General features: G+C 54.6%; 13 protein-coding genes and 2 long non-coding RNA genes across 33 annotated transcripts in view; 8 read left to right on the top strand and 7 right to left on the bottom strand.

Annotated features, from left to right (window-relative positions):
• LOC119848415 overlaps positions 1-752 on the top strand; it is a 1,333-nt gene extending 581 nt beyond the window's left edge. Inside the window, exons 3-4 of the long non-coding RNA XR_006276998.1 lie at positions 1-105; positions 505-752. The exon at positions 1-105 is cut by the window's left edge and continues 65 nt beyond it. This is a non-coding gene — a long non-coding RNA (uncharacterized LOC119848415). The remainder of the gene's footprint in view (positions 106-504) is intronic.
• Positions 753-6,448: 5,696 nt separating this feature from the next.
• Positions 6,449-11,689, top strand: LOC119848326. 6 transcript variants are annotated; one of them, XM_038384008.2, is made up of 5 exons: positions 6,449-6,923; positions 9,262-9,346; positions 10,434-10,482; positions 10,579-10,741; positions 11,424-11,689. In XM_038384008.2, the coding sequence occupies exons 1-4, from the start codon at positions 6,609-6,611 to the stop codon at positions 10,730-10,732; spliced, it is 603 nt and encodes a 200-aa protein (XP_038239936.1). In that variant the 5' UTR covers positions 6,449-6,608; the 3' UTR covers positions 10,733-10,741; positions 11,424-11,689. The 6 variants fall into 6 exon arrangements, with proteins under 6 accessions (XP_038239936.1, XP_038239934.1, XP_043358576.1 ...); XM_038384006.2 differs by having other exon boundaries at positions 11,280-11,689; XM_043502641.1 differs by having other exon boundaries at positions 11,200-11,689.
• Positions 11,690-18,829: 7,140 nt separating this feature from the next.
• Positions 18,830-27,840, top strand: LOC119848442. Of its 3 annotated transcripts, none has more exons than XM_038384276.2 (5): positions 18,830-21,353; positions 23,583-23,679; positions 24,346-24,478; positions 25,179-25,244; positions 26,254-27,840. In XM_038384276.2, exons 1-5 carry the CDS (start codon positions 21,024-21,026, stop codon positions 26,261-26,263), a joined length of 636 nt encoding a protein of 211 aa, XP_038240204.1. In that variant the 5' UTR covers positions 18,830-21,023; the 3' UTR covers positions 26,264-27,840. The 3 variants fall into 3 exon arrangements, with proteins under 3 accessions (XP_038240204.1, XP_038240203.1, XP_038240202.1); XM_038384275.2 differs by having other exon boundaries at positions 25,179-25,259; XM_038384274.2 differs by having other exon boundaries at positions 25,179-25,308; positions 26,254-27,837.
• A 9,197-nt stretch (positions 27,841-37,037) lies between these two features.
• On the top strand, positions 37,038-49,115 carry LOC119848441 (plasmalemma vesicle associated protein). The gene is made up of 6 exons (XM_038384272.2): positions 37,038-37,534; positions 40,525-40,621; positions 44,213-44,859; positions 46,350-46,524; positions 47,090-47,180; positions 48,182-49,115. The coding sequence occupies exons 1-6, from the start codon at positions 37,154-37,156 to the stop codon at positions 48,186-48,188; spliced, it is 1,398 nt and encodes a 465-aa protein (XP_038240200.1). The 5' UTR covers positions 37,038-37,153; the 3' UTR covers positions 48,189-49,115.
• A 5,390-nt stretch (positions 49,116-54,505) lies between these two features.
• Positions 54,506-66,677, bottom strand: GTPBP3 (GTP binding protein 3, mitochondrial). Its single transcript, XM_038383963.2, has 9 exons — positions 66,404-66,677; positions 65,279-65,517; positions 62,550-62,636; positions 61,950-62,152; positions 61,013-61,085; positions 59,794-59,937; positions 58,017-58,182; positions 56,290-56,580; positions 54,506-55,102 (listed from the first exon to the last, which is right to left on the bottom strand). The coding sequence occupies exons 1-9, from the start codon at positions 66,466-66,468 to the stop codon at positions 54,871-54,873; spliced, it is 1,500 nt and encodes a 499-aa protein (XP_038239891.2). The 5' UTR covers positions 66,469-66,677; the 3' UTR covers positions 54,506-54,870.
• Positions 66,678-74,154: 7,477 nt separating this feature from the next.
• ANO8 (anoctamin 8) lies at positions 74,155-106,372 on the top strand. 2 transcript variants are annotated; one of them, XM_038384507.2, is made up of 18 exons: positions 74,155-74,343; positions 87,995-88,105; positions 89,040-89,172; positions 89,334-89,472; positions 89,817-89,913; positions 90,584-90,700; positions 91,130-91,257; positions 91,585-91,746; positions 93,541-93,693; positions 94,358-94,484; positions 95,032-95,087; positions 95,649-95,723; positions 97,072-97,788; positions 98,246-98,437; positions 100,216-100,347; positions 100,852-100,962; positions 101,388-105,566; positions 105,708-106,372. In XM_038384507.2, the coding sequence occupies exons 1-17, from the start codon at positions 74,262-74,264 to the stop codon at positions 102,066-102,068; spliced, it is 3,213 nt and encodes a 1,070-aa protein (XP_038240435.1). In that variant the 5' UTR covers positions 74,155-74,261; the 3' UTR covers positions 102,069-105,566; positions 105,708-106,372. The 2 variants fall into 2 exon arrangements, with proteins under 2 accessions (XP_038240435.1, XP_038240436.1); XM_038384508.2 differs by lacking the exon at positions 74,155-74,343 and adding an exon at positions 85,368-85,490.
• A 4,926-nt stretch (positions 106,373-111,298) lies between these two features.
• DDA1 (DET1 and DDB1 associated 1) lies at positions 111,299-124,858 on the bottom strand. Of its 2 annotated transcripts, none has more exons than XM_038383759.2 (5): positions 124,517-124,858; positions 121,046-121,126; positions 120,479-120,530; positions 120,054-120,115; positions 111,299-118,760 (listed from the first exon to the last, which is right to left on the bottom strand). In XM_038383759.2, exons 1-5 carry the CDS (start codon positions 124,517-124,519, stop codon positions 118,650-118,652), a joined length of 309 nt encoding a protein of 102 aa, XP_038239687.1. In that variant the 5' UTR covers positions 124,520-124,858; the 3' UTR covers positions 111,299-118,649. The 2 variants fall into 2 exon arrangements, with proteins under 2 accessions (XP_038239687.1, XP_043358360.1); XM_043502425.1 differs by lacking the exon at positions 124,517-124,858 and adding an exon at positions 123,854-124,165.
• A 4,264-nt stretch (positions 124,859-129,122) lies between these two features.
• Positions 129,123-131,723, bottom strand: MRPL34 (mitochondrial ribosomal protein L34). The gene is made up of 2 exons (XM_043502426.1): positions 131,434-131,723; positions 129,123-129,782 (listed from the first exon to the last, which is right to left on the bottom strand). Exons 1-2 carry the CDS (start codon positions 131,487-131,489, stop codon positions 129,470-129,472), a joined length of 369 nt encoding a protein of 122 aa, XP_043358361.1. The 5' UTR covers positions 131,490-131,723; the 3' UTR covers positions 129,123-129,469.
• A 3,303-nt stretch (positions 131,724-135,026) lies between these two features.
• On the top strand, positions 135,027-161,651 carry ABHD8 (abhydrolase domain containing 8). 3 transcript variants are annotated; one of them, XM_038383853.2, is made up of 5 exons: positions 135,027-135,348; positions 152,278-153,019; positions 155,016-155,186; positions 155,740-155,956; positions 157,028-161,651. In XM_038383853.2, the coding sequence occupies exons 2-5, from the start codon at positions 152,286-152,288 to the stop codon at positions 157,178-157,180; spliced, it is 1,275 nt and encodes a 424-aa protein (XP_038239781.1). In that variant the 5' UTR covers positions 135,027-135,348; positions 152,278-152,285; the 3' UTR covers positions 157,181-161,651. The 3 variants fall into 3 exon arrangements, with proteins under 3 accessions (XP_038239781.1, XP_043358393.1, XP_043358394.1); XM_043502458.1 differs by lacking the exon at positions 135,027-135,348 and adding an exon at positions 142,438-144,713; XM_043502459.1 differs by lacking the exon at positions 135,027-135,348 and adding an exon at positions 144,368-144,713 and having other exon boundaries at positions 155,740-156,000; positions 157,028-157,168.
• A 478-nt stretch (positions 161,652-162,129) lies between these two features.
• ANKLE1 (ankyrin repeat and LEM domain containing 1) lies at positions 162,130-178,342 on the bottom strand. 3 transcript variants are annotated; one of them, XM_038383847.2, is made up of 9 exons: positions 178,029-178,342; positions 174,503-174,655; positions 172,774-172,879; positions 171,616-171,736; positions 167,250-170,522; positions 165,502-165,664; positions 164,832-164,991; positions 163,964-164,093; positions 162,130-162,989 (listed from the first exon to the last, which is right to left on the bottom strand). In XM_038383847.2, the coding sequence occupies exons 1-9, from the start codon at positions 178,325-178,327 to the stop codon at positions 162,817-162,819; spliced, it is 4,578 nt and encodes a 1,525-aa protein (XP_038239775.2). In that variant the 5' UTR covers positions 178,328-178,342; the 3' UTR covers positions 162,130-162,816. The 3 variants fall into 3 exon arrangements, with proteins under 3 accessions (XP_038239775.2, XP_043358391.1, XP_043358392.1); XM_043502456.1 differs by lacking the exons at positions 162,130-162,989; positions 163,964-164,093 and having other exon boundaries at positions 164,849-165,220; XM_043502457.1 differs by lacking the exons at positions 162,130-162,989; positions 163,964-164,093 and having other exon boundaries at positions 164,849-165,217.
• Positions 178,343-178,509: 167 nt separating this feature from the next.
• On the bottom strand, positions 178,510-187,550 carry BABAM1 (BRISC and BRCA1 A complex member 1). 2 transcript variants are annotated; one of them, XM_038384414.2, is made up of 9 exons: positions 187,396-187,550; positions 186,378-186,705; positions 186,045-186,103; positions 185,422-185,542; positions 184,672-184,750; positions 183,234-183,258; positions 181,526-181,655; positions 180,739-180,825; positions 178,510-179,349 (listed from the first exon to the last, which is right to left on the bottom strand). In XM_038384414.2, the coding sequence occupies exons 2-9, from the start codon at positions 186,651-186,653 to the stop codon at positions 179,149-179,151; spliced, it is 978 nt and encodes a 325-aa protein (XP_038240342.1). In that variant the 5' UTR covers positions 186,654-186,705; positions 187,396-187,550; the 3' UTR covers positions 178,510-179,148. The 2 variants fall into 2 exon arrangements, with proteins under 2 accessions (XP_038240342.1, XP_038240343.1); XM_038384415.2 differs by having other exon boundaries at positions 187,402-187,519.
• A 1,271-nt stretch (positions 187,551-188,821) lies between these two features.
• LOC122457451 lies at positions 188,822-214,491 on the bottom strand. Its single transcript, XR_006276974.1, has 3 exons — positions 214,480-214,491; positions 196,222-196,231; positions 188,822-188,967 (listed from the first exon to the last, which is right to left on the bottom strand). It is a non-coding gene; the product is annotated as an uncharacterized LOC122457451 (long non-coding RNA).
• USHBP1 (USH1 protein network component harmonin binding protein 1) lies at positions 189,727-203,687 on the top strand. The gene is made up of 14 exons (XM_038384492.2): positions 189,727-191,140; positions 193,589-193,704; positions 194,522-194,685; positions 195,392-195,676; positions 196,545-196,682; positions 197,549-197,697; positions 198,409-198,549; positions 199,067-199,167; positions 199,397-199,544; positions 200,003-200,288; positions 200,934-201,146; positions 201,665-201,756; positions 202,130-202,252; positions 203,050-203,687. Exons 1-14 carry the CDS (start codon positions 190,887-190,889, stop codon positions 203,228-203,230), a joined length of 2,391 nt encoding a protein of 796 aa, XP_038240420.2. The 5' UTR covers positions 189,727-190,886; the 3' UTR covers positions 203,231-203,687.
• Positions 214,492-226,131: 11,640 nt separating the features above from the next.
• On the top strand, positions 226,132-247,571 carry NR2F6 (nuclear receptor subfamily 2 group F member 6). Of its 3 annotated transcripts, XM_043502876.1 has the most exons (6): positions 226,132-226,771; positions 226,833-227,138; positions 233,403-233,497; positions 235,180-235,218; positions 240,220-240,744; positions 244,295-247,571. In XM_043502876.1, exons 2-6 carry the CDS (start codon positions 226,867-226,869, stop codon positions 244,567-244,569), a joined length of 1,206 nt encoding a protein of 401 aa, XP_043358811.1. In that variant the 5' UTR covers positions 226,132-226,771; positions 226,833-226,866; the 3' UTR covers positions 244,570-247,571. The 3 variants fall into 3 exon arrangements, with proteins under 3 accessions (XP_043358811.1, XP_043358812.1, XP_038240077.1); XM_043502877.1 differs by lacking the exon at positions 235,180-235,218 and having other exon boundaries at positions 226,137-226,771; XM_038384149.2 differs by lacking the exon at positions 235,180-235,218 and having other exon boundaries at positions 226,138-227,138.
• A 2,740-nt stretch (positions 247,572-250,311) lies between these two features.
• LOC119848460 (occludin) lies at positions 250,312-274,532 on the bottom strand. Of its 3 annotated transcripts, none has more exons than XM_043502874.1 (8): positions 273,765-274,532; positions 267,834-268,645; positions 264,016-264,174; positions 257,587-257,744; positions 256,760-256,978; positions 255,045-255,216; positions 254,267-254,308; positions 250,312-251,994 (listed from the first exon to the last, which is right to left on the bottom strand). In XM_043502874.1, exons 2-8 carry the CDS (start codon positions 268,533-268,535, stop codon positions 251,893-251,895), a joined length of 1,554 nt encoding a protein of 517 aa, XP_043358809.1. In that variant the 5' UTR covers positions 268,536-268,645; positions 273,765-274,532; the 3' UTR covers positions 250,312-251,892. The 3 variants fall into 3 exon arrangements, with proteins under 3 accessions (XP_043358809.1, XP_038240269.1, XP_043358810.1); XM_038384341.2 differs by having other exon boundaries at positions 256,760-256,969; positions 273,765-274,531; XM_043502875.1 differs by lacking the exon at positions 273,765-274,532 and adding an exon at positions 272,719-273,688.
• Positions 274,533-275,441: the final 909 nt, after the last annotated feature.

The following is a 275,441-nucleotide window of genomic DNA, read 5'->3' as shown; positions in this document are numbered from 1 at the left end:
CCAGCGGGGACAGCCTCAGGGGTCACAGTGTGTCTCTCTACACGGCTCCGCTGGTTCTGTCCCTCATTGGGACCCTTCTCCTTTAAGAGGAGCAGCTTTGTACAGGTATCAAGGAGCCTGGATACAGGCTTGTCCAGAGACCCTTCCTGCTGTCTGACCGCCAGGTTCTTGGGCAGAGGGGTCTCGTCCTGTCACCTCCACCAAAGACAGCTCCAGCCTTCAACCAGCCACCGCTCTCTGTGCCTGCTCATCTCTGACCACTCCACATGCTCTCCCACTGCAGGCGAGAGAGTCTTCTCCGGTGCAGGTCCTGCTGCCTAGCATAGCTTCACTGAATCTTCCATCTCATTCCAAGTCTTCTCCCAGAGCCTGGCAGCACTACCAGGTCCCAGCTGAAGTCAGGGCCCCCCCGTGCCAGGCCAGAGACACAGCCCTGCCCTAAACAGCTCGCAGGCCAAATAGCAGCACAGGGGAAAAAGAAAGATCATTATCTCCTTTTTATAGATGGGAAACTGAAGCACAAGGCCATTCGTGAGTCTCCCCAGGAGCACATGGTAGAGTCAAGACTTGAACTCAGCTCTCCTGAGCACCAGCACATAACTCTAAGGCCTTGCTTCCTCTCCAGTCATCTCTTGCTTACATCTCTCCTTTCTTTCTCCCTCTGCTGTTCTTTAGCTCAGCGCAGGGGGTCAGGGGATGGGGATACAGGACTGTCTCTCTCGCTCTCTTTATTTCCATCATCCATCCCCAATGCCCTTTCGATTCCTTGGGATTTGTGTTTCAGGGCTGACCAGGCAGTGGAAGAGTGGAGAATCCCTACGGGAACGCGGTGCACTGCATAGCGCAGCCAGCTCGCTCCCCTCCAAGACACCCTCAGGAGAACTGGTCTAAGCCACTAGCTTGCTACGACCTCGGCCCTACCCCAGGTCGTGCAGGGAGACGGGCCCCTGCCCAGCCGGTCCCTGGCAGAAGGATCTTGTTGGCTCCTGCCCAGCACTGGAGGACGATGGGGAAACAGTGAAGAAGATGAAGGACGCAGGGAGGATGGAGCCACTTCACCCAAAGCCAGAGCCCCTGGGATTTCTTGGACTCACATTATCCCAGACGACAATTGCCCTGAGCGGGGTCAAGCCCCAGCTGGGCTATTTGCTGCTCCCTTAGGGTTTCTGTTTTTCTAATACAATTTTGCTAACCCCAAAGGTTTGTGGTGTCATTTGTCCTCCCACGTCCTGCCCGATCAGAGACACGGGGCTCAGAGTGAGCAGCCCCGGGGCCGTGTTTGTGGCCATTGCACGCCTGACCTGCCTTCAGAGATTAGGGAAGGGGCAGCTTGTCACTTTGATGCTAGTTTGGAGCACGGGGAAAACCCCTCTCCAGGGCTGGGATGATGGGTTCTGCACAGGTTGCTCTTAGGAGAAAGCGCTGTGGGCCCATGCCTAGAGCCCCACTCTGGGAGCCAGGTGATGGCATCAGACCCAGGACTTTCATATATATGTCAGTTTCTAATCCTCAAGGATGCCAAGAACAGCTCACATGGTGACCCGAGGGTAACCAATGCAGGGACACTGCCTGAGTCTGCAGAGAACCTGAGTCGATTGGTCTGAATAGGCAGGAGCTAACGAGACAGTGACCAATGCAGCGACCCCGACCTGCATTTACTGAGAGCCTGAGGTAATTACTTTGAGGGCGTGAGCTGCCCCTGCAACTGGGGGATCAGCAGAACACTTATTGCCCTTCTCCAGCACCTTCCACTGGTGATCTCAAAGCACCTGTCCAACATGGGTGAACTGAACCTCGCAGCACACCCTGGGTAATCAGAACCATTACCCCATTCTACAGGTGGGCAAACCACAGCAGACAGAGGGAAAGGGACATGCCCCAGGGCACGCAGTGTCAAAGTGTATAGAGTGGAAATCTGTCAAAATCCTTTTCTTTTTGTGAATACAGACTAACATGGCTGCTACTCTGAAACCTGTCATTATGCAAGGCACTGAATTTAGCCGTATAGAGTGGAAATCTGTCAATAAATTTGTTAGTCTCTAACGTGCCACAAGTACTTCTTTTCTTTTAATATCAAAGCTGGCAATGGAACCCAAGAGTCCTGGCTCCCAGGTCCTGGTGCTTTAATGCACAGACCACAGTTTCATAGAGTTTCAGGCCAGAAGGAACCATTAGGTCATGTACTCTGATCCCTTGCATAGCCCCGACATTAAATGTCACCCTCTTCCCCTATATGGAGCCCAATAACGTGTTTGACTAACACAGCTTCCCAGAAGGCAGCTGGTCTGGACTGGACGACATCCAGAGATGGAAAACCCACCGCTGCCCCTGGTACCGTCTGGTCTTCTTAACAACCACACCCCAGCTATCTTTAATTTTTTTCAGAAGGGGAAGAGATGGGAGGGAGGCGGGAGGGGTAAGCGGGGCTGTAGGAGGAAGAGGAAGAGAACTGCACCCAAATTATTCCCAGAGAAGATCTTTTAGAAAATCAGCCAATCTTTATTTAAAAATGGCCAGTGATAGAGAATCCACCCCAAACCCTGATAAATGGTTCCAATGGTTAATTATTAATTATCCTCACTGTTAAAAATGTACAGGTTATTCTAGCTAATAGACTTCTAGGTAGAAGAGCGTCTCACTGGCTACCATTGCAGGAACAGCCTTCGAGGGCCATTCAAGCCCTGTGGTCTGGTTCTTCTAGTGACTCAGCTCCTGGCTACATCCTGGCCACAGTCTCCTCCTTTTGGGTACCAGAGATCCGGCATCAGGGTTTGAACACAAAACATACCACAGCTGGGTCTTCTGCTCCTATTTTGCAGGGCTGGGAAACCCCCCAGTGCCTTCCCCAGCACTCCCTCAAAACATAACTAAAGGAAAGACACCGAGGGGAGGGGATCCGCTAGTGCAGTTATATTCGGCCCTCAGGGCTTCAGGAACCAGTGTTATGCTTATAAGAAGCACACGGAATCTTTGTAAATGGGATAAGGCAATATGCCACGTTTACTGAGAGCACAACTTAAGCATTAAAATCAGCATATCCATTCATTCACACACACACACAGCCCCCCAAAAGATTCTGCAGCCAGATCTTATAGTTACCAGTCCTTAGTGTTGCTCGGTCAGTTCCAGTGGCCAGCTGAAACTGCACACAAGGGAGGAGGAGCTGGGCTCTGTCAAATGCATTCAAAGCTCTGAGGTTGATGCAGAGTGAACCCGAAGTCCCATGGCAATACACCCTTCTTTTATAGTGATAAGTTCCCGTACAAGTCTATGGACCTTGCTGTGTCACAGTGGAGCTGTCAATCACGAGCTATTCAAGGTTGCCCTGTTTAGCATTATTTTGAGTTTTCACTGGGAGGATCTGCAGCTGTTTCTTATCTGTCCCTCTGGCTCAACTCCTTAGTTCGTCCTTGGGGTGTAGGCCTTTGCCTGAGGTCGTCAATCCGGGTGATTGATAATAAAGTTGGCGCCTCTCAACTCCTCCACTCCCTTCTTAACCATCCGGCTCAGTTGTCCTGGCTCAGTTCATTACCAGACATCCTTCACTCACACCAAACAGTAAAATAAGGCAATTACAGCCCGAAAACGGCTATCCTTCTAAGAGCAAATGTTAACACAATCAGCAAAGAATAAACTCAAAACGATTTCTATTTACTAATTCATATCTAGCAAAATGGAGTATAAGGCAAAATAAACAAAATGGAGAACAATTTTACTTGAGACAATTTCTTCCCATTAGGCTGTTGGCCTACACCAGGGCTGGCCAACCTGCAGCTCCGGACCCACATGCGGCTCTTCAGAAGTTAATATGCAGCTCCTTGTCTAGGCACCGACTCCGGGGCTGGAGCTACAGGCGCCAAATTTCCATTGTGCCGGGGGAGGGGGTGCTCACTGCTCAACCCCTGGCTCTGTCCCAACCGCTGCCCCCACTTCACCCCTTCCTGCCCCCTCCCCTGGGCCTGCCATGCCCTCGCTCCTCCTCCCCCCGCCCTGAATCTCCTGCACGCCACGAAACAGCTGATTGGGAAGTGCAGGAGGGAGGCGCTGATCAGCGGGGCTACCAGTGGGCAGGAGGCGCTGGGGGTGGGGAGCTGATGGGGGGCTGCTGATGTATTCCTGGGGCTCTTTGGCAATGCACATTGGTAAATTCTGGCTCCTTCCCAGGCTCAGGTTGTCCACCTCTGGCCTACACCATTACCCTAAAGAGCCACCATGGTGGGAATTCATTGTTTCATTTATTATAGCGCTCACTATTCATATTTAAACAGTGCGACAGGGGAAATATTTCATGTATATGATTTTCCCACAGCAAAATGACTGACCAGCAATTATTATTTTATCAACGACAATCAGCCACGCTTATTCCGACTTATGTGTTATCCAGACTTCAGATGATGAGCCTTACCTTCGAAGGCTCTCTTTCCTGAGCTGGAGACTGGTTAAGAACATGGTAAGACCCGCCTGATTGGTTAATAACATGGAGGGGTTAATCATTAAATCACCCAGTGGTTTCATAGCATGTGCTGCAGAGAGCTGCAGGAGACACATTAAAGAGCCACTGGTGGGTCCCGAGCCTTGGTCTGAGTATCGCTGCCCTAGCATGTTTAAAGACAGAGCCTGTTCCAGCTTGTACTGTCATCCTCTGCTCCTCTCTCAGACCCATGACAGAACCCCTCTCTCGCAGCCAGTGCCAGCCCTCTGTCTCTCCCCAGGGTCTGCTACGGGGACTGTCTCACTTCCCCCAGTCCCCCTAGTGTACTGTCTGCTCCAGCACCCCATAGCTTCCTCCTCTTATCCCCACCCTGCCTGACATCCCCCCTCCCCCAAATGCAGCAGAGTGGGTCTGATAGGGCCCGGATACTCCCATTAACCCCTTCTTAGGTCCAGCTCCCATGCCTGGCCCCCCCCAGGGGAGAGGTGAACGATCAGTCACAGGAGCCTGGATCAGCCCCCTCCCCTTAAAGGGGCAGTCACCCTGTGGCAATACCTATCGAAAGAACCCCAGCAATGGGCCAGGACCCCGCTGTGCTAGGGGCTGTACATAATAATAATCATCAATGCAAGTCCATTATTCACCAAACACCCCCGGCTGCCCCCAGCTTCTGCCAGACCAGCACAGCCAACAGGCGGGTTGGCCTGTGGGGTTCTCTGCCACGTAGCAACCACAGGCCAGGCTGTTCTAGCCGGTCTGGACCCAGCGCTTCTTCCTCACCCGCTCTCCCGAGCTGGAGCCCAGCCCCTGCCTGTGCATCTGAGCAAACCTCCCCCGCACAGGCTGGAGCAGGGGCCTGGTTGGTTTTGGGGGGCCCAAGGAGTGGGCTGGCAGCTGGCTCAGCAGGGGAGGAAGAATGACTTTGAGTTATTTATTGTGTTGAGGAGGAGGGATATAAAAAGACAAAAAGAAAGAAATTTTTCTCTGAACAAAAAAAGAAAAAGCCCCAAAGTTGTGAGCTGCAGGTAAATTAGCCCCTTTCCCAACCCTTCTGCCCTGTCCCCTCTTCACTCCGGCTCCCCCCTTCACCCCCCGCTGCCCTGTGTAGCAGCTTCTTCCAAGAAATGAAACCTAGCAGCCGTGCGTGTATGTGTGCAGGGGATTACACTGGTGAGTGGGTGCTGGTGCTGGTGGAAGGGAAGCAGTGACGTCCCTGCAGCCACTCGGGGGGGGGATTGGGGTGCTTGGGTTAGTGGGGACCACTCCTCTCCCCCAGCTCCACCCCCTGCCCTGCAGAACTCCCCTCTCTGTGCCCCCTGCCCTGCCCCTAACAGTTAAGGAGACCAGAACGGGGCACAGACTGCAGATCCCCTACACAGCCCGGCAAAGCAGTGGCCAGGCCTCCAGCTGAGGGGGATGGAGCCCGGTGCCAAGCACCAAGGCTGTCTGGGCTGCAGGGTTTCCAGCCTCTGCCAACACTGGGCAGGGATCCACCAGGTCTCCTGCAGGGTTAGAGCAGCCCAGGGGGCTTCTACTGCACAGAAGGCACAACCCAGCCTGGAACCAGCACTCCCAAGCTCTGCCAGTGGTGAAGGTCCAGAGATCAGACCTGTGCCCCCTGCGTGGCAGAGCACTACCCAGCAGGACCTCTGGCACGGCAGAGCAGAGCAACGGGAATGGACTTGGAGCCAGGTGTGCCCCCTGGCAGAGTGCTGCTGGCAGTCCAGGGAAGGTGAGGGACAGGGACACAAATCCAGATCTCCTGCATGGTAGCCCAGAGCACCACCAGCCGTGACAGCCCTTTGCAGCGCTCCCAGCCTCTCCCAGCCAGCCCCGTTACATCACAGCTGGGCAGAGCACTGGGTCTACAGCCAAAATCCATCCCAGCCCAGGACTCTCCGACTCCCTCGAACTACGTGATCTCCTGGAAAGGGCCGTTCCTGAGGAAGTCCATCTCCCCCAGAACAGGAACTCGTCCAATATGCTAATGAGGAGCACAACTAGAAACACTAGAGGACAAAAGTAACTCTTCCTTTTTGCAGGGCGAGGCTGCAGGCTGTCAGCTCAGCAAGGTTCACATCGGGTGGCTGCAGCTGCAGAGAAGAAGGAGCCTGATATACTGGGATGAGCACCAGTTGCTGAACCATCCCCCACCCCGTTTTTGGAAAACAAAAGCATGGGGAACAATGGGAAGACATTGTGCTGTATTTTCCTGACAGTTGTCCTCATCTTAGTGTCAATTGGTCTGATTGCCTGTGTGGTCTATATCTCCTTAGCCCCGACCCGGCTGAGACAGTGCCAGGAGCAGCTGAAGAACGACACCTCAGCTCTGATGGAGAAATTTGCCAACCTGGAGGAGGACAAGGGGGCCCTGGAAAAGCAGTGGGACAGGGCGAGGGCAGAGGTCATGTTGCTACGGTCGGAGCTGACTGGCACCAATCAGACCCTCTGGGAGACACGCGGTCGCTGGGACTCCTGCCGGAGCCTGACGGTGGGTGCTTTGGATGTTGTTGCTGTTTAATATTGGTACAAGGTAGTGCCCAGGAGGTCCTGCCCAGGATCAGGGTGGCGCAGTGCTGGGGGCTGTGCAAAGGTACCAGTGCCAGGCCCTGCTCCGGGCAGCTCTCAGCCAGGGGACGGTCCAGGCTGCTCTTCAAAATGCTGCCATGATCTGTCTTGTTGGGGCAGTGTCTGTGCTTGTCAATACCCATCCCCCAGCACAAGCAGCTTTCTCCAGGGTCCCTCCCCACAGCCCCCAGTGCTGTTCCAGCTCTGGGCTCCCCACACCGTCACATGCATCACCCTGTTGGTCCACCCTGGAGCTTCCCTGAGCAAGGGATTTGTCCCGTTGCTCTATGGGGTGGGGTGGGGACAAGTCCCAAGCCGCTCATTTCACTTGCTCCCCGATGCAAGATTTGCAGGGGTGAGAGGCGGCTGCACTAGCCCTGGGTGTCCCCTCGGTCCCTGGTGCCTTTTTGTTACAGATCAAATTAATTTCCTTCTCTGCACATGTCTGCGTAAACATGGTGCAGGGACTCGACCCTGCTGTTTGCAGGCTGGCCTGGGGAATGCACTATCCTGTTCTGTGGAGAGGAGGTGGTCTCTCCCCTCAGAGAGCAGGGAAGTGACAGCTGGAGAGACAGGGGGGTCAGCAGCAGGCAGCGAGGAGCCTGCCAGAGACAGAGAGAAACTGAGTCTGGGACAAAACTGGGAGAAGCAGGAGGAAGGAGGGAAACCAAGAGTAAGTGAAGAGCTGGGATTGAGCAGGACAGACAGACGTGAAGATGATGGCCCCTTTAGTAGTGCAAAGCTGGCTGATCTAGTCAGTCCGTGTTTGATGGCCTGTTCCTGACCCTCTGTTCCTGTTTGTTCCTGAGCATCGGATCCGGTCGTCTCCTATCATTGATCCAGGCTGTCCCAGAGATCTGGAACGGGAGAACTCCAGGTCCTGCAGGTCCAGTGGGTCTGGTCTAACATGCTGTGATGAAGTGGGACTATTCTTAATGTTTCCTCTGAATACTGTTGGGGTGCCTCAGTTTCCCCTATGCATTTCTTAAGTCTCTAGGTGGTGGGATGAGACGGGGGTGTCATTGTTGCAGAGCAAAAGGCCAGGGTACATAAATGGCCGACACTCTGTCTCCTGGTAACAGATGGCCTGGACCCTTCCCCCCTGCAAGGTGAGACCTAAAGGGTTGGAGAACAAAGGAATCCAGTGCCCTCCTGGCCCTGGAAAGGGACAAAGCCCAGAGGAGGAGGGGCTGGAGAGTGAGTCAGTTGGGGCTGGCTAGGGATGAAGAATGAAGTGCAGACAGGGTTGTCTGGCTCACTGCCCCCCAAAATGGACCCGGCTGAGGGGTCCTGTTCTTGTATCTACAAGCTCTAGTTTAGACCATGTTCCTGCCATCTCATAAACCTCTGTTTTACTGGCTGGCTAAGAGTCACGTCTGACTTTCAAAGTTGGGGTGCAGGACCCCCTGGCTTCCACAGGGCCCCGCCTGGGTGGACTTGCTGTGGGAAGCACACAGAGGGGCAGAGGATGCTGAATGCTCCGAGGTCAGACCCAGGAAGGTGGAAGCTGTGTGAGCTTCTTGCATCCGATGAAGTGAGCTGTAGCTCACGAAAGCTTATGCTCTAATAAATTTGTTAGTCTCTAAGGTGCCACAAGTACTCCTTTTCTTTTTGCGAATACAGACTAACACGGCTGCTACTCTGAAACTTGCCCTGGAGACAGGCTGCTCACAGAGAGGAGACTTCCCCAGAGTCCTACCTGGCTTCATAGGGAGCAGCTCCAGAGCCTTGCCCGGGGACTCCGGGACACGTGCACCCCACATGCCAGCACCACTGGAGTCAAGTCCAGTTCTCCACGAGAGGATGAAAGGCTGATTTGGGTGTTAGCCGGGAGAGAGCTGGGGAAAGGGGAACCTTGAACTAGGAAAAAATAAGCACCTATCAGATAAAGGCTGAGAGGCCCGTTCACCTAGGCCTGAAGGCCATGGGGCTGGTGCCACAGTAGGAGGCTCCATTCCCTGTGAATCCATGCAGAGCAGTGCCCCAGCGCCGGGCTATGGTTATTGCTGGAGGTGCCAGCTTTCAGGCTGTTCTAGGGACAGGAATCCATCTCCAGTAACTCCACTCTGTTCCCCCTGGAACAGCAATGAGTAGGTGTCCACAGTCATTAAGCTGCCCTGTGGTGTTTTTCTGAGCTGCTGGACAGCTGCCACCTTCCACCCCAGAGGTGGCTGCAGCCTGCACAGCACAAGTGGGCAAGGGCTTTCCTGTGTGCATCACTGTCAGAGATGCTGATTCTTCTCTTTCGTTTTCTCGCTCAGCATGACCTGCAAAACAACATCACTGCCCTGAAGGATGAAATCACCCAGCTGGGACGCAGAGACGCTGAGCAAGGACGAGAACAAGGTGAGATGACTGCTCTGAGCAGCTCCTGGCTAATGGCCACCAACCCGTTGGGTGGCTTAGGAGAGGTCCTCTCTAAGACAGGGGATGCCTTTCTGGGGTGCACACATGGAGCTTCCAGGGCCACGGTCACGGAAGTGTGAAGCCCTATATGCTGGGCCCAGTCCTCTCAGCCAGATCCAAGTAACATTATAGGAGTAGCAGCATCAGGACAAACCCTTCAGATTCAATACGATGTGGGCCAGCCTGCTCAGAGCCAGGAGACCAGGTCACTCCAAGAGGGGGATTTTCTGCTGCCCTGAGCTGGGACCTACTTCCCCACTTCTTGTGGGGATGGGGGACTGGTTGGCTCATGAGGTTGGTAATCAGCTATGGAGCCTTGCACCCCTAGGTCGCTGGGTGCCCTAGGTGCTGTTTGCTGACTGTTACAATAAGCTCAGCCTGGTTCAAAGGGGGCAAAGGTCTCCAGCCCAAAAACGCCCACCAGAGCCAGCAGCCAGTGGCAGCCCCAGCAGAGAGACCAAGGACTGGGCAGGGCACAGACGCTGAGCTGTTCTTCCTTGTACATTCCAGTGTGTCTATATCCACCTGTTATCTCTCGTCTTCTGCTGAGATTGTTACCTCCATGGGGCAGGGAGCATCTTTTTGTTGTGGGTTTTTACAGCACCTAGCACCGTGGGGCCCTCGCCCATGGCTGGGGGTCCCAGGTTCTGCCACAATCCAATAAATTATCATCATCATCATCAACTGCAGAAGGCTAAAATCTTCTTGGCTGATAAAGGGATGGGGGAGGTGAATAGGCAGGGCCCGATCCTGTGTACATATCAGTGTGGTGATGACCAGCCCCCGCAGCACCCAAAACTTTCCTTTGACCTCAGCCCCATTGACACAGGGGCCTGGCTCATCTGAAATAGAAGCAGGAGGTACAGTGCAGGCAGCTGTCCCCAATGAGGCAGACAGAGGGGTGGGGATGTCGAGGGAACCCTAGGATGTAGGGATGAGCTCGAAGGGGGAGGCACATGCTGGGGGAGAAGCACGCTGCCTTATCTGACTGGCACTGGCCTCTGTGTCCCGTCTCTCGTTTTTCCAGATGAAATAGTCAAGCTCAGACAGCAGCTCCAAGAGGCTCGGCAGCAGAGGTGAGACCAGCCCGTCCCTGCCCCATCGGGCTGCGCTGGGGTGGGGGGCCCAGAGCTCTCTGCTACCATCTTCTTCCCTTTCACTTGTTCTCCCAGAGATAAACTCCAAGCTGACATCCAGCAGCTGGAACAGCAGCAGCGCCATAGCCAGAAGAATCAGAGCTCTGGTGGGAGCAGCCTCCGGATCCCCATCGTGGCTGGCTACCTGAGCCTGCTGGCTCTGTCCCTCACCGGGATCCTGCTCCTGTGAGAGAAGCAGGTTTGTACAGGTACTGAGGAGCTTGGATGTGGACTCGGTTCAATTCCCCGCCCACCTGCTATCTCACCCCCATGCTCTTAGGCTGCAGGGCTCCATTCTGTCCCCTCCACCTGAGACAGCTCCTGCCTTCAGCCACTGCCTCCGCAGCATGAGAGCTTCCTCCTGTCCTGCAGCACGGCCCTGTACCTCTCCGTCCCATTCCAAGCCTCTCCCGGAATGGGACGGAGACACAGCCCTGCCCAGTCCACACTGGGAGTAGCCAAGCCAGGCAAAGGAAGGATCCTTACTCCCCTTTTACAGATGGGGGGGCTGAGGCCCAAGGAGATGAGCGAGTTACCCCAGAAACACAGGGCAGAGCCAGGACTTGACCCTACATCTGCAGAGTACCAGCCCCACGGCATAAACACAAAGCCACCCTCACTCCTCATCTCCCCTTTCTCTCTCCCCTCTGCTATGAGGTAGCTTAGTGCAGTGGTTCAGTGGTGGGGGACACAGGACTCTCTCTCTCTCTCTCTGTCCCTTGGGATTTGTGTTTCAGGGCTGTCCACACAGCGGGACAGTGGAGAATCCCACAGGAACACGGTGCACTGCATAGCGCTGCCAGCTCGTCTCCATTCGCAAAATGCTCACGGGAACTATTCTAAGTCACTAGCTTGCTTGGCATTTCCCCTGGGTCGTGCAGGGAGATGGCTCCTGCCCAGCCCAGCCCTAGCGGAAGGATCTCATTGGCTCCTGCCCAGCACTGGAAGACGATGGGGAAATGGTGAAGAAGATCCAGAGGGTGAAGAGCACAAGGAGGAAGGTGCCAATTCATCCAGAGCCCCTGGGGTTTCTTGGCTGGAGATTGCCCCAGACGACGGTTGCCCTGAGCGGGGTTAAGCCCCAGCTGGGGTATTTGCTGCTCCCTTAGGGTTTCTATTTTTCTAATAAAATGTTGCCAAGCCCAAAGGTTTGTGGTGTCATTTGTCCTCCCACGTCCTGCCCGATCAGAGACACGGGGCTCAGAGTGAGCAGCCCTGGAGCCGTGTTCGTGGCCATCGCACGCCTGACCTGCCTTCAGAGAGCAGGGAAGGGGCAACTCAAACTTTGATGCTAGTTTGGAGCACGGGGCAAACCCTCTCCCTGCTCCTGGGCTGGGGTGATGGGTTCTGCACAGGGCGCTCTTAGAGGAAAGCGCTGTGGGCCCATGCCTAGGGCCCCGCTCCGGGAGCCAGGTGATGGCATCAGACTAGGGGCTTTCATTGAAAACCAATCAGTTTAAAAGGTCAGTTTCTAGCCCACCTGCTTGCCAAGAAAAGCTTAAAAACGTGACCCGAATGTAACCACTAGAGTGCTGCTGCCTGAGCCTGCAGCCAGCCTGAGCCCATCGCTCTGAGAGGGCCCCTTATATCAACGGGGTGCTAACCCCCAGCCCACAGGGGGACCCTGCCAACCCCAGCTCAGCACTGGATTCTGCGCCTAGCCGGAGAAAAGTGCAGTGAACCCCGCCCCCACAGAAGCCCCCAAGGTGAATACTGGGGGGTCCCCCTGCCAGCACTGCAGAGAGGGGACCCCCGCTGCTCCTATGGGGAGGGGGCTATGCTGTTACTCCTGGAGCAGGGAGCCCCATGCCACTGCCCTGCTAGGACGGGGGGGGCCCTTTAACCCCGCTGGGGGACAATGGGGGGGGCAAGCCCGAAGCCAGCTGCCCGGCCCGCTGTCCCCAGAGTTTTCGGGTCCCCCATGAACTCCGCAGCGCCCCCCTCTGGCCCCAGGGACTCGCCGCCGGGCCGGACCAGCCCCACGGCAGCTCCGGCAGAGAAACGAAACCGAAGCCTGGGACGGGCGGAGCCGAAACCCCGGCCCCGCGCTGGCAGCCGGCTGGGCTGCCCGGGGCCGGGACGCTGCGTCCGGCCTCCCTCCGCTCGGCTCGGCTCGGCTCGGCTCGGCAGCGCTGGCTTCGCCCAGAGTCAGAAGGGGCCCCGGCAGCTGGGCTGTTTCCCGTGGGCAGCCTGCGGGCAGGCTCCGATCAGCCGCTTCCTGCCCCCCTGCTCCGGCAGGGGCTGAGTGAGTCTCACACACGCACAAGCCGGCGGGTTAGGCGTGGGGCGCTGGGCTAGCGGCAGCAGCCAGCCCCTGCTCGCCTAGGGTCGCCCCACACCTCTTGGGCTGAAAGCCCCGGCTCGATATCTCCATTTCCCCCCCCTCATCGCACAGCCATGAATGGATTTAGCCTAGGAGGCAGGCTCAGTATCAGCCCCAGCTGGGATCGAGGGCACCCAGAGGTGAAATGACTTTCCCAAGGCTAAGCCGGGAGTCTGTGGCAGAACAGGGAATCAAACCCAGAACACCTGAGCCCGTGGCTGTGCCTTAACCACTAGGCAACCTTCCCACCCAAGGAGGGGGAACCTCCTCTGCCGCTTGGAGTGTGTGGGTGGGAGCAGGCACTAGACAGAGGCACTAGGAGGTGGGGAGCAGAGAGAGATGGGAAAAGGGCCGTAGGTGGGAAGCAAGAAGGGGGAAACATCAGGAAGGGGAGCAAGGATTTAGAGAAGAAACAAGAGAAAGGGGCAGGGAGAGCGAGAGGAGGGGAGAGACTCTCCACTGCTTGTCCCTCCCATCCACCTTCTTCCCACAGCTCCCAAACAGGCCCTCAGCAGGCAGGAAGCCCAGAGCCAATGTAATGTCTTTAAACTGGGGTGTTAGTGAAGACAGCTTGTAGCTGAGTGTAATGAGTTTAATATACTGTAATTCATGATCATGTAACGAGGTATTTCATGACTATTTTAATAATGATTACATTGTTCAGATGCCAATGATAGACACACATTCAATAACAGCATATGAAAGACGTGTATAAATATGCTGAAAATTGCCAGTTTTGGGGAGACTGAGTCCTCTCAAACACCCCTCCTCCCTCACCTTCAAGGCAGGAGGAGGCAGAAAGGAGTGAGCAGTGGGCAGGAGATGCTCTGGGGAGAGGACCTAAAGGGAGGGGGCAGAGCGGGGGCAAGAAGAGGTGGAGTGGGGCAGAGTGGGGGGGAAGGGGGAGGAGCCGGGATGGGGCACCCATTGGCAAAACCAAGAGTCAGCACCTATACCTGCATCTGTACCACCCCGATGAGTCTCCCCACTGAGCCCCAACCACCTACACCTGGATCCCCACACAAATGAACCCCACCTCTCCTGAATTCAGACCCCCACCCACCCACTGAGCTCCAACCACTTTCACTTGGTCGCCCCCCTGCAGACTCCCATTGCCCCTGCACCTGGAACCTCCCTGTGCGTCCAGATCCCTCACTGAGCTGCCTGCACCCAGACTGCCCCCCACAGAACCCTCTTTTTCCCCAGCTGGATCCCTCCACACTAAATTCCTCTGCACTTGGATCCTGCTGCCAGGCTGAGTCTCCCTGCCAACATCTGGTGTGCCTGGCGCAAAAGGGGCAGGGCCCCAGGGTGTTTCTGTGGCAGGCATGGCCCTTGTGCTGTGTCAGGGTCAGGTTCAGCCTCACTGTCAAGTCCCTGTCCCAGGGGGGCAGGGCAGGCTGCAGGGTGATCTCCCACCTCAGTAGCCTGTACACCCCACTGCCATGGTGGAGCTTCCAGATTTATTTACTGTAAAAACAAATTGCAGAATTTTAAAATATTATGCCCAGAATTTGATGCAGAATTCCCTCAGGAATATGGGGCGCTGTACAGCTGTGATGGTGGGACTGTGAAGGGGGTGCTGGACAGTAGGGGATCTGTGAGTGAGGGAGCTGGGCAGGGGGTATGGCGTACAGGGTGCTGTACAGTTGTGGTGGGAGGTCAGCAGGAGGGGTCTCTGGGCAGGGGGTGCTGGGAATAGGGATCTGGGGGGGAGGTCTCTGGGCGAGGGGGAGCAGGGCACTGGGCAGGAGGTCAGTGTGGAAGGGGCACGCTGGCAGTGCAGGGCTGGGTGGGCCACTGTGTGCCTAGCAGTTCTGGGTTTGTAAACAGAGCCCTTGTGCTGGGCAGTGCCCCATTGCCCGCAAATGGCCCCTCGTTCTGCGGACCACCCCCCATCACATGCCCTATTTCCCCAATGGGGGCCCACAAATATGTTTGGGACCGGGCCCACAAAAAGTTAATCCGGCCCTGCTGCTCTGCCTCAATTCGCCCCCAGCCCTGCGCTTCCCAGGGAGGGCTCGTTAATGATGGATATGCTTATGTGTGATATGCTAATGATGAACAAGCAGCGACAAGGATGAATATATTAATGAGAAAAGGAGTACTTGTGGCACCTTAGAGACTAACAAATTTATTTGAGCATAAGCTTTCGTGAGCTACAGCTCACTTCATCCGATGCATCCGATGAAGTGAGCTGTAGCTCATGAAAGCTTATGCTCAAATAAATTTGTTAGTCTCTAAGGTGCCACAAGTCCTCCTTTTCTTTTTGTGAATACAGACTAACACGGCTGCTACTCTGAAACCTATATTAATGAGATGTCTGCTAATCACCATCTTAAATATGTTAATTACTGGTGGTAATGAATTGCATGCACATATGGCCTATGCTAGCAGGTGATAGGCTAATCTGGGCTGTGCTATTAAGGCATATATTAATGAGGGGTATGCTAATAAGGAGGCCGCTAGAAACTCTACAGAGCCAAACTACTCCTTTCCTTTGTAGAGTGTGGCCGCCTGCCCGGCTCCCGCTGGGCCCTCTGATCCCGATGGGTGACCCTGGTGGTCTCGCCTGGGGCGGCAGGACAGTCTGGCTCACCATGGCCATCACGGAACTCACCATCATCTTCATCCTGGTGGCCGGACTGGGCCACTTTGTGGCCAAGGAGCGCTGGCTGCACAGCGAGGAGCTGGCCCTGCGGGAGGAGATGGCCAGTACCAACCAGGCAGCGCAGGAGATGTGGGAGGGCTGGGAGGTGTGCAAGAACCACACGGTACGTGAGGTGGCTCCCTCCAGCTGACGGCATCGTGGCACCTGCTTGCCAACACGCCGCACTCCTGGGAGCTGGATCTGAGCCCCCCACCCCTACCCCTGCTTCCCAGGGGCCCCTTGTACTCACCGCTGGGTACAACACAGCCGGGATTCCCTCCTCTCCTTCCTAACCAGTGCCAGGGGATGCCAGCCCTAGGCAAAGGCCAGGGCCGAGCAGCAGCAGGAGGCAGATGGGATGGGATGTTGCCATGCTGAGGTTAGCACTGCCTCCCCCCTGCACCCCCCCAGCTCTTCTGCTCACAGGAGATGCCAGCCTGAGCAGCACACTGACATGGGGATAAGCCAGGAACAGGGCACCTTGTGGGGGGGGGATCAGCAGGAGAGAGACCAGGCTGGAATCCAGCCAGGACGTGGAGTTGTTTGGCAGTCCCCAGCCATATAGTTCTGCCCACGACGCCCCACCCCAGTGCACAGCCCCCTTTGTGTCCAGCCTGAGGCTCCCTCACGCCCTCAGTCCTGGCCCGCAGCCCCACCTCTGTTTCAGTCCTGGGCATCTAGAGAGCAAAGGCTATTGGCTCCGTGATCCTGATCAACACCTATCCTGGGTGACTGCGTCTGGCCTGTCTGCTGTTCCAGTTGGCTACAGATGTCATGCCCCACCCCAGAGGTGGCTGCAGCTCAGTAAGGGGCTGAGTGACTCCCAGGCAGTTTGGAAAGCGCTTTGAGGACGCAGGGCTCTCTGAAATCTAAGGCGCTTCTTCTTTCTCTCCTCCTCCAGCACGTCCTGCAGAAGAATGTCACCAACCTGACCCAGGAGGTCACCCGGTTAAACAGCGACATTGCCCAGCAGGAGGTGGAAAAAGGCAGGTTACGAGGTGAGACAGCTGCTGTTCTCAGTCCCTCTTCACAGGCAGAGCCTGCTCCGAGTTCTGCAGGTGCCTGGGGGCTCATGGGACGTCCTTCCTGAAGGAGGGGGTGCCTCCTTGGGGGGATAAGGCAGGCAGAGACCTCCCTGCGATGTCGCCCAGTGCCAGCATCTCCAAGGATTCCGCACACTGGTTCTCTTGCCACTGCTGTGTGCCAGTCACGACCCAGACAGGTCTGAGCTCCAGCACCCCCAGGGCCACCCTGTGAAAACAGTCCCCTGGCTGTGTCCCTCACCGCAACCCTCTCCTGCCCAGTGACCTCATGGGAGGACTAATCCAGGGTAAACTGCATGGGCCAGGGGCCTGCTATCGAGACCGGATGGGCTTCACAGGCAGTGGGGGAGCTCCTGGGAACACAGAATGATAAAGGGGTAGTGGGCGGCTGATGGGAAGGGAGAGGAGGCTGCAGTGTGATACAGGCAGCACAGACAGGTCCCTGATGACTGGTGCTGCAGATTCAGCTAAAGGGAAAGCGAGTGGCGGCTAGTCCATCCAACAGAACAAAGTGGGCAGCGGGGGTTCGTCAGCACAGCGCAGGGAATGGCTCAAGGTGCCCATGTGTCCCCAGTGCAGAAGTCTGGCCAATGGACTCGCACAGAGATTGGGCACTGTCTGGTGTTTGCGTTGGCAGGGGTGAGGAGAGGAGAGGGTTAATTCTGGCTGTCAGGATGGGGAGGGGGCAACTAGCATGATGGAGGTTCTGATCCCAGCTTCCCTCCCACTCCTGTTTTCCAGATGAAATTAGCGCCTGGAAAAACACAGTCCAGCATCTCCAGGAGCAAAAGTAAGGCCCACCTGCCCCCTTGAGCGATCCCTGCACTGCAGTTCTCCCCCAGGGGCTCTTCCCCGGGGACCAGGCCTCGGGGTTAAACGCCTGCAGTCCCTGGCTCCCAGAGTTGTGCTCGCCCCATTGCCTTTCTCTGGGCAGCACGTTGTGGAGAGGGAGGGTCTTAAAATGAACAAACAAGCCAATGTTTCCAGGGGGCCAGCATGGAAACATGGTGCAATGGATGCAAAAGGTCGGGGTGAGTCACCCTTCCCTGGGGGCTCCTGGAGTGGATGAGTGATTGTCCCCCATGACCCCAATTCCCAGGGCAGGGGAGATGCACTGGCAGGGTTTGAGAACCACCGAAGGGCTATTTTTCACTCTTCTTTATTCCCCACTCCTCGCAGGGATCAGTACCACAGGGAGGTCACCTGGCTGCAGCAGCAGCTCCAAAGACACCAGGAACTTCGCTCCAGTGTGGGCAGCACCAGGCTCCCCAGCCTCCTGCCTCTGCTGGCAGCCCCCCTCGCTGCGCTGCTCGTCTGAACGGAGCCAGGCAGAGAGCAGTCAGCACCCAGGTATTTAAGGACTGGGTGGGGGCATGATTAGCCAGGGGCTCATTGACAGAGCTACTGGGGCTGGTTCTGGCCTCTCCTCGGGTGGGGGGAACCCAGAGGGCATTGATATCCCGGGCGTCGCTGTATTTACACAGACAGGCCCCAGTTCTCAGCTTAATTGGGGGTTGGGCGAGGCTGATTCCCTCCACTGGAGTCAGTGGGACCAGATCTCCAGCTGATGTAAATGGGCCCAGCTCCATTGCAGCCAGATCCCAGCCAGCACACTCTGGTTTATGCTGGTGCGGTCACACTGCCGTGAAGAGAATTGGGCCATGTGTGAACAAAGGCCCAGAGCCACCCAAGTATTAAGGCACTGAAATCAGTGGGAATCAGGAACCTAAATACTTTTGTAGATCTGAGCCAGCCAGCATAGCCTAGAGCCCCAGGGATTCGTTGGCAACATGATCCCAACCTGACATTTGATTGGTCTGTTTCAGGACTGAGTCCCCCAGCTGGGAGATCAGGAATCTCCCAGGGAATACGCAACACTGGATCCTGTGGCCTGCACACGCTCCTCCTCCATGTGATCTGTACTGGGTGATCAATGGGACTCAAAGCTGACTCTTCCCTGGCATGCATGTGGAGGAAGCCTCGTTTCCTGCCAGAGGACGGTTTACTGAGGGATGGGGGCTGTGACGGATGAAGGGGACGCAGTGATGGGTCCATAGATGGAGATAACCCTGCACTACAGTTTAGACACATCACCCAAAGCCCCAGATGACAGTTGCAGCAAGTTGGGCCTGACACATCCTGCTTGGGTAGGAAACACCCACGGACCGCCGACATTTTTTCAGAGGTGGCCATTGATTTGGGGTGACCGGTTTGGGGGTGACCCTGGCCCCCACGTGAGTCACACCCAGTCTGGGGCCCAGCACCAGGATCACCCACTCTCACACTTAGGAGAAGGGGAGGGAAATTAAAATGACTGTAACAAACCAGCCCTCGGCTGGGAGAACATTTGCAGAATAAATGGGCTTTGCTGTTCACCACCATGCATCCCACTCCCATTCTGCGCAGGGGTCAGTTTTGAAGGGTCTGGATTTGCCATCCTGGGACCTGCTGGGAGCACAGGAAACAGAGTGTCGGAGCTACAGGGTGGTAGGGATGGAAGCTCCTTGTGTGGAACGGGAAATACCAGCCCTCTCCAGCTGCAGCCTCCACCTGAGTCTTGTTCTGCACCCTAGGATGGCCCACAGATCCCTGAGCGACGCTGCTCTCTGCCTGCTGGGCAGGCAGGTGAGACAAACAGTTATCTGCCATGGGCTGCAGCACACCTCACTCTGAAGGGCCGGGAGGGAGGAAAGAAGCACCGCCCCAAGGATCCTTCCCCCTGTCAGCACCAGGCCTGGGCCAGTGCCAGAGGCAGGATACAGGAATGGCTGGACCAGGGCACTGAGCTAGCGTCTGCAGTGGTGAGGATGTTTCACCAACCAGCTGGCCTCCCTCCCACTGTAATTATCTCTTCCTGAGGCACCAGCCGACTTGCACACGGAGGAAAAGCCTCTCTTGATTCTGCCTCCTACCAGGGCAGAGGCCAGCCCTAGGTTTTGTCTGCAACTGAAATCCGTGTTTCCCTTAATCAAGTGGCACTCGTGGACAGGAGGGGTTGGGCCGAGCGGCTGCAATTCATCCCCCCAGCCGCACCTAAACTCTTCCCCCTGCCACGGAACAAAAGCTCCCCCCATGCAGAGCTCTCTGCAGCTGGGGCCAGCAGGAAAGGGACAAGGAAGGCAGCCCGAGGACAGGGGAGGCAGAGTCTGACCCCTTGTTGGTTCCAGTGGGTCTGGCTGTTGAGTGGTCACATGACCCAGGAATTTGGCACTGTGTGGAGTGCCAGGTGGAGACACCAGAGCCTAGTCTCCCTGCACATCCTGCAACATCCAGAAGGGAGGGAACCTTAATGGAGAGGAAGGATTGTCTAGTGGTTAGTGTACAGGCTTGGGAAGCCGCACTCAGGGTTTCTATTCTTGGCTCTAGGAGGGAGCTGTTAGAGCACGGGGACTGGGAAACAGGACTCCTGGGTTCTATTCCCAGCTCTGCCGCTGTGTGACCCTGGGTGAATTACTTCCCTGCTCTGTGCCTCAGTGTCCCCCTCTATTAATACAGCGATGCCTGCCTGCCAGGAGAGCTAGTGCCTCCAGAGGTGGCTGAATTTTGGTCTGGGAAGTGCAGATGCAAAGTCTGAACCCAGGAACCGAGGCTGGCCTCTTTCCCTCCCCTCCCCGTCTCGGGAGCCCACGTGATTGCTGTAGAAACTACTGAATGAAAACAGGTGGTGCTCCACAGACGGGGGCTTTCTCAGCCACAAGCCACCGAACAGGCCAGTCACGCCACAGGAGAACGAGCGTCGCTTCCTGCCCTGCTTAGCCCCACAGATTGACCCGCCTGGGCCACTGGCTCAGCCTAGGGTCTCGGCTTTTAATTCCTCCCAACGGTTGGAGCCAAAGAATCTGACGCTGGCTAGAGGCTGTACATGTGTCTACCAGCCAGGTCTGCAGCTGCCCTTCGATCCTGACCCATGGGCCCCTCTGCTAGCCCAGCCCTGGGTACCCCTTGGCTTTGCTGGTGCCCCCCAATCCCCATTCACAGCCCCCTGCTATTCCAGCCCTGAGCTCCCCCACCTCCCAGCTCTCTGTAAGGGAGGGGCCATGGAGCCTCAGCCCTTGGCTCCCCACAGCCTATGGGCAGCCAGCCCCCTCCCCTTTAGACCCACCCCTGAACAAGCCCCAGTTGAGGGGTTCCCTCCAGGCTTAAGCAGCTGCGGCAGCTTTTCCAGGCTCAAGGGAGGTTTCCCTCCTGCTTAATTCGGGGGATTTTAACCCCTTCCTCTGCAAGACCCCTCCCTCTCTTTGGGGAGCTCAGAACCCCCCAGGGCCCAGTCCAGGGCCCTCTCCAGCATGTGACAGACAATTCTATAATGGTCCCTGGTCCGTGACCTGCGGAAACCAGAGGCAGGAGCTTTTTTGGTTAAGGAAGCCCACACGTAGTAATTAAAGTGACGCAGGCAGTGACCTGGCTGCTGGTTCCCAGCACACGGCGGCAGCAGCTGCAGGCAGCAGGTCACGGCACGGGGACCATGGACCCCGCAGTGGCCAAAGCCACCCTGAAGGTGCTGGGGCTGTGCGTGGTCCTGCTCTTCCTGGTCGCCGCGGTGACGGTCTCCGTGGCAGTGATGATGTGGCACTTGGAGGCAGCACAGAAGCTGCAGGGTTGCCGGGAGTGGGCAGCCAATGAGACCTTGGCCCTGGGGGGCCGCGTGGCCGAGCTGGAGCGGGACGTGGCCGAGCTCACGGGGCGGCTGCAGGAGGACACCCAGAAGGAGAAACAGCTTCAGAGGCAGCTGGGCCAGGCTAAGGATGAGGGCAGGAAACTCAATGCCACCTTGCTGTCCTGCCGGGAGCATGAGGTATGAGCCAGGTTGGCGGCGCGGGGGGGATGGAGTCCAGGGAGCCCAGGATTTAGTGTAATGCTGGGCTCCCTAACTGGCCCCTTAAAGATTCTCCAAGGGGCATCTGACAGGCTGAGTGCCCAGCTGTGGCAGTGAGGCTGTAGGAGATGCCCTGGCCTGGGGGTGGGTCTGGGTATTAGCTCACTTGTAACCAGCCAGCTGGCGCTTCCATGCTAATGGCTTTCTCAGCTGGTGGGTCTCAGGCACTAGCATGCTGCAGCAATGTTCAGCTTGCAAACTGGGCAGAGCCTCAGGCTGAGTGGAGCAGGGTGGTTGGAGGGGTTCGCTGGCATCCTTAGAGGCCCTGGTCTCCCCAGGAGGGATGGCATCCGGCAAGCGAGGAGACCAGAGCTCCTGGTATCTGGTATCTGCAAAAGACCCCGGGGCATTAAAAAGGCCAGCGAAAAGTGTTGGCACTGATGCAGACCCAGCGCCGTCCCCAGGAATCCTGGATCTCACAGCCTGGAATGCATGGGAGCAGGAGGGATATGGGGGTGCTGGGGTACTCCCTCTGTTAGGAGAGGAAGTGGCCCCAAGGGGCCACCAGTGCAGCTGGTGGGTTGGCTCTGGTTGGGGTATGACAGACATTCACGGGGGCAACAGCCACACCACATCGGGGATGAGGGCATCTGTCCCTGTCTGACCCTCCCCTCAAGCGAGGGATTGCCAAGGCTCCTGCCCCAGTCCCAGGGAGCCCCATTGCTGAGATCCCAGTAACCCACATGACTTCCCTCCATCCCTGCTGTGGGATAACTGGGCCCCGGGGCTGCTGAGGGTCTTTCACCCAGCAGAGCTGTTTCCTGAGAGAGCAGGATTGAGGCCTGGGGCGTGACCAGCAGCTGCTCCCGGGGCTCTGCTCAGGACAGGCCCTGCCCTCGGCTGCAGCTGAGAGCCCCTGGGATGGTGCTAGGCAGAGGTTGGAGCAGGAGCCCTGCAGCTATTCCTAGCTGAGACACAGACCAGAGCCATTTGGGACACATATAATTAGGTGTCTCAAGGCAGCAGTGGGGGTTGGATCCTGGTCTCTCACAGCCTGTTCTTTCCCCCATGTTGTTAGCAGCTCCAGCTCCCAGCTGGGAAAGGGCCGGTCCCAAGGGGCAACCAGCCCCACGCCCATCTCCTTGCTCTCAGACTGGACTGGTCCAAAGGGCTGGCTTTGGACGCTTCCTGCTAAACAATGGGCTGCTCTAGGCAATGAAGGGTCTGGAAAAAAATCACTCCTGCTTCCCGTTGTTCTCCCAGCCCCACTTCCTGTCCAGCTGCTGGAGGCGCAGGGGACGCACCCAATGGCTGGCGCATACTTGGAGTGGATTCCATTTCTTCTAACCCCCTGGAAGGGTGAGGCCACCCCCCATGTGCGCTGACAGCACCCTGAATCCCCTTCAGAACTTGTTTGAATGCAGTTGTTCAAACAATAGGTGGGTCCACTGGGGGCACACTGACCCTCCAGGCCCCGCCCCGAGTTCAGTCCCTCTCTCTCCCGGCCCAAAATAACCCAGGCTTTGTAAAAGAAACACAAACTCTCACAGGTTTTACCCCAGCATCAGGAGGGCCCAGCTCTCCCGTTTAAGAGACTCTGTCTGTCTCCCTGTATCTCCCGCCTGGACTTTGTCCTTCTCCATAGGCTTTTTCCAGCCGGGCCTGTGCAGTCCCTCCCCCTGCCTGGAGAGCTTGCTCCCTCCCTGCAATCTCCTGCAACTTCCCTCCTTTACTGCAATTTCCTGCTCTTTTTAGCCTGGGAGCCCCTGATCCAACCCGGGTGGGGCTTATCCTGTTATCAAGGCTGGCGTAGCCCCAGGCTCTCCAGCCCATGGGCAAGCCACCCTGTTACACCCCCTATAAAAAACCCTTCTGCCTTAAATCATCACAGACCAATGGGGCAACCTGCCCTGCCACCGGGGAGCATGGCTCTGCTGACCCCATGGGGTCACACGTCTCCCCTGCACCACAGCGGACCTGGCCCCGAGAACAGCTTGGTTAAAGATTCGCCACCAGATGGGAGCTGGGCCGCGCCACGTTCAGCGCTCATGCTGCCCCCCGAGGGCTGGATTTCCAAGCAGCCTTGAGCTGGGGAACCTGGCGTGGACCCCTTCTTGGGGAGTGCAATGGTCACCCCTCCCTCAGCCCAGACAGCCGTTTCTAAACCCTGTGCCTGCTCTTTTCCCTTCTAACCGTATTGCCCCACAGAGCACGCTCTCCGCCAACGTGACAGCCCTGCGGAACGCGCTTGCGGCCATTCAGCTGGAGGGCACCGAGATGGACACCAGAAACATCGCCTTGCAAGGTGGGGGGAGGCAGGGGCATCCAGCATGAAGGACGTGTGGTAGGGGGCAGGAGAATCCCCCCCACCCGCCACCAGGCTCCACTGCTGAGCAGGGTGAGCGTCTGCCCCATGGCGTCGGGCCCATCCCACTGTGGGATGCTCTTGTGCCATTGCCAGGCAGCGCCCTGCATGGGTCCGACTGCCCTGGGAAATCCTGGCAGGGCCCCACATGGCAGCTCTGTCCCAGCCTCATGGGAACTGACCTCAGTCCACTATCCACCCTATTTGCCCTTCACTGAGCAGCCACAGTTGGGCTGGGCCCTTTCCATACAGCCGAACCCCACCTCCGTTGGAGCATGCCGGGCGAGCACCCGATCCTGCTAGCACTGTTTCCTCTAAACCATGCGCGTGTGCGTGTGCACACAGATCCTAAACCCCGCGCACACAGTGGAAACACCACACACACAAAAATTTGCACAGAAGAAATTTTTTGCGCACACGGCCTGTCAAAAATTAGAGGGAACATTGCCCCTCCCCATCCACCGGGGGGTCCTGCGGCTGTGAGCATGGCCACTCCCGCGCCCAGGGCTTGCAGGTCAGGCTCTGAGGGGAGGAGGCACACAAAGGGGGTGGGTGCCCCCTGCCCTGGGATGGGTGTGAGCCCCGCTCTCTGCCTTCCTCTTGCAGAGCAGCTGACCCAGTGGCAGGGGAAAGCCATGGAGCAGGCGCAGCGGCTGGAGGAGGCCCTGCAGCAGCACCAGGCATCGGTGGCGCGGCAGGGGCAGTGCGAGGCCCAGCAGAGTGAGCTCCAGCGCAGCATGTAAGGAACTGGACAACGGCCTGGCCCCCCACTTCCGGCTCCCAGCCAATCGTATCCTGGGGAGGTATTAGCTCCAAGGCAATCCTATCATCAGGGAGCATTAACATCTGGCTCACAGCCAATCATATCCTGGCCAAGCATTAACCTCTACCTCCTAGCCAATTGTATCATCAGGGAGAATTAACATCTGGCTCACAGCCAATCATACCCTGGGGAGGTATTAGCTCCCAACCAATCGTATCATCAGGGAGCATTAACCACCGGGCTAACAGCCAATCTTATCCTGGCCAAGCATTAACCCCTACATCCTAGCCAATCATATTGTCCCTGTCCATTGACCCTGATTCCATCATAGCCTCCTGGAGCATTATGCCCAGCCCGCCAGCCAATCAAATCCCCAGCCATCATCACCTGACTCCAACCCAGCCCCGTCCCTCTTGCTCCCAGCCCTCCACCGGGGCCATTAACCCCTGGCTCTCAGCCAATCACAGCCTCGGGAATTGTTCCCCATCCACTTCTAGTCAAGTGACCCCTTGGCAATACTGAGGTTCCTCTTGCAGCCTGGCCTCCCCTTTCCTGCTGCACTTGTGGGGGGACGGGGGTGGGACACGCTGGGGCTGCTGGCTCTTTGGGAAGGGGGATGGTATAGCCAGTGGGTTTGGCTGGAACATCCTGACCCACCTGTGCTTTCCCACCGCAGGCGGTACTACAGGGCCAAAATCGACTCCCTCCAGCGGCGGCTGAGCTCCCGAGCCACCAGGCGCAGGTGTCCCCCATTCTGGTATTTTGTGTGGGTGATGGCAAGCGCTTCTTGCTTTATTTTCTCGCTCGTAAGTCCCACGGAAATGACAGACTGAAAAAACAGCATGGGTGTTGGGGGGGGAGGGCTGGGCGGAGGGGGTCAGCAGGGAGGAGTCACCTCCTTGATCACCAGGGGGATTGCTGGCACTCAGCCCCATGCCCAGTTCCACTCTTGTGTCCTGAAAACAGCTTTCCTCGTACAGCTGGGCAGCAGAGCTGGGCTTGGTACACATAGCCTGCACACACCTGCGCACACACACACAAACCCCCATATGCAAACATACTCACACAGGCAAACTCACATGCTCACACATACAGACACAAACACGTGAATGCATGTATACTCATGGACATATACGTGCATATAGGCTCAAACATGGACACACATACATGTGCCTACTCATGTACACATCCATGCCTGCACACACACCCAAACAGGTGTGCGTGCGCACACAAACACACACGGGTTTTGGACACACACAGCTCTAAGGACAGCCTGCCTTTTCACTACTGCCCACACTTTATCCTAATGGCCTTTCCCTTGTGCGCATAAAGCCACTAACTTCTTCCTGCAAATCAAGACCCGTTGCCATGACACCAAGGAGAAATTGGCCCAGTAGCGATGGCTTGAAGGGCAGATGGGGAGGGTGTCAGTGCAGATGAACAGCTAGAGTCATATCTTCAGCTGGCTTCCAATGGCACAGCTCCATTGACCTCGCTACGCCAAAGTACACGAGCCAAGGACATGGGCCTTTATGTGCAGAGACCCTTCGCATGGTGCTTCGACTGTACGAATAGGGACTGCCTTGTGCAATGGGCTTTTGCTGCTGATTTCACTTTGAGTACTTACTGCTGTGTATTACCATTAACCCTCTGTGTGAATGGCAGAAACAGCCTGGAGTGCAGACAGGTATATAGCGTGTGTGGATAGATGTGAATGACTTACGTTTCCATATATGTTTGCTCTTGTGCAGGAAGGCTTGAAATCTTATGTCTGAGGCATCTAGGGGAAGCCAGGCTTAAAGGAGATGAGAGGGCTTGTGAGAGATCATTTACGATCCCCCCCCTTCTACAGAGCGGGACACACTGCAGCTCCACACCAGAGACAGCTGCAATGACCCGAAAACAGCTGCAGCACGGCACGGCTCCATCCCACCCCAGAAGCCAACAGCCTCCTCCTGCAACAGTAACAGCCATAAACAAATTGAAAAGACACTGAGTCCGCTGGGTCCTACTAGGCTGAGGCATCCCAAGGGACGCTGGGAAATCTGTCATTGTACGGTTCAGAGTCTGTGGCGTGGACTTCTCTCTCTGTGTGTGTCCTGGCTCCATTCTGTCTCCCTCTCCCTTCTCCTCCCTTCCCTCCTTCGCGACATGCTTCTGCCTGGGGTCTTCTGAGCTCTGCACAGCATGTCCCCGCGTCTAAACTGCCTGGTGTATAATCTACTCACCGTGAGGAAATCAGACCACCTGGTGCTAATTTCCCCTCTGGGCCTGGACTCACCCATGGGGGAGTCTAACCAGCATTTAACCATCTGTTTGTATGCGGATCTGCTCATTAATATTCAAAAAATAGCTGCCTGACAGGTCTCATTAGTGACACCAGCACCATGCCAAGGACCAGGTATCCCTGCAGGCCCTTTGGCCTCCAAGAACATAAGAATGGCCAGACTGGGTCAGAGCAAAGATCCATCTAGCCCAGTGTCCTGTCTTCCGACAGTGGTCAGTGCCAGGTGCCCCAGAGGGAATGACCAGAACAGGGAATCATCAAGTGACCCATCCCCTGTGGCCCATTCCCAGCTTCTGGCAAACAGGCTAGCATTTCAGAGAAGATGCTAGTTCTGCCCCACACCTCCATGCAATCCTTTGGAAGTCTAGCAGGTTGTACAGGTGTTATCGCGAGTTAAGATTTGGCCCTGTCTCCACAGGGATCTTTCACCCACCACTGAAATCCACCCGCCTTTGGGGAAGCACTTGGCAATTGTTTAACCGCACCCAGCGAGGCAGCATCACTGCAGCAGGATTTGGAACAGGAATAAATTCTCCAGCACAAACTACAGAGAACATTAGGGAAGCTGAATTCGATGCTTCAAGATGGGAACAGGCCAGGATGCCTGGGTGAGGATTAGAAATATTATTCTAGAACTACATCTGCTTTTGAGCTGGGAGGCAGGATCCCCAGCTCCTATGGAAGTTCCCATGCTAGCTATGCTCGAGCAAGCACCCAAAACCAGCAGAGCGTCCGCCGCAGTTTGGGCTAGCCGCTCTGAGTACAAGCCCACCTCAACCCCAGGCATGTACTCGGGCGGTAGTCTGAGCCCCCACCCACATGGGCACCCTGCTAGTTGTAGAGGCTAGCACCTGGGAACCGCTACGCCAGCTGGAATCACACCTCCCCGCTCAAATGTAGACGTACTCTCTGTCTCCTCTGAAAGCTGCTATTTCCTGCTGCTCAATAGGACGTTAGTCCAACCCCGACTTGAGGCATAACCACGGGTAACTAAATTCCGCTCTTTCAATAGTTTATAAGAATCATTTCTATCAATATTAAATACTTCTATTTTCACTGCATGGGCCAGATTTCTCTGCAGGGGCAAGAGTAATGAATAGCCTTTGGGACACTGGTTACTTAGCTAGATCTGTAGAAATGCCATTTAGTAGCTAAAAACCAAGAAGCAAAGAATTGTGCTGTTCTGTCTCGGGTAACTCTGCCCCAGCGCCCCCTGTATCTGCACACATTTTACTCATATAGTTCATATACATGTGCATTTAGTGCACTGGTCTTGGGTGGCAACTAATTTGGGAAGGATGTTGTTTGCCCATAGGAAGGCAGTTTTGTAACAAAGGCAGATTGGTTACCCAGAACGTTGCCATGTGTGAAGCAAATTCCAGCTTTTCCCCCAAGGTCTTTCTCTCCTGTCTGTCTCAGCTCTGAGGCCCAGCTGGCCAGGTGGATGGCTGGATTTTAATGTTTGCTCTCTCAGTGCTAAGGCCACTGTGAATTTTCCTCTGTTAAAGCAAAGGGCTCTTAGAATCAGGAGAGAGACTCTGCACAAATAAAGTCCCAGGGATTCCTGATCCAACCAGCTCAGTTTATGACCTGCAAGGATATTTCTAATGCCATCTGGGTGCTGCTAATCCAACCTCATGTTCCCTGCCTTCCAAGGCACCAGCAGTATTAAAAACTCTGCTATGGGGAGTTCAGCTACCACTTGTGTTAGTGGCACTTGACAGGATAGGCGCCATCTCGCCCACCCGTAGCTGCGTTGGCTCCCAGGGCACTGGCAGGGTGACAATGCAGCAGGACAGGCCGTGGAGAACAGAGATGAGGGATAGGCAGATGTTGTTACAGAGTCATTTATCGGATTCTGCCCACACTTGAAACCAAACACAAAAGGTTTCCAGGAAAAGTCACATTTTTCTGCCACTGCTATAGCAACTTCCTGTGCAGAGGGCAAGTGGTTAGTAATTGCATAAGAGCTTCTGGCCTGCAGCCTGCGAAAACCATCAGAGAACTACGCCAACAGCACTGAATTCTGAGACTCACAAAGCAATGGGCAGGCAGAGTCCAATCCGGGTGAAAGTGTCCCAGCTGGTCCACACACCTATACAATATGGATGCACACATACAAATGTTGTCCCGTGCATGTGCTGAGACCAACCACGCGTGAGCACTAATAACACTTCCATGAACATGCTAAGATGGGGATGCTTGACTCTCATGCTTCAGGCCATCAGCTGATCACAGCAAGTGTCAGGAGGGAATTCTTCTCCTGCGTGTACAGCACTGACTAGACATGCAGAGGGCACTTGCACCTGTTTGTGATGCATCAGACATTAGGCCAAGATGGTAAATCCAGTGTCCTTGCGTGCACATAAACACATGCATAGACACACACATATATGCAGTTATCCATATACACAGCCATGCACCATTATACATACGCACCTCCATATACACATCCATGCACACACATGCATGTACACATACAGTGCACACGCCGTTATGCATGTGCACACACACGCTCCAGGCTGCCCTGCCTTGTCCTACAGAGATTTTTAAAGCTTGCCGATTCTCTCCTCTCAGCATTCACAGTATGTGGGAGCCCTGTTTAGACTTCACAGCCCTGGAGATTCCGCCCAGAGAGGCAAACACACCATGAGATTCACTTTCATGGCTGGGTTTCAACCTGCATTTCCCTGTTTGTAATTGAATCTTCTTTGAAGATTGCCCTTTGCTGGCAGAGTTGCACAGGCGGTGCTGACAAGCTTGTGGAGCAGGTGCTGGGCTGGGGCTTGGGAGATTTGAATTCAGTTCCCAGCTTGGACACAGACTCCTTGGGTAAGTCCCTGCAACTCCAAGTCCCAGCTGCCCCATGGGGATATTGATTCTTCTTTTCTCCCTCCAACCCCCCCGTTTACCTGTTCAGGCTGAGTGGGCAAGGCATCTCTCCCTGTGTCTGTGCAGTGTCAGGCCCGAAGCCCCTGTCCTTATCTGGGGGCTCTAGGTGCTACCCCAATGCAAATAATATCTAAGAAGAAGGTGATTTTCACTGAGTTGTTCATTGCCTGCCACTGTCCATCCCCCTCTACTCCGCTGATGGCTCCCACTTGCATGTGCAAAATCGGGCCCTGCTAAAAAACGTCCTTTGGATGCACAAGCAGAATCCTACCCTCCCCTTGCTGGAGCTGCTCCCCTCCAGGCCTGCAGATGGCCCTGGCTCCCTGGGTTAGGATGGGGAGTCACAGGCCTCACGGTAGGAGGGAAACTGCCCGCTAGCTTCATGGCCCAAGGGTCTGGCAGTGCTCCCGAGAACCCTCTCGCAGGCTGCACAGCTAAACCACGAGGGGGAGCTGCAAGCTCGCAGGCCCGGCGACCCAGAGAGACTTACTGCTCTGAAAGGTTGACCATTTCCAGCAAAAAAGAAAAGGAGGACTTGTGGCACCTTAGAGACTAACAAATTTATTTGAGCATAAGCTTTCGTGAACTACAGCTCACTTCATCGATCCGATGCATCCAATGAAGCGAGCTGTAGCTCACGAAAGCTTATGCTCAAATAAATTTGTTAGTCTCTAAGGTGCCACAAGTCCTCCTTTTCGTTTTGCGGATACAGACAAACACGGCTGCTACTCTGAAATCTGTCATTACTGCTCTGAGTCACCAGTGGGAAGGGAGGGTTTTAGCTCAAGTCCAGGCCACTTCATCCACAGGCTCAGCTCACACCAGCCTCGCTAGATCCCAGGGGGAATCGATCCTGCAAGAACAGGGGAGAGGATGGGATTCACGCTCCACCAGCTTTGCAACCCTTCTCGAAGATATTCCATGAATAATGCACCAACTCCAAGGGGGCGCCCCCTACGGAGCCACCCGCCTCATTCCCTGCAAAGCAGCGCCCCCTTGCACCGCACTGGGGCCAGCACTGACTCCAAGGGGAGCACGCCTCCTGCTAAACCACCTGCCCCATTCCCTGCAAGACAAGACCCGCTTGTGCCACACTAGGTGCCTGGGGTCAGTGCGGATGCAGAAGGGAGGGCACTCACCGCTGAACTGCCATGGGCACTTTCTGCTGCTCCCTTGGCCCCCCATCCCAAGCCTAGCTGGGTCTCACCCCGGGTCGCTGCGAAGAGTGGAGCCCCAGGAGTGATGCTGGGAGTCCGGCTGAGCTGTGTGGAACTACCAGGCAGGCCCCGCTCACAGCCTGGGGCAGAATGACCCAGACAATGGCCAGCGGGGAGCCAGTCTCCTGTCCCAAGGGGGCCTGGGCGGGAGTTAACTCACAGCTGCTATTCCCAGTTCAGGAAGGAAGCAGCAGTAGCCGGCTGACACTGGCCTCAGCAATTACACACACTTAGCAGCCGCCAGCCAGCCCAGCTGCCTCTGGGAAGATGCAGAGAAGGGTAACCAAGATTGCTGCTGTAGGATCAATGCCCGGCACGTCTCTTGCACCACACAGGGAGCCCCCTGTGCACACTGCTACCCCAGGGCCAGTCACCCCAGGCAGACATCTCTCCGCACGCCCCGAGTCGACCCTGGCCCATTCGCTCCAGGTACATGCTGTGCCCCCATGGGCTCTCAAGGGCTGCAGGGGTGTACGTGAGGACCCAATGCAGCCCGCTCCTCCATGGGAGACCTCAGAACGAAGTCCCACTAGCCCATCTTTGTCCACCAAGGCTCCCCCCAGCCGTGGGCGCATGGGCAACCCCAGCTGTGACTCACATCCCACGCTATCGCTAGACAGGGTGAATTGGTGTCAGGACCAGCGCTCTGCCCAGCCCACCAGACCTGAGACTCCCCCTGCCCGGCCCAAGCCCTCGGGAGCAGCTGGGCTGAACAGACAGGGCCTCAGAGGCAGCTCCTATAAGTCTGGTGCGCCCCAGCCCCCACTACAGAGAACCTCACTCCCCTCCCCCCTGCCTCCAGCTGGGGCAGGAATGGGATCGGAATGGTTGCATGGTAATTTGGTAGCACCCTGCTTGTGAACGGCCAGCCCCAGAGACCCAGCTACTCCCCCTCCCCCACAAATGGGTCACCGCGGTCTCGCCACACCACCCAGCCCTGCCCCATAGCGGGCACGCTGCCCTATGCACCTCACACCCCCAACTCTAGCTCCTTTCACTCTATCTTCACCCGCTTCCCAAGGTGCCACCTCCCCAGAACCCCACTGGGAGAAGCAGCCCTGGCCCGAGCCTGGCCTCCCAGGGTGCCCCTGTCTGGGCCATGCAGCGTCACGCGCCCTCGGTCCTCCACGCTCTCCTTGTAGGAACCTGAGACTCCCCCGGAGAAGGGCCCTCTCATCTCCTTCAGCCAGGCTACAGCAGGGATCTTTCCTCCCAGTGTGACTCCAACTCGTGGCCTCCTCGCCGCGGACTCTGGATAAGCCTGGAGACCCAGGGCCCGATGCCTACTGCTGTCCAGAACTTCCACTGGCTTCCTGAGAGCACGCGGTGCAGCCGTACCCCGCCCCGTTCCTTCCCTCCAGCCTCCTCACACTGCGACTGGACGCCGGCATCCCGACCTTCCTGGAACCATGTAGCCCTCCAGTTCCCACTCCTTCGTTCCGTCCACACCTCCCCACTCCCTCCAGCGAGCTTGCAATAGCCTCCCTGTATAACTTCCCCACTGCGGGGTCATAAGCTGCCTCCACTGCATCACCTGCCATGTGGGGCAGCCAGCCTCCCTGAACCTCTCTGCCTCACCCCCGAATGTCCATGTCCCCCCGCAAATCCCAGCTGCAAAGATCCCCTTCCCCCTGGCTTAGGCCTCCCCCGCTCCAATCTGCTCTCTCACTTCACCTTTGGGCACAGCCTGTAGGGGGGATGCTCTGTACAGAACCAAGCCGGGTCCCTGTGTATTTGATGCAAATGGTGCTGCTTTCCTGGCCGGTCACAGGTGCCTCATTGCACATTTCCCTGCACTGAAAAGCCCCTTCCTGCCCCGTCCCCAGCCACTCAGCCCATCCTGCTAACCCCACTCACCTCCCTGCCTCACCCATGTCTCAGCCACAACACCAGGCACCCAGCTCCACTTTCCGTGTCCACAAGGACGCGGGCCATAGAGTCCATCCTGGCAAGGAGGCCTGGGGCGGCTTGCTTGGCTTGGGGCTGTGTCGCCATTTGCAGTGGGCCTGGCTCGAGGGGAATCTACTCCTAGAATGGGAATGGGGGGAAACAGCATAAACCCAGGTCTGTTTTCAGCCACGTCCCAAGACTGTGAAATCTGGCAGGATTCGGCAGCAATGGAATTAGCCCTTGGCCTAAAGAATCCCCAGAGCTCTCCTACGATCTGACAGCTTTTCCCTGGGCCAGGGAGGGAGCGGGCAGGGGGTGTCTGGGAGCTGCTAGACCCTCGTAAAGAGCGAGGATTTTGATGCACCAAGATACAATCCAAGCTATTTCCTCCATTGTCCTGGTGCATCAGTGAGTTACACAAGTGGGGGGTTGGTACCAAATAGCCTCAAAACCCCCCAGGAAAGCTTCTCTCTGACCCAGCACTGGGTCCCCGTGACCCCGGGCCCCAAGGATTAGCCAGAGAACTGTAAATTGGACGATGGCTTGTAATTCTCTTTCCCAGCTCGCTGGTTTTCTCCAATGCATGAGCTCTCTCTTCATTTTCCAAATGGGATGCATGGCACCCCTCCCCCAGAGTGTGGCACATAATCTCCCTGGCCTGTGCGGCTATCGCCTGCTGCAAACATCTGTGTTAGCAAACATCTATGGCATGAGCTGGCAACATCTGTATGAAAGCCTCCCTGCTGGCAACATCAGCACCATGAGAAACATCTGCATTATGTCCTGCCTGTGGGAACAGACCTGTAGTACCTGGTGAGAACATCAGCGGTGTGAGCTCCCTGCTGGAAACCCCTTTTCTACCTGGCTGGAGAGAGCCAAGAGAAGAGGCCGGGCCAGTGCCGCCTGGCTTAGCCAGCAGAGAAACCCTCCCCTTCCCCCCCCCCCCCGGTATCTTTAAAGGCCCAAGTTCCTGGAATCCTGACCTGGCTCTTCGGAGAGCAGATTCTGCCATCTGTCCATGATCGGGTTCTCCTTGTTCCCCTGAATTGCTAGTGGCTCTCCAGACGCGATGGGGGGGTTGGCTCCATGCACCTTCTGTCCAATCCAGGCATCTGGAGTTTGCAAACAGCCCCCATTACATTAACAAGACGCTGGGGCACGGAACTGCAGCTGGAAGCAGGAATAATAGGCTGTTCTCCCCGAACCATCTGCCAGCTGAGAATGGCTAGAGTATAGTAATGCCCCTGCCATACCCCCTCCCACCCCACACGTGTGCTCCTTGCTCTAGGGCAGGGGTGGCAGAGAAGCCAGCTAATGACTCCCCCATGCTGGGAGCCTCTCAGCTTGGCCAGATCCAGAGTAGTGTAAAGGGGCCAGAGCAGGCGACAGAATGGGGCCCTATTATTCTCACAGGCCTGATTTCTTCATGCCCCTGCCCCTTGTTTGGTCATGTACACCAGTGCCCCATTTACGCGTGACTCTGGCGCATGCCCTGTGAGTGAAGTGCCGCCTTCTGATAGCAGGGGTCCTGTGGGACCCTGCCCCAGCCCCAGCCCCAGCCCCAGCCCCAGCCCCAGCCCGGACGTCTACACTGTAGTTTTATAGCCCAGCAGTCTGAGTCCCCGGTCAGCTGACCTGGGCCAGCGACGGGTGTTTAACTGCAGTGTAGACACACGCTCAGCGTCAGCCCCTAGCTCTTCTCCTCAGCCGTTTATCAGTGACATTTCCCAGCAAACCCCTTGAAAAACAAGCCAGTTTCACTTCACACGACTTCGTTTCAGTTTCAACCTGTGTCAGTTTCCTCTTCCTGAGTTCTGGGTTCAAGCAAACGCAGGTTGCACAGCAAGTCAGGTTCAAAGCCAGGCACAGAACCCAGGAGTCCTGAGTCTCACCCCTTGCCGCACAACCAGAATGTAAGTGGGTGAGAAAAGCCAGACCCATTTGCTCCACTGCATCCTGCCCATCGCCCTTGAAGATCCCGGGAGCGTGCTGGCCCAGGGGGCTGAAGGGAGATGAGAAGAGTGGCCCGTGGAGCAAGATGCAACCATGAGATGTCTAGTCCCAGCTCTGATCGGCCCCTGACGCCAGCCTCCAGCACCCACTTGTTACATTTTCTAACAAGCTGCTTCATGATTTCTCCTCTGCTGCCCCATGCCTGGGAAGTCCTCACCATAAACATCTGCAAAGCTCCCTCATTGTCCTCCTAATCCTGTGTTAACACGCCCCTTTGCCAGGAGCGTCTAGTGTACAGCATCTAGTGTGACCGGGTCCTGGTCCCCCCGTTATGTTAATACAGATAATAAATAACAACAACTAGCACCTTTGTTTTGCAGGGAATTCAGGAGATCTGGGGGCAGTAGGGGCGTCAGGGCTGGGCTTTTCCTATCCCACGTCAGGGACTTTGGGGTGACTGTGCCCACCAATCCCTTTAGCAGGTGCATAAGAGAAGATGCCAAAAACAGGGTATTCAGACACATGACCGTGCCAGGGACGGGCTGGCCCAGATCACAGAGAGCCCCTCAACGGGCCCTAGCCACAAGCCAACACGCACAAGCCCAGATCTCTGTGCAGCTGAACCCAACTGGTGTTTTGAGGGCCAGGCAGAGTCACCTAGGGTCTGAATCTCCACCCCGGATCCCACAGCTGCGGGAGCACTAATACCACCAGGCAGGAGCTGGGCCTCTCTAGCGCATCCTCACCCACCCTTATTGCCAGGAACTTCTGCTGCGACCATCCCCTTCTTCAGTTTTGGCTTGTGGCTGCGGAGCCGGGTAGGGAACAGGGAAGTGAGATGCCACCGACCCTTCACCCCTAACCCCCGTGCTGCATTCTCCTGCTTTGCTTGCAAGATTTTGTGCTGAAAGCACAACGGCCACAGACTGGCTCCAGGTGGACGTGAAACGTGAGCCCATTCCCAGTCCGGCTGTGCAGAAATCAGGCCTAGGCTTCTCAGAACGAAACGTCACCTGCTTCCGGGCAGAAATAAACCACTGAGCGAGTGGGGTCAGGAGGGAATTTCCCCCAAGGGCAATTCCATAACTGCCCACTAGGGGCTTTCTTGGCCCTTCCTCTGAAGCAATTGGGAGAGACAGGATATGGGACTAGATGGCTGCCTAGAACAGCCCCCCTGTTGACATTGATCCCAGTCCAGCAAAGCACTTAGGTACATGCGTAATTCATCATGCGAGTAGCCCCAGTGATGCTGAGGGGATGAGTCACGCGCTGGAAGTCACACAACGTCTGTTCTTAGCCCTGCCATGCACCACCAAGGGTCATTGGCTCATGAGATCCATTGTTAGTCTCGTGCAGAGGTGGGCAAACTACAGCCCGTGGGCCACATCCGGGGATGGGAAACAGGGGTGGTTGGATAGGCGTGGGAGTCCCAGGGGGGCCTGTCAGGGGCAGAGGTGTGGATAGGGATCAGGGCAGGCAGGGGACAGGGAGCGGGGGGGGGGGGTTGGATAGGGGGTGGGGTCCCGGGGGGTGGTTAGGGGCGGGATCCCGGGAGGGGGCGGTCAGGGGACAAGGAGCAGGGGGGGTTGGATGGGTTGGGGGTTCTGAAGGGGGCAGTCAGGTAGCGGGAAGTAGGAGGGGGCATATAGGGGGTGGGCTCTTTGGGGAGGCACAGCCTTCCCTACCTGGCCCTCCATTCAGTTTTGCAACCCTGATGTGGCCATTGGGCCAAAAAGTTTGCCCACCCCTGATCTAGTGCAAGTGCCCCCAGTGGAAAAACCCCCTCCAAGCTAATGCAGAAGGAGATCTTTCCTATACCCTGCAGCAGGGGCATAACCCTCTGTTAATTACATTCTACGGGCTGGCTGAAAGCTTCGGTAGAGGGGTCTCGATCTCCAGTAAGTCTGATAGGAAGCAGTGGGATCTGACATTTCCCATAAGGAGTGGAGCTGGCTGGAATCAGAACCAGGCTATTTCCTGTGGAGACCGCAACCTGCTGGGGACGGATTCGGACAGGAGATTTTCCATTGATTTCACAGAGCCTTAGATCAGGCCCCGTGAGCCCATCCCAGGGAGCATCCACCTCGCATACACACATAACCCAGCTCTGAAGTAGCAGCAGGGATGTCAGTTGGAGACGCACAAATAAAGCTGGGGGGGGGGGACAGGGGGAGTTTTGTCCCAATTTTCATCCCTGTCCATTACAGGCTGAGAACAATAGCCCGTGTGGAAACAGCAGCCGTGTTGTGCCAGCACATCCGGAGAGGCAGGAAGGAGCCAGGCAGGAGGAAATATTAAATAGAGCAATATAAACACTCGGCTAGGGGGGATAAGGGGCGGTCGCGCCTCGCCCACCGTCACTGCCTGTGAAAGCGGGGCCAGAGAGCTGCGCGGCGGCAGTGAGCCTGCAGCATGGACAAGAACGCCTATGCCATGGCCAAGTTCGGCCTGGAGTCCAGGGACAACCTGATCCCCAGGCGGGACTGTGGCTTCTACATGAAATACATCTTCCTCTTCACCTCAGTCATCCAGTTCCTTATCATCCTGGGCCTGGTTCTCTTCATGATCTACGGCAACGCCCACGCCGGCACCGACATCCACCTGCGGCACCTGGAGGAGCAGGTCCAGGAGTGCTACAGCAAGAAGATGCTGCTCAACGCCAAGAACAAAAACCTCACCCAGCAACTCAACGCCACCAGCAAGGAGAAACTTGGCTGCTCCCAGCAGATGATGGCAACCCAGAAAGAGCTGGAGAAATGCAACGCCAGCCTGCGGGCCTGCACCGCGTACCAGGTAGGCCTGCCTTGGAGAACCATCACCTGGGGGCATGTGCCCCTGTACTCAAGCTGTCTGTCCTTCCATCCATCCCCCCTAGTGTGTGTCTCTCTCTCACCACTTTAGAACCTAACATGTGTATCTATCAAGCCATCCCTTAGGCTGTCTGTCTATCCCCCCACAAAGAACAGAGAGAGCAAGGATCCCCTTGGTCGCAGCCAAGAAATAACAAATGCAATGCTGATTTCAGAGCCAAATTCACCCTCAGGGTAATTTGGTGGAATCCCACCATGCCCGGCCCATCCGTCCATCTCTCCTTTCTGATCAGGAGCTGACCAGGGCAATAAGATCCACTGAGGCATGGAGGTTCTTTTGCAACCAGGAAAGTGACCAATTCAAATTTCATCTCCAAATATCCTCATCCCCTGACTTGGCCGCTACAAATGTTTGTTTTATTAGCGTGCGGAACCTGGGACCACACTACCGAGAATCCTCTCCATAGGGCTTAACTGTAATTCTCATAGACGTGATACCACTAAGCAGGGGAAATTCGGAATTTAAAGAGATCTCTTCTTGAGGGTGGTGTGCATTGTTAAACATCGGTCACGTTCCACCCCAGAGGTGGCAGCATTTCAATGGTGGTGGGTGAAATTACTCCTCTATCATTTCTCCATTCTTACCATGCTCATTGAAGGAGTTTCTTAACACTTCTCTATTGCTCATTAGCTAGCCAGAGAATTGGAAAATGGAATGATTTTTTAAAAAAATCCAAGGTGCTTTTCATTCTGCAACTTTCCGATAGAAATGCTGATTCAAAAGTTTCCATGAAAATTCTTATATGTTCAGTTTCTTGGTCTTGGGCTTCCCCCCCTGAAAAAGGAGAACTCAACGCCACTAAACCCTATTTCATGGTTGGTTTTTGGGTTTCTGTTGAAAATGTTTGTTTTCTAACAAAGGTTGATTTTGGAGCAAAGAAAAAATAAAAAGGTTTTGTTGGAAAAATCTCAGCTCCTTTGGGGTGCCCACAGGGCTAATCAGCTCCTGCAGCTGTTCTGATGCCCAGAGTGCGACCCATCTTCCTGTGCCCTCAGGGTCTGCCCCATGTTAAGTCCTTAAAGATTCAGTTTTCTCCCCATTGAGTGTCTAACAAAAGCCAGACTGTTTTTCTTTAGCTTCTCATAAAAATCAGCACCAAGATCGGCTCTCCTCACAGACTCAAGCTCTCCTTTCTCTCCATCTTAGGTTCTTATATGACCCTGCCTACCCAAGCGCCTCACCACCCTCTGTAAAAGTGCTTTTGTCCACATTCTATAGGTGGGGAACCTAAGGCACAGAGGCTAAGGGTCTGTCTCTGTTGCAATTAGACAAGGAATCAAGCAGCAAGGCCCTAGCATGGGTTTGCTCTGAACTGGGAAACGGAAAATTCACTTTGCCAGAAATTAGAAGCCGCTAGAAAAATCTCAGGTTCTGGATTGAGGGCAGCGTTCAAGCCATTTGCAAATGCAGGTTCTGTTTGGTGCCAGCCACATGCTGGGTGCTGCAGAACTTTTCATTCTGTTCCCGAGTCGTCTCGGCATGGGGGCGAGAATGCCTTTCCAATTGAGTTTTGATGATCTGATTAGAGCTGGATTCCAGCTCGTTACAAGTGTGTGTGTGGGAAAGGTTCGCTTAAATGGATCGGGGGGCTGCGAGGCACTTGCGAAATTCAATATCATCTTGCAAACCCAAACACGCCTAATGCAAAAGTCTCCCAGGTTTTCCTGGTCCCAGGCCCCCCCAGTGTCTCATTCCATCCCGTGAGCTATTCTGAAGAGGACAAAGAATCCATGCCTCTTTCAGAAGCACAGACGGGGTCACAGCATCCACTGAGCAATTCTACCCTCCCCCTGAAACATACCTAACCCCAGTGAATCCCTGCTTCCCAGAGATGGGGCTGAGCCAGATCTGGATCTACCAAGTTCACTGGGGAGCTTGGATCCAGGATTTTGGCTCAGGTCTTTTTATAAAGACTTCGTATACTAACCATAATGTGTCCTGATTCGCTGAGCACCCCACAGCACCCAGGGATGAGCGAGACCTAGAGCTTAGCACCTCTGAACATCAGAAAGGAGTCAGGGGGATTCTTTAGTTACCGAGCACGGTCTAGTATGTTGCAACATTCCTGTTTCGTCAATGAACATTTCTCTCCGTCCGTCCATCTGTCTCTCCCCGCTCCCTATTGATCAGACAAACAGACTCACCGGGACTCCCTGCAAAGTTCCATTGTGGTTTAGACAGACTCCCAGGGGCAGAATTCAGAGACAGGCCTGGGGCTGGGAGCTTTGCCAGCACCAGCACTTGAGTAAAGCAAATGCACCCAGTGATTCACCCACAGCCTTTGTCCCACTGCAGAACACACAATTCACACCACACTGCCAGGCACATGGGGAGGAAATCGCCAGGGAACTAGCAGGCCAGGGATTACTGGCTCGTCTCTCCTGGTCACTTTGCACTGGATTTTTCTTCCTCTGAGCTAACAACCCTTCGCCTTTCACTGGTTCCTTCCACCTCTCAAATGCTCTGTTCAAATGTGTTCGGGGCAGCAGGAGCAGCTGGTCTGTGCAAAGCCACACTGCCACAGCATGGACAAGTGTCTGCCCTCAAGAATGGAAGCGCAAGGGGGGTGCAAATCAGGACTGAGGGGCACTGGCAGAACTGTGTGTAAGGCGAGCTCAGGGCTGGGATAACAGGCGGGCTGCGAGTCAGGACTGAGGGGCACCAGCAGGGTGGGAACATTCACGAGGAAGCAGCTTCCACGGTGCTTGTCTTGACAATGCCCCCCCGCCCCCCTTGTCTCCAGAAGTGCCCATGTTTCTCACCATTCTGCAAAGGGAGAGCGGCTAATTCCCTCCCTCCATCTTGGCTGCCCTCCCAGGAATTGCCTGGGCAGGGCTCCCCTGGTGCCATGGTGGCCGTGCGTCCCTTGTGAAAGGGAAGCTCTGAAGCTCTCCCCCCCATTCTCTCCCCAGACCCAGTGCCAGCAAATCTGGAACTACGCCGGGTACAGCAAGATGATGGCGGACGAGTGCTACAGGAACATGAACATCCTAAACGTCACCTGCTACGGTGGGTGAGAGTTCCCAGCTCCTCTCCCTCCCCTGCCCAGCTCAGTATCAGTGATCACGTCAGGGCCAGGCGGGGTCCCCACAGGCTCTCCATGGCGTGGATGCAGCCAGCCCCCAACACCCCAGGCAGCGGGGAACTGCCTGACTGCTCACCACACCCGCCTGAGGTCAGAGATTCTGGCCTGTTTCCCCCTGACACCATTGGGGCTGGTCATCACCTAGGCATGCACATCCTCCCCGAGAGAGCGGGGCACCTGGGGCTCCAGGGTGGCCTGTGGTGAGCAGGAAGGTCACATGGCAGCATTGTGCAGCTCACTGTTGCAGAAAGTGGGGTGCAAACCCTACTTTGTCCGGGCTGTGGGAGCAGGGGCCCTCTCAGCCGCAGTTGGAACCCCTGGGACTCCTCCTCTCCAGCCCCCCAGTTTTAGCAGCAGATAGTTTTAGCTTTGTAGGACCTGATCCCAACCTAGGGTTGTCATCTTTCTACTTGCAAAAAACCGAAAACCCTTGCCCCGCCCCTCCTCACTCCATCCCCCTACCCTCTGTCGCTCATTTTCACCAGGCAGGCTCAAGAGGTTGGGGTGTGGGAAGGGGGTGAGTGAGGGCTCCGGCTGGGGGTGCAGGCTCTGGGGATGACGGAGTGTCATCTGGGGTGCAGGAGGGTGCTCCAGGCGCTCTGGGCTGGGCCCAAGGGGTTCAGAGAGCAGGAGGGGGAATCAGGGCTGTGGCAAGGAGTTGGAGTGCGGGGGGGGATGAGGGCTCTGGCTGGGGGTGCAGGCTCTGGGGTGGGGCCAAGGGGTTTTGGGTGCAGGAGGGGGTATGGGGTCTAGGCTGGGGATGTGGGTTCCAGGCTGGGGCCAGAAATGAGGGGTTCAGGGTGCAAGAGGGGGCTCTGGGATAGGGCCAAGGGGATTGGGGTGCAGGAGGTGGATCAGGGCTGTGGCTGGGGGTTGGGGCACAGGAGGGGGTGAGGGATGCAGGCTCCAGGCAGCGCTGACCTCAGGCAGCTCCCCAAAGTACCAGCACGTCCCCTCTCCGGCTGCTACGAGGAAGTGTGGCCAGGTGGCTCTGCGCCCTGCCCCATTCACAGGCACCACCCCGCAGCTCCCATTGCCCATGGTTCCTATGCCTAGGAGCCAGAGGGGAGACATGCCACTGCTTCCTGGAGCCACGCAGAGCCACGGCAGGCTGGGAGCCGGCTTAGCCCCAGTCAGTGGTGCTGACCAGAGCCACCGGGTTCCCTTTTCCACCGGGCGTTCCCGTCGAAAACTGGACACCAGGCCATTCTGCCCCAACCACAGAATTCCAGTGAGGTCACCCCTGCCATGTGGGAGCAGGGTGCTGTATGGCACCCCCACGTGGCCCCCCTGGATTTCTCCCCCACTCAGGACTGCTAACCCCGGGAGTTCAAACATCAGGAGTCAGACCCCAGGAGATCACCAGGGCTGTGGCAGTGCTGAAGCTTCTAGCTACGGCCCACACCCCAGAACCTAATTAATTAATCCTCTTCCCCTCCCCCACATCTGCCCCTTCCCCAGCCCAGCAATTAATTCTGCACACAGACCCCCGCCCCCATCACAGCTGCTCCTTACCCCCAATCTCACGCCAGGGTCCTGTAGCTCCGGGGGGAGGCGGGAGCAGACTGACTCACGGGGGGCGGGGGGGGAGGCAGAGGCACCCTGAGCTGCTGGGCTCTTCCCATCCCGTCCCGTCCCGTCCCGTCCCGTCCAGTCCTGTCCTGTCCCGTGAGAAGGGTGTTGGCTGCTCCTTCCCCCTCCCTCCCCTATCCAAAAACTCCTCCGGGCTTCTGGGAGGGGGTTGCGCAGCCTGCCTCCTGCAGCAGCTGTGATTGGCTGCTCTTCCCCAGGAGTTCCCCCCACCCCCAGTAGGGCTGACTCCAATGGGGGGATTGGGTACAAGGAGGGCAAACCGAGGGGATGGGTACTGTAGGGGGAAAGAGGGTCCAGGGGGATGGGGGTGCTGGGGGTGCTGGGGGAGGAGGGTGCACGGGAAGTGGGTGCTGGGGATGGGGGTGCTGGGGGATGAAGGTCCAGGGGGAGTGGGCGCTGGGGGAGCAGGGTCCAGGGGGATTGGGTGCAGGGGATGGGGATGGGGGTCCAGGGGGAGTGGGTGCAGGGGATGGGGGTGCTGGGGGAGGAGGGTACAGAGGATGGGGGCGCTGGGGGAGGAGGGTCTGGGGGGGATTTGGTGCTAGGGGAGGAGGGCCTGGGGGAGTGGGTGCAGGGGATGGGGGTCCGGGGGAGATTTGGTGCTGGGGGAGGAGGGTCCAGGGGGAGTGAGTGCAGGGGATGGGGGTGCTGGGGGAGGAGGGTACAGAGGATGGGGGTGCTGAGGGAGGAGGGTCTGGGGGGATTTGGTGCTGGGGGAGGAGGGCCCAGGGGGAGTGGGTGCAGGGGATGGGGGTCCAGGGGGAGGAGGGTCTGGGGGAGATTTGGTGCTGGGGGAGGAGGGTCCTGGGGGAGTGGGTGCAGGGGGTGGGAGTGCTGGGGGGGGGGAGGGTGCAGGGGTTGGGGGTGCTGGGGGAGGAGGGTCTGGGGGGGAATTTGGTGCTGGGGGAGGAGGGCCCAGGGGGAGTGGGTGCAGGGGATGGGGGTGCTGGGGGAGGAGGGTACAGAGGATGGGGGTGCTGGGGGAGGAGGGTCTGGGGGGGATTTGGTGCTGGGGGAGGAGGGCCCAGGGGGAGTGGGTGCAGGGGATGGGGGTCCAGCGGGAGGAGGGTCTGGGGGAGATTTGGTGCTGGGGGAGGAGGGTCCAGGGGGAGTGAGTGCAGGGGATGGGGGTGCTGGGGGAGGAGGGTACAGAGGATGGGGGTGCTGAGGGAGGAGGGTCTGGGGGGGATTTGGTGCTGGGGGAGGAGGGCCCAGGGGGAGTGGGTGCAGGGGATGGGGGTCCAGGGGGAGGAGGGTCTGGGGGAGATTTGGTGCTGGGGGAGGAGGGTCCTGGGGGAGTGGGTGCAGGGGGTGGGAGTGCTGGGGGGGGAGGGTACAGAGGATGGGGGTGCTGAGGGAGGAGGGTCTGGGGGGGATTTGGTGCTGGGGGAGGAGGGCCCAGGGGGAGTGGGTGCAGGGGATGGGGGTCCAGGGGGAGGAGGGTCTGGGGGAGATTTGGTGCTGGGGGAGGAGGGTCCTGGGGGAGTGGGTGCAGGGGGTGGGAGTGCTGGGGGGGGGAGGGTGCAGGGGTTGGGGGTGCTGGGGGAGGAGGGTCTGGGGGGGGATTTGGTGCTGGGGGAGGAGGGCCCAGGGGGAGTGGGTGCAGGGGATGGGGGTGCTGGGGGAGGAGGGTACAGAGGATGGGGGTGCTGGGGGAGGAGGGTCTGGGGGGGATTTGGTGCTGGGGGAGGAAGGCCCAGGGGGAGTGGGTGCAGGGGATGGGGGTCCAGCGGGAGGAGGGTCTGGGGGAGATTTGGTGCCAGGGGAGGAGGGTCCAGGGGGAGTGGGTGCAGGGGATGGGAGTGCTGGGGGGGGAGGGTGCAGGGGTTGGGGGTGCTGGGGGAATAGAGGGCAGGCGAGCCGGATCTCAGGGGGAAGTAACCCCGTCGGCCCAACCCCTGCTTTGTCCTCTCCCGGCACAGCCGAGAAGCTGAGCCTGCGGGAGGCCCGGGACCGGCTGTTGCGGGAGGCCCAGCAGCAGCGGGAGAACTGCTCGCAGGTGACGGAGAAGCTGAAGCAGGCGGCCAGCGCGGCCAGCGGGGAGCGGGAGCTCTGCCGGCAGCAGAGCATCGACCTGCGGGCCCAGTGCAGCGGGCAGAGTCAGGGGCACAACCTTTGCTGCCGTCTGCAGGAGAAGATGAGCAGAGAGCTCCAGGCCGCCCGGCAGGACATCCAGGCCAAAGTGGGGGCCACCCAGCCCTACCAGCCCAGCAGCTGCTCCGCTCTGACCCAGGTGGTGACCTCGCAGCTCCAGAGGGTGGGGGACAAGGTGCAGCAGGAGGTGCAGATCGTGGCGCAGGAGAACGGGCGGCTGCACGGCGAGAAGCTGCGCTGCGAGGAGACCCTGCAGGAGTGCGGGCAGCAGCGCGCCGGGGAGAGCCAGCAGCACCAGCACCAGCTGCAGACCCTGCAGGCCGCCTGCGACACCGAGGCCAAGCGGAGCTACCAGGAGAAGCAGATGCTGATGGAGGAGAAGGGGCGCCTGAGCCAGCAGCTGCAGGAGAAGAACAAGCTCCTTGCCCAGGCTGAGGCCACGAAGGCCCAGCTGGAGAGCTGCAGGAAGGGAAAGGTGAGGGGGCCCCATGCTGCCTGCCCGTCTGCGCCCACCTCCGTCCTGACGCGGGGGGCGGGGAGGTGCGCGCCTCCTTGTCGGCACATAGGAACTTGCCCACAAATCCAGCCTGCCATCTGGGCATGTTCGTCCCGCCAGGTGTTTGTCTGTTCATTAGGGCTGCCAGGCGTCTGGTTTCCGACCGGAACGCCCGGTCGAAAAGGGATCCTGGCGGCTCTGGTTGATGCCACCGACCAGGCTGTTAACCGTCCAGTGGGCGGCACAGCGGGGGCCTGGGGCTAAGACAGGCTCCCTGCCTGCCCCGGCTCTGCATGGCTCCCAGGAAGCACCCACCAGGTCCCTGCAGGCCCTAGGCACATGGGCAGTCAGGGAGGCTCCGTGTGCTGCCCTTGCCCCTGGGGGCCAGCTCTGCAGCTCCCATTGGGCAGGAACCACAACCAATGGGAGCTATGGGGGCGACGTCTGTGGGCGCAAGGGCAGCACATGCAGCCTCCCTGGTAGCCCATGCGCCTAGGGGCTGCAGGGACCTAGTGGCTGCTTCCCAGGAGCAATGGTATGCACTGCTCGGACCCCGAACACCTTCCCGCACCCCAACCCTCTGCCCCTGCCTGGAGTCCCCTCCCACCCCCAAATTGCCTTCCAGAGCCTGCACCCTGCACCACCTCCCCACAGCCCCCTACATTCCCTGCCCCAGCCTGGAGACCCCTCCTTCACCCCAAACCCCTCATCCCCAGCCACACCCCAGAGCCCACACCCCCTGCCGGAGCCCACACCCCAAGCCCCTTCCCCAGCCCGGAGTCCCCTCCTGCATCCCAAACCCCTCAACCCCAGACCCACCGCAGAGTCTGCACCCCCAGCCGGATTCCTCAACACCCCCTGCCCCAGCCTGGAGCCCTCTCCCGCTCCCAAACCCCTAATCCCCGGGCCCACCCCAGAGCCCTCACCCCCCTCACATACCCTGCCCCAGCCAGGTGAAAGTGAGGGTGGCAGAGAGGGAGCGAGGGGAGATGCAGGGAGCAGGGGTGGGGCCTCGGGAAGGACCGGGGCAGGGGTGTTCGTTTTTTTGCCATTAGAAAGTTGGCAACCCTACTGGTCATCCATTGATGTCCTTGTAGGTTGTGGCGGGGGCGTAAATAGTGTGTTTATTCTCTTCCGCCCCCAGCCTCCTCCTCCCCACATACACACCCTGGAGCAGATCCCCCAACCCATACGACTCCCCCAAGGCCTCCGTGCTGCCTGCTGGCTCACAGGGCCCCCAGGGCTGGGGAAGCACATAGCAGGGGACAGAGGCCTTCCCCCCAACCTCCTCCAGCCACATCCTTGCCAGGAGTCAGCCAGGGAGGGTCTCCCCAGTTCCCTCCATACACATCACTGTCTGGTGCCAGCTGGGCAGAGTCAAGCGTTCCAGGCTGCCCATGTGCTGGCTCCGTGGCTTGCAGCTGAGCTCCAGGCCCTGCTAGCCAGTGTGACTCTCCTTTCGTTGACAGGGCAGTGCTTTCTCAGGGAACCCAGGCCCGAGAAATCCTGGCAACCCCGGGACCTTCGGCAACCCCGGGACCTTCGGGAACTCCGGGACCTTCGGGAACCCTGGCATGTATGGGAGTCCCAGCACCTTTGGAAACCCAGGGACCCTGGGGAATCCCGGGACTTTCGGGAACACTGGTGAGTGCCCATGCGAGGAAGGGCAAAAGGCAGATGTCCAGATGCTTTCCCAGTCTGCCCTGTAGCTTTGGCAAATGGGCGCCAGCCTCTGGAGCTGGCGTGTGGGCACAACCCTCACCCACTTTCCTGGCCCTGCTCTGAGAAACCCCAGCCCCACCGCCACCCTCGACATCTATCGCTAATGAAACCCTGCAGTGTTGGTGAGGCTGGTGCCACGGAGCAAGAGGCATGGAGGTTTCCACCCACACGGCTCTGCCGCTGCCCACAGCCCCTTGGGCTCCCTAGCACTGTTGTGCATTCATGTCATTCCTGATTGGGACCCGTTATTAGACAAGGCCTGCGTGCAGCTGGGGGACGAGGGGGACTCCTTGCTGGGTCATCGGCATGCCGAGCCAGACCCCCCTTGTGTTCCTGCCACACCAGGAGCCCCATGTCCCAGATTCTTCCAGGAGTGGCGAGGCCAGCCCAGGATTGGGGGCTTGTGAATGGGAGGGAGGCCCCTTCCCCTGCACATATGGGCAGTCAATTCCAGCCAAGAGACCTCTGGTGCTTCTCACCCTGTTAGACCGAGCCAGCCTGGAAGAATTCAGAAAGCGAATCCTGGAGGAAGCCAAGCTGCCCAACCAGTTCCCCCCAAAGCCCGTGCTGCAGCCCAGGTAAGGAGCGAAGGGCAAGGCAGGTTGGGGTGAATCCCCTGCATGAGCACTCTGGGCGGCCTATCATAGCAGCTGTCCCTCTAGCACCTCACCCCACCCCACCCCTCTACCCCGGTATTCCCCACCACCATATTAAAGCAGACCATTGGCCCCTTGCAGCCAGTATCCTGCCTCTAGCACTGGCTGCAGCTTCCCCTTCCCACTAGTGCGCCTGGTTGATTACACAGGACAGTCCGTGTGTGTCTAGAACCCTTCCTGACCCTTCACACCCTGAAGCATGAGAGCTGGGGTCAGGCAGCATCTGGCTTCTCGCTGCTGCTCAGTTAAGAAGCCCCCTGACTAGACATCATCTCAGTGTAAAGCAGCTGGCATGTGGATGAAGCCTGGGATAGAACTAACATCTCTTGCTGGACGTGCTCAAAGAGCATTTCCTGGGGGTCAGGGCGCAGAGCTCCTGTTTCACAGCTATATGCATTTGCCCCCTGGGGACGACGTGGAGGGAGACGTCGTTAGCATTTGCAAAGCTCTTTGAGCTCCACCGAGGCAAGGCACTGCAGGCCAAGGGCAAAGGCGGTATTGCAGGTGCTATTATTGTGCAATAGTGCAGGGAGTTGCAGGGATGCTGTATGGGGGGAGGAGCGTGGGATCAGACCCCCACAGAGCATTTCCTGAGCGGCTTGGGGGTCCTTGTGCACGTTACTAATTATCAGTAGCTGGACAATACTGCATCTGGCTGTGACTCCAGCGGGTGCAGGATCAGGCCCTTTGTTTTCTGGAGACAAGGGCTAGCCTGGGGGCATGAGAATCTGCCGGAGCCCAGCCGCAGCCTGCCCAGGCTCTTTGATGGGGGGAGAGGGCAGGGGCCACGGGAAATCCTGGGGCAGCAGGATACCACAGCAGTCAGCGACTTCCTCGCAGAGCAGGAACCCGGGTGCAGCCACTTGGGCTGCGTGTGAACGGCGTTAGCGCCGACCTTCTCGCTGTTTTCTTTTCCACGCCAGCGGCTAAGCAGAGAGCGAGGGCACGGGGAGCAGAGACCGGGAGCTGAGCTGGAGCAAAGGAGAGGAAACCGCGACTTGATTGGAAAGAAACTTAGGAGACTGAGCTGGTGCACGGCCTGAAATCTCTCTCTCACTCATACAGACAGACAGAGACGTACAGACTGGGCAGAGACGTACAGACAGGTGCCTGCACATACATGTGAATGCCCCCCCCACCCACACAGATGAAATCCATCTTACATGCCCCCCAGCTGAAACCTCTCACACCACCACCCCCAGCTGAAATCTTGCACACACCCCCACCCTAACCCAGCTGAAATCTCGCGCACACAGACACTTGGCCAGACTCTCAGATTGCCCAGCTCCCGCTCACCCCAGATACACATGCTCTCTGGGCCTCCCCTTCCCGCCCCTTATTCCTCGTCCAGTTACCCCTGGTTCACCAGCCCCTGGAAGCTGATCTCGTCCTCTGGCAGCCCTCCCTCCGACTTGTAGCTCTTGGAGGCAGGGGTGTCTGGCCAGACCTGGCAGCGCTGCACAGGCCCAGCCTGGAGGGGGTGGGGGAGGACCGTGGCTCCCTCTGTCTGACCCTGCTACTACCCCTGCTGAGATCCCCTCCATCCTCCCACCCCAGGCCTGACCCCCGCTCCAGCCTCACCCCCTGCCCTCCTCCAGCCACTCACATGTCCCTGCCAAGGCCTTGCTTCCCCCAGGCCTCAAGTCCCTGTTCTGCTCAGGCTCCGCGGCCCCAACACCCCTCCAGTACTCAGCCCGTTCCCGTCCGGGCCCTTGCGGTTCGCCCCATCCCAGGCAGCTGCGGGGGTCAGGTGCAGGGGGCCAGCCGAGTAGGGCGTGCTGTGAATGGGATTAGCTCATGGCGCTTTGCAGCAAATTCTTCCACCCCGCGCGGAATACACGCCTGATGGCAGCCCGGCGGCCTGGGTTTTGCGTGCTTTGTTCTCGCCCGCTGGCAAGCCGGTCACTGGGGGCTGGGCAGGGAGGTGGCAGTGTGACCTGGTGGGTCTGGTTCTGCTCTCGCTGATCCTGGCCCAAATCAGGGGTAATTGCCTTGAGCCACCGGAGTCCCCTGCCCTGAGCCAAGGCTGGGGACTCGGAAGGTCCTGGAAGGCCCCTGTGCAGAGTGGGAGCTGGGCGCTGACGGTCCTGTGGCTGCGTGTGGGGGTGACGTTAGCTAGGGGGCTGGGTTCCCAAAGTGGCTTTTGCCCCAGAGTTCTGACGAGGACAGAAGAATTGAGGGAGGGGACACACGTCCCCATGTGCCTCGTCTCTTCCACCACCCCCCAGCCTGCCCCGTCCACCATGGCCATCAGCTGCTGTCCTGAGCCAACTCCCCCTGCCTTGGGCCCAGCCTCGGCCAGTGTCCCCTCAGCCATTGCACCAGTTCTCATGCTGCCTCCCCCAGGCAAGTGGTGCAGAGGAGTCTGGGTGGCTGCGAGCGGGGCCCAGCTCTCGAGCCCATGGGGAATGTCCTGTTCTGGCTGCCCCGGAGGAAGGGACTGACAGGTGCCGCAGGAAGAGCCAAGCCAAGCTAGGACCCAAACAAAGGAACAATGAAGCACATTCCCAGAACTGCTGGGATCAGGGTCCAAGCCTGGACCAGTGGCCTTCGGCCAGGAATTCTGCACACTTGGCCTCTGGCCTTGTTCCTGCTCATGCACCGCTCCAGCCTCGGCCCGGCTGCCAGCTCCAGCCGCGCCATGGAGGGGCTTGTTCCAGAACCTGGTCTCAGCCCCAGAGGAGTGGGGTGGGGGGGAGAGGTGCACAGCTGCTTACCAGAGAAAAGAAGCCCCAAGCAGGCAGCAGCACACCTGTGCCACCCGCGCCCGCCTTTCCAGCTGCAGGGTGGCAGGAGTGGCAAACAGACAATGCTGGAGCCAGGGATCGTAGTTGGTGGAGCCAAATTATCTGCTCCCAGGCTTGTAGGCCTGTCATAACTGCCCCCCATGCCCCACCCTCCCAGGAAAGGGAATCCCCCCTCCTGCTCCACGGAGCCAGCTCTGGTGGCCCCAGAGAGAGACGAATCCAGGGACGGGTGGATAATCCGTGGGAGTTTTGCTGGGTAAACCAATGACATCTGGCCCCATTTAGGTCAGTTGCTCATTTACAGCAGGCTGCACCCGCCTGGGGTCTCTGCTCCCAGTCCCACGTCAGTCTTCTCCTTGGGGATGTTCCCCTTTCAGTCCCCCAGCCGAGGGGTAGCTCCCCCCCAGAAGCTGACACAAGAGCATCCCCTCCAGGCTGGAAATCTAGCCCCAAAGCCTTGGTTTGTTGGACAAGGAAAGTGGCCTGAATAAATGGCCTCCCAGGACTTCCCCTGAAGGCCCCATTGGCTCTGGCGCCGCCAGAGAGGAAATGTGCCATGGCCACTGAGGCTAGACGCTAGAGGCCCAGGCCCTCAACTCAAAGCCACTTCCCCTCTAGACCTGAGGCCACCCATGCTGAGCTGGGTTTCAGCAGCCCTCCGCTGAGGCTTAGTGCACGCCATGAAAGTTAGTTAAGTCTCGGAGCCGCCCCATAAGGGAGTTATCAGGCCCACTTACAGAGGGGTAAACTGAGGCACAGAGCAGTGAGGTGACAGTAAGTGAGTGGCAGAGCTGGAAGTAGAACCCAGGAGTCCTGACTCGTGTGCCTCTCACTGCTAGGCTGCACTGTCACTCCCAGAGCCAGGAACAGAACCCCGGCGTCCTGGCTCCCAGACACCCCCCATGATTCACTATGTACAAAGAGTGCCGCAGAAGTAGGAAACTGAGCGCCTGACAAAGAGATTCCTGTTAAATACATTAATTGCGCCTTGCGGCTCTGTTCTGGGACAGGCTGCGTTTCCTAAGGATGCCCCTGAGCCTTGGCAGGATGAGAGGGTTAGTTTAGAAACCCACAGGACACGCTAGAGCCAGCGATCAGCCGTGTTGTTGCCATGATATGATTTATGGCTGGACTTTATCTCCCCTTACTAGCGTGTAATCAGTCTCTCCTAACACAGTGTGCTAGATTGTAAACTCCTTTGGGAAGTCCCTGCATCCTCCTGGCTCTCTGCACAGCGCTGAGTGTGTGGTCAGGGTTTTAGATTACATCCTAAAGCCAGTCACAAGCCCTGTTCACAGGAATCAATTACTTTCCCCTGCCACCAAAATGCAGCCACCTCTGGGGGAGAAGGCGGCAGCTTAACAGTGCACAGCAATGCTATGGGAGGACTAAAGGATAATTATGTATCCAGCTGACATTTAGAATTGGGTGGGGAGCAGGATGTAGGAAGGTCAAAGGAACCCCCAGAGCTGACGTTGGGTCAGGACAAGGGAGTTAATGAACAAACAGTTTCATGAGATCTTTCAGGACCTCAGTCTCACACAGTGCCCCTACCTGCAGGGCAGGGCTGAAGGGAGAGCCCCCCCACACACACTTGCACTGTGCGGGGACAGTGGGGCCAGCACTCGCACCCCACCCCACTTCCTGCCTTTTCTCTCCCACACAACTGCGAATTGGCCTGAACCCCAATTAGCAGATAAGGTCACAGCCCAGGGGGAGCAGCGACAGGGAACAGAACAGCCCCCCCCCCCCCCCCTCCAGGAAGGGGTCATTCATCCAAACGTGGATTGCTCTCTGGTTACACAAGGCCACAGGGCAGGCGCTTGCCAGAGTGGTGGACTTGTTCCACGCTGTTGGGACTGAAACAACTTCCCCCCTGGCCTACCGCACGTGGAACCCGGGACCCGCCCCATCCTTCCTCTCCCAGCAGCTGCTGGCCCCACACTCAGGAAGCAGCGCAGCCCAGGGGAGGAGCACCCAAGGGTGACGGCTATCAACAGCTCTGCTGCACCCTGGGAAATGCTGCTGCAGCCACATGCACCAGGGCTGGAAAGGCTCCGCGGGAGGCTCCATTGCCCAGTATTGACCCCACTGCACCCTAAACTTCCTTGCACCCTAAACTCCCCTCCCACCAACTAATTGGCACCCAACAGGCTCAACCCTGGGCCCGACTCACAGCTATACCAAGGCCATGCTAGGCCCCTCTGGCTGCACAAGGGGGCCTTAAAGCAGGTGGAAACAGCCCCCCGCCACTCCCCATGTGCACGGACCTCCCTGGCCCCCGTGGAGCTGGCATAAGGACTCTGCACCCACCCTGTCCCCAGCCCCAGGGGACAGAGCGGGGCCATGGGGGAGACACTGTGCTGCACTCTTCCCTGGAGTTATGGGGAGCAGAGTGTAAGTTGAAGCAGCCCCGAGGCTGCTGTGACTGGCACCAGGCAGGGCCCTGCTCTAGAATAGGGGGTGCACAAAGGTGGCTTAAAGCCAGCCACACACCCCCACACATACACACGCTCCAGGAGGAGGTAACGGAGAATCAGGCCTCTGCAATAGTTTCACCCCGGGACCTGCTGGTGTGCAGGGGGAGCTCACCCTGCTGCTCCCAGGGCACAGGGCAGCAGCCCCAGGGCTGTCGCTCCAGCGCCCATCCCCAGTACTGCCCAGGACGGGCCTGCAGGGGACTTGGCTCCAGGGTTCTGGTCCCCCCACCCCGCTGGAAGAGCAGGGGGAGAGCTTGTTACTTGGAGGAGCATCAGGAAATCCTCTATAAATAACTGTCAAAACAAGGGCTTCCTCAGTAGGAGGCCAGGAACCCCAGCGGTAATGAGCCCCAGGGGGGAGCTTGGGGCCAGCGAGGCAGAGAAGCCAAAGGCCACACACTGGAAACAGAGCCAGGCTGCTAAGGGGGGGCCGGCGCAGGGAGCGGGCTGCAGCAGAGAGTGGGGGGAAGGAGGGCTACCGCAACCAGTGCTCAGCTCTGAACCAGCACCAGGTGGGGTCCAGTGGGTGGGGAGGGGGTCAGGACTCCTGATTTCCATTCCCAGCCTGGCAGTGGAGGGGAGGGGAGTTTAGGGATATGCACCTGGAACAACCTCAGCCACCTGTAACATCCCAGAAATTGGATGTACCTCTGCCCTCTGCTGGCTGGACTCTGAACTGCTCAGCTGTGTGTCATAGGCCCCATACAGCTAACGGGGGTTCTCCCTTAGCTCCAGGGGTCGCCACACAGAGGGCCCAGAGTTCAAGTCTTGCTGCCACCGCCGTGATACCCAACGGTTGCCCAGGCCTGTCCCAAGGCCTCCAGCTGCGACAGTACAGCCGCCCCACATCCTGCGGGCAGGGCTCCCGGTGCCACGGCCCCGTCACCCTGCAGCGCTGCGGGTGCGTTCGCTGAGCCAGAGTTGCAGGCTACAGCTCTCACCTCCTGCCAGGCAGGGCCCCGGCTTTCCCGTCACTGGCTGATGGGAAGGTCAGGCTGGTTTTTCCCTTCCAGCCGCTTGAGGGTCTTGTTTACTCTCCTCCCCTGAAAGCAGAGCCAGCTGGCCCAGGGGACCCCTACTCCAGAGACACCCCCCCCGGAAGAGTGGCAGGGAGGAGGCACCACAGACAGGCTCCCTCACCTCCTTGGCACCCTCCATGTTCAGGAGGAGCCCCCAAATATAATCCCCACAAGGTGAGGGGTGCTGCCCCCCACTCCTGGGCAGGTTAGAGCCTAGGGTTGCTGCTTTTGCCAGCCCTGCCTGTAGAGAAATGGCCTAACCTTGCTCTGCGGCACCCCCAGCTGATTAGTCTAGGAACAGCACTGGCAGGCTCCTCGCTCAGCCTGGGCCATGGGATCAGGGGAGAAACGTATCCATTGTAGGAGCAGAACCTGCCTGGCCCAAGAACCATCTCCTGGCGAAACCGCTGCGCCAGGGCACCCAACGCCCGGCTGCTCCCTAGCTGCTGAGGTTTGCGACCAGAGCAGGCGGCTCGAAGGGCTGGACGCCTGGGTTCCATTCTTGGCTCTGCCCCAACTCATGGACAAGCCCAGGCAGCTCCAGCACCCCAAGGCGCTACCCACCCCTCACTCCATCAGCAGCGCTAGGAGAAAACCCTCCCAGCACATCCTGACGGCTGCATTCCCCTCCCCGCTGCCCTGTACAGCTCCGAGCACACAGCTGGCTCTGAACAGAGAGACTCCCTCCCCCGTGACTCAGTTTCCTGTGAAGTGGGGCTCCCGAGGCTGGGAGGCTGAATTCATTTGTGTGAGCAAAGTGTTCTCAGACACTGCACTGGCAAAGGATCATTAACCCTCCTTGTTAAAGGGAACACCCCCCCCCAACCCCAGCCAGCCTCCCCCCAGCTCATAAGGCTGTACAGGTATATGTATAGTCCCTTCTTCCCCCAGCAGGATGATCTCCCCTTGCCTCCCCAGGACCCGATGGTCACAGCGCAATGGAAGGTTGGGCACCTCCATGGGCCTCATGCTGGCAGGAGGAAAGAACAAATCAGGGCAGGGAAAGGGACCAGGGGGTTTAATAAACACAACAGGGGGGCAAACAGCCCCGAGAGTCGGGTGCAGGTGCAGGAGGGAGCTGTCCTCTGGCTTCCGTGCCCCCAGCACACCCAGCTGTGCCGCTGCCCCTCAGTCCTGACTCGCAGCCCCCTGGGGTCCCCCCCCCCCCGAGACCTCTGCCATTGCCCCTCAGTCCCAAACATCAGCTTCTCCAGCCCCGCGGACAATTGCTGTGGGAGCTAAGCTGAGACTGGCAATCTCATCGTTGCCCAAGCGGATCACAGACCCAGCTCCTCCCGCGCCCGGCATCTCTCGGTTGAAATATCCCCTCGTTCTTCCAATGCTGCCGCGCGGGCGCCCTGATCCCTCACTTCCCAACACAGAAGTCCCTGAAGACGATATCCAGGATCTCCTCAGTGCTGACTCGGCCCGTGATCTTCCCCAGGTGCCTACGGGCCAGCCGCAGCTCCTCGGCTGCCAGCACCAGATCCAGGGACTTGTAGCCGTGGTAGCGGCCCAGTGAGCCAACGCAGCTGGTGAGGTGGAGGCGGTGCCGTGCCTGCGTGAGGCTTGGGGAGCCAGCCAGAGGGTCACCGCACCTGGCAGATGAAAGGAGGGGTCATACCCGTAGCCCAGCTCACTTAGGAGACCAAATAGAAGCTTCGGGCAGGTGGTGGCACTGCTGCTTTCTGCATCATTGTGTGTCATAAACCCTGTACCGCTCACAGCTGATGGTGATTCTCCTCTAGCTCCTAATCCCACTGCCACCAGAGAGGACCCCTAGGGCATCACCAATCTCAGACACTACGTGCACAGGGCCGGTCTTCCTTTGCTGTTGACTGGCAGCAAGGAAACTCCCTGTGGAGGATCTACTCCCATCAACCAAGGTGTTAAGGCACCGTGAATGAGCCAAGGTGCCTTAACAGCTCCATTTCCAACCCTCCCCGAAAGCCACCCCCTCCCACCGAGCTGGGACGAGAGCACAGAGCAAGGCTGAGGTCCAGCTTCTCTGCTGGGAACCGCTGGAAATTGGAGGCCTCTCAAAGCTCTTGCCAGTTCTAGCTATTCAGGGTGTATTCCACACGTCCAACCCGCTAAGCAGATCTGAAGGAGGCTGTGCTGTCTAGTGGACAGAGCACTGGGCTGGGGCTCAGGGAGCTGGGCTCTACTCCCAGTTCTCCCACTGCCTGCTGAGTGACTGCACGTGCGTCTCTTCACTCTGTGCCTCAGTTTCCCCTCCCAGCCTTTATCTATTCAGGCTGGGAGCTCCGTAGGGCAGGGCCTCTCTCTGTGCAGTGCCTGGCACAGCGGGGCCCTGATCTCACCTGTGGCTTCCAGGTGTTACTGGGATACTGATAACAGACAGCCACAGTATGTGTTCGGACCTTGCCCCCCACGGGGACTGAGGCCCCTCTGGGCTGGGAGCTGTGTGGACACAGATGGGATGAAGCTCAGCCGCTGGCTCTGAAAGGCTCCAGTGGTTAGAGCCAAGCCAGCAGCTGAGTTAACACCCCAGAGAGTTTGCAGCATCTTCTCCGAAATTCAACGTCAACAGATCCCCTCAGCCCCCTCCCTGCCCCAGACAGTGCCCCCTGCTGCCAGGGGGCGTCATCGAGTTCTCCCTCACAGCAGTCACCTGGGACAAACCTGAAGCCCAGCCCATGAGACGGCTCCCTACCCCCGCCTCCGAGGCCTGGCCTAGCTTGTCCCACCCACCCCTGCCCCTCACATCACACATGCAACCCCACCCCACCCCACCCCTCAATCCCGACCCCTGGGAACTCACATCTGCTCCAGCTGTGTCCCCAGCAGGCTCAGGAGGGTGTCCACGCCCTCTCCGGTCTTGCAGGAGAGCAGGCAGGCAGGGGGCAGTGCCCCCTCCCCACAGGCTCCCAGCAGGGCCCCCCCACGCCCCTCCTCCAGCAGGTCAGCCTTGTTCAGGACCAGGATGCAGGGTGCCTGCTGGGCTGGTGGTCCGGGTGGCAGGACGGCTCGCAGGGCATCAGCAAAGCACCCGGGTTCCGGAGCAACGTCCACGGCGGCCAGCACGGCCAGCACCACGTCCGCTCGCTGCAGCCTGCGGGGGAGAAGGGCCGTGACACTGGCCACCGAGACACCCCCCCCACCATGCACACCTTGGGAGTGCTGCCCACTGAAAAGGGGGTGCTTGCTCCGAATGGATGGCAAACACGGGGTTAATGGTACCGAGAGGGCACTGAGCAGGACTCCAGCCTGCCCCGTCACTGTGGCCCCCACCACACCCGGAAAGGGACATGACCCTGCCCCCCATCACAGCCCCCGTGAGCACATCTCGGAATCTGCCCCACAGTCAGTGCCCCACCCTGGGAGCCTGAACGGACGGGACAGAGAGAGGCCCAAGCTGCACCCCCTTCGCCAGGGGGCTCTGATGATGTCTCGGGTGGGGCAGGGATGGGCCTGGCTCACGGGAAGGATCCGGCTGTTTGTTTAGCCCCTGCCTGTCACCCCGCAGGCCACGGCCAGAGATGGCCAGCCCCATGCATCCGGCCTCCAGGGACCCGCCGGCCCAGCCCGGGAGAGCCAGCAAGCAGGGGTTTCCCAAGGGGGGGTTGTTTGGCAGGCTGGCTGCCTGGCAGCGGCTGGGAGAGGAGCCTGCATCTGGGCTGTGGGTCACCGAGATGTCAGCTCAGCAGAGCAACAGGGACCTTACAGCTAACAGGAAATCACTGAAGCTCAACCCTGCTGGCACCCCCCTGTTCCGACCTGCAGCCCCCTGCTCTCCCAGCCCTGCCAGCGCCCCTCAATCCCGACCCACGGCCCCCTGCTCTCCCAGCCCCGCCGGCGCCCCTCAATCACGACCCACAGCCCCCTGCTCTCCAGCCCCCTGCTCTCCCAGCCCTGCCGGTGCTCCTCAATCTCGACCCACGGCCCCCTGCTCTCCCGGCCCCCTGCTCCCCCAGCCCTGCCAGCACCCCTCAATCCCGACCCACGGCCCCCTGCTCTCCCAGCCCTGCCGGTGCCCCTCAATCACGACCCACAGCCCCCTGCTCTCCCAGCCCCCTGCTCCCCCAGCCCTGCCAGCACCCCTCAATCCCGACCCACGGCCCCCTGCTCTCCCAGCCCTGCCGGTGCCCCTCAATCACGACCCACAGCCCCCTGCTCTCCCAGCCCCCTGCTCCCCCAGCCCTGCCAGCACCCCTCAATCCCGACCCACAGCCCCCTGCTCTCCCAGCCCTGCCAGCACCGCTCAATCCCGACCCGCAGCCCCCTGCTCTCCCAGCCCCCTGCTCCCCCAGCCCTGCTGGTGCCCCTCAATCACGACCCACAGCCCCCTGCTATCCCAGCCCTGCCAGCACCCCTCAATCCCGACCTGCAGCCCCCTGCTCTCCCAGCCCTGCTGGTGCCCTCAGTCCTGACCCGCAGCCCCCCGCTATTCCTGTTTCTCAGAGCAAAGCCGCTGTGAGGCACATGACAGGGCCACGAGGAAAGGCTTCCGGCTGCCTTTCCACCCCCCCCAGCCAACGCCTGTCTCACCTCTCTCGAGCTCGGCTCACACCCTCCCGCTCAATGACGTCCTGGGTCTCCCGCAGCCCGGCCGTGTCACTCAGCACCACAGGGTAACCTCCAATGTTCAGCGCCGACTCCACCACGTCCCGTGTCGTCCCCGCAACGGGGGACACGATGGCCGCAGGCCTCTGGCCTAGACAGAGAGAGCGAGGGGAGAGCAGGGCAGTTATGGGGGAGTTCAGGGACCACGCTGGGAACAATCGGTAGGGAGGCCTGTTGCTAGGAGTGAGACTGGAAAGAGGAGCCCTCAGCACAGGGGTGCTGCCCCCCCAGACACACCTTCCCTGGCCCAGAGATCCGGCAAGGCCTGGGCCTCCCACCTCTCCCAGGGCCCTCGCCAGGGGCTGCTCTGTGAAGAGTCACCCCAGGAAGCTGAAGGATCCCCACCCTGTACGCCCCGAGCCTGGACCTAGCCTCCCCCTCCCTCAACAGGGCACCCTCTGTAAGGCCACCTCCCCCCATGGAACAGGAGCCAGAGGCATCTTGCGGCCATCGGGGCCCGTAACTGGCGAGGCCGAGGGCCCAAAGGGACAGCTGCAGAGATGTGGGGAGGCCAGACCCAGCAGCTCCCCCCCGCCCCCGAGTCTAACCCATACAGGGGGAGCACCCCCACCCCCCGACACCAGTACGAGGCCGCTAGTCCTTCATGCTGTCGCCGGGGGGAAGGCGGCCGCGTCACCCCCATGCACCTTCTGGGGCGCTGATGCGCTGCCAACGCCAACCCATTCCGTCGGGGCCCCGCAGCCCCTGATTACACAAAGATAATGAGCAAGAGACTCCCTGCCCCATGACAGCACCCGGCCCAGCGGGGACTCGTGCTGCCATCTAGTGGGCACTGGGGAGCTTTCCCGCACGTTTCCTAACCCCGGGGAAATCTAGACGGTTTCTCATTAGCAATAACAAGCGACTCACAAGCCCAAATAAGCAGGTGGAGTCCCCACCCCGGGGGCTCGTGCCCTGATCCAGAGCCTCACCCTGACCCCGTCCCATCGTAGCCACTGATCCAGCCACATGCTACCAGCACAGGCCCCGAGCCTGGGGCACGGGGGGCCCAATTCGAGCAGCGCCGGGCACCCGCAGTGCTGGCTCCAATCAGCAGGAGCTGCAGGGATCAGCACCTCAGAGAATCAGCCCCAGGCGTCTCCAGTTGTGCTGCGCCCTGCCCCCAACAAACCCAAACCCTGGGGCAGCCAAAAATCAGTGGCAGGTTTTGAGGACTTTGGCCCCAGGACCAAATTCTGCAGAGGGGTGGGGGGAGCAGCAGAATCAACCCCCACGGCTTTGGTGTCTGGGGTGCAGCGGAGTACCATTGTAGCTCAGCGGCCAGTGCATGTTTTGTGTCGCACTCTGTACCGGATCCACAGAGCGTGGGAGTCTGTCCCAGCCCCCTGTACAGATCCAGCTGTGGAGCCTGGTGCTGTCGGCTCTGGAAGCCCCAGTTCAATCCCTGGCATCGGCCATGACATTATAATGAAGACCCTGGTGCTGGGGCAACTGGCATCCTTGGCACCAATGCTGGCACAGAGAAGCCAGGACTGAATGGAGAGTGAACTCCCCCCAGCAGCGGGCGGTGGGAAGCTCTCGCAGGGCCTGTACCTGTTGGGTGAATTAAGGGCCCTTGTCCTTGGCTGTCCAGCCAGCACCTAACCCCACACGGGACTGAACCATCCTCTGGGGTGGACAAGGCACCGAGCAACTGGGGACTCTAAGAGCTGTGAATGGAGGTTCGTCTGCCCCGACTCACACAGGAGGTTAAGCAGGCTGCTCTTGCCAGCGTTGGTAGGGCCGGCAATCACCACGTGAACTCCTCCGCGCAGCCGCTCCCCGCGCCGTCCATCCTGCAGGTGTCTGCTCACCTCCTCCTCCAGCGTCTGCACGGCAGCATCCACTGCGACCGGGGCACCGGGTCAGCACCACAAGAGCAGGGAGGAGGGGAAGGAACAAAAAAAGCAAAGTGAAATGAAATGAAAACACAGCACAGATGAAGGGACTCCAGCAACACACTGCGGCCCCAATCCGGCAGTCAGGCCCGCACAGGGGACAGTTGCCTGGGCAGGCTGTTATCATTTCATGCATTACAGTAGCACCTAAAGAAAGACCACGCCCAAGAGTGGGGCCCCATTGAGCCGGGCGAACCTCGCCAGAGAGCGAGGCCTCCTCCTGCAGACACAACCTTTGCCCCATAAAGCACTCAGTCTGGAGGGACAAAGGGAGAACCGTCACCCCCCCCCCCCCATCACAAATGGAAATGGAGACCCAGGGTAGATTAAGTGACTTGCCCCAGGCCACACAGGGAATCTGTGGCAGAGCTAGGACTTGAACCAGACCAGTCCCAGTCCAGTGCCACAACCAGAGCAGCGCTCCAATTGACCACCAGTTTGAGGGCTCAGGATTTAGATTTTGGTATGAAATCAAGGGGAATTCACCAAACTAAACAGGAACCGATGGTATTTTTCAAGAGTTCCAGTTAAAACAGGCTCCCTCTCCAGTATTTAAATTCTTTCCCCTGCTGTCATGGAAACTGGCCACAGCTGCTGTGTGGTGCCCTGTGAAATTGACCAGGGACAGGATGAAACTGACCCCTGGCCAGGCGGCCAGCAGAAGGGTTGGGCTCCTTTAGCCCCAGTCTGCCCTGTGGCACAGCACAGGGCCATGACTGGATCATGGCACAGTCTTTGTCGAACCAACGAATCAGATGGCAGAAGAGGAAATTCAGATTTCCAAGAAGCCTTTGCAATTTAACGCTCCAGGGCGTCACGGACAGAGAGATCTACAGGGTGCTAGAAGTCACAGCCCCAGGTCACTGCTGTCTGGACCCATGTCGTAATTCACACCAGCCCAACCGAGCGGGTAACACTGCCACAGCAGCATTTTGCCCCTGCTTCACCCTGGCGCAAGGGACAGTGCAAGGTGCAAGGCACGGACGGACGCTGACCCTTTAAGGGCAGGCCAGCACCACTCACCTTGAGCCAGCACCCCCTCCTCTAGATTGTCATCTTCGCTGAAGTCGATAAAGGCTTCTACATGGGCCAGAGCCTAAGGAGCGGAAAGGGGGACAGCACGTCGCGAATTACAGCCCCGATCCTGCCATCAGGTCAGACTCCCGCACCCAGGCTGAGCCCCACCTTGCTCCAACGGCAGGATTCAGGGTCTATCTTTGCTCCCCCAGGACCCCTCCATATTCGGCAGCGACCAGCAAACCTGAGCTCAACAGCCAGAGCTCAGGGACCCTTTTCCAGCTCCCGCAGGTGTCTTAACCTCCTGGGGTGCAGGGGTCTCTTACACCAGGCCAGCTACTTCAGTGACCCTGTGAAAGCCACTAATGCCTCACCCTTAGCTAGCGCTTTCCTCCTGGGAGCTCAAAGCAGGGTCAGCGCTAGAGCTAGGGACACGGAGACCCAGAGAGAGGACGCCACTCGCCCAAAGCCACCGATGGAAGCGGGGTCAGAGCGGGGAGCAGAACCCCGATTCCCCAGCCCGCTCCTCAGACACCCCATCGGGAAGCCTTTCACATTACCCCTTGCACTGTGGAGTTCTGTCCTCCCAGAAAATGCCCCGGGCAGGCACAGGGTGGGAACATTCGGATTCTAACCGTGTCTGTGGATGGAGTCAGGTGCTGCCAAACACAGCCCTTGGGAACATGGGTAATACCACTTGGTGCAAGAATATTTAACCCCTCAGTGCCCATGGAGCTCAAAGGAGGGCTGGTACCAGCACCCCCATTACAGATGGGAAACCGAGGCCCGGAGGGATGAAGTGACTCAGCCAGAGTCACACAGAGTCAGGGACAAAGCCAGGAGTCCCCCTTTCCAGCCCATGCCCCTAGCCACACTGCCTCCATTTGCTCCCAACATGGGCATTCAGGCCCCAGTCAGGGCTTGGGGGAGAGAGGGACCTTGCCTTGGTGAGCTCCTCGCTCCAGCGTTGGTACAGCTGCCCCAGCTCCCCCTCCATCTGCCGCAGTGCCTGCCTCCTCTGGGCCTCTGTCTCGGCGTGGATCAGGTCCCCCAGGCCCTCCACCTCGGTCAGGCCTAGCTTGCCATTCTGGAAAGCTCGCTTGGTGAACTCGCCGGGGTCAGCTGGGCGCAGGCCGGGCAGGTGCCCTAGAAAAACCACACGCAGCAAACCTGAACGGAGGCCCCCCGGGGCATCACTCCTCATGCGGCCAGGCAGGGCTGGGCAAGCTGCCCCAGTTCTAGGAGACAAGAGCTCCCCAGCAGGAGAATCAGTGCCCACGGGGGCCATATAGGACCCCTGCCCAGCCCCCACTGTCAGTCACAGGCTCCAGGCTGCTCTACCTTATACTCGGGGTACTGAGATACACAGAACAACTGCAGCATGCTCTGGCCATGCCCCTGATCTGCCCCCAACTCCTGGGTGAGGGCCCCAACGCCAGCTCAACCCAGCCAGGGCTTGCCAGGGGCCATTTCTCCCCCTCCAAGGCCCAGCACGCAATAGGAACAGAGTGACTGAGAATCCAGGACGGAGAGAGACACTTACCCAAGGCCTGAAGCACGCCGCCCACCACTGCCGGCCCGCCGTGGACGTGCAGCTCAGAGCAGTCCTCCCCAGTGAAACTGTGGGGCCCTGCAAAGCACAGAGCCCATCAGAGACTGTGCTCCCCAGGGACAGGGATAGGGCATTAGGAACCACTTTTTCACACGGAGAGTGGTGAAGCCCTGGCATGGGTCCCCTAGGGAGGGGGTGAAATCTCCAGCCTTATCAGTTTTTAAGGCCCGGCTTGACAAAGCCCTGGCTGGAATGGTTTAGCTGGGGTTGGTCCTGCTCTGAGCAGGGGGTTGGACTAGATGACCTCCTGGGGTCTCTTCCAACCCTGATCTTCTCTGATTCTCTAACACGTGGCCCTTGGCCCAAGTGGGGCGGACACGGGATGAAACATTAAAGAAACTTTTTCTGTCTCTGTGCTGGTGCTGTCAGGATGGGACACAGGCCCATCCGTTGGAATGAGGACAACAGGCTCACATGCTGCTGGGAAGGGACAGACAGCTGAGACTAAGGACAGTACAGGAGGAATCAAAAGCTCCCTCTGCAGAAAAGAGCCAGACAATGACTAGGGATGGAGGGGGAGGAGGCCTGTCCTGAACGGTGCCTTCACACGGAGCCTCATCTACAAATCGCTTCCCCCCACCCCTAAAAGGCAGCCACCTCTGGCTGGAGCATGGCAGCTTGCTTGACAGTGCCCAGTGATGGTCTGCAAGAGTTCAGCAGGGAGCAAAGACGACTCCTCTGGCCGGGGGCTCAGAACAGAGTTAACGGCCCTGCTCTTGCAAAACACGCCAGGGGTATCCCAAGTGCTTCGGGTCTGAGCTTGAGGGGCCAGAGAGCCAAGGGCCTCCTAGGGCCGTGCTGGGGCATTGGGGTCTGTACTGGCAAAGGGAAGAGTCACCCAAACTGTTCCCTGGTTCCACCCCTGAGGCAAGCAACCAGCCCAGCCCTGCCTGGCTTCCTAGCGCAGAGATTATCCCAGCCCCCGGAAATCCCGCCATATGTGCCATGCAAGCTCAGTAGCATGGCGCTGTCCCCCTTGGAACAATGGTCTATGGCTGCAGAGGTTGAGCTAAGGCGCCCGAGTTCGTTAGCTCAGACAATAGAGACTGGTGCTTGTTTAGCTCAAGAAGTCCCGGGTTCAGTCCCTGCAGCTGCTGCCCCAGCGAGAGGCGTGCGGCATCACATGGGAGGGCGGCCACTGAAAGGGGACCCATGGCCACCCCACAAAGGGGATCAGCTCGTTGGTAATTATGGTATCAGTGGCAGCCATCCCCAGCCCTCTGATTGCCAAGGAGGTCAAGCCCTGCACGGACTTTCCCCGGACTTAGCCACAGGAAAGAAAGTCTCCCTGCAGCTGGGAATATCTCAACCCTTCAGCGTTTGACAAAGAACCGCTCACGCCTGCTAGGAAACCCTCAGACAACATCCTCTTTGGAATTTTGCCTGGGCGTCATGTGCTTTCTTGGAGGCTCTGCTCTATACCCCCAGAGGCCACCTGCACCATGTGTTTACTCCTCACCGAGCTGCGATACCACAGCTGCTCACTGGCAGCCTCGTGGGACTGGGTGGGGAACAGATGAGGGAGCAAAGATCCTGTTTTCGGACCAAAGTACTCAATAATAGGAAAGTGGGGGGGAGTGGGTACAGCGAATAGGCCGAAGCATGCAATCCTGTTTGTAAATGCCATAAGAAACCCATAACCTCTTTGGAGCATCGTGGAAGCACCAAGAATAGAGCTGGGATCTTCCTGCTCCACAAGCCCTTGAACTAAAGGAAAACTCCCCATTAGCTGTTCTCGGTATAGGGCTTATGATGCACAGAGCTAAGCAGTTCCAATTCCACCGCGTGCACACAGGGCAAGACGCCACCAGAGTTGAGAAAGAGGTTGCAGATTTATCAGAAAAATGGAAAACCCATCTCACCTGCCACATCTCACATGCAACAAAGGGTGCCAGGCTGCAGGGTGAACATACCCTCCCAGGCCTGGCATGGCACTGGTGCAGGACAGGTGGGGTGGGGGGCAATGCTTGCTCTGGTATCTAGTGTCTGCACAATGCCAGACAGAAAGGGAGGTGCTACCCCACTGCCAAGTGCTACCAGCTTCCATTTCGGGCCCAATCCTGGAATCTCTCTGCTTGCAGAACCCCAGACGAGGTCAGTGCAAGATCTGCTGGGAGGGTCAAGCCCAGGATGTCATTTAGCAGGAGCTCACCCTTAGGGGAGAGACCGGGAGAGCGGGGACAGTTCTTTAATGACCAGGAGAACACAATTGGGAATCCACCTGGTAGTGGGGGGTGGGGAGGAGGAGAGATCCATGTGGGAGAGAGGGGCTGTGAATACACAGGTTTGTGCCTACAGAGGGCTGGGCTGGACACCTTGCTGCGGGTTAGCGCTGGGAATTGCAGACAGGAGCGAGCGAGCAATCCGATCTAGAAGGGGCTGCAGGAGCACACGCAGCCTGCGCAGGCAAAGCTGACCAGCGGCAGGGGTCCATTTTGGGGGAGCTCCCACCAATGAGCAGTTTCCATCCAGCTATTGAGGGCAGTAAGAGCCAAAGCAACTGTTATGGTTTGCAGCACAGAATCAATATCCCCCGGCCTCTCACTAACTGCCAGTCACTCCCCATGTGAATCCGAGGTGGGAGCTGCCCAAAAGACCCCCGGGGTGCAAGGGCTGGGCCCCGCGGCCCTACAGAGTCTGCTACAGCCTTCAGCTCTAACCTGGGAACCAGATGACTAGGCCCCTGTCCAGAGTCTCCGCGGAGCTGGGGTCATGGATCCTCCGCAAGGCGACGGCTCTAGGCCGGGGTAGCTCCTGCTGTCGAGTTAGACTCCGCAGGGCTGCCCCGCTGGCAGGACCGCTGGTCCGGACCACAGCCACACCGCATTTCCCATGGCCCGAAGACAAGGCGAAGATGGTGTCTCTCTTCCCCGCAGGGCAGTGGAGCCGCTTGACAGCCCTGAAAGAAAACAGAGACAAAACCCAGAAGTGAGACTGCCCTGAGCGACAGGCACAGGGGCAAGAGAGTCCCAACACCCACATCTGCTCAGTAACCCATGGCTCGATACAGCAGCAAAGAGCCTCTCCTACCCCATGAGCAGCACCATGCCATGGGCCAGGTGCATTGTGGGGTCATCTTAGCACCTTCCGCTGAAGCAACTGGTACCAACAGCTGCCAGCAGACTCAATGCACCACAGCCAGACCCAGCGCCCTCATGCCGACGCTCCCCACCCCTGCCCTGTCATGCAAGAGGCTGGGATCTTTGCTCGGGCCAGTTCCAACCATCCCATCCAATCCCCCTAGGCTGCAGCAAGGGCTCCTGCCAGGCCAGGGGAAACCATCACGGATGCACAAACTGCTCCACCCGGGCAAGCAGATGCCCAGCCACGAGCAAAGGGACTGTTGCTGTTTACTCAGCCAGAGTGAGCTGGGAAATGCCAGGGACTACAGGCAGGCCCGTGTGTGCCAGTGTATCCGAACCCAGCTGCGACGGGATTGCACGCCTCCCCCCCCGCCCGCCCCCGACTCACAGACGGCAGCCACCCGGGGCATCGCAGTTACGGGACGGCCCCGGCCAGGTCAGCAGAGAGCATCCCCCTTAGCCGTTTGCACGGGGCCTCTGACACAGCTGAGCAGTTCAGATCCCATCCTGTGGCTACTGGCGGCCCACGGTCCAGCGCCCCGTGAGCCACAGGCTCCAGACCCCACGGCACGGCAGGGACCCCAGCAATGAGGCAGAGACCACTGGCTCCAGGTCACGCAGCCAGGTGCGCTAGGGGCAAGCCAGGGCAAAGGCAGCCGATGCCACCGGCGGCTGCTGCGCCCCAGGGGCTGACCCCCGCACCTGAGCGCAGCGCCGGACACGGGGTTGAGCGCTGCAAGTAGCTTCCTCCACGTGCCAGGCCACATGGCCCCCCCGGCAGGGCGCAGCCACAGGGGGTGGGAGGTGAGCAAGCCCCCGCCCCCAGCAGCGCCCCCTCCATCCGCCCCGACGCGCGGGGGGCAGCCGGCACCGCGCCCTGGGGCTCCTGCTCCCGGAGCAAGCGCCGGGAAGCTGCAGAGCCCAGCTCGAGCCCCAGCCCCGGGCCGGCCTCTGCCAGCACCTGCCGACGCGTTCTGCGGCCTCCAAGTGTGGGCAAGAGGCCCCGCCTCGGCTGCACACGGATTGGTCAAGAACCAAGAAAGGGGCGGGCTGAGGCTCAGGGCCGCCTCTGGGCTGGGTTTTGGGGGGGCCGGCTGCCCCCGGCCCTTTCCCTGCCCGCTTGCGAGGGCTGGGGCCCAGCCCTGGGATGAAAAGGCCAGAGAGTCAATCCACTTCTTCCCTCTTGCGGTGACAGCACTTCTGGGGCGATGCTAATTTAGCTCCTGCACCCAGGATCTCAGCTCCGCGCCGTCGAGTGGGGACTGGGCCGGGCGTGCACCGGCGTTTGCACCTGCTTGTGCCCTCTGCACGAGCGACTGCGAACTCCCCCGTGCAGAAGGCCAGGAGCCATCTCAGCGGGGAGGTGAAGGCGCAGTGTGGGAGCATTGGGTCTTCCCTGCCCCTAAATGAAAATACTAGTTTCTGGCGTCGTTTTAAAAACAAACAGATCCTCTAACTGGAGAAAGAAAGAGATCTGCTGTTGATCTCATGTGTTTCGCGGTGGTGGGAGTGTTCCCCTGGGAAGAGACCAGAGTGAATTATTTATTGCAGTGAACTGATAGATCCAGGAAGCTCTCTAGATCATCATATAGGGCAAAACAAAATGACCTCATCCACCCCCAGGGCAACCCCACCCTCCTGGATGACTCCCTGTGACTCAGTGGCACTGCCCCAGGATGCAAACACGGCTGCCCCAAAGGGGAAAAGGACACGAGACAGGGCAGGTTGGTGCATGGACTCTGGAGCCAGATCCTGAGGAGGATTTCTCTCCTCTTAAGGCTTTTTCTAGGCTTAAATTAAAAGTCAGACGCTGCTTGGCCCGGAAATCATGTCCCATTGGCTCCCAGGGCCCAGCATCAAGCTGCTCCCTAGCTAGGCTCCCTCCTCACCCCACTAACCATGTCTAATTCCTGCCACCTTCTGCATCCCCCTATTGACCCAGCTGCTCCCCTTTTTCAATCTTTTCTTTCCTTCTTTCTGGGATTAAGGGCAGGAGGTTTATTTAGCACGAGTCACTGGGTGGAGACTAGAGTTTCTCATTCACCCCTTCCCTTCTGGCCTCCTCTACTCCACTATCCCGCCTGCTGCCACGTTGGTTGTTTCCTGTGTGCCATTCAAACCACAGAGGGGTGTAGGTGCCCTACCCACTGCATGGGGCTGGCCAGGTGAGAATGGCTGGGCCGGCCCAGAGCTGGTCAATTGCAAGGTCAAACAGAGAGGGCAACTCACGGCATGTTGTGCTGCACTCGGTACAAGAGACGAGATGCCACCATCCAGCCTCGCAAAAGAGGAAAAGACAGAGAAACACCCCACTGGGGCCCTGACCTGAGCTGCATCCGGCAACTAGAGCCAGATGGTCCAGGCAGCTCTTGACAGAAAAGGAGACTCCAGGGGCATGTTATAGGGGCTCCCAGCCTGGCCACCCTGGATCTCCCAAGTCAAGGGAGGATCCCACTACCAGCCAAGACTGCAAATGCCTCAGGAGCTAGGAATCCAAGCGGATTCTCTCCACCGCTCACATCCCCCAAGAGAATAAAGACAGTGGAGTTGGGAAGAAGCCAGGATCTCCGCTAACACTGGGCAAGGCAGAACAGAGACCTGCAGGACAGGACAGAACCCAGCTCTCTCCCTGCAGGGACAACAGTAGTCAGAGCTTGTGTCTGAGGATCAAGGAAGTAGCTGGGACTCCAAAGGTATCTTGGGTAGGAAGACTGGTCCAATGGGCACTAAACTGGGGCTCAAGAACCCAGATTCCTTTTGGGCAAGTCCCCTAGGGGCTGATGTCAGCGTATGCTACAGCTGCGATGCTGTAACCCTATAGTGTAGACGCAGACTATGTGACAGAAGGGGTTTTTCCATCACTGTAGGAACTCCACCTGCCCAAGCAGCGGTAGCTAGCTGCGATTAGGTCAATGCAGCTACATCTCACTGGCAGAAAACAGCCAGTGCAACCAGTTTAGTTGTTCAGGGTCCCATGCAACTTAGAGAGCCCCAGAAGGCTCCAAGGTTTGTATTATTAAGGCTGCAGATCTGTCTCAGCCCAAAAAAAAGTCAGTTTGCCCGTGACTTTTTTCTGCCTTCGTGACTTGCCCCAGAGCACTGGCTCCGGTGTCCCATCAAGTGGCCTGGCACCCTGCACTAGGCATTGCAACTTAGTGCCTGGGGTCACAGCATGGGTCAGGTTTGGTGCCAAACCTGAGTGGGATGGCAACTCCACACACCAAGCTGCAACTTTCAGAATTAGGGGCCCAGCCCAGCCCTGTGGGGCATAGGAGCCTCTGCTGGGAGCAGTGAGTGCAGGGTTGGCATCCTCTCCAATCCTGTGTCCTGCTCCCCTGGCCTCTCCTCCAAATGGTGACGATTAGAGTTACGGTGCTGCGTGGGGAAGGGTACTGCTGCAGGCAGTGCTGCTGTGGGAGGGGGCCACAATAAAACCTGCACTGGGGCCCATCTATCTGTTTCTCGCCACTGCTCTGGCTCTCAGGGGTGGGACTTGTTAGTACAGATCAGACAGTTATCTCCCCTGCACCTGCATCCCCCAGAGGTATTGTGAGGACAGATCCGTTAGGGATTGTGAAATGCCTAGAGAGGAAGCAGAGGAGAGAGAGAAAGGGCCATTCATAAATTCATAAAGTGTTTTCTGCCTCTCCACAGCCAGGGCTGGGGATGTACATTAGCTGGGATCTTCAGGGATTCCTCGGCTATTGTCCGGAGCAGCCCCCATCAGCCTGGCTTTAAAGTGCTGACTCTTGGCTACCACACAGGCACCGATAAAATGGGGATCCACCAGCCCAGAGCACCCCTCTGTGCTCTCCACTCGCTGCTACACAACGCCCTGGTGCCTGCTGCAGGCTCTGGTGTCGCCTCCCAAAGGCTAGTCGCTCGCCCACTTGGAAAAGGCGGCCTCCCGCAGCGAGCTGCATGTGTGAACCATAGAATTTATCTCTAGGGTGGTGGTGTGTGGCTGGCAGGAGGTGGAGGAGCTGGACCAGCCAGGCTGGGTGCTGCCTGCCCCCCCAGCCCTAGGACACCGGAGCTGCAGGAGCCCCTCGCCCAGCACAGAGAGGGAGCTCGAGGCCGCGCTGTCAAACGAGGGGGTGGATCTAGTGGTTAGAACAGAGGGCTAGGAGCCAGGATGCCTGGGTTCAATTCCTGCCTCTATCTGTACCCGCAGGTGAGACAGTGTCGTGCCTCAGTTTCCCCCTTGATATAAGGTCACCAATGACACTTTCCGACCTCCCAAGGGGTCTGTTCATTTGCCCTTTGTCCAGTCAGTCCCCAGCCAGGGAAGGCCTTGAGAGTGGGTGGCTGGCTCAGATGAGCATTGTAGAGATCAGACCAGGGAAAGGCTGGATAAAGCCATCATGAACTCCAATCCCAGGGAGATTGGACGTCAGGACTTACTAGCGTTATTATAACTGTGTCCTGGCAGTAGGTAGAGGCCTCAACCGAGAGCTCAGGGTCTGTCTGTGCTGGGTGATGCCCAGATACAATAAGAGGCAGTCCCTGCCCCAGAGCCTTCCAGTCTAGATCCTGACTCGTTTAACCAAGTACATGGAGTCCCATCCCCAGGCCAGATCTTTCTGTGCAAAAATGAGGAATTCTTGGCTAGAGGAGTGTTTCCCAAGGGAGACCGTGCAGCCAGCCCCATAAATACACCTCACCCCCCGCCATCCTAAACAGCAAGAGCAGGATCTGGGATTTCCAGCAGAGGAGGGTGATTCAGGTGGCAGAGCTCTGACACAGTTCCCTCTGCAGGCAGGTGTCACACATGTTTAAGATGATACACAACATACATGCACACACACAGAGAGTATGTCTCATGCCCACACACAAACAGACACACCCTAGGTCACATGCACATGGTATATACACACAGACACACATGCAACCATCCCCACATCAAACACACCCAGGATATGTTTCCCACACTCCCTGTGGTGCATGTACATACAGGACAGTCATGACACACAAATACACATTTCCATATACATACACATTCCACATGTACACCCCCCCCATAAAACATCCTATCATCAAAAGAGAAACATCTGCTAATACAGCCATTCTAAATAACTTCAGGTTTCAGAGTAGCAGCCGTGTTAGTCTGTATTCACAAAAAGAAAAGGAGTACTTGTGTCACCTTAGAGACTAGCAAATTTATTCATCGGCTGAAGTGAGCTGTAGCTCACAAAAGCTTATGCTCAAATAAATTTGTTAGTCTCTAAAGTGCCACAAGTACTCCTTTTCTTTTTCTAAATAATTTCACACACTCTCTCACACGAACACATGCACACACACTGCAGTTCCCCAGAAACCTTTTCTGGCACCGATCCCTCCCATAATAGGCCTGAATAATTCAGAAAGTTCTGGGAAAGGTTGCCTCTAGGGATGGGGGAAAAGAAAGCCCAAGTCAAGCTTACAGAGGCATTTGCTGACACCGGGCAGCACCACCCGATGCCCTGCTGGAGTCCTAACTCCCACTCCCTGACCTGAGCAATTAGAGGCAATTCTAACCCCGGGGAGTGGGGGGTGGGGTGGGGTGAATAAGCACACATGGCTTACTGTAAAAGCACAGAAGAACTCATGGGCTGCAGGGGTCAGTTCTGTCACTGTTTGGTTTTTGGCACAATTGTCAATATTTGTTATGGCAGCAGGCTGAGAGATTTTGGTCTTTGATTAATACCTTCTTGATCTGTCTGTCTAACCACGCCTGCCACACTCAGATGCTGCACCCAGAGAGGTCAGGAACTCGGGACTGAGATAGATTAGACAGACTAGACTGAACTGGTGCCCTACAGGGGAAAGACTTTATTCCCTGTCCCTGATCCCCCTGAGTCAGTCAGTCCCCGACCTGGGGTGGGATTAGAACTGGCATGCCCTACTGGTGAAAGACTCCATATCCCATTCCCCTGCACACACTCTTGGGTCAGCCAGGTCCCCTGACCTGGGGCTGTACTCTCTAGAGAGGCGAAGGGCCCCATACCCCATTCCCAATAGCCCATCTTTCAAAGACCCAACCCCACTGAAAAAAAATAAGCGCATAAGGGAAAAAGAATACCCTTTGTGGGGGCGTACATCATCTCGGTCGGATCTGGCGCCAAATATGCTGCACTAGAATAGCTGCCAACGAGCTGCTTAAAGCACTGAGGAAATTGGGCAAGAGTTGCATTTGACACCAGCTGCAACAGCCATATTCTCATGTACTGTGGAGCCTGCAGAACACGAACACCCGGCTGCGTAACTGCATATCAAAACCAACCCCACCTACTCCCTTCCCCCATATCTACCCCTCACGCCTGCTTTGGAAAGCGTGACCATCTAGGCTGGCAAGTACAGTGTGGGGTAATATATACCTATGCCCCAAGGCCCATGCACAGGGGGCTGCATTACAGCAAGAGATGGCAGTAATGGTTTGACAGTCAGGCCTGTAGTGACTGATGGCTTCAAAAAGAGTTACACAGCATGTGTCCCCAGAATCTCCCCAGGGAGCTGCTAGGGGGACAGAGAGGTACTGAGACATGCTACACAGGGGGATCAGAGAAGATTTATAAATGGATCGCTAAAGATTAGCAAGGCATTCTGTAGCCCAGGTCAGGTTACCTGCATGTATTTCTGTGCTAGTCTGGTCTAGAAATAACAGCATGACCTCGAGGGCTGAAAGCAATTCCCCCCTCATGGCAGGAATATGAAGCAGTAAGATTGGGAGGGGGGGAAGGGTAAGAGTGTTGCCTGGTGGCTAGAGCAGGGGGACTGGGATTCGGGGCTTCTGGGTCCTGTCCGCAGCTTTGGAAGGGCAGTAGAGTCCAGGGGCTAGAGAAGGGTAAGGACTCCTGGGTCTTACTCCCTGCTCTGCCCCTGACTTTCTGCCCCTGACAATGGGCAAAAAAGGGGGGCTATTATCTGAGGCTCAGGACTTGAGAACTGGACTCCTGGGTTCAACTTCCATCTCTGCCAATGGTTTTCTGTGTGTGATACTGGGAAAGTCAGTTTCCCCATACCTACCCCTTCATCCATCCCTCCCATACCTACCCCTTCATCCAGCCACCCCCATTCCTATCCCTTCATCCATTCCTCCCATACCTACCCCTTCATCCAGCCACCCCCATACCTACCCCTGCATCCAGCCACCCCCATTCCTACCCCTTCATCCATCCCCCCAATACCTACCCCTTCATCCTGCCATCCCCATACCTACCCCTTCATCTATCCCTCCCATACCTACCCCTTCATCCATCCCTCCCATACCTACCCCTTCATCCAGCCACCCCCATTCCTATCCCTTCATCCATCCCTCCTATACCTACCCCTTCATTCATCCCTCCCATACCTATCCTTCATCCAGCCACCCCAATACCTACCCCTGCATCCAGCCACCCCCATTCCTACCCCTTCATCCATCCCCCCAGTACCTACCCCTTCATCCCGCCATCCCCATACCTACCCCTTCATCCATCCCTCCCATTCCTACCCCTTCATCCAGCCACCCCCATACCTACCCTTCATTCAGCCACCCCCATACCTACCCCTTCATCCAGCCACCCCCATACCTACCCCTTCATCCCGCCATCCCCATATCTCCCCCTTCATCCGTCCCCCCATACCAGCCCCTTCATTCAGCCATCCCCATACCTACCCCTTCATCCATCGCCCCATACCTACCCTTTCATCCAGTCACCCCCATATCTACCCCTCATCCAGCCACCCCGATACCTACCCCTTCATCCATCCCCCCCATACCTACCCCTTCATCCATCCCTCCCATACCTATCCTTCATCCAGCCACCCCCACACCTACCCCTTCATCCATTCCCCCATACCTACCCCTCATCCAGCCACCCCATACCTCCCCCTTCATCCATCCCCCCTATACCTACCCCTTCATCCATCCCCCCATGCCTACCCCTTCATCCTGCCACCCCACATCTCCCCCTTCATCCATCCCCCCCATACCTACCCCTTCATCCATCCCCCCATGCCTACCCCTTCATCCCGCCACCCCACATCTCCCCCTTCATCCATCCCCCCCATACCTCCCCCTTCGTCCATCCCCCATACCTACCCTTTCATCCAGTCACCCCCATATCTACCCCTCATCCAGCCACCCCGATACCTACCCCTTCATCCATCCCCCCATGCCTACCCCTTCATCCCGCCACCCCATATCTCCCCCTTCATCCATCCCCCCCATACCTATCCTTCATCCCGCCCCCCCATACCTACGGCTCTGTTCATCCATTCATCCAGCCCCATACCTACCCTTCCCCCACCTACCCCCATACGCACCCCTTCAAATATTCCCCCCCATCCCTTCCCCTCCCTACCCCCATTCCCCCCCGTCTCCCCAGAGTTCCGGATCGCGCTGGGGCGGCGGAGGCCAACCAGACTATTCAACCCGCCGCCCGCCGCTCGCCTCGCCGCGCCTCCTCTGTCCCCTCCCCCGGCTCGGGGCGCCGCGGCCGGGCGCGCGAGGAGCAGCGGGGAGCCGGAGCGGAGCCCCCATGGCGCGGCCCCCCGCGCACCCCGCGCCGCAGCCCCGCTGAGCCCGCGGCTCGCCAGGATGCCCGAGGCGGGCGCGCAGGAGGGCGAGCGGCAGAGGCGAGCCCCGGCGGACGCGGAGCCGGCACCGGCCGGGGTCCTGGGTAGGCTCGAGCGTGCGGGTCCGGGGGGGGCAACCGCAGCCTCCCTGCAGCGCTGCGGTAAAATCCCGCTGGCCTGGGCTTGGACGGATCCCCCACCCCAGCAAGAGCAGCCCCTGCCGGGGGTCAGGCGGCGTCTCTCCGGGGGGCTGGGGCAGCAGCTCCCCTGCATCGCGGGGGGTCGTGTTTGCTGTAACCCGAAAGCGCCTTTGCAGGTTCCCTGCCCGCAGCCCCGGGGGGAGACAGCCACGGCAAGGGGGGCGGGGGCGGGGTTCGGTCCTGCCTCTGCTTTGGGCCATTCCCCATTGACCGTGTGCAGGATGTGGAGGGGGGGCAGGAGCGCTCCTTGCAGATGCTACCCAGCTGCTGTCAGTGAAGCCAGCAGGACTTTGGGGAGCAGAGTTGGGGGAGAGCTAGGCTGGGGGGGGCAGGAATTCTCCTTCAAGGCAGCAGGATGGGGGGGGTCCTAAAACGCCCTGCACCATGTGGTCTCCCCCTGACTTCCTCAGCGCCTGGGCCCGAGGAGTTGCGGTCAGGGCCCGTTGGGGCATTGTGGTTCCGCTCGGATCCAGAGGGCTCAACGTGCGGCAAATGGGGAGAAGAGGAAAGGGGGCTGGGGGGTGAAGAATCCCCAAAGGCCCAGGCAGCCGCAGGGATCTGTGATACGGGAAAAACCCTGCAACTGAATTTCCCAGACAGATGCGGGCGCATGAAGAATGACCTAATTTATGTCCTCCCAGGAACTGGGCGTCTGTGGCAGCGTAATTGCCGATGAGAACCTAGTAAACAGCAGCGCTGCGGGTCAAAGCACCGCTTTGGGCTTCCCTGGGAGGCCGGGCTGCTGATGTATTGGTACCAAAGCGCTCTGCGGCTTTCGTGACCTTAGTCTGGCGAGCCCAAGGTTAGCTGCAGGCGAGCCCGGCGACGGGGGGTGGTATGAATGGGAACGGGAAATGCAGCTAAACCCAATAACTGGCGTTAAAGCCTCGAGGCAGCCCCCGGCTTGAATGGGAGGTTTCAAGCCCAAAAGGTCCATTGATTCCAAGGGAGTCACGCCAGTGCCGAGTGTGACCTGTTATTTCTAGAAGGCCAGGTTTTGCTCCCATTTACACAAGAGTTAATCTGGAGTCACTTCACTGGCACCAGGGGAGTGACTCCCGAGTTGCGGTGGTGGAATGGACACGAGAATTTGTTCTTGTCTCGTGGGTTCTGCAGGGAGCTGTCAGCGTTGCTGTTGTGTCTGTTCTCACAGGGGGACTGAACCAGGACTCCTGGGTTCTATCCCCTAGCTCAGGGAAGGGAATGTGCTCAAGTGGCTAGAGCAGGGAGCGATGAAAGTTGAGACACCTGGATTCCGTTCTAGTCTCTGAGATGGAGCAGGGTTGGAGCTGGGGGCTGGCAGTCCGGACTCCTGGGTTCTTTTCCTGCCTCAGCCACTCACTTGCACCATGACCTTGGACAAAATCACTTCACTACCTACCGGGGTGGGGGTTGTCAGGTTTGCTACATTCAGGTTCGTAAAGCGCTTTGAGATCCTCGGTGGAGACGCGCCAGAGATGGGCTCTGGATTATTATTACCTGCTCTGTCCCCTGAATCAAGGTTCTCTCCAAGGCCTGGAACAGGAGTGCTGCGAACCTCGCTGGCTGGAACATGATCCTGCCATGGGAGAAACAATGACATTACTCAGAAAGACACGTTATTCATGAGGCTTTTGCGATGGAGCAGTGGGGCTTCCTGGGAGCTAGGAACGGGAGCACAGGGTCCTGCGTAGAGCCAGGGTAGCTGACCCTGATCGCAGAGGGGCCTGAGCTAGGCATGATGCAGCTGCAGACTCAGCACTGAGGGCAGCTGGGCTCTGGCAGGACTTTCCTGCACTAAGTTTCTGTCTCCCGCAGTGGGAGCTGGAAATGAAGAACCTGGGAGGGGGCCGGCTTTGGATGTCCCATTGCACCAGGGAGGGAGCAGGGCCCAGCCCCCAGAAGCAGACATGGTACTGGCATGGGGAGAAATGTGAGGACCTGGGCCCCTCCCCAGCTGGGTGGTTGCAGGGACCCCTACCTTGCAGGGGTGGTGGCGGAGGTTTTGTTCATTCACCGCCGGAGAGTGGAGCTCTGCCCAGCCTGCGCGGCCAAAGCAGAAAGCGCGAATCACAGACAGCAGCAGCGCTAGCCCTGGGGACTCTCGCCTCCCCATCACATACATGCTCCCATTCCACAGGGGTCTGGGAGGCGAGTTCACATCCGGGCATGTATGTTCACATGCACACTTAGCATGTGTATCTGTGTGCACGTGTACTGGCTTACACTAGTGTGTGTGCTGGCAGGTGCAGGGGATCTGAGTGCTGGTGGGTGCCTATCTGTGAACGCGTGTGTGTTAACATGCCAGTACATGTGAGTGTGTATGTCTGTGAGTGGTGTATGCATCTGGATGAGTAGCACACACCCCTGCCTTCCCAGAGCAGTGTCGCCTGCCTGCCCACTTGAAGCCCTTTGTTTCCCAGCCTGTAATCACAACTCTTGGAGCAAGGCTTTAATAATTCATGATCGGCAGGAGGATGAGCTCATCCCGCTGGTGCGAGGAATCTGCTCCTTGGAATCAATTGCAGTTCGGGGTCTGGGGGCTTCACTTCATGGGGTGGACACCCCTGGGCCTGGCTGAGCCACGTCCCAGCTCCTGCAGGGCAGAGATCCTTTGGAACCCGGCACACCCTGGACCCGTGCTGGCCTTTGGCATAAGCAGCGTGTGCTCGTTGCTTGGATCTCTGCACCAATGGGGCTCAGCACAGACTCTGCTACTTGCTCGGTATGCAATTCTGGGGGAGTTCCTGTCCCGCTCCCTGCCTTAGTTTCCCCATCAGTAAAACAGGGATGAGAATCCCCTACCATTCAAAGCCGCTCCCATGGAAGGAGCTATGTACAGTCAAGGCAAAGCATCATCAGACAGAAAATTTGCAGGACCCATATCTAGCAATGCCCTGGTTGGTGGTGTTTGCCTGTGAAGGAAGAGCCCTTGGGCATGACTTTATTCTCTCTCAAGTTTGCCGCGGGCAGGAGTTTATTTCTCCGTTTCCTAGATGTGATGAACAGGAGCTCGTTAACAATAAAGATCTGGAAGAAGCTCAAGAGAACAAATGTACTTGGGATCTGGGCAAAGCTGAGAAATGAGTTTCCTCCCTGCAGAGATGGGAAAGGGCTGCGTTTGGAAGAGAAGCCAAGACACCAGAAATGAGACGGTTAGAAACAGAGAGAACCCGGCTGAGAGTCAAACCAGGGTGGGAACATGGAGTTGTGGGGCTGTTTCTTTAACCATCAGGAATTCTTTCATCGAACCTGCTTTCTCCTCTGGGGCGGCGTGGCTGGGACTTGGCTCTGGACTGGGAAATCAATAAATGGCTGATGTGGAAATGCTGGGAAAGCCCCCTGGGGCTGAAGCCTCTTTGCCAAGCAAATCTCTTCCATGTGGCTGGGAACATGGTGGAGGAGGGTTCCCAGCTGCCGGAGCCACCGCTCCGGGTGTAGCTTATTCGTGAATTCCATCCCGTGTGGTGGGCCGGGGCTGGACTCAGCTCTCTTTAAAGCCGTGCCCATGTGAACACCCCACTAGGCTGGCACTGCATCAGCTGATGTAGCCCTTAGCGGCTCCTTGCTTTGTCAGGGGGAGAGGGAGGCTCTTGGGATGGTCTGCCCTAGGCCAGGGGTTCAGAGCTCCCGCTGGGCTGGGTCAGCACTGGAGTAGGAGACTCCTGGGGCTGCATTGCTGACTCAGCAGGTGTGGCTCTGACACTGAGCCGGTGCTGTAGAGGGCTCCCCCCTCGATGGCAGTAGGAGGGGGCCAATTCCAACGTGGGCTCATTCCATCCTTCCACCCAAATACCCAGGGTGGTGTTGATTGGATGCAGGAGCCTCCTTCACTTCCTGTCCTAAATTCCTGGGTAGTGAGTCTTTATAAGGCTCTGTGGATCTTTCAGGCTAAGTAGGATGAAGAATGTAGTGCAGCAAGTTGAATGGGAAGTGTGTGCACACTGTTGCCTTCTATTGGATGGAGCTAAATTGCTCATCCGTATGTAATAAGCCCTCTACAGCTAACTGCGTGTGGTGAGTTTCCTTTAGCTGAAGGAGTAGGAACTTGGGCTTTCAGAGCACGAAGATCAGAGTTCATGTTCAGTCAGTCAGCAGGGAGCCCCTTGCTTCCGAACACTCCTGGGTGGTTATTCCACAACCTGGACTCTGAGGGCTGCTTGGTTCCTGCTTCTCTTCGGGCATCCGACCCGGTGGTCCCTGAGCTCGCTGTGTCTGCAGCCCAGCGTCACCATCACCACAGGCTGTGATCACTCTGATCCCAGGGGCACGAGCTGCTCCGGAGCTGGGCTGCTGCCAATATAAGCGGCTTTTCTGGTGGTGGGAAAGGAAAGGGTCCTGCTCTCCCAGGCAGGGTGTGCTGCCCCCAGCTTCTCTGGAAGCCCAGCTAGGTCCTCAGCCCCGTGCAGAGGCGTGAATTAGAGAGAGTCAGGCTGGGAGCTGTTTCCCGGGGCTGGGGGCAGTCAGATGCCAGCAATGGGGGCGCGAAGCGGTATGCAAGTCGGGTGCATTAGCAGGAGACCAATGGGAGGCCAGGCCAGGCTCTGCAAGAGCCACATCTGCTGCGGGGAAGAGAAAGCAGAATGGCACTTGTTGGGCAGGGTCCCGGGCAGGGACAGTCGCTCTCTTTATTGCACTTGAGCTTGGCGCCGGCGGATCGGCCCCTTGGAGGTGAGGGGCCTTTGTTCCCGCGTTAGGTGTGGTACAGACAAGCTTTCCATATGACACCCCACCAGTGGGCCCCCAAGGATCCCCCGCAGATTCAGTCACTTTTGCCTGTTCAGTCCCGGCATTGCCAGCACCCCAGCATCTCCCATCAGCAGCGAAGGCAGCTGTCACCAGGACTCCTACAAGGACGAGGACCCAGTGCAGGGCCTCCAGCCCTCGGACCAGCTGTGTCACGAGCAGTACGAGCCTCGGCTGCTAACTCCCGCCTTCAGGGGGCTCCGCGGTCACGTGGCTTCCCCCTCGCACCGGAGAGAGGGTTGTGGTGTCAATGCCAAGAGCGCTGGAGGAAGGGTCAGTGTGCAGGCTGCCAGGTCAGGGAGAGCCGCAGGACCTGCAGCTGCCGCTCCTGGTCAGGGGAGCTGGGGATGGGGCAAGAGAAACCCACAGACACAGGAAAAGTGACGAGCAGCCTCATTACCGCGCTTTGATCAGGTGCCTTAACGAACCAGATGGCGGCAATGATGTGGACAGAGAAACCACCAGACAGGCCGACATGTGAGTCACTGACATACAAGGGAGCCCACAGTTTCATTATAACCCTGCTACCGTGTCTGTGCACCAACAGGGTCCCTGGCAGCTCACCAGGCAGAATTCCAACACCAGGCTCCACGGCCAGCCAACCCTGAGCACTGCTGGATGCAGGATGCTTCCTCGTTTGCTGCTCGGCTGCCACGTCCCACCCCAGAGGTGGCTGCATTTTGGCCCTGCAGGTCACTTTGTCGCATGCAGGATCCCTCAGCACCAAAGACCGAGGATTTTATTTTGCTTAGCGTGGCCATGACTAACCACAGCACAAGGGCTCTCAGCCCTTGCGCTCCAGGACATAAACGGATTGCAGGCTGTGGCCAGGAAGAAATGTCTTCTGCAGTATCAGGCAACTGGGTGCATGGTGGGTACCAGCCAGCATCGACCAGCGTCAGAGCCAGAAAGCTGGGCTTGATGCACCATGTGCTGTTCTGATGTGACAGTTTCTTATGTTCCTCTGCTGGTCCGTAAACAAGCATGAACAAGGCAAGACGGGGAGTGGGGTGCAGCCGTCTACAATCGATGTGCTGGTGCTGCACCCCACTCTCTGCAGTCTCTCCTGGATGTCGGTACCAGAAGAATCCTCTGGGTTGTTTTTTTAATATCACTTGGTTCCTCCAGATATCGCTCACGAGTCAGGTCTGATCAGAGGAGCTGTCAGGCAGAGCCGCTGACACGAGCCCACGTCCCCCGTTCAGATGGCCTCTCAGCTCGAGATCCAAAGACTCCACTTCAAACAATGCTCTTTGTGAAGTTCCCTGTGGGGGGGCCGGATCCTCAGCTGGTGTGAGGTAGCCTGTGGGAGTAACTCCGATGGAGCAGCGTCACTGCGCCCACTGACACCCCAGAGGAACTGGCCTGCAATTTGTTACAACAAGCAAAACTGAGCAAGGAATTAAGAAGAATCCTTGTAATTTTCATCTCAAAGCCCTTTACAAAGGAGTATCATTTATCCCCATTTTGCAGATGGGGAAACTGAGGCACAGGAAGGGGACATGATTTCCCACTGTCACCTATCAATTCCCAGGTCTGCCACTGGCTTGAGCCCATGTCTCCTTAGGCCTGTCCAGTGTTCTGTCCACTAGGCAACACTGTCTCCACTGCCATTCCTGCTCCTGCCCTCTCTAGAGCATCTCTCTGTCCTTTCAAACTACCCTGATTTCTATGACCAGCTCAATGAAGCACTCGGAGTCTGTCATGTGACATGGAATCACAGATGTAACACAGCTGCTGTTTGCATCTTTAGTTTACAAAAGCATACGAACAGGCTTCCACCCAGCTTGAGTTCCGGCTTTGTCTCTCTTGTTTACCAGAGGCCGCACCCTTGTTTGGAACTATGTATTAACATGCAGTATATTACTCAGCTAATCTTACTAATCTACTGTATTGTTTCAGGGTGCAAAAGTTTACAGAAAATCCTGGTGGAGTCTCCTGTCTGTAAAATGCACCCATTTGTCCAGTTATCAAACCTGCTGCAGGCTTTATCTTCATTTGCTGTTCCAAACTCTTAGGTACCATTGCTGTGCAGCTGTTAAAAAGCTGCCATGCGTTCTGCCCCAGAGGTGGCTGCATTTTAGTGACAGCAGGAAACAATCCCTGCCTCTAGTTTGCCAGGCACTGAGAGGGTGAGGGTCAGTTCAAGGTTACACACCACTCCAGTCCCACGTAAACTCTGGGCTTAAATGGGACGTAAGTGGCCCATACACAGACTTTGTCAACTTAATCCAGAGCTTAAGTGGCATCTGGCGCGTGTGCCACCAGCCCCTTCGCATGGGGGTGAATGTCTCCCTTAGGGATGAAATGATCCAGTGGGAAGTCAGATCTTATTCACCATCCAGCTCCAGCGTCTCTAGGAAAAATGAAAAGCAAGATGCTGCTGGTATTGGAGATCCTAGACAGAAACCAAACCACAGGGACAGTGGGCGCGTGGCACTGGCATGCTTCAGGGCTGTTATGGCTGCGTGCCTCATCCTGAGGCCCGTCGCTGATTAAAGGGAGAGCAAAGAGCCAAGATTTTTCATAAACCGCCGCCTTGGGTTTGGGCGGGGTTGATTGGTTTGTTTCACTTCAAAGCTGGAGCTTTAAGGACTTGCAATGAAATGTGGGGTGGGGGGAAAAAGGGTCATTGGAACAGACTCACAGACACCTGCTGCAGAGCCTGAGATTAGCTCCTGGCTTCCTGGACCGGAGGGCGTCCGGCTGGCTCCCTGGGACTCACGGATGCTTGAGGGATTGCCACTGGCATGCGCAGAGTTAAAGCAAGAGCGACTGTGGAGGGATGGGAGAGGTGAAGAAGGGAAGGTGGGTGCAAAGTGGGGTGGCAGGAGCGGGCGATAGGCATGGGGGGAGCCTTGCCCCTTCTGTCTGTGCAGTGCAGGGGGCAGCGCTAAGGGCTGGGGTAATCTACAGCCCTGGGGAACTCCCCAGTTTAAGGAGGCTAGGAGCAGAAAACCTCCCAGCCACCCTCCCCCCCAGCTTCCTACCCCCCCTCCCTGCTGCAGCTGTGCCCAGGAACCCTAGGCATCCACAATGCCGGGCTTGTGCTTTCCGTCCCGGAGCTTGGCGGCAGGCGCTCAGAAAGCCCTGCTTGGTTCCATGCCCACAGTGGGCAGCCAGCAGTGCCTGGCTGGGAGAAGGGCAGTCTCATGGCCAGGGCTGGTGGGGGGCTTTGGGAAGGTGTCTGTGGCCAGGTGCGGGGTCCGGCCTGGAATGCACCCCACGAGCCGGGGAAGCTGTCTCAGGAGCTGGGGCATTGGCCTAAAGTTGGGTTTGCAGTCACAGAGCATGCCAGCCTCCGGCCAGGCTCCCAGTTCCACCGCACCGGCGAAAAGCCCCACATCCAGTCTCCTGCCCCTTAGAGGTCATAGGAACAGGAGCAGCCCAAGAGCATCAAGTCCAGCCCCCTGCGAGGGCAGGGCACAAGCCCACCCCATCCCGGCTCCGGCTCCTGCCAGATCAAGCCATGGTGCTGCCTAGCACCAGGTGTCTGCAGGACGTAGCTCTGGCCCTGTTTGGATTCTGGCCATGCCAGGAGATTGGAGCTAGGGCCCTGCAGATGGGACAAACCTCAGGATTGTTTCCTCCTGTACATGCCCCAGGACCTCGATGCCTCTGGCTCATGTGGGGTCCCCACCCACCCCTCGGGGAGATGACAGCAGAGGCTGATGGGCCGCTCGCTCCTAGGACAGGGTGCCGGATCATCTGCCTCCCTTTCCCTCCACAGCTCCTCTCCCCCAGTGGGGAGTCCCCAGTCCCCAGACACACGCTGGGAGCCCATGGGAACCTCAGTGCCTAGACCCAGGAGTAAAGGGCAGCCAAACTGTTTGTACTGCTGGAGCGGAGGGGGCTGTGCAGAGCACCATGGTGCCCGAGGGGTTAAACGAGGCCTTCGCCCATGCCCAGCCAGAACAGGGTGTACTTTCAGCAGCGCTCACCAGACTGGAGAAGCCTCAGGCCTGTTCTCGCCCCCTCTTGCACCCACACGCGGGGCTGCAGCCCAGGGAACGGGGCAGTGCATGGAGAGCGAGGTGCTCAGCCCCTGAGAGGACAGTGGGAAGCTGTGCCTGGGGAGGAGGGAGGTAAAGGGTTAATGCTCTGGGGGCCCAGCTGAGTGACATGAAGTGAGTTTGGTGGGTCTCAGCCTAGGTGCTAGTGACCATCTTGCACAGAGGTGGAGCATGCTTTGGCACAGTCGGTGCTGTTTGCTCAGGAGGGACCAAGGACTGGAACAGCAGGAGGGCTGTGGGTCATGACTGAGGGGCATTGCAGACCTGGGGATGGGGAGGGGCCGAGGTCTGGGATAGCAGGGGGGCTCTGGGTGAGGATTGAGGGGCATTGGCAGAGCTGGGGGGGGACTCGTCCCCCCATGGTGCCTGCTCTGCTTGGGTCCAGCAGGTTCCTCTAAAACCTTCATTCTCCCAAGGGCAGAGTCTCAGGGAGAGACCCACTCCCAGGCCAGGGGCCTGCTGGATCAGTTCCAGCGAGGGTCCCTGGGGGTGGGGGGCTGGGTCAGCTTGTGGGACATTCAGTGCCTCCCGGGGAAGATCATCCTGGCCACACAGCAACGAGGCAAGTGCCAAGGAATAGTGGAGTTCGTTCTCTGTGGATGGACGGGGAACCGGGGAGGCAGCCGGGGTCTGGATGCCCCTTGCTGCAGGGCAGAGCCCAGGCAGGGCCCAGCCAGCTGCAGGTGGTCACCAGCCAAAGGCAGAAGAGACATGGCCAGGAGCCCCTGGGGTGGGGATCAGTCCATTTGTCTGCTAAGACCCCCACCCTAGATTAGGGGTGTAGCCCATTAGTGGGGTTCAGGCCTCAGCCTAGATGGCCCCAGGCTCCGGGCTCAGGACAGGTTCTGGGAGCTGCCCGGCCCTGCTGCCCCATTAGCATTGGAGGTGGGAAGGGCAGGTGCACGTGGGCCTGAGCCAGCCTCTCCGGCGATGCTCCCCAGCAGGCCCAGCTGGTTCCCAGGGTGGGGCAGGCCCAGGGTCATGCCCCTCTCCCTGCCCAGACAGCACCTGCCTCCCCGGGAGCCCTGCTGCCACCCAGAGCACCCTGGGGTGTGGAGCTGGGTGGGTCTGAGCCCAGATGCCCACCTCATCCCCTGGAACCAGCCAGCCCCTTCCCTTGCAGCCTCAGTGAGAGATGAATGGGCCCCAGCGTCAGGCCTCCCCCGGGGCTGGGCCTCTCTGCTGCCCGGTGCCATGGAGCTGGGAGCATTAGCAGCCGAAGGTACCAGGTGGAGGGGCAGGGCTTGATGTCGTCATTGCAGGGGGAGGGGTCACAGTTATAACCTCCCCTGGATGCCCCAGTGCCGCTCCCCCCCTGCCATCTGTTCTGTGCTCCATGGCTTTAGGGCTGGTGGGGGGATTGACGCATCAGGGGCAGTTTGGGCCACCGGTCCCAGCAAGGGGCAGCTTCCCCTGCCCCAAAGAGCTCCTGGTCCACAGGCCCGATCCTGCAAGGTGCTGGGGGCCCTGGTCTCCCCTTGGCACTGACAGGAGACAAGGGAACTCAGTCTGGTGCAGGATTGGGCCTTGGAGCCTGTCTGTAGTGCCCACCCCGCAGGGGCAGGGGCAGGGGCAGTGAGCTCCCCCAGTGCCCCTCTGGGGATCTCCGCTTTCTGGGGGCTGTTGCTGAGGTTTTGTGGCATTTAATTGCAGCGAGGATGGGTGTGATGGGGATGGAGGGGAGTCATCTGAAGGTGCAAGGGGCATGCAGCATGCCCGAATATGGGGAGGGGGCTTGTGGATGCACAAGTGTACAAGGGCATGCAAGCCAGGGGCACCTTTCAGTGCAGAGAAGCCCAGCACAGGGCTCTGTATGCCAGGATCGCTTCTCCCAGCCAGGCAGGGAGCCAAGGATGTCCCGCCTGCCCAAAGAGGGGGGCCTGGACCCCTACTCCGGAGGGGGCTGGTGGGGCAGAGCTGGGCAGGAGCCAGAGGCCTCGGAAGGCAGCGGGGGAGAATTAGGGGAGGGATTTTCGGCTGGTGCCATCCAGCCATTGTCCCCTTGCCAGGGTGGCATAGAGCGGCACCTGAAGAGCCAGATTGGCCTCGAAGTCGGGGTTTCCTGGCTAAGCAACCGGGGAGACGAACAGGATGAAAAGGAAGCAACCGGCGGGAAGGAAACAGGGACCAGCCCCCTGCTCCCATGGGGGCTGCGGCGTGGGGCCTGCCGCAGGTTTCCATGGAGATGGGTTGCTTTTTATCCTGTCAGTTCCCCTATCTTCCCGAGCAAGCGTTTCCAGGCAGGGGCTGCGGCAGGCCCCCGCTGCGGCTGAGGAGGGGGCGGCTCTGCCGTGGGCCGAGGGAGGGACGTAGGTAAGAAGCTGGTGGGAGAAGTGAGGGGCTGGGGTGGGAGGGGACACAGCTGGGCTGGGGAGGGGGCGGGTGTAGCATGGAGCTGGGCCGCTGGCCGCTGGAGCGAGGGGGCAGTTTGACTGGGGGTGGGGCAGGATTTGGGGTTCAGCCGTGTGCCTGGAGGGTGCACGGCCCCAGGTCCGTTCCATCCTCCCAGGGAGGCCTCTGGGCTGACCCTAGTTCGGTGGCACTCGCCGTCCCTTGATGAACGCGGAGCGTTTGCCAGTCAAGCTCCTCTCTGGGCAGCTGCCAGGGGAGGAACTGAGTCCGAGCAGAGGCGAGCGTAGGACAGACTGGCCAATGGCTCAGAGAGGGGGAAATCGTTTTCTGGCTCTGTGCCACGCTGACTGACCCGGGGTGTCTCCGTCCAGCTGGCACATAGGGGGACAAGTGGAGAGGAGGACACGGACTCACTGCCCTGCATGGTCCCTTCCAGCCACCCCCTGCGCTGGGCCCAGATCCAGAGCCCTTGCAGCTCTCCGGGCAGTCGGGGTCTGCAGGGAGCCCCCTTGCTGCGCTGCGTTGTCGGAGCTTTAGACCCCTGGAGCTGCGGGTTCCAGCCGCACGCATGCTGATCTGGGGAGAGGGTCTGGCCAGTTTGTGCTAGTGCTGGATCACTTGGCCAAGCTGCCAGCCCAGCGACCGGCCTTCTGGGAACGGGGACGTCATGCTGCAGCCTGCGCCAGCCCCTTTTCACAAAGCAGGGTCCCAGCCGCCACCTGCCACCTCCGTCAGGAACCGCTGGGGAAGCCTGGCAGAGTCTGGCCCGAGTTGCCTGCAGGCCAGCGACTGCACAGACAGATGGGAAGGGAAGAACATGCCTTCCTGGGAGAGACCCCCATAGCCCGCTGCAAAGGGCCGACTTAGTGGGGAGCAGAGATGGGATTTCAGCAGGGACCTTCGGGGGGTGCTAGCTCAGTGGAAGGGGAATAGGTGGGAGCTGCCCCCTCCAGGGCTGGCTTTGATCCCCAGATAATCACCTCCACCGAGCGCCAGCAGCTCTGGCTCATCTGTTCTGATGGAAGCGCCCCCAGCACAAGGCTTTGAAGAGACAGAACAGGTGGCTGTGAACAGGGAAAAACGCAATAGGAGACCCCTGGAGCCTGCTGACTCAGCCGTCTGGTGACGTTCTAGACAAAGGGCCATGTGTCCCTCTTAGCCACGTCTGGAGGAGACTGAGGAACCCGGCTGAGCCAGGGGAACGGGCAGCCCATTGACGGCAGAGGAGTCTGGCCCTGGCAAGCACAGGGCATTGCCCATTGGCAGGAATCCTCTGAGCCACGCTGACGCCTCGTTGGGTCCTGCACTGACTGCAGTTACTCGGCAAAGGGACCTGGGTGTCACTGGAGACGGCTCAGTGGAGACCCCAGCTCAGTGCACAAGGAATGGGAGAGAGGAGAATGTGATCATACCATTATACAACCTTCCCACCCCATCACTGGGGTTTCCTGACCCGGACTGCTGGTCCCACCATCTCTGAAAGGGCAGAACGGAAGTGTGTGTATGTGTGTGTGTGTCGGGGGGAGGGTCAGAGACAGGAGATGAGAACGGTTATTTGTTATTTGTATTATTATTTGTATTATTTGTTATTTATATTAGTTATTTGTATTGTGGTAGGGCCTAGGAACCCCAGTCATGGAGCAGGCGCTAGGCGCTGTACAACCCAGAACCAAGAGACAGCCCTGCCCCTGCAGGTTCAGCTGCCTGGAGAGACTCATACAATGGCACTGTTTAGAGAGGAGGTGGCTACACAGAGACAGGATGAAGGCAAACCACAGGCATCTGGCTTACCTCTCCGTATCAGGGCACAGCCATGCCTCAGTTTCCCATCTCTGGCCTCCAGTTGCCCTCTGAAGACAGTCCCACTCTTGGGCCCAGACTGATCCGGAGCTGGTGATCCGTGTGCGAGAGTCCCCATATGTCTTTGTGTGCGGACGGCTCTGGTTGGGTTTGGGGTGACCTGGTGCACACGTGTGGGGGGAGTGTATCTTGGGCACATGTTGTGTAAGGTGTCGAGGGGGTAAGTGTGCGGTTTGTGTGTATCATGCATGTCATGCCTGCGTCATGATTTGTGTGCATGTTGTGTTGTATCTTGGGGTGTTGTGCTGTGGATTATGTGCTAGCCCTCAGCCCTGGCCAGCTGCTGGCAGCTCGTACCCATCCCTCCTGTGGCCCCCATCCAGCCAAGACTCCATGGCTCAGTCTAAGCGATGCCCTAAGGGTGAGGCCCAGTGTAGAGCCGGCCAGCCCCCTCTTTGCTCTGACAAGCCAGGGCTCCCAGCCTCTGGCCTCCCAGCCACAGCTCAGCCTGCCCCCACCCTGTCGCCCCCTCCTCCTGGGGCCGCCCCTTCCTTCCCCCATCCCCTGGAGAGTCAGAACTCCAGGATCAATGTCCCCTGCATCTATTTCCAGCCCAGCTCCTTCCGTGCAACGCCCTGACCCCCTTGTTCTGGCTCCCTTGGCAGACAAGCTTTTTGGGAAGCGGCTGCTCCAGGCTGGGCGCTACATCATGTCCCACAAATCCTGGATGAAGACGGTGCCCACTGAGAACTGCGACGTGCTGATGACCTTTGCCGGTAAGGGGCCGCTCAGCCACACGTGCCGGGAGCACTCTGCCTGCCGCTGGAAGGCAGCCACCTCTGGGGTGGGACATGGCAGCTGTTCGGCACAGCGCAACAGCGTCAGGACAGGAAGAGGCACCGACGGTTGCATCCAGTGGACGCTGCGCGAGGGAGGCAGCATGGGATGATCTCCTCTGGGATAGGGCAGGATGCCCAGGCTAACACCCTAGCACTTGTGAAGAACACCTGGGGGGTTAGGGATCCCAAATGCTCAGGCTTTCAGCTCATCCGACAGAGATTGCTCCCTGCCGTACAGCACCTCCTCCTGCCGTGCTGAGGCATCGGGGTCAGCACTGACTCCTACTATGCCCCTCACTCCGTTCCCTGCGTCGCAGCGCCCCCTAGTGAGGGCATTGGGCTCACACTGACTGTAAAGGGGGAGCACCCCTCCTGCTCCCTGCAGCACTGGGGTCTAGCAGAGGGGTGCCACCTCGCTTCCTGCAGCAGCCAGAGATTTTGCTGGTAGCCGACCCTGCCAAGTATTGGCCCATAATAGCCTTTTTGCCCAAGTCCTGGTGTCCAGAAGTGGAATAGCCTGCGGAGATGGGGCGGGGGAGGGCTGCAGGTCAGGACGGAGGGGAGTCAGCAGAGCTGGGTCAAGGGCAGGGCTGGAACAGCAGAGTTGGGGGTCAGGACTAAGGGGTGTCGGCAGAGCTGGGGCAGGGGCAGGGCTGGAACAGCAGAGTTGGGGTCAGCAGAGCTGGGCCAGGGAAGACAGCAGGCCCCTACTTGCTCCCCACCAGGCTCTCACTGGGAATCAGCGTCTGCATTGTCACGAGCCTGGCATGAAATCCCCAGAGCCAGCAAAGCAGGACGTGGCGGATGGGGGGTTGCCCGCTACCTGCCTGAGCTGCTGCCCACCTGCGTCTCCCCACACCTCTTCCCTCAGACACGACGGACGACCACACGCTGCTCTGGCTCCTGAACCACATCCGGCTGGGCATCCCCGAGCTCATCATCCAGATCCGGCACCACCGGCACACCAAGGTGTACGCCTTCTTCGTCACCGCCACCTATGAGAGGTAGGTCATGCCCCCCCATCCATGCTGGGGTCGCTCTTTGGCTCGCTCCCACCCTGTTGTCTTTGGGGAGGGCTGGAGGAGGGGAGGCATGCGGGTTCGTCCCGCACCCTGCTCTGCAGTCACCCAACCTTCATGGCTCCCCCCATCTCTTTCCGGGGCAGCTTGCTGCGCGGGGCGGACGAGATTGGGCTGCGGAAGCCAGTGAAGGCCGAGTTCGGGGGGGGCACACGCAGCTTCTCCTGCGAGGAGGATTATATCTACGAGAACATCGAGAACGAGCTCTTCTTCTTTAGCTCCCAGGTGGGCACTGCTGGGCCAGCCCCTGGTCTCTGGGATTCGGGGGGGGACCTTGGCACTGCAGTGGGGTCAGGCCTCCCCCCCTGGCAGTTCTTCACGCCTGCAGGGCCAGCATGGGCGCCGTGGGGTAAGAGCAGGATTGGTAATCCATGGGGGAGGGTGACTTTGGAGCTAATGTCCTGGGCCTCTGGCAGGAGTTCTGGTTCCCCTTACACAGCCTCCCCTGTGTGCATCGGGCGATGCTGTTGGAAGAGATGGGGGGGGGTCCCTTTGTGCTGGGCAGCATCCCTGGGGCTCACCCCGGCTGGCACCACCGCTCACTCCCGCCTCTCCTTGTCCGGCCGCAGGAACGGCAGAACATCATCAGGTACTGGCTGGAGAACCTGCGAGCCAAGCACGGGGAATCGCTGCACAACATCCAGTTCCTGGAGGGGCAGCCTGTCAGTGAGTGCAGCGCCTGGCCCGCAGGACCCCACTGCCCCCTCGTGGCCCTGCCCGTCTCCATCGCCAGCCGGGCTTCAAATGGACTGGAACAGAGAGATGAATAGCCAGCTGCAAATAACTGGCTCGTCTCGTCTGACCCATTTCCAAACAGGCTGGGATGGTGGGGTGTGTGCGTGTATATGAACATGAGTGTGTGCGTGTTTGTGTACATGCATGTGTGTGTGTCATATAGGCCACGGGGCCATGGCCTGACCACTTTTGGCTGGGCCAAACCTGAGTGGTGCTGTGGCCCCGGGTGCCAGGTCACGATGCCACTCACTCAGATTTTGAGGGTAGGGGCTCATGTGCCAGCGGGGTCAGGCTGCTGGGAGGGGAGGGGGAGTGCGCCTGAGAGAGTCAGAGGAGGTTCAGACGGGGGGAATCTGTGCCCCCCCTTTAAATGATGCTTGGCAGCCCCGTGCATGGGTGTATGCATGTGCGCATGCATGTGCGTGTGGCAGCAGGAGGCTCAGAGCCGTGGGCAGGCGGGAACTGCTTATCCTGCGAGGACTGTCCGTGACTTTTGCAAGCCCTAAATCATCCCCCAGCACCTGTCCCCAGCAGCGTGGATAGGGTAGGGGCAGGGGCAGGCCGAGCGCTTGGCCCCTCACTGCTCTCCCTCCTCACGCAGTCCCCGAGCTGGTGGCCCGCGGCGTCATCCAGCAGGTGTTCCCCGTCCACGAGCAGAGAATCCTCAACCGGCTCATGAAGTTCTGGGTGCAGGCAATCTGCGAGGCCCAGCCCTTGGGTACGTACTCGCTGCCCACTGGGGAGTTGGGTTCCACCCCCTGCGGGAGGGACTGGTGCTGCAGCATAGCCATGAGCTGGGCCACTGCCAGGACCCTCGGGGGTCCTGATTTCCGGGGTCAGGGGAGGGTCTGAAAAGGGGGATTTCCCCCCGGAGTTGCTAATAGCCAGTCCATACATGTGTCCCTCGCCAGACGTGCCCCATCCATGCGCACGTGCCCCATCCACACACATGTACCCAGACAGACGGGAGCACCCAAAAACCCAGACAGACACTAAATGCAGCCAGGAAGGTCGGTGCCCACTTTCCAGTGTCTGGCTTCAGAACTGGGCTCAAGGCACTGGAGCTTCTCCTGCCCCCTCTCTGTCTGCCCCCACGTCCGTCCATGGGCCCCGACCTGGCTGCTGACTCCTGCTCTCCCCTTGGCAGACGAGATCTGTGATTACTTCGGGGTGAAGATCGCCATGTACTTTGCCTGGCTCGGCTTCTACACCTCGGCCATGGTGTACCCCGCCGTCTTCGGCTCCATCCTCTACACCTTCACCGAGAACGACCAGGTGAGGGTGCTGCGCCCGGGGAAGGGCTGGGGGAGCCCTGGGAGATGGGGGCGGGGGTCAGACAGTCAGGCTAGGAGCACTACAGTGAGGCAGGGAACTGCAGTACTCGCTAGTGCCCCCTTGGGCTGATGCTCAGTGCTGCGTCAGGACTCCTGGTGTCTATTCTCAGCACTGGGATTCGGGAGGGCAGTGGAGTCGAGCAGTTAGAGCAGTGGGGACCAGGTGTCAGGACTCCTGGGTTCGATTCCTGGCTCTGCTGCTCATTGCTTGTTATTTGTAACCTGTCCCCCCGTCCCTTGCCCCCATGTCTGTCCCTCCCCCTCCCAGACCAGCCGTGATATCTGCTGTGTAGTCTTTGCCATCTTCAACGTCATCTGGGCCACGCTCTTCCTGGAGGAGTGGAAGCAGCGGGGGTCCGAGTTCGCCTACAAGTGGGGGACCCTGGACACGCCTGCCGAGTCAATTGAGGAGCCCCGCCCACAGTTCAGGGTGAGTGACGGGGGTGGGCAGCCCAGGGGGGCCTGAGGTCAGGGTGAGCTGAAAGCCCTTTTGCCTGAAATGAAGTCATTCCTGATTGGCATCAGGCTATTCCAAGAGTGGGGCAGCCGTCCGTAGAGCTGAGCTCAGGCCCTCTGCACCCACAGGGATCCCAGGCTCTGGCGGTGAAGGCTTCCCCATCAGCCAGCGCCCCAGAGCTGCGGCCATGTCCTCAGCTGGTGTGAACTGGTGCAGTTCCCCGGAAGCCCCCCCTGAGCAGGATCACTTAGATCATAGAATATCCGGGTTGGAAGGGACCTCAGGAGGTATCTAGTCCAACCCCCTGCTCAAAGCAGGACCGATCCCCAACTAAATCATCCCAGCCATGGCTTTGTCAAGCCTGACCTTAAAAACTTCAAAGGAAGGAGATTCCATCACCTCCCTAGGTAACCCATTCCAGTGCTTCACCACCCTCCTAGTGAAATAGTGTTTCCTAATATCCAACCTAGACCTCCCCACTGCAACTTGAGACCATGGCTCCTTGTTCTGTCATCTGCCACCACTGAGAACAGCCTAGATCTCTCCTCTTTGGAACCCCCTTTCAGGTAGTTGAAAGCAGCTATCAAATCCCCCCTCACACTTCTCTTCTGCAGACTAAACAATCCCAGTTCCCTCAGCCTCTCCTCATAAGTCGTGCTCCAGCCCCCTAATAATTTTTGTTGCTCTCCACTTGACGTTTTCCAATTTTTCCACATCCTTCTTGTAGTGTGGGGCCCCAAACTGGACACAGTACTCCAGATGAGGCCTCACCAATGTCGAATAGAGGGGAATGATCACGTCCCTCGATCTGCTGGCAATGCTTATTACAGCCCAAAATGCTGTTAGCCTTCTTGGCAACAAGGGCACACTGTTGACTCATATCCAGCTTCTCGTCCACTGTAACCCCTAGGTCCTTTTCTGCAGAACTGCTGCCGAGCCACTGTGTCCCTAGTCTGTAGCGGTGCATGGGATTCTTCCATCCTAAGTAAAAAGAAAAGGAGTACTTGTGGCACCTTAGAGACTAACAAATTTATTTGAGCATAAGCTTTCGTGAGCTACAGCTCACTTCATCGGATGCATTTGGTGGAAAATACAGAGGGGAGATTGATATACACACACAGAGAACATGAAACAATGGGTTTTATCATACACACTGTAAGGAGAGTGTGTTTCCACCAAATACATCCGATGAAGTGAGCTGTAGCTCACGAAAGCTTATGCTCAAATAAATTTGTTAGTCTCTAAGGTGCCACAAGTCCTCCTTTTCTTTTTGCGAATACAGACTAACACGGCTGCTACTCTGAAATCCATCCTAAGTGCGGACTCTGCACTTGTCTTTGTTTGATTTCTTTTGGCCCAATCCTCTAATTTGTCTAGGGCCCTCTGTATCCTATCCCTACCCTCCAGCGTATCTACCTCTCCTCCCAGTTTAGTGTCATCTGCAAACTTGCTGAGGGTGCAGGTCCACGCCATCCTCCAGATCATTCATGAAGATATTGAACAAAACCGGCCCCAGGACTGACCTTCACACCAGCTGAGGATCTGAGAGCTGTGCTCTGATACCGACGGGAGCCAGCGAGGGGCAGTGCCCCCATCCAGCTGTGCGGGAGAGCTCCAGCACTGACGGCCTCAGCAGGCACAGGGGTCTCCCGGGAACTGTAGGGCAGATCCCTGCCTCGGTTGCTCCAAAATCATGGAGGGATCTCCCCAGACTGGGGAGAGGTGTCTGGCCCATGGAGGGTCACAGGCTGCCATCTCCCCCACCAGGGCATCAAGAGGATCAGCCCGGTGACCAACGTGGAGGAGTTCTACTACCCGCCGTGGAAACGGCTGCTCTTCCAGTGCCTCGTCAGCCTGCCCGTCTGCCTCATCTGTCTGTCCTTCGTCTTCCTCGTCATGCTGGGGTGCTTTGAGCTGCAGGTGGGTGACGCTTCCCCCGGCCCAGCCCCGCTGGCCGCTGCCACATGCCTCTTCTCCCGCCAGGAGCCGGCGCTAAGTCCTCCACATTCCTGGGAGCAGTGCAGGGGCATCATGAACCCCTGGCTCCGTCACGATTCGGCCCAGCCTGAGGGCTGGCGCAGGCGCATGTTGGGTCTGGTCACCGCAGGGAAGTGAGGGCTTGAGCCCCTGGAACAGGAAGCTGATGTTTGCTGAATGGGGCAGGGCGTGGTGAGAGGAGATAGGAAGCTGTTTGCACGCCGGCATGTGTGTGCACACGCGCGTGTGTGTGGCTGGGAGAGCTTTCCTGGGCACGTGAGCGTGTCCGTGGATGCGCATGGTGTGTGTACGCAGGAAGGTTTGTGCACGTGCATGTGTAAGTTAAATCCCACCTTGCCTGGGAGGGAGACTCTGGGGTGCTCTGTGGCTGAGCTTCCCCTTCCTCCCCAGCCGGCCGGCGTCACGCCAGCCCCACGCCATGCTGGCTCCATGTCCCTTTCTAGAGCACGGGTTGGGCAGAGCCAGGTGCAGGTGCCATCCCAGCAGGCTACTTACCACCCACCCTGGGGCTCCATCGGTATCTCTGCGCCATTTAGACTCCCCTGCCCCAGGGCTGACGGGGTCCCTGCCCCTTGTGTCCCCGCAGGAGTTTGTGCTAAGCATCAAGGAGCTGCCCCGGCTCATCCGCTTCCTGCCCAAGATCACCTTGGCCCTCATCGTCACAGCCTGTGACGACATCTACAGGAAGATCGCGTACTGGCTGAATGACATGGGTGCGTCATCGGGCGCAGGGGGGGCCTGCAGTTGTCACGGCAACAGGGTCGGATGTGAGCACACTCCCAGCCCACTCTGTCCCCCATGATCCGGCCGACCTCAGCCGAGCCGGGGCAGGCCAGCCAGCAGCCCCCAGGAAGGCTGTGGCCACCTCCAAGCTCCGCTGACGCAAGTTTGGGAGAAGCACTGGGGTTCTGGGGACTTCTCCAAACCCGCGTCCTTTGGTATCAAAACCCCGGGCCCAACGGCTCTTAGCAGGAGGTCCTGTCCCGCTGCAGGAGCCGGGAGTCTGGCTGGGGCCACGCTGGTCATTTGCCATTGTAACACGTCCACACTCGCAATCCGCTGCATGTCCATGGCTTGGAGATGCTCCAGCTCGTCCCAGGGGCTAATCCAGACTCGGGGATCCCAGTTCTCACCGGGGTCAGTGCTTGGGCCCAATGGAGCGCGGCTGGAGCCAGGCACTGAGGGTGCTGGTTACTCCTCCTTGGGGCCCTGACTCACCCTCCCGATCCCCGGGCCTGAGTCTCTCTGTCCTCATTCCAGAAAACTACCGGCTGCAGAGCGCCTACGAGAAACACCTCATCATTAAAATGGTTCTGGTGAGCTAGGGTGGGGTTGCTGTGGAGAAGGGGAGGGAATGGACCCTGCTGCCCCCCACCCCCGGTGCCCTCGCTGGGGGCAGCCGCAGGGGTGCAGGGTGGCTACCGCAAGGAGTCCGCGGGAGAATCCTTCCACCCAGGTGACCCCAGCTCCATGCAGCGGCCACGTCGCCCCCCCTGCTGCTGGGCAGCAGTGACCCTACCAGCCTGTGGCTTCCTGACAGCCAGGGGAGCCGCCCTTTAGCTCAGACTGCACAGACCCAGTCTGTCATGGGGAAGGGCCCCGGCTCAACCCTGGCTGCTGACCGCTGTCCCCCAGGACCCCCCAACGCCAGAATCCCAGCCTGCGGGGGAGACCCCTGCTGGTCACGGCCACCCCGGAGGGTTAAGAACAAGTGAGGCTCTTAGGGCCTGCTTGGGACCTCAAGCTGCCCCCAGGCCCGATGGGCATGAGTCAGCCGGGGGTGTGGGCTGGAGGCCCCAGATCCTGATCCTGAGGGGGCGGGGGGGGGGAGGTTCACTCGCTGTTTCACCCTGACCCTCCCTCTTTCTCCCTGGCAGTTTCAGTTTGTAAATTCATACCTAAGTCTTTTCTACATTGGTTTCTACCTCAAAGACATGGAGCGGCTGAAGGAGGTAAGTGGCGTTTCCGCCCCGGGAGCCCGTGCTGGGCCCGGTGTGCGAGCCGGGGAGGGGACGGCGGGGTCCGTGTGGAGGTAAATCCAGCTGGACTCACAGCTTGGTCCCAGGTACCCAGCACCACGAGGGACCATTGCAGTTCTGTGGCCCCCTCTGCTGGCACCCACAGCCCCCTGTCGCCTTCAGATGGAGCTGTAGATGCTGCTCAGACCCACGGGCTTCTCAAGTCGGGCCCCCCCGAATCAGGAAGAGAGGTCCAACCTTTCCATTGGCTCCCGCTCCCATCCGCATGCTGGGCTGCCCTAAGCCCTGCCTTGATTTGGAGTCTCAGTTGATTTCTCCTTTTCGTTCTCTCTCTCTCTCTCTCTTTGTTCGTCTGTCCCTTTCACAGCTCCTGCTCATCTTCTCTCTCTCCCAAAGCCTCGTGCGTCAGCTCAGGGACGCTCTCCTTCCCTTCATCACCCTTCAGCTCCACCTCTTTCTCATCTCCTTTAAGGGCCTCCTGCGTTTTGGCTGGAGCCTGGCAGTATCTAAAGTAGGAGGGGTGGTGGGCGGGGGCAGGCCGTGCATGCCACCCACTGGCAGATTCATCCTGCACCAGGGACCATTTGGCCGCGTGGGTCAGCCCGGCTGGCTCGACAGTCTGGCGCTCTGCAGGGAGCAGCTGCGGGACAGTTCTGGTCTCCCGGGGCGCAGGGGAGCCTTTGAAAGCAAAGGAGAAATAACACAGGGCGGGGGGTGGTGGTGAGATCCTGGCCTTTCCCCTCTAGGGGGCACCAGCTCTGGTCTGGCCCCAGGGTGGAGGGACTGGCTGGCTCAAGGGGGCAGAAAATGGGACATGGGGCCTTTCACTCTTAGGGCAATTGGTTGCAGGTGACAGGGAAGGAGGCTCCGTGCCTTTTGCCTCAAGGGTCCCAGTTCTAATTACACTCAGCGGCAGCAGACTGAAATTTGCCGTCCTGTGCCGGCTTGTTGTGGGCTCATGTGTGGTGAGTTTGGCGTGTCTCAGCCAGGCTGTCAGAGGCCAGCTGGAAATTAACCACTCCCCATCCCAACAGCCTCAGCGGGGAGGCTGAGTAACACCGTATGATCAACTGCCACCCTGAGGGCCCCTTTCACTCCAATTATGGTGGGGTCCACTCGGACACTTTTGGGGGGTAGCAGAGCCTTGTGTACACCCCCTGCTTGCTCCCCCACTCCCTCCCTTGCCCCCGGGGCGGGGTAAGCCTCCGTAAAATAGCAGCTTGAGCCCAGCTTTGGGGCAGTGCCGGTGGTATGGAGACAGGCAGGGGAGCAGGTTCCCCAGATGTGACCCACCTCCCTGGTGCGTCTGTCCCTTCCCCAGATGCTGGCCACGCTGCTCATCACCCGCCAGTTCCTGCAGAACATCAAGGAGGTCTCCCAGCCCCACCTCTACCGCAAGATCCAGCGGGGTGACCTGAGCCTGCAGAACATCCGCGACGTCTCCCACACCATCTTCCGCCTGCTTGCCCAGAGATACACGGCGCCCAGGCTGGGCCCGGAGCCCCGGTCTGCAGAGCAGGCAGCCAGGCCGGGCCCCGAGCCCGAGGGGGCAGGCGAGGGGCCACAGGGGGAGAAGTGCCTCAACGGGGGCTGCGGCGTCCCCGAGGAGGAGGAGAAGCGGGAGTCAGACTCGGAGGACGAGAGCGTCCTGGACTGCGGGCTCAAGCTGAAGAAGGTGAGCTTCATCGAGCGGGCCGAGCGCCGGGGCCGGGAGCTGGGTGCCATGGAGGACACTAGTTTCCTGGAGGAGGGCAGCCCCACCATGGTGGAGAAGGGCATGGACCCCGCTTCCATCTTCGAGCTGGCTGAGGATGAGGAGGAGACCGAGGGGCCCTCTGGCAGCCCCCTCCCAGAAGCCAAGGAGCTGGCGGTGACTCTGCGGGCTCGGCGGGGCCGGGTGGCCGAGAGTCAGGAGGAAGAGGAGGAGGAAGAGAAGGGCAGAAAGCGGAACCGGGCCTCCTGGATTGACCCACCGGAGGAGAACTACTCCTCCCATCTCACCCAGGCCGAGGTGGAGAGCTGCATGAAGAAGTACGAGGTGAGGGGCTGCCGGGAGGGGGGAGCCCCATGCGCTGGCCTCTCGCCCTGAGGGGCTCCGTTCGAATCCTGCCTCAAGCAACAGGCGAGAGGAGTCTCAGTAATTGCCTGTAGTCCTCACATCACAAAGCCCCCCTGGAACTACCCTGCTTGGTGCTCTCGGAGCCGGGGCTGGGATAGAGGGGGGTCAGGGCAGGATTGAGGGGAGCTGTGGGGGCAGGGAGCCCAGGGCTGGGATAGAGGGGGTCAGGGTGGGATTGAGGGGCACCGGTGGAGCTTGGGGTTGGGAGGGAGCCCCGGGCTGGCATAGAGGAGGGCGGGACAGGATTGAGGGACACCGGCGGAGCTCGGGGTTGGAGGGAGCAGCCCAGGGCTGGGATTGCAGCGGGGACTGTGGGTCAGGATCCTGGGGCATCAGGGACTCGCACCAGCGTGACTGGTCTTCCCCCTCCCCCCAGGACACGTTCCAGGATTACCAGGAGATGTTCATCCAGTTCGGCTACGTGGTTCTCTTCTCCTCCGCCTTCCCCCTGGCTGCCCTGTGCGCCCTCATCAACAACATCATCGAGATCCGCAGCGATGCCTTCAAGCTGTGCACCGGCCTGCAGCGCCCCTTCGGCCAGAGGGTGGAGAGCATCGGGCAATGGCAGGTAGGGAATGGTTGGGCTAGCGGCCGGGCCCCCATCCCCACAGGGCAGCAAGAGCCACCGGGAGGGTGGGCACTCGTGTGAGAGTAGGGTGACCAGATAACAAATGTGAAAAATCGGGACACGGGGTGGGGGGTAATAGGTATCTATATAAGAAAAAATTCAAAAAAATCGGGATTGTTCCTATAAAATCGGGACATCTGGTCACCCTATGTGAGAGCCACGCATGGTGCTTTCAGTCCCAGGAGAGGCTGTAGAGGGGTGGGATCGTGGCCTGCTTTGTGCTGCCAGGGGACTAGCCTGGCACAGGGGATCCCTGCAGGGCACAGAGCTGGCACGGCCAGGCACCCAGTCCTGAGGATCTGTGACCCTTGGAAAGCAGAAGAGGAGCCAGGGTCTATTTGATGCCGCAGGAGCCAGGAGGCTCACCCCAGTGTCCTAGGCAGCCTCCGCGTTCACCTCCCTAGTCCCCCTGGCTCTTTCAAATGGATACAGGACTGCGCTTTCCTCAGCGCCGTGCCGTGCTCCACCCCAGAGGTGGCTGCATGTCTCCGGCGGGAGAAACGACCATGTATTCTCTGTCAAGAGCTGTATGGCGGGAAACATGAGTTACCGTTTGTTAAGGACTCGGCACAGGCCTTGCCGTCCCGGAGCATCCCTTGGAGAAAATCCTGGCCTTGCAGCCTGTCCGCTTCACTCTCTTCCTCAGGCTCCCAGTGTCTGGGGTGGTGTCTTGACTCTGTAGCTGGGTCGCTCTATGCTCTCGCCCCAAACCAGGACCAAAAGACTCTTCAGTCCTGCTGGGCTCAGCCGTCAGCTCCGTTCTTCGCCAGCAGGCCCCAGCAGCAACGGCCTGTCCTACTGTCCACCTGCTGGCTCCTGGGCTCCAATCATCCCCACCATCCAGGCCAGGTCTGCCCTCCTAGCCAGGGCCTCTGGCAGACGGGAACAGTCAGACAGTGCGCAGCCCAAGTCAGGCTCTCAGCCCCCACCTCACCCCATAGGAGTGGCCTGGCCACTTTCCTCCCTGGCCAAATGGTGGGCTGTCTTCGTCTTAAAGCCAACACCCCCATACAGGTGTAGTGGGGTGAGGCTTGTCGACCAGAGTTGGCTGGCCCCAGCCTGCTGGCCCTTAAGGGGGCAGGCTGCCCTGTTACGTCTGATTCTATCCAATGACAGGCAGATAGGAGGACGGCTCAGCCTATCCCATAGGGCTAGAGCCTGAGTGGAATCAAAAACGCCCCAATTTGATGATGACTAAAAATGAGGAAGCACTTGTTCAACCTGTGGAACTCACTGCCACAGGATGTTGCTGGGGCAAATACCTCAACAGGAGGAGAGAGTGCTGATTAAGGATTTCATTGGCAATGGCATGAGCTGCGAGCCCCCTGCTCCACGGGACAAGCTGGGGAGCTCTCTATTGCCACATTCGATGCAGCTCAGGGATCTCACGCCTTCCCCTTCAGCATCTGTAGGGACCTCTCAAGTCAATCTGCCACCCTCGGCAAAGGTTCAGTGTGTCTCCCGCGTTGTCCTAGACCTAGGGTTGCAGATTTGGCTCGGCCATTCCGCCATCATGACAGAGGGGCAGCCAGGCCAAATCTGAGTCAGTGGCGTTGTGACCTGGTACACAGGTTCCCATGGCCACTCAAATTTGACCCAGATGCCCCTCCATGAGGGTGGCTTGGCGAGATGGGCTGGGTTCCCAGCTCAGCGCACGAGCCGGCCCGCAGGTGGCGGGCGTGAGTGACACATCTCATCCCATGGTGTTTGTCTTGCAGAAAGTGATGGAGGCCATGGGCGTCCTGGCCATCGTGGTGAACTGCTACCTGATCGGTCAGTGCGGCCAGCTGCAGCGGCTCTTCCCATGGCTCAGCCCGGAGGGAGCCATCATCTCCGTGGTGGTGCTGGAGGTACGGAAGTGCTAGCAGGGCTGAGGGTTGTTATTGTAGGGTCTTCTGAGAGTCCTGGGGCTGTGCATGTGGTTTGTTATTGCATGGTCTCTGGTTAGAGCTGGAGCAGTGCATACTGCTTTGTTATTGTAGGGTCTGTTGTTGGAGCTGGAGCTGGAGCGGTGTATTTGCTTTGTTGTTGTAGGGTCTCTCGTTGGAGCTGGGGCTGTGTACGCTGCTTTGTTATTGTAGGGTCTTTCACTGGAGCCGGAGCGGTGTATTTGCTTTGTTGTTGTAGGGTGTCTCGTTGGAGCAGGGCTGCTGCTGTTTGCTTAGCACAGACCAGCACAGCGTTTGCTTTGGGGCGGGGCAGCTCAGTAGAACTGCTCTGGATGGGAATCAGCGGTCGAGGAGCCCAGGGGGCCGGTCAGATGCCCCGTGCCATTTCTAAAGCAGCCATGCAGTGCCCTCTGTTGGCACAGCCAAGACCCTCCCCACAGCTCTGTGCCTGTCTCCTCCCCACAGCACTTTGCCCTGCTCCTGAAGTACCTCATCCAGGTGGCCATCCCTGACATCCCGGCCTGGGTGGCGGAGGAGATGGCGAAGCTGGAGTATCAGCGCAGGGAGGCCTTCAAGGTGAGTTCAGCGCCCAGGGGTCGAGCGACCGCAGCTCACACACCCCAGCTGGGCGTGCGGAGCGTGTAAGGGGGTGCCTCAGCCTAGAGGTCATGTCCCAAACCCCTCCCCCGTCCCATCGCTGGTTGTCTCAGCAGAGTGGCCAGGGGTTGGGGGGCTCATGCGCAGTCGCTGGCCTGCCCTCTGGGTGCTGGCCCGGGGTGATGCACGTCAAGGAGCAGCCTGGGGGTTGCTCTCCCTGCCCCGGCCCCTCTTCTGCAGAGTCACCCCGCCGCGGTTGCTTCTGCGCGCCCGGGGCTGGAGGCACCGAAAGCCCAGGGGAGAGGCACCCGGAGCTGCGCCGTGACGAGCAGGAGGCTCCCCGAGCCTCCCGCCGTCCCAGGCCCCGGGTGCTAACCAGCTGCTGCCCCCTCCCCTCCCCTCAGAAACACGAGCGGCAGGCGCAGAGCCACTACCAGCAACAGCAGCGGCGCCAGCGGGAGGAGGAGGAGCGCCAGCGGCAAGCCGAGTACCACGCCCGCAAGGAGCGCGAGAGCAGCCGGGACGAGGGGAAGCCCGAGGCTGCCGGGCAGGACCCCGGCCGCGAGAAGAGCCAGGCCAAAACCAAAGGGGCCGGCGGCTCGTCCCATGGCTCCGAGAAGCCCAAGAGGCCCAGCTCCCTGCTGGCCACCAACAATGTCATGAAACTGAAGCAGATCATCCCGCTGCAGAGCAAGTTCCTGTCGGGGGGCGGCGCCGGGGCAGCCGGCACCGCCACGGCCCAGTCCCCGACGGGCAGCGAAAACAAGCTGCCTGGCTTCCTGAGCTTCAAGTTCCTGAAGTCGCCGGAGACTAAGAGGGACGGGGGCACCGAGAAGGTCCAGTCACCCACCAGACCGTTCAACCCGGGCAAACTGTTCAACTTCGGCAAGTCCGAGGGGGCCGGGGGAGGCGGGGCCAGTGGCAACGGCGCCGCCGCCCCCCTGCCGCAGCGGCCCGGCCCGTCCTCGGAGGGTGGCGAGAAGCAGCTGCCCAGCAAAGCCCACCTCAACGGGCTGGTGGACGAGGGTGGCGTGGAGGAGGGTGAGCTCAGAGCCGAGGAGGAGAGCACAGGTCATAAACTCTAACTGGGGGGATGGGGGGACAGCGGGCAGGGAGTTACGGATCCCGGGTCTGTCCTTCAAGCAGAATTAGGACGTGCCCAGCCTGGCGTGGGGCTCTTAGGACACCTGCACCCCCCCTCCCCGCGCCATCAGGAGAGTGGAGGTGGGTGCGTAACGTGAGCGGTGGCCGTCCCATCCCCCGCGGCATGGGAAAGCAGAGTTTGGTGGCAGGGGCGCCTTGGGCCTTGAGACAGGCAGCTTCTGCTCCCAGCTTTGGTGACGAGATCGGTGGCCTCAACTCAGTGCCAAGAGGCAGTTCAGCGTCCTCAGGAGAGGGGCAGGAGTGGAATCGGGGAGTGAAGGTGGGGGCAGCAAGACAGGGTTGAGGGGCGCCTGCAGAGCCCAGGACCAGAAGACTGAGGGCGGGGAGGGGCCTGCACATCGGGGGGTGGCACAGCGTTGCAGATGGGGCCCATGACACAAAAGTGCGAGTGACTTGACAGAGCAGTGCCCGTTGAATATTGAGGGGCATTGGTGGAGCTGGGGGTTTGGGGCTGGACTACCAGGGGGCTGTGGATTGGGAGTGAGGGGCATTGGTAGAGCTCCGTGTGTGCAGGGGGAGGTCAGGGCTAGAATAGCTGCGGGGCTGGGGGTCGTGCCTGAGGGGCAGCAGCAGGACCACCGGTGGATTTCCCCCTTGAGCACGGGTGGGTTTTCTCCCTGTCTCCTAGCTGAGCCAGGACCCACTGGGGCCCTGTGCTCTGGGCACGAAGGGCTTGTGGGGGCAGGGGAGTATATGGGTGCTGTACGGGCAGGTTCCCCAAGCGCTCCCCATGGTAAATCTACCCTAATGCAGCACCCAGAGCCAGGCACAGGAGCTGGCTGTGCAGCCAGGGGCAGCCTGAGCTTAAAGCCGGAGGGGTGGGTCAGGCAGATGGGGCTGGGGAAGCAGGGGCAGCAGCAGCCCACAGTGGCCTTGCGCTCAGGAGCTCAGCTGGGGTGTGCTCAGAACTCCGTTCCCCTGCGTCCCAGAGTGAGTCAAAGCCCCCTGGGGCCCTGCAGGCTCCCAGCAAAGACTCTCCAAAGCTCCCTTGGCTCCTGCTGAGCCCCTGGCATCTGCTGCAGGGAAGCTGTGCCCCTGTGCGGGGAGAAGGTTATCCCCTTTCCTGCCAGCTCTGTCTCCCTGACTGCAAGCGTTCGGCCTGGTGTTGCTCCTGCAAACACACACCAGAAGGGGGGGCTCCCTGCCTGCATCCTCACAGGGCTCAGCGTTGGCTGCCACAGCTGTCCCAGCCCCTGAATCTGGCCCCCTGGGCTCAGGTCCTCCTCAACCCCTGCTATCCTGGCGCTAATGTCGCCATGACGGCCTGCTTGTGCGAAGGGTGGGCAAAGTGCTCAGTGCCCCAGGCAACAGCTGGCGATGGGCTGGATGAGCTAATGGGTCTTTCGTGCTCCTAAAGTCCAGGGTGGCATGAACGGGGTTGGCACCACACCCGCCGGACTCGAGTGGCAGCCATCCATCAGCCGGGGGATGGGGAATTTAGCTCATGGGCCACCCTTGTCAAAGTCTCTAGTTCCTTTGGCCCAGCTGGGGATGGACAGCAAGGGAGCTCAGTGCTGCAAGATCAGGCCGGAGCCACCAATCCCCCTGGGGCTGGCAAGGTGTCACGAGCATCCCAGCTGGGGGAGCACGGTGGGAGGAACGGAGTGGGCGAGCCCAGGTACGGCTGGAATGAGGGGGCTGGGGGCACAGGCCCACGGTGGCGATGTGGAGGCAGAGATCAGGAGGAAGGAGAGGTGGGTCACCACTGAATCATTCACCCCTGCCTTCTCACCAGGTAAAATCCCATATGCACTGGATGCAGAGGGGAAACTCGCTGCTATTCCATCTCACCGCTTCCAGAGCTCTCCTCCCAACTCTCCAGCCTCGAAATGATTTGATTTTTCCAGTGCAGGGACATCTTTCTGCTTGAAGAACAGACCGAGGGGCGGGGCAGCGAATTTGAGCCACATAATTTCCATGCATGGTTGACATTTCTTGCACTAAAAAACGCCCCCAACCTAACAGACTCTATTCCGTTCTTCTTTAGACAGCTTAAAAGGCGGAGGCAGAATCTGGGAGCTGCTGCCTCCCCAGCATATGCAAAATGTTGAGCTTTACGGTTTCCAGAACAAAGAGCACCCTGTAGTTATTTCTTCAGATTTCCATTGGCAGGGAAGAAGGGTATCCAGCCCTCAGTAACTTTGGAAGAACTGGGACGTTCCCTCCCCCGCAATAAGGAGCTTGCACATAAATGTCATGTCAGACTGGGAAAAGAATCCACTCAAGGTGGAGGGGCTCATTGGGGTGGGGAAGGATAAATAACCAATGATCTTAGCAACCAAATAATTGCAGGGTCTGTGGAATTCGGGGTGGGCGGGAGGGATTGTCTTCACTTCAGCAGCAGGGAGGTTTTTGCGTAGCTAGTTTATAGTTTATCTAGTGCTTTCATGACTGAAATCTCAGAGAGTGGCTGAGAGCTCTGCAGGTCACCCAGTGTTTCAGCCACACTAGGATTAGCAATCAAGCTTTCGGTCTGCCAGGGCTCGTTACTTACGTTGCCAGGTCAATGGCTGATACACTTCTCTGCTTGTGGCTGACTTAGCTTTGGATTTAGCTTAGATTTAGTTTTGGACAGGGACGGAGGAATCTTTGACTATTTACCAGAGGAATACTGTATGAGGAGAAAGGAGCTGGGGACTCGGCAGGGCAGGAAAGGAACTGCCAAGGAGGCAAAGTTTCTAGAGGACCATTATGCCGGGTGGTGGCAAAGGACAGCATCCACCAGACTGAGTCTGGGGACTGATATGTGCGTTTACTATCGGATGTTTTGGTTTAACTCTTTTTAAAGACGTCAGTGGTCCCTTGGCTGCTTTATCATAGGAAGGAGACAAGTCCAGAACCTGTAGAAGTGCTGCCCCTGCCCCATGTGTGCCCCACAGCAAGCTGTGTACTCTGATGCACACTGACAAGTGAATCACTAGATGTGCAGAGCATTTAGAACTAACATATCTGGAAGGGGACATACCCACAGCATCTCGAGCAGAGAGATGGGGGCTTGGCTGGCCCCATCTCTGACATCCAATCTTTAGGGGGTTTGAAAGCAGCCAGTCTCCCCAAGTAGAAGGGACCTGGAGTTCTCAAAGTGGGTCCTCCAATGGCTTGTTTGCAGCTCCATCTTCTGCGACTGGCCCAGTACTGTGGCATTCCAGGCTTGGGGATACCCGGAGATATCTCCCAGGCCCGGAGTCTTAGGAAACAACACTATTTTTTATTTTATTTTTATTCTTCCTCCACAAAAATGGTGTTTTTGTCTTCTAACCAAGCCATTCTGTAGCAGCAATAAAATAGGCCCAGGTGCGTTGAGGATCTAACCAGAGCCAGAGAGGTGTAACACAGGCTAGGGGTGGTGAAAATTTCCAGCCCTCTGTCACCTTCCACTGTCTAATGGACAGTATTGACCAGACACCAAGAAGGGAGATGTTTCAGAGTAGCAGCCGTGTTAGTCTGTATTTGCAAAAAGAAAAGGAGTACTTGTGGCACCTTAGAGACTAACAAATTTATTAGAGCATAAGCTTTCGTGAGCTACAGCTCACTTCATCGGATGCATGAAGAAGGGAGAGAATCTGTGTAGAAAATACCTCTGTGCTATCAGCCATGAAGGATAGGCAGGCTGTTGAGGCAACAGCTGGTGAAACTGCTATGATTACGTGCCGTTACTCAGTTTGGTTGCATGGTGAATGGATGTTTAATGCAGCCGCATGGGGGCCTAGTGTTTCCTTAAATGCGGGTAAGCCTGGTATCTCCTCTTTGCAAGATCAGACAAGGCTGGGTCATGCTGCTCTGAGCCACAAAAAGCCTTATGGACATAAAGTCTGGGGCAGAGTTATCTGAAGAGCATGGAGGGGAAACCCCTCCAGTTACGTGCCTGGATTTCCCTTCCTCGGAGATCTGCCAAGAACCTTCTGATCTCTCCCCTGCCCTCTTTGCAGCCTTGATCATGGCTGTTTGCTTCTCGCTGAGATGGACTAGAAGGGGCCTCTCTCCTGCGGGGAGGGTATTATTGAGCAACTTAGCATCTCTCTCACTGCCCCCAGCCGTTGAGTGTGCTGATTTGTAGCATGTCAGCCCAGGGACCCAGCCCTGGCATCGTGTCAGCAGATGCATCCTGGGTCCCATGATAGATGGCAGGAGCCGTGACTGTCTCACACCGTGATGCTTTGGGGTGGGGGTAGACACAGGGTCACCCGAAGAAAAATTGGGACAAACCCAGAAAGGGCAGGAAAGATGGGAACTTGGGATTCCAGGGGGCCAAGAGGCCATGGTGACTGGGGATCAGAAATCCAGCAGGCGCTGGGAACAGCTGCTGTAGCAACTCCTCCTGGCTGCCAGAGGCGAGGGTGGTACCTGCGCTGCAGATAGCAAGTTGGCCTCTCTACCTCCTCCCTTTCAGCTGCCATGAAGCAGCAGCTAGAGAGTAGAGTGATGGCAGCTGTGGGATGAAAGGTGGGGAGAGAGCACCCCCCAACCTCACATTACCCCAAAGAACCTCCCAGGCACCCCAACTCCATCCCAAGGCCAAGGGTGGGATGAAGGAGGTAACCTAAGAGGCCTTTTCCATCTGCCTCTGCTACATTCCTAGGAAATGCTTGTCACTAGCTTATTTCTGGGCTGTCAGCAGTGCTGATCCCATGCCAGCAGCTGGGCTTTGTGGCCCTACAGAAAACCTGAGCCCAAATCTTGCCCTGCCTTCCAACCTCTTTGACCCCACCAGGGCAGACTTTGGCCCTAGCTCTACTAAATTAAGGTCTGGATGGCACTAGAGGTGGTGAGGTTCCTCCCAACACTGTTTCTCTGATGACCATTGTACACACCCAGCATTATCACCTTTCCAGAGGGAGATCATCTCCCCTCTGGGAGTCCCAAGCATTCTCCACCCCTCCAATTATTTCCCACCACTCATCCCAGGAGCTTAGAGCTAAGCAGGAACCCTTCCACAGCTGGAGGAGCTGCTCTGCGATAGCACAAAGTCATTCCTCAACTTCTTGGTGCCATAGGCAATCCGAGGAGGAAACCCCAAAGTGGCTTTGTGTTCAAACACTATTTTAATTTGTTTTTATAATTGATTCACCTTCAGTTTATTGAAGCCAACTCTTGTGTTTGTCATTGTTTAAATCACGCTGGTCTTAAAAAGAGCGAGCTCTTATTTATTATGTTCACATGAGAGTAACGCTCCTGAAACTATATCCTACAAGCGCCACTTACCAGGCCCCCAGCAGTCCAGGGAATTTTTAAAACATGTTTATCTATAAACATATTTATATGAGCATCTGGCTGGCTGGCGTCTTTCTTTTCCTGGGCAATTACTGTACAAAGAATAAAAAGATTTTTTTCCCTGTTTTATTTCTTTCAACTGAAATTTTAAAAAATAAAGGGATTATTTATTTCTTTTTAATTTGTCATATTTTTGTAAAACCTGCAGAAATGCAATAAAAATATATTTCAACAAACATGGATATTGCCATCTGCTGAATCAACTAGACCGTTTGCAGGCTGCGTCGGCTCCGGGGAATCACTTCTCCTGGTTTCTGTTCCTATGCACTGTTTAGTAGATGTCTCCAGTGTCCCATTGGCTGTCACCAATAGCTTCCACCATGTGAGGATAATAAACACAGGATTAGCAGATGTAAGGGCAGAAGGGACCCTGGCGATCATCTCACCTGACCTGTATAATGCAGGCCATAGTTTTCTGGGTACGGGCATGTACGTGACATGGGGAAAGGTGCAAGTACCATAGGGAGGGGGCATCCATGTCTGAGAGGTCACTCAGTCTGCCCCAAGGGTTTTCCTCGAGGAAGCCCCACGAGTTTGCTTTCGTTTTGAGGGCAACTGGATTAAATGCAGGAGTGGGAGCCAGGACTTGTGGGGTCAGTCCCAGCACTGGGGCAGGCAGCCCAGTGTAGGGCTTGAACAGAGAACTGGGAGTCAGGATTCCTGGGTTCTAGTCCCAGCTCTGCCAGAGATTCATAATGGCCTAGAGTAAGTCACTTCCTCTTGGCCGGTCTCAGTTTCCCCAGCTGTAAAACCAGGGTTAATAAGGAAACTTAGAAAGCTCAGGGCCCGATTTTCCCCACAGGAAGAGGCAAGATGTGGGACATGCTGTTCTGTGCTCCCCCCTTCTCTACTGATGTCAAACACAGCAGGAACAAAGGGGAATAGGTGCCAGGGCAGCCATGGGTCTTGTTCCTATCCTGCCCCAAGCAGTGAGAACACACAAAGCCAAAAGCCAGGACTGCCAACCCCAGTGATTCAAAAATCGTGAGTCTAGCCCCCACAAAACCACAAGATTGCCTTAAAAACCAGGAGATTTTAATGTCACACACATTGGGTTCTGGTTATTTGTCTCCTGGTGACCAAGCCCTTTTTTGGAGGGGGGGGACAGTCTCCCCAGCCAGGAGCTGGAAGCTTTTTTGGCATATATGAAATCTGAGATCCTTCCCCCCACAAACCCCGACTCCAGGAGCTGGGACTTAAAGGGAAACACCAAATCACTCAGGAGTTGGCAACACTGACCTCTTTCCCCCAACCCCATTCTCTCATACACTCCCTATTTGGGCCAGGGAAGGGGCTACCCCCACCCTGGACTGGAGGACACCCCCTGGGGGGGGTGGGGGACTGACCAGGCCCAGCCAGCTCCAGCTTGAAGGCTGCCAGCCCCTCAGCAGCACGTCACCAGCAGCCTCTGGCCAGGCCCTCATCATGGCACAGAAAACACACAGCTCCCACCAACATAGCACTGGAGGCCAGTGAGCAGCCAGCGGCTCCAAGCACCACCTCCTGGCTCCCCAAACAGATGCACTCGTATGGCATTCCCTCACCCACAGGGCATAGCGCAAAGGCCTCTGGGACCCACAGCTGGCTAAGGTTAGCACAAAAGACCGAGGGGCAGGCAAAGCTGATACTTCATGACCTGCAGCAGGTGGCCCAGTGATCCTGGGGGCAAATGTATCCCTTCACTTTTGCAGCCTTTGGCTGCACTTCCCAGTCTTTCCTCCCCTGAAGCTAAAGCCACATTGACTCTGATGGTGTTGCAGAAGTTACAGGCTTGTGCACGGAAATGTGCCCTACGGATGAGGTTGCCTCCACCTATATCAAAAAACAGTTAAATCCACAATAGGCCCTGGACCAGTGCTACATAGCAGCCCTGTCAATAAGCCTATGTAAGAGCTTTCTGCATCCTCCCTAAGACTAGGAGGAGTCACCACAGCCCCAAGGAATAAGGGACGATATCGACCTTGGAAATGTAAGTTTCTGTTCTACAGCCCACCAGCACTGCTCCAGCAGGCCACTAGCACCACCAGAGAGTGGGGCAAACTGGAGTGAGTAACCATTGAGAAAGGCATAAAGTTATCCTAGTGACTATTCTATGCCTTACAAATAAATGAGTAAAAACAGTACTTCCTGTCCCTTCCATCTGAGAAGCAGGTTATAACACCGCTATAAATATGCTTGGAGCAGAGGAGAAGAGAAGGCAGGAGGACCTCATTTACTCAACAGACAAAAGGGGTAGGAGGAAGTTACAAGATATACTCAGTGCATGACTTGTACCTGTGAGATAAAGGGGTTAGCACACTGGTGCTCTAGCTTCAATTCCTAGATTGTCACTAATGGAAAATAAAGTACAAGCGGCCACCTTCTACAGCTAACAAGGAAAAACATATCTGGGATGAAGGGCAGTTTCTGCCCTGCTCCAAGTGCCATTTCTAACTCTGAAGCAGGACACTTGGAGCAGGGCAGAATAGAGAAGCTATAGCGCGACATTTCTACGGGGCTTCACCCACCCACAAAGAAAAGTAATAATTAAAACTAGGTAGAGAACAGAATGCTCTTTCTCGAGGATTTGAAATTTGTTCTCATTTTGATTGAAAAATGAAACAAATTTCAAAGTTCTCAGCAAAAAATGTAAACAGAATTTTGTTTTAACATAAGGCAGGCCACGGCAGGTCAGACAATGGTCCAATGGCCTGTCTTCCAACCCTGGTCAATGCCAGGTGCTTCAGAGGAAGCGAACAGAACAGGTAATCATCAAGTGACCCATCCCATCATCCACTCCCAGCTTCTGGGAAACAGAGGCAAAGACCCAGAGCCCGGCCTTGCATCTCTGACCACCTAGGTTAACAGCTGTTGATGGACCTCTCCTCAATGAACTTATCTAATTCTTTTTTGAACTTCGTTATAGTTTTGTCCTTCACAACATCTCCTGGCAACGAGCTCCATCGGTTGACTGTGCGTTGTGTGACGTACTACTTCCTTTTTTTTGGTTTTAAACCTGCTACCTATTAGTTTCATTGGGCGAGCCGTGGTTCTTGTATCAGATGAATAGGAAGTGTTCAGTTACTCCTTCACTTTCTCCACACTAGTCATGATTTTACAGACCTCTGTGAAACCCCCCAGTAGTCATCTCTTTTCCAAACTGAAAAGACCCAGTCTTTTAAATCTCACATGGAAGCTGTTCCATACCCGTAATCATTTGTATCTCTTCTCTGTACCTTTTCCAATTTGAATATATCCTTTTTGAGATGGGGCAACCAGAACTGCATGCAGGATTCAAGTATGAGAGTAACATGGATTTATACAGTGGCATTATTATATTTTATGTCTTATCTATCCCTTTCCTAATGATTCCCAACATTGGTAGCTTTTTTTTAACTGCTTTGTATCAACCTAAATGTTTTGTTTAGGCCAAAAAAGTCAAAGCTTTTCATTTGACTGTTTTATATATCTGTAATACAACAAATTCAAAATGAGAAGTTGTTGCTATGAGAAATGTTTCATTCAGAATGTTTCACTATTGTCGAATTCTTTGCTTTTTTCCTCCAAAACAAATTTTCTGCAAAACTGACAATTTCACACAGTGTTTTGATTTTGATTGAACTGGGTTTTCCCATGGAAAATCTTCACTGTTTTTCCCAAGCAGCTCTATCAATAACAGTTCTGTTTTCCTTGTGTACCTATTATTCTGTGCACTCACACCCATGGTAAAGTTATGGGACAGAAATATATCATTTTTAAAAAAAATCAAGCCTGTAGTGACAGCTTGATTTGGGAGTCCAACAGTCACTCATGTACCAGTTTCAGCACTCAGGCAGCAGTCTCACCCTATTGAAGTAAAAATGGTAGAGGAGAAATGGGAAAGAAAAACATTCTAATCCTCTAATTTCTGCAAATTTATTATACACAGTATCAAACATGAAATAGTTTAAAAATAAATGCAAAATCCAACAGCTGTGACATTCAACTAGAACAGAATATTTACAGTTGCTCCATTACAGCAGCCCCTCTATCGCCACACAACTCCTCAGGAGAACACATTGCCCCCTGCCCCACAGACACAGAGTTTGCAAAGAGAGTAAGGGGGAAGAGGCTGAGTTGGAACTCAGCAGGTATTTCTTGTCCACAAGCAGAAGGACAGGCTGTAAGTAATACAGGCTCCAAGGGATACACTGTGTATTGCCAAAAAATCACCCTGGGATTTTGTATTCCAGACAGACTGTAACGGACATAAAAGCAAGTTGGGATGGCTAGAAAGATAAGGCCCAATCCCATACATTCAGCTGTTACATGCAACTGACCAAGGAGACACTGTAGGTTAGTCTTAATAAAAAACCCAGTAAAGCCTTTTTAAACTATACACATTGCACTACATCATAAGAAACACATGTATTTGAAAGTCCAGCCCAGCCGTATTGTGCACGGTGGCACAGTGCCGATAAGCACCACGGATCATTCCTTCAAATTGCATGGCAGTATTTTCTGAAACTTCTTCTTCTAAGTGAAGAATCAATATCTATTTTTGTCAGGACTCTTCTGCAGTCCAAGCTAGACAGACAGCCATCGTTGCAGAAAAAAGCAGGTGGCTAGCGAGTGAAGTAGTTTACTCTGCCCTCCTCCAACAAGTATGCATGTGTATTTAAATAACTAAATGGCCAATCTTTGCTAGTATCTCAGGAATGAAGATATCCATCTTTATACACACATTACTTAGCAAAGCAAGGAAGAGTATTTGACTAATTACACTGTTAGATCCCCCCCCCCACACTTCTGAAAGGAAGAAAAGCACATTTAGATTTGTGTTATAAACAACCAACCACAAGATTACAGCACTGGGGTGCATTGGACAGCTACAGGGACCGGTTATCAATGTAGTATTCATAATATGGGAAGCAACGAGCTGGCCAGTGAAAAGTCATGACTATATACTCAGCAAGAGGATTTCCATTCACCCTCAAAACTAAATTTTTTCACAGACGTGAGAGCGCCAAAGCAGTAACTCCAGCCAGATATAGCGCAGGCTAACCTCCCCACCATGCACAGCTCATTGTTAAGGCAGATTCATCCTCCCAGCATGATGGCTATTCTAGTCTGGATGTTCACCTCTCACCACAGAATGCCAATTGAGTTGAAGCGTGTGCTTGTCTGGTAGAGGAGACAAAAAGATAGTGATACACAAAACTTCGTTTGTGCACAGGTGGCCTGAACAGCATTAGAACCCAGGACCACAGAGGTGCGGGTTGGCTCATGCCATTTGATTTACTCAACCACCCCACCTCTGCCATCAGTTAATTTTTAGTTGAAAAAAAGCAAAAAGTTTTGACAACATGGTCCTTTTATCCCTCCAGCTGGTTAGCAACTCCCAGGTTTACACTGATAAAAGCTGAACTCAGGTCACAAAAGGATTAAGTCCACCAGGACTTCTCCAAAAAGCATTCAGACCTTCAGTAGTAGTTTGCCCTTCTACAAAACCCAAGAATCATCACTGGAATTGCACCAGTTTGAATGAAAAGGCCAATCTGTACATATGATTAATCTTTTCACTCACCAGATCCAGGCACAGGCAGGGAGCAGAAAAGCTTTGCTTTAAAAAAAATAAAATAAAATCAAATCTTAGTGCAGAACAAATGGGAAAGTTGGCATTTGTCCATTCCCACTTTTAAAGTCATAATTACAAAGTTGCTGTCTTGTAACAGACCAAGCTCAGCCCTCTACACCCAAAGGAAATATTCATCCCAATCTTATAACAAGGAAATTAGAATGAATAGAAAAGAAGTGTAAATTCAACTCTAACGTTGCTAGTGTGATGTTGAACTCCACCGAAGAATCCACATACATCCATGAACACACAGGTCAGCAGTAATGCAGGAGACAGCTACAAAGCTGTTGGCCTCTCAGATGAGAAATGTATGCTGGTGGATGTAAAATGTGAGTAATCCAGGGAGCCAGTAGTATGGTTCTAATGAGCACATCCACTCTACATAAGCTTGCAATTAGCAGCAAGGAAGTCAAGTAGCCTACCTGCAAATGCGGCTTTGGTCCCACATTTCTCAGCAGGTTAGTGGTACTAAACAGTGCTCCAAACCATATCAATCTCTAGATGAGATTCCATGACTAAATTCTCCACTACAAGGAGGACAGGCATACATCTGCGAACCAGCCAAGTGGAGATTGCTGAATGTGCATTCAATATGGTATGAAGGATAGTCTGTGCTTGAGTAAACAAATGATGCAGTATCCTTTATTGGGCATGTTGACCAACCTAATGCTCAACCCCACCCCCCAACCACACCTGGCCCCCTAAAAACAAAAATCACACACACTTTTTATACATCAGAAGTTATAACACACAAAAGTTACAGAAGACAATCACCAAGAATCCTTCCAGTCAAAGCCATAGTGTAGCATGACTTCCCAACTGCCAGATGCCAGTCAATAAATCAGGGAAAGAAAAGGCCATTATAATAAGCATAGTTGCAAAAAAATAAAAAAAAAAACAAACCGCCATAACAAAAAAAGATGCATCTCTTTTAAACAGAAAAATAAAGTCACATTAGTGATATAAACATACTAATGCTAGATGGTAAATGGCAGCTTTGCTTATGACTGAGGCCCATTTGTATGGCCTGTCCATGATATACATCATCAGCTTCTGCTTAGTCAGATCTATTTTCAAAAGGTATATTCTGAAATGAGCTCCTCTGAAGTAATCTTAGCTACTGCAGAAGCAGATTTAGGATTTTTCCAGCAAGCCTCCAAAATTCTGCCTCAACACAGGAAACAGTCCAAGTGTTAACTGAATTACTGTATAAGGCACAAGAATCATGATGCCTTGAGAAAGAGAGACACCAGCCAACAAGAATCCGGGAGCTTCTAAACCCAGTAGCCCCCCCAAAAAAGCAACAAAAATCAGTACTTCAATTCAGTAGGCTTAAAACCCCAAGTGACTGACTGCACGAGAGATTTCTTTGAACACTGCAAACAGCATATAGATTGGTACATAGGCCCTCATCTTCTCTGGAGCTCCAGACCACAGTAAACAGTGTTCAAAGAATTACACGCCACTCTGCCAGGTCAGCCAGAACCACGCTCGGCACCTGGTTCTGAACATGCTTTCAGCTTGTATGGTTTGGTACTTAAGGCCCAATCTACACTACAACTACAAGTGTCAGGGGACCAGCAGTTGTCACTGAACCTGGTCACAACACAGTTCGATTTTAGTACTAGTGAATCTTCACCCTGCCCTCTACAGAGTACGTTTACTCTGCAATTAGACACCCAAGGCTGGCTCATACCAGCTGTTCAGACTTGTGGGGCTCAGGCTAAGGGGCTGTTTAATTGTGGTGTCGATGTTTGGGCTATAGCCTAAGCTCTATGAACCTCCTACCCCACATGGTCCTAGAGCCTGGGCTCCAGCACAATTAAACAGCCCCTTAGGCTAAGCCAGCTACGAGTTTTTAATTGCAGCATAGACATACCCTACCTATGCTAAATGCTCAGGCCCTGTCTAAGCTGGGAAAATAGGTCATAGTCTAGCCAAAGTTTTAAACAGACAGGGAATCTGGTCGATTCTTCCTCACAAATACACCCCATCCAGCAGGGTTTTCACAATGTTTCTGATCTCCATTGTAGCTTGGTTTGTAACCGGGTATGGATTCGGTGCTCTTATGGGTAACTGCATTTGAAAACATTTTCAGACTAAGCACCAACAGTAGTGGCCCTTACCAGCCTGCCAGTTTTACTCAGAACAGGTCATCCTCCCTCAGCAGTATCTCTTTGTATGTCCCTGTGTTTGCTCAGGGAAATGGCTTGAATGTACACAGATAAAATAAAGCAACCGGCAAGTCTGAAGAACCAACCACCGATACAAATAAATAGGGCCTTTGCAGAGCAGATCTGACCACTTATGACCTCTGGAATGGAACATGTACCAAGGGTTTGTTTATTTAAAAAAACAAAACAACTTCCCTTTCAAACTTCAATACCTTTTAAAGTTGCTTAGGAGTCGGGGCGGGGAAGAGAATAAAACCCCTTCAAACACTCCTCTGAAGTCAACATTTGATATCTGGAGTTAGCTTAAGACATCTTTGGTTTTGCCTCGTCAGTCACTAAACTTGTGATAACACCCACTACATCCAGCTTTGTTTAAAAAAAAAAAAAAAAAAAAAGCAATGGCTACCATTGAAACAACCAGATTTACCCATCACATCCAATCACACTGAGGGGTTACTAAACAAACAGAGATGGCACAAACTTCAGTGCTATCCAGTACAGGGGAAATCTGCCTCGCAGGGGAGAACAGATGCTTGCTAGGTTATTTCTAGGATTCAGCACCCTCTGTACTTCTTATTGAAATAAAAAGAGTGAAATATGTTCCTGCAGCTCCAATTTCTGCTAAAAAAAGTCACCCTAGACACTGCAAAAATTCTCTTCTGATCTTTTTGACAAGCTTCTAAAGTTTTATAAAAACTTTGTACAATACACATCAATACTAGAAACAATAAAAATACCACTAGGCGGACATATACAAAATACCAGTTAAGGGTCACTAAATCCCAGTCACTTTGTAACAGGATAATCGGAAAGTATTAGAGGAGCTACATATTATACAAACTGAACACTGTTGGAGAAGTTCTGGATCTCTGTTTAATGTATGATTTGCCTAAGACACCAGACAATCAGTTGGGTTGGAGGGTTTTCACATGCAACACAAACCCAATACACATGTATTAAACAGCAGTGGAAACATTTTGAACGTGTGGCAGCTTGAGGGTGGCATTTTCAAGCAGTTAGCAGCATGGAAACTGGATGGTGAGGGAGGAGGCTTTCAGTTCAGATTAGATAGTCTTGCTCAACTGGTCAAAGTCATCAAAACTTTCAGTAAAATGCAACAAAGATACCTGTTTGTGAGCATCAGAAATCCATGCTGCTTGTGTATTGCCAGCATCAAAAGCAAAATGCTATAGTTTGATTGAAAGGACACTCAAGAATTTGAGTAAATATAGGTTTTTTTCCCATTCCTCCAGATTTGCTCTCAGGAAACTAAAGGCAACTATTTTTTTCTCTTTGCCAAATCAATTTTTCTAAGAGCATGAGAATTTTTGGTAAATTAAACAAAAACAAAAAAATCCTTATTTGTAAGATTTCAAAGGCTCCACTACCTGCAAGGTCACATTTACTGTAAAGGGAACAAAGATGGGGGTATCGAACAGGATGGTACTGCCAACTCTTTAATGGTACCTCACTCGCTCTAGCAGAGAGGCCAGCAAAGCTCCAAATTCTCTATTAGTACGGAATTAAACAGCACTTAACGAGGCTGGAACTCCCAAATGTAGCTAAAAAACACAGCATTGGTTAAACTTTTGTCATCAGCACTACACCCATGTCCTCTTTTGGTATCTTACAAACCTTTTAACATGGCCTTGAAGCTAACATAGCATTTTCTGTTTACACGCCAGCATCTTTTTTGGCAGCACAGCTCTAGGAAAAGGAGTTCTGTTAAGCTGTAATTGCCAGTAGGCCACAAACTTGTAAAACCATATTTTTGTCCTCAGCAACCCAGCTGGTGTTTTAACCCGAAATCTGGAGGGGCGCTGCTGCAGCAAAACGTAGCTATTTTAAGGGCAGGTACAATTTTAGGTCCAAGTAACTTAACGACCTTCATTGGAAAAGTGAGGTGACGAATATTAGAATCAGAGTTTAGCGCCTTGTACATACTTGTAGAAATGGAGCAATAAATGAGACTACGTCCTGCTCCTCACAAAGTCCTGTCTCATAAGATAAACTGTGCTGCTGATGGCTTTCATGCTCATCATGCTTTTATTCCAAGCAAGCTCTGTCCCCTGGTCTAATTGGGACACAGTAGCAAAGGTGAAGGCATGAGCCTCACAAGTCTTTCGTCTGAGTTTAACCACCATGGTCAAACTCCCTACAGAACTAGGCTTACCCAGGGTTTTCTAGAAAGAGGCTCACATGGCTTCTGGACTCGGTTTACAATTTGCTGATGAGCAGAGATGCTGGGAAAAGAGCATCAGAAGGCAACAATCTATATTTCAACCTAAAAACAACAAACTCAGCTTTTCACATTAAAAGCAGAATGGACAGTCAATAGTGAGTTACACACACACCTTCAACCAACCATGCTGATTTCCTTTGACTCCACTTAGACATCTCGAGGGTTTTGTATTTGGCTCCTACTGAAGATAGTCAGCAAAGGGTTACAGGTGACAGGCACTGAACTGTCATTGTCCAAATGAAAGAGGGTCTGCCTTTAATATAGACCGTAGAAGCTCATTTTGTTCAGCTACTTTGCATCCAGAAGTCCTGGACTCAGCTCCAGTCATGCAATGTATGATTTTTCAGAATCACGAGTTGAGAGAAAGGAAACAGCCAATCTAGAGGCCAAGCTGTACCCAGTTTGATTCTCAAATTTAACAAACAAGTTTGCAAGGTAGACCTACCAATTCCATTCCACCTGCTGCCATTAAAGACACTGTTGATCAAATACTCAGTAGGATAAAAGTATCCTTTTTTATTCCAATGGAGAAGTTGCACATACCAGTCCATTCGAGACCAAAAGGCTGTTAAAATGTAAGAGCAACCAAAGCAACACACCTGTCACTTGAATTCTCCATGACTATTGATGTGTGCAATAACATATGCTGCCGAACAAAAAACCCACAATTGTTTTATCAAGATGACCACGTTTGATAAGATCAGCATAACCCTAAAATCACCCCCAGTAATTAATGCTGATTTTAGAATTAACATTTCAGAGCGGACGAGACCGCCCCCGCCCCAAATTACTGCTATACTGAGTACAGCCAATACAGACTTGACTACTGTAATATACCAGTGGGTATATGGATCAGAAAGCCTATTCCACTGGAATTTGCATGCTGTAAATTCATGTCTCCTCTCCAGGCTTCCATGGCAAACTGGGTTAATTAAGCAACAGGTTTAAGGAAATCTGGAAAAGTGATAATGTAGATTTTTTTTAAAAGGGATTAAATTTATACTACATCATTTGCTGACTTGTTCCACCATCGATTGCTCCGTAAGTTTTACGGCATAAATAAAAACTGGAGAAAAAATAAATACATTGGCTCCTATGAAGTCTGAAGTGGTTTGGGCTGCATAGTGGGGGGCGGGGGAGGGGGGAAGGGGCGCGGAAATTTACACATTGAGACAAAAACAGGAAGTGCCTGCAAAATAGTGTAGGAGAGAGCAAGAGTTTAAGTGTCCTCATTCATGTCCTGGCTGTCTGTCCGAGCAATTTTCCGTGGTGGTGCCGAATTCTCACCTTCTATTTCCACTTGCTCTTGATCTCTCTTCTTTGCTGCATTCTGATTGAAGCAAAGAGAAAGGTACATCAGTGAAGTCCTCCTCAACATTCCACTCCAGAGATGGCTACATTTCCATACTGAATGATACATCTTGCATAAATATTTTGTAAAAGGTCTTTGGGAGTGAAGATGCTGATGTATATGAACTAGCAGAGGCATCTTCTGATGAATGCCTGAGTTCTGTCCAAAGCTGAACTATATTATATATTGAATTTTCTTCTAAAATGCTCTGCTGCCCCAGCAGGGCTGCTAAAGGACAGTCCTTTGTTCTTAGCTTCTTTTTTATTCCAAGGATCTCAAGTGCTTTATAAACTTTAATAAGACCCTCTTTTTCTCCCGTTGCTCTGATTCAGTCTCTGAACTTCTCAAACCTCCCAACTGGCTTCCATCATCACTCTGAAGCACCTCATCAGCTTCAGACTCCTGACAACTCTGCTCCCATCTATGCATCTCCTTTCAACTCCTCCTCCATCTCTATGCTTTGCCAAAACTTCTCTCAGTTGCTCCCTTCACCCACTCCCAGCCTCCGACCTTCTTTCTTGCTGCTCTGTACCTCTGGAGCAGCCTTCATGTACTCCTCCCAAACACACACATTTTGAAGTTACATCTGCTCTGGGAAGCTTTGTGGCTATGACTATTCCTCACTGTGTGCATCTTGTATTGTACCCACTTGTGCCTGTAAAGCACAAACTCAGAGGCAGGGTGCATGCTAGGAACTTTTATAACACATGTACACCTGACATGTACTATTAATGCGACCTTGTGAGGTAAGCAAAATGTATGATTTTACAGGCGAGTACCTGGAAATAATGCATTCAAAGGCACCCAGTGAGTCAACAGCAGAGCCAGAAAAAGAACCCAAGAGTCCTGGTTCCCAGTCTTCTGTACTATCAGTCTAATAAAGGACTATGGTCTCAAGTATACCTCAAAAAAACTTCATTTTACAGACGGGGAATTCATGCACAAAGAGGCTAAGTGACTTGCCCAAGGTCATGCAGAAAGTGTGGCAAAATCAAACAGACCTCCCAATTCTAGGCTACTGCTTTAGTCATTGGACCATCTTTCCTCTTTCTAGAATATGAAGAGTGAGAAAGTATACCACAGATAGAAAATTTGTCACAAGCACCTTCCGAAAGAATTGAGAAATCCAGGATTGGCTCAGTCTTCCACTTAATTTAGTATCTATGTATTTTCATGACTAATTACAGGCATTGATGGTCACATAGTAGAAGCAACCAAAACAAACTGCACTTTAAAACCAGATACAAAGTTTTACATTTAAAAAAGTCATACCTTTTTGTCCCATTGCTGATGTAGATAACGCAAAAGTATGTTAGTCTTTTCTGTTACTATGACTGTTGAAGAAAGAGAAAATACACTCTGAAGGCATTTCTAAGAGAACATTTAAAACAAACTACAGTGACCAAGACTTCATACAGGTTGTGAACCTTTTAAAAAGGAGTGATAGAATCGCTGTGGTTTTAATTGTCCTTATAATCATTCAATAAGGATAGAGAAAAAGATGTGCAAAAGCGTACCCAAAAGTTAAACATCTGTACTCTTTGGAGGCCCTTAAATCTGACAAAGATAGCACAAAACAGAACTTTTTTTAATAATCAAATGAGATTAATACTAAAAATTTGGTACGTACTCAAACACAAAATAAAAGTTCTAGTACATATCACTTGAAGCTTCAAACGCAGAAGGAGCATACTTACTTTGTTCAGATGGATATTCCCTTGTGGGAAGATATACTGACGGTCTTCTGTTCTGTAGAAGTATTAGAATTGTTACAGTGCAGAGGAAAACAAAAAAAAAACCCAAAATTTCCACATACAACTAAGGCTGCTGAATGATCCCAGTCCTGACAACAAGTTCATCTCAACTGCAATGCTATAAAATTGTGGCAATGCAGCATACCATAGTCTCACTGTACCACGCAGCTGCAAATTCTTCCACATGTTAAAAAGAGGTCCATTTATCATATATGTGCCCCAGTGCCACTGTTAAATTAAGAATGTAAAACATGGGGAGGGAATGCCACACAGGTTTGGCTCTGCTGATATTGCATTTTTCTGAAGTACATTAACTTCATATCTGGGAAATCTCCCCTCCTGGGATTCCAATCTCAGATAAGCAGTTGTAGCTCATGATGATACCAGCAATAACTTATTTTAAGAGACCCAAGGCCCAGTTAGAGGCCATATGAAGCACCAGTATCCTCTGCAACTCTGCACGACTTCAAGATCATCTCCCGAGAGATTGAATTTAGATAGAATACTCACCGATGCTTTACATACAGAGTCTGCATGAAATCTACTGAAGTTGCTTTTGTTGTAGACTGGTAATCCTTTCAAAAAATCTGCCTAAAATGACAGAAGACAGCTTTGGTTAAACAATGAAGCAAGTAAAGAATTAAAATAGTAGATCAGCAAAAAGATCAAGGGAGTTGCACATGTCAATAATGCTCTTTTTCATTTATTTATTTTTTAAAAACCATTTGGAAGTATGTTGACAGCTACGAGGTCAGATATCAAATATTCAGAATGAACACTTTTCAGAGTAGCAGCCGTGTTAGTCTGTATTCGCAAAAAGAAAAGGAGGACTTGTGGCACCTTAGAGACTAACGAATTTATATGAGCATAAGCTTTCGTGAGCTACAGCTCACTTCATCGGATGCATTCAGTGGAAAATACAGTGGGGAAATTTATATATATATATATACACACACACACACACACACACACACACACACACAGAACATGAAACAATGGGAATTACCATACACACTGTAAAAAGAGTGATCACTTAAGATGGTAATAGCTTATCTTAAGTGATCACTCTTCTTACAGGGTGTATGGTAATAGAGAACATGAAACAATGGGTATTACCATTACTCTTCTTACAGTGTGTATGGTAATACCCATTGTTTCATGTTCTCTGTGTGTGTATATAAATCTCCCCACTGTATTTTCCACCGAATGCATCCGATGAAGTGAGCTGTAGCTCACGAAAGCTTATGCTCAAATAAATTTGTTAGTCTCTAAGATGCCATAAGTACTCCTTTTCTTTTTTAGAACGAACACTGGTTTTCTTAAGACAAATCCTGCAGTCCTGTGTGAATGTCTCATCTGTATTTCTCCAACCTACGTGACTTATGAATCTCCAGTGAAAGGCTCTGTTGTAACAAAACTATTAGTAAACAGTAGCAGAAAACTGAAAAACTGGTCTTTGCTCTGAAGAGTCCTAAAGTAAGGCTATCTACATAAAGAGTGAGACTACTGGGCCTGAAATGGGATCATATCACATACAGCATATGTGCATAAACATGGATACTTTTCCCCTCATCCACCAAAAAGCAATCATAGAATAGCAGGGTTGGAAGGGACCTCAGGAGGTCATCTAGTCCAACCCCCTGCTCAAAGCAGGACCAATCCCCAATTTTTGCCCCATATCCCTGAATGGCCCCCTCAAGGATTGAACTCACAACCCTGGGTTTAGCAGGCCAAAGCTCAAACCACTGAGCTATCCCTGCCTGCTCCCCCATGTTGCTTCCCTGCTGAGAACCATTATAAATACTTAAAGACGAGAGCTAAATATTTCTCTGAGATGCAAAATAAACTCCTTAGCACTGTTTTGGACAGGTTGCAAGACAGCTTAAAACAACATTAGTTTTCAATTATTATACCATGTCCCCATTCACACATTATACATTTTGACCTACTAAAGTACAAATGTCATTTAAACAGTGAATCAATTATTGTAAAGAACACAGTTGGAATCCATTTTGACAGAGGGCAATAAAAACTGATCAAACATCCAAAAGAAGCAGTTCTTCCCTCCTATCTCTTCCAGGATAAGTGGGGGTGGCAGGCACCCTAGTTAATTACTTTCATGGCAATGTATTTCTAGGTGCCTACTAGATTACGTACAGCTGTCCCCACATTTAAGCATCTCGTCTTTGAGAGTCCAAATATAGGATGAAGCCTCAGAATGACAGCCCTGAAAATAATGGCATGAAAATCACGCAGGATCTTTTTTTAAAGGAATAATTTCTGCAGATTTTGTTTCATTGTTCAGCTTCTCCAATTAAAAACAACAAATGCAAGACAGGCACCATACATGCAGGCCAGAGAATTACACACCTGCAACAAGGAATCTAGCTAGTCATTTAACACTACATGCAGCATCATGATATCTTAGCTCCAGTCTAATGGGAGCAAGCAAGAGAGAGCTGGAGTTTCCCTGGTTACTAGCCACCAGGCTATTTTTTCCCAGGGCAGAAGTTATTTGAATGATTCAGCTCCAACACCACTTGAAGTGTTTACTGGGCAACCACCATTATGGAGATATTAGCACGAAAACAAAAGTGATTCTAAAAAACAAAAACAAAAACAAAACTTCTCTCTCTCTTTTCCTTAGGGCAAAGAGGGAAAATGCCCCAGCCAAACCAAAAGAGCTGAGGAACGTCCTGAGGAGTCGGGAAGTGAAGCAAATCCTCAAATCTGAGGCGTTCCTCCATTTATTTTAAGGGAAGGTGACATGGCAGGAACCTCAGATGCAACTGTGACTAAGCTGCTGCCTGGAGATTCACAAAAAGAAAAGGAGGACTTGTGGCACCTTAGAGACTAACAAATTTATTTGAGCATAAGCTTTCGTGAGCTACAGCTCACTTCGTCGGACGTTAGTCTCTAAGGTGCCACAAGTCCTCCTTTTCTTTTTGCGGATACAGACTAACACGGCTGCTACTCTGATGCCTGGAGATTCTCTCTCTACTTTCCCCAGGGCTATTGCTTTGAGGAGGGAGGCAGGGACAAGGCTACACCTGCCTCTCCCATGTCAGCAAGACCCCCCCCCCAGCAGTTTCCTGAGACTGTGACCAAAAAAATCCCATTACGGCTGTCGCCCGCCGCTCTAAGCAGAGAGATGGAGAGGACATCTCCGCCCCAGCCCCTCAGTCCTTAGGAGGGAACGCAGCAATACGGCTCAGCCCCACCAGGCCCCGGGGGGTGGAGATGCTGAAGATGAAGCCGGGGGGGGGGGGGGGCGGAGAGAACCGCAGATGCTGGAGCCCCGCCCCCGAGTGCCGCTACCTCAGGCTTTGGAGAATCACTGCCCCCTTCCCTGCTACGCAGGCCCCGGAAGGAAACACTGAAGCCCCTTTTCCTAGGCAGGGCCACACGGCTGCAAGGGAAGGCGACCAGGGGACTGCAGCCCCTCCCCCAGTCACGCCCCCCACCCCCGAAATCACCCCTCTCCCCTGAATTAGCAGGCCCAGGAACTGCTGTTGGGGGAAGGTGGGAGGGGACCGACACCCCTCCTAGGAAAACCCATGGGGGGGCGGGGGAGAAGAGGCCCCTGGGTGCCGTGGCTGCCCCAGCCCCACCCATCACCAAGCCCCCCCCCCAAACAAGGCCCTAAGGTGCTGGCACTGGGGGGCGCTGCAGGGGGGCGAAGGCTCTGCCCCGAGAGGGGAGGCCCATGGCTGCTCGGGGGGGGGTGATCCCCAGGGCGGCTGCAGCTGTCTCCCCTCACCCCCCCCAGAAGACCCCAGGGCGCCCGCCCCACAGCCCGAGGGGGGGGTCCGTGGCGGCCGCACCCCAGGGGAAGGGGGCCCATGGACCCAGCCTGGCCCCACTCAGGCTAAGGGCGGGGCCCTCTCCCCGGGGGTCCCCATGGCTACTGAGGCTGCAGACCCAGCACCCCGCCTCCCCCACCCGCCATTTTGTATGGGGGGGGGGATACAAGCCACCTACCATCTTCCCCGCCGCCGCCTCCGCCGCACGGCAACTTCTAAAAGCTCACTCCTCAGCCTAACTTGCCTCCTTGTCCGCACCGCCCCTCCGCCCGGCCACGCACACTCCCATTGGGTGGCTCTGCCCAAGACTGCAGGCCTATTGGCCACCGGACCTGTCCCTCCAATCGGCCCAGAAAATAGCCGTTTAGGTTGCGGCAGGAAATGCCCGCCCCGGCCCCTAAGGCTCGCGGGAGGAAGAGGAAAGGACCCGGATGTGGGAGCGGGCCGCGCTGCTTCATGGGAGCTGTAGTCCCAGTAACGAACACTTGGCTTCCCACTTCCCATGAAGGAGGCCATTGACTGCTGCCAGGATCAATAATAATTTATGTCTCATTATTAATAGGGTGACCAGATGTCCCTTTTTTTAAAGGGACCATCCCGTTTTTTGGGGACTCTTTTTTTAAATATAGGCACCTATTACCCCACACCCCCATCCTGTTTTTTCACAGTTGTTATCCGGTCACCCTAGCAAACAAGTTAGTAATAATAATATATATATATATTCAACATAATTAATTAATGATTAATAAACATCAGTATTCAAGTCATAATTAGTCAATTATATGTTACTAGTTATAATGAGTTAATCTATCAGTAATGGCTTATAACCACTACCATTTAATCAAACTTAGCCATAGATTCCAAACAGTAAACATTAACAACCAATATTTCATAATCAAAATCACTCAGATTAAGTAACTGATTATCAAGCACTCATAATTAAGAACTCATGCATTAATAAAGCTCTGCTCTTGCAAGCTGCTGTCCCTGGGCAAACCCTTGTATCTACAAAGTGTCCTGTTAAGGGGTGCAGAGGTCTGCCTGCGTGAAGCAGCTTGCAACATGGGGGCAAAAGTCAAGAATATTTAATCATTTATAATGAGTCACAAATTAATGATCTCTGAATAATCTATACGAGTTATCCGTATAAAACCCAAAATGTGTTAGGCAAATTGCAATACAGACATGTAATAAGACAGGTCCCTGCACCAGCGATTTTGCAGTCTGAACAGAAAAAGGATTAACAAAAGACACAAGGTACATTGGATGGAGGGATACACAACAGTTCAGTGCTACTTGAGCCGATTGTCAGATCTGACCCTAAATCAAGACTGTAATGGTCAATAACCAATAATAAATCAGTAATCAAAAATAAGCTATTTCACAGGCGTTCTCCACCTGTTGCAGCAATTACAGCTGACAGGATCATCTGGTCAATCTCCAATGCTACATTCTTGGTGGCCTGGTGTACATTTGTTGCCATTAACAACGCCACTGAGTGAAGTGATCCACCATCATTACCCTCCATGTGGAACAAGAGGACATTTTCATACCCATTCCACAGGAACTGGTGCCATTAGTTGGGGGAATGGCCTACATTTTACAAATGAGGAAGCATTCTGCAAAGGAGCTAACACTGAAAAACACCCATGCAAACAGCATTTTCAGGTTAATTTTGAAAATAAGGAGCGATGAACTGAGACAAAGATCTCCTGAGAACTTGTCCCATATCCCATATGAGTTGCCACAGCAAAGGTCAATTTAAGATATGATAGCTGAACTCCTAAAAAGCAGCTTGACATCAGAGAAAAAACAATATATGAAGAACAGATGCTGATACCCCACTCATACAAAACTTTGGATAAGGGCTAAATGGGACATTAGGTTGAACACTGGGGAAAGTTCCTAAGGATAAGTATTCTATTAGGCTGTGAGAAATTACTCCTGAAAGAAAGAGTGGAAGCTCCCTAAATGGAGACATTTAAAACTAGGACTTGCCAAACCCCAGGCAAATAAACTGTGGGAAACAATTCTGCACTGACCACCGATCTGATAGTGTTAGTCTCTTCCACCTCTAATTTCTCCAGATTCCATGCAAAAGATCCATTAAAAAAAAAAAAGACAAGATATGTTATAAAAACAAAGTTGCCTCTTATTAATGCCTTTTTCCATCCTTTCTCTGGCTGAGTTGGCAGGTGTTTTGCTGGGTTTCTTTCAACTGGACTTTGCTTTCCACATATGGGTTACAAACATGGTTGGAATGATGCTCTGTAAGAGTCCCTTCATTTCAAGAAAGCGCACCAGGGCCTCTTAAGATAGGCACTATGGTGTCTGCACACTGTCCTGAGATCGAGAAGCTGCTGAGTTCTAATTCTGGTTCCAGCTGTGGCCTTAGACAAGTGATTTTTTCAGCAGTGCTGCAGACCTGAATCTCCCATTAAATGGAAGCCATGGTTGCTCAGCCCCTTCTTAAATTCAGCCTGTGCCTTAGTTTCCTCATCTGACAAATAGGGAGAATGATACCTCTCTGCCACTGGGGGTTGTGAGACTTAGATAATTAGCGCAGCACTTTGAGATCCTTGCACAAAAAACTTAGTACTGGGCCCTAGCAGGCATTTTTGCACATCACAAGACTCTGAAAAATCATGTACAGTTGGCAGTCTTTGTTAAAAAGAGTCCCAAGCCTGAAATGGAAAAAGTACTGTAACCCATTCCTAATCATCTGATTCATCCAGCTTCCTTCATCCTCAGTTTCTCTTTCATTATTAAGGTATGACTGAAATGCAACAAACAGAGGCTGTGTTATCAGGGGAAAGCAACATAATCCTTCCATTTATAAGCTGTACCCTGCCTACATGCCTTTGGAGAGGTGCACAACCTTTAATAAAAAGATACGTTGTGCTCCTTGAACAGGTACCAAAAAAGCAAGATCCCACCCCATAAACAAACTCACACCCCCCAGCCAGCCATCTCAGTAGCTACAGAATTTATACAGTACCAACGATTGTACTAGCTAGTAATCCTCTCAGGGATCATGCCAGACTGATTGTGTTTATCAAAAGCAGAGGAGTGGTTAGATGTTTGGGGTGTTGAATTATTAGCTCTGCTCTTAGGTTCCCCTACAGCTGACTCTAGAGAGCAAACTGACCACCTTCCTCCTACTGGAGCCCATTTTTCAAATTGAGGGCTCTGGAAATGATGACGACTCGTGCTCATGGGGACTCTCTAGCCCACAGCTACCTTCAGTGTCCGATCTGAGGTGAAAAGGAAGGTGTTCTCAGCCTTCTGCATATGATTCCTCCAGCTGCTAGGAAGTCAGGGTAAGGAAGTTATATTGTTGAACTTCTGGAAGAAGATGACATGTGTGACAGCTGTGTCAGACAGGCTCAACTCCTTGCCCCACATGCTGTCCCAAAGAGGTTCAGGCTCCTCCCTACTTCATTTTTAAGTATCAAGGCCAACATTTTTAAATGGTTGAAAGGTTTATAAAATCAGCTCAAGAGATCTTAGGCTTGGTCCCTGAAGAGTAAGGAACCTATAATGGGCACTTTGTGGCTCCAAGCATTCCTGTATTGATTGTTAATCTGGCTAAATTCACTTTGCGGTAGAATCTCAACCTCTGGAATTTCCTGAATATCATGAACCTGAATCTCACCTTTACTGCTGCATTAGTGGTAGTTTTTGCATCTAATTTCCCCTCAAGTAAGCCATGCATACTTGTCACACTGCATTAAACTTGGAGAGGGAAATTAAAACTTGTCAGCTTTACAGTCTGTCTCATGCTTCCATTTGGAACACCTAGAAGAATATTTACATAGTTTTTAAAATCAAAAACTGTTTTAATTAAGATACCATGGGGACATCTTTATTCAATGTCAATTTTTAAAAAATTGAACAAAACCTGCATTTTGATCCAAACATTTAGAGAATCCTGAATATAGACTGTAGATTTTGTTCTTAAAAGTTCTCACAGCCTCACACACTCAGTGTGAAATACACCCCAGCACAGAAGGTCTTTGCAAAGCCTATGCTCCAAGGGGTGTTAAACTGAGGGACTAAATGGAAAACTTAAGCAATGCAGAGAGGCCTTACATGGGCTCTTGGGCACAGATGTGAATTTCACCCCCACACAGCAGCAAACTAAGCCAAAGTGTGCTAAGTGAGGTGTTGGGGCGTTCTTCAGGTGCCATTAAGAAGCTGGGCATTGGAATCTTTACCCCATGACAAAAGGAATTCTTGCTAACAGAGCAACGGGAAAGCAAAACCAACATGCACTACTGCTGTAGTTTATAACAGGATTGCAGCTCCACCACTAGGTTCAGATCCTGCAGTTAAATCTATGCAAGTAGATTCTGTGGCTGCCTGGAGTCCCATTTTCTGCAACAGGTCTCTTCATGGGCACATATTAATTTGCAAGATCTGGCCCTAAACTGACAGAAAAAGAACCCTACCCCAACGCCTGCTTTAGGCTCCAGACATGCAAGGTACTCATTTTCTTCAAATAGCTCTGAGGGCACTCAGCACATTGCATGATAGGGTCCTTAGTGAGTAACACAGGGAGAGGGGAATGGAGTCAATAGCACACTGTTCGCTGGGTATGTTGGGGAATAGCCACAGACCTTGTCTTGTGATTAACGCTAATTGCACATCCACAGATTGAAAACTCATCCCTTTAAGGTTCTAGAGAAAGAAGAAAGTGTGCCCGCTACTCCCACAAGCAAAAAAAGAGAAATTAAGTTTTTCTTTCCCTATAGCTTTGCATTAACAAACTTAATGCAGGAAGCTTGATATGATTTTTTATTATTTTGTAATTATGCCTCATGGATGTACAATTTATACCTTAGAACTACTCCTACCAGTTGTAATAATTTTGCCATTAAAAATAGTTAGCCACCTAGTGAAGCCAATGGAAAAGAAAACAAGCATCCCACATCTGTCAAAGTACCACTCAATAATTCTTCACCACATTTTATAACATGATGGGAATAGTCAATCGCTCATGGGTGTTACATAGAGAAGTCTATGTCACTGCAAACTCTTGGGCTGGTTCACTCTAAAGGTCTGAGCTGCGGATGATTATTCAGGCTTGACTGAAACATTTCACGCTCAACAGATCCTGCAGCTACAACACTCAGTGGCTCAGCGATTTCCTGCCTTTCAGCATGCGTCGGAGGATCACCTCGATCCCACTGGGAGTTCTAATACGCTTGATCCAGCCATGGGTCCGTTTGCGCTTGAGGTTCTTTGGTTGATATTCATTCCCGCGTGCCTTGGTGCGTATTTGCTGAAGGTTCCATGGTGACAGGTGTCTAGGGATGCTTTGGAAGATGCCTGCAGACCTGAAGGACAGGCTGGTGCTCGGAGGCTGCCCCAAAGCATCAGAGAAGATGGAAATTGTCCTGGACAGTGAGGGGCAGGCTACGACGCGCTGCAGCAGGAAGAATCTTGGTAGAGTCAAAAAACAATAGAAAGAGGTTAACAGGAAGTAAGACAATGACCTACAGAGTTTGGAATCTAAGCACCATGTGTAAAACACAGTATGCGAGGGTGGGGTGGTTGGGACTTTCATTCAAATAATGCAATTTTGGAGGTATAACTGGTTAAATAAGGGACTCTGACAATTCATTTGAGCCAGACATAGTGAAGGGAGATGCTGGCCCTGCTTCAGCAACGGTTTTGCCAACGTCCCACACTCCCCCGCCTCGCACTGCGGTCATCCATCTCTCTCTTGGCTCTGCCAACGCAGTGACACACACAGCACCCCTCTGATCAGATAGTCATCACTGCTTCTGACCTCCCTTCCTCCCCATCTACAGCCAGGACCCCCATCCACCCTCACCCCCTCTCTCCTGCCCTCAGCTTCCATTCACCCCATTTCCAGTCCCCCTTCTTCTGCCCTGGCCTCCCCCTCACCTCCTGCCCTGCCCCTCGAGTCCCCCTTCTTCTGCCCTGCCCCCCTCACCCCATTTCCAGTCCCCCTTCTTCTGCCCTGGCCTCCCCCTCACCTCCTGCCCTGCCCCCCCCGAGTCCCCCTTCTTCTGCCCTGCCCCCCTCACCCCATTTCCAGTCCCCCTTCTTCTGCCCTGGCCTCCCCCTCACCTCCTGCCCTGCCCCCCCCGAGTCCCCCTTCTTCTGCCCTGCCCCCCTCACCCCATTTCCAGTCCCCCTTCTTCTGCCCTGGCCTCCCCCTCACCTCCTGCCCTGCCCCCCCCCGAGTCCCCCTTCTTCTGCCCTGCCCCCCTCACCCCATTTCCAGTCCCCCTTCTTCTGCCCTGGCTTCCCCCTCACCTCCTGCCCTGCCCCCCCCCGAGTCCCCCTTCTTCTGCCCTGGCCTCCCCCTCACCTCCTGCCCTGCCCCCCCCCGAGTCCCCCTTCTTCTGCCCTGCCCCCCTCACCCCATTTCCAGTCCCCCTTCTTCTGCCCTGCCCCCCTCACCCCATTTCCAGTCCCCCTTCTTCTGCCCTGGCCTCCCCCTCACCTCCTGCCCCGCCCCTCGAGTCCCCCTTCTTCTGCCCTGCCCCCCTCACCCCATTTCCAGTCCCCCTTCTTCTGCCCTGGCCTCCCCCTCACCTCCTGCCCTGCCCCCCCCGAGTCCCCCTTCTTCTGCCCTGCCCCCCTCACCCCATTTCCAGTCCCCCTTCTTCTGCCCTGGCCTCCCCCTCACCTCCTGCCCTGCCCCCCCCCGAGTCCCCCTTCTTCTGCCCTGCCCCCTCACCCCATTTCCAGTCCCCCTTCTTCTGCCCTGGCCTCCCCCTCACCTCCTGCCCTGCCCCCCCAGTCCCCCTTCTTTTGCCCTGCCCCCCTCACTCCATTTCCAGTCCCCCTTCTTCTGCCCTGGCCTCCCCCTCACCCCCTGCCCTGCCCCCCCCGAGTCCCCCTTCTTCTGCCCTGCCCCCCTCACCCCATTTCCAGTCCCCCTTCTTCTGCCCTGGCCTCCCCCTCACCCCCTGCCCTGCCCCCCCCAGTCCCCCTTCTTCTGCCCTGCCCCCCTCACTCCATTTCCAGTCCCCCTTCTTCAGCCTCCCCCCCCCCGCGGCCTACCCCTCGCCCACTCAGCCCCCCGGGGAAGGGGAATCTCCGGCAGCCGCGCGTTACCTGCCCGCGGGAGGCAGAGGCCAGAGGTGGCCCAGGCGGCCGGTAACGAAAGCCATTATTCCCCGCCCCTGCCGCCGCCGCCGCCTCCCAACAACACCCTCGCCTATTGGCTCCCGCCGCCGGGCCTATCACAACCCGCGGCCACGCGGGGCTGGGGGCGCCGCAAGGGCTTCTGGGACATATCGTTCGCCGTGTCACGCCGAGGCCGCAAGGCCTTCTGGGGTCTGTAGTTCTCCCGGCCAAGGCGAGGCGCTCCGTGGGGTGCGCTGAGCCCCGGGCCCTGGCCGGCTCGCCCCGTCTTCCCGCCTTGCCCCGTTTCCTCAGGGCCCCCCCCATCCCCACACGGGCCGTGGGTCGCCATGGAAACGGGCCCCGCCCCCCTGCCCTGAAGGAGGGCGGCCTGGGGGCTAGGAGCTGGGAGCCCGGACTCCTGGGTTCTGCCCCAGCTCTGGGAGGGGAGTGGGGACTAGGGGTTAGAGTGGAGGAGCTGGGAGCCAGGATTCCTGGGTTCTCCCCCTGGCGGTCGGGTCTAGTGGGTTAGAGCAGGGGGAGAACTGACTCCCAGGCTTCCCTGTCCTAACTACTAGATACAACTGACTTCAAATAATAATTTGCATTTATATGATCCCTCAAGTTGTTCTTATCACATCTCTCTCTGTCCCTGTCCCTCATCCCTCAGAAAGAGAGATGGAAGCACAGCACTGATGTTCAGAAACAAGGAACTGTCCTGCGGTTCCCAGGCTGTCTGGCCACCCTAGTGTATCCGGCGTCACCACAACACACAGGGCTGTGGGCTCTTTGCCATGATGGATTGTTAAAAAAACTTTTAATACATTTTCTGTCAAAATGATTTTGCTGACAACAGTTCTGGGCTGTTTCTTTGCTTCTGTTAACTCTAGGATTGAAGCACTGATTTGAGAGGCACAGGGCTGTGCAGTGGAAGTGACACAAATGTGCACGGGCTTGGTGCTTGTTACGGCTGCAGGAGATGCTTTGCTCCTTTCCTCATTGCTAGGCCTCTTAGGGTTATCACTTAATTATGCACTCACTAGATATATGCCTGGAATGGCCATGTGCCTGTGTACCAGGGCTTTTCATTCTTTGATCCTGTTATTGGACTAATTGGGGCTGTCCAAAGAACAAAGAGAATTGGAGATGAATATTGTCTTATACTTAGAGGAGGAAATGGGAGCCAGGACTCCTGGGATTCTATTCCTGCCTCCATTGCACAGCTGCTCTATGATATTAGCCAAGTCACTTAAAACAAAAAAAAACTCTCTGTGCCTCAGTTTCCCCATCTGTAAAACCGGAATGATACTACTGCTTCCCCAGGGGAGTTATAGGGTTGGATGTTTTGTAAAGCAGTTTTGAGATTTCAGATGACACTTTCTGTAGAAGGATGATTATTCTTAGACCTTCAAGAATACATGATCATGTGATACTTAGCAGGAGACATTATCCATTATTATTCATTTTGATGCTCCTCTCACAAACATTAAGGTGCTGTACAATTACCACGAGGATTATTTCACCTTCCAGCTGAAATGAAGCCACCTCTAGTGAGGGAGAGAGCAGCTGTTCTTGGGCCAGTTACTCTATCGCACAGGTTTTCTGATTCATGCTTTCCCCAGATTAAACTATTTGGTGAATTTTTGCAGGAATTAAAACTACAGCATACTATCCAGTGTAGGTACACTGTATGCTGATCTGGAGTATGTAGTATACACTATTTTTTACTTTCATTTAGTAACTCAAATTTTTAGTAACAAAAAAGGGATTATTTGAAAGACTCCCTGTTTTCATGGCTCTTCCTTCAAGTTAATGGAAACCAGCAGCAGAGTTGTTAGACTCTCTCTCTCTCTGGACTTGATCCTGCACTATTCAGGTCAGTGGGGAAAGGATCAAGCCCTGTTCCAATTTAGCTCTGGCTGCCCAGGGAAAGGGGTAATTTAATAATAACATGGGGAAGTCAGAAAATTAACAATTTCAGAATTGCATCTACTTGCTTCACAAATCTGTCTCCTGTGTGTATCAGTCATATCTGCTGATATTAGCCCTTCACAGCCAATGCATCTACCGACTGGAGAGTGAGTTGCATTCTCTTTCGTTCACACATTATCAAATGCACTGTTTACTACAGTTCAGCTCCAGAATCCAGCAGAGAGGTCTGCAAGTGTTACCAACACCTATGATACACTTTATCTGGATCAGAATTACTAGGTTTGCAGCACTGGTAGTTAGAAAAAGCATTGTTTTACTTGTAAACTGAGCACATTTGATCTGAAGTTCTTGAGACAAAATAAATCATTAACACGATTTGGAAAATGTAATTCACAGCAAACCCTGGATCCGTAGGTGGAGTAGGAATTGTTTCCATGCTACTGATTACTGGATGGAAAAATAATCAGTTCCGCACTTTCAGTTACTTTCTGTCACAGGTAATTGATTATTCATTATTGCTCTTTGATTTTGGATTCTTTAAATGTCAGAGGAACTTTTCTATAGCCATAGTGGACACCATGATAATATACTAAGTGTAATACAAACTGGTTGGGGGGACCAGCTGGCAGATATAAAGGGGCCAGCATCTTCCCCCACCCATCTAATCCAGACACTCCCTTTGAAATAATATTTTACAAACAATGTCCTCAAGGCACCTTATAAACAGAATTAATTCTCCAATCATTCCTGTATAGATGAATATAATTATCCTAATTTTACAGAGCAGGGAAACTGAGGCACAGAACGGCAAAGTGACTCATCCAAGGTCACACAGTGAGTCAGCAGCAGTCAGGAGTAGAACCCAGGAATCCTGGCTCCCGGTTGCCTGGTCTGACCATTAAAGAAAAGGCCTTGTTTTCAGAACATTCCTTTCCATTGGTGAAGGCAAAGGTACTGGCTTGTCAGAAGAGTTTGCATTTTGTATATTGCCAACCTCAAGCTCTCAAAACAAATGGGTCAGCCCCCACTCCATCCCCCAAACTCATAAGATTAAAAAAAATAATTGTAGGGTCTTTTTATTTGTCTTTTAGCGTCATATTCTTCAGGGGGTCATGTTTTCAAACTTTTCTGCACAAAAAATGAGGGCTAGAAACTTACTTTTGTTTTCACATGAAAGCTAAGACTCTCACGTAATCATGTGAATCCAAGAGCTACTGCTTTACAAAAAGCACCAGATATTTGCGATGAAATCGTGAGAGTTGGCAACACTCATAAAATCATATGAATGAATTGGAACAATCTTGGCGGTAAAGTGTTTTCAGCAGATTAACAGCCGAATTGTCACATACGTAGCCAAATTCCTTCGAGATGTGTCAGGAGACGAGGGATGCCCTCACGCAATTGAAGAAAAAGTCCTGGTTCCCAGCCTCAGCACTGGCAACAGGACTAGTGCACTTTACACCCCATGCCAGGGATTAGAGGGGAAGGCATGTCCCCTTACCCCTTTTTCTCTCCCTAGCTCTCCATAGGCTGTAAATTGGGTACAGCCAAAAAAAAAAGGCTGCTTCAAATGGTAAGATTCGCTGTCTGTCATCATGAAACTCCTCCTCTGTGGGAGGGATTTAAGGGGCTTCTCTATGGCTACAGAATACAAGGGCAAATAGCTCCCCAAAATCCCCCAGAGCCAGGCTATGGTGTTTTCCCCTCCACTGTGGCTCATGGAGAGAAGATGGGAGGAGAGATTCCATTTTAAAGCAGATGATTTTAGCTGAAGAGAAGGCTTCATCGTTCGTACTGCACATGCAAAAAAAATGTAATCAGAGCAGCTCAAAAGCTGAGCATCCTGCCAGCGCAAGCTCCTTGCACAGGCGGCTGCTGACTTTGGCGTTTCTTCCTCCCCCCTCTTTTGCTTTCTTCAAGATTAATCCTTTCATTTGCAATCTCAACCGCTGACAATTCTTGTCAATCAATGAGGTGAGCATGATGTTCTGTCTCTCTCTGTTTGTACAGGGGACTGAATGTACAGCTGGAATTTGGGTCATGCACAGGGGAAGGGAGGAGGGGGGTATTCTGCACAGGGTGCAAAATGGCCAAAAGACCCACTCGGAAGCTTAAGATCAAAAGGGATTTGAGAGGCGTTAAATGGGATCGCAGGAAAATAGGGAAAGGCAGTAGCTGTGCGAGCGATGCCAGGTTGTTTGCACATAAATAGCTGTATTATCCATGCATGCTTAGGCAAGGGAAAAAGCTACCCACCAGCAAAACTTAGGTGCATGCATCTCCTGTTGTGATGCAATTGCAATAAATGATTGTTGGCTATGAGCAAGGCACTACTGTTGCTGTGCGTTGCAGATCTACTTAGGAAAGAGGTAGAGGGGGCATCTTAATGTATTGATTTAGACTTGTTTTGTTTTTTTTCCCTTCCTCCTCCAAGTGGTTCGCTCCTTTCTGTAGTTCAGGGCTGTGGCATTTGCTGCTTCAGGAAGAGAGAGAGAGAGAGAGAGAGAGAGAGAGAGTGTGTGTGTGTAAAAGATGAGGGGGCGAACTGACTACTAAATCCAGGAAGGGTCAGATACAGGTTGCTTCATTGTGCAATGCATGATCTTCTGTGTTTCTCAAGGTCTTACTTCCTAGGGAGAGAGACCTATGTGGCAGTAGCTAGCCATGGCTCCCAACCTGCCTGGCATGTTACAGAGGCTTTTATTTTTGGTTGATGCCATTTCTCTTTTGAACGTAATTTGTCTGTATTTTCATTCTGTGGGGCCCAAAGCAAAGTCCTGCCACTGACTATGGGACCCCCCCCCCCCGCTTCTTGCAAGGATGCTGCATACTTTAATTGCATCCCTGTGCAAGGGGGCTGGAACAATTTGTATTGGGGAGGGGGATGCTGAGAGCCATTAAACCAAACTGTAAACCCTGGATATAATGGAATCCACTTCAAGCCAGGGGGTGCAGCACTGGAAGCACCCCTAGTTCCAGCACCTATGTCCCTGTGTATGCTGAGAATTTCACCTTTCAGGGCTTGGTGGGAACTGCAAACTGATCTGAATCTCTTGGGATCCCATTTCTATTGCTTGCAAAATCCTCCCAGATACTTCCCAGGATCCTAATAAACCAACTAGTGATACAATCGGCGTACAAAAAGCCAGGCACAATGTAAAAACCACAGATGATAGCCTCCCCGATACAAAATGTTTGCTCCCTCCCCAGTGGGAACATTACTTAAAAGGCACTGAGATGGCTCACTAAAAATTAGTGGTGCAAACGATTAGCTCCTATGTGCTTATTAGAGATCCCTGTTTAATTGTCATTACTTTGAATGTTTTCTCTGTACCTCAGTTTTTTCCACCTGTGGTGGTGGGGGGGAGGAGGGAAGAGGGTGTGAGGGGAGGGAGAATAACAATATTTGCATATTCCTTGGGGTGTTGTTTAGCTCCATTCATATCTGTGATTCTTGGATGGAAGGGACAAGAGATGAACACATTATTATTGTAATTAGAATCCTAGCTTTGGCACATCTAATGTCACTCTCCATTTCCATGGCACTTTACAAATATTAAGTCCCCCAACTCCCCTGCAAGGCTGTAAATATTATTCCCAGTGTGGGAAACTAAGGCACCAAGAAGGGATGAGAGTCCCCCCAAGGTCACACAGCAGGTCAGTGGCAAAGCCAGGAGAAGAACCCAGATCTCTACTGCTCTAACCATTAGACATGCTCCTCAGTGAACAATACTCTTGGTTCATCTGTTGGGGTCAAATGCTCCTCTTGACTTCTGTGAGCAAAGATGAGCCAAAAGCTAAGGATGCAGAGGGGCTGTGAAAGGACATTTCCACCCCCTCCCACCCTTTGGCCTGTGGATTCTGCACTGTGGGCAGGACAGAGGAAGAAATACTTTCCATCAACAGGAAATCCAGCTGGATATGAAAGCTGATCGGCTGGCATTCTCATTTATACTAGTTCCCCCCACTGCTGGGAGCAAGCCTTCCAAAGAGGCAGGAGGGGCAGTCACAGTTGTGGGGGGCAGCTGGGTGTCCAGAGAAGCCCAGAGGCAGTTCTGGGGATCCCCTCTTCTGGTGTGAGCAGGCAAACCCAGGTCTCTGATGGAATGATCAGTCAGGAACCTTGCAAATCCTGTTCTGGAGCAGCCCACATAGGGGATGGTTTGGCCCTTAGTCTTCAGTTGATTTTTGTATTTTGTATAGTAGGGTGTTGATGGTGGTTGTTAGCCCAGCACCTCTGGGGGGGGGTATGGTATAAGTGTTGCTGGGACATACCAACCCCATGTACTGTGAGCCTTGCATGCATGGCCATAGTGTTACTGGATCCATTTTTCTTGCCCTTCATCCCTCCACTTGCATCTTGACCCTCTTTTTCTCTGACTGTGATGTTTTGCCATCACATTATATAAATTCAAGGCATTTCAGCTCAAAGTAGGTCAGTAAGTTGTTTTTCCTTGGCCTGCCTGTTCTGCCAGGCACGACCATCCTGGAAGTGGGGGAGGAAGACAGGGAGAAGGGAAGTCAGGGGGCTCCGCAGTAGCTTTGTGATTCAAATGCAAAAGGCCCAAGTGGTGAGCTCAGAGACCAAGACTGGGCTTGGAGAGCAAACAAGACTGTTTCTGTCTCGCAGGACTAGCCATCAGCATCATGGTGTTCCTGGGCATCTCTCTACTGCAGAATCAGGGCGCATTTTCCCTGGGAAGCTGTGGTGCTGGAAGGGAAGATGCATATACTGTATCTTGTTTTGGTCTCATCTACACAAGAGAGATCAAACGCTGTAATAGCACCGTCTGGGGGCTACCGTGCGGTAACCCCCCATCCCCAAGACCGTTGCTTCTGCAGTCTGGACGAGCCCCTTAGTGAACTGTGACTGCTGAACTGATGCTGTCTAGACTTCTGGAGGTCGTGCGGTAACATTTCTGTCGAGATTCTTAATGAAAGGGGTTTCAGTGAGAGGAAGCCAGAAGCCCCTGCCGTGGCTTGAAGCAGAAGGTTCCAACTCTGCTCCATCCCCTCTCTGTGATGTTTCAACTGAGCCTATCCCAGACGGGTTATGCAGGGGGCAGAGGTACAGAGAGAAGGGGGTTTATATAATGCTCTTTGCGCCTGACTCACGGTTGTGACTGACGTTATGTAACTAGTGCTCAATTCTTTATACTGGGGATGGCAGATGAATGTATCCAGGGCTTGTCACCATGGTTACCAGAATCTTTACAAAGTTCTGTACAGTCCATATGGTTTCATTTTCAGTCTTTTCATCCTCTGGAGGGAAGAGCCCTGGATTTTTGGCTGCCCTTGAGGGAGGCAGGGTTCTCTGGTGGTTAGAGCAGTGGAGTGGGAAGTAGGAGAGTTGGAGACAGTTCCCAGCTCTTCCACTGACTCGCTGGGTGATTTTCCCCTCCCGAGTGGAGTGCTCTGAGATCTGCGGCTGACCAGCTCAGGTAAATGCTGTATTTATCTGCCACACTTTCTGGGTGTCTTTCCTCAGCTTCCATTAATTCCTTTACTGAGCAAGGGCTGTCACCCCTTGAAATGTGAGCGCCAAGCTAATCATCAGTAAGGGATTTGGAAGGAATCCTGTAGGAGGGCAGGGGAGAGTATTGGTTTGAGCAGCAGGCCGGCGCTGGAGGCAGCTTGCTGGGCTCCTGATAACCTTCCTTGCTGAGTATATAAGAACAGAGGTAAGAACAGAGGTGTCCAGCTGAAGAGGCTTCAAAGGGAACAGCCCGGTATTGTTCAGAGGGGGCCTGCCTCTGTTCTGGAATATCCGTTTCCTTCAGTTCTATGGATGATTGTGCAGTTAACTCTTTCTCCCCAATGCAGTGTTTAAAAGGGGTGGTGCGCGGTGGGATAATGGCCCCAAGACACTGTCAATGGCTTAGGTCAATAACAGGCTGGGGAGAGGGGAGGGCTCCTTCTATGCTGCAGCACGATTCAAAGTTCACAGTGTGGAAAGAACATCCCAGCACCGACACGTGATTGCTTGGGCTCTGTCACCGAGAGGTGCTTCATCATTCTGTACATCTGGTTTTGCCTGATGTATATTTTTCTCCTTCAGCCTTTTTCTGCCTGGTCAACAAACACCCCTGATCTGTGCCTAGTGTAGGGAGGCAGGGAGGGGGGCAGGGAGGAGATAATGGACAGCAGGGGGTTGAGAATCAATCCGTGGCTTAAGCCAAAGAAGCATTTATCAGCTACCCTTATCCTTAAGGACTTAGGTTCTGATCCTTCCCATTTACTTCAGTGGACTCTGGATCAGGCCCCTAGTTATGCTGGCCTGAGGCACTTAAGCAGTGTCATTGCGGCCAGTGGTGATATCTGGCTTCTCATCTGCAGTGCAAGCACCTTCCTGCTGCAGGATTTAGTCTAGCACCATGGAGAAGGCCCACGAGGCACATGGGAACAGGTAGCAACGGTGAGAAGGCTGGAGAGCTGCTCTGTGGGTCTGTAATCAGGAGGTGAGAAGCATCTTTGCACAGGGCAGGAGAATTTGCTTCTCCAGTGAATCTCCAGCTAGCAGAGTCCCTGCCTGAGACATGGTGATGGAAAGGTTCCAAGGAAATCAGGTCTGGAAGTGAGCGAGATGGGCTAATTGAGTTTATCCTGGTAAATGAATCAAATTCTAGCAAATCAGCCAGAAATCCTATTAAGTTCACTAGCCTATTTCCCATACGGAGATCATTAATACCTTGTGTTATTGAGGGCATAGCTTAAATCCAAGCCCTTATTGGAAATCCCGGGGAAATGACCTTTCTGGTGAGGTATGAGGTGAGCTTTGACTTCTAGTAGCCTAGGAGTTCAGAGGACTGGCTGTCAGGACTCCTGGAGTCTATTCCTCGCTCTGCCACTGACTCCCTGTGTGACCTTTGACAAGTCACATCTCTCTGAGTCTCAGTTTCCCCATTTGTAAAATGGGGGATGATGCCTTGCTTACAAGGGTGCTGTGCAACTTAAAGTACGCAAAAGGCTTGGAGATTCTCAAATGGAAGATTCTCCAAAGGCGAAAGGATGGTGGAGTCATCTTCCAGGGAGATATCTGAGACTGACTCCATCGCTCATGGGCCCTGGCTCTATTAGGGAAATCTAAACAAAGATTGCACACCAGGGCTACCACTGCTTTGACCCCGCTGGCACAAGCAACATTGGGAACCCTAGTAGGGACGCTCCTGCTGGCATTATAAGCACTGTATCATGTAGCCCACCTCTGAGCAGGTGATTTACATATACCACAGCTCTGTCTACACTAATCCTCCCACCATTTCAGTAGGATATGCGCCATGCAAGAGGGAGAGAATCTAACAAAGAGGCTAGTGCAGAGAAGGCTGAGGGGGTTTCCTTCCAGACCACGGTTCCCTGCACTGCACCCGGCTTCCTTCCATTCTGCCTTTTCATATCGCAGTCCAGCCTCGTTAGAGGCTGAGTTTAGCTGACTCTTGGCTTTGCAGCTGTGCTAATTTGCTGGTTGTCAGGGCTGATGGCTGAGCACTGTCCCACGCTGAGCATTTCCGGATGGGAGTCAGGCACCAGGCACAATGGGAAGAATTAGGGAGAAAATCTTCCAAGGGCTGTCTCAGCAGGTTGTGAAATAGACAGGCCCTGCCTTGGTTTCCGTCATCCTGTTTTCACTCTGATGTGTGGGGCGGGGTTTGGAAGCCTTTGGATGATTTGGTTCCTTGGGTTTTCAGTAGGGGTCCCTCTCAATCATGATTAGAGTCTCACTGGCAATATTGAGAGATGGTGAGGACTGAGCGCCCTGCCCCCGAATCTGCTGAGCCGGTCAGCCCCATGTGAGTGAGCAAGTGTTCCTGCAGTGAGCTGCTGAACTCCCATTTCTACCACCCCTCATATTTATTTCTTCTCTGCAGCTGATGTAATAGCAGTGTCATTCGTTCAGCATGTGTCACCCAGTGGTTAGAGCAGTGGGCTGGCAGGCAGGATTCCTGTGATCTGTTCTCACGTCACGTCTATTCCTGACTCACTGTGTAAATTCTATCCCTCGGTTTCCCCAGCTCTACTATGGGGTAGTACAGACCTCTTGGGAGGTGGCAGGTGTGTAAAGTTGCATTAATGAATGTCTGCAAAGTGCTCTGAGGTCCATGTGTGAAAGGAACTAGAGAAGCAACAGCATGATTCTTCTGGACAGGCTCAGTGCTGTTAATGTTCACAGCTCCCAGGAGAACAGATTCAGCAGGGTTTGGGAGCATTGAGATGGGAGGATTTCTGTCTGTAACCCAATAACAGCTGCAGGGAATCTGGCATCCTGGTGGCCTGGATCAGGTGAGCCAGGATGGTGCAGAGACCTGTTGAAGGGGGGATGGGTAAGACTGACTACTGCCCTCTATCCATTAGGAGCGAGTCAGAGACAAGGATCAGCACTCCTTTCCTCCTGAGGAAGTCTGGGTCTTGCTCAGCGTGATGGTCACAGCTTCTCCTTGCTTTGCAGGGGAACTGAAGAGAGTGGGGTTGGCTCATACACATGTGTGCAACCTTGCAAAAAAATCTGCTTGCCTGGGAGAGTAATTTTTTTTTTGATGGGCAAGGGAGACCTCCCCCGCTTTCCTGATCCATCATTACGGGAAAGGGCCAAGTAGGGTTTGTGCCTGGACAGGTGAAATGGTCCAGACGATTCCTTCCCCCCCACCCCCGGTGGAGGAGCTGTGAACACCATCTCGGCCGTGGGGAAGACAATGTCAGCACAAGGGAAGCGAAAGTGTGTGTGTGACTAGGTGGTGGGATCCGTGCAGCCGTGGAAGCAGCAGCCTTGCAAAAGCATTTCAGAAATCAGCTCAGCCTGTGAAAAGCAGGTTTCTTCAGCTGCAGCAAACGCAGGCAGAAAGGAGACGGTTTATCCTTTTAGCCGCTCCGCTCCCGCTGCAGCTTCTCCATTAGTATTTGCTGAGAGCCGCAGTCCTGCGCTGCCAGATCAAAGGCCTTATTCACTTCCTTCTGATGGCATTTGGGCTCAAGAGGAAGGAAAAGAGGATCACTGAGAGATGAATAACGTACGCATACTGCACAGAGGGATGGGGGAGAGAGGTGCAGGAAGAGGAGAAATGCACATCCAGACTGAGGGTGGCAGGAGCAATTGTAGCAGTTAAAGCAGCGGGCTTGGAGTCAGGACTTCTGGGTTGTAGTCTGGACTCTGCTGCTGAATCACCATATGACCTCTGGGGCAAGTCACTTCCCCATCCCATGCCTCAGTTTCCCTGTCTGTAATACTGGGGCAATAATACCTTACTTACAGGGGTGTTGTGAAAATTCAAGTGTAAATGGCTTTGGGAGCCTCACAGGTAGGGGAGGAAAGGACAGAATGAGAGGGATTTATTTGGGGCTGGAGGAGATGTATGTTCTATAGGGGCGTTCCAGAAATCTCTGTTTCCCCAGTGACTCCCAGAGCAGCCTAGGCAAACTCTCCTCAAAGTGACCCTGGCACTGTTGGGTCTCTTCTGTCTCCCATCCAGGCTACTAAGCCTGCAGCCCGGCGAACCAAAGGGGTGAGTGAGGATTTAGCCAAGTGAGGTCTGACCTGGAAGCCCCACTCGTGCTGGGAGCCAAAGGCAGAACGAGACAGTCGGTCTCTGCTGTGCCCGTAGGGAAAGGAGGCCAGTCTGTGGGATCTGCTGCTCTCATTTACAGGGTTCATTTAATTAAAAGGCAGTTAAGCTAATCATTGTCTATATTCAAAACAAACAGAACCAGAGGTGCATGAGCCATTAACCCTTTGGGCTCGGTGCTGCCTGGTGACCACAGCCTGTCTACCCTCGGAGCAGGGTCAATGTGGGCAGTGGCAGAGTTAGCTTCTCTCAGGCAGGGCCCTCTGCCCAGCACTGTCCTGGCAGCCCCCTTCTGGGGTAGGTGGGGAGTTCAGGCCCCATTCAGCCCTTGACTCCTGGCCCAGGGGCTAGTTGCCTTTTCATTGGCAATTGCAATCCCATCTTGCCCTGGAGCAAGTGCTCAAACAATACCTCACCACTGCCTCCTCTGCTCTCACAGGGCCCCAGGCCTGTTCCGTAGCTCACGTCCAGTGCCAGGTGAGACATTTGGTGCAAAGTGTCGGTTTAACTTTTCTAATGGGGCATTGATCAGTAGCCCAAGTCTGGCACCAACTTGCCCGTCTTCCAAAGTGGGGCAATACAACCTGCAGCACCGAGAAGCAAAGTGTCTCCAGCTCATCACAAAGGAAGTCAGGGCTTCTCCCAGGTGGGGGTTCCAGTCAGGCTCTGGATAGCTGAGTGCAATGTCGTGGCCAGGTGTGTCCTGCCCCAACAAGCGAAGGTGTGTACGCACCTCCCTTCACCTTTGGTGAGGTAAGGAAAGGGGGTCCGATTCCTCATTGTCCTGGTGAGAGCGGCATGCTACCAGCTCTATGTAGTAGGCTGTTAAACCTGCTTGCTCCCGGGTGTGACAAGTGCCAAAGGCACCGGGCAGCGCTGACTGACCCCTTGTGTTGATTAATGTACTTCTATAGGACATGGGTGTTTCTCAGCTTGTTTTCAGTCAATTTGTGGTCGCTGTTCCCATGTTTGTAAGGATCCTGACTCGCATTTAATCAAAAGAGAAGAAGTTTCCCCAACTCCCGCCAAAGGTATCTGACGTAGTGGGAGGACACTAACCCCCTGCTGGTCACAGGGGACCTTAAAACAGCTGGACAAAATTCCCTTTAAATGTGATCCTCAATAATACAGCTTAGCTCTTGCATTGTCTTTTTTCATCCATAGAACTCAAAGCACTATGCAAGGCTACTACAGATGGGGAAACTGAGGCATAGAAAGCCAACATGATCTGCCCCCATGGTACACATCAGATCAATGACAGAGCTGAGACTAGAACCCAGGATCCTGGTGCCCCATCCACCAAAGGTTTGAAAATGGGAGTCAGCAGAACCAAGTTTATGCTACTGGCTCCATCTCCAAAATTTACGCAAGTTATTTCCATGTCTAACCCCACTGAACCCTCTTTTCATATGCTGGGAAGTCTCCTGCTTTGACTCCCTTTTGCTGGGGAAGGGGCTGTCCCTTTAAGAGCAAAAAGAACTGGGGTGGATGACACAAGCTGGTTTAGTGTAGCTATTAACAGATACAAGGATTAGGAAGCTGCCAGAAAAATCTTGGCATTCGAGGGATTGTGCTGCATCCTGCACGAGTGCCCATGGGACATGTCTGTGCTGGGGAGGAGAGGACTCCCAGACATGAACTTGGCTGGGTCCAGAAATCACAGCACAAGGGCACTGGCTTGACATTGCCTGGCCTTTGTGAGGGTTGCAGTAGCACAGGATCTGCCACTCAACCATGTGATGGGAAGAGAGACCCTCTCATCCTTGCATGCTGGCTGCGTTCAGGGTAAGTTCTCTAATGCCTCCACTGGTGTCTTCTTCCTCGCTGGGGCAGAGACGTGAACTAACCTCAGCCTGATCCAGGATTCCTTAGGGTACAGTTATCCACTTCCGTGACTCTGAAGGCCAGGAGCCATTGGAGGTGCTGCTGTATTCAGTGCACAAAGCAGAGCTGTAGCTCACTAAAGCTTATGCTCAAATAAATTTGTTAGTCTCTAAGGTGCCACAAGTACTCCTTTCCCTTGGATCCAGCAGCTGAATCTTTATATGATCCGTCACCCTGACAGGAGGCAAGTTTTAATGTGTCCCCTTGGGAAGCATGGATTCTGCTAACACAGACATGACAGCAAAGGGACATGGCAGGTTTAGATGTGGACCTGATTCTCCTCTACCTTGCACCGTCAGTGATCCCCGTGCAAAGTGAGTGCATTCCGATCTGGTAGCATCATGCACCTGCTTTGCACAGGTGACACAAATGCCAATGAATTGGGCTCCTTGTACCTTGGATGATCTTTGCTATATATGATAATGATATAATTCAGGAATTAAGTAACATGTATACACTTGTGCAAAGTATTATGGACAGAGGTAGTTTGGTGTGCACGTGTGTACATATCAGACACAAGCTAAAATATGGTAAAACTCTACCTGCGGCCCCATCATTTTATTATTTGGATTGTGGTGATGCCGGGGTGGGAGGGGGCTTCAGCCAGCGTTTGGGCTCTGTTGTGTTGGGCATGGTACCGGGAAATCTGTCCCTGGCCAATGGGGAGTTCCCACTCCAGGCTAATGGCAGGATGTCAGGAATGCAGGAGGAAGCTCTGGTGAGGCTGTCTGTCAAGTCCTGTTGGTACATTTCACTGTCCAGATTGTTACATGGCACGTGTGGGGCTTCCACTTTCTGAGCTTTGAGTTCAGAGCTCAGAGAGAACTGAACTGGAGCTACTTATCCCAAAAGAAAGAAGGGAATTGACAGGAAACTCCCCTTGCGTAAACCCTCTGCCTTTGCTAAGGGATGTGGTGCTCAGATGAGCTGCGTGAAATAAACAGGCTGCCCTTGTGGTGAGAAAGCCCCGGGAACGGCCAATTGTGCTGGGGACCGATTGGGCAGAACCACTTACTGGGACTAGCTGCTGATATTGAGCTGGCATATGGCACATCTAGTCTGTTCCGCTTAGATTCTTGTACCGTGCCCAGCGTCATGATATCAGAACTTCTGGACTGGCACTGTGAGGGGGAAGCTTATTTCTCATGGATGAAAGTTTTATTCTCTATCAAGTGCATTTGTATGTTCTTTGTCTGAGCCCCTGTGGTGTGGGGGATTGCTGATATGGTCTGGAAGGCGTGCGGGGTGCTCAGTAATGCAATGCGAAGGCCATTACGGCCAGCAGCGCACAGGATCCAAGATGTAAAAAAGTTTTGGATCCCTTCCCCCCAGCTTATAGTCACCCCCTGCTCCTCTCCTCCCTTCCAGGCAAAGGCCTCCCTGTGCCTTACAAAAATGAACCCAGGAGGCAGAGCTGGGTAATTTTCTTCAGCTTGGTAAAACAACTAGTTGTGGGAGACTGCAGATGGATCTAGAACGCAGGAGTCCTGCTTTGCCCTCCAGCACCTGTTCCTCACCCAAAGCTGAGAACAGAACCCAGGAGTCCTGACTTCAACCCCCTGGTCCAACCGTGAGACCACCTGGCCCCCAGGATTTATTTTGACTGCACTAATTCCTTCTCCTGCCATCTGTGAACAAAGCTCTTGTCATCCTGCCAGCGGGTGGGTTTGAAATGTGTTGGTGGAGTGAAGTGGCCAGCTCCTGACAGCCTTGCTGGAGTTTATACGTTTAATTCCCTGCTGGAAGCATGCACTTCCCTCCCTCCATTCTGCAGGGATTTGCTGTCTGGCTGGCAGTAAGTGCAGGCATTAGCTCCTGGTGGGGGCTGGCCGGGGGTGTTCTCCCAACAAGCCAGTCCCCTCTGCACAGCAATGGATCCAGCTGTGCTCTCCTGCTCTAACAGCCCATCAGCATCAATAATTCACTGCACCAGCCTGGGCCTGGTAAACAAGAAATGCACTTCGACCTGCCCTGTGGGAGATCTCCCCTTCCCCCCTGCAGGGACTGCGTCCCACAGGCTGCCTGACTCCGGACTAGATTGGCTCCTGCGGGGAGGGGGTCAGGACCTGACACAGATATCCGGGTGTGGATCCTTTGGTAGCATCTGCTCCGTTTACCTGGGCCTTGGGGCTTCTCTCTGCGGGGACGGTGGGTCTCTGTGCTGTGCCACAGTCAGAGTCACTTCTGACCCAGGTTATGTTCCCAGGATCCCCTCTGTAACTGCTCTTGGCATTCAGATTACAGATGAACTTGGGTAGTAGACGAGCTCTTCATCTTGCCCCCTGGGCTTCCATCTCCTGTTCCCATCTGCATGAAACAGCCTCCGTCCACACGCACCAAACACCCACCTGTAAGCCAGTGCATCCAACAGCGGCAGCTCAGGCTCTTTTCTACACTGTTGGGTTTGCTTCTCCAAATCCAACAGTCTGAAATACATCCGAGAGCTAAACCTGGTCCTGTGCTCCACAGGGGCTGGCCTGGCTCACTCCCAGCTGGCTGCTTGTTAGCCTTTTAGCCAAGGACCAGGTGACCTGAATCTTATCACCTGATTCTCAGACTATTCACCTGGGAGGCAGCTAATTAGTCACAGGCGGGGTGCAAGCCAAAGGGCCATTCCACCGTATGACCCCATCCCCCTAGCCCTTCTTCCAGCGGTGGTGATGATCCTTTGACCTACTGTTTTATCTGGAGGGCTAAGCATTAGAGTGGGAGTCAGGAACTCCCAGCTTCTGTTCCCTGCTTTGCCCCTTGGGCAAGTTCCTACCACCTCTCTGTGCTTCAGTTTCCCCATCAATAACAGGGATAATGACTGGTTTCAGAGTAGCAGCCGTGTTAGTCTGTATTCGCAAAAAGAAAAGGAGGACTTGTGGCACCTTAGAGACTAACAAATTTATTAGAGCATAAGCTTTCGTGAGCATCCGATGAAGTGCGCTGTAGCTCACGAAAGCTTATGCTCTAATAAATTTGTTAGTCTCTAAGGTGCCACAAGTACTCCTTTTCTTTTTAGGGATAATGACCCTGATCCACCTCCTAGGGTGTCAGGTTCCGGGGCTTGAGAGCATGGCTAGTATGAGCTCACTGCACTGAGGGCGATTACACTAGTGCTATTGCACTGATTTCAGATCTCCAAGCATATGGGGTGAAATTGACCCCACAAGGCCTCTGTTCCTCTTCATTCCAGGGTGACCTAGATGGGAAACTAACTTTGCTGTGTCCCTGCCCTGGCGTGAATTTCTCCCCAGTGCACAATCTAGCATCCCAGTGCCGCAGCAGATAGGAGCTATGCTCCCGTGTATCCATCTTACTGGGGCCAAAGTTCCCCCACCTGCACCATAGCAACACATGCTGAGCTGAGTCCCTGACTTGAAGTCACCCCGACTCGCCTCAAGACAGGGGCAGGCAACGTCTCTGGGGGCTCAGAGCAGGTTTGAACATAAGAACGGCCATACTGGGTCTGACCAAAGGTCCATCTAGCCCAGCATCCTGTCTTCCAACAGTGGCCAATGCCAGGTGCCCCAGAGGGAATGAACAGACCAGGGAATCATCAAGTGATCCATCACCTGTCGCTCATTCTCAGCTTCTGGCAAACAGAGGCTAGGGACACCATCCTTGTCCATCCTGGCTAATAGCCATTGATGGACCTATCCACCATGAACTTATCTAGTTCTTTTTTTTAACCCTTTGCTGTGACCTTGGCCACTTTCCCTCCTTCCCTCCCTTCCTACCCCACATTTGTTCATTGGGTTGAAAACTTGTTGCACAATATTTTGCAGCTTTCCCTATATCCCTGACTCTGCATTGCTTTGATTCCCCATTCCTCCTGCTCTTCACGGCCACTGGCTTGGCCCATGTGCCTGCTGCGGACGGGCGGGAGGAGGGATGCAGGCTGGCAGAAGAGTTCTCCATATGCAAAGATGCTGCAGGGCACACAGAAACCCCAGTAGTTTCTGATCCAGAAGCCTCGTTTGAGACTCACTCTTGCAACCATGGGGACCTCTGGTGAGGACACGAGGACGTGAGTATTCTTCAGTAAAGAGCCAGCACCTTACAGCTGGCAGTAGTGTTACTGTAGCCCTCAGACACATTACTCCAGCATCCAGTACTTGCATAGGATGGGCTGTTTCTCCTGGATGTCGCAGCATTGCTGGGCCGCTATGATCAAAGCAGCTCTGTGTCTAACTGGGACAAGGGAACGGCCCACCATTGTCTTGGCAAGCCAGCTGTGGGGGGGAAATAGGAGACCCTGCTCCAGAAACGCATGGTGCCAGGGAGCTGGATGGTAGCGCTGCTGCTTTTGTTTCCCAGTGCATTGTTGATTGGCAGCAGTTGGGACTTTCGCCGGCACCTTGTCTCACAGCGGCTAGATTTTGACGCAGGTGGATGCTGAGTAAACTGGCAGCCCTGGAGCTACAAGTCACCTCTTCTGCACAGAGCTGGGACAGTGGCGGGCAAGCGTCCCCTATACTGATCCTGCTGATTTCTCAGGCCTGAGCTGGAAGAGCCATCCCTGGGGTGAGAGAGGAGTCCAGTCTCCAGGACTTATTTCACCCTTGGCCTCCCGACTGAGAACTGCCAGCCAGCGGGGCTGGGGCATGTAGTGCCGATTACACCGAGACCCACCAACTCATTTCACATAGGGGCCACCCGATGGTTACGTCTGTCAGCCCCTGCCAACCTGGGCTGCTTTCGAATCAGTGTGCTGCAGGGCGAAGTTGCCACATCCCAGCCCCTATTGTTATTTCGTAGGTCGTGCCCAGAGGCCTTGGTCAGGATCAGGGCTCCTCTACGCAGGCAGCGCGCCTCCAGAGCTGCCCCTCCTGGCCAGGGGGGCTCTATGGTGCCTCTCTCAGGTTTCTCCCCACCAGGGTTTTCCATCCCTCCTGGGGATTCTTGCAGCTCAGCCCTCCTGCAGGGTCACTCTCATGGTCTAGTCCCCTTTTTGGGGTAACAAAAGTCCAGCAAGCGTCCACCCAAACAAGAGTCCTTCCACCCCACTTGAGTTCTTCGTCAATCCACTCCTAGCCCCACCTGGCCGCAGCCTCTTCCCTGCAGAAGCCTCTCTGCGGAGCAGTGACTCGGGCCTCCCACCTGGAGTCTCAAGGTTGCAGGGGTCCTCCTCTCCAACCAGCTCTCAGCTTGGCTTTCCTCCTTTTCAGTTCCGCTGCCTAGGCAGGTGTAGCAGGCTGGGGCTAATTGAACAGGGCTGGCAGACCTGAGGCATCCTGGCCCTTAAAGAGGCAGGTTACCCTGTTACACACCAGCAATGCTCAGTGTTGCCCAAATGGCCCCTGCTCCAGGGAGTTCACAGGCTAAGACAGGCCCCATCCAGGCTCTCACTGGTTTGAGATGGTGAAGGCAGATGCCATAGCTTGGCCTGGGTCCTCTTACTGGGGGTGGCCTGGACCATGATGGTTTCTCACTAATCTGTGTCGTTAGCTGGGCCTTCCTTCTACGGTCTGGTCCTTGAGACGCTGGAAGGCCAATAAGAATGCCTCCCGCCCCCTGAGGAAGAGGAGCTGTAATTACACCTCCCACAAACTCCCCTTCCACACGATCGTCAGACTTGGTTTATGGAATGACTGTAATTAAACCCTCCAACTCCATTCCCTGTAATTTCAAGCTCCCAATATTTGTACGGGTGGTTTTGACTGGAGATGCGTTATTCAGACCATTCAAATCTATATATGTTGGTGGTTGTAGCTGCCTTTCCTTAGCGGCTAACTCGGGGCCAGAATTAAAATGTAGATTTTTTTAAAAAGATGCTCTTCTTTGGGAGTTTCTTTGTTGGCAAGCGTCGAAGAATCTGATTTAAACGATTCCCTAAGTTTGAGCTGATTCAAAACTGAGCGGGGATAGCGAAGGTGTGCATATGTCTGTGGAGGGATAGGAGGGTGATTCGTCGGAAGCAGCAATGGAACGGTGCGTCACAAAAACATTTACATTCCCCTTGCTGCCTGGCTCTGTGAGGTTCCTTTCCCAGCCTGCATTCCAAACTCGCCCCTTCTGAGATTTGGCTTTAACAGTAACCTAAATTCCAGCTCAAGCCTTCCCTTCAGTCTTGGCTACACCTGTTGTTCCTCGCTCAGGCCTGCTCAGCTCACACCCTAGATTCTCCCTCTCTTTCTTTCTATCCAGAACCCGCTTAACCCGTTCTCAGCAGAATCGGCCCCTCCTCACAGGGTGGGGATATTTCAGGTTAAAACTGCCAGCTGGGCACAGACTGGGTCTGTGGTCTCAGGTAAGTCCCTTCTCTCTATGCCAATGACGGTAATAATCTTCCTCTCCTCCCATGTTTGTTGTAAATTCTGATTAACTAGTGTGTCTGTAAGTGCTTTGAGGTGTGTGGGCGCTAGGCAAGGTCAAAGGAATAGTATTGGAGTGTGTGTGTGGCGACCTAAATACATGCCCTCTAATGTTATCTCTTCTGGGGCCTGTCTCTGCCAGTGTGGGTGGCTGTGAGATGCCAGGGATTGTTGCTATCTAGACGCTGGTTTATTGCTACTTGAGTTTATCTCCAGCCAGGCTGGCTGTGCGTCACACCCGACTTGCTTAATCACAGTTGCCATCAATGGAAGGGACTTATCCATGGCCACTCAGCAAGTCAGGAATAGAACCCAGGAGTCCTGACGAAAGGGGACTAGATAAATCAGAGTGTATTTCTCAATCGCCTGCAAAGCATGTATCTGGTGACCTGGGTAGCAGGAAGGCTGCAGCTGTGAAGCGGGGACTGTTATTGTGTTTTGTGAGTCAGGACAGCGGGGTTGTTTTTGACACTCTTCACGGGACTTGAACCTCCTCTGACTTTCACTGAGGTGACTTTGTTGGCGCTCCGGTAGCGCGAGGAGAGACTCGGGCTGCGTCTCGTTGCCAGTGCCCCATCTGGGCATTTGCAGTGTCTCTGCCAGGGCGCAGCTGTGCTAACACTCCGCACTTAACATCTCTAAAGCAGGAGAAATGTGCATTGCTCAGAGCCAGTGGGCCCCACTCTGATCTCATTTACCCCGGGGCGACTCCACTGGCTGGACTTACTGCTGATTCACACCAGTGTAAGTAAGAGCAGAATGAGGCCCCCTAGGCCACATTGGGGATTTCTTTCTTCTGATTTTAGGGGAGCATGACAAAGAGCTCTGGCTGTAGTGGCCTGATTCTTCACTGCTTGCACTTGATGGGTGTGAAGTGCTACAGAGCCAAATGGCAGCATGTCCCACTCCGTCTGCACAGCGACGACACACGGTGCAGGGTAGAGAAGAACCAGGCTCAGTTGTGTCCTGCTCACACTGAGCTACTTGGCTCTCCCTGCCCTGAGACAGGCCAGATCCTCAGCTGCTGTCAATAGAGCAATGCCGATTCACACCCCGCTGCAGATCTGGCCTGGGACGGGAGCCCCGGGGGCCCGGATGGGTTCAGTGGGAGTCGGTCTTCTCGCTAACAGCTCTCCTCCTTGCTTCCTTTCACCCCTTTCCAGGAAGCATCATGCTGACCAGTATCGCCGATGGGATCATGTGTTGCTTGATGGGCAAGACAACCAATGCGGTGGGGCCCGTGGACAGCGTTGAGTCCAGCGACGGCTACAGCTTCCTGGAGGTGAAGCCCGGGAGGGTCCTGCGGGTGAAACACGCCCTGCCCACCCGCCAGCCCGAGGAGGGACCCGAGAGGCCCGAGCCGGGTGTGGTGCACTGTAAGCGCAAGATCACCCTCTACCGCAATGGGCAGCTGGTGATTGAGAACCTGGGTGATGCCATCCGCTCTGAGCTCCTGCACTGCCAGAACGGCCCCATGGAGCCCCAGAGCACCATGGAACTGGAGCTCTCGGACGTTGCTGGCAATGCCTCCACCCAGGGCGCCACCAACCCGGGCTCCGGCGCCCAGCAGGCTCTGGTGCCCGGCAAGCGCCGGAAACGCAAGCCCAAGAAGGTTGTCAATATCGACTGCAAGAAGCAGATCAGCAGCTGCAAGGGGACGCAGAGTGACGTGGTGCTGTTCTTCATCCACGGCGTGGGCGGCTCCCTGGACATCTGGAAGGAGCAGCTGGACTTCTTCAGCAAGCTGGGCTACGAGGTGGTGGCCCCAGACCTGGCTGGACATGGCTCTAGCTCCGCCCCGCAGATCGCGGCCGCCTACACCTTCTATGCCCTGGCTGAGGACATGAGGGCCGTCTTCAAACGCTATGCAAAGAAGAGGAACATCCTGATAGGCCACTCGTACGGGTAAGGCACCGGCGGGCGGCGGAGAGGCTGGCACAGCGGGTAACTCCCCACCCCAGCATAGTCTTCCCTAGTGAATGCATCTCTCAGCACACCGTGTGGGTCAGGACTCCCCGCTGAAAGAAAGATGATAGGACTAGAGGTCTTCCAATTACAGATCGGTCCATCCAGTCTCATGTTCCACCCACTCATCAAGCTGGATCACACCACTGGGCCATCCTCCTGGACTGGCCCTTTGGAAGTGGGGGGAAGCCCCCCATGCAGCTGGCCCATTATCCCATCAAGGAAACTAGCAGCCCAAGTTGCAGCTGCATAGATGTGCAAGGCCAGAGGAAACAGTAATGCAGATAGACCTCTCTCGCTCTGGCTCTGCTTGGTAGGGTAGCTGTGTGGCTTGTCCCTTTAATGGTAGCTTCTCCCCAGCGGGCTCCTTGCTGTCGGGGGTGGCTGGGAGTGGTCAGCCTCCTTCCTGATCCCTTGATTATTAGTTTTTATTTGGTTCTCAAATCTGGGAGGAAACTCTGCAAACCCGGCAGTGGCTGCAGCAAAGCCCAGTGCATTTCCTGCTGCCTCTTGTTGACTGGTGCATGATCCCTACCCCCAGGCAGATTCAGTCTTCATTCCCAGATCACAGGCTCTAAATGTGCGCTCTGGGGGCTGTGCCATGCTGGCTGGCCCTAGTGTCAGCTCTGCTCCCCCTGTTCACTGCTGCCCAGGGAGCAGAGGTAGCCTGCGCAGCTCCCAGTGGCCATGCAACAAGCTCTGAGCCATGCTGGGGAAGTCTGGGAACAGCTACTGGGCAAGCCCCCCACAGCACGTGCTTTACCCCCAGGCACTGCGGGTGAAAGGGGAGGTGGCTTTCCATGGCGCTTCCCATCCTTGGCCTCTCTGCCGAGACCTCCGACGAGAGGGCTGGTTAGAGGCCTGTGAGGCAGAAGTCCCGTGCTGCAGGCATCTGGGCTGAGACCAGCCACCTCATCGCACAAAGGGCTCGGGCCAGACCTGATCTGGATCTGAACTGAGAAACCGCATCTGAACGTTTCTGTAGCTCAGTCCCACCTCCTTGGCCTGTTCAGCTTCCATCATGCTCCAGGGGCTCCCGGCCACTCACCTGCAGTCCTAGTGCTCGTGGCTGTGAGGTAGAGCCAGGCAGCTCATCCCAGCACTTGCTTCCAGGTAGGGACCAATATGCATCATCCATCAGGGTCTAAACTGAGGGCTGGAGACCTCATTTCACTTATGATCAGCACCATCTCCCCTCTGCTCTCTAATGCTGGAAGCCAGGCTGCATAAAGACCCCCATCTGTGACCTCCGGGGTGGCTGATGAAGGGGGAGCGACTGCTCCCAAGCATGCTGATGACCTGTCCGGCAAGGGGGAGGGGGCCCTATAAATAGCAGCAAGTCCAAGAAAGTCAGCAGTTAGACAGCAGTTAAGCAGTGCAAAGAGCAGGGCGGGGAGAAGGAATTTGTAAAGGAGCAGGCCGGCGTTGCAGCCTCCCAAGGTATTTAATGGTGTGGCCAGGAATGGAGGAGACAGATACTGGCTCAGAGCCGGTGAGTGAAAGGGGATTAGGTTTGAAAGGCAGCTGTGGAACATGAAGGGATCTTGGCTCTCAACTAGATCAGAAATGAAACATCCCCCCCACCTTCCCGCCATCCAGGTCCTTGTGCGATGGACACTCTCATCCATGCTGTCTGTGGGACTGGATTAGCAGGGGAGGATTAAGTGTGGTCGGCAGAGCAGGTCAGGGGTGACTGGCGTTGGCAGAAGGGTGTGTGTAGGGAGCCCATGGCTGGGACAGCTTCCGAGGAAGGCGTATCTCCTCCCTAATACAGCACTATCCCATGGGGGGGAGGGGAGAAGTCCCCCCTGGCTGCCAGCCTCAGTCCTTTTTGTATTCAGACATACGAGCATCAAGAGCCTTTGTAACTTCCACACCAGCTGGTGTGACTGCGGGTGCCCCCCCTTCAGATAAATGTCCCGTCTCCTCCTTGCAGGGTTTCCTTCTGCACCTTCCTAGCCCATGAGTACCCAGACCTGGTCCACAAGGTTATCATGATCAACGGGGGTGGCCCCACCGCGCTAGAGCCCAGCCTGTGCTCCATCTTCAACATGCCAACCTGCGTCCTTCACTGCCTGTCCCCCTGCCTGGCCTGGAGCTTCCTCAAGTGAGTCGCCAACTCTTCTGACAGCTGTTGCTGGAGAAAATTAACACTGGGGAGGGAGGTTTGCAGAAGGGTATGAAAAGCTTCCCCCTCCTCCGCTCGGTACAACGGGCCGTACCAGCAAGGGCAGAGGCAGCACTGGGGATGTGCCAGGACAAGTGGCAGCCACATCTGGCAGCAGCTCCCCACATCTGCTTCTCAACCCCCCCTGCACAGCTTCACCTATTGTCCCGCTAAGCACGGCATCTGAAGGGGCTAGTATGCACCCACAGCAGGGGCCCGCCCGGCCTCTCGCAGCCCCAAAAGGGTCCCGGCTCTAGCTGAGCAGAGATGCGCAGGGGGAGATCATCTGGGCTCTGCCATTACCCCGAGACAGTCAGTTCATCCGCCCAGCAGGCAAACGGCAGCTCTCCCTCCCCAGCCCATTGCCTGGGCTCACTCCCTGTGCCAGGCATCTTCTGCACTAGCTCTCTGTGCTATTGCAGACCCAGCTGGGCTCCCCCTGACCTGGGCCATGCTGTTAACTCTCCCCCGCTCTCTGTCATGTGCCCGGTAGGGCTGGCTTCGCTCGCCAGGGTGCCAAAGAGAAGCAGCTGCTCAAGGAAGGCAACGCCTTCAACGTATCCTCCTTCGTCTTGCGGGCCATGATGAGTGGGCAGTACTGGCCGGAGGGTGACGAGGTCTATCACGCTGAGCTCACTGTGCCGGTGCTGCTGGTGCATGGCATGCATGACAAGTTTGTGCCAGTGGAGGAGGATCAGCGGATGGCCGAGGTACGGTACCGGCAGCCAGACCTGCGTGGGCTGAGGAGCACAGCGTGAGTTAGAAGCAATGGGATTTGCTAAGTGGCGTCAGATCGTTGGTCTGGGTAGTCAGCATCCCCCTTCTTGCTGTGCTGGACCAGACCGGTGGGGTCATATCGCCTGGTTTTCTCTGCCTCTCCCCTGCTGCCCCCAGTGAGACCCCTGCCCTGGGATCTCCCCTCCCTGTGTACGGACTCAGGCTGGGACCCATTAGAACCCATCAGCCCTGAGTGGCAGGAAGGAACACATCCTTCAGGTGCAATGTGCCCTCTCATTGGACAGAGCCCAATCTAGCTGTTGCAGCCATTGGATGAAATGTGATTCTGATTTGCATATGCAAATACATCCTTCCCTTGAACTCCCCCGGCTGCCATGGTGGAGGGGCAGAGTAGGGGTCCAGCTAGATGCAGTCCTGGGGGCAGAGCCACCCTGTGTGGACAGCTGCGTGCAACATGCTGGTCAACTTGGGCAGGGACCCTCACCCACTGCCTGCCCCGCCCTTCCCTGCCCCTGATCAGAGAGGGCACGATGGGCTCAGGGCCCATCTCCTCTCTGGCTCCTGTTCTGCCAGCCAGCGGCCTTGGAGGTCACCCTGCTCCCCCAGGCTAGCTGGAGTGTGAGCGATGGGTGACGCCTGCCAGTGCATGAACAGACAGGCAGAGCCCTTCAGCTGCCCTTGACCGGCATTATCTCCTCTTCCTCTGGGGACGAGCAGTGTGGAACGTGTTGCTGGCACAGGCAGAGCGGCTCTTGCAGCAGCTTGCATTGCAATGAGATAAGCCCAGAGCTGGATGCCAGGACTGGAGCTGGGGGGGAAATCAGTCCATGCCCATTGAGCCTGACCTCAACCCCAGGGGCTCTGCCATTGAGTCTGACAGCTCCAGACTTCCTCCTTGCACCATCAGTTCAGCCCTAGTATATGCCCTCCCCACCCCCACTAGTGCCCACCTGTATGGGAGGGGGAACTGCTGGCTGGGATCCTGACTGTTCCAGTTTCCATAAGCCCTGATGGCTGTCCTGTGCCATGTCCTCTATTCCCAGATCCTGCTGATGGCGTTTCTGAAGGTGATTGACGAGGGCAGTCATATGGTGATGATGGAGTGTCCGGAGACGGTGAACACCCTGCTCCATGAGTTCCTCCTGTGGGAGCCCGAGACTCCTGCCGGGGAAGGGCGAGAAGTGGAGAAGAAATAAGCCAGTCAGCGAGTGGTGACCCGGCTGCGGTGCTGCTTTGACGGGAGGGACTTTTCGACTTGGAGAGAGACGGGGTCTGAGTGCAGGAGCAGAGGAGGGGTGTGGTGGAAAGGCTCCTCCCTGGCCACGCCTGGAGGTGCTTCCTTCCCGGGATACAGCTGAATTGGAAGCTGGGCTGGCTGGCGGCTAAGCACAATGGCTTCAAGGGGAGCCTCTTTGCAGGGCCTGGCGCGTGCAGGCTGGCGGCAGGAGTAAGGCAAACTGGCCCAGGGGCGCACTCCCTGGGAGGGCAAGCAAGCTGCTGGAGCATCTTCATCCTGTTTCCTTGTATAATTTCTCTCATACAATGGCCCCATTTGGGGCAGGGGGTGGAGAAGGGAGACTGCAGGGAGGGGCTCAGACCGGTACAGCATGTGGGGCCTCTCCGCTTCCCATAGCATCCCACTCCCAATTCACCAAAGGGGTGCTTTAAGGGAGAAGCACAAGATGAGGATGGACAAAGCCACAAGGAGCAGGCTCTTCCCACGAGCTCTTAGCAACTAGATCCCCCGGTTTGCTTCGGCTGAACGTGAGCCAGCCCTGGACAGCTGAAGCGCCTCGCTGGAGGGCCAGTGGTGAGCTTGACCCTGCCCGACAGAGGGTACCTGCCCCGAAGGGCTCACAACCTAATGGTCGTCTGGCTTTTGCCCCGGGGAGAAGAGGCAGAGAAGTGAGGACTGGTCACCATGCATGTCTGGCTGGTAGCAGAGCAAGGCGGGATAGTGACTTGTGGTGCCAGACTCTGAAGAGAAGCCCTTGAGCCTGGCTCTGGGACAGAGGGACGGCTCCTGCTGAACGCTAGCTGCCCTGCCTTGGGGCTGGGCCCATAGCTCAGCTTGACACCAGCTGTCCAAGAGGAGGGGGCGGATGAGCAGAGGCCGAGCTGTCCAGCAGCAGGATCTACTGTTCTCAGCACACCCCAAGCATGCCTTCCACCTCCTAACCCATCAGTGCTTTAGGTACCTTTTCCCTGGCTTCATCCATACGGCGACCCTCCGTTTCCCCACACAACCTTCAATGAACCGATAGGGCCGGGGAGGGTCTTGGGGAACTGATTTTGACACCGTCCCATGATCAGTCAGACCGTAGGTCAAGGACATTGCAGCCGGATTCACTACGACCCCAAACTGCTCCCTTCACTGGGGCCAGGTCCTGCCTCAGGGCATTTTCCTCGCCAGCCTCCCGCTGAGCATCTCCCGAGCGTAGTTTGGTAGCCCAGATAGAAGCGGAGCGTGTCCGCTTGTGAAGCAGAGAGGGAGCCGTGGCACATCATCATCTAGCCCTTAACACACTGTGCGTCCATCCATCCCCGTTAGCGTCACCTTTCGCACCCAAACCTGGTGGGCATCGAGTAATCTAGCCCTGGATTAGTGTGGGGAGGGGAATGCTGCAAGGAGTGAAAGAATCACTACAAAAGAAAACCAGTCACGTTACCTATAGATGCAACTACTGTGGAAAAACAGCCCTCTGATGCTGTCCATGCGGCTTTTCCTCTGGACCCTGGCAAAACCAGCAGTGGGGCAGGCACCGTCTGAAAGGGGTAGGGAGGGGCTGAGTCGGTTGCAGAGCGGGCTGCGAAGAGTTGAAAGTTGAGCTCTGGGGCTCCCCCTCCACTTTGACAGCAGCGACCATTTGATCCCTTCCACAGCGGGGTGGACAGGAGCTGCAGGCCAGAATGACCCAGAGGCAGAGGAAAAAGTCTCTCCCCACCCCTCATTTTCAGCTACTAGGAGTGAGGGGATGGGTGGGGGCTGCTGCGTGACGGAGGCCTGGCTGGGACAGCTGCTGCAGTTCTCCCCCACGCAGCCAGGCCTCCTGTCGGCTCCCTCCTGCTCCACGCTGGATTATTGCCAGCTGACGGCCCATAAAGGAACAGCGCTTCGTGGGCATAGGGCTGCACACCAACCCTGTGCAGCATCGCCAGAGCCCACGCTGGGTGCAGGGATCTCTCCCTTCCCTGCTCCGTCATTGAAACCAAAGAGATACAAACAAGCCTGTTTGTCCTGTACAGGCCTCCGCAGAGCTCCCACACTCTGCGGAGAACTGAATGGGATGGGGCAGGGCAGAGCTTCTGGACACTTCGCCCCAAGAACAGGCTGAGCCGATCCTCCCCTGGAGCTAGATCAAGTTGCTGGAAGGACTTTTGGGGGCCTCCTGAGTGCAGCTGACCCCCTGCTCTTCTGCACAGCCAGGGCTGAGGTGCTTCCAACGTGCCAGGCCGTGGGAGGGGCTTCTGCGCCCACCTCTGCGTGACAGCACCACTTCTCCAAGGCCAAACCTGCTCCAGGCACGCTCAGCCCTGCTACGGACTGCAGCGGCTGTGGACGAGCCAAGCTCAGCAGTGGCTCTTGGCTTGGCCCTCGGGAGCACAGCCCCAGGGTCTCCGACACGACAACAGTAACCGCCATAAGCCTAGCGATGGCCCCTCCAGAACAGAACCCGTCTCCCGAGCCAGCAGGTTCTAGTGGGGAGGAAGCCTGAGTATGGCAACCCACCATATGCGACAGCCACCTGACTCCCTGCCCCGCGGGAACCAGCCGGTATGGATCACTGACTGAAGGGCATCGCTCCCGGGTGCTCCTGACCCATGCGGCTGTGGTGGACTTGGCTCCTGGCCCCTGCTGTCTGTACCCATTTGTCTCATAATGAGAATTTTAACGACTTACAAGGAGGTTCAAAACGTGTTTCCATTTAGTTGACTTTGCCTCCAGTGAACTGTGTGACCAAGTGGCTGCTATTAACCAATAGAGGCAGAAATCTCTAGACTAACGCCATCTAGACACCCTTGTCATCAGTTACATGGCTGGACGACCCCCGTGTTACAGCATCTCTATTATCCTTTGTGTCCTTAATTCTTAGTGGAAGCTGCCTAGCACTTCAGCCTTCTGATGTTTTATTTCAGAGCAGCTGCAGAAATGTGCATAGACCTGTTGTAACCTTCTGTTTGTTAGGGACCCTCCCTTTGCAAACTGAATCCTCGGGGGTTATTGCTGTGGGGCTTGGAAGCACTTTGCTTTTGAATGAGATGTAGAACTGGTCAGGAAAGATCCCCCAGCTCACTGGGAAAGGGCACGGGGACATTAACCTCATTGTTCTGGCCCAGTCCCACTCTGGGTAATTACATTGTGTCTGCTTAAATTAACCCTGCCATTGCCAAGTGAAACGGTTGTGCAGCCTTTTGCTGCATGCTATTAAACAGCTGCTGCATTTCAGCGGGCAGTGGAATTATCCTGCTGTGGTTTGGACAGCCCTGGCTCACTGGAAACTACAGACAACAGATTCTCTTTGCAGGGGATTTGCATGGGCATCTCCGAGAGAAGCAGCAACTCAGCCAGCTCTGGCCCCGAGCATCAGGAAAACGACACAGCAGCTTCCAAGGAGGAAGAGCTGCACTGATCAGGGACTAAATGGCAGACAGGCTCCTGCCTCTAGTTCATTGTTATGATGGGGTCTGGAAATGCTAATACTGCTCTGAGAAAGCAGAGGGGTCTGTCAGACACACCATGGAATGAGAAATGTGCAATAACAACTCCATTACCAGAGAATGGATTTGCACTGGACCCTGCGCTGAGTGCAGACAGGGATGGCTGCATAGTCAGCCAGCCACCAGAGAACAGTGTCACTGTAGTGTAAAGAAATCTGCTTACTGCAGTAGACAGACTGTTCTCCCTCCCCACTCCCCAGAACAGTGGCAGCAGTGGGCAGCTATTGACCATGGCAAAGGAAGAGGTACTAGACCCAATTCCTCCAAACCCCACACCCTATGCAGTCCCTTACACCAGTGGATGTAAAATGCTATCAACTCCAAACAGCACCACCTTAGCACTAAGGGTTAATGGCTGCCTAAGGTGTGGGGTGAAGAGGATGTGGGTCACCTGGGTGCAGCCCTGTCCCACTCTTCCCCTCACCATTAGAGCAGGGTGTGTTCAACTAGCCCCACTGATGGGTGGGAGGGTAGGAGCTATTCTCCAATGAGGAGGGAGAAGAGGCCAATGCTTTGGCTAGGTTCTCTCCCGCTAAGTGGCAAGGGTGAGGCTCCCAGAGAACTGTCTGTAAACACCAGCCCCAGGCAGGCTGTGGCCCCGCAGATGGAAGCCTGCTGCTGGCACTGGACTGCCATGCTGTCTGATTTGTCCATTAACAGTCCCTCCCTACAGCTGGGCCCCAAGAGCTGCTTCCCCCATCCTGATTTGTACTTGGAAACACAGGGTTGACCTTGTCGCTAGGTTGAGGTGACTGTTACTGTGCCCTGTTGTGGTACACGTTCTTTTAAGTGTTTGTTGCCATGAATTTTGGAGTCTGTGCCACTTGTACCTGACCCTGCTTGTGTGGAAGCAAAAGGAAAGTTGTGTGCTGTGATCCACCATTTAAAAATGAAACCCTAACCTGTGAACGTGCCATTTCATACAGTAAATATCTACGATATTCTCAACACGTGACTTTATTGATAGTGACAGGCTCCTGGGGCAGGGTCTGGGCTGGGCTGGGCTGGGCTGAAACATAGGCCCTAGTTCAGTCACTGCTGCTCTGAGCCGTTAACCTCTCTGCTGGTCACAAGGAGAGTCTCACTGAGTTTTAAAGCATGAGCAAGGGAGCAGGGTGTCTCACAGGCTGGGCAGGAGTCTTATGGCTCTCCAAGGAGCCTGTTAGAGCTGGTACTGAGAATCGCCCTGATCAGTTCAAAGGGGTGTAAGAAAACCAGCTCTGAGCCTAAAGATTGGTACAGCATAATGGACCAGAGATTAAAATGTGTGAGAGAAGGAACAGGGAAGCCCAACATCTCTCCCTACTTCGGGGTGGAGGAATTATCCTGCACCGTTTGCTTCACAAAGCAGAACAGAGGCTGGGGGATGGACTGAGACAAGACCCAGCTCAGATCCCTGCAGACAGACAGGCTGAAAAGCTTCCACTTCTGAGCTAAGAGCCATCCACAGTGATTTATTTTTTAAAAAAAACAACACTTAGGGAAGAATAATAAAAAAGTAAAAAAAAATTACAGACCTTAAAGCAGCACAGACACCAGCAGTATTTAAAAGGTAGTGCTCCCCACGCGCCTGCTCTCCCGCAGCTCTTTCTCCATGCGCAATTCCACAGACAGAATCAAGAACATGAACAGACATTAACAGGTACGATGTTTAAAACTCCCCTACCCCTCACATGCCGGTCAGCACACGACACTAGAGAATGATTCCGCTTCCTACAAACACTGTAAAACCCCCAGGTGTTCTTTATTCCTGACTTCTCAAGGCTCCTGACAAACCTCAGAGCAGCAGAGATAAAAGAAATTTAATTCACGTTTCGGTGATTAAAAACCCCCCCTGGTAGGCAGGAGGCACCTTCCACGGCCAGTTGGCCAAGTGCAGTTTAATGCTCCCCCTTCTCTAGGGAGAGGTGAGCAGGCGTCAGTTCCACAGCAGCTTGGATTTCCCCTTTTCTCGAGCAGCAAGTTTCAGCCCTGCTGCCGGTGGTGAATGACTCCAAGACCCCGTCTGGCTAAGAGCTCCGTCATCCCAGCGCCCCTCTGTGAGCCGTACACCTCCCCGGCTCACCATACACAGTCATCCAATTGGAGCTGCAGTTGCCAGCCAGGAGCATCCTCACTGCCCAATCTGGATGTCTGCGGGACGCAGCTGCCGTTCCCCTTCCGCCAGGAAGATCTGCATGGCCCTGTGCAGCATGTGAATCCCCAAGCACCGGCGACGCTTCAGGGGCCAGCTTGCCACGACACCGTAGTAATTCCCCTTCTTCTGATTGGTGAGCATCTTTAACCCTGGAAGGGGAAGGGGAAGCATGCTCACTCGAGCCTTCTGCAGTAAGGAGGTGGGGGAGTCAGACAGTTTCACTAGCAGGGGAGCCCACAGCTTGATTCCCCCACCCCCCCGTCCCTCAGCGGAATCACCCCCGTTCTGTTCCAGCCACGTGAAACTTCTCTCTGGCTGCCCCATGGGAAGGCTGCTAAAGGAGGTGCGTTTCCACGGAGTGCAACGGAGTCGCAGCTGCTTGTGTCAGGAGTGAGTTCAGCTCAGTGACAGCCCCATCCCCTCTCTTCCCCCCACGATTCAGGCAGGGTGTGTTCAAGCTTGCCCCCCAACACGTGGGAATCTTTCCAGCAGAGTGCTGGAGGCGTTGTCTGCCCATAGCTCCCAACTGCAGCTGAATGAGAGAGAGACTGAAAACAGGAAACGGCAACCTAGATGCAGAGAGAGCCAGACAGGCTCTGAGCCAGAGACTGTTAAACCTGCTTTACAACAGAGGCAATTCCTTTCTCCCCCCGAAAAAACAGTGTACATCTGCCCCAGGCTCCAAGCCCCTTGACCTCAAGAGGATGGGATGGCTAGAAGCTCAGAAGGGTGAGCAGACTGAGGTTCACGTGAAACCAACAACCAATATTTCATCTTCAAAGTGCTTTATAAACAAGCCAACCCTCCCTGCCCCACTAGGAAGCAAGTTGTCATCGCCATTCCACCTTTACAGATGGGGAAACTGAGGCATGGAGCTGGGAAAACTTCCTCAAGGTCACGCGGGGGGGGAGGAGGAGATTCAGTTTCAGAGCTGGGACTTGAACCTCAGAGTTGGGGTTCCCAGTCGTGGGCTCAGAGCCCAGCCTCTCCCCTTCTAAACCACATCACCATGGGGCTACGGAGGGAATGGCCACATGGGGGGTATCTTTAAAGGATTTTGGGGAGGGGGGGAAGCTCGTGTAAACCTAGGACAAAACCATTGTGCTACTTGCTACTGCCTTACCAATCGCATCCACCAAGCAGGCCTCCCGTGTGTAAGCTTCCACTGGGATGGCGTTCTGGAAGCAGTGCACGGAGATCACACCCTGGCCGCCCGCCCAGATGTCCAGGATGTGCTGCACTTTGGGGCACACCTGCGGGACACACATTCAGTGGTGACTACAAACCTTCCAACACAGCGGTTTTCAAACTTCATTTGTGGACTCCTAAAACAAATTTCCAATGGAGGTGCAGCCCCCTTTGGAAATCTTAGACAGTCTGCAGACCCCCAGGGATCTGCAGACCACAGGTTGAAAACCACTGTGGGGGGCAAGTTATCCCGTTAGACACACTGGGCGTGGGCCATTCCCAGAGACATTTAAACCCAAGCAATTTTATTCTTCCAACTGGTTCTCGGCCAGATCTGGAGCAGCCAGCTCATTGTCCCTTGACAGGTTCCTGGTCATTCTCCATGCCCTCCACACTCCAGGCCCTCATTGACAAGTGGTACAAGTGTGAACGGTGCCAGGTAAGAGCCCTTAGGCCCGAAGCCCTTTCCATCCACAAAGCAGGCCTGCTCCCAGCACCCAGCCATCAGCTGGTACCAGCTTCCTGTCATTACCAGACAGCGCAGAAGTCAAAGTGGCAAACCTTGACGTTAAAGGGCTCTCCTGAGGCATGCACACCCCACACCCCTTTCCACAGGGGACTAAACAGCTTTGGGCCAGATCCTGGCCCTGCATAAATCAGTGAGCTCCAGCTTTACGCTGATCTCATCTGTAGAGAGCTTGTGTTAAATGTGGGTTTTAAACCTCGGGCAGAGCAGAAAAGTCTAGTCTAGGGCCTATTGCCGCCTAGTGGCCGTTTGTTTTATGTCTCTCCTGCCCAGTTACCTGCTTCTTTCCACCCTTGTAGTGAGTTAAGGACTGGTAGAGGTGGCTGTAGGGTCGGGAGCGTTTCCCTTTGCCCACGTAGAAGATGGCATTGACGAAAATCCTAAAGCAGTCAGCCTGGCTCAGGTGGTGGCAGCGGAAAGGTAAGTTCTGCGTCACCCTGCAGGGGAGGCAACGCTGAGCATGGAAGGATTTGGTCTCATTTGCTGTTCCTTACACACGCCCCAAGTCTCCGGCTGAGCTACTTCTCAGCAGGCTGTTGCCCCGCAGGACTCCTCTGGGACCCCGGCTAGTTTCTATGTATTGTTATTAGCTCAGGCTCTTTTAAGGTGTCTCAAAAAATCACCAGTCACTTCGGAAAATCTTGGCCAGCGGGCATCAGTTCCCTGCTGATACAAACACAGCATAAACCATCTCCCCTGGCCCCACATAGGTTCTGCAGGAATAGGACACCAGAGGCACTCTTGCCAATGGAGCAGCAGGGTAGAAGAGAAAGTTCTCTTAGTGGACCTTCCCCAGGAGATGGCAGTTTTAAGGCAGGTCAGATGCGGGGACCTGCAAACCTCGTCCCTACCGGCAAAGAGTTCAGAGAGACCCCCTAAGAGAGAGATAGCAAAAGCCACTCTGCAAGGACATGGTGCAGGGAGAGAGCTGGGAAGAGAGGCCATACCTGGGGTCCAACAGCAGATAGTTAAAGCTGGACTTCAGCACGCCCTCCCTCCACTTCCTGTTCTTGTCGGGCTTGTCGAACTGTCTGGAGAGAGCCATGTCATCGTCCTTGCAGTTGGGGATCTGAAAAGTCTCTAGCGCAGAGGCCAGCTCAGGGCTGTGTCCTGTGCCAGTGCAAGAAGCAGCCCATTTCACACACACACACACACACACACACACACACCCCCATAAAGGCGGGAGGGGGAGAAAGAGAACATACAGCTAGATTAGACAAGGCAAGGCGAGCCAGAGATGGCTAGGTAACGTGGAGTAATGTGGACATGCCAGAGAGCATGCAGCTATCGTCTCTTCCCAAGAGACATCGCAACAGCAGAAATCTAGTGACTGCGGCACTTTGGGCTGTAGGTTACCAGCTACGTACACTCTGGATCTGGGCTATCAGGTCTGTGTTTCCTTACACCGATTACCATTCTCTCGGCCTTCGGATAGCCAGCCTTTCCTAGTCCTTTAAGTGAACGTCACCACATCACAGCGGAGGCAAAGCTACAAAGAAATCCGGCCATTCCGAACTGCCTCAGCAGCAGTCGGACCCAACTGGGATTTATGCCACTTAATTCTCTGGCTCTGAATGTCCAACTAGGTGCTATGGGCTGTTGGGAGAGGTCACTATAGTGAACTGGTAGCGTTTAGTGCCTCAGAGCCAATACAGAGTAGAGTCCAGGCTTGATAACTGAGCAACGCAACGCCTGGAAGGGGGAGTAGGTGCTTTCTGATGCTGTCAAGGAATGATTCCTCTAGCAGTGATGCTTTTAACAGAAAGAGAGCTCGTGGAACAAACCAAGGGGGTTGGCATGGCGGAGGGGAGAAAAGGGGTCATGTAAGTGATTGCTTTCTTTGGGGTCTGCAGTGATGTGGACTCAAATGCACCTTTAAAGAAACCTCTGTACACAGGAGCTGCACTGGTTTAATTTGAGGTGAGAGTTTAAACCAATTTTGTCAAACTGATGCCAAAGGCCATGTGGGACTTTATTTCATGTTAAAGCAGATTGAGGCCTGGTCTACACTAAAAAGTTTGGCTGACCTAGCTATGTTGCTTGGGGGTGTGAAAAATAACCCCCGAGTGATGTAATTAAGCTGACCTATCCCCCATGAAGACAGTGCTAGGAACTCTTCCATCGATCTAGCTACTGCCTCACAGGGAGGTGGATTAGCTATTCCCTCCATCAGCACAGGTAGTGTCTACACAGAAGCGCTACAGTGGCGCAGCTCCTTTTCCACTGGAGCATTTCAAGCATAAACAAGCCCTAAGTCTATTAGCAACAGATTTAAGCTAAACCAAGATTATAGTGTCCACACTGCGGTCTGAACTGGTTTAACTAACCCAGTGCAAGTTTGTGTGTAGACAAGAGCAGGCCCCAGGACTGGAAAAGCAGCAACAGAAAAATCTGTTAAAATGTTAATGCTGCAGACCTTGTCCACACAGGAAAGCTGCACTTGTTTAAACTGATTTAGTAAAACCAGTGCAAATCCCTGTGTTGACACTGATTTCAGTTGGCGAGGGGCTTATTTCAGGTTCCTAATCCACTTTAGCTAAACCAAATGTACCCGGTTTAAATTGGAGCAGGACTTTGCAGGAGTTTAACTAAATCAATTTAAACAGGTACAGCTTTCCCATGCTGACTTAGCCTCTGACAGAACAGCTTAGCTAAAAGCTCCACACCCACCTGTTCCCTGAAAGAAACTGCTTACCTGCAGACCTCTTCCTGGCCTGGGTGTTTGGGTCTTTCATCAGTTTGTCGAGCAGCTGTACGTAGAGCTTCCTTGTTAGACCTGTAACGGGCCCTGGGTTCACGCCCAGCTTTCTCAGCTTCCTAACGAGGGCCTCGTCGGAAAGGAGATGCAGCTTGGAGGTTGCCACTGGTGACTTGCACTCCGGTGGCCGATTCTCTTTGCTCTCCTGCTCCGCCAGTTTGCTCTGGTAGGCTCTCCAGTCATAAACGATAGTGTCATCGGAGCTTGTAGTGTCTGCAAGGACAGACGCGTCATCCGTGCATGGGACGTGACGCTCGATTAGTGCGTACCCTTCCTCCTCGTCCATGTAGAGGTATTCCACCGGCTCACAGGTGCTGAGGTTCACAGGGCGGCCGCCAGGTGAGAGGGGAAAGTCCTGGCAGCATGAGTCCGGCACAGGGCTCAGCCTCCCTGAGAGGTGGTCGGTGGCAGACGTTGCCCGAGAAGGCCTCCTGGAAGATAGCCGACTGAAACTAACCCTGGAGGGACCAGGCTGCCTCTTGGCATCCAGCTGAGGCTGACGGCGCTCCTCTTGCGGGCACGCACTGAGCAACGCTCTCCCACATTCCTCACTTGCAGCATCTGACTCAACCTGGGAGAAGGCTGTTGCACCAAGGGGCTTAGTGAGAGCAACCTGCCACGTTGGGTCTGTGCAATCACCCTCCCCATCCTCCGTCAGCCACATGCTGTCTAATGGGGGGTTGTCTGTATCGGAGCTTGGGAGGTGGGGAGGGATGCCAGGGTGGCAGGCAGCACCTGGCTCAGCTTCCCCCTTGTTACCAGACAAGGACTGCTCATTGGTGCCCCCATCAGAGTCTAGCAGCACCGTGGGGCTGGCATCTGGGTAGCTGCTATGACCAGCAGAGGACCCTGAGCGGCTGGTGGCTTTTGCGATTATTTCAGTATCATCCAGGTCATTCGTTTCTTCTGCTTCCCAACAAGATGCATTTTCACCCCCCGGAGCGACCCAGCTCCCCCCTGCAGTATTACCTTCCAGACAGGTGGCAGGGCCAACTGGCATCCCCTGGGGGCTCCTAATTCTCCTGGGCCGCCTTGGCATCTCCAGTGTCTCCTCAAAGAGTGATGAGGAGGAGTTGCTGTCACGCGCCGCGGATGTCAAGCGGCTCTTTGTTCTGGGGGTGACGTGGCAGGGAAGCAGTGGTGAGTGGAAGGACTTTGTGGGAAACATCTTCTCTTTCTCATTCAAGTGAGAGAGCTCATCTTCTCCAGAACTGTCAGCAGGACTGGCAAGGTGCTGGATCACTAAGGTGTCCGCTTCACTGCTCAGACTGGGAAGCTTTACCGGTCTCCCTCTGAATGGGTTGCCGTTCATTTCTTCCTCTCTGCTATTGTCTTCCATGTCCCCGCCTGGTGTCCCTGTGTCTGGCGTCCCTCCTGCAGCCCCACCTGGCGCCCCACCCGTGGCCCTGCCTAGCAGCACCGTGTCCGCCGTCTCTGGGTCAGACCCATTTGCAGAGGGATCCCATTCCTGAGTATCAGCTTTTCTTGCTACCCACTGGCTACTGGTCAGTTCTGTCCTTGCAGAGAGACTGCTGTCTGTGGAAGGCAGCATCCCCATCAATTTACCCTGCAGTACCCAGTCTGCAATAATTTGCCTGTAGTTCACAGAAGAGGCAGCTTCCTGAGGACTAGCCTCCTCAACTGCAACAGCAGCCGGGGTCAACTGATGTGGTTCCTGAGTTGACAAGATGTTTGAGCCTCTGTCATTCCACTTGTGAGGGACACACTCAGCCTGTAACTCTTGGGAAGGGCTCGATATCCCCGCGTCTTTGAGAGGTTCATGTGCAGTGCCACAGGTACACAGCTCTGAAGCTGGCTTCCCAGCGGAGGTCAAACCAGAACCATCCCTGCTAATATGAGATGCTTCAGAATAAGCATATAAATGCCTTCCTCCTGCAATCTCCGTGTTCTGTGACTCGGAGCGGGACATGTGCCGCATAACTGCTTCCACTGCAGATGGCATTTCTACCAGCTTCTCGCAGCTCTGACCTGCGGTGCTGGCCATCAACTGTTTGCCTAAGCACACTCGTGAACTCCCATCTTTGCTGCCAGTGTAGCTGGAATCAGCACTTCCGTCCCCAGCACACAGAGAAGAGCTGCAGCATTGTGCATCTTTCCCTTCCAAGCATTTCTTCGGCTCACTGTGGTCAGAAGCGTCTGTGGCACTAATGTAACAGTCGCTGTCACAGCTGCCATATTGGCTGCCGCTGCTCTCGGAGCCTCCGCTGAGCACCTGTCCAGTGGCAAAGGGAGAGTCTGAATTTTCATGTGTTCTGGCCAGGAACGCTGGATCCATCACTGTCTTTTCCAAGTCATAAATGGCTGTGGAGTTAGCCCGACAGAACAGGTACACGTGATCTGGGGATGTGACATCCAATCCTTCCTGGCCATTCACCTTTCCTAACATTTCGAGATCGAGAAAGTCACTGAGCCGGGACAGGCCCAGAGTCCCGTTGGCATCGCTAGCTCTGGGGGTGCAGCGTGGCCTGGAAGGGCTTTCCTTCCAGTTCCCATTGTTATGGAGGGGGAAAATTTTAGGGGACTCACAGAAACTGACACTTCTCCGTGCCCGTGCTGCATGGCTCATGCTGCAACGCTGTGGTTGAGAGAGGATCATGGGCTCCTTTGAAATGGATTCATCCTGGCAAGGCACTGGCTGGGAAGACAGATCGTGACCGTCTGTTGTGTCTTCATAGCCACGGCCAGGTGGTGTCAAACTATTGTCTGTCTCTGAGGAAGGAGAAGCAGAAGCTTCATCCCCAGGAGGGCCCTGTGTTGTAGTCAGACTTGAAGTTAGTTCTCGAGGCTCATTACTGGCTGATAGCCAAGTGCTGGACAGCACTGGCTGAGGTAGGCCAGGACAGCTGCTAGGACCATTGTCAGACAAAGTGGAAGGTCCCTGGGAACGCCCCGAGTGTGAATAGGCACAAAAGGCCAACGTGGACGGAGGCATCGGACAGCACGGGTGGTCCTGAAGATTCCCTGGGATACAACTCAGCCGGCCACTTGCGTCGGCAGCTGCCGCGTTGTTAAAGGCGACACCCAGCCCTGCGTTACTGGGACTCCTGTCCGGCAGACACTTTTGGGTGCTGCTAAGCGGTCCAGGATCATCCCATGCTTCAGAAAGTCTTGAGATGATACCGGTTTCCGTGCAGTCATCAGTCAGAATGGAAAGGAAGCTCTCAGCTCTTCTCAAGCCTTCATGGCAGACTGTACAAGATAGAGCGACACACCAGTGTTCATTATATTAAAACAGCAAACATCAACATATGTTTGCGTCTTACAAACCATGCTAACGAAACACACACAGCAGCTCATCTGCAGTACCACCTTGTTGGCAAAGCAGACAGTCGGGCATCAGCACTCCCAGAAACTATTCCTTGCTCTGCCACTGACTCCATGTGCGACCTTGAGAGAGTCACCTCACCTGTCTGTCTCAGTTCACTTGTGTGTAATGTGGGGAACACCTCACTGCATGCTGTCAGGCTTCATTTTTAAATCAAATCAAAGCACAGCGCAGTACAACTCAAAAGGAGGCAGTGTGGCCTAGTGGACAGTGCACAGGACTAGGGCTTAGGAAACCTGGTTTCTATTCCCAGTCACTGGCCTGCTGGGTGACCTTGGTCAAGTCACTTCTCCTCCCTGTGCCTCAGTTTTCCCATCTGTAAGATGGGGATACTACTACTGCTCTCCTTTGTGAAGCACTTTGAGATTGACTGATGAAGAGTGTTACCTAGAGCTGGGTATTATTATTATCACAGCAATACGGAGCATTAATCCAGTTTGCTTCAGTTTTTCTAGACTGCAGATAAGTGAAAATGCTTGAGAGCAGTTTGTGGGATTGGGTCGGGGATAGAGGGATCCAGAGCCTTTCATTTCTAGGTCATATCAGGCAATGAACAGCAAGAGTCCTCATCTGTTAGTTGTTCAGTGCCTTGCTAGGTCAGTAGAGAGACCCAAGACTGAGGGGCCAGAGGCTTACAGTACCCTCTCAGTGCCATGGAGATGGTCTCTCCAAGTCATGGCTGAGACAGATGGTTTGTGGGAGGAAGTTTGCAAACAGACAGAGGCCCAGAATCCAAAGCCTGTCCCCAGCACTTATTGCAGGGAATGTGTTAAGTGTTGGGTTTTTTAAATACAATTTTGTACTTAAATAAGTGTCAATTCCTGCTTCAAACAGGTGCCAGTCAGAGCTCGTGAGAAGGTGATTCTCCCGAGGCAGCTGAAGCCCTTACAAATGAGGGGCATTCACAGTTCAGAAGCACTAGCCCAGCACTCATTCAGAAGCGCTTACTGCACTTACATGTGAGCTTGTTTGCTCCATCAGCATCCTCTGGGAGACAGGCATGCTGGAAGCCCTGCAGGATTTGCACACACATCTTGTTTCCCTGTTCCAAGGCTAAGTCGATTGCTCTGTTTCCATCCTGAAGAGCAAAGGTGCAAAAAAAAAAAAAAAAAAAGGATTAAACACATACCACCTGATCATGCTCTGCTTCTCAAGGGGAAACACTCTGCTGGGAACTACCCAAGTGTAAAGGTGAGACCATGCTACGCTACTCAGCTGGAAAGCCACATCTGGAGGCTTGCCAACCTTAGGCTGGAAGAAGATTACCATTATGCAGGTGATGTATGTAGTTTCCAGAGACAAAGGGTCTCAAGCTAAACAGTAAAGGGTTCTAGTGGAATAAGAAGCTGTATTTAAATAGTGCTGATCACACCAAAGCACTTTATTAATGGAGGAATCACTTCATTCATTACTGAATGCAGCCACCTCTAAGGTGGAACGTGGCAACTGTGCACAACAATGCAAGAGGAATCAGGGTGTAGAAGAATACTGTACCCAGGTGAAGCAAAAGGCTCACCATGGGGTGAATGAATATAGGCGGATCCTCCTGTTGCAACACAGCCATGAGATGTCAGCTCCTCAGGGCAGGGACCATGCTTTTATTTGTGCCTTGCACAGAACTGGCAGTTAAATAATAATCTTTAATGACAAGTGCTCAGAGCCATGGACAGTTTAATACACTCATGTTTCTACTCTTGCTCAAAGTGACAAATGGAACAAACCTGGTGGCCTCTAATCCCTAAAAGACATTCACCCACATCATAAAATCACCAGTCAGTTCAACCCAGGCAGTAATCTCTGCTCAGGACTATAAGGAGACATGGTTTTCCATTCAGGGTCCCTCACTGGTTATAGATTCATAGATCTTAAGATCAGAAGGGACCACTATGATTATCTAGTCTGACCTCTGGCATAACGCAGGCCACAGAACATCACCCAGCAAGTCTTGCATCAAGCCCACAAGTTGAGCTAGAGTGTATCAGTTAGAAAGATCCGGTTTAGAAGACTAGATAAAATGAGGAGAGAATCCATCACAGCCCTGAGAAATGCCTGTCCCTAAGTTAGTGAGCAAGAGCCTGGAGAAGATGACAACACTGAAATCATAATTATACGAACCTGGTCTTCGAGATTTGGGTCCCCTCCGTTCCTCAGTAGGAGCTTCAAGCATTTGTAACATCCCCAAGAAGCTGCTACATGCAATGGCGTGAGTTCCTCTACTGACCTGAAATACACAGGGCCCCAGGTTTATATTCCAATACCTTTATGTGCCTTAAGAAAATAATTCTTTAAATGCCAATGTGTGTCTATTAAAACGGAACAAAGGAAACAGGAGATTATGATACAGTATAGTGAGTAACACTCACTGATTGGTGTATATTTTGGTCCATAACATTTTGCAACTACTTGCAACCTTATTTGACAAAGGAAGAAACAAATTTCATTTAGTATTGTCTTGTCAAATGTATGATTGAGTCTAGTGGAGGGATGGACTACAACCACTCTAAATATTGGTATATCAACATGATAAGACACACAAATATTTTTCTTTTTATATGTAAGGTCTGAATGAGCTCTCCACCGACAGCTAGTGATGAGCTGGGGGAAGGAAAGGCTTCAGGACCAGATGGTATTTACATGAACACACCTACTCAGCCTAGGTATCCAGAGGACAGAGCTGTATTGCCAAATGATTTGTAACCCAACACCAACCAAAATTGATTACTGGGTGGGTGCTCAAGCTGGGTCTGTGTTATATTGTTAAGAGGGGCCCTGGGATATTGAACCTGGCACTTGTGACTGCTGACTTCATCTTGCAGAACGGTTACATATACTCCTTGTACAACCTGTCATGATATAGACCATAACAAGGTTTGTGGCAGTATGTATTATTGCAAGCTTTCTAAGAAACACATAATTCAGGGGAAGTTTATTATTGTTTTATAAGAGATCAGAGTTTCATATTTTGTCTGTCTTTGCATATGCAACTTCTAAAAGAGTGACAAACATTTAAAATTTAAGAGGGTGGTTTAAACAGCAATTCTGTGGAAGGCAAATCCCTGAAACACGTTATCATACTGAATGCAGTTCTGAACACTGGCTCACAACACCCTGGTTGAAATGGGACCATCTTCAAGAGTAACACTTCTCACAAGTTTACAGTTTACAACTATTCTTCTGTGATCCAACTTCACATGCATCTCATCTTTTTAGCTGTGCAAAAAAGAGAGGCAAAAAGTCATTCCAGCATCTTTCAGTTCAAATGTGATTCAACAGGACCCAGCATACCCGGATCTCACACATTTTCCACACTGGGCTGGAGCACAGACTACGTACCTCCCTGATTGTCCTGCCTTTTCAGCAGGTGAGAAATAAAGCCACACAATTCACACTGAACACATCTGTGTCCAGTTTGTCAGTTTCAACGTTCCCAGATAGAACCTTGAGCAAGAATTTCCCGTCCATCAGCGCATTGTGATAATGCGCCAAACAGAAAGTCTTTCATTTTGTGCTTCAAAGTTATTTTTAGGAGTACATAAGGAAAGACAGATGTTAACTAATCCAGGATCACAAGTTTGGGGTAGATTTCCCAATGACTCGCCCACAAGACTAGGGGGCAGGACTTCCCAGCTATCCCCAGCTTTGCCAATAGCTTAGTGTGTGACCTTGGGTGAGTTACTTCACCTCTCAGTTTTCCTATCTGAACAACAAAGATGTTGCTTTGCAGTGGAAAGGGAGAACGATTAATTCATTAACGTCTGAAGTGCACAAAGTATTAAATGGGCTTCATCGGCTAACTATAAACCGCCCCCCTTCTCCCCAAATAAAAAAAGCATCCCCAGATTACCTGGCATTTGGGTTTCCGCCATACTGGAGAATCAGCTTCAGACAACGAACCCCACTTTCCCTTTCTTTGCCAGCAGCCAGATGGATCGCTGCAATTCCCTCTGGCAGAACCAGGTTAGGATCCGCACCCTGCTTCAGCAGTGCTTCCACATCCCTTCAGATGTACAACAGGGCACCAAGTTACACGCTACCCACATGGGATAGTCACACAGCATGACTAGACAGGGACCATTCAACATGAGACTAAGATCTTCGAGGCAGGGACAATGTCTGTTTAAAGTTTCTACAACAGTCATTCCACTACATGAGTATCAGATAACAGTACTGTAGACCCGTCATTTATGAGAAGTCTATCATCTAATGCGATTGGGTTTGCCAGAAGATACATAATTTCAATGTCTAAAGATGCATCTTTCAACTGAGGTTACACTGCTGGCAATAATCTCTCCTTGTCCCCCAAAATCTCCAGACATGTGCTGGTTAGGGACTGGTGTTCCCTAGCAGATGTAATCCACTGACAAATGACATTTTTTGTAACAATCTTTTCCTTTTTTAAATGTTTCAGGGTTTTGTGTTGCTGCCTCTAGCCATGGTATCTGAGCACCTGCCCCACAAAATCTATAGCAATTGCAAAGTCCCTACTGGACTTCATTGACTCTCATGCATGTCTCCCATTTCAGGACGAAGCCTGCATGGGGCCACATTATGCACACTTTAAATTTTATTAAATTTACTTGTTTGTTTTTCTTAAATTGATTTGCGTCAGGTTTTTCTCCCTTGGATTGTTTTTTTTCTTGGGGAGAGGGGTAGAAAGTGGTGCGATTCTTACAGTAAAATGCACTTTTTGAAGACGAAGGTTTTGGCAGCAGTTTATAACAATAATGTGTTTGTCACTAAAACGCCTGCAGACGCACTCTCTCTTTTCACTCTTCATCGGGTAAGGGTAAATATACTTGTAATTCACAAGTGATTCAAGATTGTTACAAGTTTTGCAACAAACTTCTGCCCTCAAAACAATGCACACAAGGAGCACCTACTACTTTATCAGTAGCCTTCACTGTCACAAGCTTCCTGTTGCCCCTGGCTGCTGGCTTTCCAGAGGCAGCACCTGGTAGGGTGCTCCCCCCTTCGGATAGCTTTCCCAAGCATTGTAGACTTATGCTTCCTGTTTCTCCGGATTACTTTTTTAACCGGAGGCTCTATTTTCAGTGAGAAGGCAAAGGCTCCGCCCCTTGTTATAGTCAGACTTAAACCTCAGGCTTCTGCTAACAAGTCCAGACATATCCCTTGCATTCTGAGATAGCTCTTGTTTTCAGCAAGATATAGGGGTGTTTGAATCCTCTCATTTCTACCATACAATCATCAGAGCAGCTTTTTTCTACCCAGACTTTAGAGAGACATAATCCCCCTAGGCAGGAACAACTTCCCCTCTCTGTGCCTCAGTTTCTTCACCTATAAAATGGAAATAATGATACAGATCTACTGATGAAAAACATTACCATCACCTCTTAAATACACCAAGGTGCGAAATAACCACGAATTACCATTATACCAGAAAAGATAAAACCAGTTACTTTCTTGGAAAGCATAATAAAGTATAATGAATTGCTTGACATTGGAATTGCAATGACTATGAGGTACAATTTGCAAAAAGATATCAAATATTATTGCACATGTTCAAGCAAAGTACTGCATAAATGGCATAGGGCTACACACTATTGTATACTTTGGCTCATACCAGCAGGCAGGCTCAGAGCTGCAACGAGTGCAAGGTTACTATTGCTTATTTATATACCCTCAGAAGCATCTTAGGTACTCGGAGACACACAAAGACACAGGCTCCGCCCGAAAAGGTTAGTTTACCCAGATGACACAATGGGCAATAGGACAAGAAGCGAGCCACCAAGCAGTGAAGAATCCTTGTTCCGTATGATTAGCGGTACTTTGTGACAGCAGAGTGGGCACGGCAGCTGGCAGACGCACACCCACACAAGCACCATAGGCCTGTATGCTTTGGTGCTGCCCTCCCTGGGGGCTGAGTGGAAACCAGGGAGTAACAGCCATAGAATCAGTGGCAGGGGACAAAATTGCTAGCTAGTTAGTACAGGGAGTCCTCCCCTCCCCAGTGCTGCACATCCCTTCCCCTGCCCCCCCACTGGAGGGAGTCCCCCAGCAATGCAATGTGCATGGTGAGCACCTGTTCCTCCATGCAGCAAGCCCCTCGGTGGACAGCGAGCTATCTCCTGTCACCAGTGCAGTGTGTCCCCGATAGCCCCATAGCAGCAAGGTGCCTTCCCCCTAAGTGAAGCAACCCCACTGCACACTGAACCTGCCTGCTGACCCCTTCTCAATGCAGTGTACAATGATACCCCCACTGCTACCTACAGATTAACTCCCCCAGTGAAGTGTATGCAGTGACACTCCCATGCTACCTATAGATTTACCCCCAATGCAGTGAATGCAGCGACACCCCCACTGCTACCGAAAGATTAACCCCCCCAGTGCAGTGCATGCAGCGGCACCCCCACTGCTACCGAAAGATTAACCCCCCCATTGCAGTGCATGCAGCGGCACCCCCACTGCTACCGAAAGATTAACCCCCCCAGTGCAGTGCATGCAGCGGCACCCCCACTGCTACCGAAAGATTAACCCCCCCAGTGCAGTGCATGCAGCGGCACCCCCACTGCTACCGAAAGATTAACCCCCCCAGTGCAGTGCATGCAGCGGCACCCCCACTGCTACCGAAAGATTAACCCCCCCATTGCAGTGCATGCAGCGGCACCCCCACTGCTACCGAAAGATTAACCCCCCCATTGCAGTGCATGCAGCGGCACCCCCACTGCTACCGAAAGATTAACCCCCCCATTGCAGTGCATGCAGCGGCACCCCCACTGCTACCGAAAGATTAACCCCCCCATTGCAGTGCATACAGCGGCACCCCCACTGCTACTGAAAGATTAACCCCCCCATTGCAGTGCATGCAGCGGCACCCCCACTGCTACCGAAAGATTAACCCCCCCATTGCAGTGCATGCAGCGGCACCCCCACTGCTACCGAAAGATTAACCCCCCCAGTGCAGTGCATGCAGCGGCACCCCCCCGCTACCGGAAGATTAACTCCCCCAGTGCAGTGCATGCAGCGGCACCCCCACTGCTACCGAAAGATTAACCCCCCCATTGCAGTGCATGCAGCGGCACCCCCACTGCTACCGAAAGATTAACCCCCCCATTGCAGTGCATGCAGCGGCACCCCCACTGCTACCGAAAGATTAACCCCCCCCATTGCAGTGCATGCAGCGGCACCCCCACTGCTACCGAAAGATTAATCCCCCCAGTGCAGTGCATGCAGCGGCACCCCCACTGCTACCGGAAGATTAACCCCCCCATTGCAGTGCATGCAGCGGCACCCCCACTGCTACCGAAAGATTGACCCCCCCCAGCGCAGTGCCACCCCCACTGCTACCTACGGACGAAGCCCTCCCCCCACGCAGCAACCTGCCCCGAGCAGCGCGCCCCTCCCCCGCTTACGTGGCCTCCTCGCCGTGCAGCGCCTCGCACAGCCGGGCGGCCAGGACCGCGGGCCCCGCGCGGCTCATGCCGGCTCCGGGCGGGGACTCGCTCCCCTCAGCGCATGCGCACACCGGGCCGCCCCCCGCCCCCTCCCATCTCGCGGAGGGCGGGGCCGCCGCCGCTCCTCCGCCCGCGGGCAGGGTCCGGAGCCGTTCCCGGGGAGGGTCCCGCTCACGGCGGCGCCACCTCGCCTCAGCCCCACTGCGCCTGCGCGCCGCGCCCCGCCCGCTCCTCATTGGCCGCCGCCGCTTCTCCATGCCAGCCAATGGGCGACGGGCGCGGCCTTTGCAGCCCCACCCCCGCCGGCCTCGGCTTCGTGCGAAGGGCGGGCGGGGGGATTTCCAGGGAAAGCTGCTGAGTGCAGGGGAAGAGCCGTGATACCCCCGGGGGCTGCAGCAGGGGAGGGCGCTGGGCTTAAACCAAGACAAGGAGCCAGAAACCCTTTTGCTGAAAGTTTCCTTTTATGCACCGGCGTTGGCTTCAAGGTAGATTTTTGCAAAGCTTTTTCTTTAAACCATTATTTCACTAGACCCCCGACCCCTTAGGGTGCCCCATAAAACACCCAGCGTGGCCCTTAGTCCCGGTAGGGGCGGCCAATCAAAAGCCCAGGCTGCACCGAGGTGTGGAAGTTAACATAGGCAGGAGCTTGCCAACCCAGCAAACGCACACCTTTAATGGAAAATCCCATTGGTGTTCCTTGCAACTATTTAAAACAAAACACATCTGGCCAGTGAAACCCTTGGACGTGCAGAGAGGCAGAAAATAGTCCAGCCAGTTAAAGCAGTTGTTACGAGCTTTATCTTGTGATGCAAAGATCCGACCTTTTAACTGGCAACAATGAAATATTAAAGGCAATTCATACAGGCAGCTTTATGAAGAGAGTTGGTTTGATGAACACTTTTCCTAGAGATCTGCCTTCCAGAGACAGACAGCAGTTCTATGGGCAGTTAAACTAAAAAAACTGTTTCCAGACTTTTGGCTCAACAGTGCCCCGAGCACAGGACACCTTGCAGCGAGAAGTGGCCTCCTGAATTTTGCGACACTGGTAGATAAAACTGGCCACGTGAAGGATCATTTATTACACGGTAGCTTCAATTTCTGCTGGCTCTTCTTCCTCGAGCAGGCTGTACGAGGCGTGGGTCTGGAAGGGCCTCTGGAGGGGGTGGGCTAGGAGCTTAGCCATGCAGTTGTGCAACTCCACAGCGGGGCCTGTCACAGACACTTCATATTTGTAATTGGTGCCTTTGGTGTCCAGGTTGCTGAAAAAAGTGTACATCTCCTGGAAAGAGACAGAGCAGCTCAGTTACAATCAGGCATTGAGCATGAGACAAGGGCTGGCTAAAGCACACTGCTGGGGTCAGGAGACCTGGGTTTTATTCCCATCTCTACCACTGACCCACTCTGGGACTCTAAGCAAGTCACTCTGGGCCAGGCCTCTGTTGCCTTATCAGTTAAATGGGTGATAATGCTGTCTGACCTCTGGGATGCCCTGGGGTTTAATTCATTAGCATTAACTCATTAGCACTCGGATGTGATCCTCAGGCAGACAGCACTAGAAATGTACAATCTGATAACGAGCCTATGCTACTGGGATGCCAACACTTGCTCAATAAGAATGGTACTAACTGAGGCTGGGTTTGAACTGACCATTTACCAGTGAAATACCAATCCCACAGGTCAATATCAGAGTCAGCACAAAGGTTTAAACCGGACGTGTAACCCTCTTGGTGTCACGGAGTGTCGGGGAGTCCAGGATCTGCACCCCTCTTCCTGGGATTCACTGTGACTCTCAGCCAGCCAGTAAAACGGAAGGTTTATTGGACAATAGAACACAGTCTAAAACAGAGTTTGTGGGTACCACCAGGACCCCTCAGTCAAGTCCTTTTGGGGGGGCAGGAAACTTAGACCCCAGCCCTGGGTTCCCTGCATTCCACCACCCAGCCCAAAGTGAAACCAAACCGCCCCAGCAGGCTCTCTCCTGCAGCCTTTGTCCACATTCCCGGGCAGAGGTGTTACCTCCCCCTCACGGCTCAGGTGACAGGCTCTCAGGTGTCCCATCCCCAGTGAAACTCCCCTGCCACATTCCCAGGTCAACACTCCCCCCTCCCTGCTGCGTCACAGTTGGGCCAAGATATCACAGTACAAATATGCAACAGTGTACAGGCCTAGACCATTGTAATACCCAGGGCCACAGCAGGAGTTAAGATGTTGTTAATAAGCATTGGACTGGAGACACTGTTCAGCTGCTGCAGTCCTAGTCCTACAGATTATTAAAATAGAGAGTGGGTCCAGACACACACACGGAGACACCCCCAAATACTGGCTCTGTCCTTGGTTGATGTCCTAAGCTTTTACCTTGAACGTTGGCAATCTCTGGACCACAGGCTAAGACTGGAGCCAGCGTGTCTGCCATGGCAGGCGTCGCCATTGGGCAGCTGGAGGAACACGCAAAAGGGGCCGACTGAAAGAATGTCTCCATCAACCAGCACTCAGCAGGTGGGGGGGGCGGAAATCGATGGATCTTAACCACTGAGAGGACGTTCAAGAAACGGCCCAGGACAGACAGGGATGCCAGAGCCTCCTCCGTGCCCGAAGCGATGTCTGATGGATTGGGGAGGATTCAGACAAGAGAGGGTGAATCACGCTACGCATCCCATGGGGCTCTCACCTTCCAGCTTGTCTCGTCCTCTTTCTCCTCAGCACCATTGTGGATATAAACCACGTCAAAAAAGAAATAAGGGCACTGAAGCATTTTCTGTAAAGAAGAGGAGAAAAGAAAAAAAAAACCCATTCCTTCTTACTGTAGAGTCTGATTAGCAGGCTCCATGGCAAAGCAGAATCCCAGGGTAAATGGCCAGGGGGAGAGGTTGAAAGGTGCCAACCTGACCTATGTGGTGCTTGAGATCCTTGGGTATAGCAAGGAGCAGTGCACCCACACTTTACCTCACACCCCCCCGCCCGCCACCCCCATATGGGACCCCTTCATCTCTCAGGACAAGATTGGTATCTCTGGTCCACTTATATCTTTGGTTCCGTGGCCGATTTGTGCTGGCTGTAGCAGTGGCTTTTGTGCCATGATTGCCAATTGGCGGGGAACCAAGCCGAGATTAAGCTCATTCCAAACAGGCCATCGCTGCTGACCTGGGCTGGATGCAAACTACTTCCTGTTATCTGGCCTGAGCCATCCTGCCCCTCCCATCTCCCCCCATAGCAAGCACTGAGAAGACTCGGCTTCGGGGTCAGATCCCAGCAGGTACTATTGGATTTTGAAAACTGCAGGAGTTTATGGCTGATTCGCAAAGGTTCTTGATTCCAATGAAAGTGCCCAGCACCTCTGACAGCAGCCGCCACTGGACAGTAATCTGGCAGCACTGGAATGCTGCTTTCTGTCTGGGACGACATGGAGTGCAGCATCAAGGACAGCCCAATGAGAAGGAAAACCAGGAAACACCTACCTTCATCTGCTCTGTCATGGAGAACTGAGGCTGACAGGCTGGCCGGCTAAACACCAGAATGGTCCTGACCACATAGGGAGGCGGGATTGTCTGGATGTTTTCCGTCACCGGCAGCTCGATCTTTTGCTGTCTGTGCCATTAAAGAGAAAGAATACGGTTCAGAAATACCAGCACAGGCGCTTGTGAAGCCGCTGGGTTGGGTTGTTAAATAAGCACATACCCTGCTACGGTTATGCTGGAAGGGGCCAATGGCTACCAGGTGAATCTTGGCTCCAAAGATAACCATAGACTCTGTTAAAGCTAATGGGCCAAGCACCTGCTTTTAAGTTCCACAGAAAGAGCAAACGACATGCAATAAAAACAGCTGCAGATGATGGGGCATAAGATCAGAGCTAAGCTGCATGGTCTGAGGGGTTTCCCTGGCTGCCGATACAAGGGCTAGGGCATCAGTTGCAGCCTGGGTGTTTTGGAGAAGGCCAGCAAGAGGAATTCTGAGCAGGACCCTCACAGGAAGCAGAGAGAGAGTTTCTTGGGCACAGAGCTCGCTGGAGTAGCGGACCCGGGGATCTCTCAGCAAAGAAGCTGCCTGCTGCTGTTTGTTTCTACTGTGTCCAGGGAAACAGGACTTTTTATTTATTTATTTAATTTATTTTTAAATAAGCAAGTGAAGGGCTAAAATCCATATGCTGTTTGTTACAACCTGATATATAGACTGCGTCAGCTCTTTTTACAGGCCCAAAATCCAGAGTTTGGTCAAGAAGACAGAGGCCTAGCAAATAATGAACAATATTAGCTAAGAAGCTGAACAAACAAAGGACAACCTTGCTTTTAGCTCAGATAAGCTTGGTCAGCAAGAAGACAGGTGGAAATTATAATTGGGGGCTTTATCTCAAAGTTGCAAATAGACCAAAGAAATGAAAGGGGCCCCGTTTCTTCTGTAGAAGAGGTGCCTTCCTACACACCAGCCTTGAGTTTATGGAAGAAGTTCAAACATATCAGTATGAGATACGAGATCCTCCCTCTCACAAATGTCCACCTCTCCTGCAAGCCATTGCCAGTGCCTGCCTTAGAAACACAAATGAACAACTAAAAAGACAATCTTTATTGCTATATACTTTTCGTTTGTCCTGTTGCTTGTCCTAGGTGTGTACCTGTCGGACAATCAGGGGAGCTACTTCATTCCTATGGATCCCAAATCAGAATTCAACATATATATTTTATACTAACACACTCCATATATTGTTTAAAGGAAAACACCGGTGTACTAATTAAGTGTCATGTGTTAACCTGAAACCATGGGCGGAGACATTATGTAACCTTTTGACCATTGGCTACTGTGCTTATCTTGTCTTGCTGCTAGACCTATCCAGTGGTTTGGGACCGCCTACCCCATCATTTCCCTCCGCCCATGGAAAATCCATATAATCCATTGTAATCAATTGTTTTGCAGCGTCTCTGAGCCCAATAAGCAAGATGACACTCCGCCAGCACTGTGTGTAATAAACCCACGTGCTTGATTCTACAGGGTGTCCATATTTTGTTCCTTCAGCAAGAATACACCAAGAAAGAGACCTGATTCGTATAACTGATTTCTCATCCTAATGGAAACAAGGCCCTGGACATTGGCTAAACTGCTCAGACCAAAGGGGCAATGCAACTATAAAAGCAATATTTGCAATCTCTGCCTTCCACAGAGCAGCAAACTTACATGAGATTGAAGAGGCCTTCGAGATCTAAGGTCCGAGAGATAAGGACTGGTCCTTACACACACACGGCCCTTCCAGATGCTATTAGGTGTTTTTAGCTGGTGAGCTTGTTGGGGGTCACTTGGCATGGCACTTGGTTTGTGTAGCACCTAGCACCATGGGGCCCGAGTTGGGGGGACCTCTCGGAGCTACTGTAAGTGATAAGCAGTCATACATTTCTGATCGGTCACACGCTAGAGGGTGTGGGGACGGGTTGGAACATCTACATGTATTTAGGAGGGCATGCAGACTATTGCCAAATAAAACGTTAAGTTTTCCATCTACCTACCATAGTAGGTGAGCATCTCATAACCTTTAATGTATTTATCCTCCCAAGGCAGGGCTACTAGTCCCATGGGACAGGTGGGGAATCGAGGCACAAAAAGGGGTGATTTGCCAGTGTGTCTATGGCAGAGCAGAGAACTGAGCCCAGGTCTTCAGAGACCCAGGACAGTGCCCCTAACCACTGCATCATCCTGCCTAGCTGGTGCATCAGCACTGACTCTGCAGCCCCTGCTCTAGGAAAATGCCAGCCAAACTCAGCTGAGACACCACACCAAAGTGAGCTGTAGCTCACGAAAGCTTATGCTCTAATAAATTTGTTAGTCTCTAAGGTGCCACAAGTACTCCTTTTCTTTTTGTGATCTCTCTGAATTTGTTCCCTATAGGCAGCACTCGCTTACACTGGGACCTGCTGCCATCTTCTGGCAAAACAGCAGATAACAGAAATATCAAATATATTTGGGCATAAACTTTCATGGGCTAAAACCCATTTCATATGCTCAAATAAATTTGTTAGTCTCTAAGGTGCCACAAGTCCTCCTCGTTCTTTTTGCTGATATAGACTAACACGGCTGCCACTCAGAAATATCAAAGGATCCCCCAGATCAGATACACACTTTATGAAATAAGAAAAGGAGGACTTGTAGCACCTTAGAGACTAACAAATTTATTTGAGCATAAGCTTTCATGAGCTACAGCTCACTTCATCCGATGAATAAATTTGCTAGTCTCTAAGGCGCCACAAGTCCTCCTTTTCTTTTTGTGAATACAGACTAACACGGCTGCTACTCTGAAACACTTTATGAAATATATCGGTTACAACACAGTCCTTTGTTCCCACAACAGGATTCACTCTCTCAGGATCTGGTAAGTTCCTGACGTCAGGCCCGAGTTGGGCTCTAAGGTTTCTAGAAAGTCAGGGGGCTGAGAAGGGGAGAATCCGCATGTGCCCATTGTCAAAAGACTCTGCGGCTGCAGGGCTCACAAGCCCTGTTTTGAAGGCCAATGTCACTCTGTTCACGGGCGACTAGCGGCGCTGTGGGATTGGAAGGCAAGAAGGATCTCAGTCCCATCCACCTACAGCACAGACCCCAATCCCCACCCCCCATCAAAGGATACTGAACGACTTGCAGACCACGGTTTCCAGGTCATACAGACAGCTGCACACTTCTCTGGGGTCACAGGTGAAACCGGAGAGCTAAGAGACAAGACAGGAGATGTTAAAGGAAAGTGACAGAGACTCCCTCTGGAATCACACCTAGATGGTGGTGTGAGGAGAAATGTATCTGTGCAGTACTTAGCACACTGGGATCCCCAGTTTCACAAAGGGTTCCCTAGGTCCTGTTCGCAAAAAGAAAAGGAGTACTTGTGGCACCTTAAGAGACTAACAAATTTATTAGAGCATAAGCTTTCGTGAGCTACAGCTCACTTAGCTGTAGCTCACGAAAGCTTATGCTCTAATAAATTTGTTAGTCTCTAAGGTGCCACAAGTACTCCTTTTCTTTTTGCGAATACAGACTAACACGGCTGCTACTCTGAAACTAGGTCCTGTTGTGAGAGAGGCTATTAAAGGTGATCTGAAAAGATGACACCCAAGGCTTGCCCCCAGGTATTTTCTGTGATGGATAAAGGCGGCCTGCCAGGAGGTTTTGAGATCACTGTTTTCAATGTTTTCTACTACTTCTACAAGTTAGGAATTTGGGGCTTGCCTCCTGTTTTTCCTGGAAGACCTCACTGCTAGGACTGGGGTACCACACACGCCTACATCAGAAGTACAAAACCCGACTAGATGGCTGCTCGGACAGCTGCAGCCTGGCTGCTCCTCGGTATCCGAAAGGAAAGTGCCAGGCCTGCAGGGGTTTCACTCACCCAGGTGGTATCATTGTTCACCACCACCAGAGCGAACTCATGGCATTTGTCGATTTTGTGCTTTGTCCTCACAAACATCTCGATCATCTTCTGGGAGATGTTCAGGGCGTTGGTTTTGGATCTACAGAACAAGCGAGAGAGCACGCCAAGGTCAGTGGCTGTCTAACACCTTCCCATGCCCCTCCTCTCCCAGCATCCATTCATCACATCCTTAAGGGGAGGTTGAGGGAGTGCCAGCCCCCTGATCCAAACTGGGTCTCAAACCTCTCCCCTCTGGCTCACTGTAACATCACTCCCTCCCTGTTTTCCAGGCTGCACTGTCTGATATTTGAACATCAGCCTGACACCTGGACCCCACCGTCACACATGCCTTTCCTCACCATCCCCATGAGGCCCTGTCATCCATAGACGGCCAAGTACTTCACAAGAGGAGGGTCAGCATCATTAGCCCCATTTCACAAGTGGGGAAACCAAGGCACAGAGAAGGGAAGCAATTGCCCAGGGAGTCAGTGGCAAAGGTGGGAATGGAACTCAGATCTCCTGGCTCCCAGGCCAGTGCCCTGTCTGCTAGACTGCATTAATGGCATTCACAAAACACTGACCAATAGACAGCAGCTCCTCACCCATTAAAGGATTCTAGTTTGGGCAGAGACATTTCCTCAGAGAGGTCTAAGCAGATGATCTGCATTAAAGAAAACAGCAGCGTTAGCATCTCACATCATTCATGAGCCCATCACACTGGGAACTTCGGCTTTACATTGACCACTAGCCCCCAGTGCCTGGCTAAGAGGCAACGTTTAAACACACACATGGCCAAAAGAAGGATGCAGGGTTAAATCGGGTCCATTGGGCTCAGCGCCTGGGCGCGGACTCTCCCCCACCAGAAGGGCCTTGGCAGAGAATGCAGGAGATCCACCCAATGGGTGGCGGGTCAGGAGCGGGAGACTGGCACTCACCACTTTCTCAGGGCAGTTCACCCTGGGTGTCTTGACCTGGAACTCCGTGGGCTGGGCCGGGACCTGCCAGTCTTTGCCGTTGGGCGTGGCAGCGCTCTGTGGGCTGTCATCGGCACTGGCCGCCTCTCCTTCCCCCTCGCTGCGGTTCCCCACGCTGGCCTGCGCGCTCAAGGCTCGGTCCTCGGCCCCCTCCGGGTTGGAGCGGGTTCTGGGCCTCTGCTCCGTCGCCTTCTCCTCCTCCTCCTCGGCGGCGCTCCCGGGCTCCGAGGTGTCCATCAGGTTGCCGCGCTCCACAGGCGACTCCAGCTTGGATGCAGCACAGGGCTCCCTGGTTCAGGCAGAGGGAGATAAGCGGCTCGGTGCAGGGACGCTGCATGGACAACCCCGCGTACAGCCCTGCCCTGGCAGGCAGCGGCCGGAGTGGGCTAGACGGGGCCTGGCGGGCCTGTCCCACCTCCCCTCCCTATGGCTTGGTGCTGGGAAGACATCGGGGTCTGGCCTTTGGGTGGGGTCCCCAGCATCCAAGTCAGTAAGCCTGGGCCCCCATCGCTCCCCCCAGCCCACCCTGGTGTCCCCATTGCTGCTCCCCCCAGCCCACCCCAGTCCTCCCCAATCGCTCCGCCCCAGCCAGGTGCCCCCCAGGGCAGGTCCCCCCCATTGCTCCTCCCACAGCCTGGTGCCCCCCAGCCCACCCCAGTGTGCCCCAATCGCTCCAACCCAGCCCGGTTCCCCCAAATTGCTCCCTCCCCGGCCAGGTCCCCCCCTCGCTCCTCCCGCAGCCTGGTCCCCCCCAGCCCACCCCGGTGTCCCCCAATCGCTCCTCCCCCAGCCTGGTTCCCCCAAATCGCTCCCCCCCGGCCAGGTCCCCCCAACCCACCCCGGTCCCCCCAATCGCTCCCCCCCAGACCAGGTCCCCCCCTCGCTCCTCCCACAGCCCGGTCCCCCCAATCGCTCCCCCCCAGCCCACCCCGGTCCCCCCCAATCGCTCCCCCCCCCGGCCCGACCCGCCGCTGCTCACCCCGACCTGCCTCTCCCCCAGCGACCCGCAACCCGGAAGTGGCCTGGGCGCCGCCAGCGCTAGGGCTGCTGGGAGATGTAGTTTCCTGGGCCTCCCTCGCTGCCCCCGGGTTCCATCCGCTAGTGGCGAACCCAGCCCCTCCCCCGAGCCTTGTGCTCGCCAACCACCCCCGCCATGCACAGACCTGCTCTCATGGCGCATCAAAATTTGCATGCCTATTTGCATATCTCTGACCTGCAAATTTTCTCAAATTTGCAGCGAGCCCCAAATTCTCTCCCTACCCCAACACGGCCAGCTACCAAATTCTTCCCAGCTCCATAGGTACCATTGTACGTGCGTGATTCCACAGGCTCATTTGCATACAGCCATAAACTTCAGCTTGTGGTCAATACCCGATGGGGGCAGGGAGCGTTTGTTCGGTGTACAGCCCCTAGCGCAGTGGGTGCCTGGGCCATGACTGGGGTTCCTGGGTGCCGTGGCAAAACCCAAAGAAAAACATGCCTTCCAGCATAGCCGGTGCTCGGGGACAGGCATCTCGTATCAAATCCCAAGCTATGACTTCGCTAGAAACACTGCAGCTGTAGCACTCACCACAGCAACAGGAGGGACAGGAGCTAGGTCAACAGGAGGCTTTGCAGGGGTTCGCTCGGCTTAACGATGTCTCTCAGTGCTTGAGGATTTTTCACCCTCCACAGTGATGTTGCTGGGTCGACCTCACTTTTTAGTGCAGACTTGGCCTGAGGCATGGTCCACACTGAAAAGTCTGTTGGCATGACTATATCCCTTGGGGTGGGGATAAACCCCAGTGTACGCACAGCTATGCTGACGGAAGCGGGCCTCTGTCAGTGTAGTTAACGTTGTCCGGGGACAGGGGCTTCCTACACCTACAGAAAAACTCCTTCAGCCAGCCTAGGCTGCATCCACACTCGGGGGCTCTGCCGACATAGGCTCCGTGGGGCAGACAAACCCTTGGTCTCAGATGTGACAGACCCAGCCCTCTATCTAGACACTTATCTGGTCTCCGTGACTGAGCACCTCACACCCCTTGTCAGGCAGTGCCACAAGCAATACAGGACACTTTATAACGATCCCCGGCTCCCCTCCAACCTGCAGGATCTTTCAAACACTTTCCTCTGTGTCCAGAGAGAGGCTTACGTCTCATTCGGCTGTAGCGAAGGCAACGGGCAGGACAGAATCAGCTCTACCTTCCTGTCTATGGGACGTGCAAGAGTTAAAGGGCAACAGAGCCTGCAGCCAAGTTTTACAAGGGAGAGGAAATATACACAGGATCGGGAAATGGGAATGGGCCGGGATGCCGGGAAGCAGCACAGACGGTGGGGAGATCCTGGCAGAGCCATATTCTCCTCGCACTGGGACAGTCTGATAGGTAGCTGGGCTGCGCTAGGCCAAGGGTCTTGGAGAGCAGCTGCTGAGAAGGGGGCTTCTAAACGCAATGGCGTTGCCTGATTTTCTCCCCTGTCTTTTCTCACCAAAGCAATAGGACCCTGCTGCTTCCTGTGACTGTAACCTCCTGCCCCAGGGATCGGATCCTCAGATGTGACTCCTCTCCTCCTCATGGAGAAGGCAAGTGGCTTGCTCCTGGGGGGCCTGGACAAGGGAGCCTCGCCTTACAGGCAGGGGTGGTTATGGGTCTGGCTTGGCTTTGCAATTGCTCTTGCAGGATTTAGACTGGCTGTGCTTCGCTCTGCAGAGGGGAAGGACGAGGTGCCCTGGACCCCTGTCTTGCTCTCCCAGCCTGACTCTATCAGGAGCCCCCAAGGAACAGACCACCATGGCATTGTGGGCGATTCAGCCATGGCCAGAGCTCTCGATCTCACTGCACCAGCCTGGGCTCCACCCTGCCCTGCCATGGGGAAGGGCTGGACAGTCTGATGCATCTTTTCGCTCTCTGCTATGACCCTGTAGGGCCCTTGCCCCTCCACAGAGTCACAGCCCAGCTGCCACTGCAGCCCTGGGCCTGCATATTCTCCCCCTCTGCTGCTCAGGGAGGGAGGAATGGCTAGCGGCTCCACGGGTGGGACTGGGAGACCTAGCCCTGCTCCTCACAAGCCAGTTGCATGTGGGGTTGCAGGAGGAGCGCGGCATCACATGGGCATGCAGCTCCAGAAATCCTACTCACACTGCAGGGATCCTGTACGGCCCTGGGGAAAGGCCCTAGAGCGGGCAGCGTGTACTTCCCAAGAGCGCCGGGGTACCCAGCATGCCCAGGGTGTGCAGTGGGAGGCGCTGGCACAGGGGGTGGAGGGCTCCCTGCTCACGCTAGGCACCAGTGGGCTAACCCTGGGCTGATGTCGCTCCTGCTGTGGGGAGGACATTGTTCCCACTGAAAACAGGAAGCAGCTCCAGCCTTTCCTGGTTACGTGCTGGCTGAGATGTTTACAAACCTGCTGGCTAACAACCCATGGAGGGCTGCACTGCCCCTCTCAGTCCAAAGGGGCACAGGCAGGAAGTTGCAGGTGGGCATGGCGTGACCTGTAAAAGCACCAGCCACAGAGGCACTGAGAGTAACCAGGAGCTGCTTATTCCTCGCATAGGGTGTAACGGGACTGACATGCTCCAAGGTCGCAGGCTGGCCTCTCTGCTCAGCGGGAATTTCACCCCACAGGAGGAGTGGCATCTCCCTAGTACAGCTTCCAAAGCCAGGATGCTTGCGGGAGATGTAGCTGCATCACTGCAGAGTCTGGCAGGCCTTATACATGAAGCAGGGGTGGGCTTGCCCAGTGGTGGCTGGGAGCCCCCCAAACGAAGCCCACGGCGCTGAGTGAGTGGTGCCGATGATCCATTGAGAGGTGGGGGGTTGATGGGGGTGCTCAGGTGTGAAACAGGCATCCTGAACCTGTGTGGTCATTAAAGATCCTATGCCACTCTCGGCAGGACTCAGGGGGTTACCCCCCATCCCCTAGTGTCCTGGCCCCATTCCAACACAGGGCTTTGCCAGCTCCCGTCATTTTGCTGTTTTTTTCTCCATAAAGCCCCACCTGCTGGAGTCCGGTGATTATGGGAGAATTTCAGCTTCAATTTTTTAAAAAAGTCAAATCCCAGCCCTCTTGGCTGGGGAGAAAAGCTTGAAAATGTGACCCCCCAAAGGTTCCAAACCTGAAAGGTGAATAAACCACCCCCAATGTTTCACTTGTAAAATCTCTGGATTTTTAAACCAGTATCTGGATTACTGGGAGACTGGTTCATGACTTTTGCATGCTTGGGGCCTCCTGTCTTCCTGAAACCTTTCATCGGGACACCATACTCTTTACTTCCTGTTGTCCTAGAAATTGCTGTATCAAGCGGCTAGTTCAGACTGGCTGATGCGTTCCACACCAGAGCTGGCTGCTTTAGCAATGCACTGGTGGGTGGGTGCCCTCTTCGCTTGATTCTCTGTGGCCCTGCCCCTGGTGCTGTTGTTTACAGCGCGAAGTGACTGAGAAACACAGCTGAATCCAAATGTAGCACTTTGCACTGGTGTCAGCGACAGGATGCAGGGAATCAGGGCCATGGTACAGGGCTCTCAGACCCTTCGGCATGAAAGGAGCCTGAGATGTCTGCGGTTCTCTGGGCAGTGTTTTCTGCAGGGCGAGCTGGACTCAATCTCCGAGAGGGAGGAGGAGGCCGACGCAGCAGGGGCAGACGAGCGGGCAATCCTGCGCTACGAGGAGCACGTCACCACGCTGCTCGTCACCATCGCCCAGCTCCACAGCAAGGCCGAGCAGCTGCAGCAGAGGAGAAGCAGGTACCTGCCCTGCTTGTCACAGTCCCCGAAAGGCCCTGCCAACAGCTCCTGGGGCACCAGGAGCCCCTTCAGGTGGGCACTGAAGGGCAAGCAGTTAACACTGTTGGCGTTGTGGCAAGGAGCAGCAGTGCCAGGCGGAGGTAAACACATCCGCCTCTAGCCCTTCGTAGGACAGGGCGCTCTGGCCCGCTGGGCTTCCTGTAACTCATCCGCAAAGTGTGTGTTACGTCCCCCTCAGGCAGCTGCTCCCCACGGAGGACAACAGCCCGCTACTGCTGCCAGCTAATGGAGCCCCTCTCTAGTGCGAGTGGGAAAGGGCTGTGCTGTGTTGTGGATGGCTCTGGGCTCAGTTTCCGTTGGTAGTGCAGGACTGGGGTTGATACAGCCATGCGGGGCCTGGGACTGATTGCCCATGAATCCTCGCCCAGGCCTTCGCCTCCTCTCGCCCTGCCAATGGTGTGCCCTGTGGCCTCCTTACGGCCCCGCTCCCCAGCAAGGAGAGTCCTGCCTCTCCCTGTCTCCCACACCCACTTCCACTCCGCATTCAAACCCTCCCCCACTCTGTTCGTTCCAGGGGCCAGTTCGAAATTACCTTCCAGCCTGTGCCGAGACCTGGCCTCTCTCTCAACTCCCCTTCTCCCTCAGAGCAATAGCTGCCTTTCTGTCTGTCCGTCCTAGCTCCCCCACTGGGGCGCGAGAGCCTTCTTCTTTGCCCTTGGGAAAACTCTCATTCTCATCTGAAAGCCCCTCGCCTCTCCGGCTGGTAGCCCTCAGTTTCTCTGTCCCTTTGCTACTCTGGATCAGCTAACTCTGTGAAGCAGTTCTGGATACTGCTTGTAGAAAAGATGCTCTTTAAAATGCAGTTGTCATCTGTTCTATTCTATTCTATTCTATTCTATTCTATTCTATTCTATTCCGGGTCTTGTACGTTGCCTGTCACCAGGGTATCTTTGTGCCTGATTCTTTAGCTGAACACATGGCCTCCTTTAAAGGCTATGGACTGGCTGCTGAGGTCTGACCTGCCTGGCTTCATCTAGCAGTGACTTTGCGTTCTTCTTCTTTTCCTGCAGTCCTGGGGAAAAAAGACAGGAACTTTCTAACAACCCCGCTCTTCGACCTGGGCTGTCCAATTGTCACGAACATTTACGGGCTCAGCTCCACAATTTTCTTGTCCTCCTGTCCCATAATGATGAAAAAACTCCTGATATTTTACTCGCCCATCAAAACAAAAACCAAACCAAACCAAACCCCATGATTCTAATTTTGCAAGGCTGTACTAAACGTGCTCTGGGAACAGAGGCTTGCTATTAATCCAGGTGCTCACTAGGTGTCACTTTTCAGAGTAGCAGCCGTGTTTGTCTGTATTCGCAAAAAGAACAGGAGGACTTGTGGCACCTTAGAGACTAACAAATTTATTAGAGCATAAGCTTTTGTGAGCTACAGCTCTCTTCATCGGATGCATTCGGTGGAAAATACAGTGGGGAGATTGATATACACACACAGAGAACATGAAACAATGGATTTTATCATACACACTGTAAGGAGCGTGATCACTTAAGATGAGCCATCACCAGCGGGGGGGGGGGGGGGAGAAAAATCTTTCATGGTGACAAGCGAGGTGAGCCATTTCCAGTAGTTAACAAGAACGTCTAAGAACAGTGGGGGGCGGGGTGGGGGGGAGAAATAGTTTTACTTTGTGTAATGACTCATCCACTCCCAGTCTCTATTCAAGCCTAAATTAATTGTATCCAGTTTGCAAATTAATTCCAATTCAGCAGTCTCTCTCTGGAGTCTGTTTTTGAAGTTTTTTTGTTGAAGTATAGCCACTCTCAGGTCTGTAATCGAGTAACCGGAGAGATTGAAGTGTTCTCCAACTGGTTTTTGAATGTTATCATTCTTGATGTCTGATTTGTGTCCATTCATTCTTTTACGTAGAGATTGTCTAGTCTGACCAATATACATGGCAGAGAGGCATTGCTGGCACATATCACATTGGTAGATGCGCAGGTGAACGAGCCTCTGATAGTGTGGCTGATGTGATTAGGCCCTATGATGCTGTCCCCTGAATAGATATATGGACAGAGTTGGCAACAGGCTTTGTTGCAAGGATAGGTTCCTGGGTTAGTGGTTCTGTTGTGTGGTGTGTGGTTGCTGGTGAGTATTTGCTTCAGGTTGGGGGGCTGTCTGTAAGCAAGGACTGGGCTGTCTCCCAAGATCTGTGAGAGTGATGGGTCGTCCTTCAGGATAGGTTGTAGATCTCACTGTTTCTTAGTGACATAATATTAATCTGGCAGCAAAATATTGGTGTCTTAAAGGGCTGGTTTCAGGTGGCTAGACTCGCACCTGGAACTCAGCTGTCTCACATCAGTTGCTCCCTTTGCCATGTTTCCGGGGGAGTGGAGTCAACCGCTCTCTCTCCGGGCATCCTCTGGCTTTGATTTCCTGCAGAGAGGAAGATGAGTATTCAGACCAGTGCTCCGAATACACAGCAAGCCTTCCCAGGTGTGTGCAGAGGCCCCGGAGCTTAGCCATCCATCCGTTCCCCATGGGCTGCGTGGAGGAAGGTAAAGGGGAGTTCATTATATTCTGCCCCAAGCTATCCCATGCCTTTTGGAGGCAATAAGGTCTAGTGGGCAGACCCAAGTCTTCTGGGTTCTATTCTTGCCTCTGCATTGGCTTGCTGAGTGACCCAGGGCAAGTCACTTCCCCCCTCCATGCCTCAGTTTCCCCAGCTGTGAAATGAGGAAAATGGTACCACCCCTGCTATGTCAAGCACTTTGAGATTGCTGTGGGAAGAGCTCTTGACAAGGTTTATTATCACTGAAAGGATTTCATCTCGTCAGGGGCCCCGTTCTCACCAGATTCCTGACAGATCCTGGGTCCCAGAAGTCACAGGCTGCCTATTGTGTATGGACCCGACTAGGGTCGCCGCCCCCGGGTTCATCCTGTCGTGAGGCTGCCCCGTTGCCTCGGCCCACCTGCATCACGGCAACGCCAGCCCGAGGCAATGGTGCACAGGCCTGTGGAACTTGGGGGAGGCGGGATGGCACTGGGGGGAGGCAGGATGGACTGTCATGATCGAATGGGGTGAACACAGGGATGCCATGGCAGGGGCAAAACCTGCCAGCTGCTTCCTGGTGGTACAGACTCATGGGCACCTCTCTTGCTGCCCTGGGCTCCAGTGGTGGGCCTGCTGCTAAATCCACACAGGCAGTAGGTGCCAGGAGCTCCGTCCCCATGTGCACTGAGAGGAGCCACAGCCTGCTGGTCTGTCCCTCTTTACGGCAGCCCCTCTGGGATACAGCCCAGACCCCTGAGGATGGAAGGGGCATGAGCCCCACCAGCCCTCCCCCCGACTCGTCCCCGTCTCTCCCCTGCTAGGAGGCAGCTCCGACGTGTTCCTAGATCTGCAGCAGGCTGTGGCCTCTCTGGAGAATGCCGTGTTCTCCCGGCGGAGTCAGGCTCGGCTGCTTGGCAGTGCTGGTGGGGAGACGGGCGCAGGTGGCCCCAGCGCGGTGGGAGAGGAGTGGGCCCAGATAGCCAAGGTGAGCAGACCTCCCTCCCCCCCTTTCTTAACCGCCCCCATCCCCTCTCCCTTCCAAACACCTGGCCTGGGTTCTCAGCCTCCCCCCCAGCTGGGACAGGCAGGGTTTGCAGCTTCTCTGTGCAGCGACTCCGACCTGCCCTGGCACTGGGGCCCAGCTCTGTCCTGCCCAGACCCCGCTGTGGGACGGGCAGCTGGTTCTCTGGGGCCTGACCAGTCCCCTCTCCAGAGGGTACCCATGGAGGGCAGCTGCAGCCAGTTGTGATGGTGTATGAGGTGGAAGTGCACCGAGACCCACCTGCACATACCCCATAGAGGCCAGCAAGCAGCCATCATGGCTGCCCCTTGATTTGGAGCCAGTGCCCCCTAGATGGAAAAGGCCTGGCACCCCATTCCCTGGCCCCCACTCAAGCCAGCCAGTTCCCCTGCCCTGGGGGCAGATTGGAGCAGGCGTCCCATAGAGGAGAAAGGCCCCGTGTCCCATTCCCCACCCTCCTGAGCCAGCCAATCCCCTGATCTGGGAGGTTTGAGTTTAAATTGCCTAGAACCAGAGGTGGTGGGGATGCAATGAAGCCTAGATACCAAGGTGACAGGTGCCTTACACAGACCTAATTCCCAGGGAGAGCTCTGGACTCCTGGCATGATGCAGTGACTGTAGCTTTGGTGGGTGACTGGGATGGGTGCGTGTGTGTGTGTTGCATTTCCAGACCCTGGAAGAAGTAGAACGAGGCCTGGGGGATTTTGCGGGACTCCCGGAGGACAACGGGATCTGTCCCTGGAAGGCAGCACCCAGGGCGCCAGGGGAGAAGACGAGCGAGGCCAGCCCAGAGCTCTCAGCTGAGGACATGAGCTGGATCAAGAAGGAAATAGCCACATACGCAGAGAGGAATGCGGCTCTCCGGGTGGCGCTAGGGAGCAAGGAGGAGGAGCTAAGCAGGTCCAAGGTCACCCTGCAAACATTCCAGGAGGAACGGGAGAAGCTCCAGAGAAAGGTATGTGTGACAGCGGTGATATCCCCTGCCACTGACATGCAGCCACCTCTGGGGGCAGGGCAGCAGTGCTGCACCCTGAGGGAAAAGGGACGTTGGCCAGTGGTGGTAGGTTCAGGCCTTCTGACTAGTGCAATGGATGTTCCACTGTCTATGCAGAGCAGCCAGGACCTCATTTGGGAAGGTCTCAACCTGACTGCCCCAAGCACACAGCCACACGGGTGATCTTTTTATTTGCAGTATTTTATTCAGCCAGTAGATGTCACTGAGTGCTGTGTAGACTAGAGTTCCATGGGTGGTGAGGGTGCTCCCTGGTAAACAAAGCAGACAAAGCTAGAACTCAAGCTGTGGGGAAGCCTGTGTGTTTGTAGCCGTTTTGTTCCACACACACCTGATTCATTGGGTCCGTGATTTCTCATCTTGTGGCAAAATGCATGGGAGTCACATTACCTGCCTCCGGAAGATGAAGGGCTGGGCCACCCCCCTGGCAATGGAGCTCTTGGCCCCCCAGGAAGCAGGGTTCTGCTCAGCTTGTAGAGCTATTCCACTGGAAGGTGACTGGGGTGACGGGGCACTGAAGGAGGGAGGGATTTCACAGTGTACGTGTTGGGATGCGAGGACCTCGGTTTCACAAGGTCTGGGATCTGTGTGGACTCGGCTTGTTAATTTCCTGGGGGATCCCGCTGCTTCCCCTGCCATGAAAGTGTTGTCAGCATCAGTCTGACCTCTGGGCTGCGGGTGCAATCCAGACTCACCGCCCTCACTTCCATGGAGCTACTCTGGGTTTACTCCGGTCGCTGCTGTCAGTCAGCCCTTGCTATGGCTTGCTGAGTCCATGTGAGGTGAGTGACGGGTGCCACTCTCTGCTCAGGTCAAGGAGCTGCAGGACTCACTGCTCAGAATCGAGACACCGTCCCAGCCCTGCAGCCCCTCAGCATCTGCCAGTGACACTGTCAGCACCAGGGGGTCCGTCAGCCCCGGCAGGGAAGGGGAGCCCTGGCCGTTCCAAGTGAGTGCAACTCCAGGTCTCAGTGCTGCTTCTCCGTCCCATCCCACTAGGTCCTGCTCACTGCAGGGGGTCAGCATGCCAGCCGGGCCGCAGCTCCCCAGGCCGCTGGGTTACGTGGCTGCCGAGCTCAGAGCCTGGAACGACCCATAGACAGGGACGAGCAGCTGCCAGCCAGCTGCGGGCCTGCTCCAAAGCCCACTGCAGCTGATGGAAAGACTCCCCAGCTGACCGCAGGACGTTTGGATCAGGCCCTGTGTGCACCACCTGCAACAGGCAAGGAGCCAAGGGGGTGTAATACACGGGCTGCAGGCGTGTGACCATGTCTCCCTCCAGGGGCTGGCCAGAGTGACTACAACAGCTGGCTTCTCACAGCCAGGGGATTTACTCCTTCGGCTCAGCTGAGAGAGGGCTGGGCCAGTCTCCACTGATGGCTGTGGGCACTGGTCCCAGGTGGCCGTGGATTGTGACACCAGCTTCTAGCAGGGCAGCTCCATCCTGCTGTGGTGTTTAACCGCAGCTTTGTTAATGCCCCCCCGGGTGTCACCTGCGTGCCCCTATCCCAGCCCCCTGGGGACCCAGGCCTGTCGCCGTCCTGCAGGGTGTCCTTACATCCACCCACAGCCTCTGCCAGGCACAGACTCATTCCTGGGTTTGTCATTGGGGGGAGGGATAGCTCAGTGCTTTGAGCATTGGCCTGCAAAACCCAGGGTTGTGAGTTCAATCCTTGAGGGGGCCATTTAGGGATCTGGGGCAAAAATTGGCCATTGTGCCTGCTTTGAGCAGGGGGTTGGACTAGATGATCTCCTGAGGTCCCTTCCAACCCTGATATTCTATGATTCTATGATCCCTGCTGGCGCCCTCTGCAGGACCCAGTTGCTGCGGCCCAGAGCCTGATCCGATGCCTTCAGAGCTGCTCCAGCACCCAGCACCTCTGCCGCCTGTTCCCCCAGCACCGCCCCGCAGCGTCGGAGAGCCACGTCAGGGAGTGGGAAGCCCGGACACAGCAGCTGCGAGGGTGAGGGCAGAAGCTCGCCAAGTACTTTACTCATTGACAGGGCAGCCACGCACCTGGCCCCTCCCCACCAATGAGTGTGATCATCCCCCAGGAACAGACAGGGGAAACTGAGGAACAGAAAGGGGAAGTGACTCACCCAAAGACACTCAGGAAGCCTGGAATAGAAGAGCCAGGAATAGAACCCAGGAGTCCTGACTCCCCCTCCCCTGCACTAAATGCTGGACCCCATTTCCCTCCCAAAGCCGGGAATAGAACCCAGGAGTCCTGACACCCAGTCCCCTACATTAAGCACTAGACAATACAGTTTCAGACTCTCACATCCAAAGCTCTAATGGGCAACACCTTCCCGTCGAGGATGGTGACAATGAAATGCCGCCATGGCCCTAGTATTTGGCACATCCCCCTCCTGGAGTGAAGGGGGAGTCCTGGGCTGAATTTCCGGGCTGGGGAGGGCTGCAGGGTGTCCAGTGGCACCCCCTGGGGCTGGTTCCAGAGCTGCATTGATGGGTGGCGAGGGTCCCTGTGGGAGGAGGATGTGTGGATAGGACGGGAGGTGTATTGGTCTGGCATCGCTCGGGGATGCAGAAGAGCCAGGTGGGTTATAAACCGGCCCTTCTCTGGGCTCCCTGGGGAGCCAGCCCTGCCCCGTCCAGTCCGATCCCCTTGGTGCGGGTCACGGCTGGATTCTCAGCGCTGCGCCTCCCGCCCCAGGTGCATTGAGCAGCTCAAAGGCCTGAACCAGCTGCTCTCGGGGACGCTGCAGGAGTGGAAGGGCCACTCGGAGAGGCTCAGCATGCTGCTGGGGCAGCACGAGTCCAACAGCATGGCCCTGCACCTGGCTGCGCAGTACAGGTGAGAGGCCCGGCCCCGGGACCTGCTCCGGGATTCCCCCCATGGGGAGAGAGGAGCCGAGCTGGGCCGGGAGGGGGAATGGACTGTGTGGGAGGGGCAGGGGCATAAGGGGCTCCAGGAAGTGGGAGGGGGTGGGAGGTGTTGGGGGGACTCAGGAAGGGGGCACAAGGGGCTGGGGGGCTCAGGACAGCGTGTGAGAGGTTGTGGGGGCTCAGGAGGGGATGCAAGGGGCTGGGGGGAGCTCAGGAGGGTGTGCGAGAGCCTGGGGGGCTCAGGAGGGGGTGCGAGGGGCTGTGGGGGGCTCAGGAGGGGATGCGAGAGCCTGGGGGGCTCAGGAGGAGGTGCGAGGGGCTGGGAGCTCAGGATGGGGCGTGAAGGGCTGTGGGGGGCTCAGGAGGGGGTGCAAGGGCCTGGGGGGCTCAGGAGGGGGCGTGAGGGGCTGAGGGGCTCAGGATGGGTTACAAGGGGCTGGGGGCCCCGCCAGCTCTCAGGCTGCTCTCTGTGCTCGGCCCAGCAGTGAGCGCTGCGTGGAGGCCTACGAGGTGCTGCTGTCCCTGGCTGGGGTGAAGCTGGGTCCCTGGCTGGAGCCCCTGGAGGAGGGAGGTTCCCTGGACAAAGGTGAGTCCTTGCAGCTGGTCCCCTCTGACCCCGCAGCCACCAAACGCCCCTCGCTGTGGGGTTGGCAGCTCAGGGGTCAGTGAGGGAGCCCATTGCTCCACGGCGCCCCCAGGGGTGAGGGGGGAACCAGCTGCCATGTGCCCGGCTCTGCCCCGGGCTCCAACCCTGCCAGGAGCGGGGGGCCCTGCCGGCAGAGGACGCACCAGCATGAGTTTGTTCCCTACTCTAGGAGAGCCCGGGGCGCACGCCCCCGACAGCCCCGGCGGCAGGATGGGGGCTGTGCTGGATGAGGCCAGGAGGTTCCTGGGGAGAGCGGAGCCTGAGGGCGATGAGGCCGAGTCGGGGCAGGATGGGGCCGGGACCCATGGATGGGAAAGGTAGCAGAGCTCCTATGGGAGGGTTGTCAAGAGAGTGGGGCTGTGGGCTTCTGAGAGGGGCCCCAAGACTCTGATCTGAGCCCTGAGGGATGGGACCCAAGCCCCCAGTCCGGGGGGATGGGACCTTGAGCCCTGGATCCTCCCCCCCACCACATCCAGGGGGATGGGACCCCTTGGCCCCAGTCTCGGGGGATGAGACCAGCAGCCTCCAACCCCAGGAGTCGGAGATGGGACCCTGAGTCCCAGAGCTCCCCCCCACCCAATGGGATGGGACCCTGAGCACGCCCCAGTCCCAGGGAATGGAACCGTCAGCCTCCTACCCCAGGGGATGGCACTGTGAGCCCCCGAGTCCCCCCCATTCTGGGAATGGGACCCTGAGCCCCCAACCCAGGTCCAAGGTCTGTTGGGCCCTTCCCCCCTTCTCCCAGCCTGCTCCCGACACCTCTCCGTCCCAGCAGCGCCCCCGGCCCCGGGGCCCTGGGGCCCAGAGGGACGGAGGAGGGGATTCTGCACGAGTACATCCGGCGGCTGCGGGCGGAGCAGGCCTCGGTGGAGGTCTCCCTGCTGGAGCTGGGCTGCCAGGCCGCGCCAGGTTCTGCCGGTGCCGTGATCCAGAGTAACGACGACGCCATCAAGGCCAAGCTGGACGAGGCCATCAGGGTCGCAGGCGGGGTCCTGCCCAGGGAGACACCAAGGCCAAAGATGGAGAAGCCACAGCTGCTGCACGACTTAGTGGCCATCAGGGTAGGCACGGGGCAGGATGGCCTAGGCTAGCGGCCAGAGTGCAGGGCGGGGAGCCAGGACTCCGGGGTTCTGTTCGTGGCTCTGGGAGGGGAGTGTGGTTTAGTGATTAGAGCCAGGTCGGGGTGGGGGGTTGATGGACTTCTGGGATTTGTTTTTGGCTTTGTGAGGGGAGAGAGGTCTAGCGGCTAGAATGTGTGTGTGTGTTTGTGTGTGTGTGTGTGTGTGTGAGGACTCCGGGGTTCTATTTCTGGCTCTGCCACAGACCTGCTGGGTGATCTTGGGCAATTCACGTCTCCCACACTGTGCCTCAGTTTCCCTTGCTGTATATCAGGGACCCAGAGATCGGCGAGGCTTGGTTAGCATTTGTGAAATATTATTAATGGGGTAACTGCTGAGCAGGCCATAACGGGAGCCCGGAGGGTGGGGCGAGGGGCCGGGGGGAGCACAACACACGGGGCATGCAGGCCTCTAGTGGTGGGATTGTCCCCCCACAGAGGGACACGAGCTGGGAGATCTGCTTCAGCTATTGGGGACCCTGCGTTTAGCTCGGGCCGGAGGGGCCAGGCCTTGGGAGCCGGAACCCGCCGTGGCCCAGGCCCAGCCGCTTGCTTCTGCCTCCCTGACGGCGCCTCCCTCTGGCCCCAGGAGTCAATGGCGGATCTGAAGACCCAGCTGCACCTGGCGGAGAAGGAGACGCGAGGCCTGGAGCTCTGCACCTACACGCACCGGCCGCAGGAGTCCGCCCACCTGCTGCTCATCGAGCACCTGCAGGGGGAGCTGGATGGGCAGCGGGGCCGGTGCCCCAGCTCCGGGAGCAGCAGCAGTGGAGACAGCACCAGCTGCAGCAGCTGCCTCGGGGTACGTCAGGAGCTGGAGGCCGCCCGCCCGCCTGCAGACACAGCAGGGCAGTGGGGCCCCGAGGCGCGGCCAACTGGACCCCGAGGAAGAGGGGTGTACCTGGAGGTGGTCGGGGTCAGGGGAACGCAGGAACAAAAGGGAAACTCCCTGGGGCCTGGCCCATGAGGCAGCCATGGACCCCAAAGGGAGAGCAGCTCGGCCCCTGACCGGGGCATTTCACATCCATTGTGCACTGGTGTAAATGGCCCCACGGAGTGGGGGATCTGCCCCGCCAGGGGGAGATGGTGGGGGGTCCCGCAAGGGGGATCCAGGTGAGAATCAGCGCCTCTGCCGGGTTCACAAGGAGCCGAGAGGCCGTTGTGACCCCGATGTCCCTCCCGGGAGTGGGGCACTGGCGGGTTCTGAGCCCAGCTGACAGAGAGGTTGTGAGCTGGGTTTGTCAGGTGCCCCTGGGCCCCGTCCCAGCAGCTGCTGCATGGTGAAGGGGGAGCTTAGGGGATGTTCTTGGGTTTCTCCAGGACGTTGGGAGACGGGAGGCAGAAGCTGCTAGATCCCAGGCTGCCCTGGATCGGGAGACGATGATGCTGGAGCTGGTTGGGGCGCTGGCCCGGTGAGCACCCTCTCTCCCTCCGTGGAGAGCCCCTCCCTCCACCCATCTGCTGGTGCCCCATGTCCCCGCCGCCCCCCTCCCAGCCCTGGCAGCATCAGTGACTGCACAGGGGCCACAGGCTGGGTGGAGGAATTGGGGCCCCTGCCCAGCTGGGGGGCCCAGAGTGGAAAGATCTTGGGCGCAGTGCAGTGCCCCACGGCTGGAGACTCAGCCAGCGGCTGGGGGGAGGGGAAAGGTCCATGCTTTTGGAGTAGGGGGATCCCATCCCAGGGGAGGGGGCAGAGGGAAATCCAGTCTCAGTGTGCGAGGTAGTGGGCCTCCCCTCTCCACGGGATCTGTGACATCCTCCCTCAAGCCTTCATTTCCGTGGCAGGAGCAGGGAGCTGAGGGGCCAAGCCCAGGGCCTGGCGGCCTCCCTGGAGCACTGCAGCGCGACCAGCCGGGTGCAGCAGGCCCAGTGTGTCGGGATCACCAGAGACTTCTTCCAGGCTCACAGGTGGGGATGGAGAATCCCAAAGCCCTGCTGGGAGCCCCGGCACCCCTGCCTCCACATAGCCCCAGTCCCAGGGCTCCCTCCTGCCCCTCTCCTGGGGCTGCAGCCCGGCCTGGGAGCTCTTTGTCTGGTGTCTGCAGGAGCCAGTTGGGGCAACGCGCCCCGAGGGAAAAGGTCCAAGGGCAGCAACCTGGCGACGCCTCATTTGAATGGCTCCGAGTGCTTGGTAAAGACAAGGGCAGAGCCCAGGTCTCTGTGGGAATGGAGCCGAGATCGCACAGGGTGTCTGCAAAACAGCTGGGGAAAGACCCCAGGAGTCCTGGCTCCCAGCCCCCTGCTCTAACCCACTGGGCCCCACTCCCCTCCTCGGGCCAGGGGTAGAACCCAGGAGTCCTGACTCCCAGCCCTTTGCTCTAATCCACTCCCCTCCCAGGGCCAGGGATGGAACCCAGGAGTCCTGGCTCCCAGCCCCAGCTCTAACCCACTGGGCCCCAATCCCCTCCCAGGGCTAGGGGTAGACCCCAGGGCCACGAGTCGCTCCCAGCCCCCTGCTAGTCCCTAGGCAGCAGCCTCTGTCTGCAGCAGGCCTTTTGGGTGAGATTGCCAGTCAACGTGCACCCAACAGAGGGGTTTAGCTGCACTTTGGCTAAGGCCCAGAAACACCCCAGGGGCTTCCCTGAGCCTGTCCTGAGCTCTGCACCTCCCTGTGCTCCCCGCCCCAGCTGATCGCGGAGCAGCTTCCCTTTCCTGCCCCGTCCCACGAGCCAAATCCCTGCTCCTGAGCCCACCTCTCTCCGCAGCGCCCTGGTGCTGGCCTACAGGAATGCCAGGAGGAAGCAGGAGGCTCAGCTGCAGAGGCTGGAGGCCCAGATGGGTGCGATGGGCGAGCGGCACGCGGAGCAGCTGCGCTCGCTCACACAGGCTCTGCAAAGGCTGGAAGAGCGGCGCGTGGCCGTGGCCGGCAGCGAGACCTGCATCTAGGGCAGAGCCACGGTGGGGAGTGAAGGTGGCCAATTCCCTCCTATTGGTGTGCAGGGGTGACCAGCTGACAGGGCCCAGAGTCACCTCTCCAATCCATGGGGAGCTGGGAGCAGGGGGTCTTCTGTTCATTGAGTTTATTGTTCATAAATCACACCCCACAGCTCCCTGCTAGCCCAGCCCTGGGCTCCACACACACAGCTGTGCTGATGCCCCCCAACCTGTCCTGGTTTCCCACTGACAGAGAGCTGCTGCTGCTGCCACTGGACCAAGCGTTGAGGGGAGGTTAGCGCTTGGGAGGTTTATTCTTGGCGCTGAGCAGGAAGGGGTTAATAGCAGAGGGTTATACAGATGAATTGGGTCTGGTTTTAGTCCATGCTGGGCCCAGGGGCTGTGGCATTTGGGTGGAGAGGAAATCACTCAATAAAGAGATCTCCAGTCCAAATGGGACTCTTCCCTATGCCTTCTGGCATCCCCGAGGGCACGGACAAGGCTGAGCTGTCTGGGTCTAGCCTGGCTGCTCTTTGCACGTCCTCTGTTACAGACTTCCATAAATTTTCCCTCTCAAGTCTTCTGCTTCTGCTCCCCCAGCTGCCCAGGGGGACGCCAGGCATGGCAGATTCTCCAGCTTCATCCTTAACGCGGGTCCTGGAAATCACCATCCTCTGTTCTGGACAATGTTAGAGACAAGGGGTTGCGGGATTCCAGTCCCTTCTGTAAGAAAATACACAGCTCTTTTCCCCTGGGCCTCTCCTAGGGATAGCAGGGGGTGGGAATGGGAACAGGAAAGCTGCTGCCTTTCTGGCCGGGGTGTTTCGCCTGGAGGGAGCCAGAATAAGCAAGTTCTGACCCTCTCTGAATGGAGCTGGGCACTTTCCGCATTCACACCTTTCCCAGCACAGACCTGCAGTGCCAGCAAAGAGCCAGCGGAGGGCGCCTCTGCACACAAACATGGAGCTTCTCTGCCCTGGGGAAACCCCGCAACGCAAATCGACTGGGGTAGCCTCAAAGCCAAGTGCAGCCCGAGCAACCCACTTCCCAAAGGAGCACGTTCTTGTAGCCTCAGACAGAGCAGCATAGAGGGGAGGCCCTCGCTGAACTCAGCTGCTTTTAGTAACTGATCTAGCTGTTTTACATCATGCACGCTTATCCTGTGGAACTCTCTGCCACAAGACCTTGTCGAGGCCCAGAGCTGAGGAGGAATCTAGGGCCAATCCCCCCAGTTCATCTCCCGTTCAGTGCTGGGCCAAGAGGTTTTAGCCCGCAGTGGCTCTGTCGTCTGCAGTCGCCTTCGGGCATGGCGAGCTCCAACCTGCACAGTGAGCTCCCAGCCAGCACTGAGCAGGTCAGGCAGGGGCTCGTGAGCAGAGCAGCATCTCCCTCAGCTCTGCCCCAGGCACTGTCTCTCTCCCATGGTCCATAGGAAGGGTGGGACGTGCTAGTCGGATTGTGGAAAGAGCCACTAGCATGATCCGGCCAGTGCAGAAAGGGAGGAGGAAAAAACAAGTTCTCCCAAGCTGTGGGCAGCCTCGAAAAATATGTGGAGTGGAGTCATGTGAATAGCAGCTTGGGGAGGGGGGGTGGAAGCAGGGAACCCTTTTGATCCATTTATCAGAGTGCTCACCGCGCTAGAGCAGCAGTGTTCTCTATAGAGGCCAGGGAATTGACGTATGCCTGGCCTGTTTAATACCAGCCCCGAGCCAGGTGCGCTGCCTGGCTTGGGGCAGCCGATTGCCTTGGACCCACTGCTGCTCAAAGCAAGCCCTCCTTCGGCCTGACCCCCACTCTGTGCTGCGCTTTCTAACAGGCCCTTCATTGACGCTGAGCCGTGGGAGCGGCTGCCCTGCCTGCCCCTGCATTGCACCAGCGCCTGAGTGATCCGTCACTCGCTGCCCTGACTGCACCCAGGACTGATAGGTCTGGCGGAGAGAGGAAACCCACCTCCCCAGCCCCAGCAGCCAGAGCGGAAATGGGGCATTGTCGCTGGCCTGGGATCCGCACGGCGTCCTTCACGCTGACTGTGTCCCCAGCACGCAGCGCAGAGCCCAGGGCCAGGGCGATCGGAGGCAGAGAGCTGGCGAGAAGGGGCCTGCTGCACAGCGGGGCTGCAGAGCAGACGGTTCTCGCCCTCTGCGGCGAGGAGGCAGCGGGTTCGACGGGAGGGTGACGAGATTTGGGCGTTACCAGGGCAGCCCAGGAGCAATGCCGCCTTCCCCACCCTCCCTGCCAGCGCATGGGGCCACACCCGACTCCATCGAGCATGACGCAGGTCCCCGACCGCTCTGCCTGCGGGCTGGGGACGCCCTGCCCACTCGAAACTGGACTGCAATGCACCCACGGCACCCACTCAGCCTGCAGCCACAATCCCTCCCTGCCCCCGCAACCTGGGCTGGCTGGAGAGGATGACTCCGGTCCCCCACCCGCCGCCAGGCCCCCAGCTGCTCTTGGGGGTCACAGGTGGCTGGGCTGGTAAGCTCCAGCAGAGCAGGTCAACTCATTCTTGCTGGGAACAAAGACCCCCCCCCATATTTCCTGGGCGCCGATGAAGACATTTGGTAACCCCGACAGTGGGATCAGAGGTGACGGTGGGCAGGAGGGCACGATGCATATTCATGAGAGGAGCGAGGCCATGACCTCGGTCGGGTGGGGGCCTCCCTGGCGGTGCAGATGGAGGAGGGATGGTCTCCAGGAACAGGATGCAGCCAGGGCCCAGCCATGCAGGCTTAAAGCCACTGCAGTCAGTGGAGTCACGCGGCGTCGAGAGGCAGCAGAATCTGCCCCTGATTCAGTGCCTTGGCCCTGGCCGACGTGGAGGTGTTGCTATATGGGGGCTTCCGTTCTCCAGAAGCCCCGTGTCACCCCGCACTCAGGACCCAGCTGGAGCATGACCCAGCTGACATCTTGCAGGGTCCCGAACCATGAGTGAGGCCCCCAAGCTGCCAGTCATGTAGAGGTGAGCAGCAGAGCTGGGGCTGGCCCTGGAGCTTGCATGGGCTGTGGACTCCCACCTGGCCCTTGCTTCGCTGGACCCATCACTGGATGGTTGTAAGACCAGGCTAGACAGATGCCTGTCAGGGCCAAGCTGGGGTTCCTCAGTCCTGCCTTGGCGTGGGGCTGGACTCACCCCGGTGGCTGATCCAGCCCTGCCGGTCTCTGAGTCTATGCTAAGGGGCTGAGGAGCTGCTGTGTTGTCCGGAGTAATTGACTGTCTCAGCGCTATCTATTCACCTAGCGCCGACCAACTGTCGGCCTTTCCCCAAGGAGGCCAAGTGTCAAAGTGCAAGGGGGGTGGGGTGGGCTGGGGGCAGCTGAGCAAGGTCGTGGGTCTTTGATGTGAAAACGGGGGAGTTGCGAGAGCGGGTGCGTAGCCTCAGCTGGGCAGAGGCACAAGGCCTGGGGTCAGCGGGATTCTACGGGGGGTTGAACCCACTTGAGACGGGGTCAGGCTGGCAGCTCCCGGGGCGAGCGGGCAGCGAGGGAAATCGGCTGGGTTCCGTGTTCCTCGCTGCGGGGTAAAGGCTGTGCGCTCCAAGGCGGTGCAAACAGTGCACGTGTGCCCCATTGTGCTCACGCACCCTCTGCTGGGCAGGTGCAGCCGGTCGTGCCGACCGCATCCGTATGTACACAGACAGGCATTGCAACCTCAGCTGGAGGGGAGCAAACGGGCACTGCCACCTTGCCCATATGCTGGGAAACGGGCCCTGCTATTCAGCCGCAGGGCATTGCAGACAAACCACTACGGGGCCTGGAGGACAGCACAGGTCTCCACTTCCAGGAGTAGCTGCTGTGGTGCAGTTCACTGCCTTTTGCTGCTTTGCTGGAGCGACTGCCCCTGTCCTTTTCCTTGTAGCCCATCACCCATCCACCCCCAGGCTCCCCACAATTGTCCTGCAACCGTACGCAGGTGCCGATTCCAGAACGGTGGAGACTTGGGGCCATTCCCAGCCGCGGTCTCTTCCCGCTGGAAGCAAAAAGCCTGTTTAGCAGTGCTGTATACACGGGGAGACCCAGCAGCCCAGTCCGGATGCCTGTGGAGTTCAACAAGGCACTGGGAGCGAGAGCTGCAGGGCACCGTCTGGGAACTGGGTAGCAGCAATCTGGCAGGAGGAAAGTGCTGCGTGTTTCTTCCCAGGGCAGGGTAGGAACTGGAGGTAAGAAAGGCTTCTCTGGAAATGCCCTGAAGGGGTGGACCCAGCAAGGAAATGCTGCAGTTAAAACAGGAGCACTTGAGTCACATGGATTTCAAGGACAATTTCAGTTTGTAGCTAATTGCTGCAGAAAAATTATCCCCTCCCACGCCAGAGCCCAGGCACCGCTGGATCCCGCTGAGCCCACGGAGCTAATTACCCAATACACAGGACACCAGTCCAACGGGCACAGAAATAGGTTCGTGGCAATTGTATGTCCCAGCCCTGTAACAGGATCCAACTCCAGCAGCCCTGCCCTGGAAATGCAAGCCGGGCCGGGAGAAGACAGCCTCACCTCACCTCTGGGTCTTTCTCGGGAACACCCCAGTGGAAGGTCAAGAAGCTGTGCTGTCTGGTGGCTGGAAACGAAGCGGTTAATGGGAACGGATGACAAGGGTACCTCCGGCTGCAGGGTCACCAGCCTCAAAAGTCATGAGTCGACTCCAAAAATCACCTGATTTTAAAACCGTTGGCTTGCGTTTATTGGCTCTGAGGCCTTGGAGCTGCGCTGGCAGCAGGGTTTCTGAGGCTTTGAAAGCTCTTTTCATGTCACATCGGAACAAACCACATGGCGAGTTTTTGTGAAGTGGGGTTTTGGCGAAGGTCCCTTTTCGGCGTACAAGGCCAGGTTTGCAGGTCGGATCTCGTTCTGGAACCGAGCGGGGAGTCCACCAGGGACGCGGGAACCTTTCTGTTGAAAATATTGTCAACAACCACAGAGCGTTCAGACTCGGAGGCGAGGGGGTTTTCTGAGGAAAACACATTTTGTTGAAAACGTTCCGACCAGCTCTTACTTTTGAGCCCCTAGGTTTTCATTCACCAGCTTTTCCCTCAGACTTCAGGGCCGGGGGCACTAGTTGAAATGAAAGCCGAGAATCTCACATGAATCACAGGACTCCAGGAGCTGGGGCTTTGCAAAAAGCACCAAATCTCACGAGACTCACGATAAGATCACGAGAGATCACAACACTGCGTCTGATTAGCCCCATCCCAGTGGCCTGTTGTCTCAAGCACTCGCCATGGTTTCGGTTCCCAACAGCCTAATCCCATGCAAAGAATGTGACATCCATGTAGGTTTCATGAAAGATGAATATCTATGGGCCTGGCCCATGTGCACTCAATTCCCCCAAGGCCAAGCACAGGAGAGTTTTCCTGAGCAAAGCCAGTGGGATTCGAGCCCAAAGGCAGGGAAACCCCTGTGCCAACTGCGCCGGGAGGAGGGCCGAGGGCTGGAGCCACTCCCAAGGGAAGCATGACCTTAGGATGGTGTAATGGTTAGGACGCTAGCTGGCAACCCAGGTTCAATTCCATGCCCCTCCACGGACGCCTGGGTTGAGTCACTTACTGGCTCAGTTCCCATCTGTCAAAGGGGGGTGATATGATTCTTCTGAGGTGTGTTATGGTAGCACGTTAGAGCCCTGATTCTCGCTGCGCTAGGCGCTGTACAAACACAGAACAAAGAGATGGTCCCTGCCCCACAGAGCTTACAACAGGGTGTTGGGGGATAGCTACCTTAGGAATTGTCAGGGGCCCAGTCCCTATGGTGATGGACGTCACAGTAAGGACCATAGATAATGTAACAGCACTAAAACCAGCCACAGGCCAGGTTTCATCTGTGCCAAGTAGGCTCCCATTGCCCATGTCCCCGGAGAAGGGACTTTCCCCACACGCTGGACGGGGACGCCTGGAAACGTGGAAAAATGGAGCAGGCCTGCAGCCCCCAGCACATGTGGGCTGATGGCTTGTCTCAGCTGCGGCCAGTGCGTGGGAGCCGCCGATGTCGCCCCCCCCCCCCCGCCGCCCCCTTCTCTTTCTTGTCTCTCCCCCTGCGACTGGCCTGGTGTGGAATCCGCCCCCTCCCCGAGGCAGAGCTTTCCCAGGGGCCGGCCCTTGGACAGGCTGACCCACGGGTTGAAGGGCAGTGCTCTTTGCTCAGGCCCCATTTCACATTCAGATGGGGACCTCGGAGCTTTGTGAGCCTGAGCCGGGGTCAAGCTTCAGCGAGAGCGAAAACAAAGGGCCGGGGCTGCTGCCGTGGTTTTCAAGCCCCCTCTCTGTTCTGGCCTGTTTTCAGGGCGAGCGCGGGAGGGAATAGCTTGTGCAGAACCCGCGCCTCACCTCCCACCCAAGGCCCTTTGCTGACACGAGCATGGCCGGCCTCTCCTCCCCCGTGTGAACGATGCAAAGGCAGCTTGTTATCCTTAGGGGAAGCCCCGTTCCCTGGCCACTGCAATGCAGCCACCTCTGGGTGGGAGGCAGGAGCAGTTTAACCCAACAGGATGGAGCAGCACCATGCTGGGTCCTGGTCATGCCCCCTTGTGAATTGCCAGCAGCAGCTGGTTCCCATAGACCCCGAATCCCCTACCCGGGGGTGGCTGAGGGCCTGATAGGCCCTGGGTGGGGGTTAGGACTAGCATTCTGGCTGCCCTATGGGCCTTGCAGTCGCTGGGGAACAGCCCCGGTCACAGCCCCTCCTGGCCATGGAGTGCTCCTGGCTCCAGGTCCTCTGCACTGGGGGCATCCCTGGGGTGCTGTGCCTCACTCTGGCCCCAAGTGTTCTCCCATCCAGGTACTGACCTGGTTCCCCTTGTGGCTGGGCCCGATGAACAGCGCCAGGAGCTGTAGGAACCGTGGGACAAGAGGAGAGCCGAGGTCCCACGAGTCCTGTCTTGGCCTGCTCGACAGGCAGGTTCAGGAAAGTCACTGTGGACAGGAATGGGGTGACAGCCAGGGCCAAACAGGGCTGGGGAGCACTGGGCACAGCCCTGCCAGCCTGCTAGGCTTTCCTGTGTCTGAGACCTAGGGTGCCTGTGAAAAAATCACAGTATGCAGAGCTTAGCAGTGAGCTAGAGCTTCTCCGCACCGCTCACCCAGCACCTGACACAACAACCCCCCCGAAGAATCCAGGGCAGGGAACCCCTGGGGTACCCAGCACCCCTCCCTGTGTGGCAGAGGCTCCAAGGGCGATCACTGCGGGAAATCCAGCAGCGCCCAGGCAGTTGAAGCAGGGGGGAGGGTTCTGGGCCCGCTGAAGACAAGCCAAAGGGGGATTTGAGCAGGTTTCCTTCCCTGTCTGGGCTCCTTGCATCATCCAGGCAGGTTGCTTTGTTCCAAGATTAACCCTGGAGCCTTGCCAGCGGAGCCACAGGTGTGCAGCACCTGGGCAGGTGAGGCCGTGCATGTGGGGGGCAGGGAGCGGTGAGAGCTCAGCATCCATAGCACGTTCCTCCCATGACGCCCCTGGGCATCCATCCATACAGTGAAAACCACGCTGGTAGATCCCCCCTTGCCCCTGCTGGGTATCTGTCTGTCTCGCCTTGTCCATCTGGTCTAGGGGACTGGTTCTCATGATGCTCAGGCTTCTTTGGCAGTGTAAAAGGGTGGGCATAGCCCCTTGAGGATTTCCCCAGCACCGGGGGCCTCCGCAGTGAGTGTGGAACTGGGGTGTCCCCCCGGCACTGGGGGGGATGGAGTGAGGGGAGAGCACTGTGCTATAGTGGTTTTCTGTATCCCAGCACCCATAGTGGGCTATGGTGAACACTGCATAAGATAGAGCAGCCCCGAGGCTGCTCCAGTTTATACCAGAGGCCAGCAGGGCCCTGCACAGCCCCAGAACAGAGGGAGTGCAAAGCCCCATGCAGGAGAGCTGAGAGCTGAGACTCAGGCCCTCGGTCTCTGTGGGGACCAATTCAGTGTACCAATTGGGCACGAGAGCCTATTGCTTCTGGGGTGCAGGGGCCTCGCTCTCCCATGACAGGGCATTAGTGGTTCACATCCAACCCAGGCAGGGCATGAGTAGAAGTCACTGAATTGAATGGCCTCTGCCAAACAAGCTGGTGGTCCCAGTCAGTGCTAGGTGTGGACGGTGTGCCGGAGTCCTGGGACCTTGTGTTTGGGAGGGAGGGGGGTTCTGGCCAAGGCATGCACTGCTCCAGTGGGCGGTTTCACTTTGATTTCCAGTTTCCAACAGGCCGGAAAGCTCCAAGCAGAACTCAGCCCGACCTCTGCTGGCGTTTCAGCTCCACACCACAGAATCCTGCACCTTGTCCACCTACGAGGTTCCCCTGGCTCCCCGGGGGGGCCTGCCTGGCGGGTTGCTCCTCTGGAGAACCTGGCTGGGGGCATTTCTGAATTGGCAACCAAACCCTGGAACCAAGCAAGTTTGGCCAGCTTGAGGTGGTGCAGAGGGGGCGTGTGTATGCATATGCTTGGGGAGGTTTTGTGTGTGTGTGTGTGTGTGTGCGCGTGCACCAGCTCAGGGAGGTGGAGGGGTGTGTGTGTGTGTGTTAATGATTTGTAAGCAGCTCCAGTGTCCATGTCCCTATAACACCACATCAAGTTTAGCTGGGTTGTTACTGGGGCCCCTGAGCATGGCCTTGTGGTTCAGGTGCAGGGTGGGAGTGAAGCTGTCTAGGATCAGGCAGCTGCTGTCCTTAGGTGAGTGTTTTCATGCTTCAGTTTCTCCATCTGTACAGTGGGGGGTTGGGAAGCTGAAGTCAGTGACGTCTGCAAAGCGCTTGGATATCTTCAGCTGGAAAGGCACCACTTCCCTGCACCCTTAGCACGGGGGCTTTCCACCCTAGAGGGGACCCACATGGACATAGTTGGGTTGGGATAAGGAGGGTTAATCCCTCCTGCTGTGTCCCCCCTGCCCCAGGGCGCCCCTCTGGGCAGTCATTCCTTGTGCACATGGAGCATTTCAGCCTCATCACGTTCTCTGTTCCTCCCGGGCTGTGTGATAACGAGAGCAGGGTGTTTGCAGCCTTAGCAGGGCTCAAGTCCTTCTGCCTGCAGCCACCATCCCAAATCAAAAGAGGAACGGAACGGCTCTGTGGCTCTCGGGTATGGGCGGCTAGTGCTGGCTGAGTCAGGCACCGCATGCAGGTCTTTCACAAACGGCCCCCCTCAGCTCTGCCAATGCCACTCAGCCCTGAGATACAGCCCCCCTGCTGCTCCCCCAGGCCTGGGCTCCATGCACAACTGTGCGGATGCCCCTCAATCCGGACCCTCAGTCCCACCTGCTATTCCAATCCTGACTCCTGCAGCAGATCTGCTGATGATCCACACTCCTGATCCACCCCCGACCCCCAGTTATTCCACTCCTGGGCCTCCCCTCGCCCCACAGCTACCCCTCGTCCGCACCACCTCCAGGGCTGCAGTCCCTCCCAGGAGATGTCCACTTGCAATCAAACAAGGGCAGACACATTTGGCCAGGGGGGGCATTTTCCTGTTTGAGATGTTTCTGTGGTCTATGGGGAGCCCCGCCAATGCCCGTCACATCCACCATGCCCCTCTCCGCAGCCTTTCTCCCTTCAGGACCCCACAGCCGCCAACTAGCTTGTGTAGCTGCAAAGTTTTAATGCCACTAAAGAGCCTTAACCCCTTCTGTGCTGCGGGATGTGCGAGGGGAGGGAGACATCCGAGAGCCAGCAGCGGGGACTAATGCAGGATGGGGCATGGGATGAGGGATCATTCAGGACATCTGGGTTCTATTACTGGCTCTGCGGTGTGACCATGGGCAAGTCACTTCCCCTCACTGTGCCTCAGTTTCTCCTCTCACTTTTTGTCCTGTCTATTTGGATTGAGGCAAAGGCTGTCGGTCCCTAAGTGTCTAGGCAGCACCCTGCACAGTGGGGCTCTGATCTCATTGGTGATACCCATACCGTCACAAGTAAGAAGAAGAACTAGCCACAGGCTGTGAGCGACAGGATGTGGAAATCAGACCTCACAGGGGAGAGGCAATCACTGGGTTCTGGCACCAGCCAAGGGAGCATGGGGCAGGATGAGGGGAAACGAGCCAAGTCTCTTCCCAGCACTAGCCACAGGGCTAGCAGGCTGGCTCAACCCAGGACTTTCCTGTCACGGTGACAACGCTCTGAGCAGGAGATGTCTGGGTCTGGTGGCTGTGAGTGGAGAGGGAGGGGGACTGTGTGAGACACAGGGTCTGTGTGTCTCTGCCTCTGTGTGAGTGAGAAAGACGGTGTGTGTGCTCTGAGAATGTGTGTCTGTGTGTGACACAGTGGCTGTATGTGTGTATGTGTGTGTGTGTGCGCACGGGAGAGAGAGACTGATCTGTGCTGTGTGATTGTGTCTGTGCTGTGTGCACGCTCTGTGAGTGTGTGTGAGACAGTGTCTATGTGTGAGTCTGCATGTGTGTGTGTGAGGTCATGTGTCTTTGCGTGTGTGTATAGATGCTGTGTGTGTGTGTATGTATACTCTATGTATGTGTATGCTCTCTCTGTGTGTGTATATATATATTGTCCTTGTGAGTGTATATATGCTGTATGTGCATATCTCTGTGTGTGTGAATACATGCTGTGATTGTGTGTATATATATTGTGTGTGTATATTGAGTGTGAGTGCATATATGGTGTGTGTATATGCTCTGTGTGTGTATGCTGTGTGCGTATGTGTGTATGCTCTGTGTGTGTATATGCTCTGTGTGTGAGTGTATGTTGTGAGTGTGCATGTGTGTATGTGCATGCTGTGTGTCTGTGTGTATGCATGCTGTGTGTGTGTGTGTGTGCGTGCATCCTGTGTGTGTATGCTGTGAGTGTGCATGCTGTTTGTGTGTGTGTATATATATGGTCTGTGAGTGTGAGTGTGTGTGTGTGCGTGTGCTGTGTGTGCGTGCATGCTGCGTGTGTGTGCTGTGTGTATGCGCGTGAGCATGCTGTGTGTGTGTATGCTGTGTGTGTGTGCTGTGAGTGTGCATGCTGTGTGTGTGTGTATATATGGTCTGTGTGTGTATGCACGTGCATGCTATGTGTGTGTGTGCGTGTGCTCTGTGTGTGTGTGTGTGCGTGCGTGTGCTCTGACGGTTGGGGCAGGGAGGCAGCCCAAGACTGAGCCCGGTTGTGCGGGGCGGACGAGAGGTCACTGGCCCTGCCCGCTGCGGGGGAAGCCGATTCCTGTTGGCTCTGGTGCCCGCGGTTCTCACAGGCTGCCCTGGCAGATGTCTCATGGCCACGGGGCCGCGCTTCCTTTGTGGGGCTCCTCCCCCCTCCTGTGTCTGGGGTGGCCCCGCCAAGGTCAAATGTTAACCTTCCCCAGCCTGACAGGAACGGGGGGCAAAGGTCACTGCGCACAATGGGAGGGGGTGGCGCGGCACGGCGGGTTAATGGTTAGGCCGGGAGGCCAAGCCAGGGAGCGCCCATCCCAGGGCGGGAGGCGCCTTCCCTCCCCCGCATCGTTGCCTTGGGGAGCAGGCATTGGAGGCTGAATTCTCTCCCCACGCACACACACAGAGACACAGGGCCATGCACACACAGACCCATGTGCACACACACACACACACAGAGCCATGCGCACACATTCACACAGGTGTATATGCAAACACACACCCACCCACACAGACACTGACCTCCTGCATGTGCATACACACCCACTCACACACGCATGACACACATCCTCCTCCATGTGCATGTATGTACCCACCCACACTCATGCACCCACGCACACACGCACACACGCACGCAATTGGCTGGCAGCTCCTTGGCTCCTGGAGAATCAGGCCCCAGGAATGCAACTGATAAGAAACCACCTGGGCATTCCCTATGCCTGATATGCAACAGCATCTGCAGCTTCCTGTTGACATTAGAGAGGGTTGTTCTAGCTCAGGACCTGTGGGACTCAGCCCACAGGAAACATATGAAGGGTCTTCCCCCCCCCCCCCCCACCGCCATCACTGGACGATCAAAAATCAGGTGGTAAGTCCTGCAAAAATCAGGAGATTGGTTTACGAATCATGAGATCTTAAATAATCATAGAACTTGAAGTGACCTCGAGAGGGCATCTAGTCCAGTCCCCTGCACTCAAGGCAGGACTAAGTAGACCATTCCTGACAGGTGTTTGTCTAACCCGCTCTTAAAAATCTCCAATCATGGAGATTCCACAACCTCCCTAGGCAAATTATTCCCGTTCTTAACCACCCTGATAGTTAGGAAGTTTTTCCTAATGTCCAACCTAAACCTCTCTAGCTGCAATAATAATCTATACTGGGTTCTTTCTCTTCACCTTCCAGCTTCTGAGCCTTTAGATCACGAGCAGGTCATGTTTTCCAAGCTTTTCGCCACGTCCAGGAGGCCTAGAAACTTACTTTAAGAAATATTACATTAAAAAAAAAAAGCCAAGATTCTCATGTAATAACGTTAGTCCAGGAGCTCAGGCTTTAGGAAACCTCCACAGTTCATGACACTCGTGGTAAAATCGTGAAAATCAGCAGCATAGATCTCCTGCCCCTGGTGCCCTAAAACATGACCTGAGCCATGCCAGTTCTGCTATGGTTAAAAGGCTGAACCCCAGGATATGAAAATTCAGTTGGGTTCTTCTTGCCTGTGACATGGGTGGGAAAGAGACTGCAATCAGAGTGTGGCTCAGTCCTGGTGACAATGCATGAAGCAGAACAGACTCTGGCTTGCTCTTTCATAGCTGGATTGGCTCTTGTGGAAATTTGTTTATCATCATTATTATTACAAGTGGTGTCCTGAGGCCCCAGCCGAGATCAGGGTCCCATTGTGCTAGGTGGTGTACAAACAGATAGAGAGAGACAGACCCTGCAAAGAATAGTTCACTGTCTAAATACACAAGACAGGGAAGAAGAGGGAGAAAGAAAAGATTATTGTCCCCAATTTTGATGGTCAGCAGCTGTGACTCTTAGACACAGGGGGAGCAGGTCTGTGGACAGGGAAGAAAGTGGTGCCATTGCTTTTCAGACTGTTCACTGCATTTTAAAAGCAAAAATACCCAGTCAGTCACAGCTGCTACATGACATTAAAGGTGAGAGGCAAAGACTGGCTTTGCAAATTTAGCTACACCCCTAAAAGCCCTGATCTGATGCTTTCTCTTATTTGTTAAGGGGAAAACACTTGCCTAAATACCACAGTTATGGATGAGAGGTGATCTGGCACTGTCCTCTCTTGCTTCAAATTCCCCTGCTTTTGTTGGTTTTAAGTCAGATGCCTAGATGTGGATTAACTTGCTCTGGGAGGTGTTTGGAGTTGAGGCTGAGCGAGATATTTGCGAGGTAGTTTCAGGGATACTTACTCAGCCAGGGCTCGTTAAGATATATGAACTGAGCTGGGGACTCAAGGCCCAGCTCCCAGCGAATGTAGGTCTGATTTTGGGGTTTAGATCAGAACTGGAAAGTAGGGACGATATTTGTACCACATCAGCCCCTGAGAAGCAAAGCTGCTGGAGTTTCCCACATGCATCTTCATTTGGGAGCGACTGCAGACACACAGAACAGTGGAGAATGGGCGAGAAAATCCCTGGCTCCCAGCAGAAGAATAGATCCACAGTGCTACTAACGGGCAATTTCATCCCCCTGACCCACATCTGCAAGGAGCTGGGCTTCTCCCCAGCCTGGAGCCAGTTAGGAAGCAGCTGCAAATTCTCTTGGGGCCACCATAAAACATCTCTGTGTGACAGGTCAACCGCCCCCAGCCTTGTCCCTCTACGGAACAGAAAGAAAACAGATTCCAAAAAGAGCATGGTGACCCAGACAAACTTTTCCTTTCAGTGAATGAAGGCGCAGCTGGGGGGGAAGAGCTGGGCACAGATTTATTTGGAGTGGAGCAACCAGGAGAATGTCCTAAACTTCCCCCCAAACCTTCCCGTAAAACTACGGATAAAACCATATGACAGGACAACATCTTGGACGGGAATGAAATCTGGGGTCCAACTTCACCAGCTGACGACACCTGGCAGGCTAAAAACTGCTCAATCAACCCTTCATTTGCAGTTCAGCAAAACAAATATCCCATAGTACCTGTGAACCATTAGAACAGTGGCTTCTCCATCCCTGGCCATGTTTAAATCAAGCTTGGATGTTCTTCTGTGCTCTAGGAATGATTCTGGGGACATTCTCCGCCCTGTGCTAAACCGGGAAGGGGGGTGGGGGGAATCAGACTGGCTGATCACAGTGCTCCCTTCTGGCCTTGGAATCTGTGAACTCCAGCAACAGTGACTGAAAGCAAGATCTGGCTCAATTTCCCTAGAAAAGACCACTCGGGAAGGGTAGTTATTTACACCAGGGCAAAATGGGTGCAAAACTCAGCCTCACTACAATAGCCCTGGTTTGTATTCCCCTCCCCCTTTGGATCCCTTTGCCTCGGTCTCAATAACAGCCTAAGATGGAGGGGAATTGAAAAATTGAATCCTAAAGGTCTGGTGCCTTCTCAGCCAAAGCAGCAAGCAGCCCTCTGGCCACCCACCCAAAGAACTGGAGGCTCACACGTAAGAGCCAAATGAAAGTATGATCCCACTCCAATGTACTGTCATTTCCTGGGACCTCAGCAACTCCAACCTCCAGCCCTATGAACACCCCAGGACACATCATGGGAGGGTCAGGGGAGAACAAATCCCAAACAACAAGCCAGACCACTGCAAGATCCCTGCACAGAGCTGTCATGCCACTACCAGATACCTCTCTGCAGCTGACTGCGCAAAGCTAGGGCAGACACCCTGCCAAATCCAGAACCGGTGACCTACAGAGGCAGCAAGGGCAGCCTGAGCCCCGAGGACTGGCAGGCCACCCGGTGTGCTAAGAGGAGAGGTTGAGGGTGACCAGACAGCAAGTGTGAAAAATTGGGACGGGGGTGGGAGGTAATAGGCGCCTATATAAGACAAAGCCCCAAATATTGGGACTGTCCCTATAAAATCGGGTCATCTTACAGAGAGTCACTTTCCTCTCTGGTGTCTGAAATACAAGGGAATGAGAGGAGACTGTCTCAAATGCTCAGGGAAGGTCAAAAATTTGTTTTGAAAAAGCACTGAGGAAAAACATGTGCCTGATTTTAGGAGAAAGGAGACCTGACAGTAGAGAGGGCAGGCAGCTATTTAACTGATGGTGTTCTCCGGCCACCCATTGCCATGGTATCCAAGCATCTTCCATGCAAAATCCATAGTGGCATCATATTATAACCCGCTGGCCTCCACACCAGGGAATGAAAATCCAAACTCACTGAGCTGCAAATCTGCCTCTCTCATTCACTGTGGCAGCATTTGCTATGCCACTAAAGTACGGAGTTGAATTGAATTGTTCTCTGGCTCTACTCCATCCAGGGAGTATTTCCCCGCCCCCAACTTCTGTTCCATATAGTTTATTTTGTGGCTTTCTATGTTGCTTGCTAAAGAGAGAAGCAATTATTTCAGTAGATTCAGGGTCAGACCCAAGATGATGTGTTATCTAAGTGAGCTGTAGCTCACGAAAGCTTATGCTCTAATAAATTTGTTAGTCTCTAAGGTGCCACAAGTACTCCTTTTCTTTCTACCCAGCTCTGCAGCTTTGGAACCACTTGGAAATTCACAAATAACTCACAAAGATTGTTCATGTGGGTGGGGGGAAAGTTTCCGGACATGGCAGTTTTGGGGGGTTTACCCTACCCAGCGGTAAGATAAAGCAATGTGCCGGTGACAGGCAGTTTCTTAAACGGAGGAACTCCCGCAGGTAGAACGCAGGAGACAGTTTGAAAGTTCCATGGTCCCCGCTGCACTCCCCAACCCTCCATGAGGCAGTTCAAAACCCATGGTGCTTTTTGAGTCGTAAATAAGAAGGAGCGAAAGCAGGCCAGAAAGGCCATGGGAAATGGTCTCGCGAAGGAAATGTGATGGTTTCGGCTATACCAACTTATTTGATGGAAATCAATAGGCACAGAAAACCACATTTGGTTAAAAGAAGAGGCTCTTGAGATGACAGTCAGCAGGAGAAATCCTTCGGCTTGTGTTATAGAGGGGGTCGGACAAGGGGCTCTAGGTACCTAGCTCACTTTGGTGCTTCGGTAGATCTCTTTAGGTACCTGTCTGCCTAAAGACTTTCATAAAATAGGCCCTGGATGATCAGAATGATTTTAAAAATGGATGAATCTGTGAATTCTGATAGGAAAATGGCCCATTTTATGGGGGAAAAATGACATTTCTGGGTCTGGAGCTGGTGGCCCTGGAGGAAAGGGCGGAGAGACGCCTGCAGGAAATTTTGCATTGCCGAAACGTTCGCGTCACTTTCAGGGCAGTGCTAAGGACGCAGTGGACTCCTTCCTGCTCTCCTGTGCACAGCAGCCTCCGGGGACAGGCATGGAGTTGCCCTTTCGAAGGCCCAAACAAAACAATAATGACCAAAAAAAACCCCCTCCTCCTGCCGAAAATGGAGAGAGGCCCTTTTGTGTTGCTGAGTCAGTGGAGCAGCACGGGGCAGTGGAGGGGAGAAAGGAATTCCTTCCGCGATTGAAGGCCCTCGCCAACTGGACACTGATGTCAAAACAAACACGGCCTCCGGTGGGGGGGAATGCAGGAGGTTGGGCAAAGAAGATCCAATTTCTTCCTTTGTTCCTGGATTATTATTTTGGGGGAGTGTCGGGGGGAGGGGGGTGAGAAGGGGAAAAGGCCATAAATCAAAGGCTGACAGAGGAGGAAGGAAAAGCAAGCCAGATGCTCCGCTATGGGGGGATGACTGTCACGCTTCTCAGATTGAAGAGCCTGCGACAAATTCATCCCAGGTGCAACATGGCCTAAGCCCTTGTATTTACACCAGGGAGAGGTTTGGCGCTCGGTGATGTTCTCCCCTCCCTGCCTCACTCCTAAGATAAGAGACCCGGGAGCAGCAAAAGTGGGGGCTTCTTTCTCTTACAAGCTAGCCAAAAATTCCTCCAGGTTTGGGGTGTTTTTAAGTGCTGTGCCTGCCTCACACAACTCACTCCAGTCAGCCCCTGCAGGAAGAGCAAACCAAAGTCTGTTCTGTCTCCCACATCATCTACAGAAATCACCACTCCCATCCCATTGCCAGGATGCTCCAGGAAGCAAAATCAGTCCGGCAAGATGCTTAGCTGGCCTGCAACATTAGAATTCGGGGGGGGGGGGGGAATATTCTTCAGCCTCATAAAACCACCGAATGTTGGATCTAGGAGCTGCTGAGTGAGACCCTGGAGTGTCACTTTCACACGACAATGACTGTCTGTAATCACACTTTACTTAACCAACTGTAGCAGGGTGCAGAGTAGCAGCCGTGTTAGTCTGTATTCGCAAAAAGAAAAGGAGTACCGGTGGCACCTTAGAGACTAACAAATTTATTAGAGCATAAGCTTTCGTGAGCTACAGCTCACTTCATTGGATGCATTCAGTGGGAAATACAGTGGGGAGCAGCAAGCCACAGCCACAGCTGCGGCCATGCCCCAATCAGGGCCCCGCTGGCCTTTATAAGAGGGCAGTGGGCCAGGAGGACACAATCTTTCTCTAGATGTTGAGAGGGAAGGGCCTGACTACTGGGAGCTGAGCAGGGCTACTAAAGTGGAGCAGGGCTGGGGAAAGGCCTGGGGAGCTCTGGCCTGGGAAACCCCCAGGCTGCAGGCCTTGATGAAGGCCTAGGGAAAGGGTGCTGGGGTTGCAGAGGGCAGCCCAAGGGTAGGCAGAAGTTGCAGGTCCAGACCCTCCTTGCCGATAATGAGTAGCACTTACACTGCAGTCTGCCCCAGGGAGCAGGGTCTAGATGGTGACTGGCAGTAGCCAAAGACTGAGGCGAGGTGGGGATCCCTGAGGGTGGGGGTTCCCTGAGGTGGGGGCGGACCCAGATCTGTGGGGGTACTGCCAGGGGGCAGCACCCTGGTGTGAAAGAGGCACCAGAGTCTGGGAGGGACTTGGGGCAAGTGGGACACCAGTCTGCAGAGGGCACTCTGGAGGTGAGTCCCGCCCTGCTACAGCATCGCTCAGCTTTTTGCAGATTAGAACCAAGCCGCCCAGCTGCCACTCCAGAAACTACAATGTAAGGACCCCGGAGGCTGAGTGAAACCACAAAAGCAAGAAGCTGATTGTTCGGGCTCACTTCCCTATCGATTGGGCACCAGTATGTCAGAGGATCTGGTAACCTGGTCACCTTAAGACCTAGCACACGGCACGCCCACTGTGAGTTTGCAGGCTGCACAGCGGCCGCCTCCCTTCTTGTGTGTGTTAGTGGATATCTCCTGAACCACCACCCTCAGCCGAGAGGAAATGGAGGTTTTATTTATGTCCTGAGCAGTAGTAGATGTCCCTTAGCTGCACTCTGTCTGCGGTCTCAGAGAGGCTTGACTCAAGCCCTGTGCTTGTTTGGGTCACAGCGTTGTTGGTGCATATTTCTGTATTTCGGGATGAGTGGGACAGTGGTGCGAGATGTGAAAGTGAAGGAGAAACACATGGAGTGCTGGAAAAGCCCCCACATTGCAGCTCTTCTCAAGCCCCTCAAACCTGCCCCCCGGTCTAGTCCCTGTAGTGCAGTGACCATACAGCGTGCTCAGTTTAGTCCTGTTTCTATTCCAGGAGAGCCTAGAGACTGGAGACGAGAACAGGGTGCCGTTGTGTCAGGTGCTGTACGCACACAGTAAGAGACTGTCCCTGCCCCAAACAGCTGGCAGTCTAAACCAAGCTGGACAAGACAGGGAGTTGAGGAGACTTGCCCAAGGTCACACAGTAGGTCAGGGAATAGCACACAGGTCCCCTGAGCCGCAGGGCTGGCCCCTTTGCCCTGGGCTTTGCTCACCGAAGCCAGGCTGATAATTCTGCTACAAAACTAGGCCGTTGCAGCGCAACCAAGTGCACAATTTGGCCCCGGGTGAAAGGCTAAGGCAGTACAATAGCAAGGGCCCAAGCCCCAGTTTACTTGCCTTGTTTGTAGTTTATTTCTTAGTTAATTATTAATAAGCCAGCATTACACTGACTCTGCAGAATGCATTCCCACCTGCAAGCTGCCTGCTTCCCACAGGGACTATCCTTGCCACCGATTTGTTAATAAGATTTCATTAACCAAAATAAATCTGGCGCTTGTGTGCTAATTAGCAGGCACTGCACACGCAGGCCCGCACACTGCATCTGCGCTCCTTTACCATCGTCTCTCTATACCCCCTCTAGCTGTGTCCCCCTGGAGAGCACAGTCAGACCTGCTTCCTGGGCTACCCGCAGAGAAAACCCAGGCGAGGAGTGTGCTGCACAAATTCCCTTCCCCGATGCAGGAGCTATGTTTGGGGTGAGACTTCAAATGAAGACCTTGTGCTACTTCAATAATGAAGAGCCTGTGGGAATTTTTGCAGGGGGCGGGGAATGCTCACACTGCATCCTGGCCCCATGCCAAATGTGGGCAACTACTTTCTATCTTGCTAGATTCCCACCACAGCAGTGCAGCTGCATATAGCACTTTTCTTTGGTCCTAAACTACGTCGCAGCTGTGTGCTGTTAAACAGCTGCCATGTTCTCCTCCAGAGGTGGCTGCATTCCAGGGCTGGGTGAAATGATCCATGTCTTCCTCTCAGTCTTGTAGCTGAGCATAGTCCAGCCATTGGGGCAGAAGCAACTATCAGAAACTACCTTAGACAGTTCATCTTTGGCCATGCCTCCAGCTGCAGTTTGCTACACAGAACTAATTCCTCCAAACTGGAGGCCTTCTCTTCGGGGTGACGGTTCCACAGGTGCCATTAATATCCTTTGTGTAAGCTGATGACCTTTCAGTGACCTAGGATATATATGTCGCATTTCAATTTGGGGTCCTTGTCCCGCCCTGTCAACAGAAGCCCACACTGAATGCACGAGCATCTCATTTCACAGTCCTAGGGTAACAGTGAGTGACCAGTACAGTGTGGGGAAGTACTTTGGGGAAAGAATTAAACTATAAGAGAGGAAGGGTGGCCTTGGGCACAGCGGGGTGGCGGGGGTGGGGGTGGGACTCAAGAGGCTTAGGTTCAACTCCTGGCTCTGCCAGACTCCCTGTTTGACCCTGGGCAAGTCACTTTGTCTTTCTGTGCCTCAGTTTCCCCATCTATAAAATGGGAAGAATAATGCTCGCTTTCCCATGCCTTACGGTACTTGTTGACTATCGGTCTCGTGCCAGTATTTAGCCTTAGATGGAGTTTACCACCAGCTTTGGGCTGCATTCCCAAGCAACCCGACTCCAAGAAGACCCGGTCCCGGCGCGCCGGGGGCCGCTACCGGCCTCACACCGTCCACAGGCCCTCTTAACGGTTTCACGCCCTCTTGAACATGCCTTGCGTCTGTATCATACCCTGGTTGGAGCAGGGAGCGTTTCGTACTGGTGCCGGTGCATGTACAGTACCTAGCTTTGGGTGCGGCCTCTAGATGTTACACGTACGCACACTATTATAGTGGCAACTGTCTTCTATTAGATGTAACCAGAACTGCTCAGCTTTCGGTCTGAATACACAGTAGTTGGAGGCGTGATTGCAGTATGTGTAGACTTACCTGATCCAGCTCAGGGGTGGACATGCTCTGTGTGACATTAACCCTATACTGCATTTAGCCAATAGAGATTCTCTCTTATTCAAGGGGCCTGTGCATTTGGAACAGGAGAATGTGCGTTCAAGCCCCGCTGCTGCGGTGAAGGTGACAGGGCCATGCTGTTACTCCTGAGGGCATTCTGCACCAAAAAGCTAAAAATTCTGCTCACAATATTTTAAAATTCTGCAAATCTTATTTGTCAAATAAATGTGGAGGCTCCAGCATGGCATTGGAGAGCACAAGCCACTGGCTGCACAGAGGTGGGACTTAGCGATGAGGCTGCACCCAACCTTGACACAGTGCAAGGACAGGGCCTGCCTCAGAAACACCCCAGGGCCCTGCCCCTCCATGCCAGGTGCACCAGGTATGGGCAGGCAGGCTCAGCAAGGCGGGATCCAGGTGTGGGTTGAGAGGGTTCTGTGTGGGGCAATCTAGGTCCAGCCGGCTCAGTGGGGGATCCAGGTGCAGGAGGGATTTGGATGTGCAGTGGCATGTTGGGGGCGGGGTTCTGGGTGCAATGGTAATGGGAATCTGCAGGGGGGCCCAGGTGAAGGTGGTTGGGTCTCAGTGGGGTGGGGATCCGAATGCGGGTGGCTCATCGGGGTGGTCTAGGTGCAGGGGGAGTGGGGCTCGATGAGAGGGTCTGGTTAAATGGTGGTTGGGGGATGGCAGAGCAGCTCCCTGTACAGTGATTCCCTCCCCCAGTAGCTGAGGACTGATGGGTGCAGGAAGTGGGAGGGGGGAAGAAAAGAAATCTGCAGGGGACATAAATTCTGCACATGCACACCTCCAGGAGTAACACCATGCAGCACAGAGATCACTGTAAAGCCAGGCCCTGGGATAGTATTATTGCTCCTAAAGTTAATTTGCTGTAGTGGGGCACATGCTGGGGGTTGAGTGTTTCCAACTCCCCTGCCCCCAGGATGACAATCACGGAGTGCCTGGGTATGAGCTAGTGGAGGGGAGATTTTGCCATCCCTGGACGTTTTGTAACACCGGACAAACAGCCAGAGCAGGAAGTGCTGCACCCTGAACCTTCCCTGCTCCTGTAATGGCCTCTGCCACCCGCCTTATCTGCAAGCCTTTCAGGAATGCGCAGCTTGTTTAATGTTCTGCAAGGCCCACTGGGAAGCAGACTGGAGATGCTGTAAATGGCTCCTGTTATCTGGGGGGGACGGCTGGGAAAGCAAACAGGGCTGCTGGCAGCCGGGCAAGCAGAGGGGCTGCTGACTGGCAGGGAAACTGAAATGCAGCGGATTGCACAGCAAGCTCTGGAGAGCAGCCGTGCATGTTCATATCACACACTGCGGGGGAAGGGACCCTGAGTAGGAAGCCCAGGGCCGGGAGGGCAAGGGGCCCCATGGGGAGCAGACGCCCTAGGATGGGGAGTGCTGTGGCAGCTGGTGGGGTCTGGGGTGAGCCCAGGGGGCAGGCAGAAGGGCTCCTGAAAGAGAAACCTAGCGCAGAGGGGAAGCTGCGGGGTGGCTGCCCTGGGCCAAGCTGACAAAGGTCAGCAGCCCCTGCCCAGGTCACTGGGCTGGGGCCAGTCCCCAGAGACTCCAGGGGCAGCTGTTAGATCTGCGGCAGGGGCATCTGCCTGGCACTGGGGCAGGGGTGTGTGCCTGGCACCAGGGAATCATGGGGGATCCACTGCTTCCTCTCAGAGCCTGGGACTCCAATATCTCCTCTCCCCCCCCCCCTCGGGTGCTGGCTCCCTTCGGGGCAGGCCCCAAACCCTAAGAGAGACTGGGGAGGGGAGGTGCTAGGGAAGAAAGGAAGGTGGAAGAGAAGGATGAAGAGGGAGGGAGGTGGGTGGGTGTTAGGGAAGGATGAAGGGAGAGGGAGGCAGGTGCGAGGGAAGGGGGAAGAGAAGGGCAAAGGGGGAGGGAGGGAGTAGTGCAGGTGCTAGGGAAGGGAGGAGGGAGGGGGAAGAGGAGGACGAAGGGGGAAAACAAGGAGGGAGAGAGATGGGGGGGTACTAGGGAAGGAGGGAGGAGGAGGAAAGAGGGAAGAGGAGAACCAAAGGGGAAAAGAAGGAGGGAGGGAGGGAGGAAGGTGGGTGGGTGGAAGGAGGGAAAGGGGAGGAGAAGGTTGAAGGGGGAAGGAAGGAGAGAGGGAGGCGGGCCGGTGCTAGGGAAGAAGGAGGGAAGAGAAGGATGAAGGGGGGAGGGAGGCGGCCGGTGCTAGGGAAGGGGGAAGGAAGGAGGGAAGGGGGAGGAGAAGGATGAAAGGGGAGGGAGGCAGGTGGGTGGAAAGAGGAAAAGAAGGATGAAGGGGGGAGGGAGGGAGGCGGGCGGCCCGGTGCTAGGGAAGGAGGGAGGGAAAGAGAAGAGGAGGACGAAGGGGGGAGGGAGATGGATGGGGGGAAAGGGGAAGAGAAAGATAAGGGGGGAGGGAGGCGGCCCGGTGCTAGGGAAGGAAGGAGGGAAGGGGAAGAGGAGGACGAAGGGGCCGGGCAGGGGCGGTCCCGAGGAGGCAGCGGAAGGGGAGGAGGACCGCTGGGGAGGAGCATCGCGGCGGCGGCTGAGCCCAGCTCTTCGGGGAGGCCGGCGGAGGGGCCCGGTGGCTCCAGCCCCGCAGCAGCAGGCGGCGGAGCGGGGGGTGCCGGCCGCGCCACCCGCGATGTGGACGCAGCACCGGCGGCGGGGGGCCCCGTAGGGGCCGATCGCGGGGGGCGGGCGCGCCCCAGCCCTGCGGGGACCCGGCTCCGCGGGGCGCTCGGCCTCTGGCGAAGACTCCGGCCGGGGCAGCGGCTCGCCGGGGGCCCGGGGCCGACGGGGGTCGCGGGGGGATGCGCCCTTAGCCGCCCTCTGCGCGCTGCCCGGCGCGCCGCCCGGACCTGCGCCTGGCGAGCCCCCGCGCACCCGCCCCTGGCTGGCCAAAACTTGTTGGACTTGTTTTTCCGGCGCCGGCTGCTCCCCAGGTGGGGCTGGCCGAGCTGGGCTTGGGGGGCAGAGTAAAGGGGCTCGGGCCCAGCCTGCGTCTCTGGAATTTTCAACCCTCCTGCCCCAGCGCAGCCCCACGGACTAACGGGGCGGGTGGAGGGTCACAGCCCGGAGCCGGGCGGCTAGACCAGGCCGGAGTTACCCCCTGCGCCAAATAACCAGTAACTCGCTCGTTTTTGCTCTATTCTCCCCCCCGCCCCGATTTGTTTTTCCCATTGGAAGGCATCACTGTTTCCTCGGGCTGCCCCACGGAGATATGGCCATGGTGGCTGGAGGCTGGGGAGACCCGAATGGAGACACCAACGGGGTGGACAAGGGTTACCCCAGGACCTCCGAAGAGGACTCGGTGTCGCCCCAAGGTGGGGTGAGCGACCAGGAGCACGGGGACGAGGACAAGCCGGGCATCCAGGTGGACTGCACCGTGTGCGGGGACAAGTCCAGCGGGAAGCACTACGGGGTCTTCACCTGCGAGGGCTGCAAGAGCTTCTTTAAGCGGAGCATCCGGAGGAACCTGAGTTACACCTGCAGGTAGGGGCTCACCTGGATGCCCGCCTGCGGCCTGCTTGGATTCGACTGCTAGAATCAGAGAATCGTAGGCCTGGAAGGGACCTCGAGAGGTCATCTAGTCCAGTCCCTGCCCTCATGACAGGACCAAGTACTATCTAGACCCCATCCCTGACAGGTGTTTGTCTAACCTGCTCTTAAAACTCTCCAATGAGGGAGATTCCAGCAACCTCCCTTGCCCCAGGCCTGCCCCTTGTGTGGCCATTTACCCCAGTGCAAAATGGGCCCTGTTCTTGGCCTCTCATGTGGTCCCTTGCACTAGCGCCAGTGATGACACATGGTGCAGGGTGCCCTTGCAGGCTCTTCCTTGTGGTTAGATTTCCCGTCTCCAGCCAATGTGGCAGCTAATTAATTAATGGCTGTACGGTTCTCTGCAAACATGCAGCGGTTGTTGTTATGAATCATTATGTTCCCCAGGGCCTCAGCAGAGAGCAACCTTTTAAAAAACTTGATGTGGCAACTAATTGGAACGAAAAGCACAAATCCCAATGTGGTATGGAGCTCAGTTCTCCTCTTGCTCTGGTGTAGATCAGGAGTAACTCAAAATCAATAGGGTTGCCCTAACCAGTCAGTGGCCTTGACCCCTCTTAGAAGAAAAATACTTTTCAAGGCAGAGAAGTAAACACAAGGCAGATCTAGGTTTACATGCAGGTATGGTACTGTAACAGGCCCTAGGCGTTCTTACAAATCAAATTTTGCATAACGGTACTTGCTAAACCAGTAGATTCCATAAGATTGGCTACCTACCAGCCTGGGTACACAGTGATTTCCTCAGTATTGTATCTGAGTGCCTGTGTTAACAGAAATAATCATTCACAGTCCTGGTCATGGTGGAAGTCATGAGACTCAAACCTGATCAAAGAGCAAGTTGTGCTGCTGTATTTATCTTGCAGTTTCTGACCCACTCTGCTCTCAGTTCGCATGGCCCAGATTCAAACTCCTCTAAATACTGTTCAGTATCTCCTCTTATCTGGGGGTGAGCTTGATTTCCTCTTTATCCTCAGTTCTTAACAGCAGAAATACTGTCATGTGAAACTGACGTTATGAACCTTATGTGCGTGAAATTAATCTTGCAGCTGTTAAACTTTGTGTAATTTTTTTTGTCCCCTGCACTTTGTGTTTTGAAAGGTTGCGATATCCTAAAAACCTTCTGTATGTTGCCACCACTATGAATTCTGGGCCTGTGGGCACAACACATTCAGTGAACCTTTGCTATATCTCCGTCCTGTGACCCTGTTTCCCCAAATCATGATAATGATGCTTACCTACTTTGTAAAATGCTTTGAGATCTACTGATGAAAAGCACTAGATTCAAGAGCTAGGTATTCTTGTTACTTGAAGACTGGATATCATAGAATATCAGGGTTGGAAGGGACCTCAGGAGATCATCTAGTCCAACCGCCTGCTCACAGCAGGACCAATCCCCAATTTTTGCCCCAGATCCCTAAGTGGCCCCCTGTATCCTACTGAAAGTACCAGCATTCTGAATTACAGAGGGGACAAACGACAAATGCAAAGAATTTTTTTTTTTTTTTTGGCAAAGAAAGAAGATAAATGTCTTTTGTTGCTTAGTAGTTAGGTACAAATGTATTGAGAAAAGTAGCACATCGTTCCAGCTAGACCTTCACATCTGTAAATGTATTTTTTCGCCTCTTGGATCAGAGCATGTATTTATGGGTTAGCGTATTCGCTTTGCGCTCAGAGAAATGTAGGATGAAATAAAAACGTAGTTTCTTAGTATGCAGTTCCTAAGTGAGGGCATAGGCAATGCTTTCCCCGGGCAGTCCTGTACTGGGCTTCCTTAAAAGATTCACAGCAACATCAAGCCAAAATTGCTCTAATTTGAGTTTTAAAAACTGAGTTGGATGCAGTTTAGTTCTTGTACTAAATAATGACATGCCCTAATTACATAATTAGTACCATACACACCTCCTGTGTTCTCACATTTTCCTGTATAGCTACAGTGTGTCTAGGAGAACTTGCTAAGAACTCTTGCCTTTAAATACAACTATTTAAGTTTTAAAATGATATAAAAAGTGATTTTCTTTTAAAAAATATATTTTTTGGCCCTTACTGTAACTCGAGGCCTGGATTCTCAGCTGGTAGAGGTCAGTTTCACTCTATGAAGCTCAGGTTTTGGCCTGGGCTGTCTGAATGGAATTGGACCAAAAGCTTAGGTTTGTCTATAGTGAATTTCTAGCCCTCTTTACAGAAGGATTTGAGATACAAACAGTTTCTCAAGCTCCAGCCCAAACCACTGTAACGGAGCCCAGGGATGAAGATGTCATCTGATGTTTAGATTTATCGCTTCTCCACTAGAATAACTTTTGATCAGCAACACATTTTAAATGTGTTAAACACAGTGGTGAGGTTCAGGGTAAATTAATTCCAGTAGGAACAGTTGTCGAATCGTACGTGGCTCTTCTCTGGAGTCATGTAAAAATTAGGATATTCATGCTGGGATTCCAAGGTGTAACCAAATACTTTCACTCACACCGGCAACGGGTGGGATTTCTTTGCAGGTTGACTGGCCACCATGCATGGTTTACATTCCCCCCACCCCCCTGGCTTTTCACTTGATCATGCGTTATTTTGCTAGTGGTCCCCTTGCAAATATAAAGTCCAAACCAATCCTCTACTTCACTTGCATGCTTTTATTCCATCCTCATGTCTATGCCTCGTCCCCCTTGACAAATGAAGGGGCAAATTCTCAAACATTCAGCGTCCACGGGGGGGGGGGGTAGATTTTCCAAAGGGCTCAGCACCCAGCTGCTCCTGTTGTGATGCTTCCAGCCGTTTTTGTTCAAAAGACCTCTGCACCCAGTGCGCCGAGCGTCTTAGAAAATTTGGTTGCTTATTTTACTGCCTAAATGGGAGCAGAGCCCTTATGAAAATCAGGCCCCAAAGGGGCGACTGCCATGTCCTACTTACGCAGGAACAAAGCTCAAGGTAGCAATGTGCAAAATTATTTGAGAACAAGGGGTGGGAATTCATCCTAAATGCACATGATCAGATTTTGGGAGTATGTTAAAGCCTCCTTCCCACCTCACCATTTACATCTCTTAAATAAAACAGCACATTGTGTTCAGCAGTGAGCTGGGCAGCAAACATCTCTGGCTGAGGAAGGCCCACGATTCCAGACACTGGGTCAGTGCAGCTTCTGTTCTAGCTGACTGCTGTGTGCATGCTGGGTTTGGATCCTGGAGAGACTCTCCAGATAGCCTTCGCTCTTTGGAGAACAAAACCCTGGTTTTTGACCCCTAACATCCATTGCTTCACATCTCTGACTAGAAAATAGAAATGCATCCGATGAAGTGAGCTGTAGCTCACGAAAGCTTATGCTCTAATAAATTTGTTAGTCTCTAAGGTGCCACAAGTACTCCTTTTATTTTTGCGAATACAGACTAACACGGCTGCTACTCTGAAATCTGATCTCTGACTATGAGAACATGCTTCTCATACCGTGAATGTGATGGCAAACGGGGTTTGAGCACACAGAAAAGGGCTGCAGTGCTCAAGAGGCACGGGATGCTACGTTACGCCGAACTCCTCCTCCTGGCTTTGATTCAGCAAAACTCTTGAGCATGTGCTTAACTTTAAGTTTGTGAATCTGCTTATCTCTATACATCAAAACATTTAATGTGTGCAAGTCTCCTTGAAGTCGATAGAATTTCATAGCAGGCTTAGATGCTTTTCAGAATTGGGGACTGAAGGCTGTCATGGGGCTTAGGACCCCTGAATTATTAGTATTTACCATTGTTTTTAACCACTCCTGATCAGAGCAGCAGGGGCGGTTAGTTATGGGTTCTGTCTGTTTACTTCCCTGGTGGTTTTTCCTATTCACATCTTGTCTGGCGTTGATCCAAAATGCAAGGCCCAAAGTGACGAGGATGGGGATGCGTTTTCTCTCTCTCTCATCCTTGTTTGAACATGTGCTGGGCCTGTGAAGATGGGACCAGGGCTGGTAGCTTGGTTCCCCACCTCTGCTCTGCCTCAACCGCCCTTCGCTATCAGAGCGTCCTTGCCGAATCACTTACCTCTCCGTACAGTCTGTAAAATCGATCACGGCTGCCGGAAAGCGTCTGGGCGGGTTTGGGAAGCCTTGGGCCAGGTTGGGAGACCCTTACCCCCACTCGTGAGCGGTGACTGTCACGGGCCTGCTCCTAGCTGCAGAAAGGGGCTCACGATTGGCCCATAGTGCTTGAAAGCATTGTTACTCCTGGCTCTGCACAGCTCTCCATTGAGCCTTCTCTTATCCCTCTTCGGATCCTTCACCCTTCCTCTTCCTTGCGTCCCCTCCCTTACCCAGATGCTCTTTCCACCATTCATTCCTCCCCCCCCCCGGTGACCTTCCGCTCAAAGCTCCCTCAGGCCCAGATCCTCAACTGGTGCAAGACACACAACTCTTTTGAAGCCAGTGGAGCTAGACGGAGTCACGCCAGCTGAGGATCGCCCTGGGTCTGCACAGTCCGTCTGCTAAACGACACAGAAGCCAGTTCCCTGTTGCTCATCTGTTACATTTCGTTCTCAGTCTGCTTACGCTGGAAGTTCTTAGGGGCAGGGACCAGGCATTTGCAGAGCCTACCAAATATTGGGTGCCACCCCCACTACCAGTAACACTAGCAGAGGGGCAGTGCGTTGTCTAATGCCACGCTCGGTCCGTTTCAAAGGAGTCGTAGGCAGAGGGGGAATGGGCAAGCACTGGTTATTCCCCAGAGACTGGCTGGTTTGGGGGTACTGATTCTGCAGCAAGCTGGGTAAACGGGGGAGTGGGGAGGCAGCAGCAGGCCGGTGAACTGCTGACTCTTAGCTTTTGTCACCCAGGCCTGGTCTCCGTAGGACGTGCCCATTTTTTCAGTCTAGCTGCGCTGGTGCAGATGTGGTGTTTGCGGTCGTGGACCCCCACTGAAGACGGCGTGGGGGGGCCAGATCGTGAACTGGTGTCTGCGCTGCACTGATTTCAGTGGAGCGCCGACGGTTCAGGATCTGGCCTGGAGACTTTTGCCGCTGACTTCAGAGGGGCCGGCATTGTGCCTTCGGCATTAGCCCCTTCTCCAAAATGGAGTCACAATTGCACGGGGGCAGATAATGATTGAACCCTGCCTACCCTAGAGGTTTGCCCCCCGCGAAGCCAGGCAAATTGCCCATGTCGACAAGGCCTTAGGCAGAGCTCAACATGAGACCCATGGAAGTAAATCTGTAAGTGCTCAGTACCTGGGAAAGCAATCAACAAGCTTTAATGGGGCGGGGATTATTCACGTCCTGCTGCTGTTTACTTAGCAGGGCAGGTAAATGAGTAGTGTGCCCTGGGAAGAGAAGTGACCCCTTCGCCTCTGCGGCCTGGAAAGGGCTGAGATGTTCTCATAGGAAATAGCTGGAATTCTTCAAGCCTCTGGTGAAAGGGCTGGGAACAAAAGGAAAGCTGGCTCAGCTGTTTTCAGTTTAAACACCACTGCCCCCTCCTTAGTGCTGGGAAGGCAGAGCAGCGTGGGAGAGCAGCTCTTGCAGGGTGGGGGCTAGACCCTTTCCCCAGCCATGGATCCTGGGCACAGTTCACCCTGTGCAGATGGGTCAGTCCACGGACTAGCCCTCAGGCCCCAATTCTGGGAAAGCACTTGAGTGCTTATGCATAGCCCTGTGCTGGGCAGCGCCATTCTGAATAAAAATACTTTGCTTCAGGGGGGCCTAGGCCAAGTGCTGGGCCTCTGCCTAGGGGTGACTTTCAGCCAGGGGTTGCAGCCACTAGGGGCAGCTCTTGTTCCCCAGGAGAGCTGTTTGGCACAGCAGGGCCACGGACGGCAAGACGAAGTGTGCAGTGCCTGGCGCAACGGAGTCCCAGGTTCTGTAGAGGCCTCTAGGCCCAGCACTAATACAGTACAATGCTCTGCCTGGTCTGTCTCTCTAAAGTACTCCTCAGGCTCCCATTCCTGGAGGATCTGGGCCTTTTCAAATCTCTAATGTATTTAGCCTCTCAGCCCCCCCACCCCCCCAGTGTGGCAGGGCACTTTTATCTCCATTGGACAGGGAAACTGAGGCACAGAGAGATAACGTGACCTGCCCGAGGTCCCACAAAGGAGTCTGTGAGATAAACCCTCGTCTCGTGTCCTTTCCTCCTCCTCCTCCCCCGCTCTCCTCCCCAGTATTTAATTCAGAAAACACACTTCTCCTCTTGAGTCAGCATTTTCCTACCCCCTTGCAATGGCGTCTTGTTGTCTGATTTGCACACAGGTCGAACCGAGACTGTCAGATTGACCAGCACCACCGCAACCAGTGCCAGTACTGCCGCCTGAAGAAGTGCTTTCGTGTGGGCATGAGGAAAGAAGGTAATTCGGCCCACTGTTTTGCAAAAAAAAAAAACAAAAAACCCCTTCCGCGAATGGTGGAATCTGGCACTCGCTAGCCAGCCGAGCATTCCCCGGGCATAGAGGAGATCCCAGTGTGTGTGAGAGGTGTAGCTGGCTCCTGTGTCAACTGCCTCGCACACAAACAGTGCCGTAGGGGACATGGGATGGAGCGGTGCCATGCTGATTCCCAGCTGGCATATGTCCCCATGGGGTAGATAGACATGCTGGCTGCGCACGAGCTAGCATGCTAAAAATAGCAGCCTGGACATTACCGCATGGGTGGCTGCTAGAGTACAAGCCTGCCTATTTCCCCTGGGGCCAGAGCTGGGCTGGTTAGCCTGTTTACCTGGCTCGCTCCCAGCTGCAGGATGAATGTACCCCTAGAGACCAGAACAAGGGGACGTAACTTAGAGCAACCTCTGAGCTGCTCTATCTTACGCCAATAAGCTGTGGCCAATGAAAAGGCACTGTGAGAATCAGTGTAGAGTATATTTAGGTCTGTCCTTCCCAAAGTGCATTGGTGCTACAGGATCCATGCACGTTTGGGCTCTTGGGGCCGGCTTTTCAGAAAAGCTCAGCTCTCATTTGGGCATCGTAATAAGGCCCAGATTTGCAAGAGTTCTCAGCCCCCAGCGATTCCCATTGTGACGCTGCTGGCCAAATTTCCAAGAGACCTCCGCAGCCAGCAAGCATTCTTGAAAACCCATCCTCTTGGGTTGATGCCTAGTGGAAACCGAACTCTCTGGAAAGCCAGGCCCTAGGGGCACGAGTTAGAGCGCTGCTCCGGACCAGCTGGAATGCCAGTTCTTGAACTGCTGTTGCTTGGAAACAAGGAGGCAGGCTGGTAGTTAACCAGCACTGAGACGTGACTGTGCTGGAACTATTGGCTGGGATTTTATCAAGGCTTTAGGCTTCCAAAACCCACTGAAGTTCCAGGGGAGACCGGACAGTCAATAGGGCCCTTTGAAAATTCCAGCCATCTTCTGCATGGACCAGCACCGTGGGCAGTCAGTTACACGCCTCCTGGATGGGTAGTTTTCAAAGCGCAGAGGGCAGCTAGGTGCCCAACTCCCAGTGGACGTCTGTGGGATTTGAGTGCCTAAGACTTGTCTCTGCCTTTGAAAACCTCCCCCAGTATTTTTAAACACTGGTTGCTCCCAGCAACTAAACTAAACTCCTCCAATGTCAGGAAGGGACTAGGAATCAGCCACACCTCCCCGACCGGGGCTACCCCTGCTACGAAGGGGCTTGCCTGCTGGGGTAGGACCAGCGTAATGGCCCTGTCCTGCTTCCCACAGCAGCTCCCAGCCTACGGGCATGTTCCAGGAAGGAGCAGGCACTCTGCAATCCAGCTATTCTGGCCTCTCGGACGGGACCATTGGAGCCAGGGCAACAGTTACAGCAGTGCCCGGGGCTGCTCTAGTTTGAGCAAGTGGTCAAAAGGATCCCAGCATCCCCACAACCTAGGAAGTGCAAAGGTGGTATAAATTCCCACTCTTAGCCCCCCCCCCCCCCAAAGAGCTGTGCCTCCAGAGCTCTGACGGGGTCACAATCCGAACGAGTGCCTCTTGAGACGGGGATGAGGGAACAATCCCCCCAAAATGCACCACGCCCTGCCTCAGACAGAGTGGCTGCAGATTCTCCTTTTGTTTGGCTTTTAGAACTAGTAAATGCTGCTCACCAGCTGCCTAGAAAACCAGGTGAGTAAATGCTACAGCAGAGGAGATTGTTGCTGGATCAGATCCTGAAGCTGAGGCCCAGCCAAATGGCCTGTACATCCCAAGGCATGCACTTCCCCAAGATGTGACTGAACATGTTCTAGGGAGGATTAGAAACTCCAGGCCTGATCTCTTCTCTCCCGCCCCAGCTTCGCATGGGTGCAGTGGAATGTCTCCTGCTTTGTGTCGGCGGGAGCAGAGCTGCGGCCTCTGGGAAATAGGGTTAGATTTTTAATCAGTGTTAAAACCAGCCCTTGGGGGGCTGAGGGGGGTAGGTTAGGGGAGTCAGGAGCTCCCGGTTGCTTCTTTTAGTAAGTTACATTCCACCCCCTACAATTTATACCAGTTGAGGATTTTGCCCCCCCATGTATCTTTGATTACATGCCGGGGACTGCAGTTGGAGAGACTGAGCTAATACCTTTCTGCTGGTTTGATGCCAGCCAGACTCCTTTGAAGTCAGCGGAATTGCACCAAGGAAACACAGTCGAGGATTTGGCCCTTACCACAAGATCTTGTGGAGCGCACCTGCCACCCCAGGAGCCGGCCAGGAAATCTCTGTGCTGATTGTGGTATCTGGGAGCAGCCATTATTGTCACAGTGAAATCCCCGTCTCTGGGCAGAATACAAAGCCATTTCTGCTATTTCAGTCCGCCCTTGGGCGGATTGCGTACCAGACCGACAGGTGGTGTTTGTTTGGAAAGCCAAAGCCTTGGCTAGATTCGGTGACTCACCTGGAGCCTTGTACCAGACCACCTGACCTAGCAGCTTTAAAGGTCGCAGATGGAAACCGAGACAAACTTAGAATAATCCTTTGCAGTTCCAATATTGACTCAGTTATGCAAATTTCTGTGGCAATGTATCGGCGGGAGTGGGGGGTGCGTGTATGGCATAGCAGATGGCGTTGGCGGCTGTTCTCTTTATCTTGGGCATCGTGTTGCATTGAGAGTAGAACCCAGAACATTTTAAAGCATTTCTTGAGTCAGTTTCCCAACTTTCCAGAGCTGGAAAGCAGAAGAATCCTCGTGGCTCAGCACCCTCTCTCCTCCCCTTAACGCAGGGGCCCCGCTTCGATCAGGATATCAGATATCACGCACGTGACTTTACTGGCAAGCACGGAGCCTTAAGTCATGACAGGCAACATGCACCTTGTCTCCAAACCTTTCGCCTATGCTGACAACCCACAGACACGGGGAGGGAAGGGATGCCGTGCCGTGCTTTCATGCGCAGTCAAGGAGCCAGTCAGTGGCAAGCTTAGCAAACCCTTTCCCACAGTACGCCATTGGCTGATGGCATCATTGCCATAAGATAGCACTGATGTCAGAATGGAGCCGAGTGGTTTTTAACTGAGACAGAACATTCTGTGGAGAATGAGAATATCCAAAGTTGTTATAGGAAGCCTTAAAAATAACCAAGAGCTTTGGAGTGGTTATAAATCCTCATGCTTCAGGGCATAAACCAATGGAGGTGAGGAAGGAATTTCCCCAGATTATCCCATAACTGTCCACTGCAGGGGTTCTTGTGCCTTCCTTTGAAGCAGCTTGTTTTGGCCACTGTCGGAAGCTACTGGACTAAATGGACCATGGGTCTGATCCAGTCTGGCCATTCCTAGGTTTGCAATCTTCATTTGAACAAAAAAGTTCAGGCCAGAGTTTTCAGAAGTGGCCACTCATTCAGGGTGCTCGACTTGAGACCCTGGCTGCCTGATTTTTCAAAGGGGCTGCTGCCATTGTTGCTCCATGAAGTCTGAAAGCAGAGCTGGCCGGACAGGATGGCTAGCTGCAAGGTTTCACTAAGGCCTTGGGGGTTGCTTGGGAAGGGAGTGACAAGAAACAGAGTTGTGCTGGGAAGAGCTGACAAGGGTTTTGAGCAGCAATGCTGGCAGAGATTTGCATAAGGGGAACCTAGGACACTAGAGACCTGCTTAGAGTAGCAAGTGCGAACCCCCATCAGGGATCAAAGCTGTATTGTAGGAGGTACCGTACAAACCAACGAAGACCACAGTCCCTATCCCAGATTCCCCAGCCACCCTGCTCCTTGTGCCATTGTTGACGCCAGTGAAAAGCGAAACGCTAGTTAAACACTATGAATGTTCCTCGGTGGCATTTCACACGCAATTTGTCTTGGTGTCAGACCACAAGGTGCAAGGCTGGGGCACGAGGTGTCAGAGGGTGTGATGAGAGGCAGGGTCAGGGAAGGACGGGTAACAGCATGAACAGCGTTTAGCAGACTCTGGAGACATGAGTTTTAAATTCACCACTTGCTTTTTTGCTTGATGTCAGGCAGTATTTGTATTTAATAGTCTCTAGTTCTTCTCTAGCGCTTTTCATCTCGACCTCAAAGTGCTTTACGTGGGAGCATTCACCCCCTCTGTGAAATGGGGAAACCAAGGCACAGAGCAGGGCAGTGACATCCCCAAGTTCTCCCAGCAGGCCAGGGGCTGCTGGGACTAGAACGAGAGGAACAAGAAATTCTTCGCTCCTCTACTGAAGCTCTTCGATGCTCAGAGCCATGTTTCCACTGGCACTCAGTAAGATTGGGTGCCTCTGCTGGCCAGATTCCCAGCTGGCATAAATCAGGAGGGAGCCAATTGCATCTGATTTTCAGAGGTGCCATGAAATTAACACCTCCTGCCTAACGCAACTGCTTGCCGTCGCTTTCCTTTTTCACGGCATCCCTTCCCTCCCCGTGTCTGTGGGTTGTCAGCATAGGCGAAAGGTTTGGAGACAAGGTGCATGTTGCCTGTCATGACTTAAGGCTCCGTGCTTGCCAGTAAAGTCACGTGCGTGATATCTGTTAACATTGCGAGAGCAACTGTGCGCCGGGCCCCAGTGTGCAGCGACACTCAGTGGATTTCAGGCTGTGCTCAAGGTAACAGATTTAGGCCCTGAGTTAGCAAAACACTTACACACACACTTGAGTCATTTACACTGCTTAAGTGAATCGGGGCCACAGGACAGATCCTCTGCCGGTGTAAATGGGTGTGGCCCCTCCGGGGATCTGACCCAACAACCAGACGGGTGAGTGAAGTGCCCATGCTGGCCTGTCTTGCAAGCTTCAAATGCTTAGATCTCCCCGGGCTGGAAGTTGGGGGTGGGGGAGTTTCAGCTACTTTTGTGGGACCGAAGTCCATTCTTGATGCTCTTGACAAGGCTCCCTGGGCCATTCCCACTAGAAAGGGTCCAGCACTTGCCACTTAGCTGTGTAAAGTTGGATGCTTAGATAAGCATCCTGGTTTGCGGCGGTGCTCCACTGAGCCCAATGGTATTTGCTCAATGCACACTGGACTGGGATTCAGGAGATCTAGGTTCTCTCTTCCTGACTCTGCCACTGGTCTGCTGGGTGACCTTGGGCAAGTCCTTTCCCCTCCCCGTGCCTCAGTTTCTCCATGTGACGCACTTTGAGCTCTATTGATGTAAAGTACTAGGCAGTAGTATTTAAGCTGCCTAAGTATGGATTTAGGCCCCTAACTTTTAAGTACTCAAGCTTGAAAATCACAACCATTGTTCTGGTCAGATTCCACCTTGCTGTGGGCAAAGATCGAGGGCGGTGGGATCCCTCTGTGGTTCGGCTAGGCAGACCGTATTTGCTGCTCCACAGGCGGTGGCAGAAATGTAAATAGCACAGGAAAGAGATATTAGGAGCAGGACATAATTTCCTCCTTCCAGGCAAGTTGGGAAAGCATTGTTGTCACTTACAATGATTTAGAGCTCTAATTTAAGTGCTGCAAGAACAGCCCATAAATTAATTACTGGGGGCTGAGCAAACAGTGGATGCTAACGGGGGCTGAAAAATAGCTTTCTTAGCATGCAGTTAGGAAGAGGAGCACTTCCAGGGTTAACAAGTTCACTGAAGATGTATGTTTCCAATGCAGAGAAATGACCTTGGCTAGCCATCATCTCACTACAGAACAAAATGGGGGAGCGGGCGGGGGGATTAGAAGCTTCACGTGACTGCTTGGAGATTAGAAACCTGGGTTTAGTGCAGTTTGGAATCCTGCCTGCTAATGGAGAAGAAATCAGCTGTCCCAGAGGCTAAGATAATCTGCAGATTGATCCTGGGTTTCCTTAACCCTCTTGCAAGCCCCCATGTGGTGCTGATCTCCTTGTTCGTCTCTGGAGGCTCCTTGCCCTTAACCCCAGCAGTGCTCCTTGCTTTTGGTCTAGCACTTGTGCTAAAACCAGACCTATCACCAAAGCTTTAAATGCTCTAGAAGAGACGTGGGGCCCTGTATCTGTCAGCCAGAGCCATTCAATGCCCTAGGCTATAGGCCCTAGCTCAGTTGCTTATCTCTGGGGTTAGGCATTAGTTTACAGCTAATTAGGAGTAATTAGGCAGTGTGGGAGAGGTGATATCACCAAGGTGCTAAGGAGGTTTATCTTATTTTCAGATAAATATTTCTAGTGTGTGTAACTGGCCAGGTATGCATCATGTACCTCTCCAAGGGCTGGATAACAACCTGCTACTGATACCAGTTAATGGAGTGGCCCTTTGAGCTTTGAGGCCTGGGCTGTGGAGCTGAAGGTTTGAGGCGCCCACTCTGCTGGCAACCTGGTCCTTACACAAGGCGTTTACAGTTCTGTCCAAATTGATTCTAATGAGGCCCAGTGGACAGAGCATTGCTCTGGGAGTCCAGCTCTGCCACGGAATTGCTGGGTGACTGTGGCCAAGTCGCTGCCCTGCTCTGTGCCTCAGTTTCCCCTCCCACCCATTGCCTGTTCAGACTCTGAGGCAGGGCCCGTCCTGGATTGGATACATGTACATGCCGCTCCAAGCCTGCCAGGCCCTGATCTCTGCTGGGGCTTCTAGACGCTACCGTAATACTAATAACAGCAACCGTCTCATTTTGTAGCCACTTGCGGCCTCTGTGATGGGGACGTCGGCCCCAGTGTAGACCCAGCTGGACTAAACGCTACGTTGCGATGGTAGTGACAGCATGTGACGTTGCCTCGTGGGATCTAATCTCTCCTCTCGCTCCCTTTCCAGCTGTCCAGAGAGGCAGGATCCCGCCCACTCACTCCAGCACCAGCCCGAACGCCATGCCCAGCGGGGAGTATTACAACGGGCAGCCAGTCTCGGAACTCATCTCCCAGTTGCTCCGGGCGGAGCCCTACCCGACTGCCCGCTACGGCTCGCAGTACGCCCAGCAAGGCAGCGTGATGGGTATCGACAACATCTGCGAGCTGGCGGCCAGGCTGCTGTTCAGCACGGTGGAGTGGGCCCGGAACATCCCTTTCTTCCCAGAACTGCCGGTCTCCGACCAGGTGGCCTTGCTGCGTCTGAGCTGGAGCGAGCTGTTCGTCCTTAATGCTGCGCAGTCGGCGCTGCCACTGCACATGGCCCCCCTGCTGGCTGCGGCTGGATTCCACGCCTCCCCCATGTCCGCAGAGCGCGTGGTGTCCTTCATGGACCAGATCCGGATATTTCAGGATCAGGTGGAAAAACTGAACAGGCTGCAAGTGGATTCTGCTGAATACAGCTGCCTGAAGGCCATCGCCCTCTTCACGCCAGGTGAGTGGCTGTTGCATGCTAATCTTCGTGACCATGTCCTGGCTACGGGCCCCAGCTGAGCTCAGGCCTTGCTGCTGCACAGACACAAAGAGCCAGGCCCTGCTCCCAAAAGGCTACAGGCTAAATAGACAAAGGAAGGATCAGTATCCCCATTTTACAGGTGGGAAACTGAGGCAGGGAGAGATGAAAAGGCAGGTTTTTAAAGGTATTTAGGCACCTAAGGGTGCAACTGGCTGCTAGTGAGATTTTCAAAAGCAGCTAGGGACCCAAGTCCATCAGTACCTTTAAAACGCTGGCCCAAAGTGACTTGCCCCAGGCCCTCAGGAAGCCTTTGCACTGTACGACCTTAGAGCAAAGCCATGGAGTTGTAATTAACAGATATCTAGAGAACAAGGATGATCCAGTGTTTCGGGTGCTCGAGACCTGGCTTCCATTCCCTCCTCCGCCACTGACCTTCCTGCGTGACAATAGGCAAGTCACTTAGGGCTAGCCAGGCTTCGTCCCTCGGTTCTGTACAATGGGGATAGTAGCACTGCCCGGGGGCGTTGTGAGGATAAAGATGCTAAAGATGGTGAGGGGACAGGGTGTACGCCATAGAAATAATGTCCATCTAGCCAAATTAACGCATGGGGGAGGCAAGCGGGTGGGTAGGTTCTTGGAGTTCTGCTGGGTGTTGCAGCTCTCCCCACAGCTTGGTGCAAAGTGACCCTAATTTACTGACCTTCAGGACACGCTGCCCAGCCCATTTCTTCCCCCTGGCTGTGCACGACATGGGAATGCCCTGGTGACTGGCACAGCTGGCATTTGCCAAAGGATTTAAGGAAGTTCTCTGTCCTGCTTCCTCCAGCACTCAGTAGGATTTGGTTGCCTGACTTCTTTGGAGAAATCCCAGCCCAGGCCTTTGGGTGCTCAGCTGTTGGTTGCCCAAGGAGTGGTCTCGTGTGTGTTTGTGTGTATGTGCACGGGTGGTTTCAGAGCGCAGCCTTTGCAGTGAATGCTTACTAGACACAACTAAAGATTGTGTCCGTGAGCTGGTGTGTCACATGATGTGCACCTGGTGCTGCTGCCTTTTCTACTGATGTCATCTCCTGGTACCAAAAAGACAGCGCTGAAGCCTGGGATTTGCGAAGTAACCTAAGTGCTTCAAACCCCCAGGGTAAAATTTTCCAAAAAGCAACTAAGTCACTTAGGAACCTCAGTCATGTCTGGTTTCGACAGGGTTTAGGGGTAAAACTTTCAAAAGTACCTAACTCTTGTGTTTCAGTGGGATTTGGGTGCCTAATTCCCATAGGCTCCAGCCTAAAGGTAGCGACTCCCAGGCACATCCTGTGAGCAAGGTGACTTTCCCACAGGGGGAGATGCTCCATGAGATGCACGTAGTGTTAAAGCTCCGGATATGTCAATCGGAACTGGTTAACTTTATAAGATAAATTAAAGATCCTTTGCCCTAAGAATGGAAAAACTTGTATCTGTTAATACTGCAGCACAGCGCAAAATGTATGTCCCTTTAAGAGCCATTCCAACCTTCAGCCAAGCTAGCAATCCGGTTGGCCTATGTATGCACTGCAGTAGTAACAAGGCACAATCCCATGGGTTCCTAGCTCCCGAGGGGGGGCAAGCAGAGAAACCTGGCTATCTAACACTGCCTGGCTTGCGGGCTCTTCCTCCTTTCTAAAGAGAGAGAGGGGGGAAAAAAAAAAAAAGACAGGCTGGGTCCTTTAAAGGATGTGCCAGCGTGGGGTTCTAATTTCATCACCAATTGTAGCTCGTCGGCCAATCAGCTCGCTCTCCTGCCCACTGCCAGCTAACGAGATGAAGCAACTTTCCGTCCTCTCACAAATCAAATACTCCGGGTTGGCTTTTCTGGCTTGTAGCATTTATATTAAAAATCCATTCGCGCCATCTCCTTGTGGTTGGATTAAGCACCTGCAGGGTTTTGTTTTGTTTTGTTTTTTTGTTTTGATAAGAGTCCATTTGCATAGGGGCCAGACAGTAAAATGTTTGGCTTGCAATAGTGGGACATGCGCGCGCGCCAGGCGTCTAATGCCGCGTTGCATGGATAGCTACAGAAAGCCAGTGATTTGATTTAATTTGGAAACGTGACAGGAAGGTCAAGGTAGCCAAAGATGCAGGATGGGAGTGGGAGGGGAGGAGAAAAGGATGTTCTAGGACTTGTCCTGACTGGATGGCCATCGCCATGTGACAGACGGGCACTGGCAGGCCATGGCTTGATGCCTTTCCACCTCCATTTAACATGGCAGTGCTGCCGTGTTTTTAAAATATCTGGGCAGGCAGATACCCCTGCCACGAGCTGCTGGATGGTTAATAAAATAGAAGCCCGGCTGTGTTTCTGCGTCAGTTGGCAGGGTGAATTGCTCCTACTTGGAGACTGGCTGCAGGGAACAAACGAAAGCTGCTGATGCAGGGTTGGCAGGCTCTGCCCGGCTACATGATTGCGTTTGTGGCATCTCAGGGCTCCTGTGCCAATGCAGCCTGCAGTGGGAAAAGCGGGTCTACCCTGGGTTTACACTGAAACCAATCTACACCCTCACGCTAAGGCTTCCCATGGAGCATTTTTGCAACCGTGTTGCCCACAAGGGCGATATTGTGCCAGAAGTGGGGGCCAGGCCGGGCCGGGGAGGTTTAGCCTCTTGTGTTCATTTGAGGAAGCTTTGCTCCTACTGGCAGATTACAGTGCTAATCCCTTGCTTTATAGAGGGCTTTCCATCGGAGCGCAGTATAGTTATTCCCATTGTATAGATAGGAAAACTGAGGCACATGGGAGGGGGTGTGAGTTGCCCAAGGTCACTGAGTGGGTCCAATGGCAAAACTAGAAATCGACACCCAGGTCCCTTACACCCCAAGAGGGTGTTCTGTCCACTAGGCCATGCTGTCTGCCAGTCCAGGCACAGATTCTGGCCCTTCTGTAGCTAAGGGAGGGATGGGAATGGAAGAGCCTGCTAAAGGACCTCGCTGGGTTAATCCAGCTCTCCTAGGAAGTGCTTAGATCCGAGCGCGATGGAAGCCCTAAGGTAGGTAGGTATTAGGCTACCGTGGCCTGCCGTGCTTGTGTTCCTGGTCCTGCACTGGTGGCCCCTGGGCTGGGTGGGCTGCATGCCACAGGCTTGGTTCATCTCTCCTGCACCTGGCAGAGCAGGAGGGTTTTGCTCTGGTGTGAGTGGCCGCAGAAGGTGCAGGGTGATAGATGAACTGGCCATCGCGGGGCCTTCTGGGCCATGGAGGTGGGAGCGCCAGTAATCGCCCTGTTGCTCCAGTCATGGCCGACCATCTCTCCAGGCGGTGCCGGTCCCCCAGGAGCGTTAGCGGTGGTGCTGGCTTGGATATGGGGTACCTGTGAGCCATGTGATGGCCTGTGTTACATGCACTGTCAGAGGAGAGGATCTAATAGTCCTGCCCGGCCTTCTCATCTCGGAAGTGGAGCAGGACCATGTGTCGGCGTTTGCACAGCCCTTAGCACGGTGTGGGGGATATCCAGAGCTGTGCAATCTCTGTTCCCTGTTAACAATTCTCCCCCCCCTGCCTTTTGCAGATGCCTGCGGCCTCTCGGACCCTGCCCACGTGGAGAGCTTGCAAGAGAAAGCTCAGGTGGCCCTGACAGAGTACGTCCGTGCCCAGTACCCATCTCAGCCCCAGCGCTTTGGCAGACTCCTGCTGCGGCTCCCGGCACTCCGGGCGGTGCCGGCTTCGCTCATCTCTCAGCTCTTCTTTATGAGACTGGTGGGGAAGACACCCATCGAAACACTAATTAGGGACATGCTGCTGTCTGGGAGCACGTTCAACTGGCCTTACGGGACGGGGCAATAGGAGATAGCGGGAATTCTCCCCTCGCGGTCCCAGACGCAGCTCGGGAACCCCAGCCCGTTCCACCAGAAACCCTTCCTAGCTGGGCCCTTTACTGAGCGGTTCCTGCGAGACCAGAGGCTCAGGCCTGCGAGGTTCTTTTCCAGGCCGGAGTCCCAGACAGTGCGATCCCCCACCCACGTGGCAACGTTAGCTAGCGCCTCGCCCGGGTGTTGCACACGGAACCCCCTCCCCACTCATGGAGTGGGTTAGCAAAGGGATGGAGCCATTTACTTTTCTGGGATGACTTTTCAGAGCGTGACAGCAGATGGCTCTGGACAGGTGACGACTGGAATCGAACAACAGGCGGGTCGTACGGTCGGGATTTGAACTTTTATTTTTTCCTTATTTAGAAAAACCTCTCTGAAGGCAAGACAGGCTTGAACTCCCATCCCTGGGGTACCGGACAACAGAGATGGGAAATGACTGTGGGCTATTCTGCTGCTCTGCCCGTTGCCTCTGAGCCAGTCCAGGGTGCCCGGGGCTGCCGGCCTCTCTCTCCTGCCCCCCCCGTCCCCCCCATCTGCCTTTTGCACGCAAGCTAAATGACAGATGTCAGGTAAAATAGCCAGCAACTGTCTCTGGCAAGAGCGTTTTGAGCCCTAGGAACTAGGTCGGGAGGAGAGCCCGGCGCCTGGCCCCTAGCCAATGGCAGACGACTCTAGGGAATAACAGAACTGCCCAGTGTCAGGCGGGATAAAATAACCGAGTTTGGGAAGGGAGATAAAGCCATACCCTCCAGGGATGAGCCAGTGTGTGTTGGGGGACAGGGGGAGGGAAAGGAAGAAGTGGGGGGTCATGTTAGGCCTTCGTGTGGGTTCTTGCATCATCTCCGCTTTCAAGGCCCAAGGGATCGTTCCGCCCTATCTGAGCGGCAGCCCCCAGGCCCCATGCTGTCACCCAGTCACGCCTGCATCTAGCGCAACAGCTAGGGAGAACCTAGGTGCTGGCCACGGGCTACTGGGCTAGAAGGGCCGCAGGTCAGATCCAGTCTGGCCTTCCATGGGGGAAGAGCTCCCGGGACTGGGCGCTCCAGTGCTTGGACCTGCCTGCTTCCCTCAACCCTCCGCAGGCAACGACGCTTCCCTGCTGTTCAGCCCGAATTCACCTTGGCTCTAGCTACACGATGCCTGGCCTGGCGTGGAGACAGTAGGTGAAGGGGAGGCATTTCCTATATTACAGATGACCTCCCCCGCATTCATTTCACCACTCTATATTTGACATCTCCCAGCTCAGCTCAAGCCAGTCCCTCTCCGCCTGTGATCCTGTCGAGGAAAATTAGCAGCTGCTTTACACCGCAGACCCTTATATACAGGAAACAGTGTCTCCCCCCTTTCCTTTTTTTCAGGCATACAGCTGTTTCCCTCTCCTAATTCTGCTGAGCCTTTGAGGAGCGGTAGTGAGCTCTTAAATTGCTTGAAGGCTGCCAACATCTGAAATGGAAGGGAGGGGACCAAGAGGCAGAATCTCTGCATGGCAAAATAAAAAGCAGACAGCAATTATTAAATCCAGGACAAGTAGTGGGTAAATCACTCTTTGCAAGGGCAGGGCTGGCCAGATTCAGGGTTATGTGCTAAACTGGTAAGTGGGGCATGGTTTATTTGTCCTATTAAAAAAAAAAAAAAAAAAAAAAAAAAAGATCCTGTTCTTGTTGCAATTGCTGGTACACTTGGGAATTGCTGTTGCAGAAAAGAACCTAGCATGGGGGGTCAATGCAAAGTGAGGCAGATCTGGGGCAGACCTCGTTCCTGGAACCGTGTGGCCTCAGCCCCACTAGCATAGCTGCTCCCCGGTGATGCAAGCCTGAGTATCCTTGTTTAAACAGGCTCGGCACAGACATCCTATCTCTGTGTAAGCAAAAGAAAGCTAGATGGGCGGAGGACTTTTTATTTAGATTAAGTCCTGATTCTAAACCCATTAACTGAAGTCAATGCAGATGTTCCTTTTACGAAGGGGTGCTCTGTTTGGAGGGGAGTGGGGAAGGCACTGGCCTTTGACCATATGGGCTGGGGTGGGAATGAGCTGCCTGGATTTTGAATACTTGCCTCCCCCCCTTCAGAATATATTGCAGGAGACTTTTCAGCACAGCAGCCGCACAAATCTTTGATTCAGCTCCCCTAAAAACTTCCAAGGAATGATCTCATTTCCGTCTCTGAGGAAAGAGGAGTGTGAAAACGGATCTCCATTAAACACACTAGCACCCACTGGTTTTTAAAGGCCGGAGAAACAGCTGCTTTGCAGCCACCTTGCGGATTCACTTTGCCTGGAGTTAAGCCATGGATGCAAGGTGCCTGGGAGATACGAAGCGCTAAATATTATTATTACACATTCATGTTGCTGCTCCGAAGCGCTCTCCTACTGTGGAGGCGAATAGGACCCTGAACCTGCATTTTCCAAGCGTGACTAGGGATTCTGGGGTGTCCAATGTGAGACACCTCAAAGGGGCATGACTTTCAGAAAGCAGCTCTGAAAGCATGGCCCCCTTTGAGGGCATCCAGAAACAGTGGCACCCAAAATCTCTAGTTGCTCTTGAAAAAAATGAGGCCGTGGATTCTGCTGTTCTATGCAAAGAGCCTTAACACTAAACCTGATTGCACTTAATCCCCGAGAGCAGGGGCGTTTTGGTCACCCAGGGGCATTGTGGGATATTATCATGTGTGGCAAAACCAGCTCAGAGCGCCAATACTTGAAATTTTCAAGTAAGGTTTGGTGCCATAAAGAGATTTTTCTGTTCAGAAATAAGAACCAGACGCGTCGCTGAATCCTGCGTGGGCAGCGACGTCCCAGTCCGGGTCCCTAAGGGGCTGGGAAACTAACTTTTCCCTCCGTCACCAAAGCAGTGTGTTACTGCTGCTGTTGGACTGATTGTCTCCAGGTCTAAGTGCCGGGGCAGCACGCCTGCAAAGACCCCCTTAGAAAAGGGCTCAGCCAAAGAATCACAATAATAAAAGTGTGTTTCATGCTTCTGTGCGGTGCCTTCTTCTGGAATAGACTTTACTGGACCCAATAGCACAATCTGGACTCCGTATTCCCTGCTAGGGGCTAGACTGGGTATAGGCCATGGCTGCTCCTGCTGCCTGAGCTCCTGGCAGTGGGCCCAGGTACTTCTCTGCCTTCACTAGTTAGATTCCACTGTAATTTCCCAAGTGGCACATGTCAACAATCTTGCGTCCGACACTCTCAGGCAGCGGGGAACTTGCTCTGCTTACCTGGGAATTGTGATGATCAATGGCAATATTGTTTTGTTGGGTTGTGTGCGCGTGCGGGCGGGTAAATCACTGTTTCCCAACATTTACCAATACAAATCTAACCTTTCCATGCCTACGCACGGAGAGGAATTGAGCTGCTAGGGCCAGGGCTGGTGTCACAGTAGCGTTCTATATTATAGGGCCCCCAAACCTCTTACTCCCCCAGCCAATGGTCTCTGGGCCTCTGTGCTGTGGCTGGGTTTTAACATGATGATCAATCTAGTTCCATAAATCAGTGCCCCGGATTAGCCTCTCTGTGTAGCCCACCCTGTCTGTAAAGGGGTTTGGGCCTAATTCACCACTACACCTTGCGCAGGCTCTGATACCAGTGGGATGTAGGTGTAAAACAACTTTTAAGGGGGTATAAAATCCTCCCTACTTTGCCCTTGTGTAAACGTGCACACGAGGTGCAGGGCCATCGAAAAGACAAGTCAAGTCCATTTAATGCAACCATTATATGTAGGTGTCTGAGGGAGGGTGACAAGACCCTCCCCCAGACACACGCTTTCTTGCACTTAATTCAGTGGTGTAATCGTACTGGTGACTAAATCATAACATGTACCTGGGGTCTTTGCAGTAAAATTAGTCAAAGATGGAGGATTAAAATGCAGGCAGGGTTCAGGCTCCCAATTCCTTCAGTGGGATTAGGACTAAAGCTACTTTTCCATCTGGAAAGCCATCTGGGCAAGAAGGGTCCTTGGCTTTTAAGTAATTTAAAGAAAATAATTCACGCGGCAAGCAGCTCAAAGCCCTTCACGCACCGCCATGCCCCGGCAGCCGGGTCTGGGGTGGAACACAGCAGCAGTTTCACAGTGTAGAACAGCTTTAGGACATGGAGAATGAAGTGCAGCAGCTTGAGGAGGGCTCTGGCTGGCAAACCCAGAGCCCTGTTCATGTGAGAGGGGGTGGGGGTGGGAGTGTGTGTGTGATAGGCACACAGGGGAAAGGCCCTTGGAGTCAGGTGAGCAGAGCACCTCGTGCAACCAAGGGGTTTTCAGCTGGGGTGGGGGATTCAATCCAGGGGCTCAGGCTTGCACCAAGAACTGCAGGGCTGACCCTTGGGTCCATACAGAGCCCCAGTGATTTCAGCTGAGAGCCAGCCCCGTGGATTGCAGTGCCACTGCACACTGCATACCATCACAACCCCCAAGATACAGTAGCCCACCCCCCATTCAACGAGCCCATGTGGCAAAACACAGCAGGCCCTCGTCTAGCTTAAAGCTCTGGCAGCATCTACGGGCCAGAGAGGACGAGCAGCATGTGCCATGCATCACCCCGCTGCTCCCAGAAATCACAAGATTGTCTTTAGCTAATCAGGAGCTTTCACAGAACGATACATTTGGGGGGAGGTTTTTGTTTTTTTTTAATTTCCTTTCTGTTTTTTTGAGCTTAGTGGTCATGATTGTCAAGCTATTTCTCTGCAACCACCAGGGCTAGAAGCTTCTCTCTTGCAACCGAACGTTGAGCTGCTCATGAATCCTACGCCTCCAGGTGCTGGCGCTTTAAGAAAAACTCCAAGCCAGGGGAGCCCCACAATAAAAATCCCAAGTGTGGGTAACACGAGGACTGGTCACGTGGTTCTAACGGCTCCTCTCCAGTCCCAGCTGCTAGCTGACCTTACCAGACACTAACTGCGCATCGAACCCCTTGTCTTCAGCGTATGCAGGTCATGTGGGACAGCAGACTGCAGGGAGAAGGGTGGGTGGGAAGGGGACTGAATCCATCAGCTTGCACCAAATGGGAAACAAGGTGCCCACAGACCAACCCCTCTCAACCTGTGACTAAGATATTGGAGCGCCCCAGGAGCACCTGTCCTGGCTCGTTTGGCCCACAGACCTCAAAGGGCTCTAGGAAAGGGGAAGCACCTGGCGTTAGCAGTACTCACTGGAAGGGAGCGAGAGGCAGCTGGCAGCAGGCAAATGACCACTTCAGGGTTCCAGCAGCTTCTCTCTGCCAAATGTACAGGTCCGCCCCCACAGCAAGGCATGTTAGAAGAATTCAGCTATAAGAAGTAGCTATAAGAATGCAATCCTGGGCTGGGAGTGAACTTTGCCAGCCCATTGTTGGCAGAGCATGGCTGGCCTTGTGGTTCAAGCACTGGCTGGAGCTGGGGGACATTGGGGTTCAGTTTTCAGGCTTTGCCCCAGACTCCACGCGTGACCTTGTCCAAGTCACTGCAGCGCTCTGGGCCGTGGGTCCTCATCTGGCAAACCAGGGGTTATGAGTCTCACCTCCCACATGGGCTGTCAGGAGCATAAACTCATGACAGCAATGGGTGGACAAGCTGGAGGTCAGCAGGGACTGCAGCAAATGCAGTTGCTGTCATCGCTCCCCTTGCCCAATTTCTACCTCCAAATAGTGCTCCGGCCCGCAGCAAAACACTCACTGCCTCTGGCTGCAGCCCATTAAACATACAGAGATTCTTTTTCTTTCAGCCACACACTGCTTCAGGAACAAAAGCAAGCTGCTGAAATTTAAAACCAATAGATGCAGTTTATTAAAAAAAATAATCCCAGATATCATAACCAGTTCCCTACAGAATAGCACACGGGCGTAGGAAGTGCTGGTGGTGTTAAAATAAATTGTGTTCAGACGTTCGCGCCGTGCCGTCCAGCACTATAAAACTGTGGCAGCTGTGGGGGCTATTCTAAGATTGGCACCGTGACGCCCCTGCGAGCGTGAAATCTCCTCACAGAATGCCTAGCATGGGCTCTGGCTGGGGGGTGGCCAAACCCTGGCTTTTGCTGGCTTGACAAGTTGTCAGGAGCGTGAGCTGTCTGCGCTGGGTGACTCAGGAGTTCCCTATGTATTATTCATCCCGGTGAAATGCATCCACTGCCGAACTCAGTTGTCAGCTCCACAAGAGACATGTCTGCGGAACGGGGCAGGAGGTGAGGGGCTGGGACAATCTCTGGAACTTGGGTCTGCGTTTACACCCAGTTTGGCTGCACACATCTCAGCTGCTGTGGTGGGAGACAGGCCATCACCCTCAGCTGGCTAGAATGGGCTCCTTACTGCAGGCTGGTGTGGAGTGCGAAACACGCCTGGGTTCCAGAGCTCCAGCTGCGGATCTCCCATGCTTCTGGCTTTGAATCACATTGGGACTCAGGGGATGGAGGGGAATGAGGACAGTAATCTAAGAGGGAGCGGGAGTCCTTGCTAATTGCCTTTCCAGAGAGCACTGGCCCAATCCTGCAAACCTTTCCTGGGCAGGGATCCAGCATCAGGCTTATGCAGCACAAAGGCCCCAGAATGGAGTGAAATCCGGGCTCCGTTGAAGTAACGGCACAATCCCCACAGAGGTCAATGGGGCCAGCGTTCCACCTACTGTGCTCAGGGGGTGTCAGTGGTGCATAGGCCTTGTACAAATCCCTCTGCCCAGAGGTGAGTTTCACCCACCAAGGGCCCTCACTCACAAGGGATGTCCTACTGAGCTCACTGGGCCTACATGGGCATGGGTAAGGGCTTGCAGGATCGGGACCAGCACATGAGCATGCTACAGAGAGGCTCACCCTTTGATCATATAAAACAGGAGGCTAATTTATATACACACCCACATATTTACAAATTTACATCTGCATACACGTACAAACCGAAGGGCCGAAGCTGCAGCAACCGCAGGTGCATGCTTAATGCTCAGTTTTATTGAATTAATGACTCGCATGCATAAACTTAAGCACCAAGAATGATCTCCTAGCCCCACTGAAGTACTGATTTCAATGGGGCCAGAATTTCTGCTTAGGTCATTGCAAGATACGGGCCCACTGGAATCAAACCAGAGCGCAAACTTCCTTGGAGTTTCATTTCTGTTCTAAAAATCGCCCTCTTGTCCCGCTCACTGAGACCTGTTGGGTTTCGGTTTGGAAATGGCACAAAGAGAGAGAGAGAGAGAGATTTTCTGCTTTTGAAACGAATGTACAAAGCAAAAAGAAATCTGCTTTTAGTCCAGGTATTTGGCATTCCTGCAGCGCTTTGTGGAGGGAAGTCGGCTGACCACACACAGAATTTCTTCCCCCTCCAAAGGATTCCGCTTTCCGCGCTACCCTCTCATCTTATCGTAATCGCTCACCATGCGTTTGATGTGGAACAGCTTGTTCCGCAGAGCTTTGCTCTCCATTTTCTTTGTCTGATAGTCAGGAGTCTGAAGCGAGAGCAAGAAACGAGGAGGCATTAATAACGTCGCAGGGAACACAGGGGCCCATTCTCTCTGGCTCCTTAATGCAGTTGTGCTCTGGAAGCACTAAGCATTGTGGGAGCTGGTTCAGTGTTATACGTTGCCATCTAGTGGCTGGTCCGCATAAGAAGATAAGAGCCTCCCATTGCTACCGGCAAATGAAGTTATGTTTTTAGCTCAAGTGGCACAGCTGATGCTTCTGGGGAGCAAATGTTAATAATTCATGGCCACATTTTCAAGGGCTCAGTGCCCACAACTGAGGCCAGCTTTAAGAAAATGCTCAGCACCCAATGGACTGCTCCCTTCAGTGCTTAAACGAGCGCTGGTCTCCTTTGAAAATCTGGTACTTAATGTTCAAGGTTCTGAGTTCAAGCCCCACATGTTGACTGTGATCCCAGTTTAGACCCCCTCCATTTGCAAGTGAACAGAGAGATTTTTATCCTTTGCTGTCTGTGCTGGAAAAGCAACCTGGGATCCCCGGGTTTCTTCTTGCCTTGCACACGCTCCCCGGTAATAAAGATTTTGCAACTGGAACTAAGCCATCATTTGGGGTGCATGAACCCCAATGGAACCCCCTCACGCCACTGGGCTGGCTCTGCGAGGCTCAAGGGAATAATCCAAAGCCAGGTTTCAGAGTAGCAGCCGTGTTAAGTCTGTGAGCTGTAGCTCACGAAAGCTTATGCTCAAATAAATTTGTTAGCCTCTAAAGTGCCACAAGTACTCCTGTTCTTAATCCAAAGCCAGTGGGCGCCGCAGGGTCCCCACAGCAGAGAGCAGATCGGCTGAGTGAAGAAGGCCCCTTTGCTGCGCCGCAGGCTGTAGGAGGGCAAGGCTGGCACCAGACGGTGCCGGCTAGACAACTCTGAAAGCAGGAGGTGTTTTTCCTCCGTCTCAGCTCACTGAAGCATGTTGTATTTCAAGCTGTGCCACAGAGCATAATCCAACACCAAACCAGCCAGCTCAGGGGCACCGTGAAGGGCGGCAGGGCATTTCACTCCAAGTCACGCGTTTGACTCTGACCCAGGTATGGAGGGATTGGCAGTTTTTAACCAGCTGGTGGCTCCTGGGCCATGTCAAGCACGTTCATCGCCTGGGTCCTAGATGACCGGTCTCCACATTACAGAGTGTAACCCACTGTTGGGTGGGTGTTACAGGCCCCTTGGAGTGAGGACAAGAGTTGTTACAATGCCCGCCCGCCTCCCTTCCACCCAGGGAGCTTTAGCTCAAGCTGTAGCAGCTCCTACTTTTAGCTCCGGAGGTCCACAGTTCAATCCCCCCTATGACAGCCAAGAGGGTGGCTGTCACAAAAGCACACACTGCATGGGACTTTTCCTCCCCGAGTCCAGACTAGGGAATGGGGGCCTGATTCTGGGGGGTGCGGCTCCCACTGACTTCGGTGAGAATGGCGTGTGCACAGCAATGCTCAGGATCAGGCACACAGAACGGAGCTAACCTCCCACCCCTAGCCGGGGCCTTCCAGCTCTGGAATCAGTTACATCGCTGGCTACACACACACACTAAAGCCACGCTGCCCTAGGGTGACCAGATGTCCTGATTTTATAGGGACAATCCCGATTTTTGGGTCTTTTTCTTATATAGGCTCCTATTACCCCCCACCTCCTGTCCCGATTTTTCACATTTGCTGTCTGGTTCCCCTATGCTGCCCCTGCCCTGGGATGAAACACAGAACTCCAGCTCTGGGCTCTCAGTCCAGCCCCCTTCATGGGAGCAACAAATTCACTGAAAAGGGGAAAAAAAGACAATCACCCCAAGGCCTGGTCTACATGCACAGAGCTGCCCCGCTCTAAGTTAACACGAAATTTTAAACCAATTCAGATAAAACTGATGCAACATTGTGTGTAGACACCCTGAAATCAGTTTAAGCCTCATTCTGATGATTTTGCTCACCTAGGAAAATTGACAGGCATTCAGCTAAACCACAGAACTAGATTCAAACTGATATCCATACGTGCACCTAGGGGCTTTCAGAGGTTTAACCATGTCTGGGTTGGAAAGCGATTTAAGTTAAGTCGGTGCCGCTTGCTTGTGTAGACAAGTTCTAAGGCTGCTGAAGTGGGAAATGCTGAATGGCTAAGCCCTTGGCTGAGGATACTCACTATGGGATGCTATTTGAATAGCTAGGGGAATGGACATACACACAAATCCTTAAGGGAGACCAGACAGACAGAATACACACAGAGGCAAGTGGCTAAAGACAAGCTGGGTTTTGGAGACTCACCCGTTTTAAATCTTTCAGCCGGTTGTATTCCTCAGCAACTCCCTGAAAAAGAAAAACCAGGAGGAGAGGGCCATGTTATGTGCACAGCAGATAATTACTCCAGAGCCATCACTCGGCAGTGTACCTAACGAGGGAGCACAGGTGATGGTGCCAGGCGGGGGCTGACAAAGAAACCCTTTCAGGCTACTGTATGGAAAGCCAGCCACGTTGCCGAAAGGCAGTCTTCCCAAGGCAGCCCATCACTGCATGCTGGTGGAATCAGGATGGGCTGGGCAGGGACTGGAGCTAGGGAAGGAGAAGAAGAGATGTCTTCCAGCTCCCACTGACTGGGCAAAATTTCCTGTCAGCTTCTACAGGGGCAGGGTGGGTCCCTGAACAAAATAGATGAGCATCAGCTATCAAATGAGACCTACATCCCCCTTCAGTGGGGCTCCGGCTTGGTGCTGGCCCCTCTGCAGGGGGGGTGAAGTAGCAGGAAGGATGCCCTGTAGATAAGGCACTTGGCTGGGAATCGGGAGACTTAAGCTCAGAGTTCCTGCCTCTGCCACTGAATGTCTCTGGTTCTCAGTTCCCTGGCTGCAAAATGGGGTGACAACGCCCCCTTTGTCTGTTGAGCCTGTGAGCTCTTTGGAGTAGGGCTGGTCTCTTGGTGTCTGTGCAGCACCATGCACAACCGGACCCTGAGCTCTGCTGAGCCCTAGTGGGGCTACTGTGATACAACCCCTACAGACTCCATGTCAATTGGTAAAGCACAGCCCCAGCCTGGCCCCGCGCTGACCTGGTACTGTGGGCTGTCCTCCGACAAGCCGTCCAGCTGCTTGCTGAGCTGGTTCAACTGGTCGTTGATGTTGTCCATCTCGGCGCACAGCTGCTTGTAGTGCTTGAGGTCGGTGTCGAACTCCTGCTTGTATTCCTGGCGAATGCTGTCCGAGGTGATTGGGGGGTACACGCTGCCCGGCAGGAGGAGAGGGAGAGAGAGAGATTAGACTGGGGATTCAACGGGGGGTGGTGTGCTCTGGGGCTGGTTTGCAGAAGGGCAGAGTATCTGGGAACCAGGTTAAAGGTGCCTCGAGTTTGGAGCCCCTCTCCCCTGCACCCCCAAATCATTGCAATTTATTTCCATGCAGCATTGTTCTTGCACCAGCATCCAGGGAGCTGACAGGTGGCTACTGGAATTACAGGAGGGCCGTGCCACCGGCCTGTCTGACAGGAGAGGAATGCAGGCATCCCCCAGATGCTGCTGCCACGGCACATGGTGACATCACTGCATGAGGTCATCGCCGTGACAATGACATCACATTGGGATGCCAGCACATCATGTCAAAATGTCACTGAAGCTGGCGTGACCAGATCCCCTCCCGCCTCCCATGGAGTAGCCCTCCCCCACAGGCCAAATGGGGCAGCCTGGATCCCCATTCTGATCCAGCTACATGGCATAACATAAGACCATAAGAACGGCCATACTGGGTCAGACCAAAGGTCCATCTGGCCCAGTATCTTGTCTTCCGACAGCAGCCAGTGCCAGGTGCCCCAGAGCGAATAAACAGAACAGGGAATCATCAAGTGATCCATCCCGTGTCACCCACTCCCAGCTTCTGGTAAACAGAGGCTGGGGACACCATCCCTGCCCAGCCTGGTTAATAGCCATTGATGGACCTATCCTCCATGAGTTTATCTGTTCTTTTTTGAACCCTGTTATGGGCTTGGCCTTCACAATATCCTCTGGCAAACAGTTCCACAGGTTGGCTGTATGTTGGGTAACAAAATACTTCTGTTTGTTTTAAACCTGCTGCCTGTTAATTTCATTTGGTGACCCCTAGTTCTTGTGTTATAAGAAGCAGTCAGTAACACTTCCTTATTTACTTTCTCCACACCAGCCATGATTTTATAGACCTCTATCATACCCCCCTTAGTCATCTCTTTTCCAAGCTGAAAAGTTCCAGTCTTATTAATCTCTCTTCATATGGCAGCTGTTCCATGCCCCTCATCATTCTTGTTGCCCTTTTCTAAACTTTTTCCCAATCCCAATACATCTTTTTTGAGATGTGGCGACCACATCTGCATGCAGTATTCAAGCTGTGGACTTACCAGGGATTTATATAGAGGCAATATGATATTTTCTGTCTTTTTATCTATCTATTATCTATCCCTTTCCTAATGATTCCCTCTGTTGGCTTTTTTGTCGGCCGCTGCACATTGAGTGGATGTTTGCAGAGAACTATCCACAATGACTCCAAGATCTCGAGTGGTAACAGCTAATTTAGACCCCTTCATTTTATACGTATAGTTGGGATTGTGTTTTCCAATGTGCATGACTTTACCTGGGCATGCTCCCCCATGGGTCAGCCCCTCCCCATGTGGCCCAGCCTGTGAGGTTAACAGCAGCGATCCCTGGTGCTAGACACCCTTCTGGGGGACGGCCCCAGCAGATGCGTCCCTGCAGAGGCAGCCAGGGGTCACTGATGGACGCGCCGAGGAGAGCGAGCCCCTCACCTGCCCCACTCGTCCTTGTCCCGTTCGTCGCTGGACTCCATGGCTGTGGTGTAGTCCGTCTCGTACTGGGACTCGTCCAGCTCGGGGTTGCGCCTCCTTCTCCTCCCACGCCGGGCGGCGGGCTTGCTGGAGCTCTCCCTCCCCCTCTCCTCCAGGGTGCTGGTGCTGAAGGTCCTGGCGGGCTGATCACTGACCACACGGGCAGGAGAGCTGGGAGGGGTGTGTGTGGACATGGGGCTCAGCCTAGAGCTGGGATTCTCAGCCTGAGACCTCCCCAAACTACTCATCCATCCAGGCGGGACACAGGGGAACCCCTGGGCTAGAGCGCCCCAGCTCCTGCAGGTGACCGGGGGCTGGCAGCATGGGAAGGCGGCAGGTCTGAGTGAAACCGGGAACGCGCTCCCCGCATGGGCACCGTTATCGGTTTGGACACCTTTTTCTAACGGCAGCAGTGAAGTAGCATGAGCTCAGGACCCCGCCGGGCCGGCTGCTGCCCAGACACACAGTGAGAGACAGTCCCTGCCCCAGAGCTCACAACCTGATGCGCAAAACAGACCGTTATCCTCCAGTCTGCAGATGTCTGGGAAATGAGGCCCAGGGAGATGCAGGGCCTTGCCCAAGGTCCCACAGAGCTGTGCACTGAACCCAACGAGTCCCAGCCCTGGGCTCTAACCACTAGACCTGCTGGGCACGTTACTTCGTCAAACCAGTGGCTCCCGAGAGCACCGTGAGCCCAGCTGAGCTGGGGGGAGGAGTCTGCCGGAGGCCCGGGTGGGAGATCTGGATACAAAGGGATCCTGGGTTCCCAGCCCTTGGGACGGACTCACCTTCTGGGGCTGTAGGCCTCGGGGGCATAGTAGCCGTTCTCCTTGTGCGGGTAGCCATAGGCGCTGGCTGGGGCGTTGACAGGGCTGATTGGCTTCTCAGAGTAGGCCAGCGTGGCCGTCTCATCGTGCATGCTGGCCCCCTCTGCAACGTTCTTTACCTGAAAAGCAGCCAGAGGCGTTCGGCTCTCTCTGTGCCCGCGTGCGGCCTGGGGGGGTGGTGGCTGGGTGCGATGCTGGGGTCACGCTCTGCCCTTAGCTCCACCTTAGCGAGAGCCAGGGCCAGGCGTGACCTTGGTCTCAACTTCAGACCTGGTGACGGCCTCAGGGCAGGGTGCACACAGTGGGGCCCAAATGGCAGCCCCCACCTGAGGGAGGCTGGGGGGGCTGGGAGAGCAGGGGGCTGGGGGTTGAGATTTAGGGACATTGGCAGAGGGGTGTGGGAGGGCGGAGCTCAGGGTTGGGATAACGGGGGATGAGAGGTCGGGATTGAGCAGCATCAGCAGGGCTGGGGGCCGGCGGGGAGCCCAGGGCTGTGATAACAAGGGGCTATGGGTCGGGATTCAGGGACCCTGGCAGAGCAGGCTGGTGGTGGAGCTCAGGGCCGGGATAACAGGGGCTGGGGGTCTGCACTGTGCGAGGAGCTCTGGCAAAGCCGTGCGGGGGACGCTGGCCCCGCCAGTTCTGTTCGTTCCTGGTCACCGTCACGCAAAGGCACACAGAAAACCAAACCGGGGCGGCTAATGCAGCCCAACCCTCCTCCGGACTGCAGGGCCCCGGAGCTGGGATTGGGATCGAGAGCACAGGGAACCACCACCCAAATCCCGGCTCTCTGCCTCCCGTTTGGGCAGCCCCAACCCCCTTATCACAGTGCGACTGGCTGATAAGCTAAATCAGCACTTGGCAAACACCTCCCCTGCCATTTAACCAGCCCCCGCCCTGCAGGCTGGGTGAGAGGCGGCTGGCACCACCAGGCCCCACGATACAGCAACCTGCCGGCCCAGCAGCAGAGGCCAGAGGGATGGGTGGGTGCTGGTGGATAAGTCCTAGGCACAGAGGAATGGGGCTAAATTGTGTGACCTACCCCCCTATTCCAGGGCCTAGCTGACCTGGCTTGCTATGCCCCACCCCCAGGAGCCAGCCCCCACAACCTGCAGTGGAGAACAAAGCAGTGGGGCTGTTAGGTCCCCCCCACCCCGTCCCTGCCTGTTAGAGGTCTGGGAGCTGCGGGAGCAGAGCGAAGGAGATACGAGGCTCTCCGGGAAGGGGAGTGGCAGCGCTCAGTGCCAGGGAACAGGCGGTTTGGGTGGGAATTTCCCCTCCCAAACTCCCCTATGCCAGCATGCCACAGGGCCAGTTCCCTTTCCCAGGGGCGTTTGCTCGCCTCGCTTACAATAAATCACAGGGACTCAGCCACCTGGAGAGCACTAACCCTTCCCTCCTCAGACATCCCTGGAACTGACAAAGGCAGGATGTGCCGGTCTGGGCAGCGACCTGACCTGGGTCCCTACTGAGCCCATGCAGGAGACGCGTCCACCAGAACTCAGGAAATGCCTCCCAGGGGTGATCTGCACAGTAAATAAACTGAGCTGGGAGGAACGTGGAAACGCCCAGGGCTGGGAAACTGATCACGTCCAGGGTGCTTCGGTTCTTTCAGGCTTTGCTCTTGTACGGACGGCAGGCTACAGGGCCAGATTCTGCCCATCTGTCTTACGTACATCTAGGACCCCCAGGGCTGTAGGATCTGAGCACCTCCAAATTGCTAATGTCTTGATTTATCTTCACCCCACCCTCCGTGAGTTAGGGAAATGTAATTATGCCCATTGTACAGATACCACCTACCGCTTACATAGCACTTTTCATCAGCTGATCTCCAAGAGCTTTACAGAGGAGGGCAGGACCACTATCCCCATTTTGCAGATGGTGAAACTGAGGCACAGAGATGGGAAGTGACACGCCCAAGGTTACACAGAAACCTAGTGGCAGGGCCAAGAAGAGAACCCAACACTGCTGGGTCCCAGTCTGTGGCTGCACCCACTAGGCAATGCTGTCTCCTTTCTAGATAGGAGACTGAGGCCCACAGAGATTAAGCGACTCACCCATGGTCACACAGGAAGTCTGTGGCAGAGCAGAGAATTGAACCCTCACCTTCCCAAGCCAGTGCCCTAACCACTAGGCAATCCTTGCAGTGTATTCACACAATTTTCCTCATGCTGGACACAATGCCTCACGCAGCCAGTTGGCCCATTGACCTCAATTGTGCTGTAGGACACTACTTAGCAGAAAGTTACAAAAACAAAGTATTAAAATCTGGCTCTAAATGGGGGAGCCATAGTTTTAGAAGTTGTGACCTTGACATAGCCTCCCGGCCCAGCCCCCCACGTACATCCTCCTCCACCTCCACAGGCATCTGCTAAAGAGGGCATCCCAACAGAACAGATTTTTAAATAATCAATAAATAGTTAATGTATGAATGGGAATAACATTCACCAGGGGAGGGGAAGGAGATGGTAAAACAGTGTTAGACTGAGTTCATCAGGGTCTCTGAAAGAAAGAAAGCACCACTTGTATCATGTGGTAAAGATGATAAAGAGAGATCGATACAGTGTTGCCAACTCTCTCAACACCTCATGTTTCTCCTAAAGCTCCAGCGCCTGGAATCAGGGGATTAAGGGAGAATCTCCTTTTTTTAAAAGTCATTTTCTAACCTTCATGCTTTTGGAGGAAAGCTTGAGCACACACCCTGCGTGCCCCCCAGCGGCTCACTAACCAGAAGGCAAATCAAAAGCAACAAAATTCATTTTTAAACAAAATCTCATAGTTTTTAAGCCAATTGTGGGATTTTTCTGAGAGACCGGATATGGGATGATTGAGCTCTTGAGGCCAGTGATCAGAGAGATCGATAGAAATGAGAGACAAGGGGCGGGGGGTGAAGCGATATCTTTTATGGGACCAACTCCTGCTTGTGGAAGAGACAAGCTTTCAAGAGCTCTTCTTCAGGGCAGGAAAAGGTACTCGGAGTGTCACTGCGAACTGCAAGGTGGGACAGACTGTAAGCCCAAGGGATTGGCACACGTAGACAGACCAATCAAATGGAACAGGTTTCATAAACAGCATGCCTGATTCTCCCGTCCTTGGCTAGTTGCCCCTCTGCTCCAGTCAGATCTTTTCTAAATGCCTTAAGTTTGCCCCTGCTTGCAATTAATTCCCTGGATAGCTGATGCACTCATTAACCCCTTCCTTCCTCTCCTCACGTCCACCCAGCCACCCTTGGGAGCTGTCTTTGCTCCATGCCGCCGGCTGCTGAATAATGCAGGCCGCTCCCTCCCCTGCCCATCGGAGCATGAACGTCTGCTCTGCTCTATGTAACCTCGCAGCTGCAGGGCCCCAGCCCCTTAACTGTTCCCCGCATCCTTGTCCCTGACCTCAGGCCAAAGGCATTTCCTAGCACTGGGCCTCCAGGCGGAGAGGTGGTGGGTTGGTGACGCAAGAGAGGTGCGGGCAAAGGGGGAATGCGGCCACATCTGCTCCTGGAGGTTAAGGAAATGGGGAGGGGTGGGGGTATTTGTTTAGACTGAATCCTAGACGGCCAGATGTTTTCCCCCTTTCACCCTTCCTTTCTTCCTGGCCCTTTGTGGCTTGTTAGCTGGAGCCTCTTGCTGGGGGCAGAAATTGTTGCTTGTCTGGGAACTGATGGATTTTTGGAGAAAAAAGTGTCATACCCTGGCTAAGTTAGTCTCTCTCCCACCTTCCTTCCCACATGAGCAAAGATGCAGAGAAACCTGGGAGCTGATCCTGGGGGGGAATCTCAGGGGAACCTGGGAGCTGATCCTGGTGGGGGGGGGAACCCCAGGAAGACCTGGGAGCTGATCCTGCGTGGGGTGAGGGGAAATCCCAGCTCCCACCTGCAGAGCCCAGTCTGGGAAGAACTTGTCTTGTTCACTTCCACACATTATTGAGCCCTTGACCCCTGCCCGGACTCAACGCTGCCAGCTCTGCTTGGGCTGTTAGACACTCCTTGCCAGAGCTGTGACTACAACCCAGGCATCCTGGCTCCCCACCCCCATCCAGCTCTAATCTCTAGGCTGCGCTGCCTAAGACTCTGACAGTTGCGCTCTCTTCTTGCCCTTGTGAGAAGCGCTGATTTGGCTGTTAACTCTCCTTTTGAAGGTCGCAGCCCAGCCCTTAAACACGGTACGCGTCACTTAGGACATGCCTGGGCAGCACTCAGACCCTAGTTACGAGAGCAGGACAAGACCCCAAACAGAACAAAGGAGGCTCCTACTGTGGACAAGTCTTCCTCCAGCGAAGGCCTGACTGTGTTAATTTCCCCACAGCTAGGTTTGTCAGTGCTGTTCAGGTCCCTGATGCAGAGACGGCTGCTTTTCTGCGTCATGCCATGCAGTGGAGCGGATGCCAACTGCCATATGCTCTGCCCCAGCAGTGCCCTGGAGGGTTGTCACTCTGTGTTAGGCTTTTAGCCATCAGACGCTCACGCTGAGAGGCAGGGATGCACTGGGGAGGCGGAGGGGAGAGGGATGATTGCTCCAATGGCCCTTGGGGGATTTCACCCTGGCAGAAGCTCAGCACAACACCATGGTACCACTACACCCATGGCTGGGAATCCCAGAATCCTTTGCTTCTGGATGTAAGTGGGATGCAAGTGGTGCCAAGACCACCTGCCAGCCCCCCGCCTAGAGGGGCATTTCCCAGGCTTAAGCAGAGCCCAGCACTTACACTGGTGTGAAATTTCATCCGAACAACCAACCCTGCTCCCCCACCCCATCCCCAAGTGCCTGTGACCCCACTCGCCCAACCCCACTGCCAACCAGATGTGACCTGGCGCCAAGCAATGGACCAGAACACCGTGGCCATTTGAGATGTACCAGGAGAAACCCCGTGTGGCAAGAGCTGCCCAGTTAATCATTGACGAGAGTGAAACTAAATCATATCATAAGCAAACATTTTTCGAGCACTCAGTGGACAAAGGGGAAGAGAACAGAAACCCTTCGTGTTGCTGGTTCCAGGCTCGCAGCCTATCTGATCCAATCATGTTTTATTTATCTTTTGGTACATTCAAGATAGCTTGGACCAGCCCTGCTCTCTACACCCTGTTATTCATATCTGAGCAACAAAGAGACTAAAAGCGAATGGAAAAAACAAGGCATTTAAAACAGATGTAAGGAAATACATCCCCCCTCCACTAATATATAAAATTAACCCAGGGAACTCATTGCTACATGATATTATTATTTATTTAAATTTTGGAAGTAGGCTAGAGCCACAGTCACAGACCAGGATCCTGTTGTGCTAGGTTCTGTACAAACGCTGAACAAAAGTAATAATACCTAGTTCTTATATAGCACATTTCATAACATGCGTCAGGGAGCACACACCACTGTGCCACATTCCCTGCTAGGCCACTGCACTTGCCCTAGTCCATCTTTTGCTCCAGAACCTAACCTGACCCTTACTTTTATGGTTGCCTAGATCACCTTAAAATGTGAAGCAGACGAATCCAGCCACATCTGCCCACAGCGTGAAAGAGCAGATCAGAGAGATTTCTGAGCTTGCCCCATTGACCACAATGGGGTGTTAACTCTGAAGCCTACAGACAGTGACCTACAGATCAACATTGTTAACCATTTATAGATTCGTACCTCCTAAGGCCAGAAGGAAATTATTGTGATCATCTAGTCTGACCTCCTGCATAACATGCCAGAGAACTTCCCAAAGTAACTCCTACAGCATCTCTCTTAGAACAAATCTAAATCTTGATTTTAAAATTGTCAGTGACGGAGAATCCTCCATGACCGTTAGTAACTTGTTCCAACAGTTAATTACTCTCACCATTAAAACGTTACCGCCTTATTTCCAATCTGAATTTGTCTAGCTTCAATGTCCAGCCATTCGATCATGTTACCCCTGTCTCTGCTAGATTGAAGAGCCCGTTATTAAATATTTGTTCCCCATGTAGATTCTTTATAGATCTTTGCAAGTCACTCCTGACCCTTCTCTTTGTTGAGCTAAATAAATGGAGCTCTTTGAGTCTCTTGCTATAAGGCAGGTTTTCTAAGCCTTTAATCATTCTCATGGCTCTTCTCTGACCCGTTTCCGATTTACCAACATCAACATTTCCCTGCTGCTAAAAGGAAGATGAGGATGGATCATGCTACAAAGATCTGCACAACCTACTGTGAGTGACGGCTGACTTTGAGGGCTCTCAATTTTGGCGCCATGAGTGGACGGGGCTTAGGAGAGTCCCTCCCATTGTTTGTTTCCCAATCTGGCTCCTGAGGGTACCTCTGGCACCTAGACACCATGGTGATGGGCTGGTTAGTAATGCCCTGAGTTAGCCACAGAGCAGGTTGGAGCCTCAAAGTCCCTATCACTCATCTGCTCCACCCGCAGCCTGCACCATCCTAGACTCACCCACTCCTCCACATTGGGGCCTTCCTGGAAGGCGAGTGGCTTGTCCCAGTAGATATTTGGCTTGCCAAACTTCCAGATCTTGTGGCGCGTCTTGTGAGCAAAGAAGCAAATCACGCAGAGAAGAATGACGATGAAAAACCCACAGACAATGGCGATAGCCTAGAAAAGAGGAAAAAACCCACGTTGGCCAGGGAGTCAGGGAAATTACCCTTATGTCATCCATCATCTTGGTTCAACCCCAGCACCCTCTGTACTGCAGCACTGACCTCTACCACTCAAGCTAAAGGAAGAACTCCATCAGCCGATAGCAGCAGTAGGTTGTTGTCCTCTATGTGGATTGGCCACTAGCAGGAAATGAGACACCCGTCCCTGCCAGCACAGCTGGAGAAGTCATTCCAGTCCATGTGAAGGTGCCAAAGGGTGGGGGGAAATCAAATGAGAGGGAAAATAATTGTTACATCAGACAAGAGAGTCCCCCCAAGGAAGAGAGAGTGAGACAGATGAAAAATTTCCTGGAATTGGGATTTAGGGGGAGGAAGAGAAGAAAAGAAAGCTTCTTGGGTTGGCAAGGGCTTTTGGAACCGGCTCCTTCATCAGAGCTGCCAAGCGACGGAGAACAAACCCGGCAGCACTCAAAGGGGGAATTGGGTAGGGTATTGGCTGTGCTGGCAACAAACCGAATCAGCTTCCCCAGCTGTCCCTGGCACAAAGCAGGATCACATGGGAGGCTGCCGCTGCTTTGCTCATTACTATGATCTTATCCTGTGTGGAAGTCAGCAAAACAATCGAGCCGGCAAAGCTTTCTGGGGTTGATTCTCCAGGACTGGGCCCAGCTCAAGAACCAAAAAGGAACCAGGTAATGCCAAAGCACTTTGCAAGCTACAGGGATCCAATGCCCTCATATTTTACAGACTGGGAGACTGAGGCTCATTGTGAGAGAGGAAACGACTTTCGCAAGACCCCACAGAGCCAGGAAAAGAGCCCAGGAGTCCTGACTCCCCGCTGCATGCTGAAACAACCAACAATCTTCTCCTAGGGACACATGGCCGAGAGCAGCAGAAACAGGGGCTACTTATTCTCTGTATGATTTTTGCTCCAGGAGGAGGAGTTCAAATCCTTGCATTTTGGTGTGTGTGAGAGAGGGAGACTTCCCAGAATTTCCCATAGGGCCCTAGTAAGAATGTTGAAGTTTGATAGATATTAGACATGGGGGGAATGACAGATTAGGTCACATCTGATCCATGCATCAGGCAGGTGCAGCACGGCTTGTTTTTGGTAGGAAATATACAGCAAAGTGTGTAGCTCTATGTGACTCTGGATTTCAGGTGGCCGGAATGCAGCAGGCTGGGCTAATCTTCTCCTGGAGACGGAGTGGTATCGGCAGCCCCACCCAGCTTGCTGCTTAAATCGCTGCAATTGTTTCTCTCCAGACCGAAACTGGCTTCACAGAGACCTTGTTTGTTACTATTCTTCTGCCTTCTATCCAACAGACAGCCTAGAGCTCTGACTCTGGAGCCAGGGCCAGCAAGCAGAGATCCCAGTTAGCTGCACAGTGTCAATAAGGAAACCGACCCAGCCCAGCAGAGTAACTGAGCAGCAGATGAAGGAGATGTTTATAAAGCTGTTTTGCTCCTTGTTACATCCTGGGGGCTAGACTTGGAAAAAGCACATAGCTGGTGGGCTTGTGGTTAAGGGGGTGGAGGGATAGCTCAATGGTTTGAGCATTGGCCTGCTAAACCCAGAGTTGTGAGTTCAATCCTTGAGGGGGCCATTTAGGGATCTGGGGCAAAAATTGGGGATTGGTCCTGCTTTAAGCAGGGGATTGGACTAGATGACCTCCTGAGGTCCCTTCCAACCCTGATATTCTATGATTCTAAAGCAGTGAACTGGGAGTCAGGAGACCTGAGTTTATTCTGAGCTGAAAGAGGCGCTTCTTAGCTTAGAAGAAGGAAGGTTCAGTGATCAGGACACTAGCCTAGGACTTGGAAGACCTGGATTCAGCTTCCAGCTCTGCCACAGGATCCCTGTGTGACCCTTAGCCAAGTCATTCAGCCACTCTGTGCCTCAGTTTCCCCTCCATTCAATGGCGATGACAGCCAGGCCTTGCCTCCTAGGAGTGTGTGAGGATAAATCCATTAAATACTGGGAGGTGCTCAGCTCAGAGACTACAGTAATGTGGGCTATTCAAGTATTTATGATAAATAACTGGGCTGTAGATTCAGCTGTGTGTCTGTCTGGGCCTCAGTTTTCCCCTTTGTAAAATGGGGTGAATGAGCCTTCCTTCATTTATTCAGACCGTGAGTTCTTTGGTGCAGGACCTGTCTCTCACTGTGCATCTGTGCAGTGCCTGGCACAAAGGGTCCCTGACCTCAGCTGGGGTGTCTAGGTGCTAGTGGGCTACAACGCACCCCAACACTGGTCTAAGGGGAGCCTGCAGTGGACTCATCTGTCTTGGCAATTGAAGACTGCTAGATGCTGCTATCGTCGAGCCCCATGTAACTCTGCAGAACCATTGCTGTAGTCAATGGGGATTCAATGGTGTCAATCCATAGTAACTGTCACAAAGACATTACAGCAAATCTTTTCCACCAGCTTTCTCCCAGGACTTAGAGACTTTGAGGCCGTGACCACCCGACCCACTGGGATCAAGGGAAACTGACTAAGGCAAAAACCAACTTTCAGCGACTGTCGGTGGCACTCGGTTCATAGCTGTAGAGTTTTAAACTATACGAATCGTTGCACCAGGACGGCTCAAGAAGGGGAGAGGGGTGCAGAGCTCTGAGCTGATCAGAACAGAGGGTTTGGAGAATCCCAGAAAATGGGTAGAGATGGAAAAGAGCCAGGAGATGGTCTAGTCCAGGATTTACCAAACTTTCCCATAGTGGGGACCACAGCTTAATAGAGGGATTGGCCTCCCATCCCTTTCATGATCCTATTTCACTCCTGTCAACTAAAGCCATTGGTTGAATGGAAAAATAACCACATGCTTTTCCTTCAGCTCCCTCTCCCATCAGCTTTGACCCTCCGTCAGCTGCAAAACCCAGGAAGAATGAGTCAGCATCATGAGAGCAGCCAGCTCCCCCTGGGCCAGGGGCCAGTTTGCAAACCTCTGGGCTAGCCCATCCACCTGCCAAAGCAGGATTTTTCTCATACTTTGCCCAACCTGGATTTAGAAGGCCCAACTAGTTCCCCTTTGAGATTGCTCCACAGCTTCGCCCACCAGAAAGCACCTCCGGTATTGAGCCTTGAATTTCCCTGTCCTCAGCTTCATCCTCCTAGCCCTGGTGACACCCTGTGTCGAGCCAAGGGCAGCTGACACTAGTCACAAGGAACTGCTCTTAGCTGAGGTAAGCTGGAGAAGTGCACCTATGTCTATTGGAAAAGGGAAAGCAGGAGTTACAGCTGATGGCTATGGAGGTACTGACTGGCTGGGAAATGCCAACGCTTCCAAGCAAAATTTAAAAATGTTAACAAAAAACCCAAAACAAATGGGGGGTTTCCACTAATATTCTGACCAAAATTTCATCCTGTTCGTCTGTGAAATAGAGTGAGCGAGACAGTAGGAAATTTTCAAAACCCTTTGTAGATCATTTCACATTTTAAATAAACAAGGACTAAATTGGCGTTAATATTTCCCCCAAAAAAAGTCATCCCGTTTTCTGAGCTGCTCCAAGAGAAAGTCAACGAAAGATGAAAACAAAATGGAAGGAGAGAGAAAAGAAGGAGAAAGAGAGAAAAGGCGGAAAGGAAGTGGAAGGAAGGAGAAAGAGAGAAAAGAAGGAAAGCTAAAGGGAAAACGCAAGCAGTGCCCATCTTACCTCCTGCGGGTCCACAGTGCAGTAATGGTAGAGGTACTGGTTCATGTAGGCTCCACCGGAGGAGTACATCTGGTTGCACATGGTCAGCATGGGGCTGTAGTAGTAGCTGCCAGTCATTTGTGCCCGGGGGTTGACGCCCATGATGTAGACGATGGAGGCGATGAGCATGACAAAGGCCAGGATGGCGCACACCACGATGACTGCCAGGTAAAACCTGCGGGAGCGGGCGCTGCTGGACTTGGTGACGCTGGCCACGAAGAGTCCCAGCAGTGCTATGAAGCACAACACCGACATGGCGATCATGAAGCCGCTGGCTGCCCGCGGGTTGGTCATCCCGCCATAGTAGCCTCCATAGCCGCCGTATCCGCCGTATCCGCCGTAGCCCCCATAGCCCATCCCTCCGCCATAATAGCCAGACCCATAGTAGCTCCCTAGCCCGCTCCCATACATCCCCCCATAGCCGTAGCTGTATTCCCAGGCCAGCGTAGAGGCCACGCAGGCGAAGATGGTGATGCAGAGCAGGACGACCAGGGCCTCCAGGATCCTCACCACGCCGGGCGGAGAGTTCCACTTGTAAAAATACTGCGGCACGTCCTCAATGTAGAAGGAGCCTGGGATGGGGGAGTGGATGTCGTAGCCGTAGCTGTCGCCGGGAGGGCCGTAGCCGGTGGGCGGGCTGTCGTAGGGCTTCTGGCTATACATGGAGGAGGAAGGATCCAATGCAGGGCAGGCGCCCAGAGACCGCAGTGACGGGCAGCCTTAGAAACGCCTCGGGAGGGCGGCAGATAAACAAGCTGGTCAAGCAGGGTGGCCTGGAGGTGGGACAAGCACAAGGGCAGGGGGTTCGAATCCTGGCTCTGTCACTGAGGCCTTGAACTAGTCACTTACAAACTCCCCCAGCAAAGGGCGTGAGGGCCACGCATTTCCCTTGGCTGCCGTCTGGCCTTGGGAGACGACTGCAGTGGAACTGGCCGCCTGGGGCAGCCGGAGCAGGGAGCTGTGAATATCCAGAGAACTTGCCACAGTTCTGACTGGACTTTCGCGGCTCTGCGTTGTTTGCTCCAGCTCTGAGCTTCACGCCACACCTACGCAGCCCCCTTTGCTTTCCAATTAGCTGATCTCCTCCAAACTAACCCACTGCCACCCCCCAGAAAAAGTGGCATCAATATGCTGCTTGCTGCCACCTCTGTGTGTGGGTTGTAGCCCTTTGCCGGGGGTCACAGACCTTGGGCCTGTCTCGTTTTCGTTAGACTGTGAGCGCTGACTGCCCTCTGCTTCGTATTGATGCAGTGCCTAGCACAGTGGGCTCTATTCCCGGCTGGCCTTCAGGCACTACCATAATAACCCCGGTTAATATCAAATCAGTGGCAATTAGGGGCCTAGGCCCAGTATCTCCATATATATAGGTATGTATATTACATAGATAGATAGAGGGGGATGTATGGGGATAGATAGATAGCTAGATAGAGGGGGGTGTATGGAGATAGATAGATAGATTGTAATTGCATCTACATAGATAGTCAAGTCAAGCATGTTAGTCACTGGCTATGTCTACACTGCAAAAACCCTGGCAGCAGCGAGTCTCAGAGCCTGGGTCTACAGACTCCGGTTTGCATTATGGGTAGGGTGACCAGACAGCAAGTGTGAAAAATCAGGACAGGGGGTGGGGGTAATAGGAGCCTATATAAGAAAAAGACCCAAAAATCAGGACTGTCTCTATAAAATTGGGACATCTGGTCACCCTAGTTACGGGGCTGAAAGCAGCAGTGTAGATGTTCCCTCTTGGGCGCCATGACCTAGCAATAGGGCGTCTTAATCATTCATGAGCTAGGGGAAGGGCTTTGGGCGAGGCCAGGCAGGAACCAGGCAGTCCTTGGGGACGGTTGCAGCCTACAAGGATGTGGCCATTTTCTAACTGGCCCCAGCGGCAAAAGGAGGCGTCACGCACACCCCGCTTTAAGTCCTGAGCAGCACAACTGATCTCTCCAGCTCAGAAATGATCCACGGTGGGGTGGATGGTCAAAACCAGGGGGCTGGGCTTGTTCATGCCAGCTAGAGGTTCTTTAGGGGGACTGTCCAAAAGGGACTTGCTTGTCTAATATCCTAGAATCTAATCCTTCTTCTGGTCCCAGCCAGCCTCCTCCCTGAGCCCTTGGCACCATCTCCCCATGCCGGGGCAAGACCCTTCTCCCCTGCAGAGAACAGAAATCCCATTCACCGCTATGGACTCATTGATGCACAACTAGCAAAGGCTGCAGGAATCAAACAGCCCCCATGCCCCAGGCTGTGCTCAGCCCTGACACTAGGGGGTGCAATTCCCATTGACTTTGGCCCTCCGCCTTGCAAAGGATTCTCCTAGCTGAACTTTAGGGACCCTTGGTAAAGTGTTTTTTTAAAGCACATAAATGACTTAGGAGCCGAAGTCTCATTTTCCAAAGTCACCAAAGTGCTGGGAATTGAGGGGGCCTGTTGATTTTCCAGGAGGCTTGGGCTCTTAAGTCACATGGGGTCTGAGTTAAGTGGGATGAACAAACCCAAAGTTTGCCTAACCCTGGTGTGGGCAGCCACACAGTGACTGTGCCTCCCGGGTGCTGACTCAGCCAGGCGTGCAGCTAGGACGCCGGGGGGCCCATCCTTGGGTCTTTGCCCTGCAGTAAACTGAGCCACAGGTTTTTTTTGGGGGGATTGTGGGAGACCTTGTCTGTCCCTCTAGGCACGTGGAGGGAATTGTGGGAAGGCCCTGGAGGACTGGCAGCATGATGTCCTTGCCACAAGTGGGCAGGTTACCAGCTCCTGCGTAAGCACTCCGCCCTAGAGGAGCCAGCTAGCCCAGGGCAAAAGCACTGCTAAACTCAGGTTTCGAGGGTTTTGTGTGTGGACGGGAGCTGGATTAGGGGCAACCCCCGAGCAAGAACCTGAGTAAACTTTGCAATGAAGACAGATCCTTAGACACTTTGATGATTTTTGCCCCCCTTGCACTAGCGCCAGGCTCTGGTCTCAGTTACACCAGCGTAAATCTGGAATAATTCTGCCAAATGCAGGTGCAAATCCTGAGAAACAGGCTGTCACACCCTCAATATCAACCAATTCAACCACATTTTTATTTCAACTCCCCACAAAAGTTACCCACTTGAATTTACTCAGATTGCTCAACCAAATAATGCAAAAGATTTAAAAAAAAAAACAACCCACCAACAACTGAACTACAGTAATTTTGTTCAGACACTTTGGTAACAAAATGCAAACCCCCAAACCCCACAGATTATATGTTTCTAAAAAAGATTACTTCTGCGTGTTCCTATGCTATGGTCACGGTACAAGTACCTCAGCAGACAGACATGCCTTTCTAGGCCATCTGCCTTACATTCGTGTATTTCAGTCAATCGGTTTTTCCCTATGTCTCCCCTACCCCCTGTTCTGTGCAATAACAACACTGCTGAGTGCTTCAAAGCACTTCCCGAGCATTGATTAATAACAGTACAAACAACAGAGGCTCAGACACAGAAATGCTTTTGTAACACAAACCTAAGATAATAAGGCCCGACCTTGCCGCTTCCGCACAAGTCATTATGACCCAGAGAGAAGAACTCCTGTGTACTCGTAGGTTACAGTTATCCGATAAAGGGGGAATTTCACGTATTTACATTTACAACTTCTCTGTGAGGCAGGGAAATACCATTAATGCCATGGAGAACAAAGGCAGCCCAAAGAAACTGAGTCACTTACTCAAAGGGAGTCGTGGCCAGGGCAGGGGATTCATAGATACTAAGGTCAGAAGGGACCATTCGGATCATCTAGTCCGACCTCCTGCACAGCGCAGGCCACAGAATCTCACCCACCCACTCCTATGAAAAACCTCACCTATGTCTGAGCTATTGAAGTCCTTAAATCATGGTTTAAAGACTTCAAGGAGCAGAGAAGCCTCCCTCAAGTCACCCATGCCCCATGCTACAGAGGAAGGCGAAAAACCTCCAGGGCCTCTCCAATCTGCCCTGGAGGAAAATTCCTTCCCGACCCCAAATACGGCGATCAGCTAAACCCTGAGCATATGGGCAAGATTCACCAGCCAGATACTACAGAAAATTCTTTCTTGGGTAACTCAGATCCCATCCATCCAATATCCCATCTCAGGGGATTAGTCCTATTTACCCTGAATATTTAAAGATCAATTACTTACCAAAATCCCATTATCCCATCATACCATCTCCTCCATAAACTTATCAAGTAGAATCTTAAAACCAGATAGATCTTTTGCCCCCACGGCTTCCCTTGGATTATTCAGCTCCTGCTGCCCACACTCACTGCTGTATTTGTAGGGTATGTCTACACTGCAACAAAAAAAACCCATGGCTGGTCCGGGGAGCTGGCTCAAGCTCACCAGGCTTGAATTGCAGGGCTATAAAACTGCCGTGTAACCGTCAGGCTGGCACCCCGGTTCTGAGTCCCTCACAAGCAAGGGTCACTAATACACAGAAGACCTGGCTGCTGAGAATAATTACCCCAGGGTTGAATTCGCTGTGCTATATTTAAAGGGATACATAAAAGGAAGATGCAGTTTTGTTTATTTGACCCCTTACACTTCTGGGATAGCCAAGTTTTAAACGCTCTTTTCTGCCCCTGCATTCCAGAGGTGTACCCCCACCCGCACGAGTATCCTTTGCGTCGGTTTGGCAGGCTCCAACTCGCTGGACACAGGCGCAGGGGTTCCCACAGGAACTGCCTGTTCTCCCCCAACCCAACTTTTAATAAAAGGCCTTTTTATTTTGCTACAGGCTCAGCTAATGAGAGCCTTGCCACTGCGCTTCATTGTAATCCCCCAGTGCTGGAGGGGCAGAGAACACAGGGAAGGGCAAACAATCCTCCGTAGAATTCTTCTAAGCCTCACCTTGGATTTTGGGATCGCTAGGAACGTGCAGGGTCAATGATCCCTGCTGAATCCAGCCGTCCTGAACCGCTGGAGATAGGATGGGAATGTTCAGCTGGGGCCTCCACTCCGGCTGCAACAGTTTCTGCCAACACCACCTCCTCTCTTATTTCACCTGATTAATAAGTCTCTGTTTTCCCAGGCCTGCAGCTGGGAAGCCCATAGCAGCTCAGGGCAGGGTTTGCTCACTACACACCCCTCGTGGGTCTCCACCCGTCTATCCCGGCACTAGCAAATAGGACGCTCCCCTCACACGCGCGTGTGCTCTAGTCAGTCCTTTTTAAAAAAAATCCCCAATGTTTTTCTTTCCCCAAGAGAGCCCGCGATAAGTTTGATGCTGTGTTTCGCTGCCAAACCTCCTTTCTTTGGCCAGGATTCAAGTTTCAAAGACAACAAAAGCTCCCAGTGCTTCTAAAAGCTGCAGTTCCAGTTTGATCCCAGACCCCAGAGAGAATTTCCAGACCCGGTGAAGTTGACTCCAACACCTAAGCCCTTTCTGCAAAGATTTTGCAATTCCACCTCTTTCCTTAACTGGGTTCTTTGAATTGCCCAAGATTTTTGTTTAGCAAACACCTTGCTTTATTCAATAAAGCCAGCTAAGCTTGTTTTCATTTCTGTCCTAGCTTTGTTACTCTAGAAATAAACAAGAAAACCCAACGGCCCCTCTAAAAACCCCTTAACAACAAACAAGGATTTAAGTTTTGAAGGAAATGGCTGGTAAACATTCACGGTGTTCTGCATCAAAAGCGAACTCTCAGAGACAGATCTGTGTGAATTCAGCCTTCTGACCTCATGAGAAGAATTTTCTATGCCAGCGCCTCAGCTAGCATCCATTGCCATTGCTCCATTGAGGTCAGTGGGGCCAGACCCCTACCTGGCTGCAGGTTGATTGATACCCGCTGGGAATCTGGCCCCCTTAAGTTCAACAGAGCTTTAGACGATCCTGAAACATATGAAGCAAAAATAACAGAGCAGCTCTCCGCCATGAAGCGATCAATACACCTTACCTTAGATTGCAGCTATCTCCAGTGCCAGCTGCGCTGGTCTCTGGCACTTAGTATTATTGGTAAATGTGCTGCTTACCAGCCTGGTGCTGCCTGCAGATGGGCCCCTGGCTCAGGGCTCCATTCCTGGAGCCGCTGCCTTGAGAAGGGGATTTGCTGGGTTTCCTTTAAAAGCAGCTACCTGGGTCCCCTCTGTTTTCCTCCCCTCTTTGTTCATCTTAAAATGGCAGCCCAGGGATTAATCATTACTAGGTGCACAATCATTAAAAACAACCCGCCAGCCTCCTCCTGCTGCAGCCAGGCCAAAGAGAAAGTTTGTAACTGCAGGAACCTGGCACAGCTGTAGTCAAAAACTTGGCAGCAGCAGATGGAGCGCTTAAACCTCAGCTCCCTGTTCCAGCCTGGACAAAAATCGCCTTGTGTTCAAGACTCTGATCAAAGCGCCTTGCTGCGTGGCTGGCTTGACTTTAACCCCTTCCATTTGTCATGCACATGGACTGACGGGGGAGCAGCCCCCTAGGCAAGGTTGAGCTGCCTCTCCCTGACTCAGTTGGGCCCGAGAGGTCCTGCCAAGCCACAAGGATCCCAGCCTGGCACTTGGATTTTACTCCTCTTTAAGTCTTGCTCCCTGTGCGCCCCCGCTCTTCGTGGGTGCAATGAGTTTGTGGGGTCCCGGGCTTTGCAGTCAGAGGGTGTCTCAGCTGAACGGCCCACAGGGCTTGAAGTTAAACATGGAGCATGTTGGCAGGATTGGGACCTTAACTAGCCCTGGATGCCTCGTTGTTTCCAATTTCTTGGAGGGTTTTTATTTTTAAATAAAAAGCAGCTTTATAAGTGGAAAAAACCTAAAACCAGGTGTGTTGCAGTGAACGTGCGAATAGCAGGGCTGCTCTGACCAGCTGCCCGCACTGGGATGGCTGTCAGTCAGGGTGCTCTGAAATTCTCCCTCTGCAGCTAGCTTCCAGCACTGATCACTAGTGCTAACAATCCACAGATGCACCAGGGTAGCTCATCATGGGTCTGTCTACACTGCATTGTAAACCCAGGTTTTTCCAAGCCCATTCTTGAGTGTCCACGCTGCACTGTAAACCTTGGTTTACAACTGCTGGACCCGAGTCGCACAGCTGGGCTTGAGCTGCATCCACACTGCAACATGACAGGGCTCAGACCCCAGTCACAGCAAGACTCAGGCTCCAATCCATCCCGCAGCAGGGTCCAAGGACCTGGGCCTTGAATGTTTGCTGACCTGAGTCGGGCTGATGTTTGTAGCCAGGAGGCTCAAACCTGAATCAGCACCTGGGCTTAGTGTGCAGGTGTATATAAATCTCTCCTCTGCTTTTTCTACCAAATGCATCCGATGAAGTGAGCTGTAGCTCACAAAAGCTTATGCTCTAATAAATTTGTTAGTCTCTAAGGTGCCACAAGTACTCCTTTTGTTTTTGCGAATACAGACTAACACGGCTGCTACTCTGAAACACCCCACATCGTCTCACTCTGCTCCCTAATGACCATCATGGGGACGGCCCAGGAACCGAACCTGGGACGTTCCCAGGAAGAGCATGAGCCTTTCATGAGCTTGAACTAAAGAAGTAAATCCCCCTGGGGGGAAGCTGCAGCAGAGTCACATCCTCTGCGGGGAGAGATGGGGGGGGTCTCAGGGCACGGGGAGCAGAGAGCTCT

The sequence above is a fragment of the Dermochelys coriacea genome, chromosome 25, assembly GCF_009764565.3.
Source record: "Dermochelys coriacea isolate rDerCor1 chromosome 25, rDerCor1.pri.v4, whole genome shotgun sequence".
Lineage (NCBI taxonomy): Eukaryota > Metazoa > Chordata > Testudines > Dermochelyidae > Dermochelys > Dermochelys coriacea.
This window is presented reverse-complemented; position numbering and strand designations above follow the sequence as displayed.

Coding starts and splice junctions, on each gene's coding strand:
- MRPL34 (XM_043502426.1), bottom strand. CDS start 131,489: ATGGCTTTCGTTACCGGCCGCCTGGGCCACCTCTGGCCTCTGCCTCCC. Junction 129,783..131,433: donor CCTCTGCCTCCCGCGGGCAG/GTAACGCGCGGC, acceptor GACTCTACCAAG/ATTCTTCCTGCTGCAGCGCG.
- USHBP1 (XM_038384492.2), top strand. CDS start 190,887: ATGCAGGGAATCAGGGCCATGGTACAGGGCTCTCAGACCCTTCGGCAT. Junction 199,545..200,002: donor GGGACCCATGGATGGGAAAG/GTAGCAGAGCTC, acceptor CCGTCCCAGCAG/CGCCCCCGGCCCCGGGGCCC. Junction 202,253..203,049: donor GACTTCTTCCAGGCTCACAG/GTGGGGATGGAG, acceptor CTCTCTCCGCAG/CGCCCTGGTGCTGGCCTACA.
- LOC119848442 (XM_038384274.2), top strand. CDS start 21,024: ATGGACCCCGCAGTGGCCAAAGCCACCCTGAAGGTGCTGGGGCTGTGC. Junction 21,354..23,582: donor TGTCCTGCCGGGAGCATGAG/GTATGAGCCAGG, acceptor ATTGCCCCACAG/AGCACGCTCTCCGCCAACGT. Junction 25,309..26,253: donor CTTGCTTTATTTTCTCGCTC/GTAAGTCCCACG, acceptor GCTCTTGTGCAG/GAAGGCTTGAAATCTTATGT.
- NR2F6 (XM_043502876.1), top strand. CDS start 226,867: ATGGCCATGGTGGCTGGAGGCTGGGGAGACCCGAATGGAGACACCAAC. Junction 227,139..233,402: donor AACCTGAGTTACACCTGCAG/GTAGGGGCTCAC, acceptor ATTTGCACACAG/GTCGAACCGAGACTGTCAGA. Junction 235,219..240,219: donor CCAGCTGCCTAGAAAACCAG/GTGAGTAAATGC, acceptor CTCCCTTTCCAG/CTGTCCAGAGAGGCAGGATC.
- ANO8 (XM_038384507.2), top strand. CDS start 74,262: ATGCCCGAGGCGGGCGCGCAGGAGGGCGAGCGGCAGAGGCGAGCCCCG. Junction 74,344..87,994: donor GGCACCGGCCGGGGTCCTGG/GTAGGCTCGAGC, acceptor CTCCCTTGGCAG/ACAAGCTTTTTGGGAAGCGG. Junction 95,724..97,071: donor ACATGGAGCGGCTGAAGGAG/GTAAGTGGCGTT, acceptor TCCCTTCCCCAG/ATGCTGGCCACGCTGCTCAT.
- LOC119848460 (XM_043502874.1), bottom strand. CDS start 268,535: ATGTATAGCCAGAAGCCCTACGACAGCCCGCCCACCGGCTACGGCCCT. Junction 264,175..267,833: donor GCACTGTGGACCCGCAGGAG/GTAAGATGGGCA, acceptor CCTCTTTTCTAG/GCTATCGCCATTGTCTGTGG. Junction 254,309..255,044: donor AGGACAGCCCACAGTACCAG/GTCAGCGCGGGG, acceptor TTTCTTTTTCAG/GGAGTTGCTGAGGAATACAA.
- DDA1 (XM_043502425.1), bottom strand. CDS start 124,150: ATGGGTGGGGCTGGGGCAGCCACGGCACCCAGGGGCCTCTTCTCCCCC. Junction 121,127..123,853: donor GTGATTCTCCAAAGCCTGAG/GTAGCGGCACTC, acceptor CTGTCATTTTAG/GCAGATTTTTTGAAAGGATT. Junction 120,531..121,045: donor ACTCTGTATGTAAAGCATCG/GTGAGTATTCTA, acceptor ATACTTCTACAG/AACAGAAGACCGTCAGTATA.
- LOC119848326 (XM_038384008.2), top strand. CDS start 6,609: ATGGGGAACAATGGGAAGACATTGTGCTGTATTTTCCTGACAGTTGTC. Junction 6,924..9,261: donor ACTCCTGCCGGAGCCTGACG/GTGGGTGCTTTG, acceptor TTTCTCGCTCAG/CATGACCTGCAAAACAACAT. Junction 9,347..10,433: donor TGAGCAAGGACGAGAACAAG/GTGAGATGACTG, acceptor TCGTTTTTCCAG/ATGAAATAGTCAAGCTCAGA.
- BABAM1 (XM_038384414.2), bottom strand. CDS start 186,653: ATGGACACCTCGGAGCCCGGGAGCGCCGCCGAGGAGGAGGAGGAGAAG. Junction 185,543..186,044: donor AAACTAGAATCCTTTAATGG/GTGAGGAGCTGC, acceptor CTTGTTCTGTAG/ATCCAAAACCAACGCCCTGA. Junction 184,751..185,421: donor TGAACAATGATACCACCTGG/GTGAGTGAAACC, acceptor CTTGTCTCTTAG/CTCTCCGGTTTCACCTGTGA.
- ABHD8 (XM_043502458.1), top strand. CDS start 144,668: ATGGGAAGAGAGACCCTCTCATCCTTGCATGCTGGCTGCGTTCAGG. Junction 155,187..155,739: donor CTGGCCTGGAGCTTCCTCAA/GTGAGTCGCCAA, acceptor TGTGCCCGGTAG/GGCTGGCTTCGCTCGCCAGG. Junction 155,957..157,027: donor AGGATCAGCGGATGGCCGAG/GTACGGTACCGG, acceptor CTCTATTCCCAG/ATCCTGCTGATGGCGTTTCT.
- LOC119848441 (XM_038384272.2), top strand. CDS start 37,154: ATGGACAAGAACGCCTATGCCATGGCCAAGTTCGGCCTGGAGTCCAGG. Junction 37,535..40,524: donor GGGCCTGCACCGCGTACCAG/GTAGGCCTGCCT, acceptor TTCTCTCCCCAG/ACCCAGTGCCAGCAAATCTG. Junction 40,622..44,212: donor CCTAAACGTCACCTGCTACG/GTGGGTGAGAGT, acceptor CTCCCGGCACAG/CCGAGAAGCTGAGCCTGCGG.
- GTPBP3 (XM_038383963.2), bottom strand. CDS start 66,468: ATGTGGCCTGGCACGTGGAGGAAGCTACTTGCAGCGCTCAACCCCGTG. Junction 65,518..66,403: donor GTGTCCGGCGCTGCGCTCAG/GTGCGGGGGTCA, acceptor GTTTTCTTTCAG/GGCTGTCAAGCGGCTCCACT. Junction 56,581..58,016: donor GTGAGCCGAGCTCGAGAGAG/GTGAGACAGGCG, acceptor TCTCCCCCGCAG/GCTGCAGCGAGCGGACGTGG.
- ANKLE1 (XM_038383847.2), bottom strand. CDS start 178,327: ATGGAGAAGCGGCGGCGGCCAATGAGGAGCGGGCGGGGCGCGGCGCGC. Junction 171,737..172,773: donor ACCCAAATCTCGAAGACCAG/GTTCGTATAATT, acceptor TTTGCTCTTCAG/GATGGAAACAGAGCAATCGA. Junction 170,523..171,615: donor TGGAGCAAACAAGCTCACAT/GTAAGTGCAGTA, acceptor TATCTTGTACAG/TCTGCCATGAAGGCTTGAGA.